At 41.2% G+C, this 288,358-nt stretch overlaps 3 long non-coding RNA genes across 3 annotated transcripts; 1 reads left to right on the plus strand and 2 right to left on the minus strand.

The window, feature by feature from the left end:
- Positions 1–95,791: 95,791 nt before the first annotated feature.
- LOC138762657 (uncharacterized) lies at positions 95,792–175,728 on the minus strand. Its single transcript, XR_011357025.1, has 4 exons — positions 175,707–175,728; positions 175,186–175,284; positions 104,411–104,561; positions 95,792–97,840 (listed from the first exon to the last, which is right to left on the minus strand). It is a non-coding gene; the product is annotated as an uncharacterized lncRNA (long non-coding RNA).
- Positions 175,729–175,826: 98 nt separating this feature from the next.
- On the plus strand, positions 175,827–205,327 carry LOC138763252 (uncharacterized). The gene is made up of 2 exons (XR_011357446.1): positions 175,827–175,929; positions 205,126–205,327. It is a non-coding gene; the product is annotated as an uncharacterized lncRNA (long non-coding RNA).
- A 1,103-nt stretch (positions 205,328–206,430) lies between these two features.
- Positions 206,431–208,316, minus strand: LOC138763253 (uncharacterized). Its single transcript, XR_011357447.1, has 2 exons — positions 208,239–208,316; positions 206,431–206,611 (listed from the first exon to the last, which is right to left on the minus strand). It is a non-coding gene; the product is annotated as an uncharacterized lncRNA (long non-coding RNA).
- Between the last annotated feature and the right edge of the window lie 80,042 nt (positions 208,317–288,358).

A 288,358-nucleotide genomic window follows, 5' to 3' on the forward strand; every position in this document is an offset into this window, starting at 1 on the left:
AGGCGCCTCAGATTGAAGAGACTGCCATCCACCGGATGAAGACTCAAAGCACATTTAAAAACAAAATTAGAAAAATTTCCTTTCTTCTGCCTGAAACGGGAAACTGTAAACTTGTTTTAAGAAAAAAAAAACAAACAGGGGAAAAAGTACTTGGATAATGTCATTCAAATAAGCATTCTCCATTCAAAGGACCAACTGTAAAGGAACACCTGGATTGAACTGCAGTTGAAAATTGAACTTGGGGAATTGTTATGTTGCAGACCAGCAGCAATAGAAATTCTGTGTGTGTCTTCACTTCACAGTTCGGTCTTGGTAATCTTGTGTTGAAATTGAGGCATTTAAACTGATGCCCTGAAGTAATTATAAAGGAGGTGGGAGAGTGATTGCTGAAAACTCAAAACCTTGTCGAGTCCTCTAACACCCATTTCCACTATGAATCTAAAAACCCCAGCATGGGCCAGTTAAAGTGATATGGTTCAATAAGTTCCCGTCAAAGTGTCCTTTCCTTTGGTTATTGTGGAGTTCAATAATTCCTCTGACAGGGAGAATTATTTAAATTGTCCATTTCACACACAGTCATTCAGCACAGAGTTCATAAAATGGCTGCTGTTCATTTAAACATTTCTCTCACATGCCAAATGTTTCTCTCTTCCTCGAGAGGATAAACTTTGGGCACATGCTGTACCCGATTGTGGCCACTCAGTTCTCACTACAGTTGTGAACGGTCACAGTCAGTAAATGAAAACTGGAGCTTGGAATACAATTTGATATGATAGAAAGTGCAAGGACATGATGGCAAGAAAGGACAAGAACCACCAGGTTATAAATATCAATTACATCAGTAGCATTAGATAAATGTGCCAAATTGGTAGGATTTGGGGGGGCGAGGGAGGGGGCAATGTATTGTAGGCTTATTAGTTCAAGCAGTGGTTTTCAATCTGCCTCTCGAAACTCACATTCCATCTCAAGTATTCCCTATGCCACATGTGTTCTGTGATTAGTAAGGGATTGCTCAAGGTGAAATGTGAGTGGAAAAAAAAATGTCAAGAACCACTGCTCTAGATCCATTTGTTACTGAAATATTTAGCTTGAGAAAAATTGTCATTGGCCCATTTCCTTTGGAGTTATGAAACCGTGCACATAACAAGTCAATTAGGAACGATTCAAACCGTGGTTTTCAAACTTTTTCTTTTGACTCATGTACCATCTTAAATAATCCATACTAATCACAGAGCAATTGTGGCATAGGGATTACTTAAGGTGGAATGTGAGTTTAGGGGAGCAGTTTGAAAACCACTGATCTAATATCACAATTGTTGCAAGACTACTAACAATAATAGAAATGCCACTTGACTATAGTTAGAATGAAGGATAGAAGTTGGAATTCCTGTCGAATCCATGCATCAATCACCTGGAAATGGACTAAAATGGCAGAATGTGGAAGTATAGAAATTAGACAAGTTTGAGGCACAGAGCTAGCCAAGGAAGGTTTTATGCTTTATGTAGACAAATAAATGGTAGAACTTTTCTGCAGGTTGTCGAGGATAATTTTCTTCCAAAAAAAATCCTTTAAATGTTAAGAGTGCAATTGTTATACCAGCTGAGATGTTGAGTAATTTGGCACATTTATCTCTTGCCAATGACGTTGACAGGTCTTACCTCGCCTGGAACTTTCTACTTGCTATTATACATTTACCTAGAAGCCATATTCTACTTGCTAGTATATACTTACCTAGATACAACTTACTCACAAATTTGGATTGAAAGAAGTTGTGAAGTCCTACCTAGTTGGCTGCCAGTAAGAGACCAAATGTTTGTGAATGTCTCCGAGACAAACATTCAAACACTATTAAAAATTAATTACACTATTAAAATGATAAAAGTTGAAACTTAAAATACTTGAAAGGAAACTCTCTATTTGCAAACAGAATTAAAACAATAGAAAACCAGAAACACAATTTCTGGTGATGCAAGCATTGGTGACAATGTAAGCCATATACATGTATAGAAAGATCAAATTCAAATATTTTAAAAAGTTTAAGCCATTGTAGAAGAATGCAGCTGATGGATTTCATTGCAAGCAAATGTTAGCTGATACATTTTGGATCCAAAATGGTTAAAAAAATCTAAGAAAAAAGCAAGAGGCAATAAAGATGGAAATGCTTGCAAATCAATTGAAATGGATTATTCAGATGACCTGAACCGTTACACAAAATAAACAAAACCCCTACTGGATTACTAAATATCTATATCCATTTAAAATATTGGGAGGCTGCATCTTGAGCACTGCACAAGTATGAAAATTTATTGCTATTATTACTACATAGAAAAGTACAACATTCAGAAATTTTTTAATTGCAGCCACATAGATATGCAAGATACACCAACAATAATACAAATTACTACAATATGCCGCGAGACATAAAAAGGATAAACATAAAAAGATACACAAGTCGATATTTATTGTTCCAATAAATATTCACAGTTGCAGCAGTGGTCCCCATACCTTAGGATGTATTAGCTTTGAAAGTGTGCAGATTATTCCAGAATGATCCAGTGCCCCAAGACACAAGAAACTGGAGGAAGAATGGATGATTGGCTCGGCACTTGGGTCCTGCCTTTCAATAACATTATGGTTGATGATTTGTGCTCTCACTTCTCTGCCTGGTCTCTTATTCCTCTAATGTTTTAGCATCTATTTCAGCCTTGAATATATTAAATAATACAACCACTGCATCTCTCTGGGATACCAATTCAAAAGTTTTACAATCATTTCAGGAAGAACTTTCTCCTCAGTGCATCTTGAATGGACTACCATCCCAGTCACTTCCCCATCCGGAGGCTGTCTCAATTCTAGATTCTCCCATAAGAACATCTGCTTTGTCAAATATCATCCATAAGATTTTTTTTTTCTGAACACCAGAGTATTGGCCCATGCTACTCAAATTCTCTTCACAACTCCTTCAAGTAAAACTTCACTCCATTACCTCTGATGAATGATAATCTAGCTTCAGTAAAAATACTGAAATAACATGCAGTACCCAGGTGATCTTATCAAAATGGTCGTATAGCTTTCCTATTTGAACACCATTCCTTTGCAATAAAGGGCATAATTCCATAAACATTACTCCTTTAGTGAAGTATCTGACTAACTTCATATTTCCTTTTGAGTACCAACCTCTGTGTGGACACTAATATTCAATACTCACACACAATATTCTGTTTTTCTTCTTCTGTATGTTGTGAGAGATAATAGAATATAGGAAGTAAAGTTAGTATGAATGAAATAAGGAATACTGGGCTGGTCTAGAGGAGTAAGTGCTGAGTAGGGATGAATTCCTGATAGGAGTGTGAGGAAGGGTTACGCAAGTATAATAGAATAAGGGTCTTATAGTGAAAGAAAAAATTAGCAAGTTCTGCATATAGAATTAGTAAGTCCTGGGGGTTGAGATGTGTGAATAAGGACAAAGGCAGATTCATGAATAAGGACAATGACATGATGGGACCCAGACAGGATACCCCATGGTCTTTCAAGTTTACAGAAACAGGTAGGCAGACAGAATTACCAAATGCCAAACCAATCCAGGAGGCAGAAGAATGTTGGGGGGGGGGGGGGTACCTCTACGCTGAAATGAGCTGTATAAAAGTTGGGTGAGCTCCAGTATGTGTGTGTATTCCCACGGTAAGGGGAAGCACCCAACTTTGCACTGTTGTACAATAAATGTTCTTTGTTCTCAATTTTTGTCTAGAGTGAAATCTGTGAAGGTACTTCTGTTTCTCACAATGTCGATTATCTAACATTCCTCTACTTGACACTTTTCTGCCATAGTTCTGTACATTGACACAATCTGCTTATGACCCTTTCCTTGTCTTTCCTTCTCTTGACTTACTTTCCCACCTTTGTTTACATCTTCAACAGCTTTGATGCAATTCAGGGCTTTGTCTGGATCATTGATCTAGATTGTAGCTGATATCCCATCACTGATTGGTGTGACATCTGACAAGCTACAATTTGCAAACCTGAAATGGTCTGTAAGCTGATAGAAGGTGTGGAATTTTCTTCCATGATCATAGATGAAAGGGCAATTGTTAATTTCAAAAGCAAGACTGATAAGATTTTTTGTTAAGACACAAGTCATGCAGTTAGGTCACTGCTCATTAAATGGCACTGTGCACAATTATCTCCCTGCACTGGGAGTAGTCTATAGGCCCCCAAATGGCCCTCAGGGCACTGAGGAACAAATAAGTAGGCAGATTTGGGGTTATGAGCCTGGTCAGGTGAAGGAGCATTTCTGTGAGAGTGACCACAACTCCAAGCTTTAGCATAGCTATGGACGAGGAAAAGTGCTTAATGGGGGAAGGGTTAATTATGATGGGATGAGGCAAGAACTAGCAAGAGTAAATTTGGAATAGATGTTCACAGGAGAAAGCACGGAAGCAATGTGGAGGAAGTTTAGGGACCACTTGTGCTGGTTTCAGGGCAGGTTTGACCCACTGAAACAGGGAAGAGATAGTAGGAAAAGGGAACAGTGGTTGACAAAACATGGGAAGCAGCTAGTTCAGAGAAAAAAGAAAGCATCAATTAGGAAGCAAGAAACAGGAAGGGCTCATGAGAATTATATGGTAGCCAGGAAGGAACTTAAAGGACAGGAAAGCTTGAAAGGGACGTTGGAACACCTTGGCAAGTAGGAAACTACAAGGCGTTCTATGCCTATGTGGAAAAACACAAGGATAATGAGAATGAACGTGGCAGCCTCTTAAAGATAAAGAGACAATGGGGAGATCCTTCTGTTTTCACCAGAAAAAAGGATCTTGATCAGGGGAGGTCGAAATTGAGCAGGCTTTTGTGTTGGATAATGTTGAGATTAGGGAAGAGGAAGTGTTAGATCTTTTAAAAATAAGATTGACAAGTCCCCTGGGCCCAATGTGAAATACTCCAGGTTGCTGTGGGAAGGGAGGAAGAGATAGTTCGGCCATTGGCTATGATCTATGAGTTCCCATTGGTCACAGAGATGCCAGAGGATTTGTCCCCTTGTTTAAAAAAGGAAAAGATAAATTCCTGGTTATTTATAGACCAACAAGTCTTACATCAGAGGAGTGCAAACTATTGGAAAGGATTCTTAAGGATAGGATGTATGAGCATTTGGAGAAGTACAGTCTACTCAGAGAGAGTCAGCATGGTCAAGGACATGAGCCTAATTGAGTTTTTTTTTTAGTAACAAAGAAATTGATGAAGATAGGGCAATAGATGTCGTCTCTGTGGATTCAAGTTAAGCATTTGATAAGGTTCCCCATAGAGACTCATTCAGAAAGTCACAAGGCATGGGATCCATGCAACGTTCACTATGTGGATTGAAAAATTGACTTGCATGTAGAAAGTATCCCAATATCTCTCTCCCAATATCTATATATAAAATAAAAATATAAATAAATAGCCTTGAAGAAGAAGCAAAAGAATGGGTAAGTATGTTTGCAGATGGTACGAAAGTTGGAGAAGCTCTGAATGCCGCTGAAGGTTGTTGTAGGTTACTAAGAGACAGATAGGATGCAGAGTTGGGCAGAAAAGTGGCAGATTAAGTTTAATCAGGATAAGTGAGAGGTGATGCATTTTGTTCGGTCAAACCAGGAGGCAGAGTACAGGGTTAATGGTCAGATACTTTACAGTGTGGAGGAACAGAGGGACAGAGGAACCTTAGAATCCAAATCCATACACCTCTCAAGGTTGCTGCATAGGTATTCCCAATTTAAACAAGTCATCTTCAAAGAAACATAAGCATCTATAATTTGAATTACTATCTTAATATTTCAATAAATCAAACTTCATAATTGCAGCTGTAAGTGGCTTTAATTCATTGATATAAACATATTTTGCATAACTTTTCATCAAGATTTTTATAACGATTAATTAATAAAGCATTCGATTATATTTAAAGAACAATATCAGACAAAAATGATTAACACAAAATAAGATGATTAAAACAAGTTCAAAAGTATTTCAATCTCATGCATCTTCCATGGTTTTCCGAAGAGGGAGAACCAAAACTTACGGTTAGCTCGGATATTACAACTTATGACATCATAGTAACTATGGTAACACCTCAGAAACAATTTATCCTTAAATAGTCACAAAATTAACAATTTTTTTTTAAAACCCAAGGTTTTAACCTTTACACCTGTGGGATGATGGGCTTCATTAGTCAGGGGATTGTATTCAAGAGTCCAGAGGTCATGTTGCATCTCCTCAAACCTCTGGTGAAACCACTCAGAAGACTGTGTTCAGTTCTGGTCACCTCACTATTAAAATGATGTGGAAGCTATGAAGAGGGTGCAGAGGAGATTTACCAGGATGTTGCCTGGACTGGAAAATGTCTTATGAGGCGAGGTTAGCAGAACTGGGACTTCTCATTGAGCCAAAGGATGAGAGGAGACTTAATAGTGGTCAACAAGATTTTGACAGGTACAGATATGGTGACAGCCAGTGCATAACAGCAGAGGGACATCTGTATAAAATGAAGGGAGGAAAGTTTATTTTTATTAAAAATATACACAAAGTTGTGAATGCCTTGCCAGGGATGGTGATGAAGGCTGAAACATTAGGGGCATTAAGAAACACTTAGACAGGTGTAGTGCAAATAAAAGCTCTCACAACTGGAGGAGAACACATGCTTTTATTAGCTTATAACAAAGGGTAGGGCCTTACAAGGGTCTTCAGTAGGGCTCTGGGTTTAGGCAGGAAACCTGGGTTATATTTTGGTAGATGGGGAGGAGCCACCCATCTGCACACCAATTATCAGTGAATCTCCATTCACTCCTTACTGCAGGATTAGGGCCTGTGGATGAAGACAGAGAACACAGACTCAGCAAAAAAAACAAACAAACAACAGAATATAAACAATTATTTACAGATTTAAATGATCCAGGGGTCTGGAAATCCTGGAGGAGCACCTCAGCACTGGAGGGCCTTGGGTCTCCTGGTCATCTCATAGGGGAGGCATGGTGGGTGGTTGAGTCTCCAGTTCTATGAGAGAGCGGGATAATTCTTCCTCCTGAGGCCCTGATTGGAGGCAGTGAGTAAGGGTTCTGGATCTCGTTGGTCACCTGAGGCAATGGACTCTGTTCCGGTGGGTGCTAGGTCCCTGATAGAGACAGTGTCTTCCCTATTATCTGAGTACTCCATGTACATGGGATTGACATGGAGCAGTCTCACCCTCTCCCCAAGGGCACCGGTTTTGCTTCTCCTTACATGCTTTCCGAGGAGACCAGACATGGTGTGGTGAGCCAGGTTGGGAGTGTGGTTCCCAATGCCCAGCTCCATTCAAAATTGAGGAAAAACTCATGAGAAGTCACATTGGTCACTGTATAGAGTGGCTACCGGATGGAGTGGAGTGCATTGGGCAGGATATCTTGTCAACGTGAGTCTGAAAGGCCTCTTGACTGGAGGGCCAATCAGTTGGCTTTCCAGACCAGAGTTTTCTTTTTCAACCTGCCCGTTCCCCTGGGGGATGTAGCTAGTAGTCCTGCTGGAAGCAATGACCCTTGCCAGCAGGTAATGACGTACACCCTCGCTCATAAATGACCCCCTGTCGCTATGGATATAGCCGGGATAAACAAAGGCAGCGAAAATAGAATCTAGGGCCTTGATAACAGAGGAGGTGGAGGTGTCTGGACATGGGATAGCGAACAGGAAGTGGGAGTACTCACCAATGACGGAGAGAAAGAATGTGTTCCCATTTGTGGAGGGGAGAGGTCCTTAAAAATCAACATTGAACCATTCAAAAGGGCCTGCATGACTTGATCAGGTGTGCTTTTGCAGGGCAGTAGAAGTGTGGATTGCATTCCATGCAGACCTGGTCAATTCTCTGATATCTTCCATGGAGTAGGGCAGGTTGTGCGCCTTGACAAAGTGAGCCATGCGGGTGATCCCTGGATGGCAGAGCTCATCATGTAGAGACCACAATTGGCCGGTGTGTACTGAGGCACAGCTTCCTCTGGATAAGGCATCTGGAGGCTCATTAGAGGCACCTGGCCAATAGACAATGTCATAATTGTAGGTGGAGAGTTTGATCCTCCACATAGCAATTTTGTCATTTTAAATTTTTCCCCTCTTTACATTATTGAATATAAATGCAAACAAGCGCTGGTCAGTGAGGAGCACAAATTTCCTACGAGCCAGATAGTGCCTCCAGTACCTGATAGCATCTACAATGACTTGAGCCTCGTGATCTTGCAGGATCCGGGAGGAAAATGCAACTGGCTTGCCCACCTGGTTGAGGGTAGCAGCCAGTGCCACATTCAAAGCATCATTTTCCATTTGGAAAGGTACATTCTCATCCACCACATGCATGATGGCATTAGACATAGGGTAAAAGCCACTTGAGCTTCAGCCAAAATCGGAAAGTAATGGATTTTAAGAGGTGGCGAACCTTATCAGCGTTTTGAGGGACCCACTGGATGTAATATAAGGAAAAACCCCAGGCATCTCCTCAAAGCTATCATGGTCCTTTGAATAGAAAGCTCTAACAGGAGGCACATCCTATCAGAATTGGGAACATTAATACCATTCTCCACCCTATAGTCAAGGATAGCAAACTATTTAGTCCTGAACACACACTTGCTGGAGTTATAAATGAGGTTCAGAGCTTTCGCTGTGTGGAAAAAGCTCTAAAAGGTTGGCATTATGATCCTTCAAGGTATGGCCACAGATAGTGATGTGATCGAGGATAGGGAATGTAGCCTTCAACCCGTACTTGTCCACCATTCTGTCCATTGTTAATACTGGTACGGACTAGAGGGGCCGGGATAGCCTCTTTCGTACTGTAATTGTTAGATGGTTATATGGAAAGAGAACCTAGAGAATTAATAGCGATGGCCATTTGCCACAAATCCAGTATAGGGATGGTCCTCAGAACAGTTGGGCAGCTGGAGAGAAGGAGCCTTCAGGTCGACGGTCAAATAGGCCTGATACTGCGCAATATCATTCACAATGTCCGAAATTTGAGGAAGGTGGTATGCGTCCAAGAGTGTGAATCGAATAATTTTTTGGCCTTGATCAATTACTAGCCTGGACTTATTTTCCCCTTTTACTACCACCACTTGTGCTCTCCATGGGCTAGTGCTGGGTTCAATGATTTTCTCACTGAGCAAGCATTGTGTCTCTGATTTTATGAACTCCCGATCAGCAGCACTGAACCACCTGCACTTTGAAGCGATCAGCTTGCAATCCATAGACTGGTTTGGGAAGAGGGGTGGGGGTCAATATTGAGTGTGGAGAGGTTGTATATGGGTTCCAATTTTAATGGCCCTCCATCCTGAGCCATTATAGGAGGGAGGTGACCAGAATACTCCAAGGTCACATTTTTAAGAAGTCAAGACCCAACAGTACCAGAGCACACAAATCATTAAGCACATACAACCAAAGTTTACAAAATTCTTCTCCTCCCCCCACCGCCCCCCCACCGCCCCCCCACCAAAAGACAAATGCACAGCACAATGTTCTTGGATACGAATAGAGTGCAAATGAGACTCTTGAAATATATTGGAATTGGAAGGATACTTTTAAATTTGTATTCCTGAATAGCCAGTGTCAATTAAGCATCAAGTTGGGTGTCTGTTTATCTTGACAGTTACTACAGAATTGCTGAGTTGATGTGGTCTGTCTTGGTCGAGAACCATTGATGCGAGACTCTGTAGTCCTCCTTGCTTGGGCAGCCCCCTCCTTCTTGATGCACTGGAAGGCAAGATGGTGTCAACCTCGTGGTGCAGCAAGATGGCTGCCCTTCCTCCTTTGACAATGATGGCGCTAAATTCGAATTGCGGCAAGATGGCCACCGAGGCTTTTCACACCATTTTCCCACTGCCACCTTTCGTCGGTAAGTAGCACAGCAGGTAGGTTCTGGCAAGGTCGGGGCTGAGGGTGATGGCTTGGGGCTGGTGTCCGAGTTCGGAGCAATGCAGGCTGTGGATTTATCTGGCTTTCCCTTCACGTGGCAGACCTTCACCCAGTGTCCCCTCTTACCACAGCTGGAGCAGAGAGAGTCCATAGCTGGGCATCAAGCAGGAGGACGCTGGCTTCTTCCACAGAATAAGCACTTCCTAGCATGAGAAGCTGCTGTCGCTAAGGCAGTGGCTGCCAGTCCTGGGAAGGGTTTGCAAGGGAGAGCATTGTCGTTGGCCTCAAAGTAGGTCTCGAGCTGGGCTTTTTCAAGGGACTTTGCCAGTTCAACATGGCTGGCCAAGTCTTTCTTACCCGATTCAAATGGTCGCTGCCTCATGCATCTCGAGCGGATCCCCAGAACTAGGGTGCCCGGGATCTGCTCTTCATTAGAAACACAACCAGTAGCTGTTTCATACCAGCACTTCTTGGCTACAGGTCAAGCAGATAGTCATCAATGGTCTCTCCAGGCCACTGCCTACATAGAGCCAGTTGAGGCCTTGTTTTGCGACTTCAGGTACCGAGCTTTCAAAATCTTATTGGTTGCATCATAGGCTGCACCATCCTGAATAACTGCATACCCCTTAGTTCCTATCCTGGAAACGAGTGCTGACCTAGAGTTCAGTGTTGTACACATCCCTGGTCACATTTAGGTAGGCCTGGAAGGAGTCTAGGCAGTTACCAAACTCCTTGGCAGCATCTGGGGACAGAGGGTCGATCAAGAGCATACTCAGCTTGAGCAGCACCTCTATCTTCTTGTTATTAAGCTAATAAAATTAGAGGGAGAACACGTGCTTTTATTAGCTTATAACAAAGGGTAGGGTCTTACAAGGGCTCTCAGTTTAGGCAGGAAACCTGGGTTATATATGGGTAGATGGGGGCAGAGCCAGCCACCTGCACAACTCATCACCAGTAAATCTCAGTTCACTGCAACAGGCATACCGATGAAAGACAATAGAGGGTTACAAGGAAGGAAGGATTTAGTATTTTTTTGGTAGGAATGTAATGAAAGCTGAAGGATCTGTATTGTGTTGTAATATTCTGTTTCTATTCATCTGACATATGGACACTGGGATGTGCTTTCCGTTTGCTCATGGAAGAGAACAATTAAGAAATAATAGCATGGATAGAGGTCATTGGAAAAAGAGGGCAGTGGTTATTCATTATAGGTAAGACCTGTACTTAATGTGCCAGTAATTATGAATTCAAAACAGTCATTACCCATTATTTGTGATTTGCCCTTTTTAATTGCTAAATAATTGCACATGTAATTTGCTGATTATTTAACATGCAAACATTGTAAATAATGGCACAAAAATGCAATCAAATGAACACTAACACTGTTGTAAATCCATTCATTGCAAAGTCCCTCTCAACAAAGGCAGACTGAATGCATTTGAACATCATGTACTTATTTGGTAATGACCCATTATGGCCTGTAATAACATTAAAGGAAATTGAGTACCAAGGTAATGAATACCAACTCTTGTTTTTGTGGTGAGAATTTATTGCAGTTCTGTACTCGTTGATGCACAGATAAATATAACAAAAATCACAGATCATTAAAAAAATGGATTCAAATCCTTACACAAAAGTTGTAAAATGAAACATCATATATCAAAGCAAGTATCAATTAGTGCCGTAATATATTTACAATAAAAGCAACCCATCCTGTGATTTTTGGAATATTCAGGGAGAAAGAGCAGTCTTCATTCATGTTCCAGTTCATTTCTCTTTGTCATTATAAAATTAGAATTTGATTTGGAAAATTAATCACACCTTAACATCTGTCTTGTCAAACACTGGCATGGTTTAAAATCTTGCGATTTATTGAATGAAGTGTAGACCACTTCATTCCAAACAAGTCCAGCTGGCAGCCACAGCAGTAGGTTGCAAAGTAATTCCCTTATCCAACTGAACTATTGAACATAAGCTTAGGCCAAACTTACTTGTACAAATTGAAAGGATATAGTGTAAAAAGACCATAGCTTCCAATTTTGAGTGCGTTTAAATATTCTTTTCAATGATCACAGCAAAAATATTTTTTCAAATACCATAATATTTTAATGAAAACTAGAACCAGGTGCATCACGGTCTGATATGGGGACACTAATACCCCTGAAAAAGATGGTGGGCACAGCCCAGGATATTACAGGTAAAACACTCCCCACTATTGAGAACATCTAAATGCAATGCTGCCATCGCAGAGCAGCAGCAATCATCAAGGATTCACACCAGCCAGCACACACACGCTGCTACCGAAAAAGAGATAGAGTTCCACAAGATTCGCTGCATGAGGTTTGATTAGGAGCTGCTACCCCTCCACCATCAGACGGCTCAACAACAAACTCAATGAGGGGCTTATTTAAGGACTAACTTTTGAATTGATTTTTTTTCTCTCTCTGTATTGCACAGTTTGTTTACATATGCACATTGAGTCAGTTTTTTTTTGCATTGCCAACAAAAATTCTGCCTCGCTCATTGGAAAGAAAATCTCAGGGTTGAATTTGATGTCGTGCACGTGCTCTTACAATAAATCTGAATCGGAAATGGTTTGTTTTGGCTGATAGAAAACACCATGCAAAAATATTAAACATTCATACACACATCTCACAGGTTAACTTCAAAGGAAGCACAATTTATAGGTACTACCATTCAGAACATTTTGATTGGCTGAAAACTAAAATAGGAGTTTGCGACCAATTTTCTGCAAGAATTCCATAAAATATGAATTTAATCATGGAATGTGGTTAAAAAAATCATGGTCAGCCAATCATGATACATGGAACATTTCCCCTTTATACCTGACTAAATAACTGCCTCATTAATTGGTGAAAGGACTTTCTTTTTCTTCTTTTCTATTGGGTTATTGGGAGCAGAGGAGGATGAGAGCAGGGAAAATGTTTAAATCATCATTTATTATTTTTTTATTATACTCAAATAAGAAATTTATGTAAAAGTTTTTAATGCATATATGAATTAAATAAAAATTTCAAAAAAATTTCTTAAAGGAAAACCAATTTTATTCAATTAGCTTTAAACCATTAGAAGAGAAATTAAAGCGGAACATTTATTTCTGATGAAAAGGGAAACAAATATAACATTGAATATATCTCATTATATGTATTTAAGATGCAGATACATGGATCGGTAAGCTTTAAAATAGTATGGGAATTAAGCATTATAGAGAACAGGCAAATTAGTGGGGCAGGGTCCACAGCCATATCAACCATGATCTTATTGAATGGTGGAGCAAGTTTACGGGTTTCTTTCCATTTTTCTAAGGTTATGCAGTGAATATTTAGGTCAGTAGATGTGGTGTCAATCAAATGCTTTCTTGATCATCAATAATATCAGCTTGAACAGTGCACTATGATGAGGACATTATTGGAGTTTATTGTAGGAAAATGCAAGATCATGCTCTTTGCTAAGAAGATTCAAATGATAGATTATTTTCTGAATCATGGATGGCCAATCCACAGCCCTTGAGCAATCTCCGGCCAATTGACTTTTTTTTTTAAGTGGCCCAGGATGAATTTTAAATATAAAATGGAATATAGCCCATAAGAACATAATCTCTAATAATAAATTGCACTGTAGGTATATTGCACTTAGTTTCAATATTAGACATTGCTGTCATTTTGAACAACTGCTAGACCAATTGTTGCAATGTTACTAATCAATGAAACATTTACCTCATTTTAAAAATGTTTACCTGAGTTTAAAAAAACATTTACCCCAGAAGATTAAAATGCCCGAACCAAAAAATCCAGAAAATAGCAATGGAGTGTCAAAAACTTCAGACAGTGGGAAAATGAATATTTTGTCACAGATGTGGAAGTGTTGTTTGATTTGCAAGCAATCTTTAATAGCCTATCTACTGATTTACATATTGCATCATAAAATTAAGGTGGACACTTGGGCCGTGAACAGTATTCGCTAAGAGCTGTGAAAGGATGTTTGAGACTGCCTTGTCTCTTTGATAGTTTTTCCCTCCTGCCTGCAAACAGGCAGGTCCAACAAGTAGTTTAGGCAACCTGCATTTTGGCCTCAATTATGACAGAATTATGGAGAGGCCATATTGGAAAATTGTAAACAGTTTTGGTCACCTTACCTATAAAAGGGTAGAGGAGATTGAAGTCAATCCAAAGGAAATTCACCAGGCTAATTCCTGGATGAGAACATTGTCCTTCCTAGAGAGATCAACCATTGTGGGTGTATATTCCTTTAAATTTAGAAAATGAGAGGTGATCATATTCAAACATACAAGATTCTACAGGGGCCTGCCATGCTAAATTCAGATGTTTTTTTTACTGGTGAGAGTTATAAACAAGGGAACAGTTACAAAATAAGGCACAATTCATTTAAAACTGAGGTGCACAGAGAATTCTACTATCAGACCTAGGTGAATTTCTGGCATTGACAGCTCCCGAGGATGGCAAAGCCAGATCATTAAAAACCTTTCAGGTGTTTCAAATAAATATTTGAAAGATTTAGCACGAGGCTGTTGAGAAACTGGTACCAACGGGGAGATGAGGCCAGCACAAATCAAACAAGATCATAGAGAATGGTGGGCAACTCCAGGAGCCTAGTGACCTACACCTTCTATTTTTGGTATTCTTGTGTCCTTAAGTAATTTTTGTGGTTGTGAACAGGAAGAGCAGGAAGTAGGAAAGTGAGCATATAAATCATACCATTTTTTCCTCAAATCACATTAAATCTCTGATTATACCCTAATTTACTTTCATTCATTACATTTCTTCTTATTTACCTTACCTAAGTTAACAGCAGCTGAGTCAGGGTGTTTAATAGCACAGAGACAGGTCCTCTAGTCCAGGCCGTACATTGTCTAACCAAGTTTTTCCCCATTCCCCAAGTTCATTTTATATCCTCTCATTCTTTGAAATAGCTACTCTACTTTTAAATATCATAATTGTCCATGCCTTTACTACTTCCATCTGTCCTTGGCCCACTGTGTGAAAAATGTGACCCAGGTCACTTTTAAATCTTTTCCCTTCCATTTTAAATCTATGCCCTCTAGTTTGTGCCTTCCCTTGGGAATAAAAATGATCAAATATAAGCCTCTCATGATGTTATGAACTTCCAGAAGGTCCACCTCAGCTGCCTATGATCCATGGAGAAAAGTCACAGCCCTTCCTGCCTCTACTTATAATTCAAGCCCACCAGATCAAAACTTCAATTTGTTTGGTCATTTGGGCCAGGCAGGTCCAGATACACAGTAGCAAAATCATGTTATGTGCCCTGGATTTTTAAGGGCTCCTGCTTTTATGTACTATCAATTATGAGAAACATTTTTATTTTCAAATTTGTGTGGCAGATGTGAACTACCACACTGATAGTCTGTGATAATAACCCTGATTAAAGGTGATAATAGGCTAAAATTGCTAACCTTTTTTCAGACTATCAATGTGGTATCTCATAGCCCCTGCACAAACATGAAAATATAAACAGAAACACGCCTTAGTGGAACAAAAAAAGATCCTCACCTATAAGCCCCAAAAGTCAGTTGATTGGTTTTGTTTGTTTACATGTTGGGGGAGTTGCATGCTGCAGAGAGCAATGATGAGTTTTAGAGGTTCCAGGTGTGTGAGGGATTATGGGTAATGAAGACAGCCATTGATCTCACATTGAGCCAGCTGCCAACACAAGTAAGTTTTACCAAAGTGTGCAAGTTTTAACGGGGGGGGGGGGGGGGAGAACAATTTCAGTGCTTGCCATAGGCATAGGTGCTATGTTCCTTTGATATGCCACTAGTAATCACTGAATATATAGCGATCTGAGAATAATTAAGACCATTCCAAACTTACCAAAAGGGTCAGTGTCAGAAACTCTCGGTATCATGGAAATTCAGTACAAGTTGAGTGTCTTGTCAGACCATTCACCTCTACTATTGTCAATTGTTATGCCTGATAAGCAAGATCATGATATATAGATGGCATTTCAATCCATTATTGTTGAGAAGATTGGAATTTTGTGACTTTATTATAAGACATATTGGAATCTTCTTTGAGACTGTCATTCTACTGTCAATGTTTACTATATGAGAAACTTTAAAAGCTTATTTAAGGGGTCAAATAATTAGTTATACCTCAAGAATTAAAAAAAAATACATGAGGGATGTAGATAAATAGGAACAAGAGATACATAATTTGGAGAAGGACCTGCAGTTGAGCTCAGAACAGAAACGAAGAGTACTTATTAATAAAAAGGTTTGAGTACAATATGTTACAAACTTATTAGAGAAAGCAATAATGAGAACAAATCAAAGGTTCAGTAAGCTGGAGGAAAGAGCTGATGAGGTCCTATCTTGGCAACTGGAAACAGAACAGGCCTCTAGAATAATGTAATTGAAACAGAAGCCAAAAGAAATTAACGAGTCCTTTAAATCATTCTATTCCAAATTATACAAATCAGAATCTCAAAGAGATATTGATAAAATAAATGATTATTTGTCACAAATGGCTTTCCTAAATTTAGGTTTGGTTGAGCTAATGGAACTCGATGCATCTTTTACTCAATTGGAGATAGAAATGGCATTGAATTCATTGCTTTGTAGCATGCTGAGTGACTGCACAGTTAGACAGGCCGAATCACCGCCCCCAGTCAGTTGGTACAAGATGTCACAGGCCTCCCCCTTCCCTTCCCAGGAGAAGCCAGTGTTTGGCAACATGCATTGCCTGAGGGTAGTCGCCACTCCCTAGTTGCACGTCACTGGGCAGGCATTGACTCTACATTGCACTGACGTCACTCCCATAGATCAGCACGCCCAAGATGGGAAGTGGGTCATCCCCTAAAAGCAGCATGAGAGATTCTCGTAAGGTTTATACGTAATAAACAAATTCCGTCTAACAGCATTAATAGTCCTCGAAACCTGTTCTTTCTTTAATCGCCATGCCAATACCTTATGTGCTTTCTCTTCCCATTCATAATATCGTTGTTTAGTCCTATTAATCATACACTCAAATTGATAAGATTGCAAAATATTATATTCCAATTTCAACCTGGACAATTCTATTTTCTGATCTTCTGTAACGTCTCTTTGAAATTCCTTTTCTAACTCACTAATCCATTTCTCTAACTCAAGACTGATTTAATCGATTCTTTTTTTATTTTTGAAGTATAACTAATTATTTGTCCTCTCAAATAAGCTTTCATAGCATCCCATACTACAAATTTACTTTGAACAGAATTAGAATTTTCTTTCAAAAAATTAATTTCTTTCAAAAATTCAATAAATTCCGCATTTTTTAAACAGCATTATATTAAACCTTCAACGATAAGCCACTTGAACTTTCTCAGAAGTTATATATGTAAAGTATAACAAAGAATGATCCGAAATCACCCTACTGTTATATTCCACTTGTTGTATTTTCCCCTGTAGATGTGCCGATACTAAAAAAAGTCAATCCTTGAAAACGATTCATGTCGAGCTGAATAAAAGGAGAAATCCTTCTGTCAGATTAAGACGTCTCCAAATATCCACTAAATTGAGATCTTTCATCAACGCTTGAACCAGAACTGCCATTTTAAATTTCTTAACTTCAGAGACTTGTCCAATAAAGGTTCCAAAACACAATTAAAATCACCACCAACTAAAATATTATCATTAGTTTGACCCAGATATAGAAATGCATCTGAAATAAATGTTTCATCATCTTCATTTGGGGCATAAATATTAAGTAAAATCTAAAATTCACTAAAAGTCTTACAATTTAATTTAAGAATACATCCTGCCTTTTCTCCATTGATTGTAATTCAAAAGATAAATTCTTATGTATCAAAATTGCTACAACTTTAGCCCTGGAATTAAATGAAGAATATACATGCCCTACCCAATCCCTCTTCAATTTCATACTTTCTTTGACATTCAGATGTGTTTCTTGTAAAAAAAAAGTGATATCAATTTTCATTTTCTTAATGTACGCCAAAATACGCTTAATCGGACAGTTTAAACTCCGAACATTAAAAGTAGCAAACTTAAATTTTGACATATCCACTAGTATTACTAAAAACTAATGATATCGATATATAAAGATTCAAATCAACGTAAATAGGCCCTCCAATAGGAGAAAAAGAAACCACAAATTAGAAACTATATAAAATAAAATGAAAATAAAACCCAAAAGAAAACTACGAAGTGGTAGTAATCCTCAAACAAAACTTGGGTGTGGATCACCCACCAGTGGCTGATGACTAATAGAACATAGAGCAAATCTCTCCCTCCCCAGCCAAACAGAAAATGACAACAAAATATAATGACATAACAATAAAGAATAAGAAAGTTCTTCTATTCATCCAAGAGATTCCAAACTCAGTGACCCCATTTCAAGAGGAATTGTACTCTTTCCATTCCAATTTCTCCCATTTCTACCATTTCTTCCATTTCCAAAACAACCAGATTTTTTTTTAGGAGACAATGGTGGACTATGTCTTTGCCCTCTTACATCTGGCAATAAATCAGCAAAAATCATTGCTTAACGCTCATTCTCAAAAAACCGAGATTGAAAGTCTCCACAAAACACCTTCAACGCTGCCGGAGAGTGAAAAGTAGACTTAAAGCCTTTACGCCACAAAACTTCTTAGAAACATAGAAAAAACAGAGAAGATAGGAGCAGGAGTAGGTCATTCGACCCTTCGAGCCTGCTCTGCCATTCAACGAGATCATGGCTGATCTTAAAGTTCAGTACCCCGTCCCCGCCTTCTCTCCGTAACCTTTGATACCCTTATACTGAAGAAATAGATCTAATTCCCTCTTAAATATATTTAATGAACCTGCCTCTACTGCCCTCTGTGGCAATGAATTCCACAGATTCACCACCCTCTGGGTCAAGAAATTCCTCCTCATCTCGGTCCTAAATGGTTTGCCTATTATCCTCAAACCATGGCCCTGGGTTCTGGATTTTCCCATCATTGGAAACATCCCATCTGCATCCATTCTGTCCAGTCCTGCCAGAATTTTATATGTCTCTATGAGATCCCCTCTCAATCTTCTAAACTCCAGCGAGTACAATCCCAATTTGCGCAATTTCCTCATAAGTCATTCCTGCCATTCCAGGTATCAGCCTGGTGAATTGCCTCTGCACTCCATCCATTGCAAGAACATCCTTCCTTAGATAAGGTGACCAAAACTGCACACAATACTCCAGGTGTGGTCTCACCAAGGCCCTGTACAGCTGCAGTAAGGTATCCTTGTTCTTATACTCAAACCCTCTTGATATGAAGGCCAACATACTATTTGCCTTTTTAACTGCCTGCTGTACCTGCATACTCGCCTTCAGAGACTGGTGTACAAGTACCCCTAGGTCTCTCTGCACTTCCCCATCTCTTTAACTGGATAAAATCGACACCAACGCTGAATAACCTCTTGATTCAAATCAGGATAGAAAAAAACTCTACTATTCTGAATCATTAACTGAGCTTGTCATTGTCTCGCATTTTGCACTGCTAGACAAAGTATCGTTTCTCTGTCCAAATAATTCAAGCATCAAATTATCACGGATTTCAGTGGTTGACCAGGTAGAGGTCTTCTTCTTAAGGCTCTATGAGCTCTTTCCAATACCAGACCTCCAGAGAAAAATTCCTGCCCCAGTATTTGTGGAATCCATTCGGTAAAAAAACAAAGAGGATCTTGTTCTTCCATACCTTCTGGCAAACCAACAATTTTCACATTATTCCTTCTACTTTGATTCTCCAAATAATCTACTTTCCTCTCTAACTCCTTCTCACGTTCTCGCAATTCTTTAACGGATTTTTCCATCTCCAACACTTTTTCTGTATTAGAAGCCTCTAGTTGTCGACATTCCAAAAAAGCAGCCTGAATTTTTTTTTTTTAAATCTTCACAAGATTCTTCCACACATATTTTAACTGTATTCAGTTCTAAACTGAGCCTTTGAGTCATTTCATTCAACATAGGCTGGATGATGACGTTTAACTGTTTACAAAGTAATTCAGAAAAGCTCAGCCCTGCTTTCTCTAACGTAGTGGCAGAACCAGGTAACTGCAGCTCCTGCTGCATCTCAACAACAGGCAGTTTAACAGTTTTACTGCGGGTCTGAACTCCCAGCAATGGCACACCGACTTCCTCAGCGGGTCGAAGCTGGTCTCCCCCCACAACCCATTGTTGTTTCAAAAACTCACAGAAGAGATCAAGATATTCAGATTGGAGTACTTCCTGAGGCATTTCAACCAATGGAGTTGTCTTCTTGCCTGCTCCCTCCGTTAAAGTTGGCAGGCTGCCAGAATCGGGATCCACTGGGGGCACACACACCTTCCTCCTGAGAATGGGCAATTCCAGCGATGTCCTTCTCCTGGTGAGTAGTAGTCATTTTTTCAGCTCCCACAGGCAATCTTTGTGGCTTAGGTATGGAAGAAAGTAAACCTGAAGCTGTAGCAGGCTGTTTAGGCCCTAAATCTTCAGCACTCCGAAAATGTAATTTCTTCTGCACTTGAAGTTTAATCTTTTTGCCATTAATGGCCATAACAGTTCCTTGATACTTTAAACTAAGTTTTAAAAAGATTAAACTTAAAAGCAAAGAGTTAAAAACGTGTTCTTAAAAGTCTGGCCAGAGAGGTCGAGATTACATGTCTAGACTCTACACCATCTTGCCACGCCCCCCCTAACCAATTGTCTTGGTGAATAGCTTTGCTGCTGGGTTGTAGGGTCCTCTGGGCTCATTACACAGTTAACAAAAAATATTTTTTTATTTGACAATTGGTATGAAAAAGGTAGCGCATCGGATGTCCCCCAAAGTTCCTCAACATGATTATCCAACTGCACGAAAACCAACAAGGTCGGGTCAGATACAGCAATGAGCTCTCTGAACCCTTCTCCATTAACAATGGCGTGAAGCAAGGCTGTGTTCTCGCACCAACCCTCTTTTCAATCTTCTTCAGCATGATGCTGAACCAAGCCATGAAAGACCCCAACAATGAAGACGCTGTTTACATCCGGTACCGCACGGATGGCAGTCTCTTCAATCTGAGGCGCCTGCAAGCTCACACCAAGACACAAGAGAAACTTGTCCGTGAACTACTCTTTGCAGACGATGCCGCTTTAGTTGCCCATTCAGAGCCAGCTCTTCAGCGCTTGACGTCCTGCTTTGCGGAAACTGCCAAAATGTTTGGCCTGGAAGTCAGCCTGAAGAAAACTGAGGTCCTCCATCAGCCAGCTCCCCACCAAGACTACCAGCCCCCCCACATCTCCATCGGGCACACAAAACTCAAAACGGTCAACCAGTTTACCTATCTCGGCTGCACCATTTCATCATATGCAAGGATCGACAACGAGATAGACAACACTCGCCAAGGCAAATAGCGCCTTTGGAAGACTACACAAAAGAGACTGGAAAAACAACCAACTGAAAAACATCACAAAGATAAGCGTATACAGAGCCGTTGTCATACCCACACTCCTGTTCGGCTCCGAATCATGGGTCCTCTACCGGCACCACCTACGGCTCCTAGAACGCTTCCACCAGCGTTGTCTCCGCTCCATCCTCAACATCCATTGGAGCGCTTACATCCCTAACATCGAAGTACTCAAGATGGCAGTGGTCGACAGCATCGAGTCCACGCTGCTGAAGATCCAGCTGCGCTGGATGGGTCACGTCTCCAGAATGGAGGACCATCGCCTTCCCAAGATCGTGTTATATGGCGAGCTCTCCACTGGCCACCGTGACAGAGGTGCACCAAAGAAAAGGTACAAGGACTGCCTAAAGAAATCTCTTGGTGCCTGCCACATTGACCACCGCCAGTGGGCTGATAACGCCTCAAACCGTGCATCTTGGCGCCTCACAGTTTGGCGGGCAGCAACCTCCTTTGAAGAAGACCGCAGAGCCCACCTCACTGACAAAAGGCAAAGGAGGAAAAACCCAACACCCAACCCCAACCAACCAATTTTCCCCTGCAACCGCTGCAATCGTGTCTGCCTGTCCCGCATCGGACTTGTCAGCCACAAACGAGCCTGCAGCTGACGTGGACTTTTTACCCCCTCCATAAATCTTCGTCCGCGAAGCCAAGCCAAAGAAAAGAAGAATATAAATTTTTTTTTTATTATTTTTTTTTTTTTTTTTTACATCAAATATATTACACACCCAAGAAGTTGAATAAATTTAATTTAAAATTTTCTACTCAATGTTTTAGATGTTTAAAAAAAAAAGTTTTCTGGAAAGAATTATGTGTTATGTTAGAAAAGATTAAAAGTGAAGGTTAAATTAGATTCAAGAATTTTTTTGTTGTGTAATATGTAATGAAGACATCAAGTTGGAACTAGAGAAATATAAAAAGATTTTTGAGTCTAGCATCAGCAATAGGGAGAAAGTGTGCAGTATTAAACTTCAAGTGCAGAAGAAAGGTGGAAATTGGAAAGTTATGTAAAAATAGAAGAATGGTTTAATGAAATAAAAGTGTCTCCCATTAGAAAAAACATAGTATGAGAGATGATTATGATCGATTTTGTCAAATTTGGGAGCCATATATGAGATTTATAAATATAGACTAATCCAAACCTTCTCATCCAATCTCCTCCTGAAAAATATGGTACTTTCATCAAGAAATGTATTATGGTATTATTAATGTGGTTAGGAGGAAAAACCCAACACCCAACCCCAACCAACCAATTTTCCCTTGCAACCGCTGCAATCGTGTCTGCCTGTCCCGCATCGGACTGGTCAGCCACAAACGAGCCTGCAGCTGACGTGGACTTTTTACCCCCTCCATAAATCTTCGTCCGCGAAGCCAAGCCAAAGAATTATTAATGTTGGAGATGAAGTCACTCCAATGAATGTTGAGGATGGAGCAGAGACAACGCTGGTGGAAGCGTTCTAGGAGGCGTAGGTGATGCCGGTAGATGATTCGGAGCCGAACAGGAGTGTGGGTATGACAACGGCTCTGTATACGCTAATCTTTGTGAGGTTTTTCCAGTTGGTTGTTTTTCCAGACTCTTTTCTGTAGTCTTCCAAAGGCACTATTTGCTTTGGCGAGTCTTTGTGTATCTCGTTGTCGATCCTTGCATCCGATGAAATGGTGCAGCCGAGATAGGTAAACTGGTTGACCGTTTTGAGTTTTGTGTGCCCGATAGAGATGTGGGGGGGCTGGTAGTCATGGTGGGGAGCTGGCTGATGGAGGACCTCAGTTTTCTTCAGGCTGACTTCCAGGCCAAACGTTTTGGCAGTTTCCGCAAAACAGGACGTCAAGCGCTGAAGAGCTAGCTCTGAATAGGAAACTAAAGCGGCATCGTCTGCAAAGAGAAGTTCATGGACAAGTTGCTCTTGTGTCTTGGTATGAGCGTGCAGGCGCCTCAGATTGAAGAGACTGCCATCCGTGCGGTACCGGATGTAAACAACGTTTTCATTGTTGAGGTCTTTCATGGCTTGTTTCAGCATCATGCTGAAGAAGATTAAAAAGAGGGTTGGTGCGAGAACGCAGCCTTGCTTCACGCCATTGTTAATGGAGAAGGGTTCAGAGAGCTCATTACTGTATCTGACCCGACCGACCTTGTTGGTTTTCGTGCAGTTGGATAACCATGTCAAGATGGCAGAGGCCTACAGCACCGAATCCACGCTGCTGAAGATCCAAGTGCGCTGGGTAGGTCACGTCTCCAGAATGGAGGACCATCGCCTTCCCAAGATTGTGTTATATGGCGAGCTCTCCACTGGCCACCAAGACAGAGGTGCACCAAAGAAGAGGTACAAGGACTGCCTAAGGAAATCTCAGTGCCTGCCACATTGACCACCGCCAGTGGGCTCACAGTGACTCAAACCGTGCATCTTGGCACCTCACAGTTCGGCAGGCAGCAACCTCCTTTGACAAAAGACAAAGGAGGAAAAACCCAACACCCAACCCCAACCAACCAATTTTCCCTTGCAACCATGTCTGCCTGTCCCGCATCAGACTGGTCAGCCACAAACGAGCCTGCAGCTGACGTGGACATTACCCCTCCATAAATCTTCGTCCACGAAGCCAAGCCAAAGAAAGAAGAAGAAAGAATTATTAAGATGAATGATCTTTCTTTTCTTATTTTCTATCTTCTTCTATCTGTGGGGTTAGGGATAGTGGGAGGGGGTGAAAGTTGAAAATTATTTTATATATATTATGTAATGATGTTGCAAGTTAATTTGAAATGTACGAAAGATATTTATAAATATAATTTTCCAAAAAAATCAAATCCTCCTATTGCAAGTACCAACAATTCCACCATTTCCTCCTCGATTCCCTGGAACCAGTGGACAGAGAGATTTCCTAGTTGATACGGGAGCAGAGATAAACGTCATTCTGCCGACTTACTTCAAGCTCATGGACAATCCCAAGGGCTCCCCCCCTCAGGCAGCCAATGGCTCCTCCATTCCAAGCTTCAACACCCATCTGTTCACAATCCATGCCGCACGAACTGTTTTCCATTGTATACAATTGTGTCCTTTTGGGCAAGCCCTACTCACAGCCAGTTTCCTCTAGGCACATGCATTCCTAGTAGACAAACAGATGCCACTTAGCCAATGCTTCTGCATTCCAGTCATACCTCCCCATGCTATGGCAACATTCCTTTTTGCCATTGGGAATCGATGCTCTAGATTGCAACAAATATGCCCTTCTCCTGGCTAAGTATCCGTCACTGTTGGCACCCAATTTTCACAATGCTAAACCAGCACATGGCATGGAACACCACATAGAGACCACCAGGCCCCCAGTGTATGCAAGGCCACAGCGGCTCCCACAGGACAAACCTCTCCAAGCCAAGGCAGAGTTCGTTGCCATGGAGGAGTTAGGTATCGTCGCCATTCAAACAGACCTTGGGCGTCCCCGCTGCACATGGTCCAGAAGAACCCCAGCAGTTGGCATCCGTGTGGGGACTACAGATGACTCAGTGTTGTCAGTTGCAGATAGATACCCCATCCTACACATCCAAAACTTCACTACATGGCTCCAGGGTTGCTGAATTTTCTCGAAGGTGGGCCTTGTCAAGGGGTACCATCAGATTCTGGTGCATCCTAATGACATCCCAAAAATGGTAATAATTACACTTTGAGTTCCTCCGGATGCCTTTCTGATTAAAAGAACACAGCCCAGATGTTTCAGCATCTCATGGACGTGGTTGGCAGAGATCTTGATTTCATCTTCATCTATCTGAATGATCTCCTCTTTGCCAGCCCTGATGCCAGCACACACAGAATGCAACTGACTCACCTTTGACAGGTTGCAGAAGTTCGGACTCATGCTGAACCCGGCTAAGTGCTCATTCGGCCTGGAAACAATTGATTTCCTTGGACACCATATCAGCCATGAAGGTGCCAAGCCACTTCTGGATAAGGTAGAAGCCATCCAGTGATTTCCACAGCCCGAGCACCAAAGATCTACATGAATTCCTGAAGATAATGAACTTTTATCATCATTTCCTCCCTGAAGCAGCCACCCTCCTGCAACCCCATTCGACCTCATCAAACTCGGCAGCAAAGCGCTCCAGTGGATACATTAAACCATTGAAACATTCCAGGCAACTAAAGCGGCACTGGCAGATGCCACATCTTTGGCCCATCCTGACTCTTCCTCCCCCGGCCCTTACAACAGACAGTGTTGGCACAGTGCTTGAGCAGTGGATTGATGAATAGTGGTGCCCCCAGGCCTTTTTCAACAAAAATCTCCAGACACCAGAACTTAAGTACAGCATGTTCAACCATGAAATGTTGGCCCTGTACATTTTCGGTACACGTTGAAAGGGTTTTTGTTGCCTAAACAGACCACAAGCCACTCACCCATACACTCAGCAAGGTCTCAGACTCATGGCGAGGCATCAACGACATCTCTCCTACATTTCTGAGTATACTATGGACATTTGCCATGTGGCAGTCAAGACCAACATTGTGGCCGATGCCCTGTCCATATCGGCCACCTCCACTATCTCAGGCGGACTCAATATTGCTCAACTGGCCAAAGACCAAGTGGGGGATGCTGATGTTCAGGCCTACCTGACTACCATCACCAGCCTGAAAGTTAGTGATTTCTGTCTTACAATGGGGAGTGACTTTACTATGCAACATCTCCACAGACCTATCCTACCTGTGACCTGGTGACGGGAGGTGTTCGACCAAATCCACGCCCTGTCACATCCTTCACTAAGGTCTACGGTCCACCTGCTGTCTGACAAGTTGTGTGCACGGCCTCCGCCACGATGTAACTCTACAAGCTAAGACTTGCTTGGACTGCCAACGCACCAGAGTGCACATATACACCAAGGCCAGAGTTTTACCCCAGCACAATGCAGGTTTGACCATGTGCATGTGGACACCATTGGCCCGCTCCCCATGAGACAAAGTATTCAGTATTTATTCACAATAGTTGACAGTTTTACCCGTTGGCCAGAAGTGATACCCATACCCACATGTGACACAGAGACTTGTGAAGGCAGCAATATGTTACCATTGACTGCCTCAAGGCAGCGCATTTGGACTCAGGCCAGCCTGTCCCAGCTCCTCAGGTCAGATACAGAGGCTGTCCATCTAAAGATTTGTTGACTTGTTCAAAGGGTGACAGTGATTCTGTGTGGGTGGTGTAGCGGGCCAAGCAACTGAACGGTTAGACAGCCTGAATCGCCACCCCCAGTCTGTTGGGCCCCCCCTTCCCTTCCCAGGAGCCACCCACATTTGGCGACACGCGTTGCCTGATGGATGTTGCCACTTCCTGATTGCATGTCACTGGGCAGGCAGTGACTCCACAATGCACTGACATCACTCCCATAGTCCAGCGTGCCCCAGACAGGAAATGGGTCGTCCCCCAAATGCACCGCGAGAGATTAAAATAAAGTCAGTTACTGGTTCACCCTCATGTTGTGTGGACACACTTCATTTCAGTAGTGCTGCCGTTAGCAGACACTAAAGCATGTTAATAGATCTCCTGGCGAGGATGGTTTACCACCAGAATTTTATTAAAAACTTAATTTGCTAGTGTCTTTTTTATGGAGGTACTGAATCAAGCTGTTGGATCACTTACCTTGCCAGATTCTTTCTCAACTGTAATAATAACAGTAGTTCCCCAAAAAAAGATAGAGTCCATTGTAACTATCATCATATAGGCCGATTTCTTTGCTGAATATGGACTATAAAATACTAGCCAATGCCTTGCAAACAGATTTGTTAAGAAAAGGAAATAGGCAGTCAATGTAACCAGATCGCTTGGTATAATTCATTTGGCCCAGAAAAGAGGTGACTTTATTGTAGCAGTTGCTTTGGATGCAGAAAAGGTTTTTGATAGACTGGACTTTTCGTTTAAATATTGGAGAAATTTGGATTAGGATAAAACATTATTAACTGGATTTGTCCCTATATAATGAACCCAAGGCCAGAGTTGTGAGGAATGGCCAAATATTTCAATATTCCCACTGTTCAGATCTAACAGACAAGGATGTCCATTATTTCCAGCTCTTTTTGTACTGGTTATAGAACGTTTAGCAGAAATTATTTGACAGGATCCAGACATTAAGGGGTTCAGGGTTGACCAAGATGAACATTAGTCGGTTTGCAGATAATGTATTAATATATCTGTCAGAACCAGAAACTTCTTTGCAAAGGTTGCATTTACAACTGGAAGATCATGGCAGGGTTTCAACAAACATGGTGTCAGAAGTCTAAACCTGAAGCCCTCAAATGAAAAGTGAGTAACCATCTCTACATTTGTAACACAGTTGTGACAGCGCCATAATGGCAGACGGATTCAGAAGGCATAACCCGCTCATGTTTGAAGGCAATGTGGCTGAGATTGGCGTGTATTCGAACAAGAATACAACATTTTCATTGCGGCAGCGCATAGTGATAAGTTTGCCCAAGTCAAACCGTACATTTTACTAAATTTAGCAGGCTCGGAGGCCATAGAAAAGGAAAGGTCATTCATATATGCAAAAGAGGTGCATAAAGGGGATATCGTTATCAGCCCGGCTAAGTCAAGAGAGGGCCCCAAGTATTTACAAAGAAAATTTCGCGAAATGTGCAATCCACAAAAGAACTTAATGATGGAAAGGCACAGTGTTAATACCAGAAGCCAGAGGCATAGTGAGTTCATTTAATCATACATCAGCGACCTAAAAATCAGGGCAAGGACCTGTGACTGCAGAGCACTGAGTTGATTAAAGACAGGATGGTCATCTGCGGAGAAAGCATGAGAAAGGCACTGCTGCATGATAATGAACTAACGTTTACAAAGGCAATCTCCAGGTGTCTGGCTTATGAAACCACTGAAGAGATCAGCAGAAAGCTAGCCCCTCCGCAGCAGCAAGGCATGAGCATAGATGCAGTCCAGGCAGGACCTGCGAAGAGGCAGTGGCCAGAAGAAGATGAAGCCAACCAAGCCTTGCTATGCGGTCACCCAGGGTGGAGTGTGGCAGATCCTACTCTTAAGTGAGCCACTTCCATCCAGAACCATTCCTGATGAGACTACAAACCAACCACCCCTATCCCGAAGCATTCCTGATGAGACCATAAACCAGGATATGGAACACGAACCCGGGGTAGACAGAACTCCCTCAGTAACAATCCATGAATCAAATGGCTGCAATCCCAAAATGACAGATGGCACATCCTTTCAAGCTGAAGCAATCCAAGCATCCACTTCCACCAATGACTACGACATAACACGCTTCGGGCGTACTTGTAAGCCCAACCCAAAAATATCAGGATTAAATTGGGCTGACTGTCACTGCTAAACTACAATTATTGTAATGTATGACACCTACATGGATTGTGGTATGTGAAAGGGGTTGCCCAAGGGGATGTAGACAGCCCCTTTTATTGGCTATCTGCACCAGCTGCAGACACTGTACTCACTATGACGCTATTCTGCATGCGCAAGTCCCTGCGAAGCGCGTCATTGGAAATGGAAATGGAGCTTGGTTGGTGGCGGCTGCCATTTCCAGGGTTTACTGTTATACATTGTATTGTTGAATTTAACAGTAAAGCATTCAACAGAGGTTGCCATTTTGAGACCATGATTTGAAAGGGGGGGCACAAGAAAGTTTACATCTGCCATGTATTCCTTCCTTCCTTCAGTCAGACACTCCTAAGCGGGAATTATACAAATCAAAACAAAGATGGGAGTGAGACATGAATATTAGAATTGGTGAGAAGAACTGGTCTGATTTATGTCAGGACTGCATGACAAATACAATTAAATGCAAGATTATAGATTGGATCAATATAAATTTTTTGCATCAGCTGTATCTTACCCTGCAGAAATTATGTAATTCCGATATATCGGATACATGTTTTAGATGCAGGGAAGAAATGGGAAACTTTTTAAATTCCACTTGGTTGTGTTCTAAAGTGAAACACTTTTGGGAAAATTTAAGAATTTTGTTAGATCAAATTATTGGGAAACAATTGCCACAGAGTCCAGAATTGTTTCTCCTAGAAAATACTGTCAATACAAAATCCAAAATGGAACTGTCGAAGAATCAATTAAAATATCTTAAAAATGCATTGATGGTGGCCAGGAAATGTATTGCGGTTACTTGGAGTCTGATTCCCCTCTGGATATATCCAGTTGTGTTCCCCTGGAGATAATTACTTACAATTGAAGGAAGAAGTACAACATGTTTTTGCAGGTCTGGCAGTCATACTTGAATATTTAGGGTTGAATATGTAGGGACATTTATTCTGTTCCTGAGTTCTACATCCTGGTTCCTTCCCTATTAGAGATCTAGTTCAGAAAAGGATTTAGACCTTATGAACTGGATACTGGACCCTGACAGTTCATTTTCTCTTTGTGTTTTTTTTTAAACTTTTTGGTTTTGTTTTTTCTTATCATTTTTCTTTTCTTTATTTCTGTGCTTTGGTTGGAGGGAGGGGGTTTGGGATTGTTTGGAGATATGGACAACTTGTACCATTCATTTTTTTTTATATCAATTTATTGTATTTAAGTAATGATTACTTTGGATGCATGTTGTCCACAAAATTAAAATATTAAAAACTCTCAGGGTGGGGGGGGGGGGGCAGGGTGCAGTCACACTTCCCCTCATTGCGTTGGTGGCAGCCAGCACTTTGCGCGTTGCCGTCACACTTCCCCCTCACCATGCATGTGCCAGCCGGAACAATTTTGGGCCCCTTTAAAATAAATGCAACTGACCACATAATACCTTAATCTGGCACAAGGGCCAGGAGACATTTAGAAAGCAACTGGTGGACTGGAAGCTGATTTAAGCCAATGAGCATGAGTGATGGGTGAATAAGCTTTGATGCAAGCTCGGATGTAGCTAGAGGGTTTAAATAAGCTCAAATGTAGGAAAGATGGGCAAGCAGTCAGAGGGTATTAGGATGGTAAACATAAAACAGCCTGGGTGAAGGTTTCAACTGCAGACAATTGACAAGTATGGTCAGAGGAAAAAAAGAGAGATCAGTATTCACAGTTGGTTACAAGAAAGGTAGGAGTAAATTAAATATGAGCTGTCAAAATCGGAAGCCAGCTTATTTCAAAGATATGCATGGCAATTGAGTGGTAAGCAATGTGGAATAAGATACAAAGCATTTAAGATGCATTCTAATTTCTGGAAGAAGGAGGGTGGGAGTCTGGTCACAGCAAAGACATTAATAAGGGATCCAGCAACAGATAAAATGGTCAATGGTGCAGAGTGAAAAATAGTTTCCTTTTGCTGGAGTACTTTTTTTTAAAATATAACCTAAATTTATCATCTTTCTCCCATGAAATGAAACATAGGAATGATAATGTATGATACCAAACTCAAGGTATTGGTTAGAATCCAGCCACTGCCTTAACTGTTGCCTATAGAGCCCACTGAGCCTCTTGCCTTCAGATAGGGACATCTGACCAAGATGACCCTCTGTTTACAAATGTTCCCCCCAAAATCAGAGCAGGGCTTAGATAGCAGATCCTGAACACCCTCACGGTTAAGCCACTGCTGCCAAATGACTTTGAATTATTTTTTAAAAGTCTCTTGTAATGCTGACATAAAGCTGAGTGTCCAGATGCAAAGTATATCTGAACATTTAATTGTAGAGCTCAGTAGTGGGGCAGAAGATCAGATGTGCCAGCATCTGACCCCAACTCACCTCAAACATCCAGGTTTCCATAAGCAGATAGGGAAGACAGTGACAAGCTGACCCACATGGAGGATTTTGCTAACAGACCTTTGTGGAAACACCTGCTAGAGCCAAGTACATTAATGACATTTATATTGGTATGAAAGATAAACTCAGGCTGCAATCTTCCCACAGTCAGTATATAAAAGGACTGTCTGTACCGAGATGGGGATCAATGGGTGAAAGACAGCATAGTGATTGATATCAACTAATAATCAGAAGCATTTTCCAAACCCAAAATACACACATAAACCTTGAAATATTTAACAAATAAATAGTTGTATCAAAGCTTCCGACAGATGTTAAAACTCATTAATAGTTTTAATTTTGTGCTACACTGAAACCTTGTTAGAACGTGATTCATTAAACCGTGGAGTTGCTTATAACGCAGGTGTCTATGGACCTCAAAAGCCGCTTTCAGGTGGAATCGCCTGGAGAATGTGGCTCCAGAGCTGGCTGCAGGTGTCTGCGAGGGACATTCAGGTGGCAGCGCTGAAGGCGGTGTTCTGCCACCTGAAAGGTCTGCAGTGGGGAGAGGTACCACTGAGCAAATGCCGGCTCCTGAGTCGGGGCAGGGGCAGTCGCCTGACAGCCACTCTCCCTGCTGCCAACAGCCCCCCTCCCCACTGCCTGACAGACCCTGGAGGTGGACGTCAGGACTGGGGCGGCCGGCACAGGACTTCGGGCCCCTGATGTCCTGCGCCTGCTGTTCCAGCCTCAGTCTGCGACTAGGCTGTAACATGGTATGAAAGCTTCAACCCCAACTATCGTGTTCTAACAAGGTTTTACTGTATGTTCATTTTAATATCTTTAACTGGATAGATTTAAAAATTCACCACCAGTTGCTGAAGAATGCTGCATACTTTAGAAACTAAATGGAAATAGAGAATTGCCTGTTAACACCAACAGCAGGGTATAGATCTTGACACCATGTGTTTATACATTGCATTTGACTAAAGTGACATATCCCACTTTAGCTAACGCATTACAACCAATCAAGTTGGATATTTTATGGTACTATTATCAACAGCTACCAAGTTGTTTACATGACATCTTGACAGACCCATATTGAACCTTTGAAATCATCTCTCCACATTTTACCACACCAGATTCAATTAAATCACGCCGAGTGGATCAGCGCCACATGCTGTTTCTATTATACAGTTTGTGAAAAGGGCGCAAAGATGAAATTGATCATGTCTAAATCTATCTAGATTTATGCTTGTAGGGACCACTATGTGGCAAAGCAAGCTAAAACCAGAGGTAGCAAAATAAATTAGCGCACTGACAACAGAAAGTAGTAAAATCAGCTACAATCAGCAACATGTTCCACTTTATACACACATTGCTCACTGGCTGATATGTCCATGGAAAAGGCTTCCCAGCAAGCAGGCAACTACACTTCTGCATTTGATCTCGTTTGATCTATGCAATTGATTAAAATATATGGAAATAAAATGGATTGAATTCATTCACAGTGTTAATTTTCTTGCAAGAAGTTTATACTGTAAAGTTGAGCAGCATTTTTTTCTAATCAAGATTGTTGTTCTTGTAAAATAGATAAACCAAGAATCAAAATGCACACATCATGAAAACGAAAATCTGCTGGTCCATTCTGGGTTTTCTAATTAAGACGTGCTTATCAATTACAGTAAATTGAACACAGAAACAAAACTCTCAACCAATCCTCATCATTTGAGATTGGGCCAATCAGTACTAGCCATATTTTGCCTGAGGGCTAACTAAATAAAAGTCTGTGCTTTGCAGAATCTTGAGGTAGATATTGTTTCTTTAAAATCTGAAGATTAAAATCTTATGATTGAAATGGTCAAATATAATTGATTGCTCATAAATACACTTGTGTTGGAGATAAATTGCAATTTGCCAACAAATTAAGACTAAAAACTAAATCATATATCAATGTTGCTAAATATAGAAAACAAAGAAGCCAGAAGAAATAAACAGACACAGAAATAAAAGTTTTCAAATTAATCTACATGCTAGCGTGGTTATAAATAATTGTGACCAAGGATAACTTGGAGAGGAAAGCAACAGGGAATAGCTTTGATGTATTCGTGAAGCAAATTCTGAAAACACCCCACGTCAAATAACCGGAGGAGAGATCAAATCATGTATCGTTTGGATTCTTTCATAATAAAATGGCAGTTCATACCGTATCCAATGGTGAAATTGAACCCACACTTAAAATTTACTAAGAAAATTATTTTTAATTCTATGGGAAGTCAGATGACATTAACTTAGTTTTAGTGTGTCTTGATTAATGCCAAAACTTTGCTGGATCTAAGACTTAAATTCCAACATTCAGAAATATAGGTGGTGTTTTCTTGCAAAGCCTAAGCTGAGATAGCGACTGTTAACAAGCCAATATTGATCATTATTAAATTGCTCCTCTTGCAAAACAATTACATTTAGAATATTACAAAGGGTTTGAAAACTACTACAGGTGTAAACATTTTTCACACCCTTAGACTGCTTAATTGCCATTAATGCAATGTGCTTTCATTAATTTTATTCATGCCTTCTGGATCAGATGAGATACTGGTGATATTTTTGCAAGGATATCTTGATGAGAGCTATGCAGATAAGAGTTCACAGGGGGCATGGATTCTCTGCATAGAATGGAGATATTCCAATGATTTTTTTTTCATTTTGGGATATGTCAAAATTGTGTATGTACTTTTAATATAGTTAGGAGTGGAGCAGCACCCAATGAGCTTCAGGATCTGGATTTCTTTTCTTTGCCAACTTGGATAATTTTTGAATTTGTGCAGATCGCTTTACAATTTCATGAAGGCAAGTGAAGGCCTGTACCTGCTCCGATGTCCAGTCAGATATGCACAACTTCCTGTTTGACAGTTTGTCTTTTTAGATTGTTGCCTTTCCTTTTTACCCCTTTCAGCAGATCAAAGAGCATCTTGGTGATGGCAGAATATCTGGGCACAAAGTGATGACAGTAATTTATCATTCCCAAAAAGGATCCTATTCACATCTGGGATAAGATCAGTGCTCATCAGGTTAGTGATGTTTTCCATTTTACTGTGGTCAGTTGAAACACCATTCTTATCCATAATGTGACCGAGAAACTTTACAGATCTCCTGAGCAAGAAACACTTTTTGGGGGGCCAACTTCAAGATACAGCACTGTAGCCTGTCAAACATCCATCTCCAGGCACTGCAAGGACATCACTTTGTCAGGGGAAAACACCAACTAATCATCCAAATAACAGCAGACTCGAATAGTTTTGGTACCCAAAAAAATGCTATTCATCATGACATAAAACTCCCAGGGCTGTTGCAGAGGCCCTGCGGCAGACAGTTGTACTCATCCAGGCCCATAGGAGTGGTAAAGGCGGATACTTCCTGTCCTCCTCATGGAGTGGCATATTGTAAAATCCAGAGGTCAAATCCATCAAACTGAAAAGGCAGTTGCCTCCCCGTGCTGCCAAACCATCTACCTGATGGGGAAAGAAGGTGAACATCCTTCAGTGTCCCTTTATTCAACCAGCAAAAATCTGTACAGATGCAGAGATCTCCATCCCACCCCCCCCCCACCACCACCAATGGTGATGTGTATTCACTCATCAATTTTCTGAGGATTTCCTTTTCCTCAATCTCGCTCAGTGTCTGGTGCAGCTTTTGGTACTGGCTAGGGGGCAGTTTCCTCTATGGGAGCCTGAATGTGCACCGAATACACCGAGCAGACAATAAACCAAAGCCCTTCTCCTCCCCAGTCGAGATGGTGGCATGAAAATATGTCCTCATACTGCAAAACAAGGTCAGCCATCTTCCTCATAGTCCTCTGACACTTCACATGACTCCATGTGAACAGCACAGAGCCCAATTGATCTGAGCTCGTCTTTGGCAGAATTTACATCAGCATTGGGTGGTACAGCTGATTGGCAGCTGCTGATCAGGGGAACCTCTGAACACTGGAACACCTCTGACATTATTAAGCATCATATAGGAAACTAGGTTCACTTGTTCTGGATAGCATGGATCCTGGGAAAATTCAAAGAAAGCCTATAAATTGGATGCTATTTTGTTTAGAATTCCTGAGTGTGTCATTATAGCATGAGATAATTCAATATTTTTACTTGAGAACAGGGTAGATTTCAGGAAGGCCAGATTCCCTTTTTTTTTTAAAATAAAGGGATGAAGCAAGTAGACTAGATGGACAACTCAAGTTCAACAGACATGGGAGAATTGCAAGAATTGGACAGCGTAGTAAGTGTTGTGGTTAGCATAACGCTGTTACAGTGCCAGCGACCCAGGTTTGAATCCTGCGCTATTTGTTTTCTTTTTTTTTAATTTTTTTATTTTTCACACCATAAACCACATTAACCATGATACACACTTTTTCTTTTTCAAACATATATAGTGCCATTTTCTTCCCCCCCCCCCTCCCGTCCATTTAAAGTACAAAATCTAGGATACATTAAACCAGTCAAATAATGTTGTCATTCAATAAAAATAAACAAGAAATTCCACTGAGTCAATTCTTTTCATTTCCTTCTCCTTTCGTTAATTTAGGTAGTGAATGTCCCCGGTAGGTTTTCGCTATTGTGTTTCATGTAAGGCTCCCATATTTGTTCAAATATTTCAATATTATTTCTTAAACTATATGTTATTTTTTCTAATGGAAGACATTTATTCATTTCTATATACCATTGTTGTATTTTCAAATTATCTTCCAATTTCCAGGTTGACACAATACATTTTTTTGCTACGGCTAGAGCTATCTTAACAATCTTTTTTGTACATCTTCCAAATCAATTCCAAATTCTTTGTTTTTTATGTTACTTAGGAGGAAGATCTCTGGATTCTTTGGTATATTGTTTTCTGTAATTTTATTTAATATCTGGTTTAGATCTTCCCAAAATTTTTCTACTTTCTCACATGTCCAGATTGCATGAACTGTTGTTCCCCCTTTTTTTTTTTTTAAAAACATCGAAAACATCTATCAGATACTGTTGGGTCCCATTTATTTAACTTTTGAGGTGTAATGTATAGCCTGTGTATCCAGTTATATTGTATCATACGTAACCTCGTATTTATTGTATTTCTCATCGTTCCAGAACTTCTCCCATGTTCCTTTTTTATCTTTATATTTAAATCTTGTTCCCATTTTTGTTTAGTTTTACCATTTGTTTCCTCGTTCTCCTTTTCTTGCAGTTTAATATACATATTTGTTATAAATCTTTTGATCATCATTGTATCTGTAATCACATATTCAAAGTTACTTCCCTCTGGTAAACTCAGACTGTTTCCTAATTTGTCCTTCAAGTAGGATCTCAATTGGTAATATGCCAGCGCTATATCTTGAGTTATATTGTATTTATCTTTCATTTGTTCAAAAGATAATAATCTATTTCCTGAAAAACAATTTTCTATTCTTTTAATCCCTTTTTTCTCCCATTCTCTAAAGGAAATGTTATCTATTGTAAAAGGGAGCAACTTGTTTTGCGTCAATATTAGTTTTGGTAATTGATTATTTGTTTTATTTCTTTCTACATGAATCTTCTTCCAAATATTGAGTAGATGAGGTAATACTGGAGAACTTCTATGTTGTACCAATTTTTCATCCCATTTATATAATGTGTTCAGGTATCTTTTCCCCTATTTTATCTAATTCTAATCTGGTCCAATCTGGCTTTTCCCTTGTTTGATAAAAATCTGATAGATATCTTAATTGTGCGGCTCTATAATAATTTTTAAAGTTTGGCAGTTGTAAGCTTCCTTGTTTATACCATTCTGTTAATTTATCTAGTGCTATCCTCAGTTTAATCCCACGCTATTTGTAAGGAGTTTGTACATTCTCACCATGTCTGGGTGGATTTCGTCCAGGTGCTCCTGTTTCCCCCTACCATTCAAAACGTACGGGATTTTAGTATAGAGCTGTCAATTGACAAAGAGACTGATCTCTGGATTAATCTATGGTTTGTGAACTATAATTTAAAAACAAACATCCAAAGAGGTTGCAATTTTGTTTACCGAGCAGAACAAGTAAGTATTTACAGGTTGAAGTTTTAAACTGGATGAATTTTTCAGTCTATGAAAGTGTTACGGTAGACAAGACTGGTAGACAATCAGAATCACAGCTTGAACACACAAACATGCACTTGGAACAGATGTTCTTACTCAAAGAAACGCGTGTGCTTACTTGATAGAGCAGCAGTGAGATAGGAATAAGAAAAAAAAATAACTGCTAGAGATCTGAAATAAAACCAGAAAAAATGCTGTAAATATTCAGTTTTAGACCCTTTATTAGAACTGGGAAAGAGAAAAATTTTAACTCCTTCACCTTCCACAGGCACTGTGTTTCTAGTATTTTTATTTAAATGAGGTAGCAATAATTACAAGTATTTTGGGGGCTGCCAAGCAGTGCAGCTCATACAGCTCAGTATCAGAGCCCCAGCTCCAGCTCCTCCAGAGCTATCTATCTGTGTATGATGTCCTGTGATTGTAAGTTTCTTCCAAGGGCTTCAGACCTTGCCCACATCCCAAAGATTTGCAGGTTGGTCGATAACTGGCCACTCACAAAGTTACTAATTTTCTGTTGGTGAATGGTAAAAATCAGGAAGCAACAGGGAGCTGAAATATATAAACTTTGCATCTGGTCTGAATATGACAATTGTGATCTGTCATGGCACAGCATCAGGACAAATGCAAATGTCCATTTTTCCCCACCAATGATAATGGGTTATAATTTTTGTTGCCTATTATATTTGTCCTGATGTCTGTAAAACCTCACCATAGTAGGTTTACAAGTTGATGGTGATTTCTGTCCATGGTATTTAACCTACTCCAGTCAGAGTTTTGATATGTATCATACAAATTGAGGCTTTAGTACTTCACACGCCAATGTCCTGGTTGTTTATAAGCACCTAAACACAAACAATTACCTAATTGCTGAAGCTACTGCTTGTAGTTTCTACTTCAGTCCCTCACAAGCTGAATGAATTACTGATGCAGTCATATTTTTGGTGCCAATTCTATTGTCACAGCATGCAAATTTGAATGGCAAATTTTCTGTGGTCAACAGTACTCCTGACAGAGATGAGCTTTGATCAAATTTGTTCACCCACCAATCCAGCTTAAAAACCTACCATATAAAGGATATCAGGAAAGTACCAAAATAGTACTGTAAAGATAAGTTCCTTAAGCAATGTACTTACCAATGATCTCACACTGCTTCTGACTCCTTGTCCCAAACATACATCCTTGGGCTATTTCTATTTATTCAATCTTCCAGTTTCTGCACAATTTTAAAAATCTGTCAGCTTCCCATATGCCTTTGGATCCATCTGTATCAGTACTATTTTTTTTTATTTAAAGACTCATAATTCACATTATTTTGGGTTTGTGATCTCACCTTCTCTTCCAATCACTCAAAAATTCTTTACCTTAGAAAATACATGTATTCATTTGAAACACAATATTTTCAATACAATCATTCAGGATATCCATGGTCAACTGTGATATGGCTATATTTGGTCCATGAGATAGACCAGTGATGTGCCAATGACATTGTCTCTTCCCATTGCGGCTTGCGTGCTATGTGCTCTCATTCGTACATGTGGAGCGTTGGCAAATGAAATTGGCTGGAAAGCATCATGTTAAAAAAAAATCTTTGGTGCTACCGTCTTTCTCAAATGGCCTTCAAAAATCCTCCATCAATGTTTTATGCCTTTCTGAAAGCATTAATTATTTACTTAAAAGTGAAGTGAATTTATTTGCAAGACCACACACATTCACATGTTGAGACACTAATCTTGCCATCAAAATGTTCCAGATTCTATGTCAATGGTTTTCAAACATTTTCTTTCCACTCACATACCACTTTAAGTAATCCCTATCCCAGAGGTGCTCTGTGATTAGCAAGTGATTACTTAAGGTGGTATGCGAGTGGAAAGGTTTGAAATCCACTGTTCTTTATGAACAGTTATAAAGCAAACACACCAAATGATTGTTTTGTCCAATTAAGATAAAGAATGTTCACATGTGCACTCCTTTATTTTGTATATTTTATTTATTTAGCATATATGTCAAAAATTAAGAACATTATAACAGTTACATAATAAAAAAATTAAGTATATGTTGAAAATCTATTTATAACAAAAATTTTTAAAAACTACAAAAAACCCTAGTGACCCACCCTCCCCCCAAATTAATCTAATCTAAAAATTAATATATTAAATATTCATTGTAAAACTATTACAAATAATTAAATCAGATTGCATCAGTTGACACTCAAAGACCTCAAAAGCATCATCAAATAATTATATTTTGAGGAAACTTCACAGATTAAGAAAAAAATCAATTTTAATTTCATTATCTTTGCTTATGAACCCAAAATTTGCAAAAATAAAAAATATTTATCCCTTAAATTATACACAATTTTTTTTATAACGGAACACAGCTTCAAATTTCAGCATGCCATCTGTCTAATGTTAATGAAATATCAGATTTCCATGTTAAGGTGACACATTTCCTTGACAATCTGACGACAACAATTTAGGAGTACCACTTTCAAAATTTCCGAACAATTCTGGGTTTAAACTCCTGTTATCCATTGTAGATATTTACTAATAGAAAACCAAAAAGGATCAACCTTTAAAAAAGACAACGTAGAACGAAGTTCCAATTTCTGTTCCACATCTAAAACACTGATCGGATAAATGTGATCTCCATCTACTCAATTTCAGGAGTAAATATACAGCTGATGTAAAAAAAATATAATGAAGTAATTTATATCATTCATTAATAGTATTTGCCTCAACTTTACACAAATTCAGTCAAACTTGCTGATCCAATTATTGTGTCTAAATCTCATTCCCATCTTTCCTTTGAATTAAACAAATCTATTTTAGGTGTATTTTCTTGCAATAATACATATGCAAATGAAATAAAAATTTTCACCATTCCATCAACCACAATTTGTTCCAAATTTGAAAGATATTTTAAAATAATTTCTGGTCCCAATTTGTCTTTCAAAAAAGCCCTCAATTGAAAAATAATAATATAATGTCTTAAAAGGTATACCATATTTAACATTAATTGATCAAAAGACATCTATTATTATAACAATCCCCCAAATTAGAAATTCCCTTATTGTACCATATATTTTAAAAAGGATCATGTTTTGGAAAATAAAGGATTAATTATTGCTGTTTTAATTTAACTTTATTCCAAATATTAAAATGTTTTAATATCAGAGCTCCCTTATCTATTGCATTAGATTTTAAATTCCATTTATATATCAACTCATCTGATTTAATCTCTCCTATCTTATTTACTTCAACATCCACCCATGATTGTTTAATTTTACCAAACAAAGACTAAATTTTTTTAATTGTGTTGCTCTATAATAATTTTTAAAATTGGGAACTTGTAATCCTCCCTGTTCATTTTTCCATGTTAATTTTTCTAATGACTTTCTTTCCATCTTCCCTTTCTGAAGAAATTTCCTAGCTTGTTTATTTAAATCCTGAAAAAAAAAAGGTAAAGTTTGAAATAAATATTGAAGTCGTGGGAAAATATTCATTTTAATACAATTAACTCTCCCAATTAACGTAATCGGTAGACTAACCCATTCCTATAAATCTTGGTCTCTCTTTTTAAATAATGAAATATAATTAAATTTATATAATTTTTTCAAATTAGTATCAATATTCCTAAATATTTAATCTTATCCGTCCATTTAAAATGAACGTCTTGTCTACATTGTGAATAATCTCCTTCTACAAGCTCCATTATTTCACTTGTGTCCCAATTTATCTATACCCTGAAATGTTACCATCAAACAAATGTCTATAAAGTCTTGGCAATGATATTTGAGTTTGAGTTAAATACACTAATACATCATCAGCAAATAAATTAATTTTATGTTGTACCTGATTTATCTCAAATCTCTTCATTTGTTGATCGTCTCTAATTTTTGTGCAAGTGGTTCTAGCTAAAGCAAACAAAGCTAGTAATAAAGGACACCACTGCCTACTAAATCTACTTAATTTTAAAGGTTGAGATATCGGTCAATTAGTAATTCTTTTAGCTTTAGGACTTCGATACAAGGCCCAAATCCAATTTATAAAAATTAATACCAAAACCAAATTTACTTAATACGTTAAATAAAAATACCACTCTAACCTATCAAAAGCTTTTTCAGCATCTAAAGCTACAATAAGACAAATCTTTTTTTATCTCTGAGCTAAATGAGTTCTACTTAACAACCTTACTATATTCTGAGGTTTGCCCATTTTTAACAAAACCTGTCTAATCCATATTTATTAAATCAGGAAGATATTCATTAATCCTATTCACCAATACTTTTGCTACAATTTTATAATCTACATTTAACAAAGATGTAGGTTTATAAGTAGATTTTTAATGGATCCCTATCTTTTTTAGGAATAACCGTAATTATCACCATAGAGAAAGTTTCTGGAAAACTTGTTTAGAAGCCTGATCTATTACTTTCATAAATAATGGAATCAATAAATCTTTAAACTCTTTATAAAATTCAACTGGAAACCCATCTTCATCCACTAATTTATTATTATTTAAACTATTAAGCACATCATAAATCTCTTGCACAGTAAAAGGAATCTCTAATCAACCTAAATTTCTTGTGTCAAAGATGGTCATAACAATTATGACAATTATCTATAGCCTCTTCATCTTGGTAATGAATCATATATAATTTTCCATAAAATTCATTAAATACATCATTACTTCTTTATGGCTTATATGTTATGTCATTGTTATCTTGTTGTATAGCATTAATTGTTCTAGAAGATTGTTCTGCTTTTAATTGCCAAGCCAAAATGTTGTGATCTTTCTCCTAACTCATAATAGTTCGCTTAGATCACATCATTTTCTCTATTCTTTATGTTAACATTGTGTTATATTGTAATTTTTTTATTAATAAAATTCTCTATTTATCCTCAGAAAATGATTTTTGAATGTCTTTTTCTGATAAAATTATCTCTTTTTCCAATTTGTCTAGATCTTTCATATATTTTTTTTAAGTTTTAAAGAATAACTTAAAATTTGACCTTGTAAATTTACTTTCAATGTATCCCAAATAACAAACATATTATCTACTGAATTTAAATTAGTTTCACAGAACAATTGAATATGCTGTCTTATAAATAAGCAAAAATCTGGTCTTTTCAGTAATAAAAAATTCTATATCCATCTCTAAACTACATTTTGTTTTTCTAAAAATTTCAACTCAATTAAGAGGAGAATGGCCTGATAATAATCTAGGCTTATAATCCACAGCAATCACTCTTGATTGATTTTGAGCAGAGTAAGAAAAAAAATAAATTCTAGAATATGTATCAAATATGCTTGAATAAAAAGAATAATCCTTTCCTTAGGTTACATTTGTCTTCATATTTCAATTAAAATCTTTCATTAAAGATAATGTTTTATCTGCTTTTGATTTCACTATATTTCTTGAAGCCTTAAAAGTTAAAATCACCCACTAAAACATTTTAACGTATATTCACTAAATATAAAGTATCCTGTATAAATTTCTTTTCATCCAAATTCATTGCATAAATATTTAATAAAGTTCATTCTTCAGAAAATATTAGACAATTTACTATAAGATACCTTCCTGCCAGATCTTTAATTACATTTTGGATTTTAACTGGTAAATTTTTCTAAAATAAATTTGCCACTCCCCTAGCTTTAGAATTAAATGTAGAAAAAGCTGCTTGACCTACCCAATCTCTTCAATTTTAAATGTTCACTTCAGTTAGACGAGTCTCTTGTAGAAAGGCAATATCTACCCCTAATTTCTTAATATATGCTAATACCTTCTTTTTATGGGTCCTTTAATCCCATTAATACTAACACTTAATATCTTAACTGTTTTAGCCATTATTTCCCAAATTATTAACATAGTCCTACCCAGAAAGAATTCCCATAAATTAGATTGGTCTGAGGTGTCATCATCTGCAATCCAAAAATACTGAACTTGCTCAAAATAAAAATTATACAAAATTGTTAAATTGAAAAAAACTGAAAAACCCCAAAAGCCCCTCCCTCTCAAAAATGCCAGAAAAACTACCATTACCACCCTTGATTTTATGGGTTGGAGTAAAACCATGGAAACACATGTAGTTGTCAGAAATGAACAAACACTATTCCTGACTCCAAGGAAAAAAATATAAAATAAAAAGAAAAACACATTCCCCTTTAAAAAAATAATTTCAATGTCCTCCTGTGAAAGGTAAACCATGGGAAGATCTTTAACAAAATCTTGAGCCTGAATATAATTGTTGAAGACCTTCTGCTGATCTGGAAATGAAGACTTTCAAAGTAGCTGGATATTGCAGCCCAAATCTATAACCTTCATCATATAAAGCTTTTTTAACTGGATTAAACCCTTTCCTCTTCTTCAAAAGAGCTTGACTCAGATCTGGAGTTAAAAAAAATCTTATCACCTTCGTAATTCTAAGGTCCATATTCTTTAGCTCTTCTCATTGCCAATCCAAATATCTTTTCTCTATCTTGATCATTTAAAAAACTGATCAATTTAGACTGAGGTCTTTGATTCAGTCCCGGCTTTGGTTGAAGAGCTTTATGGGCTCTCTCAATCAAAATTCTCTCTTTGAAATTTTGTCACCCAAAGATATGCTTATCCCATCTTGAAAAAAGTGAATTACAACATCTTGATCTTCTTTATCCTCGGACATCCCACAATTTTGAGATTATTCCTTCCACTATAATCTTCCAAAATATCAACCCTCTCCAACAGTTTTTCATTCATAGAAACTAAGGCAGCAACAGGAGTCCTCATTAACATTTGTTCTTTCCTCAGTACGTTGAACTTCATGATCATCTTGAATTCATTCTTCCAATTTAGCACCTCTTTGTGAAGCACTATTTATTGATTTAGTTAAGTCCATTTTAACTTGCTGTATTTCTCCAGTTAAAAATGTAATTTTCCATTGCAATTGCAAGATTATCAATTTTAGCTTCAATTTTATCCATTTTCTTCTTTTTAAAAACTTTGCCTTGCCTTGAAATTATTTTTCTTCTGTAGTTGTACTTCATCTCCACTTGTAAGATGACGAGAATTCTCTTTCAAACCAAGTAAGTCTTTTTCTTGCAGACTTGGAGTGCTGGACTGCCCCTTTAAGAGGGATGAACTTTTTTCCCCCCTTTAACTTTTTCATCCACAGTGTGCATGCGCGACTCCTTGCGCATGCACAGTGCAGAAGTAGTTTTCAGTTCGGCTCCATCTTTGCGGAGACATGCAGGGATGGCTCTGGAGGCTGTACCTCTCTGACTGCCATCTTCATTGAAGAGCTCGGCCCAAGTTCTTTTTCTCTCTTCGGTTCATGTTTTTCCTTCAATGGTGTTTTTTTCTTTCTTCGGTGACATTGTAGTTGAAGTTATTTATAGTTTTAAAACACTAAATTAACTTTAGTAAAAACTTAATTAGCACTTTTTTTAATTGAAATCCCTGGTAGTCATAAGGAATGCTGCATTGCCTATGCCATCACGTGACCTACCCCCCACCCCCATGTGTACATTCTCTTCAGATTTACTTAAATTCCTCACTATAAATCCCATTATACTCTTCGTTTAAATCAATATTAAGATGGCCTCAAGGCCATGAAGATCACCTAACTGAAACTTTTCATATTACCTGAATTGGAAGGGGGAGTTTCTCCTTCCCCACATTGCTTCCTGGGAGATTATGTCACTTGTCACTTACTGCCAGAGAACAAGGACATTGAGAATGGATTGCAATGTTTAATTGACACGACAATACGAAACATGCTTAATATAGCAGCTGGTCCTTTCCTGCCATTTATAATTCTCTCAAGTAATCATGAGATTTTCTGAAGTACAGGCGTCTTAACAAATTTGTATATAGTCCAAGTGGTATTTAGATCCACTGTTATTTAGGCATTTGGAATCTTGTACTGAAAATACCTTAATATTGTCTATTTATGGCAAAAATTAGATTATGTGCTAGTTTTCTCAGAGGATCTATTTAGAAGTAAATTGATAATTTCAAGCAGAAGTAGCATCATTCCAATTTATCACCTTACTTGTTACTTGTAAAGATCTGAATCACTGAATATTTTTTAACCATAAAAAGCTTCATATAGTGTATAGTTTTCAATTGATTGTATCTGGAAAATAATCAAGTTGCTACTTTCCAAAGCAAGTGATGGAAATTCATTGCATTTCTCAATTATTAGTGACTTAATACTTCTATTTTAACTCAAAATCTAATTGCATTGATTAGATCAGAAACATGATGTTTTTGATCATAGGAACATATGAACATCAGAAATAGGAGCAGGAGTAGACCATCTGTCCCATCTTCAATGGGATGATGGCTGATCTGATTATAGGATCATCTCCACCTATCAGTCTTCTCCCCGTATCCCTTAATTCCCTTACTATGTAAAAATCTATCCAACTGTCTTAAATATATTTACTAAGGTAGCCTCCACTGCCGAAATGGGCAGCAAATTCCATAGATTCGGCACCCTCTGGGCAAAGCAGTTCCTCAACTCCATCCTAAATCTACTACCCTGAACCTTGAAGCTATATCCCCTAGTTCTAGTCTCACCAACCAATGAAAACAATTTACATATCTCTATTTTATCTATGCCTTTCATAATTTTATATGTTTCAATCATCCAACAGCATTGCTATAATGTCAGCCATAAATCATATGGGATAAACAATGTTAATATTTTTAATTACAACTTAACATTAATGATAGTGATTCTTGTGTTATGAAAATATTACACAATAAATACAATACTACCTAATATCACAACATAGTATATTAGACAATGTTAAAAATAATTTAAAATTAATTTGTGTTTCAAGCAACTCGAGGTAAAAACATTCCTGTTCAAAACAAAGGACTCTACATCACCTTTGTTGACCTCACCAAAGCCTTCGACACCGAGAGCAGGAAAGGGCTTTGGCAAATACTAGAGCGCCTCGGATGCCACCCAAAGTTCCTCAACATGGTTATCCAACTGCACGAAAACCAACAAGGTCGGGTCAGATACAGCAATGAGCTCTCTGAACCCTTCTCCATTAACAATGGCGTGAAGCAAGGCTGCGTTCTCGCACCAACGCTCTTTTCAATCTTCTTCAGCATGATGCTGAACCAAGCCATGAAAGACCTCAACAATGAAGACGCTGTTTAGATCCGGTACCGCACGGGTGGCAGTCTCTTCAATCTGAGGCGTCTGCAAGCTCGCACCAAGACACAAGAGCAACTTGTCCGTGAATTACTCTTTGTAGACGATGCCGCTTTAGTTGCCCATTCAGAGCCAGCTCTTCAGCGCTTGACGTCCTGTTTTACGGAAACTGCCAAAATGTCCTCCATCAGCCAGCTCCCCACCATGACTACCAGCCCCCCTACATCTCCATCAGGCACACAAAACTCAAAACGGTCAACTAATTTACCTATCTCGGCTGCACCATTTCATCAGATGCAAGGATCGACAACGAGATAGACAACAGACTCGCCAAGGCAAATAGCGCCTTTGGAAGACTACACAAAAGAGTCTGGAAAAACAACCAACTGAAAAACCTCACAAAGATAAGCGTATACAGAGCCATTGTCATACCCACACTCCTGTTCGGCTCCGAATCGTTGGTCCTCTACCGGCATCACCTACGGCTCCTAGAACGCTTCCACCAGCGTTGTCTCCGCTCCATCCTCAACATTCATTGGAGCGAATTCATCCCTAACATCGAAGTACTCGAGTTGGCAGAGGCCGACAGCATCGAATCCACGCTGCTGAAGATCCAACTGCGCTGGGTAGGTCACGTCTCCAGAATGGAGGACCATCGCCTTCCCAAGATCGTGTTATATGGCGAGCTCTCCACTGGCCACCATGACAGAGGTGCACCAAAGAAGAGGTACAAGGACTGCCTAAAGAAATCTCTTGGTGCCTGCCACATTGACCACCGCCAGTGGGCTGATATCGCCTCAAACCGTGCATCTTGGCGCCTCACAGTTCGGCGAGCAGCAACCTCCTTTGAAGACCGCAGAGCCCACCTCACTGACAAAAGACAAAGGAGGAAAAACCCAACACCAACCAACCAATTTTCCCCTGCAACCGTGTCTGCCCACAAACGAGCCTGCAGCTAACGTGGACATTTACCCCCTCCATAAATCTTCGTCCGCGAAGCCAAGCCAAAGATTCTTCTAATTTCCTCATTCATCAATTTATTAACTCTACAGGTTATCAAATATTGACCACTTTTGATGAGAAAAACGATTCAGATATTCCATTTGACCCAATTCTGTTTGGAATTTCACCTATCATGTGGGATGATTTAATCTTGCATTTTCACCAACAATGGGAAAGCATGAGATTGAAAATGAAAATATGTTTGCTTTTGAACAATAGTGCCAGTCCTTCAGTATGGATTAATTCTGAAAATAAATGCATGGATTTTATATTAATTCGAAAGTGAAACTCTCATATTCATTATTATTATACTGTGAAACCATTGTAGCTATTTGATTCTTCAATGGTTTCACACTAAGACACTGAATTTGAAGTGTTGACTTACCCCTCCCTGCTACACATGTTGCACTATTTGCTCCTTTTTCATATGGAATCGAGGGAAATCACTTGAAACAATGGGGAATTTAGGCTTTTTTTTAAATAAAAAAACATCTTGCTGCAAAATACCTTGGGAATGTTATGCATGTACATGCAACATTCCCCTTAATATTTTAAAGTGTATGGATTTTAACTTATGTTTTTAAACACTGCAAATATTTCAGCTTCTACTTTAATGTGTGTATTCATGCTCTGAAAAAAGTTTTTAAAAGTTTATTAAAAGTCTGCTTTTATCCTTCCTCTTTTTATCTGAGAAAATTTCTAGCTGCTAGCCAATGTGTTCCAACGACTGAGCACCAGAGGTTCCTTTGAACAAATGGGTGATGCTAAAGCAATTTCCACTCTTATATTTGGGCATTTTTACAGTTCAGAAAAATGACAGGGAACAGTCTTACATTTTCCAACAAGGGCATATTACCAGCTTCAGCAGACAACATTGTTCTCCTGCATTCATTTTCCTTCCTCTCCTTTTAGATCACCCTGTTTATATATCTCTTCAAAACCATGTTATTCACCAACCTCCATTACCCTTTCAACCAGTACCAACACCACTACTCTTCAAATCCATGTCCCTCTTCAACAAGGCCATTTTTGGTCTCTTATAGCCCTCTCTACTTTGATTTAATGACAAATTTTTCCTAATTCTGATGAATTATAACCTGTTTGAAATGTTAACCCCATTTCTAATTTATAGATTGAACCATAGAACCAGAGCATTACAGCACAGAACACAGTTCCTTTGGCCCTCCTAGATGGGCCTTCTAAATTCCAAGATGGCGAAGCATGAGGTTGCAGCGGCCACTTCAGTTCCTCACACTAAAATCCCCAACCACTATGTTGTATCTACATATTGAGACACTTGTCAAAATACAAAATCTGAACTGGACTTTCAAATTAGCAGATTAGATCGTTAAGATTCTGTGCAGTTTAAACCTTCCGAAGGAGGGAACACAGACTGCTGCGAACTGCGGATTGGATCACGGAAGATGCATGGGGGGCCATCAGAAGCGCTGCTGGAGAAGGCAGAAGCATGGAAAATGGGCTGGAATCAATGTTAGACTGAGAGTTAACCACTTCAGACCTGTGCTCCTGCCAATCATGCTCTTAAATGTAAAATTGCTGGAGAAGAAAATGGATTACCGGAGGCTGTATCTGAACCAGAGAGAACAGCAGGGCTACTGGGCACTGGTGATTATAGAAATGTGGCTCCAGGACATCTTTCCAAACTCAGCTATCCAGCTGGACGGCCTTATCTCCTTCAGGCCAGACAGAAACACTGCTGCTTCTGGCAAGACTCGAGGAGGGGGGCTGTGCATTTATATAAACAAGAGCTGGTGCACCAAAGTCTCTGTTGTGAAGACCTTCTCTCAGCAGAGATAGAGTACCTCCTGATGAAATACAGACTCTTCTACCTGCCCAGGGAATTCTCAGCCATGTTGATTGCTGCTGTCTACACTCTGCCTTTAGCTAACAAGGATGAACCCATGAGGGAGCTTTATGGTGCCATCTGCAAAGCCAAGACTTCCCACCCTGACGAAGCCATGATTGTTGGTGGTGATTTCAATCACATCAACCTGGTAACAGTTTTACCACAGTTTCAACAGCACATAAACTTTGGCATCAGAGGAGAGAACACCCTGGGTTGGCTGTACACCAACATCCATGGTTCGTACAAGGTTGCACCTCACTTCCACCTTCGTTACTTGGATCACAAATCTGTCCTGCTAACCGCAGCAGACAGACCACTAGCAAAGCAGACTAGGTTAGTTAGCAGGGAGATCAGGACATGGCTGGGGGGCCATAGCAGCATTGCAAGACTGCTTTGAAACAACTGACTGGAGCTTTTTCAAGGAGGCAACCACCTACAACAGTCACGTAAACATCGAGGAGTACATGAGCTCAGTGTCTGGTTACATCAGCAAGTGCATTGAGGATGTCAATGAGATAAAATTCTTCACAACCAGGGCTAACCAGAAACCATGGTTAAATGCAGAGGTCTGTGCCCTTCTCAGAGCTTGTGATGCTTTCAGGACAGGGAATAGGATGAACAGCAAAGTGAGAGTACATACAGAAGATCCACAGATAGCTATGCAACACCAGGGATAAAGACTATAATGGATCACAAGCCAACCTTGCAAATTAAGGACAATGACACCTTCCTTCTGAACAGACTGAACACCTATGCATAGTTCGTAGAGAAGAACAGGGTGATCCCAAAGTAAGTTCCATGTCCCCTAATGAACGCACCACCCCCCCCACCCCACATAGTCAGGACCAGACAACATATCTGGTCAAGTACTGAAGGACTGTGCAGACCAAATGGAGGGCTTCACAGACAACTTCAACCCTTCACTGCAGCAGTCCATTATTCCCGCAGGGTTCAGGACAGCCACCATCATCCCGGTACACAAGAGGGCGACAATAACAGGCCTCAATGACTGTGGCACTGATCTTCACCATTATGAAATACTTCGAGGGTCTGGTAATGGAACGCATCAAAGTGCACCTCTTAAGGACACTGGATCCAGTTTAATTTTCCTATAGAAGAAACCATTCCACAGATAATAATACAGCCTCATCACTTCTCTTATCCAGGTCCAATTGGAGAATTTCACCTCGTACACCAGGCTGCTGTTCATCAACTTCAGCTTGACATTTAATACACTCATTCCCCAAAGGCTGGTGGAGAAGCCACCTTGATGGGACTCAACACCCCTCTCTGTAACTGGATCCTGGACTTCCTAACAGAAAGACCACAGTCTGTCTGGGTTGGTAGCAGATCAACGAGCACCTCAGTGTTGTATGCTCAGCCCATTCTTGTTCACGTTACTGACCCATGACTGCATCACCAGATCCAGCTCCAACAGTGTCTTCAAATTGGCAAATGACACAACAGTAGTTGTCCTAATCAGCAACAACAAATGAGTCACACTAGAGAAAAGAGTCATTTTGCAAGAGTAACAATTTGAGTCTCAATGTGGACAAGATGAAGGAGATGATCGTGAACTTCAGAACGACAGAGAACGACCATCCTCCACTACACATCAACAACTCTGTGGTAGAGCGAGTGGAAAGCACCAAATTCTTTGGAGTTCACTTAACTAGTGGTCTATTGTAGACACTCAACATCTCCTCACTTGTCAGGAAGGCGCAGCAGCGACTACACTTCCTGGGACGACAGAAGCGGGGAAAGCTACCAGCCACCATTATGACAACTTTCTATACGAGCTCTATTGAGAGTGTCCTGCTGGCAACATCACAGAGTGCTACGGTTGCTGCAGAGAAATGGATCGTAGGTGAATCTACAGGTCCATTAAGAGTGGTGGAGAGGATCACTGCAGTCTCCCTCCCCCATCCCTGCCTTCAACATGATCTATCGGCAGCATTTTCTGAACAGAGCATGCAAAATCATTGAGGATCCCCTCCACCCTGCACACATCTTTTAGTTGCTCCCATTTGGTAAGAGATACAGGAGTATGAGAGCTACCACCTCCAGGCGGAGGAACAGCTTTTTCCCCACGGGCAGTGAGAATGCTGAACAACCAAAGGAACTGCTCACATTAACCATCTGGGACTCTAATTTGCACAAAAAAAATTATTTTATAGATTTAATACTGGTCTCGCATATGTATTATTTGTCTGTAGGTGTGTTAAATCTGGTTGTGTGTTTGCATGTTTTTACACCGAGGATCAGAGAACGCTGTTTTGTCAGGTTGTACTTGTACAATCTGATGACAATGAACTTGACTTAGACAGTGCCAAAATATTATTTTGCCTAGTCCCATTAACCTGCACCTAGTCTATATCCCTCCCAACCACGTACATGTCCAAATATTTTTTTAAATGTAATATTTGAGCCCACATTCACCATTTTGTGGATGTAAGTTTTAAAGTAATGATTCAAATAATATTGCAGAGAACATTCCATTGTAAGTTTTGTGAACTCACCAAGGTTAAAGCTGATTATCAAGAACATCAACAAATCCATATTTGGCAAATAAAGCGAAAGCTATGAACCATTTGGTAAAGGACACAATGCTGATTAACAAATCCCAAGAGAACTCTAAGAAATATATACTTACATGGAGCAGTTAAAATTTTCTAGGGCTGGAAATTTATCTCTATAAAGACATAGCCTGTGAGTCACGAGACAGACTCCCTCGTAGTGAGATTAGCTGCAGGTGGTAGTGATAATGGACTTCTTTTGCTTTACAAAGCAAAAATAAAGCACTTGGCAGCTGCATTTGTGCCCCACCACACATTTGTGGGTAACATCTGCCCGTCAGATTTGCATTTCTTTCCAATTCCGATATACTTGTATGCACCTTGGCAGGGAGAGAATGGTTAATAATCTTTTATAGACTTGGTGGCACAAAGGAGGGCAAAAGCATGTCTTATTTGCCAGGAGCATGATGTTGGAAAAGGAACTCCAGTTCCACCAGAAATACCCCCTTGCCAAGTGGACCCTTTTCATGTTTGCAAGTTGATTTTATTGAACTACCACTTGTACATTGCTACAAAATATGGTTTGGTAATTGGAGATGTGTTTAGTCAGTGGATTAAAGCTATACCTACCACCGATAATTCTTCATTAAATGTTGTAAAAATCTTGTTATGAGAAATTAGCTCCTGTTATGGACTGCCTGAAATTTTAAGTTCAGACAAAGTTATTGCAAAAATAAAGCTTTATGCAAAGAATTGGTGATTGATCAACAGATCCCCTGGTCCCACCACCCATAAGCAGCAGGAATAATGAAACGTGGAAATGAAACTTTAAAATTGAAATTAGCTAATTTAACAGATGAAATTGGGTTTAATTTACCCTGACATTATTTCAGATGTGGGTTATTCTGCAAACCAGATCCGGATTATCAGATGCAGATATAATCTATGGACAACCACTGTAGACCCCTTGGGTAGTTGAGCCGAGTATACGCAAAAATGGATTTGCACATTGAACCATAGAACAATACAGCACAAAAAACAGACCCATCAGGCCTTCTAGCCTGTCCCAAACCATTATTCTGCCTAGTTCCACTAACTTGCACCCCATCAATAGCTAGCCTTCCATACCCCTCTCATCATCATACCTATCCAAATTTTCTTAAATGTTAAAATTGAGCATGCATTCACCTCTTTAGCTAACAGCTGATTCCACAATCTCACTACTCTATGTATGAAGAAATTTCCCCCTAATGGTCTCCCTTTCACTGTTAACCCACATCCTCTAGTTTGCATCTCACCTAACCTCTGTGGAAAAAAACTATTTGCACATATCGAAACCTCTCAATTTTGTATATCCCTGTCAAATCTGCCTTTATTCTTCTACGATCTAAGGAATGAAGTCATCGTAACCTGTTTAACCTTCTCCATCAACTCAGTTCCTAAAGTCCCAGCAACATCCTAATGAATCTTCTCTGCACTCTTAAAGTTTTATTGATATCTCTTTCTTGTAGTTAGATAACCAAAAATGCACACAATATTCCAAATTTAGCCTCACAAATGTCTTGTACAACGTTATCATGGCATCCTAATTCAAATAATAAATATGTTGGGAGAAGACATGGGTAAATATTTACAACTAACCAAATGTTTTATATTCACAGGTACACCAAGCACATTGGCCAGAGATCACTAGTGATAAGGAAAAGAGTAATTATCCCAGGATCCAGCCTAATTACTATGTATTAGTTAATAAATGAAAATGGAAGAAGTTGGGGCCATGCTAGAAAGGACCATTCTAAGTACTTTACACCACCCAGTCTACAGTAAACCTTGAAAGGCATCCAAAGTGGATTCATTGGACAGACTGTAAAAGAATGGGACAAGAGCGTACAGGGGTGTAGGCTAAATAAGACCAATGAAATTATTACTTGTGTTTTTGACCATTGCCCTGGACATTAGCACTTTACAAGCTGAACTGCAGAGACAGAAACAAGAATTGCACCCTAATACCTGTCTTTATGTCTTATGCATATGGTAATATGGTGAATATCTCTAATTGCTGGATCTGCTCACACATCCATATCCATTCTGAGGGAAGAATTCCCTTGTGACCAGTACATATTCAGTGCAAGAATCTGTTAAAAGGTGTGTGTATCAGAATAGGAATCCCATTGTCACCTGCTTGAAACATAACCAATGTTATGATATACCAAACACAAGGGGCAACACGGAGAAGATCACTCAGGAAAATTGTGTAAGCCACTGAGACACCTCGAATCTTACCATCTTTGTCCACGGCTACCTGCCCCCATAGGATTACACCCATACCTCCAACCCTGGTTTTTCCAGGTATTGGTACAAGGGGCCTGCTCAATGGAGAACTCTTGTTTGGAAGGACATCAGGTGTGTGGTTTTCTGGTTGGAATTAGCACATGCATTTATACATGCCACATAACTCAACCCTTGCAGCCACTGCTGTTAATCAATTTGACCAGCTTTAAGTGGATACAAGGGCAACCCTGGTGTGAAATCTCTGACCCTGAATGAACAGTACCTTCACTGTTGCTGGCCCAGGGGTTCCATCATCTAATACAATGGCCTATAATGGAACTTCCTTCATTTGTGGCCATAACGCCTACACCTGGCTACAGGTAAACTGGACAGAGTCAAAGTACCTTGAGTAAGTTGTGTTCCATATCCATCATGTCCAATAGTTGAATGACAATTTGACCTGCTCTGGGAGGTGCAGAACCAAATGTGGAATTTCCACAGTAGAGCAAGTCTATGATCTTGTTGTCCTTCGATGGTACTGGTAAAGCATTGAAAGAACTCATCCACTTCGCTTCAGTCTTGGAACACCAGGTGAATGACATGGCTAATAGGTTCCAGGACACAGATGATCCATTGAGGGAGCTCAGATGGCATTGGACTTTCTGCTTTCTGACTGAAGGGGTACATGCACCATTATAGGCCAAAGAGTGTTGTATGTATATTTTAGACAACTCTGAGAATATGACAAATTTGTAAAGCACATCAAACAACATATAGACAATGTAAAGAATGTTGGGGCTGACATGCATAATTATTACATCAATGCTATTGGCAATTGTTTGGTACACATTGGTTACACCGGCTTGAAAAAAGGATTTAACACAGTAGTAGCTATTCTTCTTGCGACATCACTTCTTTGCTGCTTCGATAAATTTGATTTTCACCAGCTCATTAGTATTTAGTTATAAATGATCATGAAATGATGACAGGGAATGTGAATGCAAATTTTAAAGTAGTAATTAAAATATAGCATAGAACATTCCATGGTATGTTTTGCTAACTCAGCAACAACTCCATATTTGGCAAAGACTATTAACCATTGCATAAGGAACACAATCCTAATTAACAAATCCTAAGAGAATTTTAAGAATGCACTTGTATGGAGGTCAAATGTTCAAAAGTTTTGGAGGGCTGGAAAGTTATCTGTATAAATATGCAACTTGTGACCCACCTTGTTGTGAGATTAGCTGAAAGTGGCAGTGGCTCTTTCTGTAACAGAGTCCTCATGCTTTTCAAAGCTAAAATAAAGCATTTGGCACCTATATGTGTTTGTTTGCCAAGTGTTTCAGGTCCAGTTTAACAACTTCAGCTGGCAGCTCATTCCACATTCCCACCACTTTCTGTGTGAGGATGTTCCCCCTAATGTCCCTCTAACCCTTTCCACTTTCACCCTTAACCCATGTCCTGTGGTTTGCATCTCACCCAAGATCAGTGGAAAAAGTCTACTTCCATTTACTCTATCTAAAACCCTCAATTTTGTATACCTTTATCAAATCTCCCCTCATTCTTCTATGCTCCGGGGAATAAAGACTAACCTGTTTAACCTTTCCCTGCAATTCAGCTCCTGAAGTCCCAGCAACATCCTAGTAAATCTTCTCTGCACTCTTTCAATCATATTGGTTTTGATGTTGTATGGCTGCCAGTATATTTCCACTAATTTGGGTGTTTTAACATACTTTATTTAATATAAAACAATTTAGCAAACATACCACAATATTTCAAACTTGATCTAAATCCATGTGGTAGTTTATATATTAAAAAAAGGTAAAGAAATACAAAAGAAAAAAACCTCCCATAAATCCCCCCACCTCATCCCTCCAATCTCCTACAAACTTAAGAAAAAGTGGGACAAGAAAATGATAACAGAAGTACTTCACTTTCTGATACTTTTAAAATATATTCATAGAGAAAGGGTATGTTCGAGTTTCATTAAATTTTAATACCAACAGTTTGTAAAATGAGCTCTATATTTCACAAAATATGATATTTATCTCTTAAATTATGTTATTTTCTCAAGTGGAATACAACTCTGAACTTTTGCATGCCATCTATCCATTCCAAAAATCAGTAACCGACTTCCAACTTAGAGCAATACATTTTCTAGCTATTGCCAAGGTAATATGAACAAATTTTACTTGATACATATTCAGTTTTAATTTAGGTTTAATCTCTCTAATGTTGGATCCTGTGGGAATCTTACTCCAGTTATTCATTCTAATAAATCACCCATTTCAAGCCAAAAAAGTTTAATTGTGGAACACTGCCAAGTCGAATGAAAAAATGTACCAACTTCTTGTCCACATCTAAAACAAATCTGAACAAATATAATTCATATATATGTAACTTTTGTGGTGTTTAATATAACTGATGAATAAAATTATATTGAACTAACCAATATCTCACATTTATTGTACTTTTCATACTCTCTCTACATATCTGAATCCATCTACATTCATCTATTTGCTTATTTAAATCTACCAATAATTTGGGTTTTTATTAAAGTTCATGGCAAATTCTCATCCCAATGATTGCCACATCCTTGAGTCTTTGCTATTGATTGCAGATTCCAAGCCCATATCTTCTGAGGTACAACATTTTTCTATAATTTATCAATATCAAAATTATTATTTCAAGATTCATCTCTCAAAACAGACCAATTTTTAAAGGAATCATTTAAAAATTCACCTTGCATACATTACATTTGGAAAATTATGTTTTTAAAAGATCCAGGTCAAAATTAACCATCCTTTTTAAAATTATTTCAATTGGAGGATCACAAGTATTTCCAGACAAAGATAGAGAAAGCAATTATTTTTATACAATCTTTGGAATAAATTTTGATCTTGTATATTGCTGGGGAACAATCTAGGATAGAAAACCAACTTTTATTCATTTTGATGTCAAGAGTATGTTGAATAGGTGACACATTAAGCCTTTCAAAGGAAGGAGTTCACAGTGTACGAGAAAGATTGACATTAATGGCGTAGGGTCAACATTTCCTCACTGTGCACTAACAATGACTCTCAAGGATTGAGGATTATCGAATTATGCAGTTTTCCATGTTTTACCTTTTTTGTTAGAACTACAGTTGTCAATTATTTCACGCTTGTGTGCTTTTCACTTATCTGCTTTTGATACAAATCTTTTTCATTTCTTCCTAAAAATAAATCAATTTAGCCCAATAGATTTGAAATGTCTTTAGATAAAACTTCTCACAAACCTCGGTGGCATGTTGTTTATGAAGCTTCCCAGAGTCCAGAATTAATTATCTCCCTTCAGAGATATTCCAATTCTCTCACTTCTTGTTTAATCATAAAAATATCTCAATCCAGTTCCTTTTTGCTTTATTTCTTTTGTGGACTGTCAGTACATTTGTTCCCCAGGATTTCAAATCCATATTTATTTAATGTAGGATGAATAACTTTTTTTTTCTCTCTGATTTGGCCATAGTTATGGAAGCCTGAACACTTTTAAGGTGAATGGGGTTGTGATGTGATGGGCTCTGACTCAATCCCCACAGTACATACCACACAAAAAATACAAGCCATAGCAAAAAATTTACAAATATCTACTTTTCAGAAAGACTTAGAATTTCTGATTTGCAAATTATTTATTCAGATCTTTAAACCTTCCTTTTAGACTAGGTACATTCTTTCTTTACCAATCATATTCCCTCACAGCTTCATTAATGTATCATTTGGTAGCCTCTGTGGCAAAATGCTCGCCTATAGTTGGTTATGGAGCAGCAGAAGGAAAAGATACACAACATTAAAATTAAACATTAAAATGCTCATTAAAATTCTCCATCAGCAAAACAGATTTTTATTTTATTCTACGCAAATGCAACATGTGCCTTCCCATGCTCAACATCACTGCCAAACTTAGGCCCAGACCAGGGCAGGAGAAAAGAATTGGCTCAAGAGCAAGCCACACAGCCCATCAAGCCTTTATCACCACTCAAAATGATCATGGCTGATCTACCTAGGCACCACCCTTTTTCAGTTCTCCACTGCTTTGAATTCCCTGACCAATCAAAATGTATCAGCTGGTGTAAAAAACTGGTGCAGATGAGGATTATAACCTTGTTGGGTGAGAGAAGCTTGGGTTGATAGGAGTGCCAGTCATTAAAAAGGACCTTTATGATTTGGTTTCCCAGCCCCATACATGGAAATAATTCAGACAGGTATCTGCTAAGCCCTTGCTATTCATATATCTGTACAAATGTCTTTTGAATGTTGTGATGGTACCCACTTCTATACATTTCCCAATTGTGCAGAAACTGGCAGCATTACTGTTGAACAAGTTCACTTATGCACGAGTGGCCTAATTATGTTATTAAAAGTGATGGAAGTGGCATTCAGACACACTGCATGCCCAGGATAACCCATGCACATGTATCAGTACAACCTTTTTTCAATTCAACCACAAGCACTCCCTAGTCCTTCTGCACTGCAGCATGCAGCAATTTTTCACTATTTAAATAATAATCTTCTCTTCCATTTTTCCGACCAAAGTGGATTACCTCACATTTACTAACATTGTACTCCATCTGCCAGACCTTTGCCCACTCACCTAACTTAACTATATCCTTCTGCAGCCTCTCCACATTCTCTGAACAATTTGCTTTTCCACTCAATTTATTATCATCCACAAACTTGGCTACACGACACTCTGTCCCCTCTTCCAAATCAGCGATGTAAATGGTGGACAGCTGTGGGCCCAGCACTGACCCCTGCGGAACCCCACTTACTACTGTCTGCCAATCAGAAAAATAACCATTTATCCTAGCTCCTTGCCTTCTGTCAGTTAACCAATCCTCAATCCATGGCAATATGCTTTTCCCGAGTCCATTCATCTGCATCTTATTGATCAATTTCTTGTGCGGCACCTTATCAAACACCCTCTGGAAATCCAAATATACAACATCAACCTGTTCCTCAAAGAACTCCAGCAAACAAGACCTTCCCTTTCTGAATCTATGCTGCATTTGCCTGACTGAACCCCTTGGTTCTAAATGTCTCGTAATTTTGTCCTTAATGACAGTTTCAAGCATTTCCACGACTACAGATATTAAGCTAACTGGCCAAGAGTTACCAGTCTTCTGCCTACTTCCCTTTTCAAAAAGTGGCATGACATTTGCTGTCTTCCAATCTGCCAGAACCTGCCCAGAGTCCAGATTATTTTGGTAAGTGACTACCAATGCATTGACTATAACTCCCACCTTTTCCTTCAGTACCCTGGGATGCATCTCATCAAGACCAGGGGATTTGTCAGTCTTCAGTCCCATTGGTTTGCTCATCACTATCTATTTTGTAATAATTATGTTATTGTGGCCCTCTTCTCCTTTTGCATTCTTTGGCATGCTGGATGCATCTTCCACCGTGAAGACGGACACAAAATATCAGTTCAATGCCTCGGCCATTTCCTCATTGCTCAATATCAATTACTCTTTCTCATCTTCCAATGAACCTATGTTGACTCTAGTCACCCTCATCTGTTTTATATATTTATAATTTTTTTTGCAATCTGTTTTGATATTTTATGCTAATTTACCTGCATAATCCTTCTTCCCTTTCCTTATTTCCCATTTAGTTGTCCTTTGTTGCCTTTTAATGTTTTCCCAATCCTTCAGTTCCCCACCACTCTTGGCTACTTTGTACTTGAGCTTTTAATTTTATACTTTCCTTAATTTCCTCAGTTAACCAATAACCAATAGCTCTTCACCTCTCTTATTGCCCTTATTTTTAATATATTTTTGTTGAGCACTGAAAAATCTCTTCGAAAGTCTTCCACTGTTCCTCAACTGTTCTGCCAACTAGCCTGTGCTCCCAATCCATGCTGACCAATTCCTCCCTCATCCTGTTGTAGTTTTCCAATTCAAGCATAATACGCTAGTTTTAGATCTAACTGTTGCACCCTCCATCTGTATGAGAAATTCAATGATACTATAATCACTTTTTCCAAGAGGGTCCCTAACTACTAGAATATTAATTTTACCTATCTCATTGCACAATACTCGATCTAAAATAGCATTCTCCCTTGTTGGTTCCTTAACATCCTGTTCAAGAAAACTATCACTGATACATTCTATGAAGTCATCCTCCAGACTACCTCAATCAACTTGATTTTCCTAATCTACGTGGAAGTTAAATTCCACCTCAACAACTGCCATTCCGTTCTTACATGCCTCAGTTATCTCTATTAATTAGCTGGGCCACTGTGCTATTGTTATTTGTTGGGTGATAGATGACTCCCACCAATGATTTTTTTTTCCCTTTTTTACTATTCTTAATTTCTGCCCAGATGGACTCAACATTCTGTTCCTTAGATCTTGTATCATCTCTCACCATTGCCCTGATCTCATCCTTGATTAAGAGCACCGCCCCACCATCTTTAGCATCCTGTCTATCTTTTCATATTACCTGATACCCTTGAATATTTAATTCCAAATCGTGCAACTAAATCATATGCCTGGGTATGGATTACACCTCATTTTCACGAACAAGTTCCCTTATGTCTCATACTACAGGCATTCTGATAAAGTTCCCTTATGCTCATTGCCTTTTAGAATCTAGTGACCTCTGCATCCTTTTCTGCCCTCTATTTTACTTTTACCTAACTCTTGCTTTGTTCTCTGTATCACTTTCCTCATTCTTTCTTTATAGGTTCCCATGCCCCTGCTCCATTGGTTTAAACATTCCCCAATAGCACCAGCAAACAATCTCCCAAGGATACTGACACATTGCACAAGTTCAACTACCTAAAAATGTTTTGCCACTGATTTTTGTTTGCACTCAGCATCAGATGCATCTCCTTTCAGTGTCCAGCAATAGGCTGCCAACATTAATTGTGACCAGGGCAACTGGAATCTCTGTCCTGATAAAACCTTTCACCATGTTCATCACTGACTGAACCCAAGATCAGCAAGGAAGAAGTTCAAGTGCAAATACTGAAAATAAATTTTCAATGATAGTTTGCACTCCAGTTTTATGCTTGAAGCATGTTAAAAATATAACAGGTAAACACAAAAATAGGTTATATCTAAAAAGACAGTACATGATAGGAAAAGTTTAAGGTGTTTTTCATGATTAGCAGCCCAAAATCCATAAAATACACCCAAAAATGTTCAGGAAGCAAAATGTTTGTTCTTCAGTATAATTGGCCAATATTTGAGAAATGCCTTGTATTTTTTTTTAAATGTTGATGGAATCAATGGATATGGCAGGAAAGTGGCATTAAGGTAAAGGACTAACAATCATCTATTGAACAGTGAAACAAGAAGGAGTGGTCATTGCCTCTACTATTTTTTGTGCAAGTTAATAGAAAAAAATAATCCAATATCAAACTACATTCACTTGAATCATGCAGAAATGGGAAACATAGTTAGACTTTGATTTTGTTTTCCTTTCTTGATAACATAAATACAATATTGTAGTGGGCGCACAGTTTGCCACAGTCAGTTCACAGACTTACCTGACACATCGCGGGTGAGCAGTGCCAGGCATCAAAGTACAGCGAGTGGATCAGATGAAGCCCCTGCCTAAAAGGGCGGGGTGCTAATGGCTCATAGCTTTAACCTGCTGGTCCACAGGACCAGCAGCTGTTCACTAACAAGCTCATTAACAGGCAGGGAATCTGTGTATGTTTGCAATAAACCAGTCTTGAGTTGACTACTTTTATGTGTGTTTGCCTTTATTTAGTAGCATCTACCGTAGTAGTCACTACAATATATTCTTAGGTTTCTGCACTAATAACCTGCATTTAACAAAAAAAGTCATGTGGCAAGGGCAATGTTAGTATTTAATTTCCCATCCTAAATTGCTCTTCACCTGTTGTTAGTATCAACCAGAGTCCCATAGAAGTCAGACCTAGCAACAATGCCAGATTTCCTTTCCATCTGGTTCAAAAGCCAATCTGGCAATTCTAGAATCACAAAAATCCAGTTTTTATTTAAGATTTACATAATTATGTTTAAACTCTTTGCCTACTACTGTTGGAATTAAACTCATTACTCTAGTAGATTAGGAGTCCAAAATTCTGGATTAAAACAAGAAACATTTCAACTCATTCACAATCCTTAAAAAGGCAAGATGAAAATGAAATGGCCAAGCTTTTGAACATTTTTTAAAAATTATCTGTGCCAGATCAATGCAGAAGTAACACCTTGCAGAAAAGAAAAACTACACTGGTACAAAACGGAAAGCTCAGTGTATACTCATTAAACATATTGTAAAACTGACTGAATTGATTTAGGCTTTTTTTTATTTCTGAAATGAACTGATAACAGATGACTATTTAATGCAATGTTAACAATAACTAGCTTTCCTCTAATTTTAACTTTGATAAATAACATTTACCCTAGAGAATTCTATAATGTTAACATATTTTTGTTTGAAAACCTAGATTTCATAATTATTAAAGTGAAGAAAATATTAATGGAGAAAAGCACAGAAGGAACATGCCAAAAAAGGTACCTTAAACATTTGTCCAGAATATTTTGGCAGCCAGGCTGCTCAAAGCAGTACTTTGTTATAATGGAATTCTTTCTTATCATACCTTAGATCTTAATTAATTATTAACACTTACTCATTTGTCATTTGCTAATTACTAGTACAAGCAGTGGGAAGTCGGCCTCATTATGCAAATATTAATTAGACTATAAATTATGTTAAGCATTTTCTTGCACAATAGGATAAGTTTTAATTTACAATGAGTTAAACTTTATGAATTGTTTCCATGCTTTTCACTGCTGACTGCTTCTCATAGCCAGACACCAAAAGGCAAATCAATAAATTGCAAAAGAGCCCTTACACGAGTCCCTGATTGAGTTTGTAGTTGAGGAGCCTGATGGTGGAGGGGTAGCAGCTGTTCCTAAACCTGATGGAGCAAGTCTTGTGACAACTATAATCTCTTTCCTGATAGCTGCAGCATGAACAGTGAATGCTGGGTGATGTGGATCCTTGATGATTGCTGATGCTCTCCAATGGTATTTTTCTCTGTAGATGTTCTCAATGGCAGGGAGGGTTTTGCCTGTAATTTCCTGGGTTACATTCATTACCTTTTGCAGGGCTTTATAGTCAAGGGTATTTGCTGTCCTCAAACCAGACTGTGGTGTACTCAGTCATCACATTTTCAACCAAAAATTAGTCAAAATTTTCTGAGTTTTCCAATGTCATACCAAACCTCCACAAACTCCTGAGGAAGTAAAGATGCTGACGTGCTTTCTTCACAATGCCATTAATGTGTTAATTCCAAGAAAGATTCTCTGAGATCGTGACTCCCAAGAACTTAAATTTGCTCCCCTCTTAAGCTCTGATCCCCTAATAGTCACTGTATAACACACCTCTCTCTGGTTTTCCCTTCCTTAAGTCAACAATCAGCTCCTTGGTTTTGGTGACATTGAGTGCACAAGTTGTTGGTGGTGCACCAGTTAGACAAGTTTTCATTTCCCTCCTGTATGCTGACTCATCACCCCTTTTCATGCAAACGACTCCTGTGCTGTCATCAGCAAATTTGTAGATGGTGTTGTTGTACTGAGCCACACAGTCATAGATGTATAGTGAGTAGAGCAGGGGACTAAAAACACAGTCCAGTGGTGATCCAGTACTGATGGAGATTATGGAGGAGATGTTCTTACCAGTCCTCACTGATTGTGATCTGGAGATGAGGAAATCGAAGATCCAATTACACAGTGGGGTGTTAAGTCCCAGGTCTTGGAGTTTGCTGATCAATTTTGAGGGAATGATGGGGTTAAATGCCAAGCTGTAGCTTATAAAGAACATCCTGATGTATGCACCTTTGCTTTCCAGATGGTCAAGGGTTTTGTGTAGAGTCAATGAGATGAATTCCACCGTAAACCAGTTGCTATGATAGACAATTAGGAACAGATTCATGTTGTTCCTCAGACAGGAGTTGATATGCTTCAATGCCAGCCTTTCAAAACACTTAATCACTGTTGATGTGAGTGCTATCTATGTGAATGGAGGTAGGCTTCTCAAGCATATCCAACATCTTTCAGCAATTTGCCAGTTATCAACTGTGTTAAAATGAATTGTATGCATGAAAGGAACTTGTTTTAGTCATCATCAGGTAATAAATACTAAAACTAAGGTTGTGGCCTCATGTCATTAACTGGGGCGGTTGGACATTACTTGTCACTGAGAATTGGACTTAAGCATCTGTTAATTGGGAACAAAAATATGAACTCTTATCAGTTTCTACTCAATTCATTTTATATCTTTATTATGTCTATCTATCATTATTACTGCTTGTCATTGTTTCTTGGTTCTTGAGGCTTGTGGATAATAACTATTAGGTTTCCAAGCAGTTTAACTTTAAGATTTGTTTCATATATAAATCCTTCCTATATATTGCAATCCCATGGGTACGGTTAAACACTATTTAATTAATAAGTTCAACTCAGTCTAAACTGGAAAAATAAAAAAAAAACATACTATTCATCACCTCAAACGCATTATAATTTTAGAAGTATATATTTTTCACCAAAATGAAATAAATAGTCATACAGGATGTGATGTATTTTCAGTGAAAAATTCATACTGTATAGATTCATTGAATTTATTCAGAATGAAATTCAAAAGCTGAGCATTAATAGCTGAATATAACTTGAACAATGATACATAATTCAACCATTCAAATATTCCCTTGAAGTAACATCTGAAATACATTGAGATATGGGATGTGAAAGTATTTTAGTTGCTTCTCATTGAATGGGTGATTCTTTGGAATTGAATTTTTGATGTGCTAAATTGCCAAGTGAACTCCCGAAAATTATAGCAAAATTAGTTGCTAACAAATGAGTAAAATCATTAGCATGGTTTCTTCCTAAAAACATTTGCTCAAGAGTGATTTGCCAAAGCCCCAACTCCTGAAGTTCTGTTGCAGCCCTTAAAGGTGCATGGAAGGCGGACACATCACATATTCTATATTTGAGGTGGGAGAAGGGTTTGAGGCCAATTGAATTCTCTGGGACATATCAAAGAGTTTCTAAATTGGATATTTGTCTGGAATGATTCAGGTTAAAAATGATCATGACATAATTATTACATTAAGGATGACACTCTCTATCTCACATTAACAGTACCTTGAGATAAATGATAGCAGTCTCTATTGAATTTTGTAGCGATCTTCTGGAGGATGTTGCTGTAGGCCAAATGGTCTTTATGTTACATCTGAATGTTGTTTTTACTGGTAGTTTTTTTTGTGACTGCCAACCAGCAGCTGCTTATGAGAAGCTCCAATTTATGCTGAGAAGGCTTCAAATGTGAATTGCAGGATAGTTAATGTAATTAAATGTGCTTCTGATGCTTGGAAAACATTGGACACAGACAGCTACACATACCCAGTTCAATTATATGAATGGCACAACTTAAAGTGGTAATAATTATTTACTATATTAAATCTGGACAATCCAGCACTGAGAGAAAAAAAAAACAACCGAAGATACTATTTGATCGAGCTGTTTTACAATGATTTTTGTATTTGCATTAAAACAATATTTTCTTATTTTTGCCTCTACTTTTATTATATCCTAGGGTGTTACAATTCTAAGATTGCTGCTTAGAAAGTTATATCCTGCCCCAAGACAATTTACTTTCACCAAAATAAATCCATCTCTAGCATATCATGCAAAGAGATGGCATTAAAAATACATAATCAAACAACAGCTACACATTGCTGTGATATTTCAACTCATCTGAAGGCCAATTCTAGATGTGATGTAAAAAAACAAACTAAACTTGTGTAGATGTTAAATAATTATTGTTGATATAAAGTTCTAAGATAGAAGAAGGCATTTCTATCAAAGCTATTAACATTCTAGACTTGTCTTTGAGCTGCATAGATGATCAATTTTATGCTGAAAAAAATCTATGAAGAAATAACTGCATTTTATATTTTGTGGTATAGATCTGCCAGTGAAGTTCATCGTTTATCTTTTTTGCCTCAGAAACATACAAATATGTTGTGAAACTAGATTAATCAATTTAAAGTGCTTTAAGTACCATCACCATCAAGGTGAAGTGTTCCATTAACTGCTCGTTGATAGTTGCAAGTCTTCTCCGTGAATGGAGCTATTTGGTTTTACTTTGTAGAAATATATTATTAGGGTAACGGTGATTTGTTGTTCATAGAATTCTAGTTACAAATAGTGTTATCTGCATAGATAATTCAAATGGCTCATAAAATGTAATAAGTCCTCAAGTTAAATCCAATCACTTAACAGTAATTAATATAGTTACAGATGTTTTAGATTCAAGTGTACTAAAGTCAAGCATACTTCTGATGAAAATGGTCAGCACCTATTTGATGAGTTATCATGTCAAGTTTTTGCCACAAGTACAACCCAAAAAAACTGCACTCTCCTGTCCTTTGTTCAAAAAAAAACGCAGGTACACAACCAGGCATAACACACATAAAGATAAACAAAACATATGCAGGACAAGTATTCATATATACAAATAAATAAATATCGTTTTGTGGATTTAAGAGTCTTGAATAGTTAGTGTGAGCAGTTCCTTTGGTCATTCAGCATTCTCACTGCCCGTAGGAAGAAGCTGTTCCTCAGCCTGGTGGTGCTGGCTCTGATACTCCTGGATCTCCTTCCCAATAGGAGCAGCTGAAAGATGCTGTGTGTGTGGTGGAACTGGTTTTAGGTGTCTTCTTCTGCTAACGATTCTGATTGATCACATTGGGTGGGGGGGAGGGAGACTCCAGTGATCCTCTCTGCCACTCCTACAATCCTGTGGATTGTTCTCAGAACAATTGTAACTGTGCAGAAATTTGCCAACCACACGATAGAAATAAAAGTAATAACTTTTCTTTTGCTTTCTTGCTGATTAATCCATGTATTAGCTGTTCCTAGAATTATTTAAGCTTTAGATTCTGGTGCTCATCTTAGTCTTGCTCAAACACCACTTCAGCTGTTGAGTGACTGCCCATTTCTCCTCTCCAGTGACGGTGCTCAAACTAATCTCAATGCTTTTCCATCTGCATTGAGAAGATCATCTGAGCATTTTACAATCCAGAGTGATTCATACCATACCAGAAAAACTTGGTTTCAACTTCTACTGAAGAATTACACAGCACAGTAGCATCTTTCAGCTGCCCTTTAAAAGAACTAATCATAGTCCATTCCCTACTCTTTCTGCAGCTCCGCAACTTTCCAGGATATAGCCAATTCCTTTTGAAAGTTGTCTCTGAATCTGCTTCCACATACCTTTTAGGCAGGGGTGCAGCGCTGTCGGAGCTCACCGGAGCGCAGCTTCAGCACCTCATGGGGCTGCTGTAGGCAACTCATGGGATGGCTCCAGCACCTCATTGTGACCGTTTGAGTGAGCTAACAAATTAGCACTGCATCCCTACTTTTTGGGGTTGCATTCTAGGCCATAACTCACTTTGGATTAGCATTTCTTTTTTTGTCAATCACCTTTATCATATATTCAGTGTCCTCCTACGAAGGGTGACAGTTTCTCCTTACCCACAAATGCCCTTTATTCAATTTAATAATCATTATGAATTCATAAAAATTAGCATATTTCAGAAGCCAGAAAATCATTCACGCTTCTTTTAATTTTGAACAACTGGTCTAGTTAATTTCTCAGTCAGAATACCCATCCGTATGTGAATGTATTCAAATATAAAGTGGACAGAGTGATCTAAGATCAAACAGCTCCAACTCCACTCAGATGTCTTGCCCACTGCGTGAAGAATCTTAAAATGTGATTAGATTAGATTAGATTCAACTTTATTATCATTGTGCCAAGTATAGATACAAAGCCAATGAAATGCAATTGGCATCAAACCAGAGGTACAAAGAATAGTGTTATTTACAAGTACTGAATAAGAAGAAATACATTTTATTGAAAACACAATAATTTGCAACAAGGACCATTTGACCAGTGCTGGCAATTGATCGTATCAGCTGGAGTTCTCAACAATGAATTGATCTAAAAGCAATTTCTGTTGTGAAAATTCAAGGGAAATTGGAGTTGTTTTTAGTTCAAGTACAATTTTATTATCATATGAGCCCAGATGCAGTGATGGTGGTCATTTTGCAAGTGCTATGGTGGTACAACAATTCCCAGAAGGTGTCAAACTGGCCATGTGACATCAGTGCGTGATGACATCAGCAAGAGTCAAGTGCGTGATTCAGGCTTATAAAAGGTTGCGCAGGTGATGAAGACTAAATCCGTCTGATTCACTCAAAAAGTGCCTTATGTGGTTATTTCATCATGTCCACTGTAATTCCAGTGGCCACAATTGGTTACCCCCAATGTGTCCAAAAATGTATTTTTGGACAAACATGGAGTCTGCAGCCATTGCTGTGAAGCTTCCACCTTTCTGGACAGCTGAGCCTGCACAACCAACCCCTCCCAATATTGACTCCGTGTCACACTCTATTGCTCTTAGCACATCACTCCCTATAAGCAGGCAACACCCCAAGTTAAGCAAGCAGCCTGTGGAAACCTTGTCTTGGTGTTATTGCCACAGGTGTTGGGGAGTAAATGCCTACAAGTGCCTTCCACCCTGCTCGGTTGCGGGAAATGCCCAGGGCTTCGGTGATTGGTGAGAAACCTGCAAGGTATGTATAGGACCTGTTGTCCCAGCGAAAATTTCTGGTGGACACGGGGTTCAGAAGTTCGTGTATTTCCACCCACCGGTTTTGACACATGTCATCCTACTCCAGACCTGCAACTACGAGCAAGTTAACAGTTCCAACAATCTGACCTTTGGTACCAGGAAGATGAACGACAAGTTTGAGAATCATCTCTCTATGACCATTTATTACAGCAGCAGTATCTGCTTGGTGCAGATTTTCTTTGGCTCATTCACTCCTCGTCAATTAAAAAGGGCATCAGCTAATAGATTTGACTACTTTTCAGACTTCTTCTGGCAGACGCATATACCCCTGCTCTGCGCCTCCAAACATTAAGTAAACTAGTAGATGAATTCTTCAAGCTGTTGGAAGATTTCCATGAGATTACTACTCTACAATTTCATCGACATCTCAAGTCAGCCTTGATGGCTCGGTTAGAGAGTCAAAACTGGGCTGGTGAGCTGCCCTGGGTATTACTGGGCATTAAAACAACACCATAAGTGGACCTTCAAACTTCATCTGTGGAGCTTATGTACGGCGCACCGTTGGTGGTTCCAGGGGAGTTTGTCACCTACCATTCTGATTCCAGTGATGATCCTAAGGAACTGTTGAGCAGGCTAAGGGAGACCGTAGGAAAATTGACCTCTATACCACCATCATTGCACAGAGAACACTCTTCCTTTGTGCCTGAAGACCACAAAAACTGTGAATATGTCTTCGTCCGTAGGGGAACACTTGATCAACCTTTGTAGACACCAAACAAAGGACCTTATAAGATACTCAGACAAACTACATCGATCTGTATTTTGGACATTGGAGGGAAGCCACAGTCTTTCACTATTCACAGGCTTAAACCAGCTCATGTGGACAAGTCTTCCCCACTGCAGCAGCCAACAGTCCATCGCAGAGGTTGACGACCTAAAACACAGACAAACCTTTCAGCCGGTTCGGAGGTTGGTGGGGGGGGGAAACATGTGGCAGCACTACAAATTCCAGAAGGCATCAAACTGGCTACGTGACATCAGTGCCTGATGACGTCAGCGTGGGTTGAGCACATGACGAGCTTTTAAAAGGTTGTGCAGGTGATGAAGAGTAAATCTATTTGATTCACTCTAGAAACACCTTGTGTGGTTATTTCATCATGTACAATGCGACTCCAGTGTCCTCACCACTATATTTTGAAATATATCTTCAGTCCTTCACCATTGCTGCGTACAAATCCTAGAACTTCCTACACAATAGCACAGAGGGTGTAACTTCACCAAAAGGACTGCACTGGTTCAAGGTCATTTAGGGATGGAAAATAACTTCTGTCCTTGCCAAAAAAGCTCAAATCACTAAAAATAATTTTTTTTTAAAACTTGAAAAGCCCATACCATGATTTGGTAACCATTAAAGGGTAGGTTAAAAAAAAAGGATCAGGTAATGCAACTCAGTTCCTTTAAAGTTCAAGATTCAATTTATTATCATAAGAATAAAAGTGTCATTTTGTATGAAATTTATTTTTGCCTGTTGCAAGGCAGACAGATTTTACACCAGTAGGAATTACCCAAGTGCTTCCTACAGTCAGGCTTACAGTCAGCAAGAGAAAAGATAAAGAGAGTCCCCCCAGAGTCACCGAGTGACTGTAGATTTGCTTCCAGTGCTTCCACACCCCCTGCAGCCACACAGAGTCCAGTCCAAACCACTGGAACCCGATCTCCAGATCCAAACCTCCAACACTGTCAGGAAACCTTCGGCACCCCCTTGCATTCCAATTCCGATACCTGGTACACCTCCAGCCAGTTCAAGCCAGTCTGCAGTAGTCCGCAGCCCAGCATGTGTCTCCAGCAGTCCACAGCTTCCACGGATTCCTCGCCTCAAGTTGCCAGCAGTCCACCGCATACCCTGGTCCCTCACCTCACCTCACCCGTTCATTGGTCCACCATAGTGGTCACCTTCCCCGCAGGCCATCTCCTATCCTTCATGGTCTTCCTGTCCTCTGCTTCCCCAGAGTCTGCACCCCCTCGTGGCTGCTGCCGATTAATAGCTGCCGCCATCTTGGGCGCATATCCGTGGTCGCGGGATTTCAACTAAAACCACTGTCAGCTCCCTCATTGGGCCGTTCGACTGGGCGGCTGGAACCCATGGGAGTACTGCATCTCTGCTCCCCCACTCCCCGTGGATCCACACCAGCGGCAGAGCTGCCACTACCGCGGCTCTGGCAGTGCCGCTTACCTTGCGCTCTGCACAGTTCACAGGGTAGATCGAGTTAGGTACTCACAAAGGTGAACAGATCTCAATTCACATTCTGAATCATAACTTGACATCAAGAGCTCTGCGGCCTAAAGTGCAAGGTAAAAGGAAGGCTCAGTTTCTTTCAATTCCAGGATATCACTTCCCCGTAGTTGATAGATATTAGTTCATGCAATGATGCTTACAGAAGTAAGCATTTATAACAGCAGTAATGGCTCTTGCAACATCCATTGTAAGAAAAGCAGAACAGAATTATTCTCCCAACTGCTTGTTTGGGTAGTGCCAGGTTAACTGCAGCTTTGAACACCAGTATCAGGCCTGCATTTCCAATTGTTAACCTCTCCAAACTCCAAGAGATATGGGAATGTCAGAACCAGCACCACTAAGTTGAAGAACAGCTTCTTCCTATGGGCAGAGAGAATGCTGAACAACCTAAGGAACTCCTCACTCTAACCATCTGAGGCACCCATATTCATGAAACAATATCTATTTATTTATTATTTGTATAGATGAAATATTGTCCTGCATATGTATTGTTTTCCTGTATTTGAGTTATGTACCGAGGGCTGGAGAACACTGTTTCGACGAGTTGTACTTGTCAAGTGACAATAAACATGACTTGACTATAACAACTTTCTATTCAATCTTCAATTATTGGCAACTCTGACCTACGGCTGTTCTACAGAAGGATTGTGAATGGGTGCCTTCTGCAGCTGACCATGATAATCCTGGCAGCTTCTGCCTAAATAATAAGACTGTATATGATTTACTAGAGCCATTTTAACATGGTCTTGGTGTGCTCAATAATTATTGGGCTGATATCATGGGCTCCTTTGTTGCCAAAGATCAAGAACGTTCCCTTGATTTTAAATTAGAGGGCCTTGCATTCAGTGTTGTATGTCAAACAGGCTCATTGGGTGATTTGTTTAAAATGAAAACATGAAGGCAAAGGAAACAAGCAGAGACACTGTAGAGTACAACGAGGTTTACTGCAGAGCTAAGCATTTAGCTCGCAAAGTTCAGGACCCCAGCAAGCAACAAGAAATGCCCTCAATTATGAGCTGCACATGAGGAACGCTGTCTCTTAGAAAATCCTCAAAGTTCTTTCAGTCTATCTCTGAACTTGGCACATGATCTAATCTAACCCATCAGTACAATACAAATGGCATTTGCAATGTAATTGTTCAAGGAGTTAGAATGATAATCAATTGCCGTGCAATGTTAAATAGAAATGTTTTGCAGAAAACTTAAAAACTCATAAAACCGTAGAGCATGTACTTGAGAGAAGCCAACTATTCTGCCCAATTCTGTCCGAACCCAATGAAGAAATGCCACAAACCGAATTCCGCCTTCTAGTACCCACTCCTTAGCCCTGCGGCCGTAGCTCTTCCAAGTGTTTTTTTTAAACTGTTGGGAGCAATTCAGGCTCTACCATCCTCTGAAGCAATGAGGTCCAAACCCATACTGTCATCTGATTGAAAAACATTTGCCAAGCTCTTTCTATCAATAAGGTTATCCCTTCAGGTTTATAGCACTTCTGCTTTTCAGTCATTCATTATTTTATACTCAATTAATATAGAATATGGAACAGTACAGCACAAAAATATGTCTGTGCCAAACATGATGTGCAAATCAAACTAACACTTTGTTGCTTGCACGTGGATTGATATCTCTCCATCCCCTTTACGACCCTATATCTTTCAAGAAGCCTCTTAAATGCTAACATAGAACAGTATCTGCATTCATCACTACACTGACAGCCCATTCCAATCACCCACCACGCTCTATAATATTTGGCGCACCCAGCTCCTTTATCCTTGCTGCCCCTTACCTCAACATGATTTCCTTACCTTTGTAGTCAGTGCCATGCCTAATGAAGTCATCCCACAATCCTTCATTACCATCCGTCCCACTTGTGTAACCACTTTCCATTAGCTTTGTGTTTGGACACCCAGATCTCTCACTTCAGATTCTTCTGCCTTAATTTTGACAACTAAGTTTCTCCTCAGCTTTATTTGTTCTAAAGTAAGTGACCCTGGCTCATCTAAATGGAGCAAAATACAAGGCTGCAGATGCTGGAAATCTGAAACAAAACAGAAAATGCTAGAAGGTTAAGCAGCATCAGTGAGCAGAGAGAAAGTGACAACATCTCACCATTGTAATACACTTGCATTCTTCAACTTTAGTATATTGCATTTAATGCTTATAACATGGTTTCTTCCATCTCCATTGGAGAAACCAAACACATATTGGGGACCACTTTCCAGAACACTTCTGTTCAATCGACCAGAGCACCCCAAAGCTTCCGACTTCCTGTTGCTAATTCTCTGGCAGACTCTGTCTCTCTTCCTGCAGTCAATCTATTTCCTCCATGTCAATCATGTAGGCAATTTTGTACCATCTACAAACTTCTTTATCATGCCTCCCATATTTGTTTAAATTATCAATATATATAATTACACAAAGTAAGGGATCAAATACTGAACCCTGTGGAAACTCACTGCAAAAAGTCTTCTGGTCCAAAAAAAAAAACACTTGTCAACCATTTCCCTTTGGTTCTCATCACTAAGTCAGTGTGGGATCCAATTTGTCACTCTCCCTTAGCTTTAAACTTTTTGACAAATGTGCCATGTGAGATCTTGCTAAAATTCATATTGGCTGCAGCAAACCTATTGCCCTCAAAGAATTTCAATGATATTTCAAAAGGATCCAATTTAACTTGTCAGACATGACCTCCTGATGCACCATCAATTACTTAAAAGACTAGAAGTTATATAGAAACTGATAGGCTTTTATTCACAACAGAATGGAAGCACGTCCATGCTTGTTGACTGTCCTGGACAGACATATTCAGGGGTCCGTGGGAGGAGCCACAGGAACAGTCATCAAGGGGCTTGTCCTGATGACAAGTGCTATCACAGCTAAAACATATATACAGTACATATCATATATGCAATAAATCTATGCCTTTTAAATGAAGGTTTCTGTAGATTCCAGTATGTTTCCCAACACTGGATTAACTAACTGGCCTGTAATGACTTTATATCACTTTTACTGATAGAATAGTACTTTATCAAGGCTTTCAAGCCACTGCCAGGACTCTTGCTGATAAAGAGAATTGATAAAAACTATCATAGCCCCCACAATTTCCTGTCCTTAGAGTATATTTCATCTGAGTCAGTGATGTATACATTTGATGATGAATTTCTTAACACTTCCTTTTATTAATATTTATCCCATCTAATTCACCTTACTATAACATCAGCATTAGTCCCCTCACAAAATATTTATTAAAAGCCTTATGCTTATCCTCCAAATCCAAATAGAGTTGATCTTATTGCTTCCTATTGGGTTCTAACCATTGTTTGCCATTTTCTTGCATGCTATCTACTTGGAAAACATCATACGATTAACTCTAATCTATTTTTGTCAACATTTGTTGTACATGCTACCTCTTCTTTCATTTCCTTCTTAATTTGGTTCCCCTACTATTTATATTTTTCTGAGTTTTATGCTGAATTAAGCTTTTAATGTCTTGTTCAGGACATTGCTTTGCTGTATTATTACCCATAAGGCATCTTGGTTCCAGAGGCCATTGTATGGGGGTGGGGGGAAGAGATGTTTACCCTGAATCCCTTGAAATTCTTTCATAAGTCAGTCAAAACAATGGCAGGCATTTACTTGCCTAATTTTCATTCCACAAAAAAAGTTGATATTATAATCAACTGAGTTCTATAATAAAATGATAACACAATCTGGCATATTACCTCCAAGATAGAGAAAGAAAAACAGCTCCAGAGTCTAATAAAAGGTCATCTGGTCACAACCCTATTCCATTCAACAAGCCTATGGCTCATTTTTCTAACTATTCCTCAATCACATTCAACTCCCATATACACAAAACATCTGTTCATCTTGGCATTCGATATATTCAATGCTTTCACCTTTGCAGCTCTCTGGAGAGAAAATGCCAAAGATTCACAACTCCCTGAAAGAAATTTATTTCATCTCCATATAAATAGGCGACTCCTTTTTCTTAATGCATGCCCCCTTGTACACGATTACCCAGAAGGCAAATAATTCTCCCAATAACTGTTCTGTTAAATTCAATAAGGTTAATAATGTCATGCATCAATAAAGACGTGTCTTAATCTTCTACTCTCCACTGTTTATCACCCAACCTGCGTAATCTTTCTTCATAAGATAACCCCTTCATTGCAGGAAATAACCAAATGAACCTTTCAGAACTACTTCAAATGTTAACATGTCCCTCTCTAAATAAGGAAACAAATGATATGCCAATGTGGTCTCACCTGTCCCAAGTGTAGATACATAATCCATCCTCTTGGCCAGAAAAGTCAACATTCAATTTGTCTTCCTCATTATTTTCTGTATCAGTGCATTACCTTGCTGTGTTTCATGTGAGAGGATACAGATCATCAGCTTGTAGTTTTTCTATCTGCACTTAAATGTTCTGCTTTTCAATTTCACCAACTAAAGTTGATAAAGTTCATATATCTTCAATTTACACCTCGTTTGCCAAATTATTGTGCACTAACTTAAATCTTTCCATATCCATTTACAAACACTGAATCCTTCTCAACTGATAAGCATATCTTTGTATGGTCAACAAATCTGACCCTATACACTCATTCCCTTTAACTGAAGATTTAGATGAGCTGCAACTCTTTGAGGCTCTAGCGCTGATCCCAGTGGCATCCCATTAGTCAGTTTGCCAATTTGAAAATCACCAGTTGATATGACATTTTATGTTAGCCAATCTACTAACCTTGCATATATAATTATCCTTGTGCCATAATTTCTTACCTTGTGCAGTTACATTTCATTTGATATGCCATCAAATATCAAAAATCATTTTTTTTATAAATACTGCAGAATCACTTGCCTGCAAAACCTTCAAAGAACTCTAATAATTATTAGAGAATAAATAGTCTCCTTTCAAAATTCCAAGTAGACTCTGCTTGTTTGCATTTTAACTTTCCATATGTCCCCACTTTTTTTTTTCCTTCAGGGCATTTCCAAATGACAGGTTGTCCGGCTAATTGTCAGTGGTTTCCTGCATTTGCTCTTTCTTCCTTTTTGAACAAGACCGTTCCATTTGTAGTTTACCAATGTACTGAGATCTGAAAATCTGCAGTTTCTGTCTCTCCAGTCATTTCTTTGAAGACACTAGGATTCTAGCCTTCAGGTCCAGGGGACTTGTCCACGTCTCATCCTATTGGTTAGCCTAGTACCTTTTCCTTGGTGTTTGCAAGGCAGGAATTTCAACTAATCATGAAGTCCCTGGTGTATGCACTTCTGCCCAGAGATGCAGGTTTGAACTTATAGACGACATTGTTGCAACTTCAGCTAAATAAAATAAACTCCTTCCAATTTCTTCAAAATATATTGTGATTGCTACCGGATAACTAATTAAATTGGCAATCTATCAAACAAATAGTATAAAAAGTGGCCTCAACTAACAAGTATATCAGTTAAGCACCTTCAATGAGTCGTTTCCTGGATATTGGCCTGACAAACTGACAGCTGGCATTTAAATGTTATCAGCAGCCAAGATGCTAATAACCCATTAAGGACTATTTTATTTCAGGAAGCTAGCTGCCAATTAGATTCCTCTGGTGAGAAATTGTTAGCAATTCTGCATTACGTTGAAGAGGTGATGCATGAATGCATGCAGTTAGGCCACAATAATTTTGTTTAATGCTCCAGGATCTAATACTCTTTCATGCATGAAGCACAACCACCCGTTATTTTGACTTCTTGCCATTCAGAGAATGGAAGAAGGTGCTGGGCAGCAGAAAACAAGTGTGGGCGATTGCCAGGAGAGAGTTCGGGAGCAGCATGAAGACACTGCCAGTGGGATGCCATCATGATAGGATGATCAGATATGAAGGAAGCCATCTGAAGCAGGATGCATGTCTTGTACTCCTCAGTGGCAGATTGGGTAGGAAATGGGTCAAACTTAATTCAGAGCAGCCTTCAGCTCTCTGGTTAAGAAATGCTTTCACAAGCCTTGTATACCAATGACCACAGTCAAGCTCTGCTTCCTGTTTGACAGCATGGCACGTGCTCAGAGGCTTCCAAGCTCAGCTGTTCCACAACTGATTGATGATTAAACTCATTCTTGTACTACCTAAAACTAAAGAGCAACCCAGAGATTGTTTATATTGTATTATTTTTCCATAGAATCTGCAGGTGGATTAATTCTGATAATCACGTGAATATTTCAGGGAGCTTCCACTTCATCCTATCAATTAAAGACCTGTTGTAAGTTGGCACGACATGTTCAATGTGGGAATATGCAAAGGCACCAATTTTGATCTTTTCTGCCCTGTACTCACGATTTGTTGAAAGCAGAATAGTATTTTTTTCATTCCTGGAATACAAAAGTAATTGGTCCCAATTGCAAGGTAAAGGATATTTTGAAACAGATAAAATTTCAAAAGAGTCTCTCTATTCATTCAACACCATTAAAATGCTTACATTTAACATATTCTGCTGCCATCATGAAACTCAATTTAAAGGTAATGAACTTTGTTTTGAAGGAAATTGAAGTATATTGAGATGAAGTGGGAAAGTGGATTTAGATATTGAATGCAAGAGCATACTGGAGGGGTTTGTCGAGGTTCTACCTATAAAGAAAATATTGTAGATGCCTTGCACTCAATAAATCAAAAAGCACTAGGAATATTTAGTAATATAGGTTAGATGGTATTTGTGGATAGAGAAAAACAGAGGTAACATTTCAGGCTGATGATTCTTCATCCGGCTTCATTAGAGAGCATCATCCTAAAACTTTAATTGTTTCTCTCCACATACGCTAAATATTACATTTTTGGTTTCAGCACAGTCGATTTCCATGTTCTTTTACCTGTTGAAATCACAAGTTTGAATGATGAAAATTCCAGAACAGGATAGGCCCTTCAGTCCACATGTCTATGTGAAACTTGATGTCAAATGTAGTCTTCTGTCTGCACATGATTCCTATTCCTCTGTTCTCTGCATATTCATGTCTCCATTTAGAATCCTCTAAAATGCTTAAATTTAATTTTTTTTTAAGTTAGACAAACAGCATGATAACAGGCTATTTCACCCAATTAACATTTTAATGGTACATTCAGGGGTCCGTGGGAGGAGCCACAGGAGGCTTTCTTCCAAAGGCTGGGAGGACCAGAACCCCCAGAGACAACCCATGCAGACACGGGGAGAACATGCAAACTCCTTACAGACAGCACAGGATTCGAACCCTGGTCCCAATCACTGTAAAGGCATTGCAATAACAGCTATGCACGCTGTGCTGCCCATGCTTATATCGTGTCTGCTGCCACAACCACCTTGGCAGCCCATTCCAGGCACCTACCATCATCTCTGTGAAAGAAAACTTTTCTTGCCATCTCCTTTAAATTTAAACTCCTCTCCCTACCTTAAATCTAAGTCCTCTAGTATGTGACATTGTTACCTTGAGAAAACTATTCTGACTGCATACCCATCTGCCTCTTTCTTTCTTTGGCTTGGCTTCGCGGACGAAGATTTATGGAGGGGGTAAAAGTCCACGTCAGCTGCAGGCTCGATTGTGGCTGACAAGTCCGATGCGGGACAGGCAGACACGGTTGCAGCGGCTGCAGGGGAAAATTGGTTGGTTGGGGTTGGGTGTTGGGTTTTTCCTCCTTTGTCTTTTGTCAGTGAGGTGGGCTCTGCGGTCTTCTTCAAAGGAGGTTGCTGCCCGCCGAACTGTGAGGCGCCAAGATGCACGGTTTGAGGCGATATCAGCCCACTGGCGGTGGTCAATGTGGCAGGCTCCAAGAGATTTCTTTAGGCAGTCCTTGTACCTCTTCTTTGGTGCACCTCTGTCACGGTGGCCAGTGGAGAGCTCGCCATATAACACGATCTTGGGAAGGCAATGGTCCTCCATTCTGGAGACGTGACCCACCCAGCGCAGCTGGATCTTCAGCAGCGTGGACTCGATGCTGTCGGCCTCTGCCATCTCGAGTACTTCGATGTTAGGGATGAAGTCGCTCCAACTTTATAAACTTCTAGCAGGTCTCTTCCAACACTCATAGAAAACCATAGAACCATAGAAACTGCAGTACAGAAAAAGACCCTTTGGCTCTTCTAGTCAGCGCCAAACTATTTTTCTGCCACGTCCCACTGACCTGCGCCCAGTCTATAGCCCTCCATACCTGTCCCATTCATGTATCTGTGCAAATTCTTCTTAAAAGTTAAAATTGAGCACACATTCACCATTTCAGTAGGCAGCTCATGCTACACTCCCATCACTCCCTGTGTGAAGTTCCCCATAATGCACTCATGAAAATTTTCCCCTTTCGCCCTTAACCAATATCCTCTGGTTTGTATCTCACCTACCCTCAGTGGAAAAATATTTATTCTGTCCATATCCCTCATAATTTTAAATACCTCTATCAAATATCCCCTCATTAGTCTACACTCCAGCGAATAAAGTCCAAACTGTTTAACCTTTCCCTGCAACTCAGTGCCTGAAGTCCCTGCAACATCCTAGTAAAACTTCTCTGCACTTTTTCTGTCTTATTGATATCGTTCCTGTAGTTAGGTGACCAAAACTGCACACAATATTCCAAATTTGGCTTCACCAATGTCTTATACAATTTTACCATAACATCCTATACTCAATTCTTTGATTTATGTAGGCCAATATGTCAAAAGTTCTCTTTACAACTCTATCTACCTTTCAGGGAATGATGTATCATTATTTCCAGATCCCTCCGTTCTACTGTACTCCCCAGTGCCCTGCCATTTACTGTATATGTCCTACCTTAGTTTGTCCTTCCAAAATGCAACACCTCACACTTATCTACATTAAATTCCATCTGCCATTTTTCATCCAATTTTTCCAGCTGGTCCAGATTCTCTGCAAGCTTTGAAACTTTCCTTGTTGTACCCAATGCTTCCTATCTTTGTATTGTCTGAAAAGTTGCTGATCCAATTTACCACATTATTATCCAGATCATTGACTGAGAAGCAATTATCCACCACCACTCTCTGGCTTCTTCTGCATAGCCAATGTCAAAACCATCTTACTACCGCACCTTGAATAGCAAGCATCTGAAACTTCCTGACTAACCTCCCACATGGGACCTTGTCAAAAAGCCTTACTAAAATCCATGTAGACAATATTCTGAGCCTTTCCTTCAACTTTCCTGGTAGTCTCCTCAAAAACCTATCAGAATAATTAAATACGACCTACCACACACAAAGCTATGTTGACTACCCCTAATCAGTCCTTGGCTGTCCAAATACTTGTATATCAATCTCTTTGAACACTTTCCAATAATTTACCTACTAATGACATCAGGATCACTGGCCTATAAATTCCAGTGTAACTTTTGGTGCCTCTTTTAAACAATGGAACAACATGAGTTAACTGCCAATCCTCCAATCCCACACCCGTGGCTAACGATATTTTAAATATTTCTTCCAGAGCCCCTGTAATTTCTACACCAGTCTCCATCCATCAAGGTCCGAGGGAATATCTAGTCAGCCCTTGGGGGTTAAAACCCTTATTTTCTTTAAGACAGCAACCTCCTCCTCCTCTTTAATCTGTTTAGGTTCCATGACTTCGCTGCTTGTTTTCTTAACTTCCCTTGACTCTGTGCCAGTTTTCTGAGTAAATACTGAGACAAAAAAAAATTATGATCTCCCCCATCACTTGTGGCTCAATGCATAGCCAACCACTCTGATTTTCAAGGGGATCAATTTTCTCCCTTACTATACTTTTGTTCTTAATATAACTGTAGAAACCCTCTGGATTTTGCTTCACTTTGTCTGCCAAAGCAACACATGTCTTCTTTTAGTCTTCCTGGTTTCTTTCTTCAGTTTTTTTATACTCCATTTGCTCCATGTTCCCTATACCTCTCTCTTCTTCCAAAGCATATCCCCAAGTCCCTTAAAAACCAAGGTTCCCTATACCTGCTAACTTTTGCCTCTGACAGGAACTTACAAACTCAGCACCCTCAAAATTTCACCTTTGAAGGTGTTCCACTTACCTCCTATGACCTTGCCAGTAAACAACTTATTCCAATCCACTCATTCTAGATCCTTTCTCATTTCCTCAGAATTGGCCTTTGTCCAATTTAGAATCTCAACCCAAAGTCCAGACCTATCCTTCTACATGATTAACTTTAAATTAATGGTATTATGATCTCTGGACCCAAAATGTTCCCCCACAAATACTTCTCTTACTTGTCCTGTCTTGTTCCCTAATAGGAGATCAAGTATTGCATTTTCTCTAGCTGATACATCTGCATATGGATTTGGAAAACATTCTTGAACACATTTGTCAAACTCACATCCAATCCTTTTACAGTATGGGAGTCACAGTCAATATGTGAAAAGTTAAAACTCCTATTATCGCAAACTTATGTTTCCTGTAGATGTTTGCTATCTCTCAGCAGATTTGCTCCTCCAATTCTCGTTGACTATTGGGTGGTCTATAATACAACCCCATGAGTGTAATCATGCCTTTCCTGTTCATCAGCTCCACACATACAGTCTCAGAAAACAAGCCCTCTGGTCTGTCTTGCCTGAGCACAGCTGTGATATTTTCCCTGAAAAGCAATGCCACTCCTCCCCTTTTCATCCCTCCTGCACTATCATGTCTGAAACAGCAGTAGCCCAGAACATTGAGCTACCCCTCCTGCAACCAAGTTTCATTAATGGCCATAATGTCATAATTCCATGTACCAATTCATGTTCTAAGCCCATGTGGCTCTCTTACAATACTTCTTGCAATGAAACAGATGCACCTGAGAACATTTCCACCATGTACAACCCATTGACTTCTAATGTTACATGCAATTTTCACATCTTCTTTTCCCTCCTCCACTCCTCCATCTGCCCTGGCACTCTGGTTGCCATTCCACTGAAAATCTAGTTTAAGTCCAGCCCCCTCCCCCCCTCCCACACCCAGGGGCACCACTAGTAAACCTTCCCAGAAGGATATTATTCCCCTTCCAGTTTAGATGCAAATGGTGTCATCGGAACAGGTCCCATCTTCCCTCAAGGAGAGCCCTCCCTCCTGTACCATCTCTTTAGCCACATGTTAAGCTTCATTACCCTCTTATTTCTAATCTCACTAGCACGTGGCATGGGTAGAAATCCTGAGATTTCCCCTTATCCCCACCCCCCCCCCCACCAGAGGTCCTGACCTTCAACTTTGTGCCTAACTCCCCGAACCCTCTTGCATGCCCTCATCACTCTTTCTACCCATGTCATTGGTCCCTACATGGACCATGACATCTGGCTGCTCACCCTTCCTCCTGAGAATGTCATGAACTCGATCTGAGATATCTAAGTCCTTGGAACCAGGGAGGCAACGTAATCGATACTCTTCCACAGAACCTCTTATCTGTTCCCTTAACTCTGGACTCACCATCATTACAGCTTGCCTCTTCTCCTCCCTTCCCTCCTTAGCCACAAGGCCAGACATCACTGTGGCTTGTCCCTAATAGGTTGTTCCACGCACCCCCCCCCCCCACCCACGGAACAGTATCCAAAGTGGTATACTTCTTATTGAGGGGAATGGCTATATGGGTGCTCTGCATTGCAAGCCAGTTCCTTTCCTTTCCCTTCCCATGACTCTCACCCAGATACAATCCTCCTGCCTCTTCATGTGATAGTGTCCGTGAAACTCCTATCATCCCCTCAGCCTCCCTAATGATCTGTGGAGTTCATCTAACTCCAGGTCCAAATCCTTAACTCAGCTTGTTAGAATCTGCAGCTCAATGTATATCTAACAGATGAAGTCATCAGGGATACTACTGGCTTCCCTGATGACCCACATTTTGAAAGAGGAGCATTCTCCTGCCTTGGCTGCCATTCCCACTGTTATGAGTAGAGGAAAAAAAAAATTTAAGCTCAGTATAAACCTGCCCTTACCTGTGCCTACTTGCTGAATCTTTTTTTTATACCTCAAATAGGGAGGGTCTTACTTACTTAACCTCCTGCACTACCATCTCAGCCTCTTCTCACCAAAGCCTTACCACTCAAACTCCGTTCACTCTGACTATGACCTCAATTGCCCATTCAGCCTCTTCCTGTGAGTCTGAGCTTTTCTAATCCTCCTCCTCGTCCTTATTCCTTGAAGAAAGGCTCAGGCCCAAAACATCAGCAATATATCTTTGTCTTGTATAGACACTGATAAGACCACCTTAGTTCCTCCGTCATTTTGGTGTGTTTTTTTCTACAATCATAGCATCTGCAGACTTCCCTGTTTCACTCTTCCTCCGCCAACTGCCTGGTCACCTGAGCTCAATTGCCCAATCAAATTCTTCCTGCTGAGTCTGAGCTTTTCAAATTTTCCTCCTCCATCTGTCTGAACAAACCCAATGTTTGCCCAACCTCTTCATGCAGCTCATACCCTCTATTCCTTTCCAAAACCTTCACAGCCTTCCTGTAATTGGGTGACAGAATTACACTCAGTAGTCCGAGTGCAGTTGAATCAAAGTTGTAAATAGCTGCTTATTTTGCTGCTCATTTTAATTTCAGATGTTAATCATATGCTATTGTCTTTTGTGTAAACTGACAAGCTTGATATCATAGCCAAATTATAAGCAAAGTTAAATTTTCCACAATAACTCTAAAGGTAAACATTTTTAAAAATAACTTGAATGTTTAAAAAATGTTAATCTCTAGTTAGTATGAAAAATAACTTCACCAAATAATTCCATAGACTTTATATTGAACTAATGTTTCAACTTATTCTATTCTATTCTAGTTAGTAGCTCACCAATACTATTTTAAGTGGAAATCTACCATCTACATTTTGGCCTCTGTAAAGTACAAAGCTTGTTCTTGAGAAGAAAACTGGCATCATTACACAATAACTTATTTCCTAACAGATTAAATGATTCAACATTATTTCCTGAGATTTAACCTAATTTTAGTGCACAACCTCCAATCTTGCCAAAAATGAATTCTGAAATATGTAACCATTGGAAAGATGAGGAGGATTGAGCTGCAATTGTATGCAGTTATTCTGTTATTATGCTTGTTGGTTCCAGAAACATTCATACACATATCAACAGCCTATCTTATAAAATATGTTAAACAAATCACAGCTATAATTAGGACGTATCCTTCCCAAAATTCTTCTGCAGGTGGAGACACTAAATATTCATGTTTCCATAACCTCATTTTGCACATTCATATAATTTTCTTAACAACATGATGACTGTGGCAGGTAAGAACATTATTCACACTATATCTGCAACTACTAGATTAGGAAATCATTCCTTCTATTAATTCCATTACAAAAAGTAAAATATTTAAGAAAATAACAGATCATTATTTTCACCTTTTAAAATGTAAGTGACAAGCATCATAGAAATTAGTCCTAAAATAATGAACTAATCTTCCGGTTGTCGTAGCAATAAAACATATATTTAAAAAAATGCTGAAACAAAACCATCAAATTCTGGAAACATGCAGTAGGCTATGCAGAAATGCAACATTTAGGATGCATTATTTATTTATGCAGAATATATTTTGCGTGATATATTAATTTATAATTCTAAGATTACAATTATTTTCAATGTATATATTAGGTTCTTCCAAAATACTTAAAATCATTGAACATGATAAACAATTAAGATTTTATTAATCTTCTCTCCTTAATTGATTTTAAGAACATGAGAAGAGTTAAGGCAAAAAAGAAGCCAAAACATTGTCTGGGCTTTCACAATCTAATCATGGCACCCAGATATTTTGCACAAATGGTTTCACTTGATCCACATTAAACTGAGTGCCATGTTTAGCTGGCAAAAATCTGGATTATTGAGGGGAGATATGTAATTAGTACATGAGCACAAGCAAGCAAAGTTCATGTGATTGATCAAAAGCAAAGATCTATTAAATATCATTATACTGCGATTCAAATTTCATGCCAGATTGTCCTTTTAAAAGAATCAGTTATATCAATACCTTTTTCTACTTATTTGCCGTTTTTTGAACAGACACTAGCAAATCCTTGTGTAATCTTATGTATGCGGTTCCTATTATGAGCCAAGGTGCAACTGGCATATGTGCACTTGTAGCGTCATTTACTCACAATTTAAAATGCACGTCAGTTATTATGATGAATCCTCCAGGAATGCTGAGCATTAAAATGATTTTCATGTCTTTGAGAGTGTAATTTTTTTTTGAGATCAGGACCAAATAGCAGCAGATGGCAAGATAACAGCATCTGCTTCACACCTCCATTTCCTCTCTCTAACATCTATCTTATACCAAGGCTTTTTACATCCCTCTCAGATGCGAAGCACACATTGAGTACAGAATGGAATGGCAAGTACATTACTAAATAACTTTTTCCATGATCTGATGATATTCTGATATATTGTGCATGGTAGGTGGTGAAATAATCACCAGTTAACAATTTGCAGAGGAAAGATTCAATGTTAAGACAGGCAGGAGTTAGTAATATTTCAATATGCAACTATAGGCTTAAAAAAATTACCATTCAAACCACTAACTACTTCTAAAAGATCACGTATAATCCACTGATTATGTGCAAGTGCTTAAGAAAAATATAAATAGACCTTAGGAAGATAAAACTGAAGTTTTCCTCCAGTTCTAAAGAAGTAACCAACATTTCATTTAAAATAATCCAACTCTGAATAATTATATTCTGTAAGACAATGTTTTCTTGCTCCCAGAACACAGGAGCTATCATATTTCAGATCTAAGCATTGTAAACTATGACTATACACCCTTGCAGCCTCCACAAATAATCATTATTACCATTAAATGTTTAATATTTGGGGTTTGAAAATAAATATTTCAGTAGTTTTGAACCACTTTAAATCTTATGAATTGACCGCAACTCTAATATAGATGATAAAAAGTTCCAATCCTGAAGGAAACTGATACTATACAGCCCATCAGAGAGCAGTAGCTGCAGCTCATTGGATTTTCCTCCTCTAACAAGCCTGCAAGTATTGCAAGACAAAATGTAACTGTAACATCAATATATCACAGCAAATTTCTTGCTGCATTCCCTGAACAATCTCACAACCATAATTATGTTGAAAAGTTATGTGATGTACCTCATCATGATATTTTATACTGCCTCATTTCAATCTGCCAGAACATCTGCTTTGTTGATATGCTGGATATGTTTTCTCTCATTATAGGCATTTTCTTGTATGCCACAGATGAATTGGCAATGATATTTATTAAACAAACAGATTTTGGAAAGTAACATGCCTAAGACTACATGACTCAGACATTATTCAGTTGGCTCTGATTAGTGATCAAGTATGATTGAAGAGCTAATTGTATTAGGTGCAATAAATGCTTCTGTTGTCTGTGTAACTATGACCACTTGTGGACTTTGTTACAATTATTTAAGAACCTCATTCATGAGACTTTTTCTTATTTTCTTCTGCCAAGACATACAGTGTATGTATGGTCAGAAATTAGAGCAAAATCTAATTAGGCCAATTAATGGTCAAATCCCATGTTAAAAAAAACATCAGATTTGAAATGTTCATAACATTTTCCAACATAATTGATTTACAAGCTGAAACCTACTTTAAAAAAAGCACAACAACGTTCCTAATTTTAGTTTTATTATGAAAACATTTTGTGCAGAAGCAAACAGAACCTATTGGTCCAGCTTATGTGGTATAGCTTACAAAATATCTCCTCAGGACATGTTAATGATCTACATCTTTACTGCCTATCACCATTATAATTGACAAATAGATGTTTTATTGGAATAGTCGTATATTAATTGATCAATGTTCACAGTCTATATGAAGGATAGACATAGTCATAGAGTATATTTAATACAGCTTACGTTTAAAAATTGTGTTCACCTTCACAATGAAATGAAAGCAATTGCAGCTTATTTTCAAAGAAAGTAGCTTCAACTAAGTTATTTGTCTGAACAATTTTTCTTCTTATATTTAGGGATACCAAGAGAGAAAATGACCTACAGAAGAACATCATATTCACAATATTTACAGAGATGTTAAATATTCTTGTGAATTTGTAGACATACATGTTTTTCATGCTATCCCCCTTGTGACATCATGTTACTTGTGTTACATCCAAACTCAATTAATTCATTGTTCTCCAGGCTGACCTATCAGTTTCTGTTCTCTAAAAACATGAGCACATTCAAATTCTGCTGCCTGGAGCATTACTCGCATCAAATATTTCATTGCTTCCAAACACACTGGCCCACCAAGCCCCATTTTAAAATTCTCACTCTCATCATCTCATAGCCTTGTCCAGCTGATTGCAACAATGCCTCCAGCCTTCCATCTTTGCTTTCCGACAGTCCAGGCTTGTCCATTCCTTGCTTCCTCTATCTTCTCCCACACCTCACTAAATCTGCTGCTCACCTCTATAAGGCACAACACAGCCTTGCTCTGTTAAAATCAAGGAAGGGTGTTGAGCTGAAGATGTTGCAAGTGTTTGGCACGGGACTCATTGTACAGAAGGAGTTATCTCTTTATCATATAGGGGATGAATGGAAACAGCTGGCAACATGGAACTTTTGCCTCTTCACCAACACCGGCAAAAATTTAGGCAATCTGAAATTCTGAAACTCCCTCTTAAATCTCCATTAAAATTAATAACATGATTCCCTCCTCTACTGTGCACTTTCTAAATCAGTGAACGTTTGTTTTGAAACATTAGTCCACTATGCCAGAACCCATAAAGCCAAATGAGTCTAAACTCAGTCTTGGTGAGCCCAAATTGGAAAACACAGAAGTATACCCAAGAGTGATTGCATGAGTTCATGGTAATAACATTCTCTGATGATGCAATAAATAGTCAGAAACTACAACAGACAAACTTAAATCAATACAATTATAAACTAAAAGTTGCATTTGAAATTTTTCAAATTGCTTTTATTTTATGCAGTAAACATTTGTGCTCAGTGTGGATGATATATAATGAAATTATATTTTAATCACTCAAATCCACTGAGGACACCAACAGTAGTTAATTGTTGCTGACAGTTTGGACGGTGTTTGCATTATCCACTCAAACATGCAGGTTACAGTGTCTGACAAGGCAAAAAAAAAACACCCTTGGGAGTTAAACTGTGTTATTTTCAAAGAGTGAAACAGGAATGACTTATCAACATAATCTCAACCCTATGATTATAGTATGCCATTACAAAATTTTGCACTCTGTGCTATTCCATTTATGTCGTTTGAATGGAGCTTTTGGGAATTAAATCATTACACCTTTGACGTTAGTTTTTTGTAATTTTTTTTTGTTCCAGTTATTTGAACCACTGTGGCTTAATATGTTACATTATATATAGAAGTAAATTACAATATTGTATAGAAACAGAAATGCAGCATTATTTGCTACATGAATCCCATCTTTTGTTCCCTTTTCCAAGCCACCTATTTAACATGTTAAATGATGACTGGGGCTTTACTTCAGTTATTAACTAAGTAGTTGCAGTCTCACAAACAGTGAGAGAAAAACAAACATAATTCTGCCACTACTTAAATCTATACACAAGGTGCAGATCCATGTTTATGAATCAGAAAGCTATCTACTTCACTTCAAATCTTGGTTCAATCCATTCCCTGACTCGCCCCACCCTCCTGTGAACCTAAATGCTCTGACTCAGATGTAGCATTAATTCCATTAATCACAACTAGAAAATGGTCAAGTTCGTGCTTGGACATCTCGGCTGACACCCTTCAATACTGAAGTTGGCTGATACCATGCCACAACACAATACAACATTTTATGATATTGTGGTTCACTAGTTTACTATGTTAAACTAGTGGCTTGCAAACTTTTTTTCTTTCCATTCACATACCACTTTTAAGTAATCCCTATCCCATCGGTGCTCTGTGATGAGTAAGGGGATTGCTTCAGGTGGGATGTGGATGGAAAGAAAAAGGTTGAAAACCACTCTTTTAATCGTACCTAATTGACTCCTTATGTGCAGGGTTTCATAACTCCAAAGGAAATGGGCCAACGGCTATTTTTCTCCAGCAAAATATTTCAGTAACAATTGGGTCTAGAGCAAGGTTCTCAATCTTTTTTTCCCCCACTCACATCCCACCTTAAGCAATCCCTTACTAATCACAGAGCACTGATGGCATAGGGATTGCTTAAGGTGAGATGTGAGTGGAATGAAAAAGTTGGAAAATCACTGAGTTAAGCCCTTTCCAGCTCTAAACCACGCCAAAGAAGCACCGACAACACAACTCAACGTGAATTTATTTTGATGCTCGCTGACCGCTTGTTATGGACATTATGACATTTACAAGAAACTCAGACGAGCTGAGGGCGACGCATAACTTAAAGGCAAACAAAACAATGCAGAACTTCCTACTGTGAATGTCACCGGGATAAAAACAATAATGCCGGAATTAAATTGGGACCTGGCATGGAGCGGGAGTTGTTATGAAAGTGTTTGGTGAAAACTTTAAAGCATGTACCCTGATACACGCCGCCCACTCTCTTCCGCCCTCGGCCATCCCTCGCACGCCCCTCTCCACCCACCTCCGTTGAAAGCAGCAGGTGAGCGGGCGTGAAGTGACTGAATGCTCCCTCTCATCGGCTGCTCACCTGTAACTTTATGAACGAGGGTGCCTTTTTTTTTCCATGAGTTAGGGGAGAAGGGGACATTGGTTTCCAGGCACGATGAGGAGGTCTTATAAAGTCTATTTATACGTGTGAAAGAGCTTTGAAACCCGGGCGTTGAAATTTGCTGAGAGATAATGTGAACGGTGCTGGCAGTTTTCAATGAGTCTGTTCACAAGCAACCTGTTAAAGTCTTCCAATATATCGGCAATAGAAACATTTTTTTTTGGGGGGGGGGGGTTAACCTGCGCATGTCAACCACTTTGCCATTTTTGTTTTTAATTTCATATTATTAGGGTGAAGCTATTACCCATATCTTGGAGAGGGTGCGCGTAGCTCAATGCATTTCCCCATCTTTCAGTATCTTACTCCACGCATATTGTCTACATATATTCGGTCGTCAGCATTGTGCCACGGGCCCTGCGTGTATTTCTCCTAAAATTGCAAAGCTTCGCATAATGCCCACGACTAAATCCCCTGGACAAACTTTCTTGCCCCTCTGAACGACAGGCACTGTCACTACAACCTCACCTTGCAGCGCAAAGTCGACCCCATTCATTCAGGGGACTGATAAGATTTCTGTTTGCTGTGCAATCTTGCCTTACCATTGGAAAATAGCCTCGAGCCTTGTTACAATGTGCTAAGGTGTACCAGATTCAGTCGAACCCATCAAATACAGGGCCGACCTTTACAAGGATTTAGCGCTGGCTCTTCACGGGCTTTGTCTCGGAGGTAGGGGGACCTCCTCTGTCGGAACGCGCAAACATCACCGCCGAGGATCAGTGATCGGCGTGTACTTGTGAAATTCAATCTTGCGTCCGTGGCTGGACCCCATGCCCGTGCTTGGTGACTACCCCGCCCCATTGAGTTCACTGCAGAAGCTGCGCCGGTACCAAAGGGTGGCTCGTCTCTTTCGGTGGCGGTGCAAGGCGATTTGAATGGGGTGAGCGCCACGCCGGGTTCCGCTCATCTATCAGTGTATCGAGAGAGATTAGGAAGGGACTGCTTGGGCTTTGGATATCATCAGTCTTGGTCATTCTTGGTGCAGAACGGCTCTCAGTTGGAGGTTCGCGGGAGGAAGGGCAAGAGTAACGAGCTGCAGTGCTTGAAACGCGGCGCAGTGTTCAGACATCTGTCATTTTGCCGGTTCGCCCCTGCTTCCAGCCCGTCCCCGTTTAATCGTATCCCCAATGCAGCCGGCACACCAGCGCACTCGGCCGCTCCTCCAGCATCCACCACCCTACACGCCCTCGAATCCGGTCTTTTCTTGCACGCTCCTTCCCAATACCGCTTCCCTGTGTTCGGGTCCGCTGTCCCTGCCGGTGAGACTCAGACCTAGGTCTCGGCACCCAATGAGTCATTCGCCACTTTTGCTGGAAACACCAAGTATTCGATGGCTCCAATCCCAAATCGGACACCTGCGCCCCCGCCTGCCCCTGCTTTTATTCCACCAACGCCAAGCCCGGAACTCTCGGCTGAGACGTGAGCCATACCTGGAGGGACTCTCGCCCTCTGGTTCCGCACTGCCTGTTCGCACCTTACCTGGTCGGTGGAGATAAAGTTGTTCAAGTGTTGGCGGTAGAGCTCCGTGACTGAGCACCAAGATGCAGGCTGTTATCCAGATGTACAGAAACACAGACATTGTAGATACCATCGCGATTCTCTGCGAAGCAGGAAGCATTCAATAAACTTACACCGCCTTCAGCGCCGGGAAACTGCATCACCCAACAAACTACACGCTTTCTGGTGAGCAGCTGTAAATTCAACCCCTCGCATGTCAGCCAGAGTCACGCTCCCAAACCGACCCGAGTACAATCCCGCTCGATGTTTCAACGAGCAACTGCCGAGAAAGTTTAAAGAGAAGGAGGGGGTGGGTGAGCTGGTCATGTGCTCGCTTCTCGCCGGCTGCTTGACTGATTTTAGAAACCTGCCACCCCTGCTCCTGAATCACTGAAACTCCTCCGCTCTTCAAACCTGAGTAACGCGTTTCCTCCTCGCTCTGGGTTGGGGTAACAGACGAGGGTGGGAGAATGTCGATTCTTCACCATTTCCTTGCCCCAGACCAACTGCTCACTAGCAAAGACCCGTCGCTCCCACGTCCTGACCAGGAGCATCTCCAGAAGACACGGGCCGTCACTTTGCTCGTGTCTCAATAAACTCCTTGTCCTTCTGAAGGGCCAGACCCGAATGATCTTGCGGGAAGTCCCTACCGTTTCGGGGGTTTTACGTTGTCCCTGACAGACAGCCCATCCAGAAAGATGTGGAAAGCTGCGTGGCCAGAGAGCATTGCCGAAAACTGTTGAGAGCGAGCCGGGACGATGTGAGTGATGTGGCTGGTTCGGGGGAAACTCGTGTTCAGTGGCAGCGGCCTGGGGCTTGGTCCCATCTCTCGCTCCCCATCTTCATGCTGGCGGTCGCTCTCCTTATCCCCTCAGAGCTCCTTCCTCTGACCGCACGCAAAGAATGTCGGCGCCGTCGGGAAACATCCCGAGCCCAAATATACGGCATCGGCTGCGGGTCGATGAGGAGCAAGCGGGTGCACTGCAATCCGGAGCGCAAGGCACTCGCCGTGAAGTTTCGTGCATGTCCTCAGTCCCACTCAGGTGGGGGGTGAACCTAGGGATCTCGTGTTCTAAAGGAAGTCGAGCAGCAACCGTGCAGGGAAAGTGCTTTCCCCATCCTTCCACTCCACCCGCTGAGTCTCTCGAACAGATTTTGCTCTAGGTACCAGCACCTGCATTCCCTTGTGCCTAAATCCCATGTCAAAGTTGACAGAGGAAGACTCTCGGTGTGTGATGGTGCTACTAACACGAATTTATTGTCTGACAAAGGCACGGGGCCGAGAGTCGATTTCTAGATCGACTTTGAATTAAAGGCAGGACTTGGATAACATAAATGGATTGAACTCTGACTGCCGCTCAGCCCGGCCGCTCCCGTCTTCCCTCTGCCCCCGCCTTCGGCAATGCCAGCTGATGTCAGGGCGCTGAGCCGGTCCATGCGGACTTCGAACCTCTCTCGGGTCAATTATCATTGCCCCGTGACTCCGGCCGCCACTCGCTTCTTACCTGAGAAGGAGGGAGGTGAGAGCGCCGGCGGCTGCTGCGAGGAAAGGGCTCATCGGGGAGGTGGGGTGAGTTCCTCCGTCACGGTCTCCACAGTGGTGTGAACCATGACCTTGCAGTGGAAACCGAGAGCCGGCTGTGTCCACGCTGCGTCCGCAGCAGACGAGGAATGTCTGTCGCTACAAGCCCCTGTCAAGGGCGCCGGGGGCATCCCGCTTCTCAGTCATCCCTCTCGCTGCATTTCACTTGAGAAAGTCCATATCAGATCCCAGCGCGTTCATTCATTATTAAAAGCGAGCCGAAGTGGAGGCGGCAAACCAAGCTGGGCTCACCCTCCCCACCCCGGCCCCGCCCGTCTCCCGAATCCAAAGGAATGCTGCTTGCACCGTCCTTGGCTCCCCTGCCAACTACTATCGTTTGAATTTCATCTTTCTTTCTTCATTTGGAAGAAACACGGCGTCTTAAAGCGAGACGGTCTGCAGAAACCAAAAGCAAATATCCTGGTGTGAATGACCAATCCACCCAGGTAATGTGCATTTTTCTCCTATTAAGGGTTTTTAAAATAAACGCAAACAAACGGGGGGGGGGGGGGGGGGCTTCCTGGTGTTTCCTGATACTCTTCACCCTCTTGATGACTGGGTTCAACAACTCTCAGTATTGTGAGTGCACGGAAGTAAAATAATCTTAGAATATAAAACTTGCCATCAGGGCAAGGACTCTCTTACATTTATTAGTAATTTGACTTACACACGACTCTCTCTCGGTTGCAGAGACCCGCTCTTTAGAATAGACAGTGGAGCACATGGGAGCACGACATGGCCCTAAATGACCCAGAAATGTTGTTCGTCTACAGACGAGGGAGAGATGTGCAGTAACTCATCTCAAGACCCAGAAGAATGATGATACCGTGCGAGTGGAAGAGAATGTGCATTCCTTTCGCAACACCCACTTCTGTTAGAGGTTCTTTGAAACAAAATGTCAATGTTCCCATGAAGACGTGGTACGACACCATTAGACCCGCCAGGGAAATGTGGGAACATCGACGTTCAGTTGTTCTCTGAAACGATACAGTCAGGAACTCAATAGTTTGATGCTCGGTTGGCAAATCTTACTTTTAAAATCAATTACTTAAAATGAATCTGGGCTGTCACTGATTGTATTTCTCATTTTGTTTTTTTTTAATTTAAAAAACCAAGTGAGCAACTCAAGTCGTTTGTGAGTGAGATACGAAAGTCTGCAGACGCTGGGACTGGAGTAAAAACAACACCGAAATGCTAAATGAAGCTGCGGTCTTTTCGGCGTTTGTAGGATTCGACCATAACGCTTGTTTTCCATTGACCAATATCTTACATTTCTGATAAAGTGAATATACTCTGGAGGAAAAAGGGAAGCAAATGGTTACCCCTAATCTCTTGGTGCCTGCCACATTGACCACCGCCACTGGGCTGATATCGCCTCAAACCGTGCATCTTGGCGCCTCACAGTCCGGTGGGCAGCAACCTCCTTTGAAGAAGACCGCAGAGCCCACCTCACTGACAAAAGGGAAAGGAGGAAAAACCCAACACCCAACCCCAACCAACCAATTTTCTCTTGCAACCGCTGCAACCGTGTCTGCCTGTCCCGCATCGGACTTGTCAGCCACAAACGAGCCTGCAGCTGACGTGGACATTTACCCCCTCCATAAATCTTCGTCCTGAAGCCAAGCCAAAGAAGAATTCAAATGCAAATTATTATTTTTTTTAGAAAATAGTATTATGGGCTGGAGCATAATTCAAAACATATGGTAAATGCAGTAAATTGAGAGGAACAAGAGACTTTGAAGCTTTTTCCTAAAACGTCCCTCACTGGGCAATATGTTGGAGCAAGTCATATGCTAATTGATAGGCAATGATTGATCGATAATCATAATTAGCCAACAACACCAAGGTGTACAGTGATAGAACTAGAACATAGGTTTTTTTTTGTGATGCATTTCTCATTTCCCATTATAATTGTAATCAAAATCGTTTTTTTTTAAAACTGATTTATTTGCTAATCCAAATAAATGCTTGTCAAAAATCCATTCACAGTTCCCATAAATGAAGCCGACCTGTAACATTAGACAGACTTCAAATGGATTTTGCTTGCAGTCCCTGTTGGCCCACATTTATTGTGGAGGTGCTAATTGATCTGACAATCACAATTAGAAAATGTCCAGTGGAGCCGCACTTGGGAGTGAAACTCCACTCCCAGAGCACCCTGTCCCTTTGACAGGAGAAAAAAGGAGTGGAGTTTTCTCTTCTGCCAAAGCTTTTGTTGAGGAATTTGTAATTATTTCTGATATTCAACAATATGTACAAGGTATTGAAATAATAATAATTGAATAAGAAAACTTAAAAATAATCAAAATGTACTTTTTTATCTTCTATTTCTGGTCTGAGAGAGGTGTAGAATGGAAGAGATGGATTGCTGAGAATAATGTTCAATGTCCTGAGATTGAGGTAGTACAAAAATTGAGGATTTGCTTATCCAGGTTAAGTTGAATGTTAAAGATCTTCCTTAAAACTACCAATCACAGTCCAAACAATCCTACCCATTTGAAGTGCCAGTTGATGAAGTAGACAAAGACGATGTGGTCAAGCAATAATCATGGCTTTTCTGCTAATAAAAGCTTAGCAGAGATTCACTACATCATTGGTATTCTAAGACTCTTATCAGTCTGTATCAAATATGTACTTCAATTTGTTTGTAGTTACATTTCCAAACCTATTCAAAATAAACCGATATCAGAAAATATAAGCCTGAATGCAACTATTTTGAGTGTTAAATAATCATCTTTGGCATGAACTATGGTATATGAGGCTGCATCCGTAAACAGAAAAACTCAGACTATATTATTAATTGGAATGGCAATGGATTTCTCTACTTTGCAGTTCATTATAAGGAACTTATTAATACTAATGAGCCATAATCTAATAGCATGTCATTCATTTATGAAAGCCAAGGTATAATGAGACTGTTTTCTCTCATTATTATGCATTATAATAAACTGTAAATATTAATTGCAATGCATCCCCATGAAAGATGAACAAAGCAAAATGAAAATGGTATTTTAAAAAAAAAAACAGCATGCACTCCGGTAAGTTATTCACATAAAGCTTTGGGGCATCTGGAACCATGAGGTGAAAGGGGTGTCATTGCAAGTAAATTGGTAAAACTGCCATGAAGGAAGCTATTAAACATGATTCAATGACAACATGAGAAAATGTACTGGCACAAACTATTTTATTTCTTGTTTTATCACTCGACCACAGTTGTTGCCCCAAGCCACCGTAAAACATATTGTTGAAATCAGTCGGCGTAATGAATTTCTGTATAATTATAATCTGTCAGATAGAGTAGTTGATGCAAGTAAATAACACATGCTGGATGATAGAACTGAAAAATTAATATTGACAGTTCAGATATTGCAGCTAGTAGGGAAGAGCGTGCAAACAAAAAGGTACAAATTTATATTGTTTTTAAACATAAAGAACATGTGTTTTGCTTTCTCGTGGAATCATGAAGCAAAGCATTTTCTTGGTTCATCCAATTCATGGTGCATTGTGTTCAGAAGTTGGACGAGCCAATCTATATAATTTGCTTCATTTTCTCTTGGTGTTGATTTCTTTAAACATCTTTGGATTTATATTATTAGCATTTTGCTGCACATCAGAAGTATTGAGGCTGGCAAATAAATCAATCTTTATAGTACACTCAACATGCACGGCAACTAGCATTGGTCAAAATAGACAATCATACAAATTTTTTTTATGTTGTTTACATTAGGATGATAACTATATACTGGGATGTACTATTTTTTTAAAAAAAAGCATGCATGTGTGTGTGCCTGTGTTCAGCATATGGAAATGGCACAGGGGAATTTTAAAAAATGAAAATAATTATTTTTTCCCCATTTTTAGTGGGGTCAGATTTGATAGAATTATTGTATGTTTATTATTACTCACTTTGCCCGTGAATTTTTCTTTTCAAAATGTGACTGGCCTTCATTATGAAAAATTCCAGGCCTGAGATTGGATTTGAAATTAATGGCCTCCCTCAGCCTAAAGGAGTTTGCTCCAATCAGCAAAGCATGATCAAAATTTACTATTGGCTTTGTGACGCCCATCTAACAGCAAAAGATAAATATCATCATCATCAATCAATGATCATGGTTGTGTCTTTATTCCTCATCTATTGAAGATATGGCAATGACTAGTGGTGAAAGAATGAATAATCTTAGTTTGTAGGTTGTTGTAGCACCCTTGTAATCCATTAAAAAAAACAGGACTTATCAAAATGTTACGGATATAAATAAAATCAAAGTCATAAGTGTCAATTAATTATGAGGCCAACTGAACAATTCACAAATGAAGTGAACCCAAGTGGATAAAGTCAGACTGACTAGAAGGTAAAACACAGGATTCTGTTGACACAGTGGTTAAGTGGAAAAAAGAAACACACCAATGGTGGAGAAACTCAGCAGGTCAAACAGTGCCTTTATGTCTACATGAAGGGCTCAAGCCCAAAACGTTGGTGATGTATCTTTACCTTTGCTACATAAAGGCACTGTTTGACCTGCTGAGTTTCTCCACCATTGGTGTGTCATTTCACAGAAGAAAGATATATCTAAACAAAACTTGAAAATGTTTCCTGAATCTGTTTCTATGTCACATTGCAGACAATTCCTGTATCAATCTTTGTAGAGTAAAATGAAACAATTGTCTGATCTTTCCAGAAAATGACTTCAGGGTGTTTGGTTGAGATTAAATATCATATCTGAGTTATAAATACTCTGGTACATCAAAACCCAATAAAATGGGAGCATTCTAGTATTACATTTTAAAAATTGGTTTTCATCAAGGTCGTGAATGGGAATTTAAATTTTCTAGATTTTCAAAGGGTATGAACAACCATTTTTAACATTAAGACAAATGTAGTCCATCACCTCACATAATGCATATTTTAGGTGATCATTGGGGGTGCTTAATTTGAAACTGAATTTCAATGAGGTATATTCATATTTAAAAGAATTGGATATTAGGTAAAAGATAAGTCCTATGTATTTTACACAAATAATATTCTTGACAAGACAACAGAATTCATGCCCCAATCACATCTCTTTGAAAATAAAGAGCATTAAAATGTAAAGTTGTCAACAAAACTTCATGTCTCATAGCAGTCACATTCTTCATACTGAAATTCACAGCTCTGCAATTTTTACAACAGATTGATCTTGGTTGTGCAGGAATTCTGCATGTTTATTTCTTCCTCCACAATGACATTTGTTTCTTATAGATGTTACTTCAGGAAGTTGTCTGCCCTTAAAAACAAAACAGATCAACAACTGCAGAGTTTACAAGAAGATATAGAGTTTAAGAAAAAAACCTTAAATGGAAGTTAATACCGATTGAATTCAGAAGAATAGCTTTATGTAGTGAAAGTCTTTTAATTTTAATATATCTTATGATCCTACGTAAAACATCCATTCAGTGTCTATTATTTCTTGAAAATTCCTGTCTATATTGGACAGATATGATCAACTTATTAATGTAAGAAAGCTATAAAGCAAGTCTTTACTAAGTGTAATGCACAACTTCTTTTAAAAAAATTGAAGTGAAGTTTTTCAAGATGCTTGGAACTTTAATTGACTTTGAGTTTGTTTAAATCTTAGCACCTTCTTGAGCCACAACATTAGAATGCAAAAAATACTGGGGGCAAAAATCACCATGAAAGAAAATGAGACACTGGCAATCTCTTTGGTTTCCCATATGTTCTTTTCCTTATGTGCACTACATAAACAGCTATGTCTACAGGTACCTAGACCATAGAATATTACAGCACAGAAATAGGCCCTTCAGCCCTTCTAACCTGAGCTGAAATATTATTCTGCCTAGTTCCACTGACCTTCACCCACTCCACAGCCGTCCATATCAATCCCATCCATGTGCCTGTCCAAATTTTTCTTAAATGTGAAAATTGAGCCTGTATTCATGATTTCAGCTGGCAGCTCATTCTACACTCCCACCACTCTCTGTGTGAAGACATTCCCCGAATGTTCATCTAAATTTTACTCCTTTCACCTTTAACCCATGTTCTCTAGTTTGTATCTTATATAAACTCAGTGGAAAAAGCTGACTTGCATATATGCCCCTTATAATATTGTATACTCTTATCAAATTCTATACTCAAGGGAATAAAGTCCTAACCTGTTTAACCTTTCCCTGTAGCTCAGTGCCTGAAGTCCCAGCAACATCCTAATAAATCTCTGCATTCTTTGAATGTTATTGTTATCTTTCCTGTCGTTAGATGACTAAAATTGCACACAATATTCGAAATTTGGCCTCACCAATGTCTTGTTATGATACAACTTTATCATAACATCTCAACTCCTTTACATATTACTTTTATTTATGAAGGCCAATATCCCAAAAGCTCTCTTTACAACTCTATCCCCCTGTCATGGCACTCTCAGAGAATTAGGTATCTGTATTCCCAGATCCCTCTATTATACCACACTCCTCAGTGCCCTGCCATTTACTGTAAATGTCCTACCTTGGTTTGTCCTTCCAAAATGCAACACCTCATCAGGCAAGTATTTTTTAGCCCATTTTTCAAGTTGATCCAGGTCCCTCTGCAAGCTTTGAAAACCTTTCTCACTGTCCAAAATGCCTTCAATCTTTGGGCAATCTACAAACTTGCTGATCCAATTTACAACCTCATTGATATAGATGACAAATAATGTTCCCAGCACTGATTCCAGAGGCCACCACTAGTCACAGGCCTCAAGTCAGAGAAGTAATCATCAATTACCACTCTCTGGTTTCTCCCGAATAGCCAATGTCAAATCCAGTTTACTACCTCGCCATGAATACCGAGCATTTGAACCTTCCTGACTAATCTCCCATGTTGATCTTTGTCAAAGGCCTTATTAAATCCCATGCAGACAACATCCATGGGCTTTCTTTCATCAACTTTCCTGGTAAATTCCTCAAAAAAAACTCTTTAAGATTGGTTAAACATGACTTACCATGCACAAAGGCATGTTGACTATCTGTTATCAGTCCCTGGCTATCCAAGCACTTGTGAATCTGATCTTTTAAGATACCTTCCAATCATTTACCTGGTGCTGACATTAGGCCCACTGGCCTATAATTTCCTGGGTTACATTTGGAGCCTTTTTTAAAACAACAAAACCGCATGAGCTACTCTCCAGTTCACCAGCGCCTCACCTGTGGCTAAGAACATTTTAAATATTTCTGCCAGGGTCTCTGCAATTTCTACACTAGTTTCCCCTAGGCCCGAGGGAAAATCTTCCACTCCATTCACCCCATCGTATCGCCATACAGATATTAAACATACAATAACCCACCACATAGAGACCCGGGGTCCTCCATTTGCATCGAGCGTTCATAGATGACCCCCAGATTGTCTTAAATTCAGAAAAGCTGAATTCAACTTAATGCAGGTGCTGGGCATAGTTTGCAGATCTGACAGTAGATCACTGTTGCATATGGTTCCAAAGAAGTCTACTGGGGATTGGAGGCCTTGTGATGATTATTGTGCCCTGAACAATTCCACTGTGCCTGACCATTACAACATTCACAATTTACAAGGCTTCTCAGCGAACCTGCATGGCAAAATGTTCATTTTTTTAAAATATAGATTGTGCGTGCTTACTATTGGATTCCAGTAGAGCCTTCCGATTACCAAGACAGCAGTAATTACTCCTTTAGGTATGTTTGTCTTTCTGCGAATGCCATTCGCTCTCCAGAATGCAGCTCAGACATTTCAGCAGTTTATGGACCATGCGGTCTCTGGCCTCGGTTTTTATATGTCTATATTGACGATATTCTTGTTGCAAGAGTGGATGAAGAGGAGCACAAGCACCAATTTATATCTGGAGACTTGATGAATTTGGCATTGTGATCAATCCGAATAAATGCATTTTTGGTGCTGCTGAACATATTTTTGGGACATTACCCGGCACGGTATCTTGCCCAATGAAATGAAAATCCAAGATATCTGAAATTTTCCTGCACCCATTACATTTGGCCAGTTATAATGTTTTTTTTTAGGGATGATGAATTTCTATCACTGTTTCCTGCAAAATGTAGTAGCATCTCTCTTACCCCTTACTGAACAACTTAAGGGATTCAACAAGTCAGTTTCTAAAAAAAAACATTGAGATTGGACGACTGCACTTGCGACTGCCACAATACTTGTACATCAAAAGCCCAACTCCTTGCTCTCTCTTTCCATGGATGCCTCCCATCAGTGGCAAGGGAATGGTGTTAGAACAAAGAGATGATGGGAAGTTGGAACCTCTGGCGTACTTTCCAGCCAAGCTGTTAACGGCTCAGGAGAAATATAGTACTTGCGGATGAGAATTCTTCGCCAACCATCTCGCAGTGAAACATTTCCATTTTTTGTTGGAAGGTCGCTCTTTCACCACTTAAACAGACCACCTGCCTGTTATGCATACTGTGTGTACAAGCATCCATCTATACTCACCATGAGAAATTCATCACTTGAACTTCATCTTACAATTTTCCTCAGACAGACGGCACATCTGAGGAAAGGCTAATCCCGTGGCCGAAGCTCTATCTGCAGTAAACTGGAATTCACTGACTATGGGTAGATTAGATGACCAGCCCCTCCCCTTGGCTCCGCCCCCATTAGTCCTGATATAAACTCTGTTTTCCCACCTTACCTCCAATTTACTTGAAGACAATTGTCGATACCGTCTGTTAATTGTACGCTAATAAAAGCATGTTTGTGCTCCACAGAAATCTCTGAGTACTATCGATCATATTACACAGTCCAGGCATGACATTGTGGCCTTACATACAATGATTACCATTGATTTCACTGCCATGGTTCATGCTCAACACACTGATCCTGGTCTCATCCAGTATCGCCAGATCAACACAGGTCTCCACCTACAAGATGTGAGCCTGGATGAATCAGATGTAACATTGGTTTGTGACTTTTCCACAGGAAGAACTAAGCTGGCAGTAATGCAGCGAGTGATTTTTGTGGGTCTTCAAAACTCATCCTGGTAGAAGAGTGTCAAAGGTTTTACCTGGCTCCATGTTAAGTGGACTGTTGAATTAGGAGCAAGGACCTGATTGCTGTGTCAATGTGCTACGAAATCCAGGCTGGAAAATTTTGTTGTTCTGGATTCACTTTTCCATCATGTGCACCTGGATTTGGTAGGCCCCCTTCTGCCATCTAGAGGATATACTTATCTGCTCACACACGAGGACCAGATTACCAGGTAGAAGGAGGATATTCCTGTCACCGACATCTCTGTGGAGATGATTGCTAGGAGTTTCGTAGATTGATTAGTTTTGTCTTTCGGTATTCCGGACACCATTATGATGGACCGAGTGTCTCAGTTCAAGTCAGCGTGGTTCCAAACTCTCACTGATCTTTTGAGCACTACCTGCATTCAGACTACGGCTTATCATCCACAGGCCAATGGCTTCATTGAGCCAATTGAAAGCAGCATTGACAGCAGGTAGTGATACAACTATATGGAGTGATATATACTGCTGTAAAAGGGGATCTTGGATGTTATATGGCAATAACACTGATTTTTCCAGCCAAGTTTGTGAATCCGGATCCAGGACAACGCTCTATGATCCGACGACTTATGTCAACTGTCTTTGGGAAAATATGCAGTTGCTCAGACCTACACCTACATGACATGCGTTACTTGCAGTGCATATGCAGAAAATATACAGCACTGTACACATATGTTCCTTTGACATGACACTGTTCGCAGATCACTTTAGGCCACACATGTCAAACTCTGGCCCGCGGGCCATATTTATATTTGGCCCGCAAGATCATATCAAAAATGTATTAGAGGTGGCCTGCTGGTCGCCGCGCCAGTATAGCGCATGCACAGTAACCGCTGTGTCCCAGGGTGAGAGAGAGTGAGAGAGAGAAAAATCCTGGTCCTTGAAAAGTAGTGGTGGGTGGTTTTATAAACACGCTGTCGTGTCCCCCTGCCCACCCCTCCAGTGCAGCGTGGCCTGGCCGGTGTCAGGGGAAGCCAAGGCCGCTTCCCAGCGCCCGGAACCCCAGTGGCACAGCGTTTCTTGGACTGCAGATGGAATCGGGACGCCGGAGGGAAGATTGGGGCTCCCCGCCGGACGATGGGGGCGCCGGCCGCCCTGCGTCTTCCCACTGGACCAGCGGCAGGTGCCCGGAATACACGTGGAGAGCGAGGCTGGTCGGGCAGGTAGGGTGGAACCCCCCGCCAATCTCGGGAGTGGCGTGGGCTGGATCGGGATTAGCCGCGCTCACCTGCTCCTCCACTGCTGACCGGGATCCCAGCGCGGTCCTGAGCGCGGAGACTGCCCTGGAAAGGTCCTGGGACACCGCACGGAAAGAAAAGGGGGTCCGGGAGAAACTCAGCAGGTCAAGGGGGGTCCGGGAGAAACTCAGCAGGTCAAGGGAGGTCCGGGAGAAACTCAGCAGGTCAAAGGGGGTCCAGGGGAAACTCAGCAGGTCAAAGGGGGGTCCGAGAGAAACTCAGCAGGTCAAGGGGGAGGGGTCCGGGAGAAACTCAGAAGGTCAAGGGGAGGGGGTCCGGGAGAAACTCAGCAGGTCAAGGGGGGTCCGAGAGAAACTCAGCAGATCAAGGGGGAGGGGTCCGGGAGAAACTCAGAAGGTCAAGGGGAGGGGGTCCGGGAGAAACTCAGCAGGTCAAGGGGGGCCTGGGAGAAACTCAGCAGGTCAAGGGGGGTCCGGCAGAAACTCAGCAGGTCAAGGGGGTCTGGGAGAAACTCAGCAGGTCAAGGGGGGTCTGGCAGAAACTCAGGGGGGGCCTGACCTCGCCAGGACCGTTGCCCACTCCCCCTCCCTGCCGCAGGCCAACCTGTGACTCACAGTGACGGGGCCGCTGATCCGCCGAGATGCCGCCCTGCAGCGAGAGCCGATGCCCCCGCACTGTCGTTGTCCAACCCGATCGCCCGCAAACCCCGCCCTCCCGAACACAGGCCTGAGTAAGTATTATGAACTTTAATCTCAGGATAAAACGATCTTCCAATAGTTTCATGTCACAGTGATAAATATATTCCTGGTTAAAAATGGTCCTGCACCTGGATACAAGCTCATTAGGCATAAAACTTGAAAAGTGGGTAAATCAAAGGATATCTGTACCAATGGAAAAAGGGCATGGCAAATAACCCTGCTAGAGTTCATGCCCACAATCAGTCACCCATTTGATTGTTTCAGGAATCATGTTATTCTTCCACATTCTCAATAGCCCTCAGATTTTACTATTCGACAGCACACTAGGAACATTTGACAAATCCTCTATAGAGAAATATTATTTATTGAATATTTTATTTCTCATTTGTTAATGCTCCTGGAAAGAGTTTATCCAAAACTATTATTAAACATTTATTTTAATAAGAAAAAGTTTAACATTACATATGTTGAAAGAAGAGAAAACATGCAGATGTTGTTGAAAATTTTCAATAAATATTTAGTTCGGCCCTCGACTTAGTCCAAGTCTTTAATTTTAGCCCTCCGTGAATTTGAGTTTGACACCCCTGCTTTAGGCCATTTACAAGAGACCTTTTGAAGTCTTACAATGCCACCCAAAGACTTTCGTGATTTGCAGAAATGGGAAAGCTGACACAGTCTCCATTGATGTATTGCCAGTCCATGTTCTGCGTCGGTGTCAACATTGAAGAAACAATCACACCCCTGCCAATCGGAGCATACACTGCTCTTCTTGGAGTATTGTATAAGGTTAGGTCAGACTGTTAGCCCTCTAGACCATTACGTAGCAGGACAGATCAAATCAGTCACCTCCTTGCATGGCATGGAGGATGAGAGGGGAGAGGGCAGGCTGTCATGGTCGCGTACTTACCTGTGTTTGGAGTGGGGCTGATCACCACTGATGATGCATCCGGAGCGACGCCCGGGAGTAGTTGCGCACATGTGCAGGTCAGATCAGAAGGCTGCATACATTGTGGTGGATCTCAGATGTAAGAGGAGAAGACAGAGAGCATTGAGATCGCCTGTGTTGTGAAGAACCAATGTAAAAGTCAGCTGGGTTTGGATGGGTGGGGTTTGGTGGGATGGAGAATGGATTTTTGGGAATAAAGAGAGTTAACTTAATTTTGTACTGAAGAAATTCCTTAAATTGTGTGCAAACTGGGTAAATTATAATAGCCACAACAGTATGCATTGGCTAGTTCTAAGTCAAAGCTAATCATTTGACCTTTTTGAATTTATAATTTGTAGAAATAGCATTGTATTCTTGACATGTCTGCTGCTGAGTTATTGTCTCCCTTCCTTGTGCTAGTATCACCAAACCCAGCAACTTCACTGAAAATGTCAGCTTATGTCATCACGTAATGTGTGATAATGCCACAATTGATATTGTATTTTTTTTAACCTGCTCTAGTGATGAAATTGAGATGTCCCAATAACATGATGCATTTAAAATTTTATTGATTAATTTTGTGGAATTGTTCATGATTTTCTGTCGTACAATATCCCTTTGAAATGATTGATGGAGATGAAATTGTGTGATTTTGTCACCATTTCAAATGTGCCACAATGCCAGATATATAAACTGGCCAAAAAGTATGGGAGAGAGTGCAATCAATTACTTCTACAGGATCAATTGCACCAGTGATATTGTTTCTATTCATATGTAGTGAAGTCAGAATTCATGTGTTACAATTTCAAAGTCTCCTTGTGAAGTTGTGAGGTATATAGAGAATGGGATGATTGATTATGACAATTGAAGCTTAACTGGAAGAAAAATCAAATTCTGCAGGGTGAGGATCAGGTGAGGTGTGTTGCGAGTAAAAGGTCAAAAGTACACCAGTCATCTATTATACATTGTGCTTAACTTTCCCTTTTTTTTGTCACCTGCATTGGAGACAGCAGGTTTACTACTGGTCATATTGTGGCCAAAAGTTGGATTTTTAGGGTTGAAGTCTTCATTTGCATTGATTGTATGGAGATAGAGCAGAGAGATAAAGGGTATCAATAGGTGGCACCTAGTCTCGAAAGGCTTTACTTTGCTAACGTTTTACACATATTGTTTTAAAATTCTGTTGGGGAATGTTGGCATTCCACCATATTTTCTCGCATTTTAATCAACTACATCCCCGAATCCTCTCTGATCTTGTGAAACTTCCTTTGCCAAAAAGGGACAGGGTGTGTGGGGGGTGGGGTGGGGAGGGGAGTGCAGTTGGTTCTTTCCTGTCAATGGTTTACACAACTTGAGATGTGAACAGCTTGGAATTTTACACAAGATACTGGCAAGAAAAAGTATAGAGAATCATTGAGCAGGTTTTCAGTGCCTTCAACTCCTGGACAATTTGGAGAGGAGGAGATCATCTTTGAAATAGAGTTGAGAAAAATATTGTGGTCACAATTTTTACAGGATTAGACATATGTTTTAGATTGAAAGCAGCAGAACCTTGACAAAGATCAATGATAGATACACAATCAAACAATAACCTATGTTCAGATGGTCCATGGATGACTGATGAAGCAGGCAGTGATTGATGATGTTTCCAATAGAAACCAGCACCATGTGCCACTTCTACTTCTCGCTGAGCATTCTTAATGCAAGAAGACTGTTTCAAATGCATAACTTCATAATATGCAAAGAAGCATCTGACAGAAGTTAAAGTATAGCATTTATTTCAGTAATATACATCATGTGGCAGTGAGGTCCTTGGGTCGTAGGATTTATATCGGAGTGGCCTTCTCCTATGCAGGTTTCTTACCCGGGCTGGAGGGGCCTGCCTCCCCTCCTAGGTCGGACCATACCTGGTCGCAACTCACCTGTGGACATGGCCTAGGTAAGTTTAATTGGGTTGTCTAACTACCTCTGAGGTAGGTCAGGGATCCGGTTGGATTCTGACAGGGTTGACCGAGTCACACCTTTCTTACTGCTGTGTAACTGGGGTGTAAAATGTAAAAAGCGAGGGGGAGGCGGTGGTCCCGGCCTCGGTAGAGTGAGGCAGGCGGAGGCCCCAGTCCGGGCAGAAAGAAGGAGGCGGTGGCCCCGGTCTGGGCACAGGGAAGGCGGCGGCGGACCCGATCCGGGCAAAAGCAAGGAGGAGGCGGCGGCCCCGGCCTCGGTATAGTGAAGCAGGCGGAGGCCCCGGTCCGGGCAGAAATAAGGAGGCGGCAGCCCCAGTCCGGGCAGAAGCGAGGGAGAGGCGGTGGCCCTGGCCTCGGCAGAGCGAAGCAGGCGGAGGCCCCAGTCCGGGCAGAAAGAAAGAAAGAAAGAAAGAAATACATGGTCTTTGCCCTCAGACAGCTCCAAGAAAAGTGCAGAGAACAAAACAAAGGACTCTACATCACCTTTGTTGACCTCACCAAAGCCTTCAACACCGTGAGTAGGAAAGGGGTTTGGCAAATACTAGAGCGCCTCGGATGCCCCCCAAAGTTCCTCAACATGGTTATCCAACTGCACGAAAACCAACAAGGTCGGGTCAGATACAGCAATGAGCTCTCTGAACCCTTCTCCATTAACAATGGCGTGAAGCAAGGCTGTGTTCTCGCACAAACCCTCTTTTCAATCTTCTTCAGCATGATGCTGAACCAAGCCATGAAAGTCCTCAACAATGTAGACGCTGTTTACATCCGGTACCGCGCGGATGGCAGTCTCTTCAATCTGAGGCGCCTGCAAGCTCACACCAAGACACAAGAGCAACTTGTCTGTGAACTACTCTTTGCAGACGATGCCGCTTTAGTTGCCCATTTAGAGCCAGCTCTTCAGCGCTTGATGTCCTGTTTTGCGGAAACTGCCAAAATGTTTGGCCTGGAAGTCAGCCTGAAGAAAACTGAGGTCCTCCATCAGCCAGCTCCCCACCATGACTACCAGCCCCCCCACATCTCCATCGGGCACACAAAACTCAGAACGGTCACCCAGTTTACCTATCTCGGCTGCACCATTTCATCGGATGCAAGGATCGACAAGGCAAATAGCGTCTTTGGAAGACTACACAAAAGAGTCTGGAAAAACAACCAACTGAAAAACCTCACAAAGATTAGTGTATACAGAGCCGTTGTCATACCCACACTCCTGTTCGACTCCAAATCATGGGTCCTCTACCGGCATCATCTACGGCTCCTAGAACCCTTCCACCAGCGTTGTCTCCGCTCCACCCACAACATTCATTGGAGCGACTTCATCTCCAACATCGAAGTACTCGAGATGGCAGAGGCCATATAACGATATAACCATATAACCACTTACAGCACAGAACAGGCCAGTTCGGCCCTACTAGTCCATGCCGTAGCAAATCCCCACCCTCCTAGTCCCACTGACCAGCACCCGGTCCATACCCCTCTAGTCCCCTCCTATCCATGTAACGATCCAGTCTTTCCTTAAATGTAACCAATGATCCCGCCTCGACCACGTCTGCCGGAAGCTCATTCCACATCCCCACCACCCTCTGCGTAAAGAAATTTCCCCTCATGTTCCCCTTATAATTTTCCCCCTTCAATCTTAAACCATGTCCTCTAGTTTGAATCTCTCCCTTTCTTAATTGAAAAAGCCTATCCACATTTATTCAGTCTGTCCCTTTTAAAATCTTACACACCCCTATCAAGTCCCCTCTCTATCTTCTACGCTCCAGAGAAAAAAGCCCCAGTCTGCACAACCTTTCCCTGTAACTCAGACCCTGAAATCCTGTCAACATTCTCGTGGACCTTCTCTTCACTCTCTGTATTTTGTTTATATCTTTCCTATAATTTGGTGACCAAAACTGTACACAGTACTCCAAATTTGGCCTCACCAATGCCTTGTACAATTTCATCATAACCTCCCTACTCTTGAATTCAATACTCCGATTTATGAAGGCCAACATTACAAATGCCTTCTTCACCACACCATCTACCTGAGTATCAGCCTTGAGGGTACTATTTATCATAACTCCTAAATCCCTTTGTTGCTCTGCACTCCTCAATTGTCTACCATTCAATGTATATGACCTATTTAAATTTGCCTTTCCAAAATGTAGCACCTCACATTTATCTGTATTAAATTCCATCAGCCATTTCTCAGCCCACACCTCCAGACTTCCTAAATCACCTTTTAATCTACGGTAATCTACCTCACTGTCCACAACACCACCAATCTTTGTGTCATCCGCAAACTTGCTTATCCAATTCTCCACCCCTACATCCAGATCGTTAATATATATAACAAATAATAGTGGACCCAGGACCGAACTCTGAGGAGCTCCACTAGTCACCGGCCTCCAATTGGACAAACAATTTTCTACCAGTACTCTCTGACACCTCACATCCAACCACTGCTGAATCCATTTCACTACCTCCTTATTTATACCTAATGCCTCCACCTTTTTTCCTAACCTCCTGTGGGGAACTTTGTCAAAAGCTTTACTAAAGTCCAAATAGACAACATCCACAGCTTTCCCTTCATCAACCTTTTTTGTAACCCCCTCGAAGAACTCAATCAGGTTTGTCAAGCATGATCTACCCCTGACAAAACCATGCTGATTACAGCATGCCGACAGCATCGAATCCACGCTGCTGAAGATTCAACTGTGCTGGGTAGGTCACGTCTCCAGAATGGAGGACCATCGCCTTCCCAAGATCGTGTTATATGGCGAGCTCTCCACTGGCCACCATGACAGAGGTGCACCAAAGAAGAGGTACAAGGACTGCCTAAAGAAATCTCTTGGTGCCTGCCACATTGACCACCGCCAGTGGGCTGATATCACCTCAAACCGTGCATCTTGGCGCCTCACAGTTCAGCGGGCAGCAAGCTCCTTTAAAGAAGACCGCAGAGCCCACCTCACTGACAAAAGACAAAGGAGGAAAAGCCCAACACCCAACCCCAACTAACCAATTTTCCCTTGCAACCGCTGCAACCGTGTCTGCCTGTCCCGCATCAGACTTGTCAGCCACAAACGAGCCTGCAGCTGACGTGGACATTACCCCTTCATAAATCTTCGTCCGCGAAGCCAAGGCAAAGATATATCATGTGATATGATGTATTACCGTCACATTAGCTGCATCATATGTAAGCTCACTGTGTGGCCCTTTCGGTGAGCCACGTCTCTGGTAAATAGTACATTGCTGAGTCTTCTGAGTGCGAGTTGGAAAATCTTCTGGCATATGGCCAATATGTTTCTGCTGATGAAGATGGTACAATTATTTTGAAATCATACAGATTTAAGCTTCACCTTACGTGGTGCAAACCATGTCGTTGGCCTGCGAGATGAACAAAGCCACAGTGCATTTGGAACTGCTTGATTTGCCATCACAATATTGTCCAACCTTCCTTTTGCAAGACATCCCCACACCCGAAACACCAGTTTAGCATAGCAGTTAGTGCTATTTCATTGCCTGTGACCCAGATTTGAATCTGGACTCTCTGTAAAGTGTGTGTACATTCTTCCCACAACCTATATAGGCTTTCTCCAGGTGTTCTGGTTTCCTCCCTCCCTCCAAAACATTTGGGGTTGTTAGGTTAATTAGGGGCAGTCGGGTAGCATAGATTTCAAGCCAGGCTACATCATTAAAATGTTTTAAGAAATGACAAAGCCAGCTGCGGTAAAACACCCAGGTATTTGTTTCCCAAGGTCTAGAACTGTCATTTATTTCCCAATAATAAATACTATATATGCATTATATGCTTTCCAGTCAGAGGAGACACGAAGTTGGAGATGGGTGGTTGGTGTCATGTTGGTAAGTAGATTTTAGGAGGAGTTTAAAAAGGACGTGGAGTCAGGACTTCGGCCTTTCCAACTGAGGAATTGGCAAGAACCAATAAAAAGTGAGTTAGGTAAAGGAGCGGTTAGTGAGGAGCAGCCCAGTGAGTGAGTAGTGTAATGAAGGAGAGCGTCTTTGAGGTATTGGCTTGAGAGGCTTCAGCAAGCAGAGGCTGAGAAACTGCTCCCAGTGGGGGAAGGTCGGTGTTTATTTTAATTAATCTAATTTAACTTAAGAGTATGTTATGGAGATCGTTGGGATAGTCCTGTACTCCGATTGAAGGATGTAGGAGATCAGGGACAGCAAAATTGTTCTTGATATCTACTCCTGTAAAAGGTGCATCCAGATGCAACTCCTGGGAGACCCAAGTTAGGAAAATGTAGTTGCAGCTGCGTGAGCATAAGGGAGCCAGAGGCAATCATAGATAGGAGTTACAGACAGAAGTCAGCTAACTGGGTGCCTGTGAGGAAAGGGAAGGGATGGAGACAGACAGTGCAGAGTACCCCAGCGGCCATTCCCCTCAATAATAATTATTCTATTTTAGGTACTGTTGGGGGGAACGATCTACCAAGGACAAGTCACGATGACCAGATCTCTGGGGGATGGCCCCTCGGCTTAGAAGGGAAGGGGGAAAAGAGGAGGGCTCTTGCAATTGGGGACTCGCTGGTTAGGGGAGCAGATAGGATGTTTGTTGGATGAGATCGGGATGCCTGGTTGGTATGTTGCCTCCCAGGTGCCAGGGTAAGGGATATCTCTGATCGAGTATACAACATTCTGGAAGGGGAAGGCAAGCAGCCAGATGTCGTGGTCCATGTGGGTACCAATGACATAGATAGAAGCGGAAATGAGGTCCTGAAGAAAACTACTCAGGAAAGTAGTTAAAAACCAGGACCTCAAGGGTGGTAATCTCAGGATTGCTGCTCATGCCACGCGCAACAGAGGGTAAGAATAGGAAGATGTAGCCGTTGAATGTGCAACTAAAGAATTGGTGCAGGGGGCAGGGGTTCACAGTTGTGGATCGTTGGGATCTCTTCCGGGGAAGGACTGACTTGTACAAAAGGGACGGGCTGTACTTGAACTGGAGGGGGAACCAATATCCTGATAGCAGGTTTGCTAGAGCTGTTGGGAAGGGTTTAAACTAGTTTGGAAGTGGGGTGGGATTCAGAATGAGAGTGCAGAGATTAGGATAGAAGAACATCTAGATTTGAACGGAGAGAGGAACCAGAATGTTAAAGTTAATGAAGGGTGAGGAAGGGTAGTGGTGGAAAAGTAGATGGTAATCGAAGGAGTGTATGTGGGGGACATTCTGTCAAGTGTATATATTTCCAGAGCATTGTAATAAAAGGTGGATGAGCTTAAAGCATGAATTGACACATGGAAATATGATATTGTAGCCATCAGTGAAACTTGGTTGCAGGAGGGACATGATTGGCAGCTAAATATTGCAGGATTCCTTTGTTTTAGGTGTGATAGAACAGGGGGGATAAAAGGTGGAGGCGTCGCATTGCTTGTTAGAGAAAACTTTACAGTGGTGCTATGACAAGATAGTTTGGAAGGCTCATCCAGTGAGGCTATTTGGGTGGAATTGAGGAATGGGAAAGGCATGAAAACACTAATGTATTATAGATCACCTCATGGACTGAGGGAATTAGAGGAGCAAATTTGAAAGAAGATAGCATATATGTGTAATAAACACATGGTGATGATAACAGGAGATTTTAAACTTTCCACATATTGACTGGGACACCCATACTGTAAAAGGGCTGGATGGGTTGGAGTTTGTCAAATGTGTTCAGAAAAGTTTTCTTAATCAATACTTAGAAGGGGCAGTATTGAATCTCCTATTAGGGAACAAGATAGGTCAGGTGACAGAGGTTTGTGTTGGGGAACACTTTGGATCTAGTGATCATAATACGATTAGTTTTATGTTAATTATGGAGAAGAAATCTCTTGGTGCCTGCCACATTGACCACCGCCAGTGGGCTGATATCGCCTCAAACCGTGCATCTTGGCGCCTCACAGTTCGGCGGGCAGCAACCTCCTTTGAAGAAGACCGCAAAGCCCACCTCACTGACAAAAGACAAAGGTGGAAAAACCCAACACCCAACCCCAACCAACCAATTTTCCCCTGCAACCGCTGCAACCGTGTCTGCCTGTCCCGCATCGGACTTGTCAGCCACAAACGAGCCTGCAGCTGACGTGGACATTTACCCCTCCATAAATCTTCGTCCGCGAAGCCAAGCCAAAGAAATTATGGAGAAGGATAGGGCTGGGCCAAAGGTTAAGATTCTTGATTGGAATAAGGCAAATTTCGAGGAGATGCAAAAAGATTTAGAGGGTGTGGATTGGGAGAATTTATTTTCAGGGAAGGATGTAACAAATAAATGGAGAATATTCAAAGGGGATATTTTGAGAGTACAGAGTCAGTATGTCCCTGTGAGGATTAAAGGAAAGGTTAGAAAATATAGGGAGCTTTGGTTTTTCAAAGGATATTGGGAATTTGGTTTGGAGGAAGAGGGATATGTTCAACAGGTACAGACAGCAGGGAACAGATGAGGTGCTTGAGGACAAAAAGGAGTGTCAAAAAAAAATCTTAAGAAATAAATTAGATATGCTAAAATGAGGTATGAGACTGCTTTAGCAGGCAAGGTAAAAATAAATCCAAAGGGTTTCTACAGGTACATTAAAATAATAGTGAGGGATAAAATTGGGCCCCTTGAGAATCAGATGGGTAGGCTATGTGAGGTCAGAAGAGATGGGGGAAATTTTAATATTTTTTTCTTCAAGAAAAGGAATATTGAGCCATGTGAGGTAAGGAAATCTGGTAGTGAAGTGATGGATAATATACAGATTAATGAGGAAGTAGCTTTGGCTATTTTAAAGAGAATAAAGGTGGATAAATCTCTGGGCCCTGACAAGCTATTCCCTAGGCCCTGAGGGAGGTTAGTGTACAAATAGTGGAGTCTCTGACAGAAATATTTAAAATGTCACAGGGGAAGGTGCCGCAGGATTGGAGGATAGCTTATGCTGTTTCACTGTTTAAAAAAGGCTGCAAAAGTAAACCTGGTAATTATAGACTTGAGAGACTGATGTTGGTGGTGGGTAAATTAATGGAGAATGTTCTTAGAGATGGTATATACAATTATTTGGAAAATGAGGTATGAGACTGCTTTTATTTGGAAAGACTGGGATTGATTAGTAGTCAACACGGAATGTATGTGATAGATCATGTTTAACAAATCTTAGAGTTTTTTGAAGAGGTTACTCAGAATGTGGATTAGGGGAAGGCTGCGGATTTTGTCTATATGAACTTTAGGAAGGTCTTTGACAAAGTTCTGCATAAGAGGTGAGTTAGGAAGGTTCAAGCATTAGGTTTTAATGTTGAAGTAGTGAAATGGATTGAAAATTGGTTGGATGGGAGATGCCAGAGAGCAGTGTTAGAAATTAGTTTATCAGATTGGAGGCTGTTGACTAGTGGAGTGACTCGGGATCAGTATTAGGTCCAATGTTGTTTGTCATATATATTAATGATCTAGATGATAGGGCGGTAAATTGGATTAGTAAGTATGTAGATGATATGAAGATTGGTGGTGTTATGGACAGTGAAGGTTATCAAAGCTTGTAGGGGGATATAGGACAGTTAGAAGAGTGGGCTGAAAAATGGCAGATGGAGTTAAATGTAAGGTGCTACATTTTGGTAGGATTCTTCTTTTCTTTGGCTTGGCTTCGCGGACGAAGATTTATGGAGGGGGTAAAAAGTCCACGTCAGCTGCAGGCTCGTTTGTGGCTGACAAGTCCGATGCGGGACAGGCAGACACGATTGCAGCGGTTGCAGGGGAAAATTGGTTGGTTGGGGTTGGGTGTTGGGTTTATCCTCCTTTGCCTTTTGTTAGTGAGGTAGGCTCTGCGGTCTTCTTCAAAGGAGGTTGCTGCCCGCCAAACTGTGAGGCGCCAAGATGCACGGTTTGAGGCGATATCAGCCCACTGGCGGTGGTCAATGTGGCAGGCACCAAGAGATTTCTTTAGGCAGTCCTTGTACCTTTTCTTTGGTGCACCTCTGTCACGGTGGCCAGTGGAGAGCTCGCCATATAACACGATCTTGGGAAGGTGATGGTCCTCCATTCTGGAGACGTGACCCATCCAGCGCAGCTGGATCTTCAGCAGCGTGGACTCGATGCTGTCGACCTCTGCCATCTCGAGTACTTCGACGTTAGGGATGTAAGCGCTCCAATGGATGTTGAGGATGGAGCGGAGACAACGCTGGTGGAAGCGTTCTAGGAGCCGTAGGTGGTGCCAGTAGAGGACCCATGATTCGGAGCCGAACAGGAGTGTGGGTATGACAACGGCTCTGTATACGCTTATCTTTGTGAGGTTTTTCAGTTGGTTGTTTTTCCAGACTCTTTTGTGTAGTCTTCCAAAGGCGCTATTTGCCTTGGCGAGTCTGTTGTCTATCTCATTGTCGATCCTTGCATCTGATGAAATGGTGCAGCCGAGATAGGTAAACTGGTTGACCGTTTTGAGTTTTGTGTGCCCGATGGAGATGTGGGGGGGCTGGTAATCATGGTGGGGAGCTGGCTGATGGAGGACCTCAGTTTTCTTCAGGCTGACTTCCAGGCCAAACATTTTGGCAGTTTCCGCAAAGCAGGACGTCAAGCGCTGAAGAGCTGGCTCTGAATGGGCAACTAAAGCGGCATCGTCTGCAAAGAGTAGTTCACGGACAAGTTTCTCTTGTGTCTTGGTGTGAGCTTGCAGGCGCCTCAGATTGAAGAGACTGCCATCCGTGCGGTACCGGATGTAAACAGCGTCTTCATTGTTGGGGTCTTTCATGGCTTGGTTCAGCATCATGCTGAAGAAGATTGAAAAGAGGGTTGGTGCCAGAACACAGCCTTGCTTCACGCCATTGTTAATGGAGAAGGGTACAGAGAGCTCATTGCTGTATTTGACCCGACCTTGTTCGTTTTCGTGCAGTTGGATAATCATGTTGAGGAACTTTGGGGGACATCCGATGCGCTCTAGTATTTGCCAAAGCCCTTTCCTGCTCACGGCGTCGAAGGCTTTGGTGAGGTCAACAAAGGTGATGTAGAGGTCATACACATTAAATGGTAGGGAATTGAGGAGTGCAGTAGAACAAAGGGATTTAGGAATTCTGGTACAATATTCTCAGAGAGTTGAGTCACATGGTGAAGAAAGCATTGTTGTATGCTGGCCTTCGTAAATCAGAGTATTGAATATAGGCATTGGGATGTCATGTTGACGTTGCATAAGGCATTGGTGAGGCCAAATTTGGAATATTGTGTGCAGTTTTGGTCACCGAATTATAGGAAGGATATAAACACAATAGAGAGAGTGCAGAGGAAATTTACAAGAATGCTGCCTTGATTTCAGGGTTTGAGTTACAGAGAAAGGTTGAGCAGGCTGGGACTTTATTCCTTGGAGTGTAGAAGATTGAGAAGTGATTTGATAGAGGTATTTAAAATGATGAGGGGGACAGATAGAGTCAATGTGGACAGGCTTTTTCCATTGAAAGTGAGGGAGATTCAAACAAGAGAACGTAGATTGAGATTGAAGGGGGAAAAGTTTAGGGCAAACGTGAGGGAGAATTTCTGCACTCAGAGCATGGTGGGAGTGTGGAATGAGCTTCCGGCTGAAGTGGTGGACACGAGGTCGATTTTCATATTTAAGGAAGGGTTCGATAGGTGTATAGACGAGAGAGGTGTGGAGGATTATGGGCTGGGTGTGGGTCAATGGGGTTATGTGTGAAAAGGTGTTCAGCATGGACTAAAAGAGCCGAACTGGCCTGTTTCTGTGCTGTGATTGTTAAATGGTTATTGTGATAGACAGACAAGCAGAGCAGATGTTGATTATGTGAGTATTCATACGAATGATTCCACAGATTGAAAAGGACTCTCCACATTATCCTGACTCACTTCTTGTCCCCTGATACAAATTAAAGATGGTCATGCGACAAACTGCTAATGGAATCAAGCTGCCTAAGGTCTATTTCAAAACTGTTTGGCCCCTCAGTCAACATGTGCAATTTTCAATTTATCAACAATGTTCAATGAGTAAACACATATTTTTCTATTTGTGGTCATCGGCATGTGTGGATTGGGCCAAATATGCTCATTATCATTTATTACTCTTAGCCCTTGCACTGTCTCTTTGTCTAACTGTATGGCAAACATCTGGTTCCAGATGAACTTCCATCAGCTAAGTATGGAAAACAAAGCCCATAATATAAACATTCCCTGCACAGATTCTGTACTTCACCGCCTTCTGGCAATAATTTTAGGTGGATCTATAACTTCAATATTTGGTATGGACCCATCAGACTCAACTATTTCCATTATAAATGAATGCTGACTTTCACTTCTGGTCCCACCTACTTCCACCCATGTTCAGTCTAATATGTTAGAACAAATAATACTTAAAGTATTCAAAATTTACTGGCCGTTCAATGCATTTACATTTGCAGTAATTCCAATGTACTGATCATGAAGTTCAGGGTAACCAATTAAATTCAGCTGAAATTGGTTGTTATAACTATTTGCTTCATGCAATAATAGAGCACTCACATCCCATTTTTATGCAGGACCATAAGGAGTGAATATGACATTGCTCAGAAACAGTAAGTCCTGGACATGGCTTGCTTCACAAATAAAGCTGTCTGAGCTTTTGTTACAGCACGCTGGGCTGCATTATAATTCTTCATTGTTAATATATCATCAGGGACTCATCACAAGTGGCTAGAAGTTTGCAAAACAAAAAAACAAAATCCCTGACTAACTTAAAGAGGCCAATGGATGGTTGCAACACTGCAAGTTTTTAAAGACAGCAGCCTCACAATCTCATCAAAATCCTCAATCTACCTTTTGTTACCTCCACTTAATTATTCCAGATGGCCGTGGATACATAGTTCATTCAAGACTTTTAGTCTATTGTCAAGCACAATCTGCTGGAATGTCAGAAGATACAAAATCCTCAAACTTTCCTCCAAGCTGTTATACCTAACATGGATAGAACTCACAAGCTGTGTGATGACGACGAAGTTTGGCTCATCGTTTCTCATCCCCTGATAGATGACATGGGCCTTATTGCTGCAGACTTTAATACTTGCAGTGTTGCAACCATGCATTGGCATCATTAAGTTAGTCAGAGATTTTTTTTTGTTGTTGCAAACTTCTAGCTGCTTGTGATGAATCCCTGATGATAGATTAACATTGAAGAATTATAATGCAGCCCAGCGTGCTGTGGCAAAAGCACAGACAGCTTCATTTGTGAAGCAAGCCATGTCCAGGACTTTCTATTTCTGAGCATTGTCATATTCATTCCATAGGAACTGTAAGAATAGTCCTGCATAAAAATAGGATGTGAGTGCTCTATTACTGCATGAAACAGAGAGTTATAACACCAATTTTAGCTGAATTATAACTGGTGACCCTGAACTTCATGATCAGTACATTGGACTTACTGGAAGTGAAAATATTGTGAATATATTCAGTTTTGATTTACACATAGGGTATGCATTTTTACTACATGTCTTTTAATATTTTAAATATTATTCATTCTAACCTATTAGACTGAACATGCAGAAGACCACTATCATTCAGATGTTTCTTTTCTTTGGCTTGGCTTCGCGGACGAAGATTTATGGAGGGGGTAAATGTCCACGTCAGCTGCAGGCTCGATTGTGGCTGACAAGTCCGATGCGGTTGCAGCGGTTGCAGGGGAAAATTGGTTGGTTGGGGTTGGGTGTTGGGTTTTTCCTCCTTTGTCTTTTGTCAGTGAGGTGGGCTCTGCGGTCTTCTTCAAAGGAGGTTGCTGCCCGCCGAATTGTGAGGCGCCAAGATGCACAGTTTATATTAGGAGGCATAATCTATGCATTGCTACGGATGCCACTCTTCATTGGTGAATGCGGAATGTCCTTCATTTACTCCACATAATTTATGTTCAAACTTACCGTAATTTCTCAGTTTACGTTGCCAATGGAACTCATGCAGAATTTCCCCATAGAATTAATTTTGTTGTGGCAAATGGAAAAACAAATATAAATCCATGTTGGAAACAGTGGGAACTCAAGTACAGCACCACAAAAGCATGAAATACAGATTTTTTTTTGGAGTATGACTTCAGAATGGAAGGTAGATTTCATTATTTGCTATGTTTGTAGTATTTCAGTTACATTTCTATTGACCTTCATATTGATTTATTTAATTAATCCAGGCCACTTCATGCTGAAACATTAAAGAAAAAGAAGTGTATATAAAAACAGTTCAATGATTGTTTCGTTTAACAATTGTAGGAAATATGATACAATATTCTTAATTGAACAAAAATTGTACAGTTTAATGGTGTATGTTTTTGTGGCTTATTTTTATCTAGGCCTCATTGATAATCTTCCTTGACAAGGTTTGGCGTATACTAGCAGAGCTCTGTCAAACGTCACAAAGTTAGAATGCACCTTACTCATTCACATTTTCCCTTTCTGGCCACTAGTCAGCTAATTAGAACTTGGAGATCATTATTTATGTAACTGAAAGCTATTTATTCTTTATTGTTCATTAAAACCCATTGTGTTCTTTTGCTTTATTAATATTAAATATTCACATTCATTCTTTGATCTGTTCGTATTTAGTATTGCAGTTAATGAGGTGCGGGCAATACAACATTCAGATTTGTTTAGGTTTCCACAATGATTAAAATTGACGTAACTTTGTGCATGTGAAGAGAGCTAATGGAATGCCATGTGATTGATGGGATTCATGGGCAATATGCATAATTAGCATTGGAACTCCCACCTATTGGCATAAATCAAAAGACTAATTTACAGCTTCCTCATATACTTTGCTCTGCACGCGACAGAATTTGAGAGCCCAGCAGACGTGGGGACTAAATGAGGTTGTTTTCGGCGAGGGCAACACCCTACAAGAAAGAGGCTTATTTGAGTCTTGAAGCTATTTTTACAAATAGTTTATTTTGAGAAGTATACAAATGTGCAGTCCCACTGATCATCTTGGAATAATTTCAGTCAGTGGTTATACAGAGGAGCCCATAGAGAGAATGTAAGATCTACTCGAAGACATGGATCTCCTTGCTGGAAAATTAAAACACCCACCCAATTGCAATGATCCCAAAAGACTTCAGTGCTGTGGTGTCAAATCAGAATCGTGGGGTTTAAATCATCAGTAGGTTATTATTTACATTTTTATAGGAAATTTTAATGAGTTGACTGACTGACCTTGGGCCAAAGGAGTGCAAATGCACGTTCTTACTGGATGCTGAATCTCAAAAGTCACAAAGTCTACACATAGTATATTGCAGAATAAAGCCATCATAGATCAGTTGTGTACAAACCTTCACTTTTAGGTAAATAGCACAGTATCATTCACACACTATCACCACAAAATTTTTACTTATTTTAACAAAAAGTAAAAAATGGCCAGCTATGTATGGAGCCATAAGAGATCTTGTATGTTTTTTTTTGCAACAGTATTTATTCAGGAAACTGGCACAGAGTCAAAGGAAGTTATGAAAACAAGCTGTGAGGTCACGTAAATGATATGGATTAAAAAAAGTATGATTATGCTTGCTGTCAAAGCAAATAAGGGTGGATAAATTCCATAGATCCTGACAAAATATTCCCTCAGATCTTGAGGGAAGCTAATGTAGAAATTGCAGGGGTCCTGGCAGAAATATTTAAAATGTCCTTAGCTAAGTGTGGTACTGGAAGATTGGAGAGTAGCTCATGTTGTTTTGTTAGTTAAAACAGTAACTGCAAATTATAGGCCAGTGGGCCTGATGTCAGTAGTAGGTAAATTATTGGAAAGTGTTCTAAGAGGGGTAAAATATTATGTATTTACTTGTATTTTCATTGTATTACTTATTATGATTAATAAATAAAATTTGAAAAAAAAAGTGTTCTAAGAGATCGGATATACAATTATTTGGGATAGACAGTGTAACAGATTAAAGAGAGAGAGAGCTTGTTTAAACCCCATTTTGAAGACAGGTTGTGAGGACTGAGTTCAGTCTGTTAAAACAACCCTTGTAATCCATCCAAGAGGAAATAGCTGGCTAGAGTGTTTCACCTGAAAACCCTTGTAATCCATCCAAGAGGAAATAGCTGGCTAGAGTGTTTCACCTGAAAAAAGGGAAACAAAAGGAACAGGTCATGGTGACCTGCAGAAGAAGAGGTTATAATTTGGAAAACCCCGAAGGGGCAAGTTTCTTTGGTAAGACACTGAAGTGGCTGATTGGAGGGAATCAGTTTGTGTGTCCAATGAGCAACAAATCTCTCTCTGAAACCAACCAGAACCGTCCTGAGCGGTAATTAATTGCCTTTAAGCACCAGAGCTTGGTGAAAATTTATAAATGTTAAATTCTGTGCACAGTATAATAATTGCCTGACACCAGTGAACTTGGAGGAGTGAGAAGTGAGAATGGACTGTGAACCAACTATCTTTTCTGAACTTATACACATTACATACACGTGTGTTTAGAATTAGGGGGTTAAGTTAACAGTAATAAATTAAAGTTTTATCCTATTGTTTATGTTTAAAGAAAATTAAAAGTAACTTTTGTTTAAGTAACCATTTGTCTTGGTGAATTTCTATTGCTGCTGGGTTTTGGGGTCCTCTGGGCCCGTAACACCAGGAAGTAATTATGGATAGTCAACATGGCTTTATGCATGGTAGGTCGTGTTTAACCAATCTAATTGAGTCTTTCAAGGAGGTTACCAGGAAAGTCGATGAAGGAAATGCTGTGGATGTTGTCTACACAGACTTTAGTAAGACCTTTGACAAGGACTCAGATGAGGGGATTAGTCAAGAAGGTTCACAAGCTTGGTGAGGTGGTAAACTGGATTCAACATTGGCTCTACGGGAGAAGCTAAAGAGTAGTGGTGCATGATTGCTTCTCAGACTGGAGGCCTGTGACTGATGGTGTGCTCAGGGATTGGGACCATTGTTGTTTGTCATCTACATCAATGACCTGAATGATAATGTGGTAAATTGGATCAGCAAGTTTGCTGATGACACTAAGATTGGAGACATGGGGACAGCGAGAAAGGCTTTTAAAGCTTGCAGAGGTATCTGGACCAGCTTGAAAAATGGGCTAAAAAATGGCAGATGGAATTTAATGCAGACAAGTGTGAGGTGTTACATTTTGGAAGGACAAACCAAGAAAGGACATACAGGAGTGTAGTATAATTGAGAGATCTGGGAATACAGATACATAATTCTCTGAAAGTGACATCACAGGTAGATAGGGTAGTAAAGAGAGCTTTTGGCATGTTGGCCTTCATAAATCAAAGTATTGAATATTGGAGTTTGGATGTTATGGTAAAGTTTGATAAGATATGGGTGAGGCCAAATTTGGAGTATTGTGTGCAGTTTTGGACACCTAACTATAGGAAAGATATCAATAAGTTTGAAAGAGTACAGATTTACTAGGATGTTGTCTGGACTTCAGGAATTGAGTTACAGGGAAAGGTTAAACCGGTTAGGACTTTATTTCCAGGAGTGTAGAAGAATAAAGGGAGATTTGATAGCGGTATTTAAAATTATGAAGGGTATTGACAGAATACATGTCGATGGTCTTTTTCCACTAAGGGTATGTGAGATACAAACCAGATGATATGGGTTAAGGATGAAAGTGGAAAAATTTTGTGGTAACGTGAGGGAGAACTTCACACAGAGAGTGGTGGGACTGTGGAAGGAGCTGCCAGTTGAAATGGAGAATACAGGGTGAATTTTAACATTTAAGAAGAATTTTAACAGGTACATGGATGGGAGAGGTATAGAGGACTATGGACTGGGTGCAGGCCTGTGGGAACTAGGCAGAAAAATAGTTCGACATGGACTAGAAGGGCTGAATGGCCTGGTTTTTTTTTGCTGTAGTGTGCAGTGAACTGGGATTCACTGGAAGAATGCTGTATTGATGACTGGCCCCCACCGCCCGGCTCCACCCCCATTTACCCATATATAACTCTTGTTTGCTGTCTAAACCCAGAACTCCTCTGAAGCCAACGAGTGAACCCTACTCATTGTTGAAAGCTAATACAAGTATTTGTTCTCCCTCCAGTCATGTGAGAGCTTTTATCTATGCTACAATTTTATTAGCTTTCAAAACAAGGGGGATGGAGGTTTTACTCAAGCCCAGTATGCTGCTAAATGATCCCCAGTCCCTTGACATGGCTGAGGAGTTCGCATATTGGCTAGACTGCTTCCAGGCTTGACTGAATGCGACCAGGGACATCCTCCACACAAACAAACTCAGGTTTGCTGGTCATCTCCAGGGTAGGAAGAGACTGCCAGACATATGAAGCTGCCATCGAGGCGCTGAAGACTCGATACATGAAGGCCCTGAACGAGGTCCTAGCAAGGAGTCACTCTACGTCACCAATGGCCCAGAGAGTCGATCGACAACTACCTTCTGGATCTGTGGACACTTGCTATTAAGTGCGGGTATGAAGTGGCCGGGCCACGTCCGAGAAGATGAGCAGATCCGGGATACTCTGGTAGCAGGAGTCCGCTCAAGGTATGTGAGGCAGTGAATACTCGAGTCGGTAAAGAAGGTCCTCGCTAGTCATGTCAAGCTGGCCAAATGATTGGACCAGGCCAGACTTGAAAATGACGATTTCGGGGCAAAATCAAGAATGACAAAATTGCTAGGTGGAGGATCATACTCTCCACCTACAATTATGACATCGCCTATTGGCCAGGAGCCCTTAATGATCCTCCAGAGGCCTTCTCCAGGGGATGCTATGGATCTCACACACCGGCCAACTGCGGACCATACATAATGAGCTCTGCCATCCAGCGGTCACCCACATGGCTCATTTTGTCAAGACCTGTAATTTGCCCTACTCAGTAGAAGATGTCAGAGAGATGACCAAGTCATGCCACGTCTGCGCTGAGTGCAAGCCACACTTTTATTGCCCCACAAAAGCACACCTGATCAAGTCATCCAGGCCCTTCGAATGGCTCAGCATCGATCTTAAAGGACCTCTCCCCTCCACGAATGGTAACATCTTCTTTCTCTTGGTCATCGATGAATACTCCCACTTCCCATTCCCCATACCATGCTCAGACACATCTGCGTCGTCAGTTATGAAGGCTCTAGATTCCATTTTCACCCTATTTGGGTATTCTGGCTATATTCATAGTGACCAAGGTTCATCCTTCCTGAGCGATGACCTGCGTCAGTACCTGCTGGTGAGGGGCATCGTGTTCAGCAGGAATACTAACTACAACCACCAGAGAACAGGCAGGTTGAAAAAGAGAATGCCATGATCTGGAAGGCTATCAAACTTGCCCTGAAGAAAAAAAGGCCTTCCAGACACATGGTGGCTGCACTCCATTCGGTTGCTTCTCTGTACTGCGATCAATGCTACTCCTCATGAGCTACTGTTTACTTTCGACAGAAGGTCAGCATCGGGGACTATACTCCAAGCCTGGCTCACTAGTCCGGGTCCGGTCCTTCTTAAGGAGCACATGAGGAGAAGCAAGATGACCCCCTGGTGGAGAGAGTGAAACTACTTCATGGCAATCCCACCTATGCCTACATGGAGTACTCGAAGGGCAAAGAGGACACCATCTCCATCAAGGACCTGGCATCCGCCGGAACAGAGGATCCATTGCCTCAGGTGCCCCACGAGCTATCAAGCTCTTTCTCTCCACCTCGACAGGGCCTCAGGGGATCTGGTTCAGGAGAGTGAACCCCCTCCATCATTGAGCCGGTGCCCCAGCTACTACTCCTCTATCACAGGGGACCAGGTGACTCAAGGTGCCCAAGGCCCAATGCCCAGTGCTAAGGTGCTCCACCAGGATCTCCAGACCCCTAGACCACCTAAATTTGTTAATAGTGTATGTACTGTATATTCCTTTTTCCTGTCTTCTGCCAGCTTCTGATCCCATGTTCTCTTCATCCGCAGACCCTTAATTCTGCAGGAAGGGGTGAATGCAGTGAACCGGGATTCACTGGAAAAATGCTGTATTGATGATTAGTCCTGCCTCCTGGCTTCACCCCCGTTTACCCATATTTAACCCTGATTTCTCACCTAAACCCAGAACCCCTCTGAAGCCAACTAGTGAACCCTACTCATTGTTGAAAGCTAATAAAAGTGTTTATTCTTCCTCCAGTCGTGTGGGAGCTTTTATCTACACTACATAGTGTTCTATGGTTCTAAGGACATGAAGACTACAAAAACAATTACAAATTCATTTAAACTGTAGTCTGGTTTAAAAGTTATCTGATTTTCTTTCAACATATGCTATAAAGCACTGTGCATTTTATTTATTCAGATGAGGAAAGATCATGGCTTCAAAATTTCTATGGAGATTTTTGTCACCAAATCAGTTTCTTGAAATAATATTTAGCATGTGGATTACAAGATTAGCAAAATGAATGTTATTGATTTATTGGGGTAGCTTTTTAGTGATGGTTATTGCATAAATATGATTGTAGGTTTAAAAGAAAGTATAAGTGGGAGAAATACAATGTTAATGAGAGCAATTAAAATACAGTTTCACTAGAAAAAATATTCATGTTATTTTTCACAAAACAGCATCATATATTGGAAAAATATTCTCTTCCTTATCCTATCAATTCCATTTCGTGTTAATACTTAGGGGAAAAGACCTAGTTGTTTAAGTGTTAGAATGTTAATAAAGAGCAAATGGTTGACTGTGACAGTGTTAGTGAATTAGAAAATAAAATGTCATTTTTTCAGTTTATACATTATCTTTAAATATCACTGTACTTTCAAATACATATCATACATTATACCTGCCTGTTGTTGAAATAGTTACATGACATTTTATAAATCTACTGGCTTAAGAAGATGTTTCCTTCTTTCAACTTTTTTCCCAATTGTTTCTTCCCTCATTTTATGAAGAAACTTATTCACATTGAGTTGCTGTCACTAACCACCTTATAGTTCCTTGCTATTCTTAATATTCTTCCTTGACAACCAAAGTTCATATGCAGTTTGGTTATGAAGTCATCACAACTTTATCAGCCTTGTCCCTATTCAGCCAAGAATTGTGGAGTCCCACCAGCATTGATAAATTCAGATGAGTTATTGGCCTTCCTTTGCTATTACTATTATGTCCTGGCCAGAGGTTAACAACTTTAGTACAGATTGGAGATTGAATCTGGAATCAGCCATTGTCAATAGTTCAGTTCCTCTTTGGGGTGTTCATTCGCAGAATGACCTACTTGGCAAGTGCATGTCTGTTTTAAATGTTAATCACTTTTAAACTTCAGCTGTTTCCCAAAGTCCTGCTGTAAATTTTACAATTATTTTATTGTATAAAAGTGATTTATAAAATTTATATTAAGAATTTAATTCATTTTCCTTACTTGTACCTCTTCAAAAAGCTAATATGTGGTCATTGAAGAACACCAAGCATTTTTTGGACTTTTTAGGATTGCTCAATGAAATATTCTGGATAAAAATGAAGAATTTTAGAAAAAGTAATTTTACAGAAGATTGTTGCTTGGATACTAATCAACGGCAAGAATCAACTTTCTTACTGTTCTTTGATTATATAGACATAGGAGGCCATAGAATGCACACTTAATCTGTCATTTAATTAGGTCTCCAAGCCACAAGGGCATGGAGCACAAAACAATTTTTCAATGATAATTTTTAATAATAGCTTTTTTTCCAGTTTATTTTAACTTACCAGAATTTAAAAGCTTATCCCAATAAAATAGCCGATAGGTTTTCTTTAATTATCGCATGACCATTTTTAATGGCAGAAGGCTTTGTATAATTAATGCAGTACATTGACTGTTCAGACTATCTAATTTGAAGATCCTATCCTGTTTAAATTTAATTTAAAAGTCAATTTAATATCACCATTATTACTCCTTTGCACATCTTTTTTTTTAAACATTCTCATATTATTTTCATTCTTTTTTAGGTCCTGCACATTATTCTCTGCCCGAGGGACAAGAATGATGATCTAATCCTGGGTTTCTGCCATTGCTGCTGTAAGCAGCTGCTAATCACAGTACGCAATGTTTTGCCCTTTGATTGCCCTTAATTCCTTTCCTGCATGGAATTTACTAAGGTGATAAGAATCATGTTCATTCCAGGTCAAAGTCAACTACACTGCATGCTGCAGCAACCAAGGTAATCAGAAAACTGTCAGAAAACTGGGCCAAACTGCAAGAATGCGACAAGCTATGACAAATGTCTGAAACTTAAGAAATGCAGTTTGGACCTCAAAGAATTTTTTCATTTGTGCCCAATGTTCACCCACCCAATTATGTTATCATTTCTAGTCAAGCCAAAGTAGAGAAAGGGAAGATCAGAAAGAGATAAACAGCACCATTTGCATAAGTAACAAAGTCAGTTACTGAGAATAAGTTACTTGCCTGCATCTTAGATTTCTAACAATGCAATATGGAAAGATAAAAGAGAAATCAAGGCCATTCCTCCAGACAATAAAGCAATTTTGAGCTCCAGATATCAGGAAAGTTGTTGAGACAATCGAGAACAGAAGATTCACTAGAATACTACTTGAAACAAAGAAATACAATAAAAGTGTATTTGTAAAGAAGGGGCTAATTTTTTTTATGTCAGAAGAGATTATGGCATGATATTTACCGAGAGCTATTCAGTCAGGAAACAGACCCTTTGACACAGCATGTCTGTGACCATGTACATCAATCTCATTTTACTTTCCCCACACCCCAATCTATAAACTCACCAGAATACTAGGGGAAATTTACAACAGCCATGTAAACTTACTGAACTGCACAACATACTAACAGGCACTCCCTCCTGAAGATTTCCAAAAAATAGCTTGTTGGCATAGCAGGTCCTCCGATGCTGTCGGTGTGGAGTTTGAAAGTTCTCCCTGGGTTTCCTTTGCGTGGTCCATTTTCCTCTCACGTGCCAGAAGAATGCTGGTTGGGAAGATATTTGACTGCTGTAAATTGCCCCCAGTGGAGGTGGATAATAGAAGAAGCAGAGGTAAGATGATAGGCAAATGAGAGAGATAAGGTTACAAGAAATAAATGGGGGAATGATGTAACATCTGGCATGGACTCAATGGGATAAATAGTCTCCATTCAATTTTTAAAGAAAATATAAATATAATATGAAAGCAAGCTTGCTTGAGGGAATCAAATGCTGTATTATTTGAATACACTAGGATTAATGCTTGGACTGACCAAAGCAGCTTGCTTTGTGGGCAATATACTAATTGACTTAAAATATGACCAGAAATCACAAAATTATGTTATATCTAAAAAAATGGTATGTGTTAGGAAAATTTTAAGGTGATTTTCGTGATCAGCAGCCCAAAATCCAAAAATGTTCAGGAAATCCAACCTTTGTTGTCTCGTGTCCAGTCAAGCAAGAAAACCACTACACAGCCAAAAATCTAGGAGAACCAGAGCAATCTGGAATCAGATCTGGAAGGACAATCCATCAGCTCATGTAACTGGAGGAAATTATTCCAAAGTACACAGAGCCTGATTAGTTAATCTGGATATTTGTATCTTTCTAGACTCTTTATGATAAGAAGGTTTCATCATATTTCACTGGCAATATTTATTGGCATCTCTTAAAAAATGTAACATCGTTAGTTTGGATTACCAACTCTTTATCCAGATCATATCATTCATCACCCTCAGTATTGATGTGGATTGAGAACTGGCTGGCAGGTAGAAGACAGAGAGTTGGGATAAATGGCTCGTTTTTTGAGTGGCAGGCGGTGACCAGTGGGGTACCACAGGGATCTGTACTGGGACCCCAGCTGTTCACAATTTACATTAATGATCTGGATGAGGGGATTGGATGTAATATCTCCAAATTTGCAGATGACACTAAGCTAGGAGGGGTTGTGTGCACGGAAGAGGGGGTCAGGAAGCTCCAGTGTGATTTGGATAAATTGAGGGACTGGGCAGATACATGGCAAATGCATTACAATGTGGATAAATGTGAGGTTATCCACTTTGGTAATACAAACCAGAGGGCAGATTACTATTTGAATGGCAATTGATTAAGAGATGGGGAAGTGCAGAGAGACCTAGGGGTACTTGTACATCAGTCTCTGAAGGTGAGCATGAAGGTACAGCAGGCAGTTAAAAAGGCAAATGGTATGTTGGCCTTCATATCAAGAGGGTTTGAGTATAGGAACAAGGATACCTTACTGCAGCTGTACAGGGCCTTGGTGAGACCACACCTGGAGTATTGTGTGCAGTTTTGGTCACCTTATCGAAGGAAGGATGTTCTTGCAATGGAGGGAGTGCAGAGGCGATTCACCAGGCTGATACCTGGAATGGCAGGAATGACTTATGAGGAAAGATTGCACAAATTGGGATTGTACTCGCTGGAGTTTAGAAGATTGAGAGGGGATCTCATAGAGACCTATAAAATTCTGGTAGGACTGGACAGAGTGGATGCAGATGGGATGTTTCAAATGATGGGAAAATCCAGAACCCGGGGCCATGGTTTGAGGATAATAGGCAAACCATTTAGGACCAAGATGAGGAGGAATTTCTTTACCCAGAGGGTGGTGAATCTGTGGAATTCATTGCCACAGAGGGCAGTAGAGGTAGGTTCATTAAATATATTTAAGAGGGAATTAGATATATTTCTTCAGTATAAGGGTATTAAAGGTTACGGAGAGAAGGCGGGGACGGGGTACTGAACTTTAAGATCAGCCATGATCTCGTTGAATGGCGGAGCAGGCTCGAAGGGTTGAATGACCTACTCCTGCTCCTATCTTCTATGTTTCTATGGGTGGAGAGGGTGAGCAAATTTAAGTTCTTGGGAGGCACTATCTCAGAGGAGCTTTCCTGGACCTGATACACTAATGGCATCATGAAGAAATCATGTCAGCACCTCTACTCCCTTGGGAAATTACGGAGGTTTGGTAGGACATCGGAAACCCTGGCAAATTTCTACAGATGTGTGGAAGAAAGTGTGGTAAACCACTATATGTATATGTTGGTTTGTTCGGCCACACCCATTGGCCGACTGTGCCTGTGGCTCCTCCCACAGGCTCCAGAATGTTCCACAGTCCCCTGCCCAGTGCAGAACAGTCGAGCATCATGGAGGTGTTTTTGTTCTAAAGCTAATTAAAGCCTATCAATTTGTTCAACTACTGTCTTTTGGAGTTATTGATGGTGCATCAGAAAGTGTGCTGACCAGCTGCATTACGGTCTGGTTTGGGGACACCAATAACTCTGAGGGTAAAGCCCTGCAGAACCCTACCTACCATTGAGAACATCTACAGGGAATGCTACTGTCGGAGAACAACAGCAATCATCAAAGATTCACACCACCCTGGACACGCTTTGTACTTGCTGCTATCATCAGAAAAGAGGTATAGGTTCCAAAGACTCGCACTAACAGGTTCAGGAACACAGTGGTGTAACTAAGGTATGGCACATGCATGGGCATCACTTGAAGGGAAGGGGATGTGTGCCACTGAGTAGTTTCTATTAAAGTCAGACAAGCCATCCTCTGAGGAGCAGAAATTTTGGGCACTTGTGCCCGTGCAACGATGTTGCTGCTGCTAAATGGTTCAAATGCTGGAGAAGTAACATGTCAGTTACCAGGAACAGGAGTAAACACCATGATCTCCATGGAGATGGGATCCGGCAGCGAGGCCTGGCTTGGCCCCGCCATGTCGATCGATGACCCCCGCCTCAAGTGGCTCCAGGATCATGCTTACAAGGCGCTTGGCCTGAGCAAGCCGGAGTGTTTTGAGGAGATGCTGAAACGTGATGACGGGCTGCAGGAGCTCATTGACCTGCGCTTCCTCAACGACACGCATATCGAAGACTGCTCATCCATCCTGCTGGTCTTCAAGAGCAGCTGCCCTGAGCCTCTGTGGGTCAAGGCAGACTCTGTGATCTTGCTCTGCTGAGTGTAGAAAGAAGACACTGAAAAAAACTGACTTTGATCATATTATAGATCAATTTGCATCAGTGAAAGCACGAAAGGTACATTATAATTTTCATGTAGTGCCATCATTTGATAATTAAAAGATTAATGAGCTTGACTTGTTATCTAAAAGATGAGTGTCAGATGTTTGGACAGGGACGCAATTTCAGTGCTTGCCATAGGCGCTATTTTCCATAGATATGCCCCTGCTATCCATCCACCATCGGACTCCTCAACCATAAACTCAATCAGGGACTCATTTAAGGCCTCTTACTTTTGCACTTCATTGTTTTTATCCTCTCTATATTTCAGTCTGTTTATATTTCTTTATTTGTTTACAAGCATACATTGTGTACAGTTTTTTTTTGCATTACCAATAGTGGTAATACTGCTTCGTCCACAGGAATAAAAAGAATCTCAGGATTGTTTGTGATGTCATGTATGCACACTGACAGTCAATCTGAAATCTAAAAAAAGATGAGATTCTTGGAGAGATTATAAATGAGTGACTGGTAAAATGGTCACAAAAAAATGCAATTGTGTGAGTTTGTGCAAGAGAGAGAGAGTTGCACTGTTGGCCACTTCCTTGCAGTAACTTTGCCTTGGTTGACTTCTGTCCCTGGTGCAAAGGACAGCCCTCTTGCTCTCCAACTCGTCTGCAGAGAATGGTGAAATTGATGTCCGTGAGTTATCCCTCAAACCTTCTGAGCATCTCTCTTTGCTTTCTGAGTGCTGCCCCAGTAGAATACAGCTGCAGCTTGGTTGAGACTGGGGTTTAAGGAATGAAGCCCTGACATAAAACATTTTGCTGTCAAACAGTGATATGTGATTAAATTCAATCAGTTCTCACTGGGATTGATGGAGATTGATATATGAAGAAGCAAGGGCAGAACAAAGGAGAATGTACCTTTTCCATTTGGATCATAATCCAAAATCATGTGCAGGCTGTAGAGATAGGGATAGATTAACCATTCAGTGCTTGATGAGTGCTTCATGTTGAAGAGCAGTTCAATTTCTCGGCCAACAATTTTATGTGACTCAAGCAAGGCATTTCTTTAGATCAGTGTTGGGATGAGAAATCTAGATCTTGAGTGTGTGTTGATATGTAGTTCTTTTCCAGGTGCAAGCAGGGAAATTGACAAGGAATGGTAATGTTCACTTTTTAGAAGCTCTGCAAAAGAAAGCTCACAAGAAGCAATTCTGTTCATAAGAATTTATTGTCATGAACATGTCACAAAATTTGTTTATTTCATCACAGTGCAAACATTTTTGTAAACCACCTTACAAAATAAATAAAAATAGTACAAGACAAGGAAAATGACACAATAAGATAGTACCTTTAGTTCATTGTTCAAATTCAGGAATCTGATGGCAGAGGAGAAGAAACTATTTTTGTGCCACTGAGTTCTCAGCTTCAGGTTCCTGTACCTTTTTCCTGATGGCAGCAGAGTGAAGAGGACATGGCCTGGGTGGTGGAGGTCCTTGAGGATAAAGGTAATTTTCTGAAGAAATTGCCTCTTGGAGATATCCTCAATGGTTCCCATGATGTATCAGGCCAAGTTAACAACCCTCTGGAGTTTTTTTTCTTGTCCTAAGTGTTGGCACTTCCATACCACTTGTAACCAGCCAGAACACTATCCAAGGTCATATTCTTAAAATACTTGCACAGAATCAGTTGCAAAAGGTTATGTTATTCTGGATTTGGAAAATGCCTTATTGGCCTGTCCTTATTTACAATACAACTGTTGGGCACTACCAGTTGCCCCAATAATTACAAGGACAAAGACTGAGGAGAACGATAAGCTTTATTGTACAGAAGACTTGCGTTGGCTCGGGAAGTGCAGGGAAGAGAGTGGTGGCCCTACCTTTATGGCCTGGCTCCCAGGGGAGGAGTCCAGGTAAGAGCCAATTAGCATATACAATCCATACCATTACATTCACCCCCTGTTTTTAAAGAGAACTCCCCTCCCCATTTTTTACACAACGAGAAGGGAGAGAGAAGGAAAGAAAAAAAAATTGCTAGAGATTTAGCCGCACCTGAGACTTCCTCCTTCTGCAGGACCACCGGAGGGCAGGCGTATCCAAGCTCTGCTGTTTGGGAGGGGAATCGGTCCCGGTTGGGGTGAGGCAGGGGAGGGAATAGTTTGGGTTGGAGTGATGCTTGAGGGCTCCCGGGAGGAAGAGGGATTTGATGCCTCCCAGAGGACCAACTCCTGGAGAGGGGAGCTGGGTGGCTCGGCCTCCAGTATTGCGCTCCCATGTGGGGTGGTCTGCTCCATGGGATAGGCTGTGGCAGGCAGGGAGGTTTTGGGTTCCCTGACCCTCGCAAGGTCTCTGATATGCAACAGAGTCCTCGTGGCCATCGGGGTACCTCACAAACACGTATTGCAAGTTAGCATGTATGAGGTGTACCGCTTCCACCAGTGGATCCATCTTTTGGCCCCTTGTGTGACTCCGTAGCAGCACCGGCCCTGGGTTGCAACCAAGGAGGAATGGAGGCACCATTTGCCGATCTCTTAGGGAAAGCAAACAAACCTTCATGCAGGGTGGTGTTAATCACAGTGCACAGGAGTGATTGGATGGCTTGAAGTGCTTCGGGCAAAACGTCCTGCCAGCGGGACACCGGCATGTTTTTGGACCTAAGGGCCAGGAGCACCGCCTTCCAGACGATGGCATTCTCACTTTCCACCTGCCGTTTGAACTGCAGCTTACATTCAGTGTCTGGTCATGGACCGGGCATCCTCAATGGAGTATGTTAGGTTCTGAGTCTTGACGAAGTGGTATAACCTTGTGACTCCAGGATGGCACAAATTGTCGTGGAGGGTCTGGAGATGGTCGAGATGCATGCTGGCACACATCCCCCGGATAGGGTGTCTGGGGGATCATTGTGTTTACCTGATTGGTACAAGATGTCGTAATTATGGATGGAGAGCTTGATCCTCCACCTAAGAATCTTGTCATTCTAGATTTTACCTCACTGTTTAGTATTAAACATGAAGGCCATGGCCCTCTGGTCTGTCAGCAAGGTAAAACGTTTACCAGCCAGGTAATGTCGCCAGTGACGCACCGCCTCAACGATCTCTTGAGCCTCCTTCTCGACCAAGGAGTGGCGTACCTCAGGACTGTGCAGAGTTCAGGAGAAAAAAAGCTACTGGCCTGCTTGCCTGGTTAAGAGTGGCTGCCAGTGTGAAATCGGAGGCATCGGTCTCCACCCGGAATGAGACGGACACTTACATGACATGCATCGTGGCCTTTGCAATGTTTCCTCGGATCTGGTAGAACGCAGCTTGGGCTTCCGCCGATAATGGAAAAGTTGTGGACTTAATCAGGGGTGCATAATAGGAAAACAGCCCCAGGCACCTTTTCAGCACCTTTAGGGTGTTTGGGACTGGGAACTCCATAAGGGGTCGCATGCAGTCAGGGTCGGGTCAATGACACCATGTGCCATGACACAACTGAGAAGGGCCAGACAGTCTGTGTTGAACACACACTTGTCCTTATTGTATGTCAAGTTGAGAGACTTGGCCATACGTTAAAAACCTTGTGAGGTTCGCGTCATGGTCCTGCTGGTCGTGGCCACAGTTGGTGACATTGTCAAGATTTGAGAATGTTGGGGGGAGTCACGTGATGGAGTAGTGGCCGGACGGTGAACTCCAGCCCTCTCCAGAAAAGTCGGGAAAAACAAGAGAAAATACAAAGGCACAGAAATACAAGTTAAAGAAAAGTGAGTATAAAGGTGGAAAGAAGATGGAGACAAAAGGAGAAAAATCAAAATCAACGGAAAGAAGAGAGGAAGAGAAGACAACGGAGGAAAAAGGTGAAGGCCTTACCTGTCCGAAGAGGCCCGCTGCGGAGAGAGAAACCCACTACCTCAGGTCGGTAGAAAAAGAACTACAACAATGGCTCACAGAGCCGAGTAAAAGTGCGCAACCGCGCATGCGCGATGCGAATGAAAAAAAACACACCGACGGGAGGGGGGACCAGCTGGGGAGTCGATCTCCACAGCCGGCAACGACAGCTGCAGAACACCTGCAGCAAGAAGAGACCACAGAAGACAATGGAAACAAGAAAGAAGAGGAGGAAAGGGCAGCAAAGAAACAACAGATGGTCAACCCAGAGGAAGAAGAAGAGGAAGAGTACAGTGAAATAGATAAAGGGAAAGGCAAGGTAAAGGATATACTTGCTCTTGTTAGAGGATACATGGAGTCATTTAAAGAATGGCAAACACAGGAATTCAATGATTTAAGAAGAAGAATAAACAACACAGAAGAGAAAATAAATAAAATGGATATGACCTGAACAGAAATGGGGAAAAAAATGGACAAGATGGAAGAGCGGGCAGTAGCAGCAGAAATGGAGGTAGAAGACTTAAAAAAGAAATTGGAGGAATCTAATAAAAAAACTAAAGAGACACAAGAATTATTAGCCCAAAAAATAGATATAATGGAAAATTATAACAGAAGAAATAACATAAAGATAGTGGGCCTTAAGGAAGATGAAGAAGGCAAGAATATGAGGGAGTTTATAAAAGAATGGATCCCTAAGGCCCTAGGATGTCCAGAACTACAGCAAGAAATGGAAATAGAAAGGGCACATAGAGCATTTGCCCCTAAACCACAACCACAACAAAAACCAAGATCTATTGTAGTAAAATTCCTAAGATATACTACAAGAGAAAAGGTACTGGAGAAGACAATGGAAAAAGTAAGAGAGGGCAACAAACCACTGGAGTATAAAGGGCAAAAAATCTTCATTTATCCAGATATAAGCTTTGAACTCCTAAAGAAGAGAAAAGAGTTCAATACAGCAAAAGCGATTTTATGGAAGAAAGGATATAAATTTACACTGAAGCATCCTGCGGTATTGAAAATATTTATTCCAGGACAACAAAACAGACTATTCTCGGATCCAGAAGAAGCACGAAAATTTGCAGAACAATTACAAAAATAGACTGAGGGATGAAGACGGGTAATGAGAGCAAAAATTATCACGATTGATATGTATGTGGGTAAAGACAAAAATAGACTGAGGGATGAAGAAGGGTAAGGAGGGTAAAAATGACCACGATTGATATGTATGCGGGTAAAGAGGTATAAGAGTGAATAGAGACAATGGGCATATGTGAAAGTATCTGTAATTAGAGGAAAACATAGAGAGTATAGACAAGAATTAATAAGAGAAGGCAATGGAATAGAGAGAATAAGGAGGGAATTAAAAGAGTGACCTTTGTGACATATAAAAAGCGAAATCTTTTCTGGGGGGGGCTGGGTGGGGGAAAAGAGCGGTCACTGCAAAATCAGTTGACGCTTGCGAGTGGATTCGCAAATCCAAATGGAGAGGGGAGATGTGGTTGTCCGACAAGGGATAAAGGGCAACTCAGGAGGGGAAGGGGAGACTGGGGATAAAGAAGATAGAAATAGGAGAATAAGGAAAATGTTGGATGTTGTAGGAATGTTGTCTGGTAAAGAGTTGAAAATAAGAAAACAGAAATGGAAAAGGAGGAAAGGTAATGATGGAAAAACGGAAAGAGAAGATAAACAAAATATAAAATGGCTACGCTGAACTATATGACTCTAAATATTAATGGAATACATAACCAAATTAAAAGGAAGAAACTACTAAATTTACTGAAAAAGGAAAAAATAGATATAGCATTTGTCCAAGAAACACACTTAACTGAATTGGAGCACAAGAAATTAAAGAGAGATTGGGTAGGACATGTAACAGCAGCATCGTATAATTCAAAAGCAAGAGGAGTGGCTATATTAATTAGCAAAAATGTGCCATTTAAAATAGAAGAGGAAATAATAGATCCAGCAGGGAGATATGTTATGATAAAATGTCAGATATATTCAGAGCTTTGGAATCTACTTAATATATATTCACCTAACGAAGAAGATCAAAAGTTTATGCAAGATATCTTTTTGAAGGTAGCTAATACGCAAGGGAACATACTAATAGGAGGGGATTTCAATCTGAATTTGGATCCAAATATGGATAAAACGGGGAAAAAAATTAACAGGAAGAACAAAGTAACCAAATTTATAATTAAATCAATGCAAGAAATGAAACTTGTGGACATATGGAGGAAACAAAACCCAAAAGAAAAGGAATACTCATACTACTCGACTAGACATAAAACATACTCAAGGATAGACCTATTCCTGTTATCAGCCCACATTCAAGGGAGAGTTAGGAAAACGGAATATAAAGCTAGACTATTATCGGACCACTCACCCCTGTTATTGGCAATAGAGCTAGAGGACATCCCTCCAAGAATGTATAGATGGAGATTAAACCCCATGCTACTTAAAAGACAGGATTTTAGAGAATTTATTGAAAAACAATTAAAAATGTACTTTGAAGTAAATACGGAATCAGTGGAAGATAAGTTTATACTATGGGACGCAATGAAAGCATTCCATTAGAGGGCAAATAATAAGTTATGCAACCAAGATGAAGAAGGACTATAACCAGGAAACAGAGCAGTTGGAAAGGGAAATAATAAACATAGAAAAAAAATTAGCAATAAAGGAAGATACAACCAAAAGAAGAGAATTGGCGGATAAAAAAATAAAATATGAAACATTACAAACATATAAGGTGGAGAAGAATATAATGAAGACAAAACAGAAATATTATGAACTAGGTGAAAAAACACACAAAATCTTAGCATGGCAGCTTAAGACAGAGCAAACTAAGAAAATGGTATTGGCAACAAGGAAAAAAGACAAACAAATTACATATAATCCAAAAGAAATTAAGGAAAACTTCAGAGAATTCTATGAACAATTATACCGAACCGAAAACGAAGGGAAAGAAGGGAAAATAGATGAATTTTTGACTAAAATTGAACTACCAAAACTACAAATAGAGGAACAAAATAAATTAACAGAACCATTTGGAACAGTAGAAATACAAGAGATAATAAAAAATTTACCAAATAATAAGACACCAGGAGAGGATGGACTCCCAATAGAATTCTTTTCTTTGGCTTGGCTTCGCGGACGAAGATTTATGGAGGGGGTAAAAAGTCCACGTCAGCTGCAGGCTCGTTTGTGGCTGACCAGTCCGATGCGGGACAGGCAGACACGATTGCAGCGGTTGCAAGGGAAAATTGGTTGGTTGGGGTTGGGTGTTGGGTTTTTCCTCCTTTGCCTTTTGTCAGTGAGGTGGGCTCTGCGGTCTTCTTCAAAGGAGGCTGCTGCCCGCCAAACTGTGAGGCGCCAAGATGCATGGTTTGAGGCGTTATCAGCCCACTGGCGGTGGTCAATGTGGCAGGCACCAAGAGATTTCTTTAGGCAGTCCTTGTACCTTTTCTTTGGTGCACCTCTGTCACGGTGGCCAGTGGAGAGCTCGCCATATAATACGATCTTGGGAAGGCGATGGTCCTCCATTCTGGAGACGTGACCCATCCAGCGCAGCTGGATCTTCAGCAGCGTGGACTCGATGCTGTCGACCTCTGGCATCTCGAGTACCTCGACGTTAGGGGTGTGAGTGCTCCAATGGATGTTGAGGATGGAGCGGAGACAACGCTGGTGGAAGCGTTCTAGGAGCCGTAGGTGGTGCCGGTAGAGGACCCATGATTCGGAGCCGAACAGGAGTGTGGGTATGACAACGGCTCTGTATACGCTTATCTTTGTGAGGTTTTTCAGTTGGTTGTTTTTCCAGACTCTTTTGTGTAGTCTTCCAAAGGCGCTATTTGCCTTGGCGAGTCTGTTGTCTATCTCATTGTCGATCCTTGCATCTGATGAAATGGTGCAGCCGAGATAGGTAAACTGGTTGACCGTTTTGAGTTTTGTGTGCCCGATGGAGATGTGGGGGGGCTGGTAGTCATGGTGGGGAGCTGGCTGATGGAGGACCTCAGTTTTCTTCAGGCTGACTTCCAGGCCAAACATTTTGGCAGTTTCCGCAAAGCAGGACGTCAAGCGCTGAAGAGCTGGCTCTGAATGGGCAACTAAAGCGGCATCATCTGCAAAGAGTAGTTCACGGACAAGTTTCTCTTGTGTCTTGGTGTGAGCTTGCAGGCGCCTCAGATTGAAGAGACTGCCATCCGTGCGGTACCGGATGTAAACAGCGTCTTCATTGTTGCTACAAAACATTTAAAGACCTAATAATACCGCCCCTCCTGGATGTAATCAACCAGATTGATGAGACACAAAACTTACCAGATTCATGTAAAACAGCAATAATTACAGTGATACTAAAACAAGGGAAAGATCCACTCTCACCAGCGTCATATAGACCAATATCTCTGCTAAACACAGATTATAAGATAATAGCTAAACTATTAGCGAACAGATTAGCAGAACAGGTACCGAAAATGGTAAATTTAGACCAAACTGGATTTATCAAAAAAAGACGCACAACAGACAATATTTGTAAATTTATTAACTTAATTCATGCAGTAGAAGGAAATAAAGCACCGGCAGTAGCAGTTGCTTTAGACGCAGAGAAGGCCTTCGACAGAGTAGAATGGAATTACTTGTTCAAAGTATTGCAAAAATTCAGTTTACCGGAGAAGTATATTAATTGGATTAAAGCATTATATAAGGGACCGTTAGCGAAAGTGACAGTAAATGGACATGTATCAAAGCAATTTAACTTAAGCAGGTCAACGCGGCAGGGATGCCCACTATCACCATTATTGTTTGCGCTAGCTATAGAACCACTAGCAGAATCGATAAGAAGAGATAATAATATAAAAGGAATAAAAATAAAAGACAGGGAATATAAAATCAGTCTGTTTGCGGATGATGTGATAGTGTACTTAACAGAACCAGAACTATCAATAAAAGAACTATATAAGAAATTGAAGGAATATGGAGAAGTGTCGGGATACAAGATAAACGTAAATAAAAGTGAAGCAATGCCTATGAATAACGCGGATTTCTCAAAATTTAAGGAGGAATCCCCATTCAGATGGCAAACGCAGGCAATAAGATACCTAGGTGTGCAAATAAACAAAAATCTAGGCCAATTATATAAACTCAATTACAATCCACTAATGAAAAAATTACAGGACGATTTAGAGCATTGGAAAGAGCTACCACTAACACTGATAGGAAGGATAAACTGTATTAAAATGAACATTTTTCCAAGGATACTATACTTATTTCAGGCATTGCCAATACAACTGACAGAAAAATTCTTCAAAGAGTTAAAGAAAATAATAAGGAGATTTTTATGGAGAGGGGGGAAACCGAGGATAGCACTAGATAAATTAACAGAATGGTATAAACAAGGAGGCTTACAATTGCCAAACTTCAAAAATTATTATAGAGCCGCACAATTAAGGTACCTATCAGATTTTTATCAAACAAGGGAAAAACCAGACTGGACGAGACTAGAATTAGATAAAATAGGGGAAAAGATACCTGAACACATATTATATAAATGGGACGAAAAATTGGTACAACATAGAACTTCTCCAGTATTACACCATCTCCTCAATATATGGAAGAAGATACATGTAGAAAGAAATAAAATAAATTACCAAATACCAAAACTAATATTGACGCAAAATAAGCTACTCCGTTTTACAATAGACAACCTTGCCTTTAGAAAATGGGAAAAAAAAGGGATTAAAAGAATAGAAAATTGTTTTTCAGGAAGTAGATTCTTATCCTTTGAACAAATGAGAGATAAGTACAATATAACTGGAGATACAGCGCTGGCATATTACCAACTGAGATCCTACTTGAAAGATAAATTAAGAAGCAACTTGAGTTTACCAGAGGGAAGTAACCTTGAATATGTGATTACAGATACAATGTTAATCAAAAGATTTATAAAAAATATGTATATTAAACTGCAAGAAAAGGAGAATGAGGAAACAAATGGTAAAACTAAACAAAAATGGGAACAAGATTTAAATATAAAGATAAAAAAGGAAACATGGGAGAAGTTATGCTCTGGAACGATGAGAAATACAATAAATACGAGGCTGCGTATGATACAATATAATTGGTTACACAGACTATACATTACACCGCAAAAGTTAAATAAATGGGACCCAACAGTATCTGATAGATGTTTTCGATGTAAAAAAGAAAGGGGAACAACAATTCATGCAATCTGGACATGTGAGAGAGTAGAAAAATTTTGGGATGATCTCAATCAGATATTAAATAAAATAACAGAAAACAATATACCAAAGAATCCAGAGATCTTTCTCCTAAGTAACATAAAAAATAAAGAATTTGGAATTGACTTGGAAGATGCACAAAAAAGATTTGTCAAGATAGCCCTAGCCGTAGCAAAAAAATGTATTATGTCAACCTGGAAAATGGAAGATAATTTGAAAATACAACAATGGTATATAGAAATGAATAAATGTATTCCATTAGAAAAAATAACATATAGTTTAAGAAATAATATTGAAATATTCGAACAAGTATGGGAGCCTTACATTAAATACAATAGCGAAAACCTACCGGGAACAAACATTACCTAAGTTGATGGAAGGAGAAGAAAAGAAAAGAATGGACTCAGTAGAATTTCTGGTGTATTTTTGTTGAATGACAACATTGTCTAACTGAATTAATGCAACCTAGATTGTATACCTAAAATGGATGAGAGGGGGGGGGTGGGGGGGTGGCTTGGGAGGAGGGAGGGGGGAGGGAGAAAAAGTCACTGTAAATGTGTGGAAAAGAAAAAGTGTATATCATGGCTATTGTGATTTATGGTGTGAAAAATAAAAAATTAAAAAAAAAAAAAAAAAGATTTGAGAATGTTGCTGTCAGCTTGTGCTCCTCCATCATCCAATCCATGACCCTCTGAAAACCCGAGACACCATTAATAACATCAAAAGGCACCCAAACGAAGTGAAAAAGTCTGCCATCGGCCTCAAAACCCATGTAGAGCCGGTCGCCTGGGCGAAGGAGGAGTTGATGATAAGCCGACTTGAGGTCAATGGTTGAGAAGACTTTGAATTGTGTGACGTTATTGACCAAATCAGCTATTCGGGGTAGAGGGTACGCATCCAAATGGGTGAAGCAGTTGATAGTTTGGCTATAATCAATCACCATCTGGGGCTTGCCCGCCCCTCTGACCATGAGGACCTGTGCCCTCCAGGGACTGGAGCTAGGGGCTATGATCCCCTCCGCCAAGAGTCGCTGAACATTGGCCCGGATGAATGCCATATCCTCAGGCTATTGCGCTTACTCTTGGTGGCGATCGGTTTACAGTCCAGGGTGAGGTTCACAAATAGTAACGGAGGGGCCACCCACAGGGTGGTGAGGCTGCAGGTCAGTGCCAGAGGATGGGTGCTCGATTGGTGAGGTGGGGGAGTCCGTAAGCTGCGGGTTGTAAATGGTGAGTGGAGGTTGGGGCCTCCCAAACAACATTGCCACACTCCTGAAGTCGAGGCCCAGGAGAAGCAGCGTACAAAGCTGGGGCATGACCAACAACAAGAAATCATTATAACACTTCCCCCCCACCGTCAGAGACGACACACAGTACCCCTGGATGTAAGTTCACTGGTCTTTCACCGCCATCGACACGGACCCGGACATTGGCCAAATGGGTATCGAGAATCTACAGGCCACCTCGGGGTGGATAAAACTTTCGGTACTGTCACTATCGAAGAGGCAGTTCGATTTGTGCCCATTCACCTCGATCTGCATCATGGAGTTCGTGATAGGGTGAGGGCTGGCTTGGTCCAAAGTGATTGATGCCAGGATGGGTGTGTTGTCTTCGTTGTTGGTGGGGAGGCCCGATGCCCAAGATGGCAGCCTCCATATTGACCACGCTGCCAACGCTGGTGAAGAAGGTGGAACTGACATCATCAGGGGCAGAAGTGATGTCACTGGTGAGGTTTACCGCTGCACAGAGGATGGGGGAGGGAGTGGGTAAAATGGCGCTCATCTTACTGTGCACGCGGCTGGCACCAGAAGCTCCTCGGCCATAAATGTCGTGCTGCTCTGAGATGGGGCTCTGGACCTGCAAACACATTGGTAGTGGCCCTTTTTCCTACAGCCCATGCAGGTAGCTCCTTTTGCAGGCCAGAAACGTCACGGATGTCTTGCCCGCCCACAAAAGTTGCACCTCGACGATCCTGGCGCTACTGCAGCCACAGTCAGGTCGCCCATCCCAAATGCCGACTCACAGGATGGCAGCCCTCATGGTGGCATGTACTAGGTAGGCCCGCTTCTGCCCACAATCGATTCCGCGTGGCACTGGGCCGAGTCTAAGGTCCTGGCCAGTTGGATCACCCATTTCAGGGGGAGTTGATCCTCCTTGAGGAGACGATATCGGATATAGTTTGACCTCAATCCCGACACGCAAGCATCCCAGACTGGGTCTTCCATGCACTGGGCCCCCGGGACAGGGACCGTGGGGTTCCCCAAACAGTCTTTTCCCAGTGTGATCAAGGCTCGAACGAACTCTTCTACTGACTCACCAGACTGCTGTTTTCTGGACGCCAGGAGGTAACGGGAGTAGACCTCATTGATCTTGGACTTGTATAGCGCCCGTAGCTCAGCCATCGCCTCTGTGTAGGTCATCCAGCTTCTGATGGTCTGGAAACCCCTCTGGCCAATTCTTGCCTGTAGGACTTCCAGACTCTTCTCATCAGAATCAACCACTCCAGCAGCAGCCTCCAGGAAGTTGTTGAAGCAATTGACCCACTGCTCGAAGAGTTCTGATGCATCTGGGACTTGGGGATACACTTCTAGCTGATTGGGGTGCAGCAATCTCTCCATTACTGGAGATGTTAAAAATTCTGTACAATAAATTGTTGGGCACTACCAGTTGCCCCAATAACCACAAGGACAAAGACTGAGGAGAATGATAGGCTTTATTGTACAGAAGACTTGACCTGGCCTGGATCCAAACTAGAGAAGTGGCCCAATCTTTATGGCCTGGGTCCCAGGGGAGGAGTCCAGGTAAGGTTGTCATCAGGGAGCAGGCCAGCCCATGCCAATTAGCACACACAATCTATACCATTACAAAAACAAACAAAAAATTTTTTTCACTGATCTGCTTTTATTTTCAGTGACCTTTAAGCCACCAATTAGCACGATGTTGTTTGGATATCACCACAGCGTGATGACTTGCTGGTTTCATACAGACTAAGCCTTATTAACATTATCAACAGTGAAGTTAATTTAACAAGTTTCATTTCTTGAAATAAAAAAAGCAAATCTTCAAAATTTGAAATAAAACTGGAATATTCTGGAAATACTCTGCAAGGCAGGCAGCTTCTTTGGAGAGGAAAATCCAGTTAACAAATATGATTCATCATTTAAATATGCAAAAAAATGGCATTATGTATCCATATCCAGCAGTTGTTACTTTTAAATGTTTTACTAAATCAGCTTTGACAGTTTTATTTTTATTCCGTTTCAGAACTGGTTGTTGCTGGAAAGGTTTGCATTTATTGCCCATCTCTCTCTATCCTTGAGAGGTTAGTGGTGTGTTATATTCTTGAACCACTTTATAGTCATGAACATATACCTGAGCATTTGGGGCAGGAGAGAGAGTTTCAGATTTATAAACAATTGAGATCTCTTCTAGGGCAGAGAGACTTGTAGAAGAGAGACATTTTACACCTGAACTGGAGGGGAACCAAACATCTGGCAGAGATATTTGATTGATTCATCAAGATGGCTTTAAACTAGTCTGGCAGGGGATTGGTTTCCAAGATGGAGCATGAGGGATAGTAAAAGAATGGGGCCTGTAAAATTTAAGGAGAGCGTGAAAGGCAAAGGAAATGGATTGAAGCAGAGCAGAGGGGTGAAGGACAAGCATCAAGGTAAGACAGGAAAACTTTATTGTGTTTATTTTTAATGCAATAAGCCTGACTAGTAAATAAACAATCTTAGGGCATGGATACATACAGAACAATAGGATATTCCAATCATAACAGAGGTTGAAGGAGGTGCAAAACTGATAGCTCAATGCTCCAGAGTACTGTAGTTAAAGATCTGATAGTTTACAATACTGAATCTATGGCAAGAGAGAATAACTATGAAGTGAGAGGAGTGTGGTATTTAGAAAGGATGTGATGGGACAATTCTTCATTCAGAGTGTGGCGGGCATAGGGAATGAGCTGCCAGTAAAGTAGTCGAGGCAGATACGTTAGCTTCCTTTAAGAAACATTTGGATAATTACATGGGCGGTGAGACTTGGAGGCAAGTGGGAGTAAAACAGGAGGGCACATTGTTTGGCATTGACAAGGTGGGACTGTGAGCCAAACTCTGTGCTACAATGCTTATGATTGGATAATTTCAGGTGAGGGTGTGTCCTCAGTAGTGTTGGGAGGAGTACAAGGGTTTGGATCTCATGAACCTGATGGACCAGTGATTTATTTCTAAGACTGGAGAGTGATTTGGTGGGGAACCAGTTGGTCATCATGTTTCCATGTTTGCAGCCACTGTTAACCAAATAAAATCTGTCTAATTATTTTTGGCATAATAAATACTGAACAAACACTGGAAAATGTATTGTTTCATCAGGGAACCACTTCAGTTTGACAATTGTCAATCATAATTAAAAACTCCTGGATGTTAAACTGAAAATGACGCATTATCCTTTTTCCCTTACAGTTGTGAAATTCTGCAGTTAATTGTTCCATTTATACACGTGAATTTAGTATTCAAATATTTGGAAAATATTAATCTAATCCTATTTTGCCTGTGTGATATTAATCTATAATTAAGGCACAAAGATCAATGTATATACAGAGACATTGTTGACCACCCTCCTGTATGGCTCCGAGTCGTGTGTCACCATCTACAACTCCTTGAGCTTTTCCACAAGCGTTGCCTCTGCACTACCCTCAACTTCCACTGGAGCGACTTCGTCATCAATATTGAAGTCCTCGAACAGGCAGAGGTTACCAGCATCGAGACCATATTGTTGGAGACACAGCTACTCTGGGCAGAACACTTCTCTAGGATAGAGGATCATTGCCTGCCCAAGATTTTGCTGTATGGCAAACTCTCCAATGGCCACCATGACAGAGCAGCTCCAAAAAAAGAGGTACAAGGACTCTCTGAATAAATCCTTTACTACCTGACACATTGACCATTGCCAGTGGTCTTCTCTAGCCTCTAATCGCGTGGCCTGACGACTCACCATTCACCAGTCTGTCTCCTCCTTCGAGAACACAGGGAGGGCTGGCCATGAGGACAAAAGGATATGGAGGAAGAACCATGTCACAGCAGTACCAAACGCAGGACCTAGAATTTTGCTTGCAGCCGTTGCAGCTGAGTGTGTCTGTGCCGCATTGGCTTCGTCATCCATCAGCGAGCCTGCTGCAGACCCCTTTCCTAAATCTTCATTCGCGAAGCCAAGCCTTGATGATGATGGAATGCAATACTTTTTAAAAATCCTTCAATCAAATTTCAACATATTTCGGAAAAGACATTAATGACAACTTACATCTCATTTCTTTGACATGGAGGTAGCAATAAATCACATTGTGGAATAAGAAAATATTTAATAGTGAAATTTTTTTTAAAATTAATTGACTTTATGGAGAAGTTGCCTGATGAACAATACGTGGTCTTTTCCCCTCATCCTAAAATTTCTTTTCACAGTGACTCTTATTGAATCATTGTTTAATTAAACCATTACTTTTTTGCCTGATGAAAATAATGACTGTCTTTCGAAGTGAGTACTTTCATCCAGAAGCATTTCACTCTTGTGTAGCTAAGAAGGAGGTTTGGAGATTTGATGGATCAGAAAGGCAATAGAATTTAAAGATTCTTTGGAAGAACAGTAATAAAACCCAACAGAATATCAGTGTAACAAAAATAGATGTTGTTTTAAATTTGAAATATCAACATGTTTTTGTCCCTTCACCATCTGAGGAGGATTCATTGGATTTGCATTTTCCTTCTTCTCAGCACTTGGGTGAAAAACTTTGCAGTCTGCATTTGCCTGCTGAGAAGTAATTAATAGTTCCTTTCTCTCGAGAGAAGCCAATATACATAATCAGACTAGCACCTACTATCAAGCCATTTCTGAACACTGTTCTATTGAATGAACGCTATACATTTAATAAAATAATTGATGATTTGCACATGGTGCAATATTTTTAAATATTTATCACATAAATATGATCTTTACTCCTGACTACATTTTTATAATTAAATCAGTATCTGGAAAGGAATGAAAAATCATTTGCAAGGACAGTGAAAACTTCCATCATGAATTAATTAATTGATTTAATATAAATGGAAGAAAATTGCCAAGAATGGAATGGTCATGTCGTCAAGAAGACCTTGTTAACAATTTTTGATTAGGTATTTTGACACTTAGTTCATTTAAAGGAACAACGTTGTAGAAGGAGTTCTGTATTATGCACAATATGTGGTTTAATGACGGCTCATTAAACATAATTAGTTCATTGCAAATTGCACTGCTGAATTAAGTTCTATTAGGTTTGATTAAGATGATTAATGTTGTTCATGTGATGAGACCAACATGCATTGAGATGATGGTGCAAATGTTAGAAAAGAACAAAAGAATTAACCTATTTATAGTGTGATAAGCAGAGGTGCCTTCACAGATTTAACTCGAGACAAAAATTGAGAACAAAGTTGGGTGCTTCCCCTTACCCTGGGAATACACACACATACTGGGGCTTACCCAACTTTTTATGTACCTCCCCCCTTAACATTCTTCTGCCTCCTGGATTGGTTTGGCATTAGGTAATTCTGCCTACATGCAGTTTGTGTGCCTTTCTGTGTGTATACTTGTTTAGGGTTAGGGTTAGGGTTAGGGTTAGGGTTATGTCTTTGTTCTTATTCATAAATCTCAACCCCCAGGACTTGCTAAATCTATCTATTTGCAATAAGACCCCTATTCTATTATACTTGCTTAACCCTTCCTCAGACTCCATTCTTACTCCACCCTTATTCAACCCATCATAATTCATTCCTATTTAGCACTTGCTTGACTTCCCTTATTCCATTATCCCTTCACCCCATCCTAATCCAGATGGCAGAGGCCGACAGCATCGAATCCACGCTGCTGAAGATCCAACTACGCTGGGTAGGTCACGTCTCCAGAATGGAGGACCATCGCCTTCCCAAGATCGTGTTATATGGCGAGCTCTCCACTGGCCACTGTGACAGAGGAGCACCAAAGAAGAGGTACAAGGACTGCCTAAAGAAATCTCTTGGTGCCTGCCACATTGACCACTGCCAGTGGGCTGATATCGCCTCAAACCGTGCATCTTGGCGCCTCACAGTTCGGCGGGCAGCAACCTCCTTTGAAGAAGACCACAGAGCCCACCTCACTGACAAAGACAAAGGAGGAAGAACCCAACACCCAACCCCAACCAACCAATTTTCCCTTGCAACCGCTGCAACCGTGTCTGCCTGTCCCGCATCGGACTTGTCAGCCACAAACGAGCCTGCAGCTGATGTGGACATTACTCCTCCATAAATCTTCGTCCGCGAAGCCAAGCCAAAGAAGAACTTCCCATATTCCATTATCTCTCACAATAGGTATTGAAGATATCTGACCAACACATTTTAAAGATGTGCCAAATGAACTGAAGGGCATTGCAATGTTCTTCTGTTTAAAACTTTTTAGCAGAAAATTTGGTTAAGGTCATTTTTATTTTTGATAGTTTAATAAATGAAACATGATAGTCATTCCTTGGTATGATTGTAAGGGCTAAATTAAACTAATGGATTAAAAAATAAATAAGACATTCTCCTGTTTTTTTTATGGTATTTTTTTTCAAACAGCATGATAGATGTTAACATTTTTTTCACCTTTTCTTCTGTAAAATATTATGCTCTGCACTCTTGGTCAAATAAAACCAGATGCTTCTATTACAACCACTAAAGGTATGACAGGTCTGATAAATGCCATTTTAAGACTTGTAGGTTCATCCCTTCAGACTTATTTCCAAGTTGCTGATAAATTCTCAAGATATGTAGAGTCAATGAGTTATCTGTTAACTCTGTCAATCAAACCAAAACATTGGCAGTGCAAAATGCACATTAAATGTTCAGTTTTTCACTTCAACTTGCCTGAGGAATAAATGATAAGAATGATATCTTATTGTTCAACTGTCAGCAGTAAAATAGAAATTTTAAGTTAATGCAAGGTTAAAAGGACTAGCTTCATGTAATTGTGTGAGGACCAGTTCAATGTACTTGAACAATAGTCTAAAGATCATTAAACTCTTCTACTGCAGAATGAGAAAGTGCCAGTAACACTTCATCATCAATATGCAGTGCCATGAATAAGGAGTAAACAAGATTTTGAATTTGTACATGAACTTTTACATGTGGTATATGATTGTACTTGCAGAAATAGATGATTAATCAAGATAAAAAAGAGTGTGACTCATTTTTTCTCTTCCATACAATGGAAGATTTATCCTGTTCAATGTTATGATATATCCAATCAAGCAAATAATTGAAAAAAAATAGAAGCATAGAGCTATACAGCAAGGAAACATATTCTAAAGCCCACTGAGTAAAACACAAAAATCTGCAGGTACCATAGTTGAAGTAAAAACACCATGCTGGAGAAACTCAGCAGGTCAAGCAGTGCACTTTATGTAGCTAAAATAAAGATACATAACCAATGTTTTGGGCTTGAGCCCTTCATCAAGGTATGAGCAAAATGTAGGCAGGTGCCTGAAAAATATGGTGGCGGGGGGGGGGGGAGAGAGAGAGTGGCAGGGGGAGGAGCACAGGTGGATAAGGGAGGGAGGACACACCAGCAAACATAGGATGGCTTTCTGAATGGAGCAGAAAGGAATGGAGAGCTGGAGGAAAGAAGACAGAAGGATGGTCAAGAGAGGGAGAAAAGGGAGTAGGCTAGCATAAATTGGAGAAGTCAACATTAATGCCATCCAGTTGGAGAGGGCCCAGACAGAAAATTAAATGTTGCTCCTCCAATTTACATGTGGTCTTGGTTTGACAGTATATGAGGCCATGGACAGACAAGTCAGTGCAGGAGTGGAGCACTAAAGGAGCCACATTAAATCTATTTAAGACAAAGATTTTGAAAATATGGTAATTAAAGTTTATGAGCTCAGCCATGATCTTATTGAATGCCAAAGCAGGTAGATGGGCCAGGTGGCTGACTCCTGCTCCCATTCCTTGTGTTCAGACATGCAAGCCAGGAAGTCCAATCAAACCCAACTCCACTGACCATGTCATAGGGCAGCTCAGTTGAAAGTATTTTATATTTAGTATGTGCTGCAATATACCAGGACCTTTGAATGATTGAATTTAATTATCATAGGCTTGAACATCTCTTAATGCAGAGATCTCCAATTTAAGACTTTCTTATTATTTCCTCCTCTTTGAATTCAATCATTCTATTCTGAATCAACAATTGGAGGAGTAAGATGTCTTGCAAGAATCATGATTCAAACATTTAATGTTTTTGGACTACTGTTCGAATTCCAGAAAATAAATTTAGATCGACTTAGCTGTCCTAATCAATTAGGACATAAAGTAAAGATGCTGAAGCTGACTCAACAGCAGAGCAACATGTGAACACACCTACACAGTCCAATAATGCTCCTAGCTGAATTATTAATGAGCTCAAACAATTATATTGTCAAGAGGCAAATTTATGACCAAATTCTTTTGAGGGTTTCCAGATGGATGTTTTGGAATGCCACTACATCTCTTAATTTTATCCCCTCTCTGAAATGTATCACTTTTGATACCTATCTCTTCAGATATAACAATGTTTTCCTTTTTCGAACAGGACTTTGATGCTTTACATTTTAATTGTTTTTTTTAAAGGTTCAATTGGCTGCTCTGTAACGTACAATTATTTTTTTGTGCCAGGTGCTTATGTAGATCTGCATTAACTTTAAAAATGCTGCTGCATTTTTGTATTGCACTGTTCTTTCTGCATATTATTTTCTCTCCTGTTGTTGGCAACTATTCAGGAATTAGGAATAACTTCAAATTCTTCAATTCCATCTGGGATAACAATGGATGTGAAAGAATGGATGTGGAATTATATTGTGCGTTTACATAAGGGACATCAATTTCAGGATGTGCAAAAAAAACCTGTCTTCATTGCACATCAAAAAAGAGATGTTTATATGTCAGTAGGTGCAGACGAGATCCATCAAAGACTGGTAGCATTAAAAGGGTCCCACCATTAAGAAACTAGAAAACAGTTATGCGAGATACTTTGAAGTTCAGGCCTCATTCAAGGTTCTGATGAAACACAATTTCATCTAATTTGATTCTTCTCATTTTCTACATGTGTGACAGATTATGTTGTGCTTGTTTTGTATATAGATATGTTTTGGGGAGATAAAATGGGACAGGGTTTGTTCATGTAGGTCACATACAAAACACTTTAAAACAGATCTGCTAGACATGTTGGCCCCAAAGCCTTTGCAAAAGCTTTGGAGAGTGCCAAGCGATTTCACTTATGTATTGTGTTTACAAAAAGGCAACAGATGAAAGAACTTGTCGGAGCCACATTCTGTCTGGAGTGGGTCATGTAGTTTTGCAAGCAGAGAAAGTAAAACAGGTTTTCTGTGTGTGTGTGTGAGAGAGAGAGAGAAAGAGAAGTGGCTGACTAAAAAGGAATCAGTTGTGGGTGTCCAGTTTACAACAAATCTCTCTCTGAAAACCGACAAGAACCTTCCTGAGTGATAACCATTTACCTTTCAAACACCAAAGCCTGGTGAACTTCATAAATGTTAAATTCTGTGCACAGTATAAGAATTGCCTGGAACCAGTAAACTTGGAGAAATGAGAAGTGAGATTGGACTGTGAATCAAAGAACTTTTCTGAACTTACACATACATTACATACACATGCTTAGAATTAGAAGGGGGTTAAATTAGGTTAGTTAAGTCAATAGTGATAAGTTAAAGTGTGATTCTGTTTTCATGTTTATAGATAATTAAAAGCAACTTTTGTTTAAGTAACCATTTGTCTTGGTGAATATCTATTGCTGCTGGGTTTTGGAGTCTTCTGGGCTTGTAACACATGTTATAGGTGTAGACAAGAGCACTTGCTATGTCTGCCTTTTATTGGCTACTTGGGGCAGTCATTGTTCCAAACCTACTCTGGCACCAGCCCAACTCGCTCTCTCCTCCTATGAAGGGTTCATTGGTGCTGTCTTCCATGCTAATTCCAACTGACTTCCAACTCGGCCTCAATTTCAGTTGGACTATTTCCGATTCCTCTCTCCCGTCTTTGAATCTTTCTGCCTCTATCTCAGGAGATCAATTATCCCTTGATATTTACAATAAACCCACTAACTCTCACAGCTACCTAGACTAGACCTCCTCCTACCCTGTATCTTGTCAGGATGCCATTCCTTTCTATCAATTACTCCGTCTCCTCTGCATCTGTTCTTAAGGTGATGTTTTCTACTCCAAGATTTCTGAATTGTCCTTTTTTTCAGGAAACATGGTTTCCACTCGCCTGTGGTTGATTGAGTCCCAGCTGCAACTCCTCCATTTCGCACACTTATGCTCTGACCCCAAATCCTCCCAGATAGAGCAATGGTGGAATTCCCTTGGTCCCTTTCACCCCACCATCCTCCTCACCCGGCACATAATTCTTTAACATTTCTGCCAGTAAAACATTATTCCATCACCAGTCATATCTTCTCGTCCCCAGGCCTTTCTGTTTTCCGCGGGGATCTTGACTCCCTGAATTGTTCATCTCACCCATCTGTCCCAGTACCTAGGAACTTTTCCTTGCAACCATAAGAGGTGCCACACCTTCCCCTACTCCTCCTACCTTACCTGAGTCCTGAGTCACATGAGGCAGAGATTCCAATGCATCTCCTCTAACCTTGGTGCTCTCAATATGGGCACCTTGACATCAACAAGATCAGGTGTAAAATATCCTTGCTGAACAACTACACTCTGTCTGCAATGCCCATTTGGGGTTCCTGGTTATAAACCATTTTAACTCCCCTTTCATTCCCACACCCATCTGTCTGTCCTTGGTCTCCTCCATTGATAAACTAGAGAATCAGTACCTCATTTTTCAACTTGATAGTCTGCAACTTCACAGCATGAATAATGAATTCTCTAATTTCAGGTAGCCGACACCCCTTTGGTTCCTTCCTCTTTTTTTTGATCCACCCATGTCATCTCATTCAACCCTTCTTTCTAAAGCACCCCCTCAGCCCTGTTACCCACTGTTTTCCCCTTCATGCTCAAATGGGAGGAACAGCATTTTAGATTCCATGGTAGTTTCCAACCAGGCAACATTAACAGCACCTTCTCCCAATTTTCAGTAACTTGTACCTGGACAGCAAGGATGCTTACATTAGGATGCACTTTAATGACTATTGTTTGGCATTCAACACCATCATCTTCTCAGCAAACACCAGGACCTGGACCTCAACACCCCACTGTATAATTGGATCTGGGATTTCCTCACCTCACGATCACAATCAGTGCAGATTGGCAGGAATATCTCTTCCACAATCTCCATCAGTACCGGAACACCTAGGGCTGTGCACCCAACCACCCTGCTCTACTCACTTCACACCTACAACTGTGTGGCTTGGTACAACCACAATACCATTTACAAATTTGCCGACTATACAACAGTAGCAGGCTGTATAAAAAGGGGTGATGAGTCAGCATACAGGAGGGAGATTGAAAACTTGGCTGAATTGTGCACTAACAACAACCTCTCAATCAATGTCACCAAAAGCAAGGTGCTCATTGAAGCCTTTCAGAAGAGAAAACCAGAGGTGCACGATCCAGTGATCATTGGAGGATCAGAGGTGGAGAGGGTGAGCACATTTAAATTCCTTGGAGTGAATATCTCGGAGGACTTTTCTTGGATGCAACATACTAATGTCACCGTGAAGAAAGCATGGCAGTGCCTCTACTTCCTCAGGGGTTTGCATTGGTTCAGTATGACATTGGCAAACTTCTGCTGATGTGTTGTGTAAGGTGTGCTGTCTGATTGCATCATTGCCTGGTATGGGGGTACCAATACTTTGGAGCGGGAAACCCTGCAAAAATATAGTGAACACAACCTAGGAGATCACAGGCAAAACTCTTCCAGTTTTTGGAAAAATCCACATGGAATGCAGCTATCGGAGAGCAGCAGCAAACATCAAGGATCCACGGCACCTAGGACATGCTTATTTCTCGCTGCTGCTGTCAGGAAAGAAGTATTGGTGCCATAAGACTCTTCCCATAAGGTTCACGGACAGTTGGTACCCCTCCACCATCAGACTCCTAAAGAACAAGTTCATTTAAGGTCTCTTACTTTGCACATTATTTATTACTGAATATTTCTTTTGTGCATTTGCAGTTAGTTTAAATTTCTCTCTTTGGTATACATATCCTTTTCTTGAATACAGTACACTACCGATAAGTTGAAATTCTGCCTGTCCTGCAAGAAAAAAAAATTCTCAGGCTTGTATGAAATGTCAAGAAATTTGAACTTGAACTTGATTTCTCAACAACTCCTCCCCCAACACTTAAACTTTCCTTACTTTCCCCTGTCTTTCTGGCCCCATTCCTTCTTCTCTTTCCCCTCCCCTTCTCTCTCTAACTGCCCATCACTCATATCTTCCTCTATCAGAGTGTTTCTTCCTGAGCCCTCTGCCTCTTCTTCCTCTCTCCTCCTACATTTTCCCCCACACACCTATCACCTGCCATCCTGTGCTCCTCCCTCTCCCCCACTCACCCTTTTGTTTTGGCATCTGCCCATTTCTTGCTATTCCTGATAAAGGGTTTCAGCCCATCTTTTGCCTTCCATGGTTGCTGCCTAACCTGTTGAGTTGCTCCAGTTTTCCAGCATCTGCAGTCTCTATTATTTATTGTTTTTCCCCTCCCATACCTGAGACCATCAGCCCATTAGCCATAGACCCATCCCAATGATACTCCTCACCTCTCCCTACTATTCCAATTTCCATTGTGTGGTTCCTTATCAGATTCTTTTGTAGGAATCTAGCACCTCCCAGCAGTATTCACTATCTCTACCCTTCTCTCCTCCACTTGCCTCCACACCTGGATCAACATCACCTGCCAGCTCCTGCCACACCTTCCTCCTCACCTCTTTATATTGACTTGCTGACCTTTACACCCTTGTGGACCTTAGGTTTCATGTTTGCAAGATCATTGCCCTTAAACTCTTACTGTTTCATTTTGAATGTATCCCACTGATCATCTTTAGCTGCTCAGTGTCAACTTTTGCCATTCCTATCTTATCACATGGCAATCAATTTCCCTGATTCAGAACAACATAATTTCCTATCCATCTTTGAACTTAGTACGGAATACAGCACGTTGGTCCTCAAGTGGATCTGAAAGGGTGTCAGCAGCACAAGCGGGCCTGAAAAGGTGTGGGCAGCTTGATATTTAAGAGTACCTGAAAGGCAGCGCAAGCGAACATGAAAGGAATATCTAACTAGTTGATCAAGGGGACCTGAATGTGTGAGGACAACACAAGCGGACCTCAAAGGAGTATGAAAGATTGATGTTTAAGCAGTCCTAAAAGGATGAGGTCAGCACAAGTGGACATGAAAGGAATTTGGCAGCTTGATGCTAGGTATGTCATTAGAAGGTATTCTAAGGTGTTGGGGGGAGGTATTATTGAGAAAACAAGTATTTGAATAGACTGGGACTGATGTGCGCTCGTCAACATAGCTTTGTGCTTGCTAGTTTGTGTTTAACTAATGTTTTAGTTTATCAAGGAATTTACCAGGAAAGTTAATGAAGGAAAAGCTGCGAATGCTGTGTACACAGACTTTAGTCAAGTCTTTGATAAGGTGCAGTATGGGAGTTTGGTCAAGAAGGTTCAGTCACTCATTATTTAGAATGAAGTATTAAATTGATTAGATATTGGCTTTGCAGGAAAAGCCAGAGAGTGGTAGAGGATGATTGTCTTTGAGACTAGAGACCTGTGACTAATGCTGTTCATTAGGGATCAGTGCTGGATCCACTGTTGCTTGTCAATGATCTGGGTGAAAAGTGAAAATTGTATCAGCAAGTTTGAAGATGACACAAAGATTGAGGGTGCAGTGGACAGCGAGGAAGACTTTCAAAGCTTGCAGCGGGATCTGGACCAGCTGGAAAAAAATGGGCTACAAAAGGGAAAATGGAATTTGATGCAGACCAGTGTGAGGTGATGCAGTTTGAGAGGACTAACCAAGATAGGACATGCACAGTAAATGGTAGGGTAGTAAGGAGAGTGGTGGAACAGAGGGATCGAGGAATAATCATTTCCTAAAAATGGTGTCAAGATTGGATAGAGTTATAAAGAGAGCTTTTGGCACATTAGCCTTTATAAATCAAAGTATTGCATACAGGAGGTGGCGTGTTATGATGAAGTTGTATTGGTGAGGCCAAATTTGGCATATTGTGTGGATTTTAGTCACCAAACTACAGGAGGGATATCGCTAAGGTTGAAAGAGTGCAGAGATTTATAAAGAAGTCCTTGAGGAATTGAGTTATAGGGAAAAGTTAAGCAGGACTTTGTTCCCTGGTGTGTCAGTAAATAAGGGGAGATTTAATAGAGGTATGAACTTGAGTAAATGCAAGCAGGTTATATGAGATAACTGGTCATGAGTCTGTACCGGGAGTGGAGTTCGCTAAGCCCCTTACTGTAATGCCTCTGTAAAGTGCTCATTGCCTCTTGGTAGGACCTGGCAGCACTGCAGCCTGACTGTCCTCAACATAGAACCCCCTCCGCTGTTCACACACCTGACCCCAGAATGCACACCAATAGCCACAAAGAGCAGGAGGTACAGCCCGAGGGACAGAGCCTTCATTAGGACAGAGGTCCAGAGGGAGTCACGTGATGGAGTAGTGGCCAGACGGTGAACTCCAGCCCTCTCCAGAAAAGTCGGAAAAAATAAAGGAATGAGATGGGCTAACAGTGAAAGGTAAAATGTTTAATGGAAATATTAGGAGAATTTCTTCATGCAGAGAGTGAAGAAGAAAAATCATCAGCAAATCCATCATGTTAATTTTCACCTAGTCTTCATCTGCCATGTTTATCAGACTCCAAGCATTAAAATACATGCAGAACCATAGAAATGCTGGAGGAACTCAGCAGGTCTCGCATTATCCATAGGAGGTAAAGATATATAACCCACCCTTTAGGCCTGAGGCTTTCTTTACGGTAAGGTGGGCCATGGCTGAATCTTTAACTTGAGTGGCATGGTTAGCATAGGGCAGCATGGCTGATAGCACTATTTACAGCACCAGCGACACGGGTTCAAATACGACACAGTCTGCAAGGAGTTTGTACATTCTCCCCGTGTCTGCATGGGTTTCCTCTGGGCGCTCCAGTTTCCTCCCACCTTTCAAAACATATGGTGGTTGTAGATTATTTGGGGTATTTGCCCGTCACAGACTCCTGAGCCAGATGGTCCTGTACTGTTCTGCATGCCTAAATTTAAATTTAAGTAAATCAGCTGCCCTAGGCAAAAATTTTGAAATTGTAAAAAGTGTAAAATTGTCGTTTCTGGCACCATGCAGGTTGACTGTTTCACATGAATGTCTCTTGACATAATTGTCAATCTGTAGCTGTTGGTTCTGGCTCAGAAGATAGTCCTGAAACTTGGAGGTAGGATTTTAGCCCATTTTTTTGGCAGCTTCCATCCACTTCCTTCAGTTCTGGAGAACTGCTAGTTGGAAGGAGAGTCTCAATATCCACTGACTTATAAGATCACTGTCAAGATTTCTTTAAATTGGTTCCATTGTACATCCAAACTGGAAGTGGAAGGCACCTGTCAAGAGACTGTAATTGCATCTGTTGGCCGTGGCTGAATCTTTGTCTGTGCTTTGGACCTCCAATCATGACAGTTATTTAATTAAACAATGGTGAGACAAAGTACAGGAAGTAGATAGGCAGTCTGGTAGCATGGTGTCAGGATAACAACCTCTCTCTCAATGTCAGTGAAATGAAGGAACTGCTCATTAACCAGGAAATGAAGGGGAGCACATGTCCCTGCATACATCAATAGTGCTAAGATGGAGATGGTGGAAAGCTTCTTTGGAGTAAATATAATTAACAACCTATGCTGGTCCAACTCACATCAACACCACAAACAAGGGGAGGAGTCACGTGATGGAGTAGTGGCCGGACGGTGAACTCCAGCCCTCTCCAGAAAAGTCGGGAAAAACAAAGGAAAACACAAAGGCACAGAAATAAAAGTTACAGAAAAGTGAGTATAAAGGTGGAAAGAAGATGGCGACAAAAAAAGAAAAATCGAAAGCAACGGTAAGAAGAGAGGAAGAGAAGACAAAGGAGGAAAAAGGTGAAGGCCTTACCTGTCCGAAGAGGCCCGCTGCGGAGAGAGAAACCCGCTCCCTCAAGTCGGTAAATAATGGACTACAAAAATGGCTCGCAGAGCCGAGTAAAAGTGCGCAACCGCGCATGCGCGATGCGAATGAAAAAAAACACACCGACGGGAGGGGGGACCAGCTGGGGAGTCGATCTCCACAGCCGGCAACGACAGCTGCAGAACACCTGCAGCAAGAAGAGACCACAGAAGACAATAGAAACAAGAAAGAAGAGGAGGAAAGGGCACCAAAGAAACAACAGATGGTCAACCCAGAGGAAGAAGAAGAGGAAGAGGAAGAGTACAGGGAAATAGAAGAAGAAAAGAAAGGCAAGGTAAAGGATATACTTGCTCTTATTAAAGGATACATGGAGTCATTTAAAGAATGGCAAACACAGGAATTTAAGGATTTAAGAAAAAGAATAAACAACACAGAAGAGAAAATAAATAAAATGGAGATGACCTTAACAGAAATGGGAAAGAAAATGGACAAGATGGAAGAGTGGGCAGTAGCAGCAGAAATGGAGGTAGAAGACTTAAAAAAGAAATTGGAGAAATCTAATAAAAAAACTAAAGAGACACAAGAACTACTAGCTCAAAAAATAGATACAATGGAAAACCATAACAGAAGAAATAACATGAAGATAGTGGGCCTTAAGGAAGATGAAGAAGGCAAGAATATGAGGGAGTTTATAAAAGAGTGGATCCCTAAGACCCTAGGATGTCCAGAACTACAGCAAGAAATGGAAATAGAAAGGGCACATAGAGTATTGGCCTCTAAACCACAACCACAACAAAAACCAAGATCTATTGTAGTAAAATTCCTAAGATATACTACAAGAGAAAAGGTACTGGAGAAGACAATGGAAAAAGTAAGAGAGGGCAACAAACCACTGGAGTATAAAGGGCAAAAAATCTTCATTTATCCAGATATAAGTTTTGAACTCCTAAAGAAGAGAAGAGTTCAATACAGCAAAGGCGATTTTATGGAAGAAAGGGTATAAATTTATACTAAAGCATCCAGCGGTATTGAAAATATTTATTCCAGGACAACAAAACAGACTATTCTCGGATCCAGAAGAAGCACAAAAATTTGCAGAACAATTACAAAAATAGACTGAGGGAGGAAGACGGGTAATGAGAGTTAAAATGATCACGATTGATATGTATGTGGGTAAAGACAAAAATAGACTGAGGGATGAAGACGGGTAATGAGAGTAAAAATGATCACGATTGATATGTATGCGGGTAAAGAGGTATAAGAGTGAATAGAGACAATGAGCATACATGAATGTATCTGTACTTAGAGGAAAATATAGATAGTATAGACAAGAATTAATAAGGGAAGGTAATGGAATAGAGAGAATAAGGAGGGAATTAAAAGAGTGACCTTTGTGACATATGAAAAGTGAAATCTTTTCTGGGGGAGGCGGGGTGGGGGGAAATAGCGGTCACTGCAAAATCAGTTGACGCTTGCGAGTGGATTCGCAAATCCAAATGGAGAGGGGAGATGTGGTTGTCCGACAAGGGATAAAGAACAACTCAGGAGGTGAAGGGGAGATTGGGGATAAATAAGATAGAAATAGGAGAATAAGGAAAATGTTGGATGTTGTAGGAATGTTGTCTTATAAAGAGTTGAAAATAAGAAAACAGAAATGGAAAAGGAGGAAAGGTAATGATGGAAAAACGGAAAGAGAAGATAAACAAAATATAAAAGGGCTAAGCTGAACTATATGTCTTTAAATATTAATGGAATACATAACCAAATTAAAAAGGAAGAAACTACTAAATTTAAATGAATAAATGTATTCCATTAGAAAAAATAACATATAGGTTAAGAAATAATATTGAAATATTCGAACAAGTATAGGAGCCTTACATTAAATACAATAGCGAAAACCTACCGGGGACAAACATTACCTAAGTTGATGGAAGGAGAAGGAAAGAAAAGAATGGACTCAGTAGAATTTCTGGTGTAATTTTGTTGAATGACAACATTGTCTGACTGGCTTAATGCAACCTAGATTGTATACCTAAAATGGATGAGAGGGGGGGGTGGGGGGGTGGTTTGGGAGGAAAGTGGGGGGGGAGAAAAAGTCACTGTATATGTGTGAAAAAGAAATAGTGTATATCATGGCTAATGTGATTTATGGTGTGAAAAATAAAAATTAAAAAAAAAAACAAAAAACACCACAAACAAGAAAGCGTACCAATGACTATTTTGTCAGGAGCCTAAGGAAGTTCAGGATGTCCCCAAGCTCTCTTACAAAATTTTGCTGATGGATCACAGAAAATATCCTGTCCGGATGCACTACATCTTGGTGAAGGAACTGCTTTGCTCAAGCCTTCAAGAAACTGAATGTAGATCAGATCACAATGCAAATGAACATCCCCTCTATCAACCCATCAACTCTGTGAATATCTCCCACTTTCACGGGAATACTCCCAACATTTAAAAAGGTCCATCTCACCCTGGTCATGCTCTCTTCTCTCCCTTCTGTTTGGCAGAAGATACATAATCTTGAAAACACAAACTTACAAATTCAAGGAAAGTTTATTTTCTGCTGCTTTCAGACTTTTAAATGGACCTCTCAATGGCAAAGATTAAGTCCTTTTACTCTGTTAACTGTACTTTTCTCTACACTTTGTACACTGTGTTTGTACCTCTGTTCCCTGCATCCTTTGCCCGTAACACTACACCCTGCTCTTTTTGTTTTATCACTGCACTTTCTGCTACATAAATTGACTTGTCTGGAAAGCACACTAAACAAAACTTTTCATTGTATCACAATATACTTGACAAAAATAATTAAATTCAATACTTATCCATGGAGATGCCTTAAAATTTCTGTTTTCTGATATTTTTCATGTTGAAAACAATAGAGGAATATATCAGTAGAGAATCAATCTTAACATTCAGGAAACTCCACTGATATTCAAAGAATACATGTAGCTGACAAATAAGCTCCTCTCCATTGATAGCACCCCACCACCCCCCACCAATGTATTATGGATCAGTGTACCAAGACGAGTAGTGTCTAATAATTTTCCCTGATCCTCTGCCACACAGAAGAAAACCCATTATCTCCATTCCTCCTCTTCTTATTCTGCTATATCTTTGCAAATTAAACTGTTTTACTTCAGCCGCAAGGCTGCTGGCTGCTAACAGGATCCGGTGCTCACTCGGGCGTGTGGGGAGGGAAAGGTGGTTGACTAACCCCTGGTCAATAAAACTTTCAGTGCTTCCACTATCTATTAAACAATTTACCCTCACATCATTAATTTTGATGCACACAGTGAGGTCATATAAATTGTGTGGACTCGCCTTATTCATGCGTAGGGAAGCAAGTCTGGCGTGTCCTTCATGTCCTTCCATCTGATAGTACTCGGCATCATATTCATCTCCTGAAGACTGTGTCCTCTGCTCCGTACCATTTGTCCAAGATGGCTGGCTGCACATGGCATTCCTCTATTTGTCTGTGGAGAAAGAAGAGCTTTCCCACCTCTCATTAGCATGAGAATGGGCCTTGGCTGTGGCCTTGGGGCTTCTGCAGACTTTTCCATAATGCCCACGTTTTCCACAGTTGGAACAGATCTTTTCTCTGGCAGGGCAAAGGGCTCTGCATTGTCCACAGAAAAAGCACTTTGGACCCTCAAGGTGTGCTGCTGCTGTGAATTCCTGTGAGGCAGCATACTTTTCTTCATGGGGCTAGAGAGTCCTGTGAATACTCCTCCAATTCTTTCCTGGTGCTTTCTAAAACTTCTGCAATAGTCTCTGCCTCATCTAGCCCACCATTCCTTTCTCCAGCAATCGATGTCTCATTTCAGTGGACCGTATGCCTGCAACAATTCTGTCCCTAATAAGATCCTCCGCATTCTCCTGAGCTGATACTGCTTTAAAGTTGCTGCCTCTTGTCAGGTCTCCCTTACTTGTTGTGACCTGGTCATGAGTCTGTACCGGGAGTGGAGTTCGCTAAGCCCTTTACTGTAATGCCTCTGTAAAGTGCTCATTGCCTCTTGGTAGGACCTGGCAGCACTGCAGCCTGTCTGTCCTCAACATAGAACCCCCTCTGCTGTTCACACACCTGACCCCAGAATGCACACCAATAGCCACAAAGAGCAGGAGGTACAGCCCGAGGGATAGAGCCTTCATTAGGACAGAGGTCCACAGGCTACTTCAGGAGGTCATCATAGAGCAGAGCACCAGCCCCTGGAGAGCCTAGGTGGTTGAAGAAAAGTCAGGAGAAAAACTGTGCATGGTAGTGGATTACAGCCAGACAATCAACAAATTTACACAACTAGATGCCTGCTCCCTGCCACGCATACCAGACATGGTCAACAACATTGCGCAGTATAAGGTGTTCTCCACCATAGACCTGAAGGTAGCATACCACCAACTGCCCATTAGAAGCAGTGATTGCATTTACACGGCATTTGAGGCAGACGGCAGACTGTATCAATTTCTGTGACTCCCCTTCAGGGTTACCAATGGAGTGTCCCTGTTTCAGAGAGAGTATAAAGTCTCTGGCAAACTCCCCTACTTGTGACCTGGTCATGAGCCTGAACCGGGAGTGGAGTTCACTATGTCCCTTACTGTAATGGCTCTGTAAAGTGCTCATTGCCTCTTGGTAGGACCTGGCATCCTGTATAAGGGAGTAAGTAAGGGTGGTCTCCCAGCTGCGCTAACAGAAGGATTAATAGCTCTTTATCTGATGCCTCAGCACCCTCCAAGTAATTCGGAAAGCATCTCTGCCAGAGGCCGAAGTGCGTGCCGGTTCTCGGATTTCTGGGGTCGAGTTCCAGCCTGTCTGGTCACAGCACATAGCTAAGCCGCAGTCTCTGGTCCCTTAGGTAATGTGGGGGCACCCCAGGGGACATTCCCAGTCTCTACGTGGTCTCTGGGTCTAGGTGCAGCAAGGGCAGACCCTGGGGTACTGGGAGCTGCTGGTAGAGCTTCTGTGGGGCATGTGTCTGCTGGAGGGGTTGTTGGCTGAGTCTCTGGCTTTGGGACGTTTGCAGCAGGCTTAGGGGGGGAATCCCAACGGTAGCATCAGGTCTCCGTGGTACTGGGGAAACTGCTGCTGGGGGAGTGACAGTAGTGGTGTCTGCTTTCCCTGGCTCTGGAGTGGTCAGGAATTCTGCACATACATGGCGATTGGGAGCACGACTTGTGGAGATCCTTCCACCCGTGCTTGTAATGGCCCCTTTCTGATCAGACCAGGGTTTAGGGTCGGCAGCGTCTGTACCGGCAAACCCATGGGCAGGCAGAGCTCTTGGCCATTTCTTACCTGCCCTATCGTACTTCTGAGGTCTTTCCCGCATTCCACCACGATTCCAGTACAGCAGTCCCTTGCCGTCTGTGTCCTTGGATTCACGTACGTGCTAGTCGTTCCCGGATTCCATTCCTCAGGAAGAGTCTCCAGGTGGTCAGGAATGCATGTTAGAGCAGAAGCAGCTTCATCCTATGATATTAGTTTATCAAATTGTACTGACAATAACCACACCAGCAGTGAAAGTATAAGACAGCTTATAAAAACTAATATGTACACTAAGAGGTCTTGCCTCTCTGCAAGACGAACCTGGAAGGTGAGACTGTAGCTCTGGACTGCATTATATACAAGGTCACCAGGATTCCCCCTGGTGACCTAGTTGTGTAATTACATATCACCACAGTCTCTTCAGGAACTATACATATCATAATATCTTTGGCTTGGCTTCGCAGACGAAGATTTATGGAGGGATAAATGTCCACGTCAGCTGCAGGCTCGTTTGTGGCTGACAAGTCCGATGCGGGACAGGCAGACATGGTTGCAGCGGTTGCAGGGGAAAATTTGTTGGTTGGGGTTGGGTGTTGGGTTTTTCCTCCTTTGTCTTTTGTCAGTGAGGTGGGCTCTGCGGTCTTCTTCAAAGGAGGTTGTGCCCACCGAACTGTGAGTTGCCAAGATGCATGGTTTGAGGCGATATCAGCCCACTGGCGGTGGTCAATGTGGCAGCACCAAGAGATTTCTTTAGGCAGTCATTGTACCTCTTCTTTGGTGCACCTCTGACACGATGGCCAGTGGAGAGCTCACCATATAACACGATCTTGTGAAGGCGATGGTCCTCCATTCTGGAGACGTGACCTACCCAGTGCAGTTGGATCTTCAACAGTGTGGATTCGATGTTGTCGGCCTCTGCCATCTTGAGTACTTCGATGTTAGGGATGAATTTGCTCCAATGAATGTTGAGGATGGAGCGGAGACAACGCTGGTGGAAGCATTCTAGGAGACGTAGGTGATGCCGGTAGAGGACCCATGATTCGGAGCCGAACAGGAGTGTGGGTATGACAACGGCTCTGTATATGCTTATCTTTGTGAGGTTTTTCAGTTGGTTGTTTTTCCAGACTCTTTTGTGTAGACTTCAAAAGGCTCTATTTGCCTTGGCGACTCTGTTGTCTATCTCGTTGTCGATCCTTGCATCTGATGAAATGGTGCAGCCGAGATAGGTACACTGGTTGACTGTTTTGAGTTTTGTGTGCCCGATGGAGATGTGGGGGGGCTGGTAGTCATGGTGGGGAGCTGGCTGATGGAGAACCTCAGTTTTCTTCAGGCTGACTTCCAGGCCAAACATTTTGGCAGTTTCCGCAAAACAGGACATCAAGCGCTGAAGAGCTGGCTCTGAATGGGCAACTAAAGCGGCATCGTCTGCAAAGAGTAGTTCACGGACAAGTTGCTCTTGTGTCTTGGTGTGAGCTTGCAGGCGCCTCAGATTGAAGAGACTGCCATCCGCGCGGTACCGGATGTAAACAGCGTCTTCATTGTTGAGATCTTTCATGGCTTGGTTCAGCATCATGCTGAAGAAAATTGAAAAGAGGGTTGGTGCGAGAACACAGCCTTGCTTCATGCCATTGTTAATGGAGAAGGGTTTAGAGAGCTCATTGCTGTATCTGACCCGACCTTGTTGGTTTTCGTGCAGTTGGATAACCATGTTGAGGAACTTTGGGGGGCATCCGAGACGCTCTAGTATTTGCCAAAGCCCTTTCCTGCTCACGGTGTCTAAGGCTTTGGTGAGGTCAACAAAGGTGATGTAGAGTCCTTTGTTTTGTTCTCTGCACTTTTCTTGGAGCTGTCTAAGGGCAAAGACCATGTCAGTAGTTCCTCTGTTTGCGCGAAAGCCACACTGTGATTCTGGGAGAACATTCTCGGTGACACTAGGTATTATCCTATTTAGGAGAATCCTAGCAAAGATTTTGCCTGCAATGGAGAGCAGTGTGATTCCTCTGTAGTTTGAGCAGTCTGATTTCTCGCCTTTGTTTTTGTACAGGGGATGCCCCGGTCCAGGCAGTATGGTCCGACTTAGGAAGGGAGGGAGGCCCCTCCAGCCCGGGTAAGAAACCTGCATAGGAGAAGGCCACTCCGATATAAAACCTATGACCCAAGGTCCTCGCTGCCACGTCCCAGCTTGCTTGGCCACGGCACACGAACCATGGGTGTAAAGGGTGGGGCCAGTACTGCGCGCACTGCACTCCACCTAAAAGCTCCTTTGCGCTGGCCCGAGGACAGGTCACAAACTCAAGCTAGCATGCTGGAACATCAAAACCATACTAGACAAGGCCGACAGACCTGAACGTCGGTCTGCCCTCATTGCACATGAACTCCTCAGACGCTCTCAGTGAAGTCCGCTTTGCAGATGTAGGCAGCCTCCAAGAACGCTCTACTGGTCTGGCAAGCCTATGGATGAACGACGCCTATCTGGTGTAGGCTTCATGGTCAAGAACTCCATTGCCTCCAAACTCGAAAACCTCCCGACAGGCCACTCGGACTGGATCATGTCCATGCGACTCCCCCTTCAAAACAAGCGTCGCATCACCCTCATCTGTGTCTATGCTCCAACCCTCCAGGCGGAACCAGCAGAAAAGGACAAGTTCTACACTGACCTGCGCAACCTCATTCAACGCACCTCTACACCCGACAAGGTTGTCATCCTTGGCGACTTCAACGCTCGTGTCGGCAAAGACTCAGAAACCTGGCCAAGAATCCTGGGCAAGCATGGTGTCGGCAAGTGCAACGACAATGGGCGCCTCCTGTTGGAGCTCTGCGCAGAACAGCAGCTTGTCATTACAAACTCCCTTTTTCAGCAGAGGGACAGCCTGAAGACTACCTGGATGCATCCCCGATCCAAACACTGGCACCTCCTGGACTACGTCCTGGTGTGAGAAAGAGACAAACGAGATGTGCTCCACACCAGGGTCATGCCCAGCGCGGAATGCCTCACTGACCACCGGCTGGTTCGCTGCAAGCTCAACCTTCACTTCAAGCCAAAGTCCAGGAACAGTAAAGCCCCCAGAAAGAGGTTCAATGTTGGAAACCTGCAGTCAGACGAAGTGAGAGGAAACTTCCAGGCAAACCTCAAAGCAAAGCTTGAGGATGCAATCCGCCTCACGGACTCGTCCCCTGAAACCCTCTGGGATCAGCTGAAGACTACCATACTGCAATCCACTGAAGAGGTACTGGGCTTCTCCTCCAGGAAAAACAAGGACTGGTTCGACGAAAACAGCCAGGAAATCCAGGAGGTGCTGGCAAAGAAATGAGCTGCCCACCAGGCTCACCTTACAAAGCCGTCCTGGCCAGAGAAGAAACAAGCCTTCCGTTGCGCATGCAGCCATCTTCTGCGCAAACTCCGGGAGATCCAAAATGAGTGGTGGACTAGCCTCGCCAAACGAACCCAGCTCAGCGCGGACATTGGCGACTTCAGGGGTTTTTACGAGGCTCTAAAGGCTGTGTACGGCCCCTCACCCCAAGTCCAAACCCCGCTGCGCAGCTCACACGGCGAAGTCCTCCTCAGCGACAAGATCTCCATCCTCAACCGATGGTCAGAACACTTCCAATCTATTTTCAGTGCCAACCGCTCAGTCCAAGATTCTGCCCTGCTCCAGCTTCCTCAACAGCCCCTAAGGCTAGAGCTGGATGAGGTCCTCACCCGGGAAGAGACATATAAGGCAATTGAACAACTGAAAAGTGGCAAAGCAGCAGGTATGGATGGAATCCCCCCAGAGGTCTGGAAGGCTGGCGGCAAAACTGCATGCCAAACTGCATGAGTTTTTCAAGCTTTGCTGGGACCAAGGAAAACTGCCTCAGGACCTTCGTGATGCCATCATATCATAATAGAGTTGAGCAACATTACAAAAAGTCCCTCATTGCTTCCGATCAAATGAGCTAAAGATATTATTGGCAAGAGAGGAATAAAAATCACAGAATTGAGGATAATAGCGAATCATACCAGTCTCAGGTATGTGAAATAAAAGCAGAAAGTGCAAACAAATTCAGAGTGTTGTGTGTGTGTGTGTGTGTGTGTGTGTGTGTGTGTGTGTGTGTGTGTGTGTGTGTGTGTGTGTGTGTGTGTGTGTGTGTGTGTGTGTGTGTGTGTGTGTGTGTGGGTGTGTGTGTGTGTGTGTGTGTGAGTGTGTGTGTGTGTGTGTGTGTTTGAGAGATAAGGAATGGAGAAAAGGAAAAAGAGGGAGGGAGGTGGAGAGAGATGGAAAAAAGGGAGAGGTGAGAAGGGAAAAGTTAGAGACTGAAATAGAGATGGAATGGAGATAGAAAAATGGAAGGAAAGAAAAGGGAGAGGCAGGGAAGAGATAGAGAGTGAAGGAATTTTAATAATTCAAGTTGACAGAATGAGGAATGTCAGTCTCAAAATAAGGGATTGGCCATTCAAGACTGAGGTGAGAAGAACCATCTTCATTCAGAGGCAAATTAATCTTTGAAATTGTACTGTGGAGAGTCAGTTGCTGAGTATCTTAAGACTGGAATCAGTAGATTTTTGAATGTTAATAGAATTAAGAAATATTAAGTTAGTTCAAGAAAGCACCACTCAGATAAAACTTCAACTGTTATCCAATCAAAAATGTCAGGGTTGGAAGGCATATTGCTGTTTGTCATTTGTTATGTCTTTATGTCTTCAGTCTCTTCAATCTGAGGCGCCTGCAAGCTCACACCAAGACACAAGAGAAACTTGTCCGTGAACTACTCTTTGCAGATGATGCCGCTTTTGTTGCCCATTCAGAGCCAGCTCTTCAGCGCTTGACGTCCTGCTTTGTGGAAACTGCCAAAATGTTTGGCCTGGAAGTCAGCCTGAAGAAAACTGAGGTCCTCCATCAGCCAGCTCCCCACCATGACTACCAGCCCCCCCACATCTCCATCGGGCACACAAAACTCAAAACGGTCAACCAGTTTACCTATCTCGGCTGCACCATTTCATCAGATGCAAGGATCGACAATGAGATAGACAACAGACTCGCCAAGGCAAATAGCGCCTTTGGAAGACTACACAAAAGAGTCTGGAAAAACAACCAACTGAAAAACCTCACAAAGATAAGCGTATACAGAGCCGTTGTCATACCCACACTCCTGTTCGGCTCCGAATCATGGGTCCTCTACCGGCACCACCTACGGCTCCTAGAACGCTTCCACCAGCGTTGTCTCCACTCCATCCTCAACATCCATTGGAGCGCTCACACCCCTAACGTCGAGGTACTCGAGATGGCAGAGGTCGACAGCATCGAGTCCACGCTGCTGAAGATCCAGCTGCGCTGGATGGGTCACGTCTCCAGAATGGAGGACCATCGCCTTCCCAAGATCGTATTATATGGCGAGCTCTCCACTGGCCACCGTGACAGAGGTGCACCAAAGAAAAGGTACAAGGACTGCCTAAAGAAATCTCTTGGTGCCTGCCACATTGACCACCGCCAGTGGGCTGATAACGCCTCAAACCGTGCATCTTGGCGCCTCACAGTTTGGCGGGCAGCAGCCTCCTTTGAAGAAGACCGCAGAGCCCACCTCACTGACAAAAGGCAAAGGAGGAAAAACCCAACACCCAACCCCAACCAACCAATTTTCCCTTGCAACCGCTGCAATCGTGTCTGCCTGTCCCGCATCGGACTGGCCAGCCACAAACGAGCCTGCAGCTGACGTGGACTTTTTACCCCCTCCATAAATCTTCGTCCGCGAAGTCAAGCCAAAGATGTCTTCATTCTAATTTTGTCTCAGAACTAAAGACATAAGATTTAACAGGATATAAGCAAATAGAACTCCAGGCAAAATATAAACGGAATGTGATAGAAATTCTCATAATTTTACTTTCATCAGTTCTGATACCTTAACTTTCTCCCCAATGGTGTCCAACCTGTTGACCATTTCAACATCATCTGTTTTAATTTCAGACTTTCACCATCTGCAGTGTTTTCCCTCATCTCTCAAGGAAAGATAACATGAATGGGTGGTCGATGGTTGATGCAGGCATGGTGGTCTGGAAGGCCTGTTTTGTGCTCCATCTCTTTGACTCTATGGATGGGAATGGGTGGAAAATGAGATGGAAAGAACAAATAGAAGGATGGATGGTAAGGACCCATTAAATTTTAGTTTAACTGGACTTTGTTGCTTTGTTGTTCAAATGTGATCCAATTGCTCTAACTCTATCTCATGATGTTTATTGATTTAAACAGCTAATTTGCAAGCCTGTGATACCTTCCACCATCCTTCTCACTTGCCTCTCTTATCACATACAGCACATTCCTTCAGAAAGTCATGAAATGTGTATAATATTGTTGGGGACAATAATGAATGCCAGCCAGGGCTCATCTTATGATGACTAAAGACTAAATATCCTCTAAGCAGTTTCAAGCTGTCATCTTGACAAGAGTTGGGTGTGACACTAAAAGCATTTTTAAAATAGATGCAAAGTTCAGGCTTTACCATTAAGGAGATCGTAGTGTGGGTGTAAAAAATGTCATCTCCTTCTATGTTTCATTGCTGATAAAGAACTGTATCAAGGAGACACTAAGGTAATGACATTGACTTGATCTGCACTGCCAAACTGTGGGAACATTACTTTGCAATTTCATCTCACTCCGAGTCCATAAATTAAATAACACAAGCTAGGACGCATGTAGCATTGGGAAATATTTTCTGACAAAATGTCTCCCATATTGTGCCCAATCTTTATGATCATGTCAAAATGTTCAACTGCCTTAATAAACTATAATATTCCTTGGCTGCCTCTTATTAGACTATGCTTTTTCCCCTTTGCTTGTCTTTATTTTTTGTCCTGCATTATTGGTTCCAGAGCATAGATCAAATTAGGAAGGCTGGGGTGAATTATGTTAACCTCTCAAAATCCTGTCAAGAAAGAAGTTGTGGTAGATGTCACTATAGGAGCTGCACTTTGCAATTTAACTATTCCACAAAATACTTGCTTGTGTTCATTTAGCTGGGAATAGCAAATCAGGTGTCAGAAAAGTGAACTAACCAATACAATGGGAAGACACCACTACTGAAGACTCGATGACCATCCTCTCAAATGGATAATCATAACTGGGTCTGAATCCACCCACCTGAAAAGTGAGGTTGCAATGCATGTGAGACTTCTTAGACTATAGGCAAAAAAAAAATGTTTCTCTTTCGAGTTAAATCTGTGGACATAGACCCACACACATATTGTTCTTCCTTCTTGAAATACAACTGGAATGGAGATGAAGCACACGGATATTATTGTATGATAAGTCAATAATAACAAGTTTTTAAAAATCCTGGTTACATATAATGCATTCAGTTGGTCCTTTTTTTCAATTACCTTTCATTTAAGATCAGCAGTGAAATCTCCCTCACTATTTGAGTGAGAAAATTAGTGGACATTGACGATTGCACTAAGTAAATATAGTTAGGCACTCCAATAATTAATCAAGCCACATTTTAGAATGGAGCACCACCTGTATTCTCTATTTGTGGCATATTTAGTGCCAATGATCAAGGACAAATTTCTACTTTTGTATTATTTCATCTCAGTACAGACATTCTGGAATAACCACTTAAAATCAGTTTTTCATTTCCACTTACTGTCTCCTTCTCCACTGACCCCCTCCACACCCCAAAACAATGTCGATTTCAAGTTGCATGGTAACCTCCATGTAATCTCATCTCTTGCATAGAACCTTACCGAAGTCAAATAGAAGTCCATACAGGCAACATTCAATATCCACCAGTGAACATGAATTCAATTCCAAGCTACTATGTTGTCTGACCAGGAATTAAGCAGACAACCTTTACATTATTCAGAGATCATAATGTCATAACCACATTTTAGCAAGTAAGCTGACTGGTCAAGTACTAAAGATTATTGTTTTATATATTCCACAAAGCATGATTAACTTAAACTGTGCCACACAATAGAGTAGCACAGTGGATGTTAGTGCATTAACCTGGACCAATGATCCAGAGACAATTCTAAATTCTACCCTGGCAACAGGGGAATTGAAATTGAATTAATTAAATAAATCTGGAATAAAACAAAGCCGCACTTCTATCCAAGCAGTTCCAATACAGCTACAACATTGGCATCTACCCAAGAATAAAAAACACTGCCCAGGTTTGTCCAGTCTGAAAAATTAAAGTCATATTTTTGTCTTATAACTGCTATTGTAATCATCTGTAAAATGATGGAAGGCATAGTGAACTGTTCTATGAAATGGCACTTACCTACTGATATTTAACTTGGGTTCTCCCAGTTCACGACTCCCAATCTCAGTAAAATCTCAGTTCAAATTAGAGATGGAAATCTTACTTTCAGGGGTAAAGTGACTGTCCTAAAGACAGCATTTGAGAGAGCGTGGCATTATGAAGCTAGAGTAAGACTAAAGTTAAGCGGGAAAGTCTCCAGTGGCAGGAGTCATACCTTGTATAAAGGATAATTTTTCGCTGCATTCCAGAATACCACAGCAGAAGTTCCTTGGCATAACATTCCCAGCATTATCAGCTTAGATCGTTATTTATGATTAAAATGAAGCAGTCCATATACAGAAAGCCACCTTTAACATGTAGTTAAGGGCTAATTTGAGGAGCAATATTAACACATCCACAAATGGAAGGTAATCATCATCTCTTACAAACAAGAGTCTCTAAAGATTTCCCCTTGATATCTAATGTCATTAGCTTCACCGGATATACCACAATTCATATCCTTGAAGATGTAATTGGCCAGAAAATTAGCAGGACTGATCACATAAATACTTTGGCTAAGAAAACCACTTAATGGCTGGATATCCTACGACAAGTAATTAATATCCTAATTTCCAGAAAACATTGTTGAGTGGCCAATCAGAATTGTGATGAAATTGCATACACTTGCTCAAATGAGTGCAATAGCAAAACTAGAGACACAATCTGGAATCTATCACACCAATTGGCGAGCAATCCAACAGTGCCTTATGCATTAAAAAAAGATCTCCATCACCAATGTACTGCGACTGGAGAATGCAACTGTACTGCGACTGGAGAATGCAACTGTACTGCGACTGGAGAATGCAACTGTACTGCGACTGAAGAATGCAACTGTACTGCGACTGGAGAATGCAACTGTACTGCGACTGGAGAATGCAACTGCACTGCGACTGGAGAATGCAACACATCCACAAAATCTACTGGCATAATTCACTGAGGTTTTCTTAACTCTTCTTTCAAAAACAATGAGCTCTGCAGCCTACAATACCCAACACCTCAAACTGGCAGGCAACCATCATCTCTAACAAACAGCCTAGTACCATTCAAAAATTCCCCACCAATCCATGAATTATCAGCAGTTGGAAGTAAATTGTTCTCCTTTCATCATTGCTCAGACAAAATTCTGAAGCATATCGGTAAGCATTGTTGCCATACAAACTGCACAAGTTCAGGAAAGTGATTCACAGTCCTATGTGCAATTGAAGATGAACAATTAATGTTGGCTTTCCCAGTTAAGCCTATAATTCATGATTGATTAAGATGAATATGCTAATAAATTATTGCCATTAATAAGGTAGACATTCTCGATTTGTTGGAAGACTGTAAAAATAAATTGTAATAATAATCCAGAATACCAAAATAAATTAAGGTTCAAATTTTAATTTTTACCAGTTTCTGGAATCAGAAATGTGTTAATGTGAGAACATCTAAAAAGTTTACACATTTTCTGAATAACTTGTAAGTATCAGAATCAATTATCAGATGAAAAGAAGATGAGTGAAAAAGGTATCAACATAGTTTCAGAGTGTAAAAAAAATCTGGATCAAACTGACTCATTCTGGCATTTGAAGAGGTGTGTTGATAAAATTTTACATTCTGCAATACAGAAGCCGTTTCACAAAAGGTAAGTCATACATTAAACCTGTGAGAGTTCAAGTAAAATAATGAAGTAAGGTAACAATTGGCTTGTACTTGAGAGGGGATGAAGATATAAATATTAAAATATGTGAAAAATGAGAATTGATGCTAGATCTGTACATAACTTGAATTTTGATTTTACATAATTAATGTAGCTTTGTCAGATTTGGAAATGTTGGGGGCAAGGGATATTGATTTGAAAAAAAAATTTCAGATCAATAAAAAGTGTTTGAGACCAATATATGAAAAATATAGTGGCTCATGAAGTTTAGCACACATTGAATGTTCAGGCAATTATGTAAAAATGTGACAAATTTTTGAGGCTTCATTGATACATATGTTTTGGTCTTGCCCTAGTTTATAACATTTTTGAAAAAAATTACTTTCAAACTTTATCAACCATTTTTAGGGTCAAATTAGAACCATGCTCCTTAATTCCTCTATTTGGTTTGTCTCAAGATGAGGAAATACTATTGACTTCATCTCAGAAGCAAATCTTAGCTTTTACCTCATTGATTGCTAGTTGGGCAATTTAGATGAAATGGAAAGACGGCACTCGACCTACTTATACTCAATGGTTACAGGAGGTTATGTCCTTCCTAAGTTGAGAGGAAAAAAATCAAATATAATGTTAAAAATGTAAAGTTGAATTTTTATAAGACATGGGGCCCATTCATAGAGTATTACCCTAATTTTAAAAAAATTAGGGTGTTTGGTCTGGTTTCCCAATGTCATCTTTCGTTTCCTACGTATATTAAGCATGCAAGTTAACCTTGCTTAGAGAGGCTTGATTAGTAGGGGATTTTTTTCCTCTAATTTTTTTTTTCTTTTTTGGTGTTTTGAAAATGGGTTTGATTAAAAAGGGTACACACAATTTATACCATGTATGCTTAAGGTATTATTTGAAAAGCAGAAAATATCTGTTTTCTCATATATTTGGTTTTTTTATTAGATATTTTAAAAAAAGAAAAAAAAAATCCATATTGATACATTGGGGCAAGAACATCCTGCCTAACCAGACCATTTATGGTAAGTTTCAGTTTTTCCTTGAAGCCACTGGCACTGGACAAGATTTGTCACATTTAATCTACTGTTTTGTCCAACCTGATAGGATACTTTCCTATAACCTGTCTAGAACATAAGAACATGAGAAATAGAAGCAGGAGTAGGCCATCTGGCCCATCAAGCCTGTTCCACCATTCAGTGAGATTATGGCTGATCTGATGATAGGCTCATCATCACCAATCTGTCCTTATCCACATCTGTTAATTCCCTTAATTTGTAAAATCTATTTACCTTGTCTTAAATATATTTACTGAGAGTCTCCACTGCTTCAAAGGCCAGCAAATTCCACAGATTCACCACCATCTGGGAAAAGCAATTCCTCCATATCTCGTTTCCTAAAACTACTACTCTGGATCTTGAAACTGTCACCTAGTTTTGTTCCCCCCCCTACCACTGGAAACAACTTACCTACCTCTAATTTATTCAAGCCTTTCATAATTTTATATGTTTCTATAAGATCCCCTCTCATTCTTCTAAATTCCAATGAGTACAGTCCAGACATCCCAATCTCGCCTTATGGGCAATCCCTTCATCTCTAGTCTAAATCTAGAAATTAAATACCCAAGGATATTAAACATTCCTTGGCAAATGACATTGTCTTTTATTGTATTTACTAGTACCCAGCTGGACTGTGTTGGATGAACAGCATCAATACCACAAAATCTCATAATCTTTTGGCTTGGCTTCGTGGATGAAGATTTATGGAGGGGTAATGTCCACGTCAGCTGCAGGCTCGTTTGTAGCTGACAAGTCCGATGCAGACACGGTTGCAGCGATTGCAAGGGAAAATTGGTTGGTTGGGGTTGGGTGTTGGGTTTTTCCTCCTTTGTCTTTTGTCAGTGAGGTGGGCTCTGTGGTCTTCTTCAAAGGAGGTTGCTGCCCGCCGAACTGTGAGGCGCCAAGATGCACGGTTTGAGGCGATATCAGCCCACTGGCGGTGGTCAATGTGGCAGGCACCAAGAGATTTCTTTAGGCAGTCCTTGTACCTCTTCTTTGGTGCACCTCTGTCACGGTGGCCAGTGGAGAACTCGCCATATAACACGATCTTGGGAAGGCGATGGTCCTCCATTCTGGAGACGTGACCTACCCAGCGCAGTTTGATCTTCAGCAGTGTGGATTCGATGCTGTCGGCCTCTGCCATCTCGAATACTTCGAATTTGGAGATGAAGTCGCTCCAATGAATATTGAGGATGGAGTGGAGACAACGCTGGTGGAAGCGTTCTAGGAGCTAAAATCTCATAATATCCATGCCCAAAAGGGCTTAATTACCAAGCAGAAATCTTGTGGTCCTTCTACTAACAAGTATGCATTGATTTACACATATTAATTTCAATTGTGCAATAGCTCTGCTAACATCCACCTTAAGCTACAATTATAGAATTAAAATGTTCTTCCTTTACAAGCTTTACAACTCTGGTTTTTTTTTGCTGGTTTTGGTTTTTGGTTTTTTCATTTAAAACCTGAGTTAATTACCTGACTTTGTGTAATATGCACATCATTATCTTATCCAAAGGCACCAACCTCTATCAACAAAATCTGTTGTACCTGATCCTTCAATTGTTCTGGCTGTCTGTTCAGATGCATGTGATTCTTTTCCGCTGCAGCTTTTGCAAAACAATGACTTTTACTGTATCTGTTACATATCTTAACAAAAACAGGATAATGTTACCCATAGTTTTATCATTTCCATGTACTCTTTCATCTCATCTGTAAGCTTTATTGTTATACTTAAAGTTTTCATTTTGTTTACATATTGCATTCATATTCAACTGTTGCTTCACCACACAACAATCTCAACTTTAAACTCTAAGGTCAGTTTAGACCAGTGGCTTTCAAACTTTTTTTTTCCCATCCCTATGCCATGGCTGCTCTGTGATTAGTAAGGGATGCTTAAGGTCACGTGTGAGTGGAAAGAAAAAGTTTAAAAACCAGTTTTAATCACACCTTTTTGACTCGTTATGTGCACATTTTCATAACTCAAAAGAAAATGAGCCAATCACAATTTTTTTCAAGCAAAATATTTCAGTGACAATTGGGTGGTTCTCAACAATTTTTTCCCCACTCACCCTTTTGAAGGTTCTGTTCATGTCTGCCTCAGAAACTGGGAGCACAGTCACCATGAGCTGTGAGGTCACAAAGGTGCATAATGGTTATTCCCTTTGATGTAAGCATAAAGGCACTGAACACAGAAGAGATGAATCACAGTTAATGAGACTACCTTGTTTCGCTTTATAGGATGTGATCGTGTGCAAGCCCTGTCACAGCTGTCGAGCATCCGTCTGAAACCAGGTTGGTCTAGAATTGTCTCTGCATTAATAATAGACTTCAGGAGGTTGTACCCTGGTGTTTGTGTATTTCACTTGATCTGAATGCCACTATCTTCAGATGTGTCTGTGCAAGTAAAATGAAGTTTGCAACCTTCCACCTCAATCACAATGTGGCATGTTACAATCTGAATGCATTTAATTTAATCCTATCCTTCAACTCTATCATCAAAGATAGTTTGGTCAAGCTGCCTTAGGCCTTCTGCAGTCTTTCTGGAGTCTGTGCAATGTGAACATCATCAGCGTTCTCATACAAAGGGGCTGATCCAAGATAAGGGACCAGACACTTAAAATGAAGAAAGGTAGAAATTTCTTCTCACAGTAGGTTAGATCTTTGGAAGAACTTAATGTGTGGATTGTGGATGGACATATATTCTGGAAAATCTGGGAACTGTCACAGAAGAGGAGATGAGGTGATCTAATTAAATGTCAGGTCAAGCTTGTGGGGTCCAGTGTTCTACTCCTGCTCCTATATCCTTGTGTTCTAATGATCAGGGATATTATTACATTCTTGAACTAGACAACCACTTATTGTTGTCAGGATGAGTCAAATTCCATTAAATCGTAAGAGCAGCTGAAATTCGTTTCAAAGAGACAAACTCTTACTTTTAATAAAGTAGACACTTTCAATCGCCACGGTCATTCAGAGCTACAGTATTTGCAAAGCCATTTCCAAGATCTGTCTGAAATAAAGCAAGCAAAGAACACTCCCATAATATGTACTCAATAAAATGACATAGCAAATAGAATTTTTAATAAATTTACTAACTTTCCAAAATTGTCCGGCCCATCTTATAGGCCTTGGAGGTAGTAGAAGCTAAAGTTCTTTTACTTTAAAGCAAGATTGGGCAGATGAAAATAATATAAAGATCATAACATCATAAAGATTTATGGTGCTGATGGAGAAAGTTTAGCTTATTACATCCATGATGCAAATAAAATCCCTGGAGAAACCAACACATGAAATAAACTCCATTTGAATTAACATATTCAATCTGCAGTTGGCCTGATGAGCAGATTATTATCTTATTATCTGGCTTTGAATTAATGAATGAGATGGACCTCACTGCCATCTTCTTCGATATTTATCTCATAATGGAATAAAAAAGTAAGAGTGATAATGTTACTGACTTTTCATTTTAGTATTTCATTTTAATTAGTGGTTAAATCACAGGATTAGGATTCAGAATCCTGGACAATTATTCTTTATTCTATACTTCACCAATTGCCATTGAAACTTAAATAGATGTAATTACATGAACCAGCATCCTGCACATGGTTAAAAAAAAATGACTGTGCATCAGTAAATCATTAATTATCTCTGTAATTATTAAATTTTCCAAGCAGGTTACATGCCATGCACTTGCAAATTCTCCAAAGCTGCTAACATTTACAGCTACCTGGTGGTCAATAACCATATACTGTTAAAGGATGAGAATGTAATTAAGATTCTAAATGGGATTAGATTACTTTGCTCCACAACACAGATACCATTTGAGCTCTAAGTTTGTTAGGGACTAGTTATTTTGCCGTCTATCACACAGCCAAGCACTCTACAAAATTATACATAGCTCAATGCCTCCAAGATTAACCAATTTTATAATTGTAGTTTTCAAGAAATAGACTCTCGCCACTAATTAATGATGTGGGATTTAATTGCGGTGTCTTCTCTGAATGTGGACATGTTTAGAGGGTCTGTTAAACTGGTGTCTTGTGGCGGGTTTCACACTGTGTTTCCAGCTGTTTTCAGCCCTGTTGTCTCTGTATGATAATGTGTTATAGCAAGTAAAAGTAAATAGGCTTATAGTCAATAAAATAGAAACAGCTGAGGCATGAAAGCTGAATATGAGCTCGGGATGGGTGGGGAGGGGAGGGTGGTTCTTTTTTACATATTTCAACATATGCTGGTTTTCATGTTGCTGCTTACATTCCTTGGGTTTGTCAGAATGATCATGGGAAGAGCAGTTTGACATTCTCCATAGAAGTTACTGATGGTCGAAGAACATAGGCCAGAAAACATTCCTTGGTCAGTTTGATATGAAATGGAAGATGATGCCATTTACAGCTAATGTCACCTGGCAATGAGACTAAAACATGTAGATGTATTTTCAGTCAGATTCCTCAGCTGCTAAGGGCATTAAGTCAAAGTCTTTACTTCTCGTTGTCTATCACTCGGTGGTTGAAGGGAGTGTCTAAATCAGTGAGTGATTTGAAATTCTTTCCCCCATCTAAAATCAGCCTTTGTGCATCTGTTAATCTTCCTCCCATTTACTGCAAACATTGTGAGGTTGTTTACATACATTTCTGCATTCCTATTTAACTTCTAGATCAGTGCAATGGCTCAAACATCTAAACCCACAGCTACCAATTTTCACTGAGCACACCTCCTGCTTTCCATTTGAATTGCTGGTTATGTGGCAACTTCAGTAATATCATGAAATATGTCAGTAGCCAAGTCACAAACTACACAACCATTTCCACCCAGTCAAGTAAATAATATATTCAATTTGTCTAACTGCTATTTGTTTTCAATAAATCCATTTGCCCAATTGGGTTGATTCCTCTTGCTAGTTAGTTATTTGCATCACCCTTGGGGGAAGCATACTTGTTTGCACAACAGTAATTGGGTAAGGAAAAGGAGTTGAATTTGCGTTGTAAAGAATCTTAGGACTATAAAAGAGGCAGTACTGAAGAGAATGATGTCTCAGTAAAAAGTGCATATGTGCCTAGAAATTAAATTGTGCTATGCAATTGCAGTTTGACTTTTTTTTGGAATGAAAATTGTTGGGTTATTTTGCAAAACTCTGGAAATGCCTGTTGTGAGTCACTCTTTTCATTTCCCAGGTGGTTAACCTATCAAGGTTTGATGCTTTCTCCCCTGCAACACTCATTTTGGAGTTCTGGAGGGGAGTGCAGTTTTGGGATACCCATTTTCTGCTGTCTGTGGACATAATTTCAAATCAAAGCATCAAACTGGGAGACAAGTCATCTGAGAAAAGTATTTACTTCCATTTTTTAGCCTTTACCTGTTTAAATATTCCTCAATGTTTGAGAAGTCTCTCTCACCCCATGACCTAGGCACTTTAATTTTTGCAGTGCCTCCCAACCAGGTGACAACGTACTGGTCCTGCTTCACCATCCTACCACCCCTGCCTCTCCTAACCTGTAATACAATGTTTTTCCTGCTCCCCAGGTGATTAGCTAGCCTGCAATCATTGTATCCACAACAGTTCCCCTTGCACCACACCACAACAACAATATCCTCCCACAACAACCTATAGGTCTGTTCCCCCCCCATCCCTTGGAACAATCTGCAAGTCCCCACTGCTTCTTTAATTAATTTCCTCTCAAATGCTGGGCTCTGGTGCAACCTGAACTTCCACCCTAAATGGGAACTGTGGCTGCATGAAACCATCAGTATTTGATTCAATTTCCGAATCCTAACATCTTTGGACTCTGAGTAGTTCAGTGGAGTAAGGAAATATGAAATATGGAACTGCTTGCCATAGGTGTTCCTGAGGACTCTCTACTGGGATGAGTGCAGTTCTAATAATGCAAGAATTTTGTCAACATCTGATCTACCATCCTAAGCATTTGCTCTCTCCACCACTTCCACACTTTGGCTCTCTGTGCGCCATCCACTAAAAGATCTCAGCAAAGGCTCTTTAATAACATCTCTTAAGCACATAATCTCTTACACCTAGGAGGACGAAAGCAACAGCTCTATGGGTCCATCACCATCACCACATTTCCCACTACATCACATGTGGCATTGACTTGGAAATGTATTCACTTCTAATCACCTGTGGAAGTGTCTTCAGAGCACTGAAATGGTTCAAGGAAGCAGCTCACCACCAAATTGTCAAGAGCAAACAGAAATGACCATTAAATAAATCTTTCTAATAAATTGGTTAAATTCAGATGTCTAGCTTTAGTATGCAGGATGAACATATGTATTCCAGCATTAAGGAAAAGAAATTAAAGGGTAAGAGCAAATATGCAGAGAGATAAGAAATGTAAAGAAGGGTTCAGGAGGGAGCAACAATCCTCTACAGAAAATATAATGCTGACCTATTGGACAGGAACTCACACTTCTATTTGAATGAATGGTAATTTATGCAAACATGAATATGGACCTTTTGGAAAATCAGTACCCTGTATCTTTTGAAAGGGTTTCCCAGTCAGCATCTGCAGAGAGAGGAATGAACTCAATGCCATCTGCGGCTGATTTGACCATAAGAACAAGGAAGAACCACCACTGCACACTCTTATGTCCCGTGATGATCCTCTCCCCTCCATGCAGGCTGCCTTCAGGAGAGTGAATCCAAGGAAAGTATCTGGTCCAGATGGAGTACCCGGCCAGGTATTAAAAATTTGTGCTGACCAACTTGCCACTGTATCTCACTCCAGCATGGTATGGTACCTACCTGTTTCAAATAGGCATCAAGCGTAACATTATCCAAGAAGAGTGTGGTAACCTGCTTAAATGACTATCGACCAGTAGCACTTACATCATCAGTGATGAACTGTTTTGAAAGGCTGGTGTTAAAGCAGCAACATGCATCCATTCCAATTTTCCTATTGTTGCCACAGGTCTATGACAGATGCCATCTCACTGGCTCTACACAAAGCCCTGGAACACGTGGACATCAAAGATACATACATCAGGATTCTTCTTTATCAACTACAGTTTGGCTTTTAACACCACCATCCCATCAAAATTGATCAGCAAACTCCAAGACCAGGAACTCATCACCTCACTATGTAATTGGATATTGGATTTTCTCATCTCCAGACCACAATCAGTGAGGATTGGTATGAACATCTCCTCCACAATCTCCATCAATGCCAGAACATAACAGGGCTGTCTTGCTAGCTCCCTGGAGTACTCACTTTACACCTATGACAGTGTAAAACAGCAACACCATCTACAAGTTTTAGCCAATGCCATAGTAGTGGGTTGTATAGAAAGGGGGCAATGAGTCAGTATACAGGAGGGAGACTGAAAACTTGTGCACCAACAACAACTTTGCATTAAGGAGTTGAATGTTAACTTCAGGAAAGGAAAGCTAGAGGAATTCAATACAGTGATCACTGGGGGATCAGAGGTGGAGAGGGGGAGCACATTTAGGTTCTTGGGAGTCATTATCTCAGAGGATCATTCCTGGACCCAACACACTAAAGGAATCATGAAGAAAGCACATCAGCAACTCTACTTCCTTTGGAGTTTGTGCTGGTTTGATAAGACATCAGAAACTCTGATACATTTCTACAGATGAGTTCCAGGTCTTGGAAAGTGTGCAGATCAGCTACATCACAGTCTGGTATGAGGACACCAATACCCCTGAGTGTAAAGTCCTCGAAAATGTAGTGGACATGACCCAAGACATCACCGGCAAAACCCTCCACACTATTGAGAACATCCACAGGGAATGCTGCCGTCATAGAGCAGCAGTAATCATCAAGGATTGATATCAGCCAGCACATGCTCTGTTCTCACTGCTACCATCAGGAAAGAGGTCTAGGTGCCTGTGATGAATCTATGTCATGCTGTCAGTCTTTTGCTGTGCATAGTCTACCCCACTGACATTGGACGTGTATTATCTCTACCACTAAAGACACTCCCCTTGGCTATAACTGTGTATGCACCCATACATTATTCATTATTGTACTACTGAGTTTCTACTAATAAAAGCCATGATTCCTGATTAACTACACAGCCTTCAATTTCTTCATTAACAGGCACTTCAATTTTATTAGTAGAAATGGATGCAGCACTCAAGCCAGAGCGGGTGATGATCGACCAGTCTGCCCCAAGGGCCAGAGAAATCTTCAACCACGGGATTACTTGTTTCGATTACTACATGGCTCGGAACAACATGGTCGATGAGGTGATACAGTGGGGCCACCTAAATTCCTTACTGGGTGAGATCCCTTTTGCCGTAACTCGAGGAGCTGCGACTCTGGCTATAGCTCGGGAACAACTGATCGCATACTATGGGGCACCACAGAATGTGGTACTTGCCCAGCGCCAGTTGCTGACTAGACGCCAGAAACCCGGGGAAAGTGATGCTGCCTATGCACTGACTCTTGACTCGTTGGCAAACGAATGCAACGTCGGGCAGTCAATGTGGAACAACACCGCAATGTTTTGAAGCTGGATGCTTTCGTCAACAGAATCAACTCCAGTTACATCCATCAGAAGCTATTAGAAATAGAGCCTCTGACCTATGGCCAAGCAGTCACGCTAGCCAAAACCCTGCGAAGAGCTATGCGGTCCTGCAAAATACTGGAAACTGAAAAGGAAACACCCAGGAGTGCTGGAACCCCGAAGGAGAGGAAGGGATGAATGCCTGGCAAATATTACTTCTGTAATAAGAGCTGGCACCCCAGACGAAAGTGTCCACCTCGATTCACTACTTGCAGTTACTGTGGGAAACATGGCCACTTCGCTAAAGCATGTGGGGCGAAAAATACTCCCACTGATAAGAAGAAAGAGAAAAGCACCAAGAAAATTCATCCTAGAGCCACTGGAATGGAAGACAACTGCGAAGGTGGGGGGGAGTGGGGGGGAGTGGGGGGGGCGGCGGAATCTTCAGACAAGCCCACTGAATCGACTTCAAGTGACGGCAAGTTGAGTTCCCGTGATAGCTCAATTGACTGTAAAGCTTGGGGGTTGTTACGGACTGGAACGGTCGACTATGAAGGGGGAGGTGAGTGGTGAGACTGTCGATTGCTTAAAAGACTCCGTCAGCACTGACAGCTACATTCATGAAAAGGTTGCTAAAGCCTTAAATTTGCGGAGATATCCAGCGAACCGACAGATATTGATGGCATGTAGCAAACTTTAAAAAGACTATACGGGACAAGTGCAAGGTTACTCTGAACTTGCAGGGACATTGTCTTGCTGAGGTTTGGCTTTTCGTAATGCCTGATCTCTGCACTCCCGTGTTACTGGGGTTGGATATACAATCTCAGATGAAAAGTTTAGTGTTAAATTTCAATGGGCCGCTACCCACACTTACCATCCCCCGCACTGGTTACTGCGGTCTGTCCACACTAAAGATCAAAGCTCCCTCCCTGTTCAGTAATCTATCTCCCGAGTGTTGCCCGATTGCCTCTAAGAGCCGTTCTTACAGCAAAGAGGACCGTGAGTTTATTAAGGCTGAGACTCAGAGACTACTTTAAGAGGAGGTGATTGAACCCGCAAGAGTCTGTTGCGAGCCCAGGTGGTAGTGGTGAAAAATCACACTAAGAAATGATTAGCTATTGACTACAGCCTTTATACTAACTTGATCACCTACTCATTGCCTCGCATTAACAAAATGGTTAATTAGATTGCACAATATAAAGTGTACTTGACTATCGACCCTACCACCAAATCCCCATTAAAAAATGCGAATGACCCTATACGGCATTCGAAGCTGATGGGGGCTACACCAGTTTAGGAGGGTACCTTTTGGAGTCACTAACGGTGTTTCAGTGTTTCAGAGGGAGATGGATAAAATCATTAGCACGTATGAGTTACAGAGTATGTTCCCCTTGTAGAGCTCGTCGAAAGAACCAAAGACTTGTTGATCCAAACCAAGGCTTTTATTAGCAAAAGACAGGAGCTCTTCACAGGTAGCCGACCAGTCCGGAATGATCCGACCTGGCTAGGGACACAACCCTTTAAGGCCCAGACAGTAGGCGTGGCTTAGCTCTCAGCCAATCGCTGTAAGCACAGTCTAGATACTGTAACTATATACACTATATACATTGGTGATAGATCTGTACTATCACACCCCTATCTGGATAATGTCACGATCTGTGGTAAGACCCAGACCGAGCATGATAACAACCTAAAAGAATTTCTAGCAACGGCCAAAAAAACTCAACCTTACATTTAACAAGGGGAAATGTGTTTTCAATGCAACAGAACTATCCATTCTGGGCTACATTGTTCGCGAGGGCGAAATCCGCCCTGATCCTGAAATAATGGCACCCCTTAAGAAGTGCTCCGCAAAAGCCCTTAAGAGGTGTAAGGGATTCTTTTCCTACTACTGAAAATGGGTACGTGACTATTCTACGAAGGCACGCCCCCTGTTTGACACAAAATCTTTCCCGCACGCTACATGGACCTGAACTTAAACATCTGGCCATTGAAAAAGAAGCCCAGGCTATCATTGAAGCGGATGGCTATTGGAGACACTTTCTAGCTGGTAGAAAATTCACCCTGGTCACTGATCAGAAATCTGTAGCTTACATGTTTAATACTAAACACAAAAATAAAATTAAAAACATCAAGATGGTACGATGGTGAATAGAACTCTCAACTTACAATTATGAGATCCTGTACAGACCTGGCAGTTAAATGATCCCTTCAACACATTGTCACGAGCTGCTGCCAGTGCTCAGCTTGAGGGACTAAAGGAGATCCACAGCAGACTGTGCCACCCAGGGGTCACAAGATTCTTCCACTATATAAAGGCTGACTCCCTCGAAGAAGTCAGAAAACTGACTAGAAGCTGCCCTGTTTGCGCAGAATACAAACTGCGTATTTTAAAGCTCCAGGGGTCACTCACATCAAAGTGACCCGACCTTTTAAAAGGATCAGTTTAGATTTCAAAGGGCCGTTACCTTCTAACAACAAAAATGTGTTTTTCCTTACTGTAATCGACGAATATTCAAGGTTTCCCTTCGCGATACCCTGCCCTGACATCTCAATGACATCTGTCATTAGGACACTTGACTGAATCTTCAGTACTTTTGGTTTTCCCAGCTACATTCATACAGACAGAGGCTCAGCATTCATGAGCGCAGAGCTGCACCAGGCTCTGTTACACAAGGGGATTGCCACCAGCCGCACCACAAGCTACAACCCCCAGGGCAATGGGCAGGTCAAAAGGGCTGATGCCACAGTATGGAAGACTCTTAACCTCGCACTAAAGACACATGGTTACCCTGTTGCTCAGTGGCAGGAGATGCTGCCTGAGGCACTACATTCTATCGGTCCCTATTATGTTCAGCAACAAATCAAACACCTCATGAATGTATGTTTACTTTTCCTTGGAAATCAGGGACTGTGATGCACTGGCCAGCCTGTCTATCTGAACCTGGAACCGTGCTGCTAAAGACACATGCTTGGATGTGTAAAATGGACCCTCTAGTCCAGCCAGTTCAGCTACTGCACACTAATTCAAATTATGCCCGTGTTAAATTCCCAGACAGGAGCATGAACACTGTATCCCTAAGAGATCTGGCCCCTCCTGGTTCGCCCCTTCCACATGCCCCCACTCAGAGTGATCCTGAGAGGTTGGACGTACCACCCCAGCCTGTGACCCCTAGTAAGCATTCAGATGGCCATGCTGAGGCCCCACAGCCTCACGCTGGTGATTCTGGAACGAGTCCAGAAGTCCTGCGTCTCACACTACAGATCAGGGAACAAACAGTATCAACACCGCTAGTTTCCAAGGTCGTCACTCCTGCAAAGCCTCCACCTGCTCTGATAAGGATGTTCGAAAACAACCCGAGAGGCTCCACTATTTGTAAACATCTCATTATATTCTGATTGCGCTAATAGTTGCTAGCCTTGTTTGGACTATGTCAGTAAATTCTCAATGCCATTTATTTGACTGTTTTGTGTTATGCTTACAATAGAATTGCTTGCTTGATTGTTACTCCAGAAGTTGTTCTTTTAATATTAACCCAACTTCTGCTGAAGGGAGACTGTGATGAATCTCTGCCAGGCTGTCAGTCTTTTGCTGTGCTTAGTCTGCTCCACTGACATTGGACGTGTATTATCTCTACCACTAAAGACACTCCCTTTGGCTATAACTGTGTTCGCATCCATTAACATACATTATTGTACTACTGAGTTTCTACTAATAAAAGCCATGATTCCTGGTTAGCTATACACCCTTCGATTTCTTCATTAACTGGCACTTCAGTGCCACAAAATCTGCATCACCAGCTTCAGAAATAGCTGCTACACCTCCAACATTAGACTCTTCAATGACAAACTCAATCAGGGACTTATTTAAGGACTCTTTATTTTTGCATTTTATTGATTTTGCTTTTCTTTCTGAATTGCAGTCAGTTTGTTTACATTTATTTATTTGTCTACATAAGTATGTTAAGTCCGTTTTTTTTTCACACTACCAATTAGCGGTAATTCTGCCTTGCCTGCAGCATAAAAAGAATACCAGGGTTGTACTCTGACAATATATCTGAAATCTGAGTGTAATTTAACTTTTCTGGTCAGTGCCCTTTTGTCAGAATACTCTTCATCTGGTATATTACTTCTGTAATTTTGAAGATACCTACGGAGTATTACTGATGTTTTCTGGCTTATTTCAGATTTGCAGCATCCATGGTGTTTTGCTTTGTTCTCAATATGTTTGTTTTGTATTTAAGGTACAAAACCACACAACATGCCTCAATTCCTCTCAAATATTAATCAAGTTTGCAGTCAGAAAATCCAACAGCAGCTTACAAGCTCCATAAAATAAATTGTTTTTTTTCCAGAACTATCATCAAGATAGCTCAGATAATTTATTTTTCTAATTGCGGATTCTGGAAAAGGACCAAACATTTGCTGTTGCTTTGAAAAATGTTAATTAAAAAAAAAATTAAATTTAGACATACAGCACAGTAACAGGCTATTTCAGCCCACCCAATTTGCACCCCAAGTATGTTTCAAATGGTGGGAGGAAACACGAGCCCCCAGCACAAACCATGCAGACATGGAGAGAACATACAAACTCCTTACAAACAGCGTGGGATTCAAACCTCAGTCCCGATTGCTGGAACTCTAAAGGCATTACACTAACCGTTATGCCACCCAGTTAGTGAATCAATGTTTCAGAAAAATGGGACAAAAATGAGAAAATTATCGAGCAAGAGGTAAAACTGGTTTACAGGTCATGGGAAACAGGAAATAACTTGAGTCACTTATTTGATTGAGGCCAGAGAGAAAGAAAAGTGAAAGCTCAGAGAAATGGCAAATAAGAACATAAAATTAAAGTTTCCAAAAATATATCATCTGTAAAATTCAAAAACCTACTCTCTATAGGTTGCTGCAGTCGACTTATTAGAAGCGACTGTTCCACACTATGAGACACAGTGTGGGTCTAGGTGCAAATGAATCCAGAATGGTTAAAACTCTGAAATGCAAATAATAATCTCAGGGTTGTATGTGATGTCATGTAGGTACTCTAATAATAAATCTGAACTTTGAACTTTGTGGTGGAACACAGTACTGTGGGCATGTCCTCACTGGGCTGAGCAGGCTGGCCCACCTTCTGTACCTGTAGCCCCTCCCCATAAGATCCCCGAATAAAGGCTGAGAGCCCTAGTCTCCTCCCTCGTACCTGCCTTGGACGTGAGCCAGCAGCATGTAAAGGCATATCTGGGTCTTCTGATCAATGAAGCCTTTGGCTGCTTGCTTCATGTCTGCGGGTGGTCATTGATCACGCTAGAATTTATGGATCAAAAATTTGGAAGTGCCATGGACAAGGAAATCTGGCTGAAGAACCTGGAGATTGATCTAAAGGAACCAAAGGCCTCCATAAAGTTTGATATGTGGCTACACTCTTTGAAGGTCTACCTGATGTGCCACAAAATCACAGCTAATAGTGATTGGTACAACCTGCCCTTTGCAGCATTGGGCCACCAAACGTACCAAATAATTCATGACTGCACTGGATACGGAGAGGCAATGACCCTACTCCAACAACAATACTGAGTCCTGATGAACACGATGTACGTGCACTTCCAGCTGGTCTCCCGATGCCAGGGCCTGGGTGAGTCGGTCGACGATTTCATGAGGGCCATGTGAGAGCTAGGGTGAGTCTGCGGTTTCCAGAAATTGACTGCAGTGACCTACCAGGAGGAGTTCATCTGCAACGGGCTAGTCGCTGCCTTCTGCTCCCATCACATAAGGGAATGACTCCTGGAAAAAGGTGATCGATCCTTACAGGAAATGATGCAGGTGGCATGAGCAACGGAGACCACCCAAAAGAACATGGGGGTCTACTCAGCAGGCCACGCGGCTATCAGGTTGGGAGACGGCAACACCATCTTGGGATTCCAGGCCCCTGACTTCTGTTGCCATCGCCGTGCAATTACTGTGGCCAAAGCAAACACACGTAAAAGAACTGTCCGGCCTGTAGCACAACCTGCTCGAACTGCCAAAGGAAAGGACACTATGTCAGGGTATGTTGTTCTAAGCCCCACTCTAGCATTGTCACGTGCAGGCCATGGCCCATGTTGCCATCTTGGGCCGATTCACTTCCGCCGTCAATTCTGGTTGCTGAGAATTGAACTTTCAGACCAGGGGCGCGATGACATGGTGTGATGTCACATCTGGCTTCACCTCCGGACTCCACTGCGTGCAATCCATGGGGGCAACAATCTTGGTGGCATCCATCCCAACGACTTAACAGCAGTGATTTGGACAGTGAGCTGACGTTGGCTTCCATCGTGCTGAACCAGAGTAGATCACACCAGCTGGGGTGATCAATGATAGACATTGAGGTAAATGGCCACACCACTGGCTTCCTGTTCAACACAGAAGCACTGAGAGCTTCCAGGCATGGCCGAATGTTATTCCCTGACCATGTCCCTAGCCAAGTGCTAAGTTGCACTAGCCTCCAAATCCTAAAACTTTGAGGGGCATGAAATATAAGAACTTCAGACTGCTGGTGATGCCCCACCTCTGCCCAACCATCATATTGGGGCTGTGTTTCCAGTGCCAGCTTAAGGGTGTGCTGATGCAGTTTGATGGGCTCCTCCCCACCCCCTCACTGTCAGTGATAAACAGTTCTGGGACCCCCCCACCCATTCCCCGGAAAAAGCCCAATCACAAGCTCAAACACTGGGTTGGGCTCCCAACCTGTGGTCTGGTCACCCTCTTGGTCCCTCTGCCACTGCTGTTCCAAAACCTCACCTCAGACTGCAAACTGATTGCCACGAAGAGCAAGAGATATAGCCCCGAGGACAGGAAATTCATTAAAATGGAGATGGAGCTGCTGCTGGGGGAGGGCATAATAGAACTGAGTAACAGTCCCTGGAGTGCGCAAGAAGTAGTGCTAAAGTGTAGGGAGAAGTACTATATGGTGATAGAGAACAGTCAGACCATCAACTGGTTCACCTTACTAGACGCCTACCCTTTGCCCCGCATAGGTGATGTGGTGAACAAGATTGCCAAGTACCGTAGACCTCAAATTGGCATACCACCAAATCCTGATTTATCCAACGGCTGACTCTACCATTTCCGGTGGGTCCCATTCAGCCTCACAAATGGGGTGTCGGTGTTTATAAAGGAAATGGACCGCATGGTGGATCCAATGAACTAAAAGCTACGTACCGATACCTGAACAATGTCACGATCTGTGGCCATAACGAAAACCTGCAGAGGTACCTGGACACTGCAAAGGCCCTCAATCTCACATACAGTAAGAAAAAGTGCATGTTTAGCACCAAGCGGCTGGCAATCCTGGGGTATGTGGTGGAGCATGGTGTCTTCGCCCCCGACCCTGAGCGCATATGGCCCCTTCTGGAATTACCTCTGCCACAGAACCCCAGGGCTTTAAAGATGTGCCTGCGACTCTTCTCGTATTATGCCCAATGCATCCCCAACTCTGCAGACAAGGCCCAACTCCTGATGAAAACCATTATCTTTTCCCCATCGGCAGATGCCTGTAAGGCTTACGAGGGCATGAAGAATGAGATTGCCAGGGCGGGGTTGCACACCATTGATGAATCCGTTCCATTCCAAGTGGTAAGCAATACCTCTGACTTTTCTCTGGCCACCAAACTGAACAAAGCAAGCAGGTCAGTGGCATTTTTTCCCACACCCTCCAAGATCCTGAACGCAGGCACTCCGCCATCAAAAAGGAGGCACAAGCTACAGTGGAGGCCATGCACCGTTGGAGGCACTATTTGGCCTGCAGACTATTCACCCTTCTGATGGACCAGAGAGCTGTTGCTTTTATTTTTAACAATAAACGGTGGGGTAAAATGAAAAATGACCAGATCATGAGGTGGAGAATTGAGCTGTCCACCTACAGTTATGACACCTTGTACCGGCCAGGCAAGCTCAATGAGCCACCTAATGCCCTGTCCAGGGGAACCTGCGCCAGGGTGCAAGTTGATCGCATCCAGGCCCTCCATGATAGCCTCTACCACCCAGGGGCCACAGGCTCTACCATTTTGTGAGGGCCCATAACCTCCCCTACTCAGTGGAGGAAGTCAGGGAGCTGACATGCAATTGCCTTGTCTGAGCGGAATGCAATTTTACAGACCAGAATGAACCCAACTCATCAAAACCACTCGCTCCTTTGATTAATCTCACCTTGGACTTCAAGGGGCCTCTCCCGTCTACGAATCAGAACATCTACTTCCTGAGTATCATGGACAAGCACTCACATTTCCAATTTGCCATTCCCTGTCCCGACATGACCACATCCATGGTCATTAGAGCACACCGCACAGTATTCACTCTGTTTGAGTACCCCGGTTATGTTCATAGTGACCAGGGATCCGCCTTCATGAGTGAGGAGGTGGGGAAATACTTCCTTTCCAGGGGCATAGCTATGATCAGAACCACCAGCTACAACTCGCGCTGGAACAGGCAGGTGAAGAGGGAGAATGGAACGATCTAGAAGGCAGTCCTTTTTACCCTCATCAAAAGAGTCGCCTATATCCCAGTGGCAAGAGGTCCTTCCATAAGTGCTGAATGCCACCAGGTCCCTGCCTTGCAAAGCAACTAACGCAACACCCCATGAAAAATTGTTCCCCTTTCCTAGGAGGTTGGCGCCGGGAACCACACTGCCAGTCTGGTTGATGACCCCAGGGCTGGTGCTTCTCCGGAAGCATGTTTGAACACACAAGGCAGATCCACTGGTTGAGGAAGTACACCTCCAGCATGCTAACCCTCAATATCCACTGATAAGGTACCAGGACGGACGGAACGATACAATATCCAGCCAGGACCTGGTGCGAGTGGGGGCACCGGCACGGGAGGTGGACCTGATACCCAAGGGCAGCGACCAATTGGCCCCAGGGATTACCCTGACAAAGTAGTGATCCCACCTCCAACACAGCCCCCCAAGTGGCCCCCCCCCACCCCACTGGAGTGTCCCTCCAATTGTTACAAATTCCCCAACCCCTACGGACCCAGTGGATACAGATACTGCTCAGCTCTCAAATACTCAGCCAAGTGAACAAGCCACCGTTCCACTTGAACCAACGATACAGCCAGCAGTACTTCAGAGATCTCAGCAGTGAATAAAACAGCTGGAACGGCTGAACCTATGAACTGTATGGACTGCAAGACCCGTGCAGATGAACATTTCCCCGCATCACCCTACCAGACTTCATTCAAAAAAATAGGAGGGGTGAATGTGGTGGAACACAGTACTACGAGCATGTCCGAGCATGTCCTCACTCGGCTGAGCATGCTTGCCCACCTTCTATACCTGCAGCCCCTCCCCATAAGATTCACTAATAAAGGCTGAGAGCCCTTGTCTCCACCCTTGTACCTGCCTTGGACGTGAGGCAACAGCATGTAGGGGCATGCCTGGGTCTTCTGATTAATAAAACCTTTGGCTGCTTGCTTTGTGTCAGCGGGTGGTCATTGATAACACTACTGTGGTGATATGATTATGTGCACTGGCTGGCCCACCCTCCGGGTGTCTTCCTGTCCTTGACTCCTCCCTGGTCCTGCCCATGTGATCCCGGGCCATAAAGGTCGAGTCCCCTCTCCTTCCCGCTCATTTTCCTAGCCTCGACCTGGGCCAGCAGTGTCTAGTACAATAAAGCCTATCCTTCCCCTCAGCCTTTTGATTGTGTCATTATTGGGGCTACAGATGGAGCCCAGCAATTTATTGTACTAGATTTTGGAGGTCTCTGGTAATAGAGAAATTGCTGCGCCCAGAATGGTGAGAAATAGACCCCCAAGTCCCTGGTGCATCAGTGCTCTTCGAACAGCGGGTGAACTACTTCAACAACTTCCTCGATGCTGCTGCTGAGGTGGTCGACTCTGACGAAAAGAAACTAAAGATCCTTCAGACACGAGTCGGCCTGAGGGTCTACCTGGCCATTCAAGGCAGCGTGACCTATAATGAGACAATGGCTGAGCTGTGGGCACTGTATAAGCTGAAAGTGAACATGGTCTACTCACATTCCTGCTGGCGTCCTGAAAACAACATTCTGGTGAGTCCACTGAAGATTTTGTCCCCGGTTACACTGGGAAAAGACTGTCGAGGGATCCCACGGCCACAATATCACTGACCCAGTGCGTGGAAGAGCTGATCCGAGACATCTGTGTGTCAGGGTTGAGGTCGGATTATATCCGACAATGACTCCTTCAGGAGGATCCACTCCCACTCATAAAGGCTATCGACTTGATCAGGACTTCGGACTCAGCCCAGTGCCATGTGGGATCAATCGCGGCCAGAAGAGGGCCATCTACATATGTTCCACCTCGAGGGCTGTTGGCCTGTGACTCAGCGTCGGGTGTTACTAACCTGACCACGGCTGCAATAACGCCATCTGCATCATCAAGATGCAACTTCTATGGGCAGGCCAGGCACGTGAGACACCTCTGCCCCACGAGGGGAGCCATGTGCTCAGGCTGCAGGAAGAAGGGCCATTACGAAAAGGTATTTAGGACCCGACCGTAGTCCAGGACCAGCATGGCGTGCATTCCAGAGAAACTTCTGGCTTTGACTGTGTGCACTGTGAGGGGAGCGCCATCTTACTGACCACCACTCCCAACCTCAGCACCTCGGCCTACCGCTCCGACGATGTCACTTCCGACTGCCACAACTCCACTTCCACCTTCTTCTCCATCGAATGCTGCGTGGTCAACATGGAGGTCACCATCTTAGGCTGGCCTCCCCTCCGATGACAATGAAGAAATGCTTGTCCTAGCATTGGTGATGCTGAACCAAGCCAGCCCTCACCTGATCTCATACTCCATGATGCAGATCGAGGTGAATGGACATAAAACAAACTGTGTTTTTGATAGCGGCAGCAGAGAAAGTTTCGAGCACCCCAACATGGTCCAGAGACTCTCCCTCCTGGTTAGAACGATGACTGGGGCAGTATCAATAGCAGCGAGAGATCAACAGACTAATATCCGGGGGTATTGTGTAGTGTTGCTGACGGTTGCGGGGGGGGGGGGCGGGTGGTGGGAACGTTATAATGATGCCTTGCCTCTGCGCATCAATCTTCCTGGGCCTCGACTTTCAGAGTCAGTTCAGGAGTGTGACGAGGGCGTTCGGACGCCCCCAAACACCGCTGACCGTCCACAATCCCCAGCTTTCGGACGCCCATCCGCAACCAGATGCCCAGTCCCGGTACCGTCCTGTGGTCTCAGCACTCAGTCTCCAGCACTGACCTGTGGTCACACCACCTTACGGGTGCCCCTCCCCCAACCCTGCCACTGTTCGCAAACCTCACCCCGGATTGCAAACCTATAGTATGGAGAATATGCAATTTATCCGGGCTGAGGTTCAGCGACTCCTGGCAGAGGGGATAATAGCCCCTAGCACCAGAGGGTGCAGGTCCTCATCGTCAGAGGGGCAAACAAGCCCCAGATGGTAATTGATTACAGTCAGACCATCAACCACTTCACCAATTTGGACGCGTACCTGCTACCCCATATAGCCGACATAAGGTCGCAAAGTACAGAGTTTTTTTGACCATTGACCTCATCAGTTTATCATCAACTTCCCCTCCGTCCAAGCGATCGAATCTACGTGGGATTCGAGGCTGACAGAAAACTTTTCCACTTCCTGTGATTACCCTTTTGTGTTACTAATGGTGTTTCTGCCTTTCAGAGAGTGTTTCTGCCTTTCAGACCAGATGGTGGAGGAGCATAAGCTGACGGCGACGTTCCCCTACCTCGACAATGTCACCATCCGCGGCCATGACCAGCAGGACCATGATGCAAATCTTGCAAATTTCTTGCATACGGCCACATCCCTCAACTTGACGTACAACAAGGACAAGTGCATGTTCTACACAGAGCGCCTAGCCCTTCTTGGATGCATCGTGGCACATGGTGTCTTTGCCCCTGACCCTGACCGCATGCGACCACTCATAGAGCTCACTGTCCCAAACACCCTGAAGGCACTAAAGAGATGCCAGGGGTTGTTTTCCCATTACGCACAATGGGTGCTCAACTACGCCGATAAGGTCCATCCCCAATTCGATCAATGACCTTCCCATTATCAGCCGGAGCCCAGGCTGCTTTTAACCAAATTCAAGGAGGCATCACTAAGGCCACGATGCAGGCCGTGGACGAGTCCATCCCCTTTCAGGTGGAGAGCGATGCCTCTGACTTTGCATTGGCCGCCACACTAAACCAGGCAGGCAGGCTGGTAGCATTTTCTTCCCGCACCCTTCATGGTCCTGAACTCCGGCACTCTTCCGTCAAGAAGGAGGCACAAGCAATCGTTGAGGTGGTGGATCACTAGCGGCACTACCTGGACGCTAAGAAGTTTATCCTGTTGACTGACCAGAGGGCAGTGGCCTTCATGTTCAGTGCTAAACAGCAGGGTATGTTCAATAATGGCAAGATTCTGAGGTGGAGGATTGGATTATCCACCTACAACTATGATATCTTGTACTGGCCGGGTAAGCTCAATGATCCCCCGGCTGCCCTATCCCAAAAGACGTGTACCAGTGTGCATCTTGACTGTCTCTAGACCCTGTACGATAATCTGTGCCAACCCGGAATCACGAGGTTGTACCATTTTGTTAAGACACGGAACCTCCCGTACTCCGTCGAGGATGTCCAGTCCACGACCAGACGCTGCCAGATCTGCACCTAGTGTAAGCCTCAGTTCTACTGGCCAGAAAAGGCACAGCTCATCAAGGTCACCCGCCCTTTCGAATGACTCAGAGCCGACTTCATGTGCCCCCTCCCAACCACCAATATGAACGCCTACTTCCTGACAGTGGTGGACGAATTCTCCAGGTTCCCCTTTGCAATTCCCTGCCCAGATATGACCTCAGCTACCGTTATTAAGGCCCTGCGCAGCATCTTCACCCTATTTGGGTACCCCGACTATATTCATAGTGACTGGCAGACCTCGTTCATGAGTGAGGAGCTACGAAAGTACTTCCTGGCCAGAGGCATAGCCACCATCAGGACCATCAGCTATAACCCCAGGGGTAAATGGACAGGTGGAAAGTGAGAATGCCACCATCTGGAAGGCGGTGCTCCTGGCCTTAGGTCCAAAAATATGCCAGTGTCCTGCTGGCAGGACGTCTTGCCCGAGGCACTCCATGCCATCCGGTCATTACTGTGCACCGCCACTAACACCACCTCGCATGAATGCCTCTTTGCTTTCCCTATGAGATCTGGTTTATCCATCCCTCCCTGGCTGACAACCCCAGGGCTGGTTCTGCTTCGGAAGGACATCAGGGGGCATAAGACGGACCCCCTGGTTGAGGCGGTGCACCTCATACATGCAAACCCTCAATACACATTTATGAGGAACCCGGATGGCCTCAAGGACTGTGCCAATACGAGACCTGGGAAGGGCCGGAGTCCCTGAGACTGCCTTGACGGCTGGTGACCCCGCCGCGGATCCGATCGTGCTGCATCAGAGCACGACCCTGGAGTCCAAGCCGCCTGCCTTTCCGCCAGACATCCAGGCTTCCACCCCTCGTGAAGCAGAGGAGGACCCTCCATCACCCTGGGAGTCCCCTGCCAGCACCCCGATCCTGATGGTTCCTGCAGCGGACTCTTCTCCATCGGCCCCCTCTCCGGAGGAGCGCCGCACGGATACGCTGGTTCCCCGGCGGTCTGGTAGAAGGAGGAGGTCGCCTGTGCGGCTAAACCTCTAGCTGATGGGGGTGTCCGCTTCTCCCCTCCCCTTTTGTAATAGTTATTGATGTTGCTACTGTCATTATTGATGTTAGTGTTATTACCCCCGGTTTGCTGTTTGTTTTTCTGGTGGGTTTCATTTTTTAAAAGAGGGGGTGAATGTGTGATATGATTATGTGCACTGGCTGGCCCACCCTCTGGGTGTCTTCCTGTCCTTGATTCCTCCCTGGTCCTGCCCATGTGATCCCAGACCATAAACCTTGAGTCTCCTCTCCTTCCCACTCATTTTCCTAGCCTGGACCTGAGCCAGCAGTCTCTAGTACAATAAAGCCTATCGTTCCCCTCATCCTTTTGTCTGTGTCATTATTGGGGATACAACTACAAACTTTAAAATAATTGGAACAATATGTGCTGACAGCTGACAATATTCCTTAATCCCATTTCCAGACATATTAAATACTACCTTTTGTGATGGAAGCTCATCTAAAGGGGTCATTTTGGTATTATGTTAGAGTTAAAATTTAGTAACTATTGAACATTTTTAAAAAGGATGATGGAAAATATGAGAAATGCATATCAAGTAGAAATTGTGGAGAGACAGTTAGGTGGCTGGCCTTGGGTCAGTGAGAAACAGCTTTTAAAATGGAGAGAAGAATAAAAATCAAGACAGGAAAATATTGCAAATATTGTAGTGGACAAGGGAATGAATAACAAAAAAAAAATCAAAACAAATAAAGAAACAAAAGATCAATCTGGGGGGTGGGGGGTGGTTGGAAATGGGAAAAGCTGAACTACTGAAGGAAAATATTGTGGGTGCTGGAAATTTGAAATGAAAACAGAAAATACTGGAAATTCTCCTTTACTGAAATTATTCAGCTCATTGTTGAGGTTGTTTGAAAATGAGAGGTTACTCTTCGTGCTTTCATTGAGTTTCATTACGACAGCGTGGGATGCCAAGGACAGACAGGCTAGAGACAGAATGGGACAAAGAATCAATATAGTTGTATTGAAACTTTTTTTTTTGAAAATGATTAAAAAGATATGTGAGGAGAAAGAAACAAAGTAAAGACCATGTTCATTGGCAGCTATTAAAGGGACAAAAGCAAAGGCAAAATGTAAAAGGATAGTTATTGAGGAGAAATATGGCCACTTGTCTGTGCACTGCAATGCTAATAGACCTGTGCCTGCTCAATCCAGCATGTTCAGTTCATCAAATATTTCTATTTGTTCATTTTATAAACTCAAAATTCATTGATAATTAAATCTGTGGTAGATTAGTTTATCAATTTGGCAGGAAGGGATAATTTTGTGCATAATGCTGGCAGCAGCTAAAGTCAACACTTGCACTTTGGCTGCAAGCAGGTAATAGAAGTCAATGTAAGAGAGACTGAAACTTGTCTAAAGACACATGACACAATATTAGAATGAGGATCCCACTGATTTAACATGGCACACACCAACATGCTTATTCAAGCTAGTGCAGATATCATCCCCATGACTGACAGTTAATAATTGCAGGGAATTTGATATATTCTGACTTAACAAGTCATTTGAAATGTTTATTTTGTGTTGACGTTTATTGTGAATACTGTGATCATTTGGACACTGTAGTGGTCAGTGACAAAGGGGAGCTAAGATCTGGGAAGATTCAAAAATGAAGAAAGAGGAATGTGGTTATTGGGGAGAACAGTGGGATGACCTGGTCACGGAGAGCCACACCAGAAAAGTATGAACATGCTGCTTTTCCCCTCCAAATTTTTCTGCCTCTTCCTCCTTTTCCTTCTCCTCGTACTCATGCAGCACAACAGCTCACCCACCATTTAGCCAGTGGTGCAGTCTGTGACCTCTTATAGTAATTTTATACAGCAGGCCATGATGAGTATTGACACCCATTCTACCAAGTGTGTCAGAGCTTTCTGAGCAGTGGAATAGTTGCTTGAAAACTGAAATGATCCATTTAATATTTTTATGTGCAACATGGTATTCTCCATTAGGCACTTTGCTCATTCATGCATGAGTCTCACATGAGAGATGCGAACTGTCTCTTCCAGGAATAGTTTGTCACCTTAGCTCAAATACACATGCGCTACTGTAGGATGAAGGCATCATGATTACCAGGAGAACTAATCTGAATAATGCCCTATGGTAATACAGCAGCAGAATGCTGGCAGAGTGAAACACCTGCAGCTCACACCTTACATAAAGACAAAAGCACCCTGCACCACAGGCCAAAGTCAATGCCCAAAAGGCCACATGTTCACTCTGCCTTCTGCTTGTCAATATGAGGGAATGGAAAGCAATCAGCAGATTTTGAATGGAGAGCATCAGGGTCCACCCATACATAACAGTTGACTGCAGGCCACAAAATGTTGTAAATTCCTCGAGCTCGAGCCAAGAAGTTGGCTGACGTTTAACAATTCTAGTTAGTAACCTTGACAACCATTGGAAAGTGGTCCTTACGCTGCAGTGGTGGAATAGTAGCAAGATGACTTGGCATATTTCAGGAAGGACGCTTGATACATTTCACCTCTCTGAATTTTCCACTGAACTTTCTGCATCACCTGGCCTCTTGCTACAAACAGTTAACCTCAATCCCACTCCATCTTCTAGAAGTTTCTCCTGCTTTGCATGGCCACTGCTCAAAGGGAATGCATGCTAAATTGGGAACAAATTACTATTTCAAAAGTCTTAAAGCCAAGCCAATCTCCTGACACAGCTCTACCCTGTGATTGTAGCAACTAAAAAATTCTATAAGGCACAAAATAAATGTTAGATTGCAGCCACAGCCAGTAGGAATCAATAAGCAACTAAACCACAATTAGCTGTTGACCCTTCAAACAGAGTTGATGGGTGATTCTTTCGCTGCCAATACTCCATGTGGATTTAACACATGGCGTTAACCAAGTTGGCTGCACTGGCATCAAATAACCAATAGGCATTGATTGATGCCAAGATAACTTTAGACACTTCGTACACAGATGTTATTCCCTAAAAGAAACTCAGGATATGAACGCATGTACACAAATCAATTATAACATTGGAACTTGTTGAATACCTGCAGAATTCTAACCACTGTAGCTTATGGTGCTAGATTTTTGTAACCAGAACTCAAATATGGATGAAATTGAGAGAAAGTAACAATATCTACCCCCATATTACTGTTGGCAGAATATAAGTTATATTGTGTTAAAGAGCACTTGATCTTCACGGTAGCTCTTAACAGGAGATTAGATGCACAGTTCCTGTACTACGTCTTATGTGCATCCAAGCCAGTTCTTATCACCAACTTAACCCTTGGTGGCTTATGGAAGCTTGCTACCAGGCAAATGTGGCACATTGCTCTCCCATGTCTGTTTGTCCTGGAATACATCATTCCCACCCCCCCCCCCCCCCACATTTTCACCAGTTCTTTTGATCATCAAGGTAGAATTTGAGTTTTTATTGTAAATAAAAACAATTTTACATTGTAAGAATGAGAATAATTCATTGAAACAGCACAACTGTAAATATGTATTTCAACATGATTACAAAAAAACAGTAAAATTATCTTCCTTTTAAAAAGCTCATTGGCACGGGCTTATTTTTCTTCCATTCAAATTTATTTTGATATGCAAGTGTAACCTTTATGAAAGGTATTCATTTAAATGTTTTTGTATGTGTTCTGTAATTAGCATGATATGAAACACGGAGAACCATTTGACTGACCGTTGTGCATGTGTAGAATCAGCTCAGCTTGCACAATATTTGTCCCAGTGTCTCCCAAAGAACTTTCCAAAAATCATTTTTCTCTGTTGTTATCTTTGACTTCAGTCTCTTTTAATATTCTAGAGTCTGGGTTTTTCGAATCGGGATGCCTTTCTGACCTGGAAGATTAGTTGCAGAATATATTCTTAATATAGATGCAAACCTTAACGCTACAGTGCGAATTAAAATATTTTTTTTTGGATTTGTCAGCTTGGCATGCATTGTGATCGATTGCATTGGCATTTGGAGCATTGAATTTTTCAATGATCCTCACACCATTCTTGGCATTTGTAATATATATGTCAGAAAGCAGACTTTCATGATTTGTATATTGTTGCAAAGTGCTTTTCCAGACATGGAGAATGATTAGATCATCCACAGACATGAATGGTCCCCTGAAAAATCAGTGACTCAAGGCTTAGTAATTCCAGTCTTGCCTTACTTTTCACGGTAATCTCACCTTGTTCTTCTCTGATAGTTGTATGGCCTTTTGGGCATTAAAGTACCCAGCGGTGGAATCATATTGATGAAGGATCAAGGTAAAGAGAAGTGCAATGAGGGAAAAGGAGTGCAATGGTGGAAGAGGGGCTGATATTCTGCAGATTTGCAGTAATATGTGTTCAGATGGAATAGTATTTCTGCCTCTTACTCCCAAAATACTGATGGATCAAACATTGATGATTATTATACATGCATCAGCATATCTGAGAAAACTTTGTTGCTCAAAGCGAGATAGAACCATAGAACACTATGGCACAGAAAACAGGCCATTTAGCCATTCTAGTCTGTGCTGAAAACATACCAATAGTCCCACTGACCTGTACCCATTCCATAACCCTCCAGACCTCTCCCATCAATGTATCTATCCAGTTTCTTTCAGAACTTAAGAGTGAGCCCACATTTACTGTGACTGATAGCAATGTTCCACACTCCCACCACTCTCTGAGTGAAAAACTTCACCCTAATATTCCCCCGAAAACTTTCCCATTTCACCCTAAAGCCATGTTCTCTCCTAATCTAAGTGGAAAAAGCCTACTCACATTTGCTCTGTCTATACCTCTTACATTTTTATAAACCTCTATCAAATTTCTCATCATCTATGCTTCAAGAAATAAAGTCCTAACCTGTTTAATCTTTCCATGTAACTCAACTCCTGAAGACCCGGCAACATCCTAGTAAATCTCCTCTGCACTCTTTCAATCTTACTGATATCCTTCCTGTAGTTTGGCACAGAGAACTTTGCACAATACTCAAAATTTGGCCTCACCAATGTCCTATACAACCTCACCATAGTATCCCAAATCCTGTACTCATTACTTTGATTTATGAAGGCCAAGATGCCAAAAGCAGTCTTCACAACTGTTTACCTGTAACACCACTTTTAGGGAATTATGTATCTCAATTCCCAGATCCTCAGATTCCCACACTCCTCAGTGCTCTACCGTTTACTATATATGCCCTACCTTGGTATGTTCTTCCAAAATGCAGCACCTCACACTTTTCTGCATTAAATTCCCTCTGCCACTTTCTGTCCCATTTTTCCAGTTGGTCCATATCCCTCTGCAAGCTTTGAAAGCTTTCCTTGCTATCAACAATGCCTCCCATCTTTGTCATCAGCAAACTTGCTGATCCAATTTACTACATTATCATCCAGATCATTGATATAGACAACAAACAACAATGGTCCCAGCACTGATTCCTGAGGCACACCACTAATCACAGACCTCCAGTCTGAGAAACAATCGTCCTCTACGACTCTCTGTCTTCTCTCATTCAGCCAATTTCGAATCCAGTTTATAACCTCTCCATGGATTCTTAGTGTTTGAACCTGCTGAACTAACCTGCCATGTGGGACTTTGTAAAAGGCCTTACTAAAGTCCATGTAGACAACATCCACAACCTTTCCTTCATCTACATTCTTGGTGACCTCCTAAAAAAAAACTCTATAAGATACGTTAAACATGACCTACCACACAAAGCCATGCTGAACTGAATATCCTTAATCAGTTCTTGGCTGTCCAAATCCTTGTAAATCCAATCTCTCAGAATTCCAATAATGAACCTTCTACTAATGTCAGGCTCATCAGCCTGTAATTCTCTGGTTTACTTTTGGAGCCTTTTTTGAACAATGGAAGAACATGAGCTATCCTCCAATCCTCTGGCACCTCACCTGTGGATAAGGATGTTTTAAATATTTCTGCAAGGACCCAGGCAATCTCTACACGCATTTCCCTCAAGGTCTAAGGTAATATCATGTCAGGTCTGGAGGATTTATCTACATTTATTTGTTGTAAGACAGCAAGCACATCCTCCTCTTTAATCTCTATACGGTCCATGATACTACTGCTTGTTTCCCATCCATCCTTATACACTATGCCAGTTTCCTGTGTAAATACTGATGCAAAAAAAAAACTGTTAAAGATCTCCCCCATCTTGTGAGGCGCCACGTATAGATGACGGCTCTGATTTTATAGGGGACCAATTTTGTCCCTTACTATCCTTTTAATATAATTGTAGAAACCCTTTGGGTTTGCCTTCACATTATCTGCCAAAGCAACCTCATTTCTTCCTTTTGCCTTCCTGATTTCCCTCTTGAGTATTTTCTTACATTTTCTATGTTCTTCTAGTACCTGATTTGCTCCTTGTTGTCTATACCAACAATACACCTCTCTCTTCTTCTTAACCAGATCACCAATATACTTTGAAAACCAAGGTTCCCCATGTCTGTTAAATTTGCCTTTAATCCTGACAGGAACATGCAAACTCTGCACTCTTAAAATTTCATTTTTAAGGCTTTCAACTTACTGAACATATCTTTGCCAGACAACAACGTATCCCAGACCACTCTTCCTAGATCCTTTCTCATTTCCATAAAATTGGCTTTTCTCCAATTTAGAATCTCAAGGATCAGATCTAATTAAGTTGAAATGAATGACATTATAGTCACTGGAACCAAAATGTTCTCCTACATATACATCTGCCACCTGACCTGTCTGGTTCCCTCAAAGGAGATCAAATATTGCATCCTCTCTCATTGTCACCTCTGTGTATTGATTAAGATAACTTTCCTGAACACATTTGACAAACTCCATCCCATCCATCCCTTTTACAGTTTGGGAGTCCCAGTCAATATGTGGAAAGTTAAAATCTCCTACTATCTCAACTTTCTGTTTCTTACATCAATCTGCTCTCCCTCTACAAAAAAATTGCTCCTCCAATTCTCGTTGACTATTGGGCATTTCATAATACAACCCTATCAATGTGGTCACATCTTTCCTCAGATCCACTCATGTAGCCTCTGTAGTCGAGCTCTCTGTGCTGTCCTGCCTAAGCACAGCTGTGATAGTTTCCCTAACTAGCAATGCCACTCATTCTTCTTTCTTTCCCTCCTTCACTATCACATCTGAAACAACAGAACCCCAGAACATTGAGCTGCCAGTTCCGCCTCTCCTCCAACCAAGACTCACTAATGGCAATAATGTCATAATCCCATGTGCCAATCCATGCCCTAAACTCATCTGCCTTTCTGACAATACTCCTTTCATGGAAATAAATACATCTGAGAATATTTCTATCACATGCAAACCTTTGATTTCTGTCTATACCTGCAGTCCTTGCATGACCTTTCTCCTCCTCCACCTCACTCTCTGCTCTAACGCTCTGCTTCCCATCCCCCTGTTAATCTAGTTTAAACCTACCCGCAAGGTTGTTAGATCCCTCCAGTTCAGGTGCAAACCGTCCTGTCAGAACAGGTCCCACCTTCCCTGGAACAGAACCCATTTGTCCAGAAACATGAAGACTTCCCTCCTCCACCTTCTCATTAGCCCTGTATTTAGCTGCATTAACTTCCTATTTCTATCCTTACAAGCATGTGGCATATATAGCACTCCTGAGATCACAACCCTGGAGGTCCTGTCTTTCAAATTTGCACCTCTCTAAACTCTCTTTGCAGGACCTCCTCATCCTTCCTACCCACATCATTGGTTCCTACATGGACCACAACATCAGGCTTCTCACCCTGCCTCCTGAGAATACTGAGAACTCAATCTGAGATATCCTGGATCCTGGCACCAGAGAGGCAACAGATCATCTGGGATTCTCGATCTCTCCCACAGAACCTTTCATCTGTCCCCTAAACTATAGAATCCCCTATCACTGCTTAATTCCTCCTTTCCCTCCTTCCTTTCTGAGCTGATGGTCCAGTCTTGGTGCCAGAGATGTGACCACTACAACTTGTTCCTTGTAGGTTGTCCCCACCAACAGTATCCAACATAGTATATTTATTGTTGAAGGTAACAGCCACAGGGATGGTCTGCTCTCTGCATCTATTTGCCCTTCTCTCTCCTGACAATCACCCAGCTACCTGCCTCCTGACATTTGAGAGTGACTGTCTCCCTGAAACTCCCATCTCTCACCACCCCCCCCCTCCACCCCGCTCTCGAATGATCTGTATTTCATCCAGCTCCCTAAGTCAGTTTGTCAGGAGCTGCATCTTTTACAGATGTAGTCATCATGGACAATTGTGCAGTCCCAGATTTCCCACAATTGGAGCAATCCACTGCTCTAGCTGACTCCATTATCTACTCCTAATTTAATTAAAGGATTAAACTACCTCACCTCACTGGAAGCAAGGAAGCTCTCACCTCACTGGAAGCAAGGAAGCTCTTCCTCAGCTTGCTGAAGCCTCTCGACCCAAAGCTTCAAAGCTCTGCTCCTTCACTTGGCTCGTCCTCACTGGCTGCTCCTCTTTAGCTACTCGTCCTTTACTCACTCCCACACATCAACACTCCTTCAGCTGCTCTCCGCACTCTTTTTAAACTGCCTCCCTCCCATTCACTTCTCTGCTAAGACTTCTGCACCTCCTCTCGACATTCCCTCAATCCAAAAGGCCCAAGCCCGGGAAAGTGCAGACATTTATTGTCATGAATAATTAGCACCTATTTATTCTCCTAAAATGCATTTTCTCAATAATCTCAAAGGTTTATGAGGATTATACATCTTAGTGTAAAGGCTCTCTGATCTAAATGAGTACAAATGTAGCCTCTTATAACTACTAGCTATTTCTGTCCTGAGACCATATATCCATCAGTTCCTTACCATCTCCTGAAAGAGAATTCCCCAGATAATGACAATTTAAAAGATGCACAGGCACATAAAAAGAGCATGAGCTATACAAAACATACATTCTGGGGTAGCTTGTAGTTGCCCAGAGAGAGTAGATAACGATGTAAAAAAGGCAGAATGGGTTCACTTCAACAATAACTATTTTACTTAAACTATGCTGATGCAAAAAAAATAGGATCAAAGACATGAAAAATTAATTGATGACTGAGCACTCAAATAATGAAGCCTTATTTGGCCACTGCAGTAGCCATTATTATAATGCTTTGTAACTCTTATGCCAACCCAGAAACAGTGTATCAGAATTCAAAATGTAAGAGCTTTATAAACAAAACCAAATGTATGTGTCAAACACTTAAATAATACTAAGTATCGGCTGTGTTTTAAAGTGGTCTTTGATGTCTTGTTTTAGCAATATATTGGGATGAAGTAGTTTCTTTAAAAAAAAACTCTCATTTTTTTTTCCTCCAGGTTCACAATAATTAAAGCCAAATCCTTACTGCAGTTTCAACTGAAGATCATTGTAAAAATTTCACATGGAATTACAGAATCATATGTGGAATGTTACTCCCCCTGAATTTCCCTTACGAAAAAAGTTTAAAAAAAAATATAGAAGTGTTTTACAGTTGAAGTTTCCAACAATAAAAGAACTAGATCTCTCTGGTCTCAGAAACCTTGGGTGTTTTTTTTAAAGTATACTGTAATCAATTTACAATCCAAAGCAATAGCTCAAACCACCTTTTGTTAAAAAAATGGAGAGGAAGTGTCTGTGAGCAAATCATAAATAAATCAGAGATTTATGCAAATTTCCATCCACTTGCCACTGAATGGAAAAATTGTATACCCAGAGAACATACAGTTTCAGATAAGTTGCTCAATGACTGATGTGAGACCTCAAATATTAACTCCAGATTTAATAGAATGGCAACATGAAGAAGAAACGGGCTTCATGAATGAACATGCCATGTTTCTTTTGGCAAAACAGCATGAAATGGTCCAATTAATTCATGAATGAAGTAACATAGTCCCTATACTTCCTTTCTGGCATAATTACCGTGTGCTTAAAAAAATTTTGTTGCTAGTAGATATTGCACATTAAATTCTGAGCATATGTAATTCTTTTCCACAAAAAAACCAAAATACTGGGGATACTGGAAAACTAAAATATCAACCCAAAATGCTAGAGATAATTAACAGTTGAGATGGCATCTGCAGAGAAGGAAACAGGACAGGTAATGGGCCAAATGAAGAAACAACATTAGGATCCAGAAGGAATGTAAATTGACATGGCAGAATCATTACCAGCCTAATTCCTCTAGATCCATCTGCTGTGTTTATTTTTTCATCACTTCTTCCTATTGTCATCCATCAACATTCCTTCAATCATTTAACTTTAAAATTCTCAGTTTTTCCCTTGGTTCTTCCTTTCTCCTGTCCCTGTATTTGCTTAAAATATATATTTCTCTCATTTTGATGAAGGATCCAAGATCATAACCGAATCTTTGACTCCCTCTCTGCAGGTGCTGCCTACCCATCTGTACATTTACACCAATTACATTTATATTGGCCCAGAATTAGCAGTCAACCACAAGCTGTTTATGCTTGTCATAGAGTCGAGGAATCATACAGCACAGGAACAGGCGCTTCAGCTGTCTGAGTCTACATTATCCATCAGGCTCCCATTTGCAATAATATTTCTCAAGATTACATTGGGTACCCTTGTAAAATTGCAGGAAATCACAGACAAGTTGGTCAGAGTGGACGTGAGATGGTGAATTAAAGTGAGAGGCAACTTTACTCATTTTCCCCAGACCAAAGGTATAGGTATAGATATTGCACAACTCCAACCTATGCACATCTTTTTATGCAGCACATGGAATGATCCTTGTTTCAGTTCCATTTATGCCTCTTCCCTCAACTCCTTTTTAGAACAGTAACTACTGTGTGATGTTGCATCCTGCATTCAAACAGAATTTGAAAAATTAATTAGTTTAGGAAACAATGCCAACTTGCACACCTTCATGTAGTCCATATCTGATGCTATTACATCTCATTATTTAGGCCTCAGGAGATAAGTTAATATAAACTTCCATTCCAACAGTCTTCCACACCTATTTCAACATGCTTATTTCTGTCGTTATGAGCCCAAAGGACCCCAAAACACAGCAGCAATAGATATTCACCAAGACAAGTAGTTTTTAAAAGAAAATTATTTTTAATTATTTTTAAACATGAAAACAGAATCAAAATTTAACTTATCTCTATACTTCACTAATGCAACTTAACCCCCTTCTAATTCTAAGCACACGTGTATGCAATGTATGTGTGAATTTAAGAAAAGTTATTTGGTTCACAGTTCAAGTTCACTTCTCCTTCTTCCAAGTTCTCTAGTTGAAGGCAATTCTTATACTTGCACAGAATTTAACGTGTTAAAGTTCACCAAGCTTGTGTGCTCGAAAGGTAAATGTTTACTGCTCAGGAAGGTTCTTATAGGGTTTGAGGAGAGAGATTTGTTGTTCCAGGATTTCCACAAATGAGGTACCACTGTTAGTCACCTCAAGGTCTCGCTGATGAAATTTGCCCCATCAGGGTTTTACAGATGGTAACCTCTTTCTTTCAGGCTATTACAGAGTTCCTTTCTGTTCTGCTTATTCCAAGAGAAACATCAGACAGATAGCACTTCCAGCCATCCACTGCTCTGGAACTTTTGTTTCCAACCAGCTCTTCCTGGCTTGCACTGTTCAGCTCCTTTCAGTGTCAGACACACAAGCTGAGGGGGTTTGTCTTCTCTCCCTCTCTCTCTCTCCAACTGAGACTGCTAGAAAGCCCATGTGACTCTTTCACTTGCAAAAATCCCCACCCTCTTTAGCAAACACCAGGAGTTCTCCCCCTTGGTCAGCCTGTTGTCTTAGTTAAACAAAACCCAGGCGTGACCTTTCTGTGAGCACTTTGCAGGTACATTTTAGCCAGTTTGTCTCCTCCAAACAATGGTCTATTCATTTAATGACATCATTTCAATTAGCACCTACTTGTGAAATGTGCATAAAAGTCTCCAAAGATCCAGCAATGTTCCTGAATATGAATGCTTCAGTCTTTCAAATAATATCTGTTTTAAAATGTGTGCATGTATGTATGTAACCTACTCTAAATCTTATCAAATTCTCCCAATATTTATCCATTACACTGTTCTTTCTTAATTCTCCCATTTCCTCTGTCATATCTGCTCCAAGGACAAAACTTTCCCCATCAATGAACATAGATGACACTTTCCTTATTCTAATATATCCTAATTTCAAAGTATCATCTTCCAAAGTGTGAGCTGCGATATCCCACATTTAGATCACTTTAATCCAACAAATCAAACGTTGTGGCTGTTACTTTATGTAGTTTTAATTCGTTGATAGAACAGATAAACATTTTGCATAGCTTCACAACAAGACTTTCATAATGGCAAATAACAAAGCATTTACTGTATAAAGATAGTCCTTTAGACTCTAATTGCTGAAAAGTTGTCATAATAAAAGCAATAGTTAAAGTCTGCTATAAAAACACAAAGATATACAGAGATACAAATTTAAAGAAACCTTTCTTGTGCTCAAAGTTCCTTCATTTCTCGTAGAAGGGGAGGAAGCTGTTAGCCTGGGCAGCTATTACGATGCATTACATCATAGTTACTATGGTAACACTAGAAACAATAGTTCTCTTAAAGAGACAGGATGTACCCAGAATGCTGTTATGGAGGAGTTCCTGGATTTCGACACAGCAATGTTGAAATACCAATGTGTTTGCATCAGGATGATTTGTAGCTTGGAGAACAACCTCCAGGAGGTAGTGTTCCCATCATTTTGCTGCCCTTGATCTTCTAGTTGGCAGAGTTTATGGGTTTACATGCTGTCAAAGGAGTCTTGGTGAGATACTGCTGTGCATTCTGTAATGGTACATACTTTTTCTCCTGAGCATCAGAGATGGAGTGAGTGAATGGTTATAGATGAGGTGCCCATGAAGTGAGCTGCTATCTTGAATGGTATTCCTGGGTGTTGTCCAAACAAGTGAAGAATATTCAATTACAATCCTGACTTGAGCCTTACAGATGATGGACAGGGTTTGGGGAGGTGAGTTAGTTGCTGCAGATGTCCAATGGTCTGACCTGCTCTTGCAGGCACATTGTGTATATGGCAAATCCGGTTCCGTTTCTAGTCAATGGTAACCCCTCGAGTATTCAGAATAGGGGATTTACTGATGGTGATGCCATTGAATGACTATGGGTGAGAGCTGGATTTTCTCTTCCTGTACATCATATTGCCTGGGACATGTGGGCGCAAACGTTGCTTCCCATCTATCAGCCCAGGCTGGTCATGATCCAGGACTCGCTGCATTTGGTTGTGGACTACTTCATTATGTGAGGAGTCACGAATGGTGCCAAACATTATGTGATTCTAGGATCTCCAATTTGCATTTCACAGCTTTTTCTTTCTTTTTAAAAAAAAATCTCTCCAATCTCCCTCAATAATCTACCAAGCAGATGGCTTCAACCCAGGCCCAAGCCTGACAAAGATATTCCTTTTGTCCTGTCTCCTCCCATTTTCCCTGCAGTTTGAAACTAACTTGTTTTCACTCCTTTTATTTCCACAGATGCTGCCTGATATGATGAATATTTCCAGCAATTGTTTTTGAAACTATTCCAGTTTTGCTGATCAATTTGAGCAACTATGTCATTTCCTGAACCCAAAAAATGACTTTCTTTGTAAAGAAAATCAGTTTTGTTTTCTCTGTTCAGAGTTAGATTTAGACTTGAGATTCGGAACAAATTTAGCCAGCAATACAGTGAGCTGACTGCATGAATTGTCACAACTTTAGTCATGTGAAAGAACACAAGCTAATAAGAGATACAAGAAATCCAACAAACTGGTCAAATTTACAGCAAGGTGCACTCAAATTTAGCTGCCTGCAAGCTCCTTTTAAGGTTTCGGAATAAATGTAGTGAAACATGAAAGTCTGCAGACAATGTGATTGTCGTAAAAACACACAGTAAAGGCTGGAGGGACTCAGATGGTCTCACAGCATCCATAGGAAGTAAAGATACATTACTGACATTTCAGGCCTGAAACCTTCTTCAATGTTTAAACAAATAGCAGTCAGGTGTCTTAATAAAGACAGAGAGAATGTGGAAGAATGGGAGGTGGAGGAGTCCAGAACATCAGACAAAAGGTGTTAATTGGATATGATAAGGGAAAAAGTAAGAATTGATGGTAGCTCTGAGAAAGGAGACAGAGGGAAAAGGAAGAAAGAGAGAGACAGAACTGGAGAAAAGGAAACAGGGGGACATCCCATCTTCCATCCCGCTGCTTTCCTCCAGTCTCTCTCTCTCTCTCTCTCTCTCTCTCTCTCTCTCTTCTGAGTAGTGAGTGTGACATTGACAGGGAAGTGAGATAAGGGAAGGTGTGCATATAGATAGATAGCCATTGAGATTAAGAGACAGGGTCATCAAAGCACTGATGGAGGGGTGTCTCAAAACTGGGAAGGTTAACAGGAAAACACAGAGGACCTAGGAGAAGCACTCTGTCAATCTTGGCCAACAAATATAGTATAAAAGTATTTTGACTCATTAGTCCTTGCCTCCCTTCAGTTTTCAGTTTCTTTAAGGATCCCAGTCAGAGTAGAGAAAAGATCATGGGCCTGTAGGTGCATCCCTCCTTCAAGGAACCCAAAACTTGGAAGGTTGGAAATGTTTTGTTTCTGTCTTTGAAACTTTAATCTCTCACCTGGTCAAACAACATTTTTTTGGAGAGGTTAAAAATTAATTCAGTGAACAAGTCGTCAATCTCATGAATATATTTCCTGAAGAAATGGCAGCGGATCTTAATTATGATTTGTTCAGATTGGCCTAGATTTCTCTCAGGAGCATTTAATTATTCAGTATTTGACAAGTTTGGATGCCGCATGTGATCAGTGCAAGATGCTTGGACTGGAACAATGATTGTCAAAGCTTTCTTCAATTCATGACTTGGCTTGGTCTGCTGGAGACTGACTGATAAGTTAATATAAACTTCCATTCCAACAGTCTTCCACACCTATTTCAACATGCTTATTTCTGTCGTTATGAGCCCAAAGGACCCCAAAACACAGCAGCAATAGATATTCACCAAGACAAGTAGTTTTTAAAAGAAAATTATTTTTAATTATTTTTAAACATGAAAACAGAATCAAACTTTAACTTATCTTTGCTGAGATTGCACAACAACACTACGATTGAGTAAGGACAATTCACAGACAAAAATAAAGACTGGAAAAGTAAAACCAATGTAGAAGCACCCAGTTCTGTAACTGATTTTCTCATCTATAAACCCATCTATGGTATCCTGATCAGCAGAACACATGTGCCATGATCCATGAACATGAACATGCCAAACTGCCAGTTGTTCACAATGCTGAATTAGTGGTAGCTGCACAAATGACAAGATTCCAATTAGGAGAAAAAGAAAACATGAACATATATGTGAGAGATGGGAAAACTGATCTAAAATTATGAACATGAAGGAAACTAAAATTCATACATCAGTTAATGGCTGTAACCAGTACAAACAGGATGAGCTTGGGGATTAGGATGCAGGAAAGCAGAGTCAGCACGATTAACATAAGAATCGTCTAGTCTTTGTGACAAGACCATAAGACTAAGATAAGGAGTGGTAAGGAACAATAGAATGTAGGAAGTTGAGGTAGTCTGGATCAGATAAGGGTCTCCTAGCCCTGGACAGAAGTACCAAGTCCTACATATCTAATTAGCTAACCTTACACAGATTTATACATATTAAATTTGCCAACCCTAGACAGGATGAGCCAACTCTGCATACCAAGAGACTGTAGCCCCGAGAATCAGGAAGGTGTGAATAAGGACAATAACATGAAGGGACACCGACAGGATACCCCCTGGTCCTCCAAGTATACTGAAACTGCACGTAGGCAGGAAGGATTACCTATGCCAAACCCATCCAGGGGGCAGAAGAATGTAAGGGGGGAGGGTATTCCTATACTGAAATCAACTGTATAAAAGTTGGGTGAGCCCCAGTGTATGTGTGTATTCCCAGGGTAAGGGGAAGCACCCAACTTTGCATTGTTGTGTAATAAATGTTCTTTGTTCTCAATTTTTGTCTCGAGCAATTTCTTTAAAGGTACTTTAATTTCTAACATATAGAATAAAATAACAATTTGCAGAGTAAGAGATGGGGAAGTAAATGAGAATCCCTTCAGAAACCCTGAGTGTCCACGGATTTGACTCCAGCACTTCAGCAGCCACTGTAGCTGCACAGACCTCTGCTCATTGCATTGGCAATCCAAGCTCCAGATCCAAAGTTCTGATACAATCAGGAAGCTTTCAGCACCTGAGGCCCCTGGGAACATTTCTTGCCCTCAGTACCCTCTCAAATCCCATTGCATAGGTTGGTACACATGATCCAGTCTCCAGCAGCCCAACACCTGTGTGGCTCCTTCGACCGGAAGTTGGCAGAAGCCCGCGGCCAGCATGAGTCCTTTAACTGCATTGCCATCAGCCCGCAGCTAGCATGGGTCTTCCAGCCACTCAGCCCATTATTGGTCCACTGCCGTAGTCACTATTCTGCAGGGTTATTTCCTATGCGTCTGCTCCTCAATGGGAGGTGTTCTCCTTATTTCTAGTACCTTCTGCTGGACAAAAGACTGAAACCTTTTATGGACCAGTGTCCAGCACAGGGCATAGACCCTACAGTTGCAGGACTAAAGAAACGCTGTCAACTCCTTTAACACATAAAGCCTGCATGGAGCTATCAGCGGACGAGGAGGTAGAACCCCACAGAGTAGTGCTGTGTCTTGGCTCCCTACTCTCCTGTGTCCACAACTGTGGCAGCGCTACCATTACGGCACCTTTGGCAGAAGAATAAATTAATAAAAGCTTGTGTTTGCAGCCTTCTCAATAAGAGTATCATGGTTAAAATCTATTTTGTAAATAAATAAAATTCAAGTTATTTTCCTGTTATGATAAGGACCAGCATCGATAGAAATTCACCAATTGTATCTTCAAACAATATTTTTTTATTAAAAACTATTAATAACATAAAACCAAAACATTACAGTTCAGGCATGATTCTGAAAATTCAAATTCAAAGTTTAGTCTTATAAATCTTTTGTGTTAAAACTCAGAATCTTTAGACTGTTGTTCTAAAGTAATTATGGACTAGGTGAGGTGCCAAGTCATCAGACTTCTCAAAACTCATAAATTCTAGTAGAGTTGCTTTCAGAGAAATGTTTCTTCATACAGGTGATTTTTTTCACAATTCCCCTCTCTTGCGTGGAGGTTATGGATCTTGTGATTTCCATGATGATTTCACAAACCTAGGCAAGGGTTTTAGATGAAATGACCATTACAATGGCCACAGTAGCACAGCTCTCTCTTAAGACAGTTGAAGTAGCCATCTTTTCTGAAGCCACTTTCATCCTGTGTTCCTCCTTTCTCACAGAATGTTAGTGCATTTCTTCCTTCAGATGAAATTGGTTCATTATATTACAAATGCTTTTTTGAAGTGCCATAATCACATGACATGATATCACTAGTGGTTCTCTTTGAAGTTTCATTTCTCCAGAAACCACTTCATGAAGCAAATGGCTTTCTGTTTGATCAGATGTCTTTCTGAGTAAACATTCATTGTCTTCAGTAGTTTCAATGGAGCAATCAACTGTTTTTATGCCTGATCCAGCTCCAGCTACAGTGTCTCTTCAAAATGGTGTTTGTGTGTGGTTTTTCCCTGTTTCCAAACCCACAAAGTCTTTACTACAAATATATGTATCATAATTTCAAGATTAATATTAACACAAGTCTGTAATGTGCCTTTGAAGCATGTAAAGGGTAAGAAGTTTCACAAGTCCCTGTAACTGTGAAGTCCATGCCCTTTAATACATGATATAATATTATTTCCACATTTAAGTTATTTGGTATAGTACTTCAATACATTTACTGGACTACAGTTATAAATAAATACATTGACTCTGAAGTGTTTAAACAATCATAGATTGGTATAGTGATGGAAAATATGCCCTGGGTTCTTAACACATGATTAACACCTATCCAGTTGACCCAATGAAATCTGCTCATTATATTTGTGCTCCCACCTCGTTATTATTCAGTGTGAATGCTTTGAGCTGAAATTCTTCCAATAATTTTCGCAGTCAAAATGAGGTTAATTGCCATATCCAGTGAAGCTTCTTTTTAAACAAAATAGACAAGTGCAATCAAGTATCCCTGTTTGCGCCTCAGCATGCTGCTAAACAAAGGCTGCACAATTCCTGGGGAAGGGGAAAAATTCTCTGTAAACTTTGGATATTGCCTTGTGGCCGTAGAGATTGTGAACAAGCAAACTGAAGGTTAGAAGCAGGAATAGGCAAATTTGGTCTCTTATACCTGCTCTGCCATTCAATGCTCATAAGAATCCTCATTCTCTGACTCACCTGCTCTTCCCTCTCCATTTTATTTGCTCCTCAGAACATTATTTCACTCACGCAACATTTCTATTTTTTCCTATTCCTTATGCTTCTCAGATCTTCAATCTTCCTGGTTCTCTTCTGCACTGTGGGCTTCATTTCCTTGCAGTACATTTTTTTTTAAATGAGGGCAATCATCAGTGGGTCTCCATGACATAAACAGAATTTCTATGCAGGGCAAAAGGAACACAAATGGATTTTATTTTGCATAGTAGTTTTAAATATTAAAATAGCTGGAAATGGGCAACTTGAAAGAAAATAATCTAAGTCTCCAATTCATCAAGAGTTTCCTCCCTCAGATTACTTTATCCAGTCAGCAGTGCCATTTTCAAAAGAAATCCAGTGACTAATAGTTCAACTATCTCCACCACTTTGAAGTGATCAGCTGGCATTGGTAGAACAATACAGGTAAGGTCATCCTTCAATTTATTCTTCCTTCCTTCAGCCTGGCAGCTTGTCCATACCCATTTCCTTTCAAATGTCTGGAACATTTGCATGCACAGAAAGAAAGGTTACTTTAAATAAACAATTCATTCGTGCTGATGTTTTAGGAACCAAGAGCTAAGAAAGTTCCCTTGGCTTCATTTGATAAATATGATATTGGCATTATACTCTGCTTCAAAAATTTACTTCCATTTCAATTCAATAGTGGAGCACAGTGCACAAGGATTATTATATCATGTGGTCAAACTAGCAACTGAGAATAAATTCCTACATGCAAGTCCATGCTTTTTAATACTAATATAAAAGAACACCAAGAATTATGTTAACTTCCTAAATTCGTCAATTTCAAAATGGCCAGCAGGCATCAAATCACACATCATAGAACAGAATACTGTATAGAACATTACAGCACAATACAGGCCCTTCGGTCCACAATGTTGTGCCAACCTATATCTTCTTTGGCTTGGCTTCGCGGACGAAGATTTATGGAGGGGGTAAAAAGTACACGTCAGCTGCAGGCTCGTTTGTGGCTGACCAGTCCGATGCGGGACAGACAGACACGGTTGCAGCGGTTGCAGGGGAAAATTTATTGGTTGGGGTTGGGTGTTGGGTTTTTCCTCCTTTGCCTTTTGTCAGTGAGGTGGGCTCTGCGGTCTTCTTCAAAGGAGGCTGCTGCCCGCCAAACTGTGAGGCGCCAAGATGCACGGTTTGAGGCGTTATCAGCCCACTGGCGGTGGTCAATGTGGCAGGCACCAAGAGATTTCTTTAGGCAGTCCTTGTACCTTTTCTTTGGTGCACCTCTGTCACGGTGGCCAGTGGAGAGCTCGCCATATAACACGATCTTGGGAAGGCGATGGTCCTCCATTCTGGAGACGTGACCCATCCAGCGCAGCTGGATCTTCAGCAGCGTGGACTCGATGCTGTCAACCTCTGCCATCTCGAGTACCTCGACGTTAGGGGTGTGAGCGCTCCAATGGATGTTGAGGATGGAGCGGAGACAACGCTGGTGGAAGCGTTCTAGGAGCCGTAGGTGGTGCCGGTAGAGGACCCATGATTCGGAGCCGAACAGGAGTGTGGGTATGACAACGGCTCTGTATACGCTTATCTTTGTGAGGTTTTTCAGTTGGTTGTTTTTCCAGACTCTTTTGTGTAGTCTTCCAAAGGCGCTATTTGCCTTGGCGAGTCTGTTGTCTATCTCATTGTCGATCCTTGCATCTGATGAAATGGTGCAGCCGAGATAGGTAAACTGGTTGACCGTTTTGAGTTTTGTGTGCCCGATGGAGATGTGGGGGGGCTGGTAGTCATGGTGGGGAGCTGGCTGATGGAGGACCTCAGTTTTCTTCAGGCTGACTTCCAGGCCAAACATTTTGGCAGTTTCCGCAAAGCAGGACGTCAAGCGCTGAAGAGCTGGCTCTGAATGGGCAACTAAAGCGGCATCATCTGCAAAGAGTAGTTCACGGACAAGTTTCTCTTGTGTCTTGGTGTGAGCTTGCAGGCGCCTCAGATTGAAGAGACTGCCATCCGTGCGGTACCGGATGTAAACAGCGTCTTCATTGTTGGGGTCTTTCATGGCTTGGTTCAGCATCATGCTGAAGAGGATTGAAAAGAGGGTTGGTGCGAGAACACAGCCTTGCTTCACGCCATTGTTAATGGAGAAGGGTTCAGAGAGCTCATTGCTGTATCTGACCCGACCTTGTTGGTTTTCGTGCAGTTGGATAATCATGTTGAGGAACTTTGGGGGACATCCGATGCGCTCTAGTATTTGCCAAAGCCCTTTCCTGCTCACGGTGTCGAAGGCTTTGGTGAGGTCAACAAAGGTGATGTAGAGTCCTTTGTTTTGTTCTCTGCACTTTTCTTGGAGCTGTCTGAGGGCAAAGACCATGTCAGTGGTTCCTCTGTTTGCGCGAAAGCCGCACTGTGATTCTGGGAGAATATTCTCAGCGACACTAGGTATTATTCTATTTAGTAGAATCCTAGCGAAGATTTTGCCTGCAATGGAGAGCAACGTGATTCCCCTGTAGTTTGAGCAGTCTGATTTCTCGCCTTTGTTTTTGTACAGGGTGATGATGGTGGCATCACGAAGATCCTGAGGCAGTTTACCTTGGTCCCAACAAAGCTTGAAAAACTCATGCAGTTTGGCATGCAGAGTTTTGCCGCCAGCCTTCCAGACTTCTGGGGGGATTCCATCCATACCTGCTGCTTTGCCACTTTTCAGTTGTTCAATTGCCTTATATGTCTCATCCAGATGGTCTTTGCCCTCAGACAGCTCCAAGAAAAGTGCAGAGAACAAAACAAAGGACTCTACATCACCTTTGTTGACCTCACCAAAGCCTTCGACACCGTGAGCAGGAAAGGGCTTTGGCAAATACTAGAGCGCATCGGATGTCCCCCAAAGTTCCTCAACATGATTATCCAACTACACAAAAAAAGGAAAAAAAAACTAAATTTCATCCATGTGTCTGTCTAAAGGTCTCTTAAATGCCCCTATTGTTGCAGCCCCTATTGGAACAATAGAGGCATTTCAGGGACTCAGGCAATAGATACCAGGCACCTACAACTCTCTGTGTAAAAACATAATGCTGATGTCTCCACTCAACTTCCCTCCCTTCACTTTGTACAGATGTTATCTGGTGTTTGCTATTCCTCCCTGGCTGATATTATTTCTAACTGGGAAATATCTGTTCACTGATTGAGATTGGATCGTGAAAGTACATGCTCAAAACTAAAAAATGCAATCTTTACACTTGCTCTTCATTAATGAGATGTCAGCTTCCAGGTAGCACTCAATATTGCTGTTGAGTTGATTAGCACCTCAGTAGGAGAAAGAGGCAAAATTTGAGGTGAGGCCAACATCAGAAGAAACATATTCGTGCTATTTAAAACCTGTCTGCACTTTTTGAAATGTAGTGCACGGTGGCTTATAGAACAAAAACAACAAAGTACAATCGTACTTGAAAGACCACGGCTAGAGTATTTCATCTAATTCAGGTCATCTAGGTTTGGGAGGAAATGAAAGTTTGAGAGAGAGTGCAGGAAAGACATGCTTGAGTGGTTCCTGTGATGTGCAGTGAGATTGGACTAGAGAAATCCCAATTTTCACTGTTGAGAAAGAAAGTTAAGAGGCACATTGATGGAGGTAACAGGATCAGTTGTCATGAACAAGTCATGAAATTCAGTGTTTTGTGGCAGCATCATAATGTAAACATTCATATTATAACCATCTTACAACATTACTAGAAAAAAAATTAAATAAGAGTGCACAAAAAGTAAGGCAGTGTCTTTGGTTCATTGATCATTCAGGAATCTGATGGCAGTGGGGAAGAAGCTGTCCTTGTGGCGCTGAGTGCTCGTCTTTAGGCTCCTGTACATTTTTCATGATGGTAGCAGAATAATGAGGACATGGCCTGGGTGGTGGGGGTCTTTGAGGATAGAGGCTGCTTTTTTATGATACCACCTCAAATACGTGTCCTCAATGGAGTGAAGTCTGGTGCCTGTGATGTCACAGGCATTTATTCATGTCCTGAGTGTTGGCACCTCCAGTGATGCAACCAGCCAGAATGCTCTCCACTGTACACCTGTAGAAGTTTACGAGAGTCTTCAGTGACGTACTGAATCTCCTCAGACTCTTTACAAAGTATAGCCGTTGGCAAGCTTTCTTTGTGATTGCATCTACATGGAGGTTCCAGGACAAATCCTGGATTTGCTGCCTGCACCAATGGAACCCAACAAATCTGGTAGACTACAGTGACACATACATCAAACTATGCTTCATTGACTACAGGTCAGCTTTCAGCATCATTGTACTCTCAGTGTTGGTCAACACACTACAAACCCTGGGCCTCTGCACCTCTGTCTGCAATTGGATCCTTGATGTCCTCATTGGAAAACCACAGTCAGTGCATATCAGAAACAACATCTGCTCCTCCCTGACATTCAACATAGGCATACCTCAAGGATGCATGCTTAGCCCATTGCTGTACTCGTTCTGCACCCACCAGTTTGTAAATGGCTAAGCACAAATCAAATGCCATCAACTAATTTGTTGATGACATCACAGCTGTCAGAAGAATTACAGACGGCAACGAGGAAGCGTACAGAAGGGAGATAGAGGCAGGAGCCCGAAGATAAGCACTCAGTGGCACAAGGACAGCTTCTTTCCCTCTGCCATCAGATTCCTGAATGATCAATGAACTACAGACAATGCCTTACTTTGGCTTTCTCTTGCACTATTTTTATTTATTTTATATAAATATTTGCCCTGTGCTGCTGCTTCAAACAACAAATTTCATGACCCTTTCATAACAAAAGATTGCGATTCTGATTCTGATATCAGCATTAGTAAAATCACGTTGATTGTGGAGTTCAGGAAGTGAAAATCAGGAGAACACAATCTCGTCCTCCTCGAGGGGTTGGCAGTGGAAAGGGTTAAAAAATTCAAGTTCCTGGGTGTCAACATCTCTGAGGATCTGTCCTGTGGCCTCCAAGTAGATGCAATCATGAAGAGGAGTTTAAGGGGATTTGGCACCTTGCAAATTTCAGCACATGTATCATGGAGAGCATTCTGATTGGTTGTATCACTGCCTGGTGTGGAAGTGCCAATGCACAGACAAGAAAAAACTACGGAGTTGTGAACTCGGCCAGTGCCATCAGTCTCCATTCCATCGAGGACATCTACAATAGGGGGTGCCTCAAGGATCGACATAACCTCTTCACAATGCTCCCATCCAGAAGGAGGCACAGGAAGATGAACATCAAATGGCACAAGGACAGTTTCTTCCCCTCTGTCATCAGATTTCTGAATGGACAATAAACCACAGACACTTTCTCCTATTTTTGCACTAAATTATTTATGTCAACTGTAATTCTATAGCAATATGTCCACTGTAATGTTGTTGCAAAACAACAAATTTCATGACATGTTCATGACAATAAATTCTGATTCTCCATGCTCATATTCCTGGTGCACTATAGTAAAGGAAAATGAGAAGCATATTGACATCTGATGTGTTGACATTTACAGCCAATATGACTTTATAAGCTGGAGACATCAGAGTCTGCCCACACTGGAACCTGGAGCAAAAATGAAATGCTGCAGGAACACATTCAGTCAGGCAGCATCTTTGGAGGCGAATGGATGGTTGACGTCTCAAGATCACAAGATATAAGAGCAGAAGTAGGCAAAGTGAACCCCCGTCAGATCAGCCCTACCAGTTAATCATGAACTGATCCTTATCATTCAGCCCTACACCCCGGCCTTCTGTCCATATTCCTTGATGCCCTGACTAATCAAATACTTGTCAATTTCTATCTTAAATACAACCAATGACCTTGCTTCCACTGCTGCCTGTGGCAACATGTTCCACAGAAATTTTTCTGCCTTTCTGTTTTAAATTGATGCCCCTTTATCCTGAAATTGTGGCTTCTTCTCCTAGACGCACCTACCATGGGAGTTGATGTCCTGCATCAGGATTGAGAGTGCAAAGGCAAAACAGTCAGTATAAAATGAAGAGGTAAAGAGGTGAGATTAGCTTATTAGCTAATGGAATCACAATCTGCACTTAACATTTTTGTTTTAATTGATGAAACAGTCCCATGCACTGTTTCCAGTCAACGGGACAAAGAATATTTTTTCTCCAGAAAAAAATATGGTGGATGTTGCCTTCGTTAAAAGGTTTTCTTTGCATACTTTAACTCGCTCTTTTCATTCATCGAACTTCTCTGCATCCCCTCTCCTCATTCTCTCTGTCATGTCACAGTTAAAGGGAAAACACTGCTGCCATACAATGCAGAAGGCTTCCAGTCAGTACAGGCTCCTTAGCTTGATCCCTGTGGATTTGAAGATGAGTTTGAAAGCAGTAAACTTCCTGTGTCCAAATGCTGGTTCAAGTGGAGCACAAAGAATGAGTTGCATCCAATTAGAACCTTTGACATTTAATAAATTGATACCTTATATGCTCCCTGAGGCCAACTTTTATGCTAACCCCCTTGGAATTACTCATGTTGTTCTTTTTCTTTGGCTTGGCTTCGCGGACGAAAATTTATGGAGGGGGTAAATGTCCACGTCAGCTGCAGGCTCGTTTGTGGCTGACAAGTCCGATGCGGGACAGACAGACACGGTTGCAGCGGTTGCAGGGGAAAATTTATTGGTTGGGGTTGGGTGTTGGGTTTTTCCTCCTTTGTCTTTTGTCAGTGAGGTGGGCTCTGCGGTCTTCTTCAAAGGAGGTTGCTGCCCGCCGAACTGTGAGGCACCAAGATGCACGGTTTGAGGCGATATCAGCCCACTGGTGGTGGTCAATGTGGCAGGCTCCAAGAGATTTCTTTAGGCAGTCCTTGTACCTCTTCTTTGGTTCACCTCTGACATGATGGCCAGTGGAGAGCTCGCCATATAACACGATCTTGGGAAGGCGATGGTCCTCCATTCTGGAGACGTGACCTACCCAGCGCAGTTGGATCTTCAACAGCGTAGATTCGATGTTGTCGGCCTCTGCCATCTCGAGTACTTCGATGTTAGGGATGAAGTCGCTCCAATGAATGTTGAGGATGGAGCGGAGACAACGCTGGTGGAAGTGGTCTAGGAGCCGTAGGTGATGCCGGTAGAGGACCCATGATTCGGAGCCGAACAGGAGTGTGGGTATGACAACGGCTCTGTATACGCTTATCTTTGTGAGGTTTTTCAGTTGGCTGTTTTTCCTGACTCTTTTGTGTAGTCTTCCAAAGGCACTATTTGCCTTGGCGAGTCTGTTGTCTATCTCGTTGTCGATCCTTGGATCTGATGAAATGGTGCAGCCGAGATAGGTAAACTGGTTGACCGTTTTGAGTTTTGTGTGCCCGATGGAGATGTGGGGGGGCTGGTAGTCATGATGGGGAGCTAGCATGACACTTTCCATGACTGTGCTAATCCCTGATGACACACAACTGCTGGGACTGTAGTCAACCAAATTGAATTGATCTTACTTTTTGTACTTAAGTCAAGCCAAGTCAAGTTTATGGTCACCTGATTGCACAAGTATGACCCAGCAAAACAGCATTCTCCGATCCTCAGTGCAAAACACTGAGATATACAACCAGGCATAACATACATGCAGACAAACAATACTATACAAGGCCAAGTATTCATATAAACAAATAGATAAATTAATTAATAAATATTGTTTCTTTAAATATGGGAGTCTTGAATGTTCAGTGTGAGCAGTTCCTTTGGTCGCTCAGCATTCTCACTGCCCGTGGGAAGAAGTTGTTCCTCAGCCTGTGGGTGCTGGATCTAATACTCCTTTCACTTTTCTGATGGGAGCAGCTGATAGATGCTGTGTGCGGGGTGGATTCAATGATTTTGCATGACCTCTTTAGACAAAGATCCCAGTAGATCAAGTTGGAGGGGGGGGTGGGGGACTCCAATAATCTATAAGAACTACCTTAAGTTTACACATTCCTGGCAGCAGCTGCTTTTGCAGGTGTATAAGAGCAGCTTAAACAGATGCACAGAGAAACACAAAAGCTGCAGAACCTGGCATCTCAAGCAGACAACGAATTGCTGGAGGAACTCAACAGGGCAGACAGCAACCATGGGTCGAAGTGGTCAGTCAGCATTTCAGGTCACTAGAAGAAAGGCAAGTTTGAATTTCAGCCATTAGTACTTCAGTCAGAATTTCATAATCTTGACACGGCCTGTCCACTGATTCATTATTTATATGCAATGAATCAAATTTTTGAAGTCTAAGTTCTCTTAGTGATGGTGAGGTCATGAAGAGGATTATCTGCTCAGGTCCAGATATTTCCTGCAGCCTTGTCTTTCACTTTCATATGTTGGATTTTGCGACTGTGGATTGTGGGGATAATCATGGACCCTTGTTCTCCTGTCACATGTTTAATTGTCCACCACTACTCATGATTTGATATGTATAAGTGCCAAGCAATGATCTAATCTTTGGTGGTGAAATTTTTAACCCTTTGGAGTCTGGCCATTTTTAACCTATCATAATATATAGTCTGGAGTGGGTTACATGGGCAAACTGCAGCCCCCAGGAACCAGCTGGTGGTGGGATATTGAACCAGACACAGAAAACAATGACCCAGAGTATATGCACATGTTGGTAGTTCCCTGAAAACTGGAATACCAAGTCCAAAGAATTAAACAGCATCCACCTACTCATGACCTGAAAGGTAAAATGGCCGAGCAATGATCTAATCTTCGGTGGTGAAATTTCTAAATGTTAAAAATAGAAGTACCTTAACAGAAATTGCTCGAGACAAAAATTGAGAACAAAGAACATTTATTATACAACAATGCAAAGTTGGGTGCTTCCCCTTACCCTGGGAATACACACATACACTGGGGCTCACCCAACTTTTATACAGTGAATTTCAGTATAGGAATACCCTCCCCCTTACATTCTTCTGCCTCCTGGATGGGTTTGGCATTAGGCAATCCTTCCTGCCTACGTGCAGTTTCTGTGAACTTGGAGGACCAGGGGGTATCCTGTCGGTGTCTTCTCATGTCATTATCCTCATTGTCCTTATTCACAACCTTGCCCTTGTCCCCATTCACACCTTTCCGGCTCTCAGAGATACAGTCTCTTCATATGCAGAGTTCGCTAATCCTGTCTAGGGTTTACTAATTTAATATGCATAACTTGATAAATCTGTGTAAGGCTTACTAATTATATATGTAGAACTTGGTACTTCTGTCTACGGCTAGGAGACCCTTATCTCACCCAGACTACCTCTACTTCCTACATTCTATTATTCCTTGCCTCTCCTTATCTTATTCATCGGTGGGCTCACTGATCCTGTCAAAAGGACTAGAAGGTTCTTATCTTACATAGGCTGACTCTGCTTCCTGCATCCTAATTTCCATGCTTAGCCTGTTCATACTGGTTTAATCCATCACTCCATGTGTCTGTACTAGTTTCCCTATCTTTCATATTTTCATGTCAAGTTTACTCATCTCTCACACTAAATATACCTGATGATCTTCCTGGCATGTTCTAGATTTCTCATTGAAATAGACTTGGTTTTCTGATGTAATGGTAACAAAAGAATTAGGGATGCAAGACTCTCTTTGGCTACTCTTTCTCTTCTACGGTGGTGGTGGTGGGGAGGGGGTGGGGCGGGGGCACCAGATTCATGGCGTATTTGTGTGCAAACAAAAGTTAACAAATGTTGTGGATTATGGACGTAGCAATGAAGGAACCTGAATGTGACAGAGCAGTTTTGCCCCTACTGATGCCTGCATGTCTGATATCTATACCTTCTTGATTTCACTGCACTGCAGAATCCATCTGTCTCAATCCTGAATGTACTTAATGATTAATCAATCACAACTGTCAGAGGGGAAGAAATAACTATCTATTTCAATCTTAAATTGCAAATCGCTTCTCCCAATATTTTTCCCATTAGTTTTCATATTTCTCTGCCAGGGAACATTTACATCCACCTCAGAATCTTAAAACATTTTAATGAGATTGCTCAGGCAGCTCATTTGTAAATGATGCTACCAAATCACCTGTGCAATGTCCTCATGCTATTCTGTTGGTTCTGGTCTGGTAGGTCTAGGACATGACATACTAGAGAGGATAATCTGAGAATCTGGAATATTGGCTGAAGTGCACAATTCTACCAGTTCAAATGCAATGGCACTGATTTACCACAGCTTACAAACAAGTAAAGAATGCACTAATTAATTTCTTTCAGTACACCAAACACTTGTAGTAGGTTGTCTGGGCGCCGGTAGCAGCTTCTCCACCTCCCTGGACCGTAGGTTTGGAATCTTGAAGTTCTTCTTGCTGAGAGATGTTGCCACATCTTGGAGAGTCTCAAATTTCAGCAGTGGGACCATGGCTTATATTTCCCAAAAGTTGTTTACTCATAGCTTATCTCTTTGAATAAATGATTTAATTATCTTCAAGGTCTCCTGACAGTCTGCGACCAACAAAAGACAACTGGATCTCTGGGCCTCATGGTGGAAGTTAGCTAATGTCTACTGATTCATATGCATCCCTGGGCCCCATAGTGGAATTTAGATTATGTCTTCTGCTGCAACTCCATCCCTTCTTGCATAAGCTGGTCTCAATCCTCCATTACAACCATGAAGACAAATTTTCTTTTATTCTTCACTGGACACAACATTCCATTCTTCAGTTCCCTAAAGACCACCCAGGTAAACACCTCTGACCTTCTCATTGGCTCACTGCTACACAGGTGATCCTGACACTCTCATTCTCCCACCGAAGAAGGTAAGTACACGACTGCGACAGGTCCCCACCCCTCCCCAGCCTCTAAGCCATGCAAGGAGGCAACTGATTGGAACTGTCCACTACATAACGATCTGGAGAGTTAACAGTTTGGCCTGACCTCATACAATAGGGCAAGACAGCCGGCCCAGCCCGATGCACTACAAATCTTAGTCGGAGACTTTAACCAGGCCTGTGTCAATAAAACCCTGCCTAACTAACAGCAGCATGTAATCTGCTGTACCACAGGTCCCAGCACATTCAATCACTGCAACACCAAGATAAGGAAGGCATATTGTTCTTTCCTGAGATCACACTTTGGCAAGGCGGATCACATGGTTGTGCCCCTTCTGCCTAAAATCAGAGGTTCTAGAGATCAAGACAGCTAGAAGGAGGTCGGAGGAGGCTGAGGAACAGATACAGGACTTCTTCAAGTCAACGGATTGGGCGGTGCTCAAGATCTCTGCTGAGAATCTGAATGAGTACATTGGGGAAGTCACTGACTTTATCAAATTAGTCGTCGCCACCAAATCATTCAGGGTTTTCCCCAACCAGAAGCCCTGGATGAACAATGAAATCTGAAACCTGATGAGAGCCAGATCACAGACATTTAAGTCCAGAGATCTAGATCAGTACAGTAGGAGCAGGTCTGACCTGTGGAAAGCTATATCCCGGGTGAAATGGAGATTCTGGATGAAAATGGAAATGACAAGAGACACCCAATAGCTATGGCAGGGCCTAAATGCCATAGCCTGCTACAAAACCAAATCCAGTGAAGTAGCAGGCAGAAAAGCTTGACTCCCAGAGGACCTCAATGCCTTCTACACTCGATTTGGAAGTTACTGTTACAGAACAGTGAAGAAACACCCCTCTGCACTCCCACATTCCCTAATGATCGCATCCTGTCCATATCTGAGGATGCTGCCTTCAGGAGAGTGAACCCAAGGAAAGATTCCAGCCCAGATTGAGTACCTGGCTGAGTATTAAAAATTTGTGCTAACCAACTTTAATATCTCATTCCAGCAGGGCATAGTACCCACCTGTTTAAAACAGGTATCAATCATACCAATGTCCAAGAAGAGTGCAGTAACCTGTCTTAATGACTATTGACCAGTAGCACTTGCATCAACAGTAATGAGGTGTTTTGAGAGGCTGGTGATGAAGCAGATCAGCTCCTGTCTGAGCAGAGACATGGATCCATTCCAGTTTGCCTATCGTAGTAACAGGTCTATGGCAGATGCCATCTCACTGGCTCGACACAAAGCCCTGGAACATCTGGACAGTAAAGATGCATATATCAGGATGCAGTTTATCGGCTACAGTTCAGCATTTAATACCATCATCCCTTAAAATCTGATCAGCAAACTCCAAGACCTGGGAGTTAACACCCCATTGTGTAATTGGATCATGGATTTCCTCGCCTCCAGACCACAATTAGTGAAGATTGGTAAGAACATCTCCTCCACAATCTCCATCAGTGCTAGATCACCACAGGACTGTGTTCTTAGCCCCCTGCTCTACTCACGTTACACCTATGATTGTATGGCTCGGTATGACAATAACACCATCTACAAATTTGCCGTTGATACAGTGGTAGTGGGTTGTATAAAGGAAGGGGATGAATCAAGATACAGGATGGATATTGAAAACTTGGCAGAATGGGTCACCAATAACAACCTTGCACTCAATGTCGCCAAAACTAAGGAGCTGATTGTTGACTTCAGGAAAGGAAAGCCAGAGGTATACAATACAGTGATTATTGGGGCATCAGAAGTGGAGAGAGTGAGCACATTTAGGTTCTTGGGAGTCACTATCTTGGAGGGTTGTTCCTGGACCCAACAAACTAATGGCATCATGAAGAAAGCACATCAGCACCTCTATTTCCTCATGAGTTTGGTATGACACCAAAAATCCTTGCAAATTTTTATGAAGGGTGGTGGAAAGTGTGCTGACTGGCTGTATCACAGTCTGGTATGGGGAGACCAATAATACCCCTGAAAGTAAAGCCCTCCAAAAGGTAATGGATACCACCCAGGACATTACAGGCACCCACCACTATTGAATGCTGCTATTGGAGAGCAACATCAATCATCAAAGACCCACACCATCTAGTTCACATGCTATTCTGGCTGCTGCTATCAGGAAAGAGGTATAGGTGCCACAAGACTTACACTAGCAGGTTCAGGAACACCAGCTACCCCTCCACCATCAGAATCTGTCACATTTGTGGCCCAAAATGTGAAGTTAATAAAACATCAAACACAAGTTTTATCAGGTAAACTTCTCAGTGTCTTTATTTTCCAGTTTCCTTTGTTCTCCTGCTTGTGCTCTTATCTCTCTCTCATACCACGTGACTTCCGGTACATCTCATACATATTCATTATCATGACATCCCTCCTTTAATCAGAAATAAACTTTACCTTCACTTACCAATATCCCTCAGAAACCTACAAACATCGTAACTAATGGTAATACTATAACTCAACTACATAAAGTTTACTTCCTACAGCACTAATACATGCACTTTATGATATAAGATTAAAATATTGTCCCAAAGTTCTTATTAAAACTATGGCACAAAGTCTTCGTATCGTTTGGGCGCTTTCCGGTTTCGTTTCGGCCTGCCTGCGATATTGTTTTTTCAGTGGTTGTGGACTTCAACACCACGTACTCATTGTATCTGCTGTAGTAATCTATCACTACCATAATTGATTCACCCGTCGGTAAAGGTCCAAGAAAATCAACAGCTACGTCGATCCATGGTCCTGTCGGGAGTTGCGTACTCCGGATCGGTTCTGGTGGATTACTCCTACTTGTGATTTGACATCCGTGACAAGTTTTAACAAATTTCTCTGCGTCTTTATCACAACCTGGCCACCATACCTTGGTCCTGAGGTTTTGTTTGGTACCAACAATACCTAGGTGTCCTTCATGCGCTAAGGATACGATCTTCGGTCTCAATCTTTGCGGTATCACCAATCTGCAACCTCTCAATACACACTGTCCGATGCAACAAAGTTCGTCTCTAATGGGAATGTAAGCCTTGTGAGTACACTTGTCGCATTGTCCACTCTGTACGCATTCTCTTACTTCCATGAGTTCTGGATCACGTTCGGATTCTCTCTCGACTCCCTTTGTAGTCACAGCTTTCGGTGTTGCCTGAATAGCTACGAAGCGTACAAAGCTCTCTATTTCTGTTCCCAATTCTGACTTGGATTGTGGACCACCATCCTTCACCAATCTGGACAGCGGATCAGCACTGTTTGTTTTCCCTGCAATGTGGATTACTTTATATTTGTAGGGTTGTAGTCTGAGTACCCATCTCTCTATTCTGGCACATGGTTTGGATCTAGGTGCATAGATCACCTCTAATGGCTTATGATCTGTGATGAGTTCAAATTCAATGCCGAATAAATATGCATGGAACCTCTCACAGGCCCATACAAGTCCAAGTGCTTCTTTCTCTGTCCGAGAGTATCTTCTTTCCACATCTGATAACGATATGCTGGCATAGGCAATGATTCTTGGTCCTCCATCATGCATCTAGACCAACACGGCTCCTAAACCAACCGGGCTGGCATCCGCTATGACTTTGATTGATGCCGCCGGATTGTAATATCCAAGAATTTTTGCATCTGTCAGGCTTTGCTTCAGCGCTGTGAATGCTTTCTTCTGCTCAGATCCAAAATGAAATGGTACACCTTTCCTGGTTAGTTTCCTCAGTGGTTCTGCCACTGTAGTGAAATTAGGAATGAACTTTGCACAAAAATTGACCAATCCCAGGAAACTCCTCACCTCTGTTGCGTTCTGAGGTGCACGTGCCTCTGCAATAGCTTTCACCTTGGCCTCTGCAGGGTTTAGTCCTTCCCGTGTAAGTCTGTGTCCCATGAAGTCCATTTCTGACACACCGAACTGGCACTTGTTTCCATTCACGGTAAGGCCTGCCTCCTGTAGTCTAGATAGTACACGCCTCAACCGTTTGTCATGCTCTTCCTTCGTTGGTGCATGGACTATGATGTCGTCAGAAATGTTGGCAACTCCAGGAATGCCTTGAATCACTCGATGGATTTCATACTGGTAGATCTCCGAAGCTGCATTAATTCCAAATGATAGTCTCTTGTAACGATACAATCCACAGTGAGTCACAAATGTTGTTACATTTCGGGAACCTGGATCCAGCTCTAATTGATGATAGCCCCATTTCAGATCAATTTTTGAGAATACGGGAGGAGTCACGTGATGGAGTAGTGGCCGGACGGTGAACTCCAGCCCTCTCCAGAAAAGTCGGGAAAAACAAGAGAAAATACAAAGGCACAGAAATACAAGTTAAAGAAAAGTGAGTATAAAGGTGGAAAGAAGATGGAGACAAAAGGAGAAAAATCAAAATCAACGGAAAGAAGAGAGGAAGAGAAGACAACGGAGGAAAAAGGTGAAGGCCTTACCTGTCCGAAGAGGCCCGCGGTGGAGAGAAGACCCCACTACCTCAGGTCGGTAGAAAGAGAACTACAACAATGGCTCACAGAGCCGAGTAAAAGTGCGCAACCGCGCATGCGCGAGGAGTCGCGCATGCGCGATGCGCATGAAAAAAAACACACCGACGGGAGGGGGGACCAGCTGGGGAGTCGATCTCCACAGCCGGCAACGACAGCTGCAGAACACCTGCAGCAAGAAGAGACCACAGAAGACAATAGAAACAAGAAAGAAGAGGAGGAAAGGGCAGCAAAGAAACAACAGATGGCCAACCCAGAGGAAGAAGAAGAGGAAGAGGAAGAGTACAGGGAAATAGAAGAAGAAAAGAAAGGCAAGGTAAAGGAGGTACTTGCTCTTGTTAGAGGATACATGGAGTCATTTAAAGAATGGCAAACACAGGAATTCAATGATTTAAGAAGAAGAATAAACAACACAGAAAAGAAAATAAATAAAATGGATTTGACATTAACAGAAATGGGGAAAAAAATGGACAAGATGGAAGAACGGGCAATAGCAGCAGAAATGGAGGTAGAAGACTTAAAAAAGAAATTGGAGGAATCTAATAAAAAAACTAAAGAGACACAAGAACTACTAGCCCAAAAAATAGATATTAATGGAAAATTATAACAGAAGAAATAACATAAAGATAGTGGGCCTTAAGGAAGATGAAGAAGGCAAGAATATGAGGGAGTTTATAAAAGAATGGATCCCTAAGGCCCTAGGATGTCCAGAACTACAGCAAGAAATGGAAATAGAAAGGGCACATAGAGCATTGGCCCCTAAACCACAACCACAACAAAAACCAAGATCTATTGTAGTAAAATTCCTAAGATATACTACAAGAGAAAAGGTACTGGAGAAGACAATGGAAAAAGTAAGAGAGGGCAACAAACCACTGGAGTATAAAGGGCAAAAAATCTTCATTTATCCAGATATAAGCTTTGAACTCCTAAAGAAGAGAAAAGAGTTCAATGCAGCAAAAGCGATTTTATGGAAGAAAGGATATAAATTTACACTGAAGCATCCTGCGGTATTGAAAATATTTATTCCAGGACAACAAAACAGACTATTCTCGGATCCAGAAGAAGCACGAAAATTTGCAGAACAATTACAAAAATAGACTGAGGGATGAAGACGGGTAATGAGAGCAAAAATTATCACGATTGATATGTATGTGGGTAAAGACAAAAATAGACTGAGGGATGAAGACGGGTAAGGAGGGTAAAAATGACCACGATTGATATGTATGCGGGTAAAGAGGTATAAGAGTGAATAGAGACAATGGGCATATGTGAAAGTATCTGTAATTAGAGGAAAACATAGAGAGTATAGACAAGAATTAATAAGGGAAGGTAATGGAATAGAGAGAATAAGGAGGGAACTAAAAGAGTGACCTTTGTGACATATAAAAAACGAAATCTTTTCTGGGGGGGGCTGGGTGGGGGAAAAGAGCGGTCACTGCAAAATCAGTTGACGCTTGCGAGTGGATTCGCAAATCCAAATGGAGAGGGGAGATGTGGTTGTCCGACAAGGGATAAAGGGCAACTCAGGAGGGGAAGGGGAGATTGGGGATAAAGAAGATAGAAATAGGAGAATAAGGAAAATGTTGGATGTTGTAGGAATGTTGTCTGGTAAAGAGTTGAAAATAAGAAAACAGAAATGGAAAAGGAGGAAAGGTAATGATGGAAAAACGGAAAGAGAAGATAAACAAAATATAAAATGGCTACGCTGAACTATATGACTCTAAATATTAATGGAATACATAACCAAATTAAAAGGAAGAAACTACTAAATTTACTGAAAAAGGAAAAAATAGATATAGCATTTGTCCAAGAAACACACTTAACTGAATTGGAGCACAAGAAATTAAAGAGAGATTGGGTAGGACATGTAACAGCAGCATCGTATAATTCAAAAGCAAGAGGAGTGGCTATATTAATTAGCAAAAATGTGCCATTTAAAATAGAAGAGGAAATAATAGATCCAGCAGGGAGATATGTTATGATAAAATGTCAGATATATTCAGAGCTTTGGAATCTACTTAATATATATTCACCTAACGAAGAAGATCAAAAGTTTATGCAAGATATCTTTTTGAAGGTAGCTAATACGCAAGGGAACATACTAATAGGAGGGGATTTCAATCTGAATTTGGATCCAAATATGGATAAAACGGGGAAAAAAATTAACAGGAAGAACAAAGTAACCAAATTTATAATTAAATCAATGCAAGAAATGAAACTTGTGGACATATGGAGGAAACAAAACCCAAAAGAAAAGGAATACTCATACTACTCGACTAGACATAAAACATACTCAAGGATAGACCTATTCCTGTTATCAGCCCACATACAAGGGAGAGTTAGGAAAACGGAATATAAAGCTAGACTATTATCGGACCACTCACCCCTGTTATTGGCAATAGAGCTAGAAGACATCCCTCCAAGAATGTATAGATGGAGATTAAACCCCATGCTACTTAAAAGACAGGATTTTAGAGAATTTATTGAAAAACAATTAAAAATGTACTTTGAAGTAAATACGGAATCAGTGGAAGATAAGTTTATACTATGGGACGCAATGAAAGCATTCATTAGAGGGCAAATAATAAGTTATGCAACCAAGATGAAGAAGGACTATAATCAGGAAACAGAGCAGTTGGAAAGGGAAATAATAAACATAGAAAAAAAATTAGCAATGAAGGAAGATACAACCAAAAGAAGAGAATTGGCGGATAAAAAAATAAAATATGAAACATTACAAACATATAAGGTGGAGAAGAATATAATGAAGACAAAACAGAAATATTATGAACTAGGGGAAAAAACACACAAAATCCTTGCATGGCAGCTTAAGACAGAGCAAACTTAGAAAATGGTATTGGCAACAAGGAAAAAAGACAAACAAATTACATATAATCCAAAAGAAATTAAGGAAAACTTCAGAGAATTCTATGAACAATTATACCGAACCGAAAACGAAGGGAAAGAAGGGAAAATAGATGAATTTTTGACTAAAATTGAACTACCAAAACTACAAATAGAGGAACAAAATAAATTAACAGAACCATTTGGAACAGTAGAAATACAAGAGATAATAAAAAATTTACCAAATAATAAGACACCAGGAGAGGATGGACTCCCAATAGAATTCTACAAAACATTTAAAGACCTAATAATACCGCCCCTCCTGGATGTAATCAACCAGATTGATGAGACACAAAACTTACCAGATTCATGTAAAACAGCAATAATTACAGTGATACTAAAACAAGGGAAAGATCCACTCTCACCAGCGTCATATAGACCAATATCTCTGCTAAACACAGATTATAAGATAATAGCTAAACTATTAGCGAACAGATTAGCAGAACAGGTACCGAAAATGGTAAATTTAGACCAAACTGGATTTATCAAAAAAAGACGCACAACAGACAATATTTGTAAATTTATTAACTTAATTCATGCAGTAGAAGGAAATAAAGCACCGGCAGTAGCAGTTGCTTTAGACGCAGAGAAGGCCTTCGACAGAGTAGAATGGAATTACTTGTTCAAAGTATTGCAAAAATTCAGTTTACCGGAGAAGTATATTAATTGGATTAAAGCATTATATAAGGGACCGTTAGCGAAAGTGACAGTAAATGGACATGTATCAAAGCAATTTAACTTAAGCAGGTCAACGCGGCAGGGATGCCCACTATCACCATTATTGTTTGTGCTAGCTATAGAACCACTAGCAGAATCGATAAGAAGAGATAATAATATAAAAGGAATAAAAATAAAAGACAGGGAATATAAAATCAGTCTGTTTGCGGATGATGTGATAGTGTACTTAACAGAACCAGAACTATCAATAAAAGAACTATATAAGAAATTGAAGGAATATGGAGAAGTGTCGGGATACAAGATAAACGTAAATAAAAGTGAAGCAATGCCTATGAATAACGCGGATTTCTCAAAATTTAAGGAGGAATCCCCATTCAGATGGCAAACGCAGGCAATAAGATACCTAGGTGTGCAAATAAACAAAAATCTAGGCCAATTATATAAACTCAATTACAATCCACTAATGAAAAAATTACAGGACGATTTAGAGCATTGGAAAGAGCTACCACTAACACTGATAGGAAGGATAAACTGTATTAAAATGAACATTTTTCCAAGGATACTATACTTATTTCAGGCATTGCCAATACAACTGACAGAAAAATTCTTCAAAGAGTTAAAGAAAATAATAAGGAGATTTTTATGGAGAGGGGGGAAACCGAGGATAGCACTAGACAAATTAACAGAATGGTATAAACAAGGAGGCTTACAATTGCCAAACTTCAAAAATTATTATAGAGCCACACAATTAAGGTACCTATCAGATTTTTATCAAACAAGGGAAAAACCAGACTGGACGAGACTAGAATTAGATAAAATAGGGGAAAAGATACCTGAACACATATTATATAAATGGGACGAAAAATTGGTACAACATAGAACTTCTCCAGTATTACACCATCTCCTCAATATATGGAAGAAGATTCATGTAGGAAGAAATAAAATAAATTACCAAATACCAAAACTAATATTGACGCAAAATAAGCTACTCCCTTTTACAATAGACAACCTTGCCTTTAGAAAATGGGAAAAAAAAGGGATTAAAAGAATAGAAAATTGTTTTTCAGGAAGTAGATTCTTATCCTTTGAACAAATGAGAGATAAGTACAATATAACTGGAGATACAGCGCTGGCATATTACCAGCTGAGATCCTACTTGAAAGATAAATTAGGAAGCAACTTGAGTTTACCAGAGGGAAGTAACCTTGAATATGTGATTACAGATACAATGTTAATCAAAAAATTTATAAAAAATATGTATATTAAACTGCAAGAAAAGGAAAATGAGGAAACAAATGGTAAAACTAAACAAAAATGGGAACAAGATTTAAATATAAAGATAAAAAAGGAAACATGGGAGAAGTTATGCTCTGGAACGATGAGAAATACAATAAATACGAGGCTGCGTATGATACAATATAATTGGTTACACAGACTATACATTACACCGCAAAAGTTAAATAAATGGGACCCAACAGTACCTGATAGATGTTTTCGATGTAAAAAAGAAAGGGGAACAACAATTCATGCAATCTGGACATGTGAGAGAGTAGAAAAATTTTGGGATGATCTCAATCAGATATTAAATAAAATAACAGAAAACAATATACCAAAGAATCCAGAGATCTTTCTCCTAAGTAACATAAAAAATAAAGAATTTGGAATTGACTTGGAGGATGCACAAAAAAGATTTGTTAAGATAGCCCTAGCTGTAGCAAAAAAATGTATTATGTCAACCTGGAAATTGGAAGATAATTTGAAAATACAACAATGGTATATAGAAATGAATAAATGTATTCCATTAGAAAAAATAACATATAGTTTAAGAAATAATATTGAAATATTCAAACAAGTATGGGAGCCTTACATTAAATACAATAGCGAAAACCTACCGGGAACAAACATTACCTAAGTTGATGGAAGGAGAAGAAAAGAAAAGAATGGACTCAGTAGAATTTCTGGTGTATTTTTGTTGAATGACAACATTGTCTAACTGAATTAATGCAACCTAGATTGTATAACTAAAATGGATGAGAGGGGGGGGGGGATGGGGGGGTGGCTTGGGAGGAGGGAGGGGGGAGGGAGAAAAAGTCACTGTAAATGTGTGGAAAAGAAAAAGTGTATATCATGGCTATTGTGATTTATGGTGTGAAAAATAAAAAATTAAAAAAAAAAAAAAAAATTTTGAGAATACCTTGCTGGTAGTTAGTTCTTGAAGTATTTCCTCCACTGTTGGTATAGGGTGTCGTTCTCTAATTATAGCTTCATTGGCCATTCTCATGTCAACACATAGTCTTATGTCACCCTTTGGTTTGGGCACAATCACTACGGGACTGACCCATTGTGTCGAATGTTCCACTGGTTCAATAATGTCTTGTTCGATCAATTTTTTTAATTTTGGCTTCGACTTTCCTACGAAGTCCAAACGGAGTTCGGCGCATTGGTTGTGCTTTAGGTTTGACCGTTTCATCTACCGCTAGCTTCAATTGTCGACCTTTCAGCTTTCCTACTCCTTGGAAGACTGCAGGGAATTCTTGCTTCATATCCTCGTATGACTGAATTGAATTGACACAAGCTCCAATATGAAGTATTGCCAGGTCTTGCGCTGTGCTTCTACTCACCAATGGTTCTTCCCTCTCTTCTATGACCATAAACTCTGCTTCGGTGTACTTATCTCCAGCTTCAACAGTTGCAGTAAAACATCGAATGGTCTGCAATGGCTTGGTTGCTGTGTATGGATACAGTTTCTTGGAACACTTCTTTGAGGTACAGATGATCTTTTTCTTTTTCAACTTCTCCCATAAATGTCGATCAATCACATTACTGTCACTGCCTGAGTCTACAATGACCTGCACTGTCACTCCACCAATGATCACAGGGACCTTCTCATGATGTACTTCATTCAACGTAAATTGGTAACAACTCTGTTCCTCCTGGGTATCATCATCGTCACCGTCTATCTGGCGAATGGTGTCTTGCTTTCCAGGATACTTTCCTTTCCCCCAGGCTTTGCCTTTGGAAGTTGTACTCTTCCTCTTCTGGTCTGCATTGGACTTGCTTTTGCACTTCTTTGCAAAGTGGTCCTTACCTCCACACTTTCTGCAAACTTTGCATTTGGCCGGGCAATATGGGTCTTTTCCAAAGTGACCTCGGTTTCCACATCGATAACACTCCACGTCCTGTGTCGACGTATATCTTGGCTGGTTATGGCGATGTGAGAGCCTCTTAATTTGCTGGCTTGAGTTGTCTTTCAGGGTCATGGTATGAAATTGCCCTTCAACAGCCTCTAATGCAGCAGCAATGGCTAAAGCATCGGTCAGTTCCAACTCACTCCCTCTTTCCAGTAGATGTCTTCTGAGTTTATCTGATCTGCAGTGCTGTACAACTTGATCCAATAATTGGTTGTCCAAATCAGCCAGCATGTAATTGCATCCAACAGCTAGCTGGCGTAGTCTCGTCACATACTGAGCAATTGTCTGGCCATCTTCTTGTCTTGTTCTCCGAAACAAATGGCATTGAAATGTAGCATTCGGTGTCACTACATAGTGTGCATTTAATGCATCTACCGCTTTCCGGTACTCATCCTTTCTTCCAGTATTCAAAAGTGTCTTAAATGTTTCCCGAACTGCGGGACCAGCAGTGAAAAGAAGTAACGCCCTTCTCTGTGCTTTTTGTTCAACTGTACCGGTATCTAGAAATAGGCCACGACTGTCGGCGTAGGATTCAAATTCTTCCAGCCATGCCTTCCACTTCACACTTACAGTGCTTGCATCACCCGTTGGGTTAAAATGAGCAATTCCACTATGTGTTAGAAAGTCCCCGTCTGCCCCAGCCATGAGGAAATATTCGAGCCCCAAAAGTACTGAGCCAAAGAGAAAATTCTTATCACCTTGAAGTTCTCTTTAATCCTCTGTAATCTTCTTTAGTCTTTAATTTTCTTCAAGCTTCTTCCATCCTCATCGCCAATGTCACATTTGTGGCCCGAAATGTGAAGTTAATAAAACATCAAACACAAGTTTTATTAGGTAAACTTCTCAGTGTCTTTATTTTCCAGTTTCCTTTGTTCTCCTGCTTGTGCTCTTATCTCTCTCTCATACCACGTGACTTCCGGTACATCTCATACATATTCATTATCATGACAGAATCCTCAACAACAAACTCAATCAGAGACTCATTTAAGGACTCTTACTTGTACACTTTATTGATTTTCTTTTGTTTTTTTTTGTTCTCTCTGTATTGCATTGTTAGTTTGTTTACATTCGTTATCTGTTCACAGTTCTTTATTTGTTTACATGTATAAGCTATGTACAGTTTTTGTATTGCACTACCAATTAGTGGTAATTCTGCTGTGCCCACAGGGAAAAAGAATCTCAAGGTTATACGTGATGTTTTCTTTGGCTTGGCTTCGCGGACGAAGATTTATGGAGGGGGTAAAAAGTCCACGTCAGCTGCAGGCTCGTTTGTGGCTGGCCAGTCCGATGCGGGACAGGCAGACACGATTGCAGCGGTTGCAAGGGAAAATTGGTTGGTTGGGGTTGGGTGTTGGGTTTTTCCTCCTTTGCCTTTTGTCAGTGAGGTGGGCTCTGCGGTCTTCTTCAAAGGAGGCTGCTGCCCGCCAAACTGTGAGGCGCCAAGATGCACGGTTTGAGGCGTTATCAGCCCACTGGCGGTGGTCAATGTGGCAGGCACCAAGAGATTTCTTTAGGCAGTCCTTGTACCTTTTCTTTGGTGCACCTCTGTCACGGTGGCCAGTGGAGAGCTCGCCATATAATACGATCTTGGGAAGGCGATGGTCCTCCATTCTGGAGACGTGACCCATCCAGCGCAGCTGGATCTTCAGCAGCGTGGACTCGATGCTGTCGACCTCTGCCATCTCGAGTACCTCGACGTTAGGGGTGTGAGCGCTCCAATGGATGTTGAGGATGGAGCGGAGACAACGCTGGTGGAAGCGTTCTAGGAGCCGTAGGTGGTGCCGGTAGAGGACCCATGATTCGGAGCCGAACAGGAGTGTGGGTATGACAACGGCTCTGTATACGCTTATCTTTGTGAGGTTTTTCAGTTGGTTGTTTTTCCAGACTCTTTTGTGTAGTCTTCCAAAGGCGCTATTTGCCTTGGCGAGTCTGTTGTCTATCTCATTGTCTATCTCACGTGATGTACTCTGACAGTAAATCTGAAATCTGAATCTGAAGGGTGCAACTGGTCGTCTGACTTCTCATACTGAGGGCAGAGAAACACGCTTTGAGGATCATAAACCATGCTGGTCCATTATTAATAAAAATAATAATTTTTAGTTTGCCCCCTCCCCCCCACTGAGCCTGTAAGGGTTTATCCTCATCATTATCCATTTTAAATTAGAAGATATTGTGAACTCACGGAGTCACCACTTGTAATGGCACTGATTTACCACAGCATACAAAGAAATAAAAAATACATTCACTCTTTTCTTTCAGCCCGCCATGAAGTCAACTTTCTTTTTATTATTCCCTTACATTCTTCAATTTCCCAAATACCCACCCAGCCTATCTCCTCTGACCTTCTCATTGGCTCACTGCCACACGGCGATCCTAAGACTCTCCTTCTAACGAAGATAAATACTCAACTGTGACAAACTACGAAAGTTATCCCTATTTAGGCACAGGACCCCAGATGATTGTGAGGTAGACTTGTATAGAAGGATGCTGTCTCGCCTACTCATAGTCAATGGCTGGGGGTGGGGGGGGGGGGGATATCATGTCCTGTTTGAATTTGGAAAAGATTCAATATTCAGTTAATAATTCAGGTATAGGAATTCAGATGTTGTGGGGGAGGGGGGGGGGGTGTCATTCATGGCTAACTTTTCCACTTTATAATTTTTTAGCGTAATTTGACTGTCTGACCTATTGTTTTTTTTTTAATTCCTTAATGCCATTTTTTTCTCCCTTTGCTTTTATTTCATTTTTAAGTATATATAACATCATACAACAGTGGTAAGGGAAAGGGTTTGGATTTTTTTCTTTTTCTCTTTCCTCTTTTTTTTCTTCTTTTTTTTGTTCTTTCGATTGAATACAATATACTACCTGGATTCTGATTTATGGATGTTTTTCAATTTATATACTTGTTTTGATGTACCAATGTTGAATAGCCATGTATAACATTTCATAATGGATTTTCACTGTACTTTTAAATTTGTAATGTTTAAAATGAATCAAAATAATTGTGATTGTGATGGGTCTGCTTACAATGAATCTGGTTATCCATCCAATTATCCAGTTATATCTATCAGGCTCAGGCCCAAAACATATAACCATATAACCACTTACAGCACAGAACAGGCCAGTTCGGCCCTACTAGTCCATGCCGTAGCAAATCCCCACCCTCCTAGTCCCACTGACCAGCACCCGGTCCATACCCCTCTAATCCCCTCCTATCCATGTAACCATCCAGTCTTTCCTTAAATGTAACCAATGATCCCGCCTCGACCACGTCTGCCGGAAGCTCATTCCACATCCCCACCACCCTCTGCGTAAATAAATTTCCCCTCATGTTCCCCATATAATTTTCCCCCTTCAATCTTAAACCATGTCCTCTAGTTTGAATCTCCCCCTTTCTTAATTGAAAAAGCCTATCCACATTTACTCTGTCTGTCCCTTTTAAAATCTTAAACACCTCTATCAAGTCCCCTCTCATCGGTGATATATTTTCACCTCCTATGGATGCTGCGAGACCAGCCAAGTTACTCCAGAATTTCTGTTTATATTTGCTTCAATCACAGCATCTACAGACTTTGGTATTTCCCTTTTTTTTTAAATACATCCAGTTTTATCACCTTGGCTTGATGTACTTTGCTAAGTGATTTCATAGGACTGACGGGTCATCCACATTACTTTGGTTAAGAGTCACAAAAAGCTTGGACTAAAATTTATTCTCTCAAATCATGCCAGAATTATCAATTCTATTGTCCTGAATATTTAAATTTCATTCTAATTTTACATTTTGATTCATTTAGTGTTACAATATATTTAAGCAGTTAAACTAACCAAGAACTGCATGCTAATAATTGCCTTGATTCATATGCCTTCTCTCAGTTCTTCAGTGGATAACATCATTACATTGTTATTTGAGTAATAATTTTCTTACAAGAAAAGCCATTCCATTTTTTCTATGGAAATCCACTCAAGTTCATTCCATTCCATTAAATTATTTAAAATCTTATTGCTGATGTGGCTTAGCAGATAGGATTATTTTCTATTTAATCTTTGGGTTCTCAATATCAATGCAGCAAATTGCTAAGACCTTTTAAGAAAAAAAAGTTAAATTTGTTAAAACAGAATTTGGAGGAGAATTGGGGATAAATAGCAGCAGAAAAGTAGCTCAACAGCTAGATTCTGTGAAAATTAAAAATTAAAAAAATGTAAGATCTAATCTATTATCATGCAAATAGATAATAGTAATAAATGCCATAAAACATAATAAATGAAAAAAAAAACTCCATAAAATTGATGAAGGAATTTTCATAGCTTAACAATATACAATTATATTTTATGTTTCGGAAAGGTCAGCTCCTTGAGAAACACATTTAAATTTGCTTCTGAACTGACATAAAGCTGTATTTTATTCAGTTTAAATTGTATTAAAAAATTGGCACAAAAATGATTGACAAGAAACAGAAAATATTGTGCAGTTGTACACGGAATATTATACTTAGATTCTTTATGTTGAAGTTTATATGTTGTCTTAATATGTAATATTTTGGTTTAATTAAATTACACAAACTGTCTAGTGGTCACAATGTTTGAATTTCCACTTATGTTGAGAAGTGTTGTGGCGTAGCCATCTATTTAATACTACATTTTTTTTTTGCATGGTATTACAAGCACTTACATGTTGCACAAGGTCATTAGATACTGAAATAGCATAACATCCACTGTTGAATTTTAGGTAGCTTGGGATTGTTACTAGTGACCGTAGTCTAATAAATCTGAAAAAAATCAAAATCAGAATTTATTGTCATGATGAGTTATAAAATCCATTGTTTTGTGGCAGCAACACTATGCAAACCATCATATAAACCACCATACACGATATAAATAAAAATAGTTCACAAGAAGTCAAAGTAAGGCAATGCCTTTGGTTCATTGATCATTCAGCAATCTGATGTCACCAGGGAAGAAGCTGTCCTTTTGCTGCTGAGTGCTTGTCTTTAGGATCCTGTACCTTTTCTCCAATGGTTGCAGAGTGAAGAGGGTATGGCCTGGGTGGTGGGGTCCTTGAGATCACGATAAATAAACAGAAGTAGGCCACCGAGCCCATCAAGTGTGCTCCAAGTCTCCACTCACATCTAGTTCCAAATTCTGGCTTTTTCCCCATATCCTTTGGTACCTTGACTAATTAGATATCTATCAATCTCCTCCTTAAACTCCTCCAGTGATTGGTCCTCCACAGATAGAGGTTGCTTTCTTGCAGATGTCCTCGATGGAGTGCTCTAGTGCCCATGATGTCACAGGCCAAGTTAACAACCCTCTGCTTTTACCAGTCCTGAATGTTAGCACCTCTGTACCAGATAGTAATTCACTCAGACAGAATGCTCTCCAAGGTACACCTGTAGAAGTTTTCGAGACTGTTTGGTGATACATTGAATCTCCTCAAACATCTCACAAAGTATATCTGCTGTTGAGCCTTCTTCGTGATTGCATCGGCATAGAGTCTCCAGGATAGATCTTTGGAGATGTTGACACCCAGCAATTTGAAGTTCTTGACCCTCTCCATTACTGAGCACTTGAGGACTGGATCATGTTCTCCTGACCTCCTCCTTTTCGTGTTGGGAACAGGATCAGGTTTGGTGGGTTCACAGAGAGATGGGCCTGGATACAAGTGTTACAATCACATGTAACTTTAATGAACTCACAGGAGGCCAACAGGGGAGAACGTTGAACGGTACTCGATCATTATTTCACTTAAACAATGATGTAGATATTCACTTATGTTAGACTCCGAAAATAATGAAGGTATACTTGACACACACACACACACTTAAGAACACACACTACAAACAGGTACTCTTACATACACCCGATTCCTTTACCAACCGAGGAGTGGCTCACTGGAAGTATTGATTTATCGCAATAATATCACTCAGGTTCAGTGTAGTGCACAGCTTAACCTCGACATTTCCAGTGATGTCCATAGTAGCGACTTCCATGGGGCTTGAACCAGAAGGCAGAGAGAAAGAATGTGCAGTGCATTAGTGTTATATACAATGCTAATCTGTGCTTCGAGCCAATATTGACCCAAGGTGATTTAAATTAGCCAATGGCAAGGTGTGCATTAATGGCTGGCCAGAGTCCAACCTTTATTGACAAGTGATGTTACTTCTGAACAAATTTCAGACAGGGAGGACACGTGACCACCTGCAATACACATATTCCAGACATGCAGGGAGGCCACGTTTCCTCCACACATAACATTCCACCCCTCAAAAGTCACATTACTCTGTAATATCTATGAAGATGATCAATAACTCAATGTAAATGTTATAATCATAAAAATAGGAATAGGAAAAGAAAAAAAAACAAAAAGACATATTTAGAAAAAAATATACCAATCAAGCAGATCAATATATACACAAGTGCCTTCCATATACTGGACAAGGCACTTAATCAAATTCAATGACAACACCTCAGCCTCCTCCCTCCCCCTCCCCACCCCGATCAAATAGGGTCACTGTGTTTCCAAAGGAGCAGGGTGCTGTGGGAACTGCTCCCCAGTGTCAGAGGGGAGGTGGAGAAAGAAATTTGTCTGGTCACCAACTTGCATGCCTGGTTTCTCTGGCTTGGCTGGCGAATGTGAGCACCCTTACCACCAACATCTGTGACCAGGCAGTGCAAGGTCATCCATCAGGTGCCAAAGCCCTCTCTTGGCTTGTGCATCTCGCTTCCTAAGCACAGAGCCCAGATGGCCATCACCGTGTTATCCCGTGGTGAGACAGGGAGCAGGCTGGCAGACATATATCCAGGGAGTATCTGGGGTGCCCCATTCTCCTGGGCTGTTGTCCGACACCAGAATGCCATTCCTGCTTGTGTTTTCTTTAAACGGGTGCCACAAGTGCCTGTGTTGCATCCCTGAAATGAGAGGAGGAGTGAGGACTGAAAGTTGGCCAATTAGCAATTTTTAAATAAAAGCTCCTGAAGCCCCCACCCCATGAGAGATTTGTTTCTGTTAATGTGAGGGCTGGGGCAACACTGTTTTGGTTAAGTGAAGCAAAATATTATCAATGCTTCTTTCTAGTGTTTCATCTGTGACACTACTTATAAACTGTAACTATGAAACAGTGAACAGTAACTCCAATTCCCTGAGTGTGCTTAAAGATGTCATTACTACAGCTCAGGGGGATTAAAAATGAGAAAAGCAAAACCAAAGGTCCATAACAAAATCTGCACCTGGAATGTGCATAACAAAACATGCAATTGAATATCCAATGTTGAGGTTTTGGCTTCCATGGCAACAGCTCATGTCTGTCTCGCTGAGAGTTCTTTGCATAATAAGTGAGAAATGTTTCTTGCTGTTAGCTGGAATGGTGTGATGCCTGGAATCAGTGATGGGATCTTAGCAGTCTGTTTTGATGATCATTTTGTAGACCCTCACTTTAAGAAGAGGATCAGCTTAAAGGATAGCCTTCTCCTGTGGGAGAAGGAGGGTTTTGGGAGAGCTTAAAAGATAGAATAGTCAGGGGCCACCTCCACATCCTCTGATCCCTCCAGGAGGGTAATGGCTTCCCGGAGTGTTTTCCTAGTTGCCAGTCCCATGAGTGGCAATACCACCCCTTTAAGGTCGGGGTGTGTGGTGGCAACCAAATAGACTGTCAAGGCACCAGTCATCTTCATAATTTCTGGAAAGTGGCGCTCGTGGGTGTCCCCCATAGATACCCACAATTAGTGGCCACTCCCATGCCACGGTGTGCCATTCTAGAAGAGCAGGGAACTTGGCCTGGACTCCCATGCCATCATCGACCCATTCTGGCAGCACTAGCAAGTTGGTCATACATACCGCACAGGACACTCACTTCCTGATGAGAGAGAAGGAAATTGGGGGTCCCCTTGTATCCCAACTGAAGCAGCGGCATGGCTAAGTGTTTGCTTGGCCACTGGTTGTATTGGTCCCCTCGCCCAGTTATCCCCATAGTAGAGTAGACCCAGGATTCCATTATCTCACAGTGACAATATTTGTATCCACCCGAGATCCCCCCATTTTTGGTTGCATCCCCATTTTGGAGGGTCAGCAGTGTGCCCACGTGATAGTTCTTGGACTGCATAGTCACTGATCAGGCTTGTAAAGGGTCGGGCTCACAGAGAGGAGTATATATGTCATGGGGCAGCCATCTTGGACGCCACCATCAGGACCCAACAACACCGCATGTGGGCCGCAGAGGTCACCATCTTCCAGATCCAGCAATATCGCATGCAGGACCTAGGGGCTGCCATCTTGGACGCCACCACTTTCTACTGTGGCGATGTGCAGTGATCCGACCCTAGCCTCCATCACCCTCAACCAGGAAGTCCGCATCAACTTGCCAGGTCGATGATGGACATCAAGGTAAACAGCCATGTTCACGAGATGCTTGTTCAATAGTGTAGAGTTTTATACATCCAGACAGTGTGGACCCTCTCCCTCAGAAAGTCTTCCTGGCATCCAAGTTGTTTACAGCAGATGTTCAGAGTTTCTGTATTGTGTTTTTAATGGTGTGGGGTACTGTATATGAGAACTTAAGACTGATGGTAATGTCGCAGCTCTGTGCTGCTGTACTGTTGGGGCTTGATTTCCAATGTCACCTTAAAAGCATGATGATGCAGTTCAACAGGCCCCATCCACCCCTTACTATTCATAACACATCCACCAACCTAACCTCTCACCATGCACAACTTAAAGTTCTTCCTCCGTCGCTATTCACCAACCTCACCCCTGACTGCAAAACCATTGCCACTAAAAGCAGATGGTATAGTGCCATGGACAGGGCCTTCATTTGGGTGGAGGTAAAGGAAGGTAATTTTGAAGCCAGCAATAGCCCTTGGAGAGTGTAGGTAGTGGTAGTGAAGAACAGGGAAAAAAATAGGATGGTCATCAACTACAGTCAGACTATCAACAGATACACTCGATTGGACGCATACCCCCTTCCTTGAATCACTGATGTGGTCAACCATATTGCCCAATATCGGGTCTTCTCGATCATTGACCTAAAGTCGGCATATCATCAGCTACCCATTCGCCCAGAAGACCGCCAGTATACAGCGTTCAAGGTGGATGTCCTCCTCTACAATTTCCTGCTGGTCCCCTTTGGCATCACAAACAGTGTCTCAATCTTCCAGCAGGAAATGGACCATATGGTGGATCAGTATGAGTTGTAGGCCACTTTCCCGTATCTTGGCAATGTCACCATCTGCAGCCACAACCTTCAGAACCATGATGCCAATTTCCAGAGATTTCTCAAGACAGCCATGGTCCTTAATCTGACATACAATAAGGCCAAGTGTGCATTCACACAATTTGCCTGGCCATCCTTGGCCGTGTCACGAATGGCATCATTGGCCCAGACCCAGATCACATGCAACTACTCCTGGAGCTTTCCCTCCCACACAACCTCAAGGCCCTGGGTTTTTCTCCTATTATGCTCAGTAGGTCCTCAATTATATGGACAAGGCCCCCCCCCCCCCTTATCTAAGTTACATCCTTTCCTCTGGCGGAGGAGGCTCATGCAGCCTTGGACCACATCAAGTCCGACGTCGCCAAGGCCACGATCCATGCTGTGGACAAATCCACCCCTTTTCAGCTGGAAAGTGATGCATCAGACTTCGCCCTGGCAGCCACCCCTAATCAGGCTGGCAGGCCTGTCGTATTTTTTTTTTCACTCATCATGCATGGCCCCGAGATTCAACAATTGAAAAGGATGCTCAAGCCATTGTTTTTGACAGTGCAACACTGGTGCCATTACCTGGCCTGTAAGAGATTCACCCTGCTATCCGATCAACTCACTGTCGTGTTCATGTTCAACAATCAGCAGCGGATCAAAATCAAAAATGATAAAATACTGCGGTGGAGAATAGAATTAGCCACCTATAACTATGACATCCTGTACCAGCTGGGGAAAATTAACGAACCACCAGACACCCTGTCCTTTGGGATCTGTGCTAGCACCCAGATTGACCAACTGAAAAACCTCCATAATGATCTCTGTCATCCCGGAGTCAGCAGGTTTTATCACTTTGTTAAAGCAAGCAACCTATCATACTCCATTGACGAGATCAGGACCATGATAAAGAACTGTCAGGTCTGTGCTAAGTGCAAGCTGCACCTCTACCGGCCAGACAGGCCACAATTTATTAAAGCACTCGCTCCATTGAACGATTCAGTGTCAACTTAAGGACCCTAGCCCTCCACATATACTTCCTTAACATCATCGACGAATACTCCCATTTTCCACTTGCCATCCCTGATTGGACATGACTACTGCCACTGTCATTAAGGCCCTGTGCAGCCTCTTCACTCAATTTGACTTCCCCAGGAACTGGAGGCCTTCCTTTATGAGTGATGAGCTGCGCCAGTACCTGTTGGCCAGAGGCATTGCTACGAGCAAGACCATCAGTTACAATTACTGGGGTAAGGGCAAGTGGAGAGGGAGAATATTACATTTTGGAAGACAGTCCTTCTGACCTTGCAGTTCAAGGGCCTCCCAGTCTCCCGCTGGCAAGAGGTTCTCTCAGAGGCCTTCCACTCCATCAGGCCCCTGCTGCACACCGCCACTAAGGGTACACCACACAAACATATGTTTTTCTTCCAGGAAATCTGTGACAGGGACCACGCAACTGGTATGGCAACCCCCAATATGCCTGTCCTGCTCTGGAGGTATGCAAGGAACCCTAAGTCTGACCCATTAGTCGAAAGGATCCACCTCCTCCATGCCAACCCCCAATATGCCTATGTGGCATATCCAGATGGACACAAGGACACCGTTTCCATCAGGGATTGGGCTCCCTTGGGGGCCCTGGAGACTGCTGCTAATCACCCCACATCCTCCTCACTGTTGAACGCACACTCTGGTATCCTGCCTCCACTTCGAGAGAGGATACACCAGGCACAGCGCCCACCCACCAGCATGATACTGATGAATATGAACAGGCGCCAGAGACTGTCCAGGACTGTTGCTGCACTGCAGCCGCAACCGGTTCTATGACAGTCCCAGCAAACGAACAGACTACCTGATCGTCTGAACTTATGACTTTAAGTTATAAATGTAACTTTGTAAGTTCTACTTCACCCCGCATGACTCTTTTTAAAAAAAAACACAAAAGATGAATGTGGTAAACCACTGTAATGTATAATTATCTGGTCAAGCATACTTATTGGCTGATTGTACTTGTGGCCCCTCCACACAGGCTCTTGTATAAAGGTGACTGTTTCACAGCCCCCTGCAACACAGCCGAACAGTATGTTCTCAATTGAATTAAAGCCTATTGTTTCTTCACAATAGTTTCCTGAGTGATTGATGGTGCCTCAGATAGTCAACATGGTTTTGTGCATGGTAGCTCATGTTTAACCATTCTAATAGAGTTTTGTTGAGGAGCTTACCAGGAATGTTGACGAATGTGGATGTTGTCTACATGGACTTTATTTAGTAAGGCTTTTGACAAGGTGCGTCACGAGAAGTTAGTCGGGAAGATTCAGATGCTAGGTGTTCATGGTGAAGCAGTGAAATAGATTCAACAATGGCTGGACAGGAGAAGCCAGAGTATGGAGGTGGATGATTGCTTCTCAACCAGGAGGCCCATAACTAGTGGTGTGCCTTAGGGATAGGTGTTGGGACCATTGCTGTTTGTCATCTACATCAATGATCTGGATGATAATGTGGTAAACTGGATCAGCAAGTTTGCAGATGACACTAAGAATGGAGGTGATGTGGACAGCGAATAATGTTTTCAAAACTTGCAGAGGTATCTAGACCAGCTGGAAAAAATGGGGTGAAAAATAGCAGATGGAATTTAATTCAGACAAGTGTGAGGTGTTACCTTTTGGAAGGACAAACTAAGAAAGGACATACATGGTAAATGGTAGGATTCAGAGGAGTGCGGTAGAACCAGAGGGACCTAGGAATACAGATACATAATTCCCTGAAAGTGGTGTCACAGGTGGGTAGGGTTGTAAAGAGAGCTTTTGGCATATTGGCCTTCATAAATCAAAGTATTGAGTATAGGAGTTGGCATGTTATGGTAAAGTTCTACAAGACCTTGGTGAGGCCAAATTTGGAGTATTGTGTGCAGTTTTGGTCACAAAACTACAGGAAATATATAAATAAGAAAGAAAGAGCACAGGGAAGATTTACATTGGTGTTGCACAGACTTCAGGAACTGAGTTACATGGAAAGATTAAACAGGTTAGGACTTTATTCCCTGGAGCATAGAAGAATGAGGGGAGATTTAAAATGTTTAAAATGATCAGGGGGATAGAGAGAGTAAATGTAGATAGTGTTTTTCCACTGAGGGTAGGTGGGATACCAAACAGAGGACATGGGCTAAGAGTGAAGGGGCCTGTTTCTGTGGGGTAGTGTTCTAAAATTCTATGGACTCTGATACTGGTGGCCGCCTATCCTCTACACGGTACGAGTCTTAAATAAAATAATGGTGTAAGCAGTCACAATAGGCCCAAGGATCCTCGATATCCATGGATGCATACACTACCTCACTTGTACACACTTACAGACAGGGATTTCAGTAGACTCACCCGATCCCTGTACCTCAGATTGCGGCTCAATCTTAAGTAATATATGATTACTAACACACTCTAAGAAAACAGGAACTTAACCACACACTCCCGATTCCCTGTACCAATGGGGGTGGGGGCAGCTCAATGCTAAGTGCTGCCAAACCAAACCACGGTACTGCTTTAAGTGTAGTGCACATTTTACCAGTGACTCCTCTATTAATGCCCATAGTTAATTGACCTGGCGTAGAGCAGTGTTCATAGTCAGGACCAAGAGGCAGAGAGAGCAAACTGAAGCATGTGTTGCAATTTGTATGGTTCTGAGTTGGGCATCTGGCAAATGATGATGCTGTATCATTCAAATGAGCTATTGGTAAGATGTGTACTAATGGGTGGGCAGAGTCCAACCTTAATTAGCAGGAGATGAGACTAACTAGTTTCCAGATGGAAGGTCACATGATCCTCTGCAATCCCCACGTCATACTGTCTGCTTTTTTTCTCTTTCTCTCTCTCCCTGTTTCATTGCCTCCAATTCTCCATTCACAGAACCACGCTCTCCCCTGATCAATTCTCACCTTTCCTCTCCTGGCCTCCCATCCATGTCTACTTAACTCCTTTTGTCTTTTGGTCTGTTCTCCTTCCCTTGCTCCTTCTCCTTTCATCTCTCAGCCTTTTTATTCAATTTGCACTCTAACCAGATCAACATCTGCTTCCCTGCTTTACAGCTTTGACCTGTTACACTTTGACCATTTCAAATATTGAAGGGTGTAGACAGGGTAGGTGTTGAAATGTTGTTTCCCAAGGTGGGAGAGCCTAGGACGAGGACACAACTTCAGTAATGAAGGGTGTCCGCTTAGAACAGAGATGTGGAGGAATTTCTCCAGCCAGAGGGTGGTAAATCTGTGGAATTTGTTACTACGGGCAGTTGTGGAGGCCAGGTCATTGGGTTTATTTAAGACAGGGATTGATCGGTTCTTGTTTAGTCAGGGCATCAAAGGTTATGGGGACAAGTCTGGGCAGTGGGGCTGAGTGGGAAAATGAATCAGCTTGTGGAAGCCCACAATTGCGGAGATAGGGCCGGCATATCACGCGGCAGCAGACGCGGACAGAGATCGCTAAAGCGACTCCCAGGACAACGAACTGGCAGGGGTAGAAGCTGGGGCAGCATCAGACCAACAGCCCTAAAATGGCGTTGGCCAAGCTGCCCAGCTAACTCACCAGAAACAGGCTGGGGATGAAGGGCATTCATGTGCATGGATGTTCCCGCCCGCTATTGTTATTCATATGGACGACTCGGTCAATCAGCAAAAACGGTGGGAACTTGAACAGGATAAAAGCAGCCTTTCAAGCCCTAATAAAGGAGTGAGCTTAACCTGCCACACTGTGTGTGTGTGTTTCTTTGTAGTGGTCGGCTACAAGCTCATGATTAAATAGTGGGGCAGACTCAATGGGCTGAATAGCCTATTACTGCTTCTTTGTCTTATGGTGTTGTCAGGTGCCTGCTGATTTTTACTCAACTCTTGAAGAAGGGCTCAGGCCCAGAACATTGGTTACATATATCTTTACCTCCTAAAGGCACTGTGAGACCTGCTGAGTTCCTCCAGCATTTTTGTGTTTTTAGTTAAATCAAACATGAGGAAAGATTTAAGCCTTTCTTGAAAGAGCTGATTTTTCTTTTTTATCACTGTTATTTGTGGAATCCTTGCTGAGGAAACAAATATACCATAAAATAGTGATTTAGTCATGACTAATTGTGACTTGGAATTTTTAGCATAGAAGACTAGACTTCTACTGTGCATTTTCTTCAGAGGTTGCATCCTCTATTTTTAATATCTGAAGCAGTTGCTCCTCAAGTTTTGGATATTTCAGTCCTACGCTCCTGATGAGAAGGTGGATGGGTCACTTCAAAGATCACCTTGTTGGTTTGCTCCTGGGCCTGGCCAAGATGAGTCTAGATACTGGGCAGTCGAGGGTTCAGCCCAAGCTGACTGCCTGCCCCATCTTCCGGAGAAGGAGTACGCTGTGTCCACTGGTACAATGGGAGAAGTCTGGGACCAGTGTTCTGGATGATGATCATCATGTTATTATGTGAACATGTAAATAGTGCATACCTGAAGTACAGACAGTCCCTGGGTTGATAGCACCTGTTTTACGAGCAACTCATATGCACCGAGTAGCCAACCAGAAGTAGAATGCTGAGAACTTCTGGATTCAGCCGGATGTAGAATGCCAGGAACTTCCGGTATGAGCATAGTTATGCTGTAGGATACACTTGCCGATAGGGTTGTCACCCAACATTACAAGAGAATATGCTGTATGATACTCTTGTGGGATGCTTCACTCATCCATCATATCGCATTTCGTGGGGACATGAGAAATTAAAGGTATCAAATCAGACATCGCACACAGTCTTACCTGTACTTCATCTGCTTTAAAATGACTCTTGACTTTTGAACCAACAGTTTGCTTTAAAGGGGAAAAAAGCCCTGAAACTACTGTACACACATAACTGAGTAGCCATGCCTCCAAAGCATAAATCCAATCCAAGTGCTGGTGATGCATCAAAGAAAAGGAAAATAATCACGATTGAAAATAAAGTAGAAATAATAAAGCGATCGGAAAGAGGTGAAACACTATCAGTCACTGGAAAAGCTTTGGGCTACAGTCTGTCAACAATCGGAACAATTTGAAGGAATAATGTGAGAATAATGGCCCATGTGAAAGGCCCTGTCTTGATCAATGTTACAACTATTACTAAGCAACGTAGTGATTTAATTATTGAAATGAAAAGCCTATTGACAATTTGGTTAGATGATCAAAATCAGCATAATATTAGCCTTATTTTATGCAAGAATAGACTCAAAGCCTTTTCAGTGATTTAAAAGCTGCACGTGCAACAAGTGAAGATGATTATGAAGATGATTGTGAAGAATTTGTTGTGAGTAGGGTTTGGTTCAATCATTTAAAAGTTAGGGCAAATTTACATAACATTAAAGTGTAAGGTGAAGCAGTGAATGCTAATTGTCAGTGCAGTGAGTGATTTTCCTGAAACGTTGAAGCAAATAATTGAGGTGGAAGGTCAATTGTTCATGGTACATGAATTTGACATAAGACCAAATATTCAATGTAGGTGACACTGGCTTTTTTAAAAAAAGAGGAAAAAACATGCACCAGGGCATAAGGCATTGAAGGATAGGCTAATGTTATTGCTTGGGGGAAATGCATCCAGGGATTTCAAGCTCAAGTCTTGGCTTGTGTATTGCTCTCTAAATTCAAGGGCACTTTGCCGTATCTTTAAGGCATCTCTTTCCATTATTTGGAAGGCAAATGCAAAGGCATTTGCCATCTTTGAAGATTGGTTCTTAAACCATTTTGTCCCTGCTGTTGAATGTTATTGCTTGGTCAAGGAAATTCCTTTCAGGATCCCCTTGTGCTTGACAATGCACCTTAAATCCAATCATTTTAGATGACCTTCGCCCCAATGTAAAGGTCATATTTTTACCCCCAAACATCACATCGCTACTTCAGCCAATAGATTAAGGAGTCATAGCCTTCTTTAAGGCCTATTAATTATGGTGGACCTTCTCACAAGCAATCGGGACTACCCAAGATGATGTGATGTGCTTAAGGGAGTTCTGGAGGAGCTATAACATCTATGAAGCCATCAAAAACATTGCTAACTCTTGGGATGAAATGAAGCAGTCAAATATGAAAGTAGCATGGACCAAATTGTGCCCCCAATTCGCCCCTGCTTTTCAGGGTTTACAGCCAGGCAAGCTGTGGTTGATCATGGTAATCAACTGCAGTTAGACTCAGTTCCCATGCTGAAAAATTGACCGATGAAGGCCTTGTGGAACCAGAGCAGCAGATGACAGTATATGAGGAAGACTTGGACTGAAACACTCCAGAACTGAAAAGATTTTCGATGAAAGAGTTAGCTGAAGTCTTTCATCTCTTTAAGACAGGGGTGGCAAAGTTAGTGTAGCAAGATTCTGAAACAGAAACGTTCAACGAAGTTCACCATGCAGTTACCGAGGACCTCAGCTGCTACAAGGTGATTTATGACAAGAAAGAGAAAAGCTCTGTATAAATCTCCCTTGATCCCTACTTCAAAAAATTGATTCCAGTGGTAAACCACTCCCCCTCCCCTGCCCGCACCCCCTCTCCAGCAGCAGAATCAAACCCTGATTCTCCTGCACCATGTCCATCATCTTCTCCTACATCATCCAATTATGTACGGTATTATTATGTTTAAGATGTTGTAGTGTATTTTGATGTGTTTCTTAAGTGTTTTACATGCATAGAAAGGTAAAATAAATACTACATATGCTATAAAAAGATAAAAATTTGACTAACTGACACTAAATAAGGACTGCATGTTCTTGTTCCCACTTAAAAATTCAAGTTAAAGACAGACCAAGGTAACAGAACTTGTATTTAACCCAGGGACTGCCTGCATTGCAATATTATATTAATGTGATTTCTTGTAATCACTGAATAAACCACCTTTGTTAAAGTGAAATAAACCTCCAGTTGCTTTATTAATATACACATTTGCAGTAAGTGTAATTCACTGCAGAACAGAAAGAGAACATCTGACGTTGGCATAAATAATCATCAGATGATTGAAGCCATAGGTTGCTTTTCATGTCCTTTTTGATCACAATATAAAAGATCTCAACTTCTTAAAAAATTTTTTTTCTATTGCCCATAATTAGTGAGATCTTCCACCTTTTTGCACTTCTTCCTACTGGCAATTGCCTATCATTGTAAAGTGAAGCTCTCCAATGCATAACCCAGTTAAAAACTGGGTTAACTCAACCTTGAAGGGTGCTGAGATCCAAGGAGTTCAAATGAGCAATTCAGAGGTCCTTTGATAAGAGTACAGGTCCTATAATGAGGATTATGAGACAGTCCATTTTGGGACTAATCAAGAAAACATAATCTGAAGTACTTTAAATTTTAAATTTAAATTTAGACTGTTACAAGCCCAGAGGACCTCAAAACCCAGCAACAATAGATATTCACCATGAAAAATGGTTACTTAAACAAAAGTTGCTTTTAATTATCTTTAAACATGAAAACAGAATCAAACTTTAACTTATCTCTATTAACTTACTTTACCTAACTTAACCCCCTTCTAATTCTAAGTGCACATGTATGTAATGTATGTGTAAGCTCAGAAAAGTTATTTGGTTCACAGTCCAATCTCACTTCTCATTCCTCCAAGTTCACTGGTTGCAGACAATTCTTATACTGTTCACAGAATTTAACATGTATTAAGTTCACCAGGTATTGGTGCTCAAAAGGTAAATGGTTACCGCTCAGGAAGGTTCTTGTTGGTTTTATTGTTTCAGGACATCCACAACTGATGTACTTCCATCGGACACTCCAGTGTCTTGCTGACGAAACTTGCCCCTTCAGGGTTCTCCAGATGATAACCTCTTTCTTTCAGGTCACCACAGAGTTCCTTTTTGTTTCCCTTATTCCAAGTGAAACATTAGACAGCCAGTCCTCTTTCTTGCATGAACCACAAGGGGTTTGACTAGGCCATCTTCCAAACTGGGCTTGCCAGCTTGTCCTGTTCCAGTCCCAGTTACTTCTGCTGGCTGCAACACTGTAAAGTGATCTCTGCTTCTCTCTTTCTCTCACTTTCTGAGAGAAAAGCCTGTTTGACTCTCTCAGTTTACAAAACCACATGACCCTCTTACAACAGCAAGCTCTCCTTCAGACAATAGCAGCGCCGACATGCTCTTTCATCTGTTTCCTTTCATAAACAACAATCCATTAGTGAAGTCTCTTGAGCACTCTTCAAAGCTCTTTCAAAAGCTGTTGAGGCCCCGACATGTCTAGCATTCGCAGAGCTCCAGTATTTCAAATAAGATCTGTTTTAAACTGTTTGTATGTGACCTACTCTAACAAATCTTTCCCAATTTATCTCCCAAAAACATATCTATATATATCTATATACTCTGTCACAAGACATACACGAGAACACAGTAACAGGCTCTTTCAGCCCATGAGCCTGTGCTGCCAAATCACACCCAAATGACCTATAATTCCAGTAAGTTTTGAACGGTGGGAAGAAACTGGAGCACCCGGAGGAAACCCATGGGGTGAACGTACAAACTCCTTACAGATAGTGCTGAATTTGAACCCGGGTCAGTGGGGCAGCTGACGTGGACATTTACCCCCTCCATAAATCTTTGTCCGCGAAGCCAAGCCAAAGGGGATATCATCAACAGCTCATTTTGATTGTGATGCAGCTTTATTAAATGGCTGCTAGTTAATAGCTTGGTTTACTTGTGTGGCATGAAAAGCAACTACACATAGCACAAAGTAATTTTATGCAGAAATTCCATGGCCCTGTAATGTGGTCCACTATCGGAATTATTAATTTTACTGTACCATCAGCAAACATAGAATTACAGTGTGGACATTTACTAAATGCTTCGCAGTTCCTTACCCAAACAATTTCAACATCTCTTACACCCAGGTCCTCTAAAAGGACAAGAGCAGCAGGAGGATAGGAACATGTATCAAGTCACAATGATCCTAACTCAGAATAGTTTCATAATTTTTTTCCATAATTTCTTCATTTACTATAAATTTGGGAAATCCTGATCCAAAGATACTGTAAAAGTACTTTCACAAGAAGAATGACTGATATTCAAGAATCCAGATCACCATCACTTTCTCAATGCCTTTCCAGCAGTGTCCAGATATCATGAATAAAAATGTTATAGTGAACATTCAACTAGAAAAAGAACACATCTTTGGCCATGAACCTTAAATGTATGTTCAGGTATTAGCCTGGCTCCATCACCAAGAAATTTAGTTTTCTTGATTTCACTGGAACTGAATTTGCAGAGGTTAATAAAACCAGCCCCCAATACTCTTGCAGGCAACTACAAAATTAATGAAAGACAGATTATCCACTCCTTACCTTACAGACTATAATCATGACCTAGCACAGTTTCTTACATATTATAGTGAATAGGAGAAAAATCCTAACATTGATCAAGACTGAATTGGAAAGCTAAAGTTTTCTTGATAAAAATGTACATAATGAGTTTCTATTATATCATATTATTCTATTATATTCTATTATAAATATTATAAAAGGATGGTTGCGCTGTAATTATTCTGCTGCCCTAAACCACACTCCTTTGCAAGGCATTTTCCTTTTGCATGTGTTTGTGCTTTCCTGTCATTATTTGGCGTTCATATTCTGCTTTTCAGAAAAAAAAATCTTCCAAGCAAATATTCAGAGTAAATATCTTTGACCTGAAATACTTAATTTCTCTTTCTACAATTTACCTGATTTGCTAAGGGTTCCCAACATTTTAAGCCTTTTGGTTCAGATTTCCAGCTCCGTGGGGATTTCTATAATTTTCAATTTGCTTCTATTGTATAAAATTATTCTCCATTTGCACCAGCTGCCTCTCTCCAACTCTCTTTGAATTTGTTCCTTTGAAATTGAGAATGATGTGCAAAGACAGACACTGAAAGACTTAATTTTTAAATCAATACCTTGCAATCTAAAATACAAAGATGGAAGTTACACTGACAAGAGAGAAGAGTAATGTTTTCCTGGAAGATTTACAATGTTATTTACAAGACATTTTTCCAAAGTAAGGTGTCATAATTTGGAGTTCAACAGCATTAAAATTGAAAATAAAACAATCCTACCTCACTTCCCCAGAATGAGAGAGATGATCCATTTCCTACAGAAAAATTGAAAATAATAAGCCCAAGCAGAAAGAAAGTCAGCTTTTAAAGCTGTACGTCAAATAAAAGACAGTATATTGTTGCAAATGAAAAAATATTGCATCAACTCCACTAACGGGCAAATAACAAAAGAAAAAAAAAATACTAACTAAAATATAGTGAGATTTTTGTTCTATTTCAGTAGCTTAGAACAGTTTCACTACTATTAATGTGAGCTAACACAGAAATCATCAAGAAAAGAAAAAAAAAGCACAGAAAGATAACCAGTGATCACAACCGTCCAATGATAGCTTCCTGTATTGTTTTTCGCAATAATCCATCACCAAATTTCTAGGCCCATTGTGTGCTTTGAATAACATGATTATCTCCAGCATCAAGGGCAGAGGGTTCGTCTTTTGGAAATTCACAATGGAATGCTAAAGAGAATAATTCATGTAACTGAAAATCTCCATCACCTTTGCCAGTGGAGTGGAGGGGAGATGCACAAAATCAAATAATAAGCTAAATATCACTGATCCTGCCACATCAATCAATACCCATTAGCACCTTGAAGGAACCTAAACAAGTAATCTTCTCACCAGCACTGCAGTTGGTATCAGACAAATAACTTGATAGCAGAAAAGAAAACTGATGACAGACAAAAAGGAATACTTGACCCTGCTGGGTGTGGAAGAGTCATATAAAATGACTGAAGACAAAGATGAGGGATTCAACCAATTGGACCATATATCCAGACAAATTAAATGATCTGGACATTAGATGAGCATGAGGGAGAATGCTTTCTGAATAGATGTACAATGAAGATAGAAATGGATGGACAGCAAAAGGCTACCTGTGCAGACCATTAGTAGATGTAATAAGAACAGAAGATTTCACGCTGCAACAAGCACCTGGAAAAGCCAAGGTAAAAGTACAAACTTCTCCTTGACACTTTAATGTAGCAAGGAGAAGAAAGATCATAATGTGGCCTAAAATGGGAAAAAGTATATATTTTGAAATGTGGTCATTGTTCTTTTAATCTGTTGGTGCATTAAAGGGAATACATCTCCACATTGACTTGTCATATGACACAGATTATTCATTAGAGAAAGTGCTCAAGTCTGTTTTAAGATTTGTATTTTGCTGGTATCAGAGCTTTTAATGAAAATTTGAGGTACATGATTCAATATTTTATGGAATGTTTAGGATGTCATACAAATAGAGAGCATATGGCCTAATGGACCTTAGTTTTCTGAATACTTTATAATGGACATGAAATTGAACAGTGGTCTTTGGTGGACTGAAGGAGGGCATAAAAATATTTAATTCGTAAAGGTGTATGTAAAACAATTGTGCAGAAGTTATCATTGGATAAGCATAATATAAAGGCTGTGTGGCTCATCATATATTTTCAGTTTGAAGATCAATTAGGTTATAATCTCATTGTAAAAGGATGTACAATCAGAAACAGCTTGATAAGCTGTCTATTGTCTTGAAAAGAAGATTTCATTAGGGCATGTGTAAAGACATTTAAAGAGATAGAAAACAGAAACAATGAACATTATAAATACTCATGCCAAAATAATAAGACAATAGGTCACAGTTACAAGAACTTTAGCATAGAAAACATGAACTGTTTCTTTACACTAGGACTGGATATTAACAGTGTCAGGCTTCAGGAATAATTTTGAAACCAGGACACGACACTGCACTATTTTCATAGCAGTAAAAGAATAGCTTTAGTATCCCAGGAAAATGGGGATAAATAGCTGAAGTGCCTTTTTCATCTAATAAGATTCTCCCCTCTTACCAATCAGTCTTTGGAGAAACTGGTTTGCCATTTTCATTTAAATGCCTCCACCAGTTATCTGTTTTGACACCTGATTATTAATCTGTATTCTTCATTTATCTTCTAGACATAAGAAGACCAGAGCCTTGACCAGTTTTGGCAATTCAATGCATTCATGGTTGACTTGCATCCTATTTACAGAATTCACATGTTGGACAAAAATCAATCAATCCCGGTTTTGAAATCATCAATAATGCTTATAACACAAAAATGCTGGAGGAACTCAGCAGGTCATGCAGCATCCAAAGGAGGTAAAGATATCTAACTAATGTTTCAGGTCTGAGCCCTTTGTCAAGGTATGAGCAAAAAAATCAGGCAGATGCCTGAATAAAAAGGAAGAAATGGGTGAAGGAGCATAGGCCAAGAGGCAAAATGCTTTAATTGGACCTGGATGGAAGGACAGGAGAGCAAATATGACAATTGTTAGGGGGGGGGAGATGGAAGAAGTGAGACATCGGGATAGGGAAAGGGTGAGTCGGGGGCAGGGAATGGGCCAATGGAAATCAGAGGTTGAGGTTAATGCCATCTGGTTGGAGGGTGTCTAGATGGTATCTGAAATGTTGTTCCTCCCATTTGCAAGTGGTCTCAGTCTGGCAGTCCATGAGACTATGTTGGTCTTGGTCTGGAAGTGCCTGAGACCATGGACAGACTTGTCTGCATGGGAATGTGGCAGGAAATGAAAATGGACAGAGCCAAGATGCCCAATGAAACAATCTCCTTATCTGTATATTGTGTCTCTGATGTTGAGGAAGCCAAAACAGGAGCACTGGATGCAGTTGAAGACCCCTGCAGATTCACAAGTGAAGTCTTGCTTCACTTGGAAGGATTGTTTGGGGCCATAAATGGTGATGAGGGAGGAGGTGTGAGCATGAGTGTAGTATTTTCTGTCCACAGGGATAGGTTCCAAGGGGGCAATTGGCAGGAAGAGAGGAGTGAATGAGGGAGTCATGAAGGGAGCGGTTTCTGCAGAAGGCAGAGAGGGGAAGATGTGTCTGGTGGTGGGATCTCGTAGTAGGTGGTGAAAATGGCAGAGGATGATATGTTGGATGTGGAGGCTGGTGGGATGGCAGGTGAGGACAAGGGGAATTCTATTCTTGTTGTACATGGGGGCGGAGGGGGCCATGGAAGAGGTGTGGGTAATGGATGATCTACATGTGAGGTAATAGAGGGGAAACCCTGATTTTTAAAGAAAGAGAACATCTCGGATGATCTTGCATGGAAAACCTCATCCTGGGAGCAGGTAGCAGCTGCAGTGGAGGTGGAGAAATTGGGAGAAAGGAATGGAATCCTTCTGAGAGATAAGGTACCAAGAGGTGTAGTCGAGATAGTTGTGAATGTTTCAAAAATGTTGTCATGAGTTTGTATTCCAAGATGGAGACAAAGAGATTGAGAAAGGGAAGAGTTTTGCTAGAAATGGACCAAGTTAATTTAATGTCAGGGTGGAAGTTGGCAGCAAAGTGGATAAAGTAAAAAAGCTCATTATGAGTGCACAAGGGTGGCACCAATGTAGCCATTAATGAAGCAGGGGAAGAGTGGAGGAGCCTTGCCTGTGTAGGGTTGTAGCATAGATTGTTCCATGTAGCCAACAAAATGGCAAGCATTGCTAGAGCCCATATGGTTATGCATGGCAACCTTTTTGACTTGGAAAAAAACAATGGGATGAGTGAAAGGAGAAGTTATTGAAGGTGAGGACAGGTTCCGCCAGCTGAAGGAGGGTGGTGGTGGATGGAGCTAGTTGAGTTTGTTGTTGAGGAAGAAACAAAGGGCTATGGGGCCTTCAGTATGCTGGATGGAGATCTATAATGATTGGATGTCCATGATGAAGATGAGGTGGTTGAGTTCAGGGAACTGGAATTTGTTGAAATGATACAGGTCATGTGAAGCATTATGTATGTAGGAGGGGAGGGACTGGACCAGGAGGGTCAAAATGTGCTCAAGGTCTACAGATACAAGTTGGTTGGCAAACAAAGGGTCTACCTGCACAATTGGAAGGCAGGACCCGGCAGTGAACAGTTGGGAAACAATAAGGTTGGAGGCTATTGAAGGGAGATGAGGACAAAAATAGTGGCTTGATATTTTTTTTCCATGGTGCCCTGTTGAAGGGGTAATTAGGAGGAGGTCTGAGAGCTGTCATCTGGCCTTGACCAATAGAGGTCAGTGTGCCAGACAACAACAGTGCCACCCTTGTCTGCAGGTTTGACAGTGAGGTTGGAATTGGTACAGAGAGAGTGGAGAGTAAGAGTATAAGTGAAGGGAGTGATGAGGTTGAGACATTTGATGTCTCGGTGGCAGTTGCCAATCCAGAGCAGACAGAAGGTTGGAACAATGTGTTCAGGAGGAGTATCTTTCTTCCTCAAGGTTTAAGGAAGGAGAAAGGATTTGCAGTGGGAAGAATAACTTATGGAGACAAAGCCGACAATCGATGTTTTGTCAAAACCCTGCTTCAGGACACAGAATCTTATGAAATCCCTGCACACCCTAGTGTTTAGGCAGCTTTCCTGGCATTTATTTCTTGCAAGTGTTTTTGGTGATATACCAAATCTCCTCCAACTCTTTCATAACATATAGCCGCTAATATGCTTTCTTCATAATTGGATTGACATAATGGTCCCAGAATAGGTCTTCAGAGATGTTGACACCCAGGAATCTGAAGTTTCTCACCCTCTTCACTGTTGACCCCTTCATGAGGACTAGTTTGTGTTCCTCTAGCTTCATCTGTACTTGAAGTGAGTAATCTTTCAACTTTAACCTAGTTCTAGTTTCTTCCACTGAAGGAAAAGACCTCTCCCCATCCACCCTGTCATTCCCACAGAGTTTTATATATTTCAATTAAGTCTCTTCTCACTCTTTTAAATTCCTGCAGATAAATGTCCAAAAGGTTCAGCCTCAATTCTACCTTCTGCCTACTGAATTCTGCTATGGGACAATCTAAGCATTAGCTTTGAAAGACACATTCCCCATTGGTAGCCATATAGCTGCAACACAAGCAGTTGCCATGCTGGAGAGAGAGAGAGGCTACAGTGGAGAGTGAGAGAGCTACCACACTTTATGTACGGTGACCTTCAAGTCATGGTGTAAAAGATTAATGCCAGGAAGGGTGCCTCAACGCTAAGGAGTGCAGGGATTTCATTAGATCCTGTGTCTCGAAGCAGGGTTTTGACTTAAAACATCAACTGTCCATTTTCCTCCATGGATACTGACTGACCTTTGGAGTTCCTCTAGCACTTTGTTTCTTGCTGTATCATTTGGTCCTGGGCAGCAGATTGGAGCCAGCCACCTTAGTCAAGGTTTTCTCATCGATCAAAGACATTTGTGAAGATATGGAGGAAAACAAGCAAGCTTCTAGAAGTTAGGATCTGGCACAGAGGGTCACTGCCATGAAACACTGAGAATGTAAACTCAGATATGAGGTTGTCAAATAGGAAAAAGTAATAGCGTGTTAAGGTTTATATCTAACTAATGAACTTTGACTTTAGTATTCCATGATGTTTTAGTATTATGTGACCCATTATAAACACAACTGTTCAAATATGGCCTCATTTACGAAGACCTCTAATTACTTTGGACTTTCTCTGTTCTAGTTTTTCACCATTTAAAAAATACCAAAATCTGTTGTCCCGGGTGATTGATTTGAAATGTTAATTGCTTTAAAATGGCTGCCAACTCACTCAAGCCATAAGTGACGTTTTTCAATTTTATTTCCTAATATGCTACCTTTTATTCCTGTTATTGGTAAAGTTAAATATATTGCTCTCCAAGAAATTAATACGCAAAGTGAGCAGTTGAAGTCCTGGCAATGTTTCTCATGGGACTTTAGTTTTAAGTCAAGTTCTGGACTGTTCTGCCTACTTTTTGTCTGCAGCTCTGTGACCAAAAATATGCCTTAAATTTTGTTTAACAAACTATTATATGGAATCTCATTGAAAGCACTTTAAAAGTTCAGATAAACATTATCCATTAATATCCTCTGCCCAGTACTTTAGCTTCTTCTTCCAGATATTCAATTATCTTCGTTGGACAAGACATAAGTTCTTCATATTGATGTTATCTCTCTCTAATCAGCCCAAATTTCTCAAGTATTTAATCCATTATAATATGTTCAGATTAATTTCACTCCATAGATATTGGATATTCATTTTAGACGTTTCTGAAATAATAGATTCCCATTTGCAATTTAGCAGTCTAAAGGAGCAATTCAAATCAGGAAGCAAAAGTTTATGATTGAGCATCTGACATATCTTCACCAAATTCTTCACAGTAATTGGGATAAATTTTATCTTGATAATTTTAAATTTATCAGTCATTTTTGCAATGATATTATTTTTCAGGTTATGCTTTCTTTCTGCCATTAAAGTAAGTTGCATCACATTTATAAAGCACAGCAGTTACTTGGGTTCATCTAGTCTATTCTGTCATTAATACATGAAACAACTCCCATTTTTCTTCCTAAATAACCATATTCTTTCTTTCTCTTGATGTTTGACAAAATTGACTTCAATGCAACTCTTCTATTTGATGAAAAATTCCCTATCCTCACCATGCTTATAAGATCAAAAGGCTATTCAGCCCATAAAGTCTGTCCCGCCATTTAATCAAGCTGATCCATTTTTCTGTTCAGCCCCATTGCCCTGCATTCTCTCATAACCTTTGATGTCCTGGCTAATCAAGAACATATCAATAGCTGCCTTAAGTACACCCAATGACCTAGCCTCCACAAATTTTTGGCAACAAATTCCACAGATTTACCACCCTGTAGCTGAAGAAATTCCTCCACATCTCTGTTCGAAATGGATGCCCTTCAATCCTGAAGTTGTACCCTCTTGTCCTAGACTTTGCCACCATGAGAAACAACCTTTCTACATCTACTCTGCCCATGTCTTTCAACATTTAAAATGTTTCAAGGAGATCCCCTCATTCTCATAAATTCCAAAAAGTACTGGCAAAGAGCTGTCAAACGCTCCTCATATGATAACTCCTTCATTCCTGGAATCATCCTTGTGAATCTCCTCTGAATCCATAATGTCAGTGCATCCTTTCTTAAACAAGGAGCCAAAATTACTCACAATACTCTATGAGTTCTCACCAGTGCCTTATAAAGCCTCAATATCACATCCTCACTTTTGTATTCTATTTCCCTTGAAATGAATGCCAGCATTGCATTTGCCTACTTCATCACTGACTCAACATGCTAGTGTACATTTAGGCTATCCTGCACGAGGATTCCCATGTCCCTTTGCATCTGGGTATTTTCAATTTTCACCACATTTAAAAAAATAATCCACCCGTTTATTTTTTTTCTCTACCAAAGGACATGACCATACACTTTCTGACATTATATTTCACTTGCCACTTCTCTGCCCATTCTCAGAATCTGTCTGTCCTTCTACAGCAGTGGTTCTCAACCTTTTCCTTTCCACTCATTGACCTGTATTGTGCATGGTTTCATAACTCCAAAGGAAATGGGCCAATGACAATTTTTCTAGAGCAAAATATTTCAGTAGCAATTGGGTCTAGGGCAGTGATTCTCAAACTTCCCTTCCCACTCACATGCTGCCTTTGGCAATCCCTTACTAATAACAGAGCACCTATAGCATAGGGATTGCTTAAAGTGGTATGTGAATGGAAAGAAAAAGGTTGAGAACCATTTCATTACAGACTCCCTGTTTCCTCAACAGGTCCTGCTCCCCCACCTATTTTTTTGACTATTTTATTTAAAATTTTAAAACCAGAATACATTCAATTAATAATGAATTGTATATATAAGAAAATACATGTGGTATGTAACCTAATCCCTCCCTCCGTCCCCACCACCCGCCTCCTTCCCAAATACCCTAAGAAAGAAAGAAGAAAGGAGATTATCAAATGTATATATAGATTCAAATCAACTGCCACGAAACTGAGAACCACCACCAGGATAAACTATTGAGATCTTAAATTTTCAAACCTACATGTTGTAAATGTGGGCTCGATATTTTAAAAAAGAAATTATATTTATTGTGTAAATTGTAAGTTATTTTTTCAAGAAGAATACAATATCTCATTTCATTTGCCATCTCTTCATCCCCAAATCCACATAAGACGACTTCCAAGTAATAGCTACACATTTCCTTGAAACAGCTAAAGCCAATCATAAAAATTCAATTTGGTTTTTTTGCACCTTACTTTTAAACTAAACATTTTATTATTTCCTAATAAAAATAACTTTGGATCTAATGGATGTTTAACCTTTAATACTTCCTCTAAAAATGCTTTGTGTCCAAAATGACTTAACCTTAATACACCCTCACTTACCTTGGTATAATTTGCAAACTTGGCCACATATTCCATAATCCAAATCATTAATATGAAACATAAAAAAGAAACGGCCCCAACACCTACCTCTGTAGAACACCATCAGCAACTGGCAGCCAACCAGAATATGTTTCCAGTATTCCAACTCTCTGCTGCTGCCAATTAGTCAATGCTATACCATGCTAGTATGTTTCCTTTTATACCATTGGCTCTTGTCAAATAGCTCTTGTGCGGCACCCTGTCAAAGGCCTTGTGATAATCTAAATTCACAACATTACTGCATCTTCCTTATCCAGCCTGCTAGCCACTTCTTCAAAGAATTCCAAAAAGTTTGTTAAGCAAGATTTTCCCTGAAGAAAAGATAAGTTTTGGCCTATCTTTTCATGTGCCTCCAAGTACATCCAAAGCATTCAACTTCAACATTTTCCCAACCACTGACATCAGGCTAACTGGTCTAATTCTTCTGCCTCCCTCCCTTCTTGAATAGTAGGGTGACATTTACAAATTTTCAGTCCTCTGGGACCATACCACAATCACAATAATGAAAGATCATTACCAAGGCCTCCACAATCTCTACCGCTACTTCTTTCAGAACCTGAGGGTACAATCCATCTGGTCTGGATAACATCTCCTCTTCAACTATTCAGCTTTCTGAAATAGAAACTGCCCTCACTTCCCTCACACCCTTCGACATCTGACACACTGATGCAAAATACTCATTTCATTCCTCTGCCATCTCCTTTTCTCCCATTATTATTTCTCCAGCATCATTTTCTAGCAGTCTTTTATCCACTCTTATCTCTCTTTTACTCTTTATATACTTGAAGAAGCTTTTTGTATCCTCTTTGATTGTATTTGCTAGCCCACTATCATACTTAACTTTTCCTTCCTTATGAGGTTTTCAGTTTCTCCAAGTTTTTAAAAACTTCCCACTCCTTTATCTTCCCATTAATTTTTGCTTCCTTATATACCCTCTCTTTTACTTTTATGTTGGTGTAGACTTCCCTTATCGGCCATGGTTGGGACATTTTTCGTTGAATATTTTTCTCTTAAATTCTCTGTGTTTAGCAATCTTTTGCTGACTATCCAATATTTACCTCATAAATGACCTCCTCTACCATAAACTGCACTGAAGCCCTGTCCTTCTATTTGCTTTCAGTTCTCTTAGATGTACAGCCTGCCTTCCAATTTTCCCTTCACTAAATGTTCTAATTCCACACCCTCCTCTATCCATATGAAGTGCTCTCCTGCTTTTTCTCAGATCTCAGAGCTGTGCCTCTTAATCTCCTCCACCCACTCGACCAAATATAAGGCAGCGGCTGAGACCTAAAGCTGTGCATGGCACATGGATATCCCCTACCCTGTCATTAGTCTCCAAAACAATACGGTATAGAACCTTTTCAATGGTGAGGGTGTACAATATTTACAACTTACTTATTTTCAAATGCAGGATTAAAAGCATCTGCCTTTAAAAAGCAGTAACATTGGAAGTTTACTCTGCATGCCCAATTATAAAATGATTTGTATTAATCTTGATCCTCTTTGCCAGTTTCTTTTCATATCCTGTAACACTTTACAACTTATTTATCCTTGTTTTCCTATTCTTTTTCCTGTCCCACTCCATTTATCATTTGCACTGTTTGCTTTTAACTTAATAGTTTGGACACAAAAGGAGGCCAATTGGTCCTGTGTTCCTAAATTCTCTTTTATCGATATCTCTCATTTTGTTGTCATTGGTTTCATCTCATCATATGAAAATTAGCCGTAGTTAAGTCTAAGATCTGTCTAACTGCACCACCTCTCTCCTTTTTGAATGTAACACTGAATCAATTGTATTATGGTCACCATTAATAAATGCTACATTACTCTTGGATTATGAGGCAATCTCACTTCTCATTTCTAAATCTCATAAAAGCTGTTCTCTTGTTGCTTCTAAAACATATTATTTCAACATTGCACCCTGAATGCATTGATAAATTCACCACATTTTGAACTAATCTGTTATTTCCAACCTATAAGAAAATTAATGCTGCCCATTTAAACACATTGCTTTTCATACAGGATTCTCTACTCTCTAAATTAATATCTTCTGCCACTTCATTGCTGTTATCAGGAGGCCTGTAGAAACTCCCATTTCAATTTTAATTTCACTCATTCTTAATTCCATCCATAGATTCTTAGCTTGCTTTTCTCTTCTTATATTCTTTTTTCAGTAATTTAATAATACATTTAATCAATAAGGCTAGGCTTCAAACCAGTATAATTTCTAAAGCTCTTAAATTCTTAAGTCTCGACTTCCAACTTATGACCAGTTAGGATAGTGCCCTGTAAGCCATGCCTATCTCTCTAATTTAGACCATTTACTTAAGCCATAAGGGACAGGAGCAGAAGTAGCCCTTTCAGCCCATCGAGTCTGCATCACTATTTGAATCGCGGTTAATGTATTATTCCTTTTAGCCCCATTTTTTTCCTCTTCGACACCCTTACTAATCAAGAATCTATCAACCTCCACTTTAAATCCACCCAATGATTTGGCCTCCATGGCTGTCTGTGGCAAAAACATAACAAAGATTCCCACCCTCATCTCTGTTCTAAAAGGAAGTCCCTTTATTATGAGGATGTGTACTCTGGCCCTATAGTCTCCCATGACTGGAAACATATTCAACGTGTCCACTCTAACCATCCCTTTCAATATTCAATATATTTCAATGAGATCACCCTCCCCCTCATCTTTCGAATAAAGGCCCAGAGCCATCAAACACACTTCATCCTGTTATCCCCATGATCATTCTCATAAACCTCCCCTGGATCATCTCCAAAGACAGCACACTCCTGTCTATATATGTGGTCCCAAAGTGCTCACAATATGCCAAATGTGGTCTGACCAATGCCTTATAAAATTTCTGCATTACTTGGAGAATGGGTCTATGTGTGAGAATAGATTACAAGGAAATCAGTTGAGGATTAATTGGATTTCCCCAAGAGGCAGACTCCTTTACCCTGAAGAAATTTGCTGGAAGGATAAACAATCCAACATCAGTGTCTTCTCCCAAGCCAATCTTCCCTGTATTGTAACCTGATACATTCCCATTCCAAGCTATAATCTTGGTGAACAAAGGAAACCTCCAGAAAAAATGCAGCAGCTTTATAACCTCTGGCCCATGGCCACTCCACAGAATTCATGCTTTGGGAGCATGTTGAAGACCTGAGTAAGCAGCCAAAACAATGAACCATCTCACAAGCCTCCCAAACGTTCCATCAGCCACTTCCTGTCATATATGGAAGTGTCTGATATTTATGCTGACTTCATCAGTCCCTCAGAAACCACAAACTAATCATCCTTGATCCAGGGAGACGGCCTAAAGAAGAGAAAATTGTTCATGCATGTCCATTGGGAATAAACATCTGTCGTTCTTCACAAAATTCTCTTGCACATTAATCTAGACCACCCATGTCAAAGTCTGGCCCACGGGCCAAATTTGGCCCACGATATAATTATATTTGGCCCGCAAGATCATTTCAAAAATGTATTAGAGGTGGCCCGCCCTGCAGCGAGAGCCGATGCTGTTTTTTGGTAATGTCACCCCCACCATCCTCCCCCTTCATTGCACATCCTTCCCCATTGTAACACGAGAAATTGTAACACGAGAAGACTGTCGATGTCATCAGCCGGCAAGCCAGTTGGAAGGCTCCCCGCACAACCAGTCACTTCTCCCACCTGTCGAGCGGTGCGGCGGATGGGCGAGCGCCTGTGATTTCCTGTCGGCGCGACGGGCATGGCAGGCTGCGCACGGCCCCCGGGCAGCGCGAGCCCCACGCGACTGGCACCGGACGGCCCTTCCACAGCGTGAGTGCACTTCTCCCGGTCGCCACGGCCTTCAGCGCTTGCACCCGCGCGGACCCCAGGGACGGCTGGTTCAGCCCTGCACGTGAAGAGAGAGATGGTGGCTGTCCGCAAAGGCTGATCGGCAGCGCGCTGGGCCTGAGTGGGTGGGTAAGCAGGGGTGGGCAGAGGGTATAGGTGAGGAGTAATGGGAAGGGGAAGTTATGGTGGTGCGAGGGGAAGTTAGAGGGAGGGATGAGTAGAAGGAGGGGTGGATAGGGAAGAGGTAAAAGGGGAGGGGCAGGGCAAGTAGGGGAGGGGTGATTAGAGGGTGAGAGATGGGTAGAGGGAGGAACAGGTTGAGGGGAGAGGCAGTAGAGGGGCGTGTATAGGATGGGGTGGGTAGAGGCAGAGCGAGTGGAGTGAGGGGTGAGTAGAGGTTGGGTAAAGGACTGGTCAGGTAGAGGGATGGTGGGTCGAGGGTGAATAGAGGCCTAGAGCCTGAGGAGTGTGCAGGAAATGCTGAGTCCTGATGCAGGCCAAAATGGACACAGCCTGTGAATGCTGACTACATCTCCACAGGGACCAAATAGGTTTCCCTCAGGTCAAGCAAAGGGCGAACTTGAGCTACCTACTCCTGACCTGTAACATTATCCTCCTAAAGTTATATCCTAAAATTTAACATTACATATGTTGAAAGAAGAGAAAACATGCAGATGTTGTTGAAAATTTTCAATAAATATTTAGTTCGGCCCTTGACTTAGTCCAAGTTTTTAATTTTGGCCCTCGGTGAATTTGAGTTTGACACCCCTGGTCTAGACACATCCAGGGATTGGACTATTTATCTAACACTCAATTGAGAGGCAATACAGTGATGAAATTCTTAGCATAAAAACATCCCGAGAGTGACTGAAAAACATGATAGAAAACTCCTGCTGAATATATTATATTCATATATTATGCTGAATAAATATACATACAGGTGTGTGTGTGTGTGTGTGTGTGTGTGTGTGTGTGTGTGTGTGTGTGTGTGTGTGCGTGTGTGCGTGTGTGCGTGTGTGCGTGCGTGCGTGCGTGCGTGCGTGCGTGCGTGCGTGCGTGCGTGCGTGCGTGTGTGCGCGCGCGCAGTTGTTTCAAAGAGGAACTCTACAAGCCTAAATATACAGTAGGTAATTTCTGGTCAGCATCTATCCTGCTAATAATTTTATCAAATATAAATATATTTCTCCATTGAGACCTGATGATTTTCCTTATCACTTGATGGTACCAATTTAATCATAACTTTCTCTTTGGCAAAGGACTAAGGTGGAAACATTTAAGCAAGATCCAGTACTGTCAAAGTTCTAACCCTTCTGACCCATGATTTAAATTTTAAATTTAAATTTAGACAGACAGGACAGTAACAAGCCCTTCCAGCCCATGCCACTCAAATACCCCAATTAACCTACAACCTCCATACGTTTTGAAATGTGGGAGGAACCCAGAGCGCCAGGACAAAATTCACACAGATACACAGGGAGAACCTACAAACTCTTTAGTGACAGTGTTGGATTCGAAGCTGGATCGCTGCCACTACAATAGCATTATACAAACTGCTAAAAATGATGTGAATAACTTTTAGCCATAAGGAGTTGCTGAAGAATAATTTGACATATTTTGGGCAAGTGGGTCAGAGCAAGATCGTGATTCATCAATATTAAATAGCATCTCAACCCATTAATTTCTATGGAATATAATCTTCCTGACATAATTTTAGAGTTGATTTGAAGGAGTAGAAAATGCAATAGACAAGATGCTTCAGTTCAGTCGATGCTCCATTTTTTGAGATTTAACCCAAATCCATATTTTTAGCACACTTCAAAATAAATTGAACCAGGTAAAAATGAAAAGTCTTCGACAATCTCACACTTACAAACATATCTCTTTGGAGGATAGTTTCTAGCAAAACAGCATCCAGATTTCAGATTTTTTTTTTAACCTCAGCTGTGGCAGATCAATATTATTCATTTTTAGCTGCTTAGCAAGTGAACTTGGGATCAGAATACCTGGTCAGAATTATATTGCAGTACATAATCTTAAACAACCTCCATTCAGATCATTACCCATGGAGTTCTATATTCTATTTCAATTATTTTGTATGAAATCTAGAGAAACTTTTCTTTGCTCTCATAACTACCTATCATATTCCATTTCATCTTTTGTCGCAAAATATATCGATGAAGAAATTGTCTACAAATTTTTGGCCAATAAGCTCAAAATGTTTCTTTCTTTTACTCACCAAATACAGAAAAAAAAAACCAGATAATGCAAACTTTAATTTTATTATGTAAATATATGAATTGCTTAAGCAACAACTTAAAATGTATTGACTTACCTTCTTTTCGATTGAATATAAAGGAAAGCATTAATATGACATTACAATTAATAGGAAAAGCAAAAACACTGCTGAGGAAACCACAAACCCTTAAGCCTAGCACAATTAGGTTTATGACATGATGCTTGAATTCATGAAGGAAATTTTAAGCTATGTTTGAACATTTTGAAAGATACATACAATATACCTTCCTACAAAATGCTTGCCCACATGCAATCTCTGAGTAAAAATACATTGAGGGAAGCCATAAAAAGCATTAAACATTGCATAATTTTGCATGCATTTGAGGGTCTTAAAAAAAGCCCTGTGGCAATGAAATAGGTAACAATTGAAAAAGATACTGGAGCCTTGACATGACCTTCATTCTGGCACAGTTAACTCTGCCCACCAGTGTTATGGGCAGAGTCCTCTTTCTAGCAAGGTCCTTCTCAATCTTCCGGAGCAAAGGGAGATAATGATGTTTGTACAAATCCTTGTCCACTTTTATCCCCAGATATTTAATGCCTTCTTGCAGCTATTTAAATGGACTTCTCTGTTGATATTGTTTATAATCCACATTTGTCAAAGGCATAATCTCACTTTCATCCAGATTTACTTTACACCTGAGACCTTCCCATAATCCTTCAAAGCTTGCAGAAGGATCTAGATCAGTTGGAAAAATTGGCTGAAAAATGGTAGATGGAATTAAATGCAGACCAGTGTGAGTAGTTGCATTTTGGAAGGACAAACCAAAAAAAAAGGATATACATGGCAAATGGTAGGGCACTGAGGAGTGGGTAGAACAGAGGGATCTGGGATCACAGATACATAATTCCATAAAAGTGACTTCACAGTTGAATAGGGTTGTAAAGAATCGTTTTGGCATGTTGGTCTTCATAAATCAAAGTATTGAGTACAGGAATTGGAATTTATAGTAAATTTGTATAAGACATTAGTGAAGCCAAATTTGGAGCATTGTGCACAGTTTTGGTCACCTAACCACAGAAAAGATATCAATAAGACAGAAAGAGTGCAGAAAATATTTACTAGGAAGTTGCTGGGACTTCAGGAAGTGAGTTACAGGGAAAGGCTGAAGAGGTTAAGACTTTATTCCCTTGACCATAGAAGAATGAGGGTATCAGGCTCACAGAGAATAGACCCAAATGCACAACTCAGAGACAATTCAGTTGGGTGATTATCAGAATCCTTACGAGCCATCACAGGCTCACTAAACAGGTGGCCAATTGGCAAAGACAAACAAATCACCAGGACAAGGCAGAGGCAGGCTCAAAAAACAGTCCAAAGATCAAAAATCACTCACGAGTAGGCTAACACTAGGGAGGACTACTGGAACACTTGCAACAAAAGGCCAAGACAACTGGCAAAGAGGCCACACAGCTTATTAACACAAGGGGAGGGGTGGATAACAAGACACAGGTGGGTATTCAGACACAGATGAAACACAATAGGGCAGGGTAGGTAATCACACAGGAGGGTAAAACAGAAACATAACCTGAACAGTTGATTCATGACAGATGGGAAATTGGATAAAGATATTTAAAATTATGAGGTGGATAGACATAGTAAATGCAGATGTTTTTTTTTCCACTGAGAGTAGGTGAGATACAAACCAGAGGACATGGGTTAAGAGTGAAAGAGGAAAATTTTAGGGAGAACTTCTTTTCACAGAGAGTGGTATTGTGTGGAACAAGCTTCCAACTGAACACATTAATGAGGGCTCAATTTTAATATTTAAGAGGAATTTGGACAGGAATGGATGGGAGAGGTATGGAGAGCTATGGACTGGTTGCAGGTCAGTGAAACTAGGCAAAAAAAAAAATGGTTTGGCACAGACTAGCAGGGCCGAAGTGCCATGTTTCTGTGCTGTAGTGTTCTATGGTTCTATAATGTTTCTCCTGAGACACCACTGAGGAATTATAGCAGAGTTAAGTCAACAGGGTGCCCAAAAAGATAGGGAAATAGAATCCCCCCAGCAATGAAGAATGCCCAAGTTTGAGTCACCAACTTAGAAATCAAGCGTACAGAGGCAGCTTTCAAGCTGACTAAAATTCAACAACTACAAGCTCACCAGTGTGGCTGGCAGCTCAACCAGTTACAGTCCAAGCCATTTTCTGGCAGGGGGGTAGAGGTTGACAACTTGTGGTTGGTGGATAGGGACATTGGATGGGCATTGATGACTATAAGGAAGCTCAGTTTTTGCCACTCTGTTTCCAAGCCTTGGCAAGCCTGACCAGTGAACATACAGTCGCAGACCCACCATGAGGGACCCTGCCAATCCTCCAAAATGCGGAAATAGCCAAAAATGGAGGGACCTGAGGTCGGCATGCAGTCACTGTGAAAGCACAGTTGAAACCTGACACTAGTCTGCCAAAGAGGTAACAGGGTTAGGGGACTGATACTGCCAGCTGCCAGGTGATCTAACTTGCCGCTTGGCTGCTACAGCTCCGGGACAAGGGGACCCCCAATATTCACCTGGAAGTGAGTGCCCTAGGCAGTCTATCTGATCAACAGATAGTGTCGGGTGTGAATGCAGTTCAGGACACGTTCCCTACCCTTCTAGAATGAGACCAAAATGGCCAGCTGCAATGGCACATTGTCAGTAAAGGGACCCACAGATCTAACACATGTTGGTAAGGATTGTTCCCACATACTTAGAATTTTCACGTCTAGTATGTATGCTCTATAGCAGTGGTTCTCAACCTTTTTATTTCTACTCACATAACACCTTAAGTAATCCCTATGCCATCAGAGCTCTGTGATTAGTAAGAGATTGCTAGGTGGGTGAAAAGAAAAAGTTTGAAAACCACTGTTTTAATCATACTTAATTGATTCGGTATGTGCATGGTTTCATAACTCCAAACGAAATGGGCCAATGACAATTTTTCTCAAGCAAAATACTTCAGTAACAATTGGGTCTAGAGCAGTGATTCTCAACCTTCCCTTCCTACTCACACACCACCTTAAGTAATCCCTTATCAAACACGGAGCACAGATGGCATAAGGAATAGTTAAAGTGGTATGTGAGTGGAAAGAAAGGTTAAGAACCACTGCTCTATGGAAAGAGCATGGTGGTGGAGTGGGGTGGGGGAGAAAGTCCCATAAAGGTCAAACTTCTAAGTCACTCCCTACTCCAACCCACACCATCCTCCCCTCTGCTCCACCCCCAGCAGTGGTAGCCCTGACAGCTTAGATCCCTGCTGTGAGAGGAAATAGTCCATATCCAGCAGCAGGAAACATTGCCCCCCTCCAATAGAATCAAGGCCAGTGGTCATATATGATGGTGGCCATACACTGAGAAAAGGGGAATACCCAGATAGTGGATATCAGTGGTGTGCACACCATTTTCCCTGATAATCCCGCAGTTTAGATGGGACCACAGCTTTTTGTACAGGCATTAGGAGGGTCCATTATCCCCACTAGAGAGGTTATCCTCCACCTCTCCATAGGTAACGAACCTCCCTGACCCATGTTCGTTCTGGTTGCAGACTCCCCTGAGTGCATCCTTGGCATGAATGTGCTCAAGGGGCAGTCACTGCGCACCAACAAAGGTAAGTTCGCCTTTGGGGTTGCCTGGGCAACTATTGTAGTCAGAGCCACTAAATGGCACCAAATGTCATTCATTCCCCCCCCCCCCCCTCCGGCCCCTCCAAGGTAGTCAGCACCTAACAGTACCAACTACTGGGGGAGCAATAAAGGGATCGCTGAGGCCATCGATGCTTTGTTACAAGAGAAAGTTATCTGACCCAACATTTCCCTCTTTAATAGCTCGATCTGGCCCGTGCGCATGTGATGCATTACCATTCATTATAGAAGATTAAATTTAGTGTTCCTCCCCCCACCTCACTACCACAGTCCCCGATGTGGTCACCTTGCTTGAAGACATCAGGGGGAGAAAAAACAAATGCTGGTGTGCTGTAATCAACCTCGTTAATGTTTTCTTTACAATTCCCCTTAGTTCAGTCACAGGACAAATTATTTTTACTTGGGCCACAGTCTAACTGCCCAGGATTTTAAAATTATCAGCTTTCACCCGGGCATTGATACCACACTAACCCACAATTTTTTGAACCTACCAAACTTTTCCCTTCCAACACAACTCAATGCAAAAGTTAAGCTTTTGGCACCATGCTGTCTGTAGTGTATGGGCACAGATTATATCCAATCAATTCACCAGCAATCTAATAGCTTTCATGGCTACAGTATTTGCCATTATAATAGATGTTTCCTAAAGCTGGGTTGGACCTTACCAGAAGCTCCAAAGTATAAGGGATTCAAACTCAGGTAAGAAGAACTAAACCCAAATTCAATTTGACAGGGCTAAAAGAACATACATTTCATACACCAATGACTAGTTTTTAAGAAACTCAACATTTCTGTGAAAATGCACCATCATTGTCTGCTGATCCTTTCTGCAATGACTGCATAGAGACATTTGATGGCATCAAACAATACCAGTGGAACTAGTAATTCAATGAAGAAGAAATGAAACAAAGGGTTTATTATTGGAAGCATTAAAGCAAGATTTGTTGGCAATAACTGAGTAAAATCCATACACTTTAATCCATACATTGCTAGTAATGTAGTATACAAGCGATACCACATAAGCTGTGAAATGCCACAAGTTTGCCAACAGTGTTGTCTTTTTGCCTTTCATCTTGAAATATGCTTCAGGTTAATTGTAGTACATGCATGTTTATCATCCTTAAGTTTACTATATGCTTAGTACACAATATCATAAATATATTTTAAAAGCAAGATTTGTGCTCTAAAAAAATAACTCGACTTAACCCCAGAATCCTTTCTTAACAAACTTTACATTTTAATATTTTTGAATGTTTTCTCTTTCAATCATATTTTCTTTTTCACTTAACTCAATCATTCCTGTCTTCTTTTTCTCATTGTCTGATTTTACTTTAATCTACACAATTATCTGCAATATTTCTTCATCTTTCTCAATCCTTTACTCTTTTGAGACTATTGAAATTGTCATTCACTAACTATGATGGGTGATTAGCAATGCAGTGGTTCGGAAAGGTCTCGCTGAAGAATGAAGAAAAAAATAAAATCATACAATGGTTAGAGCAAAATAAATGTTTCAATCCTGAACAGTCAGGAGGAATATCATGAAGATCACACCATTTATGGCAGAGTATTTTTTAAAGAAAGCAAGTGATATTTCAGTGCACCTTCAGCTCATCATCTCTGTGCAGGGGTTTTACCAGAGCAATTCTCTACTTCCACATAACGGCTCTTTCTCTTTTGTCTTGCAAATTTTTCTCCACCACATATTCATTCAATTCCTTCTTGAAGGCTGCAATGCATGACAAATTACAATCACATGCTGCATTAAAAAAGGCTTTCTCCTGTCATTTATAATTCTGCTTTATATCTGTGACCTCTAGTTCTCAACTCCTTCATTAAAGAGAATGGCACACACGACCCACTCTGTCCATATTTTTTGTATACTTGTGTAAAGACCTTCTCATTTTTCCCTTCTCCAAGAGGTGAATTCTCCAATGCACAAAATTCCATCAGATTCTAAATCACTATCTTTAAGGTTCCGTAATATTTTTCATCGAAATAAGTTCTGCTGAAAGCCAACTCTTATTTTTAGTGTTGAGGTTTGTTTTGAAATTCATGTTTACAGATGGATATATTCCATAGACTTTAATAAAGAACATAAATGTGTTTGGAAGTAGAATATGACAAGGACCCTTGCTGCTAATTACACACATATAGACTGATAAACCTCACAAAAGATAAGCGTATACAGAGCCGTTGTCATACCCACACTCCTGTTCGGCTCCGAATTATGGGTCCTCTACCGGCATCACCTACGGCTCCTAGAACGCTTCCACCAGCGTTGTCTCCGCTCCATCCTCAACATCCATTGGAGCACTTTCATCCCTAACGTCGAAGTACTCGAGATGGCAGAGGTCGACAGCATCAAGTCCACGCTGCTGAAGATCCAGCTGCGCTGGGTGGGTCACGTCTCCAGAATGGAGGACCATCGCCTTCCCAAGATCGTGTTATATGGCGAGCTCTCCACTGGCCACCGTGACAGAGGTGCACCAAAGAAGAGGTACAAGGACTGCCTAAAGAAATCTCTTGGTGCCTGCCACATTGACCACCGCCAGTGGGCTGATATCGCCTCAAACCGTACATCTTGGCGCCTCACAGTTCGGCGGGCAGCAACCTCCTTTGAAGAAGACCGCAGAGCCCATCTCACTGACAAAAGACAAAGGAGGAAAAACCCAACACCCAACCCCAACCAACCAATTTTCCCTTGCAACCGCTGCAACCGCGTCTACCTGTCCCGCATCGGACTTGTCAGCCACAAACGAGCCTGCAGCTGACGTGGACATTACTCCTCCATAAATCTTTGTCTGCAAAGCCAAGCCAAAGAAAAAAAAAGACTGATAATCTGAATATAACTGGAACAGGTATGGTAATTGAGGTCAGAAAAGACATGAAAATTGGAGGCGCTGTTGACAGCGGTATTCATCCACAGAATTATACAGATGAATTGGTATGATGGGCAGGAAAGTGGCACATGGAATTTAATTGTGAAGCATTTCAGGAGGGCTAATAAGGTTAGGATATAAGTCATTAAAGGGCAAGACCCTAGGAGATACTAAGGAACAGAGGGAATTTGATGTGCAATCTCCCAAAACACTCCATCTTTCAAGTGTTTTAAGTATACAGGACACCTGCCTTCATTAGCTTGAACACAGAATACAAGAACAAGGAGGTTATAACAATGTAAGGCATGGAGACAGTATTCTATGCACTTCTGGTCACCACATTGTAGTGAGGATGTAATTGCACTGAATAAAGAGCAGAGGCAACTTATCCTGCATTGCCTGGAATAGAAGATTTCAATTATGAGATGAGACTGGTGTTTTAATTGGAGTGCAAGAGACTGAGCAGGAATGTGACTGGGGGATTTAAAATAATGAAGGGTATAAGTTGGGTAAATAAAGAGAAGCTTTTCTCCTTAGGAGAGCTGTCCATACTGAGAGTATTTGTTTAATGAGGGGGGGTGGGGTATACATTTTATTATTAAGTATTTCAATGAGCACTTAGAATACCATTGAAGATTACAGGACAAGTGCTTGAAAATAGGAGTAGTATAAATAGATGCTTGTTGCCTGGCACAAACATTATGGGCTGGTTCTGTGCTATTTGATTCTGACTCCATCACTCATAAAAACAGTTTTTCAGACCAAACATACATTTAATTTTAAACCAAGCAGCCTCAGAAAATTAGAGCATTATTTGTGGTGCCACCTTCATCTTCCTTGAGCATCCATTCGCAAAATTCACAGATATTTCCTTGAGGAGGCACAGATGTTTGTTGAACAGTGATAGTGAGATCAGTCATTAGAAAGACTCTTAGCACCCTGATGTGTGGATATTCCAACTGTGAATCATTCCCCCCCCCCCACCGCCGCACACATTTTAGTTTCATCTGATATTCATTCAATTAATAATTCATTCATTCAAGCAACCTTATGCAGTGCGCATCGTACCACAAGGTGCACTGAAATATCACTTGCTTTCTTTAAAAAATACTCTGCCATAAATGGTGTGATCTTCATGATATTCCTCCTGACTGTTCAGGATTGAAACATTTATTTTGCTATGTTAAATTTGTGATTTTATTTGGCATTTTAGAGAGCATGATAGAATAGAAATTTTGTATGTTACGCTGTTAATCACCCTCTTCTGACAGTTCAGTTCAATTGAACTGCAATGAATGAATATAAATCCAGGTCAGAAATTTAAGATGCTCTTAAATGTAGCTCTTCAAGAAAGTGTTGATTTTAAGTGTTTAAAATGTTCATCTGATATAATGGAATATTTTTGAACTACTTAGCATCTATTAGGATTATTGATGAGCGAGCACACCATCTGTAGATAGGAATTGGCTCAAACTATGGAACATTCATGATTAAAGAGCAGAGTAATCCATTGTGGGAGTACTGTTGATCAGAAATCAACTAACAGTATTGGAGAAACAAACTACGACAGGCCAGTTACAAAGACATCTTGGACCAAGTAACTTCAAATTGGTGGTAGATATGGCTACAGGGAGCTGGTATCCTGTTAATAGATTTGGGCTGTTATAATCAGAATGATTGGAGACTGGAACATGCTGCAGGCAGAATATGGAGCATAACAGATTGTAGATTAGGCTGAAACGAGCAAAGGCATATTCATAAGACTTTTATTAGAACAAGGCCAGATGGAGTATTTAAGTACTTTGGAACTAGAGTTATATGCTTATTTTTTAAAAATGATTGAACTTGAGGATATGAAACTGGTTTGGTAAACAAGCAGGTTGTGAGGGACTGTTGAATAAAATTAAGGATGTCAGTCAGCAACTGCGAAAGCTTTGGTGCAGGTCAGGAATTTAGAAATGAGAATATTTGTTGAAAAATCTAAGTGAGTGTCAAGGGAGCAATTAGGACTTGAAAACAGCAAATGCTGAGAAAATGTACTCCTTATAACAAATCAAATGTGAGGTAATAAGTGGATCAATGAGGAAGCAACATAAAATCATCAGCTTTCCACCAGTAATTTTGTTACCACTGAACTAAAATTCCAAACCAACTCTCCACTTGCTCACTATTTGTCATGACCTTTCACCAACCATCTGGCAAATTGTACTCTCACTTCTATCTTTGTTACCCTTGACTAAATTAAAACTATTATTCTCTCACTGTCTCTCATCGGTGCCATTCCTCTTGCAAAAGGTATCTGCACTCCATTAAGTCAAAGAAACACAGGCTTGAATGCTTCTGTGGCGTCAAATGAGATTAACCATCCATTGCTAGATATAGCAGGACTCTACAGCACATAACCATTTTCTGCTTTTGTCATTGAAAGTGTTGAAAGATTGCAAAGATAAACATTGATTTTTCATCATCACCCACCATCATCTTTACCCATTCTCCCCTTCCTTCACCATGCTCATTTCCAAAAAGTGAAAGGCACTCATGGATTAAAAAAAATCACAAATATCAACATTTTCCAATGAACTGTCCCTGATACTTATTTGCCTTCCCGAAGCCCGCCAGATCACTTCAATCTTATGTCAAAGAATGAAAAAGAAAATATATTTTAGTCATAAAAACTGAAAATATTGGAAACACTCAGCAAGTCAGGAAGCACATCTGGAAAGAGAAGCAGAGTTGAGATTTCAGATCTGAGAGTTGTCATTACTATTGAAAAAGAGAACAGCTCCAATGAAGAATTTCAGACCTGGTGTATGTGTTCTATTACTCTTTTCACCGATACTGCCTGACCTGTTAAGCTCTTCCAACATTTTATGTTTTAATTTCTGGTTTCTAGCAAGAATGCTACCAGGAAGGAGTGGCAGGTTTGAATTCCAAGGAGAGGTTGGATAGCCTGGGACTTTTCTCCCTGAAATATAGGAGGCTGCAGGGTAACCTATTCAGATATATAAAATCAAGTTAAATAGTGAAAGTCTCTTTCCCAGGCTAGAAGAGTCTTAGAACTCACAGATTATATGCCTTTCTCCAGAGGAGAAAGGAGAAAGATATAAAAGGGATCTAAAAAACATCTTTTTTTTACAAAGAGATTAAGAACATAAGAAATAGGAGCTGGAGTAGGTCATCTGGCCCATCAAGACTACTCATGCCTGATCTGATGATAGGCTCATTTCCACTAATCTGTTTTCTTCCCATATCCCTTAACTCCTTTAGTACGTAAAAATATATCTTACCTTGTCTTAAATATATTTACTGAGATCACCTCTACTGCTTCAATGGACAGTAAATTCGACAGATTCACCACCTACTGGGAAAAGCAGTTCCTCCTCATCTCCATCCTAAATCTACTACCCTGCATCTTAAAGCGATGGGTATGTCCCTTAGTTTTGGACTCTCCTACCAATAGAAACAACTTACCTACCTCTATCCAATCAATGCTTTTCATAATTTTATGTTTACATAAGATCCCCTCTCATTCTTCTAAATTCCAGTGAGTACAGTCTCAGATGAGTCAATCTTTCCTCAGGGGCTAACTCCTTCATCACCAAGTAAGGAGTTCAGAACTGCATGCAGCACTCCAGAGCAGTTTCACCATTACCTTGACCAGTTGCAGCATAACCTCCCTGCTCTTAAATGTAATCCATCTTGCAATTGCATTTACTTTCTGAGACCCTGCTGCACCTGCAAACCACATTTGCGATCCATGCACAAGTACTCCCAAGTCCTCTTGAATGACAGACAGCATGCTGCAATCATTTGCCATTTAAATAATATTCTGGTTTTACATTTTCCCTTCTAAAGTGGATGCCCTCACATTTTCCAACATTGTACTCCATCTGCCAGACACTAGCCCATTCACTTAACCAACTATATGTGTCTCTCTGCAGACTCTCCACATCCTCTGCACTATTTGCTTTTCCACTCAATTTTATCTCATCAGAAAACTTAGATACAGCATGCTCTGTTCCCTCTTCCAGATGATTTACGTGCTGTATATAGTGAACAGTTGCGGGCCCAGCACTGACCCCTGCAGCACCGCACTCACCACAGAATGTTAGCTCTATGGAATATGCTGCCAGTGGAAGATCTGGAGGTGGGTACAATTGTAATGTCTAAATACATTTAGAGAGGTACATGGATAGGAGAGATTTAGATGGATATGAGCATAACACACTTTATGGGCTCTGCAACTCAATGACAAATGGTTATAATTGATGCATGGTCACTTGGGAATATTGCATCAGTCACATGTTAAATGTGATACACCGATTTTCATTTCCCTACACTTCAGTGGAACTGATGTAATGAATGAGGCATATAACAGGCATCTAATATGATGGTTCATTTTTACATGTAATGCACAGCACTACAGCATTCAGACCATATAAGAGAATACATTTATATTATGGTAATGCTGCAAATTTTACTGGTTTACACAGTGAGGAACAGAGAAAGACATAATTTATCGTTTGTATTCAGAACATTTTGGAGAAAAGCTGTTGTCTATGGAATATAGAAAGGTAACTAAGGGAGCATTGCAAATACTGTCACAGGATTTATGACAAAAGAAGCTTCCAAGGAGAGATGGACAGAAATAACAGCAAGAGATTAACATATCTGCAAACTATCATAGGAAGAAAAATACCTCACTTTGTCAGCCAGTGTGAAAGAAAACAATTCACACCTCCCACCTCTGGACTATTGATCTGGAACATGAGTTTTAATTACACCACGGCAATTGTGAAATTTAAACTCAAGTTTTAAAACAGACCTGGGATTTTTGAAAATATCTAATAAAATCAGAAAATATTGGTTTTCCATCAAAATTGATTTGATTTATTGATCTCCTTCAGGGAACAAAATGTTTCATTCTTAGCCAGTTTATTTAGAATGTAATTCCAACTCCACCAAGGTTATTCTTAATTGTCCTTTGTTTAAAAAAACTTGGTCAACTTCTCAGATAGGGGTAATGAGAAATGGGCAATTAATGGCAGTTTTGAATAAATAAATAAATAATGAATTTTTTACACTTTTTCAACTAATCCTTTCCATCATGGAGAAGGAGAAGTGACATGTGCATTGCAACAAAAAAAAATGAAAACATATTTTCCCACACCAGTCGGTATCCTATTTAGAGTAAGAACTGTATAGCATGGAAAAAGCCCTTCAGCTTAACTTGTCCATGAAGACTAAGTTGCCTGTCTGAACTCATAACATTTGCCATTCTCTGTCCCATAATCATCTGAACATTACCTATCCATGTACCTGTTTAAATGTCTTTTCAAATATTGTACAGTATTTGAAAGATACCCTGTCTTTTGAGGAACCATGTACTTGTGTCTAAATGTGCTGGAGAAACTCAACAGTATGCATGAGGAAGTCAGCGGTAATCAACATTTCAGACCTGAGCCCTTTGTCAGGAATTCCTCCTGAGTTTCTCCAACATTTTGACTTCAACCTCAGGATCTGCAGAATTTTCTTGTTTAACAACATGCATTTGTACCCCCCAGGTCTTTCTATTCATCAACACAACCCAAAACCCTACCATATTTGAGCTAAACAATTCTGTACTATTGTACTATGTACAGTTTCTAAGACTGTGCTCAGTTTTATTTGGATATTAATTCCCAACTGTGAATCCGTCTATTCTTCTTTTCCCTCTGTCCAAAAATAAATACGACACAAAATATTGCTGAGTAAGTACAACATATTGCTAATTATTTATAAATGACAAAGAAATAACATGAAAGCCAATCCATTGGTTTTTCAATCATTATTGTTTAATCTGCTTTGAATCCTGGATTTATACTAGTACCATTATGATGGGTATAAATAGAATACATACAAGAAGGCTTTTGTTCATTGTTAGGTAAGATAAAAACTGAAGGACATGGGTTAAGGGTGAAAGGGGAAAAGTTCAAAGGGACTATTAGGATAACTTCACACAAAAAATGGTGGGAGTGTGGAATGATCTGCCAACTGAATTGAAAAATACAGGCTCAATTTTGGCATTTAAGAAAAAAAAATTAGGACAGGTACATGGATGAGAGGGTATTGGAGGGAAATGGTTTGGTGCAAGTCAGTGGGACTTAGCAGAATAATACTTCGGCACAGATTAGAAAGGCCGAAGGGCCTGTTTCAGTGGTGTAGTGTTCTATGGTTCAATAGAATCCATTGCTCCTGGAACTAGCAGAGGTGGCCCTTCATAGCAGCTGTGGTCCTGCCCCAAGCCAATTGCCTGCTAATCTTCAGAGGATACATCTAAGTCTGGATGTTTTGGAGAGGAAGCATGGGGTGTCCACTGGATGCCTTCCAGGATTATTAGGTTTTAATTTGAGAATTATGTTAATATTCAAATGAAAATCATGTAAATAAACAAACCTCTTCTAAAAAAAGACATTCTGGTTTGGCTTCTTCATGCTGAAGAGAAAAAAAGGACAGAAAAATCCAAATAATGGCAGGAGGCTTCAAAGATCATTTGAACTATTATGTAAGCTTTCTAGCAAATCATTAGCCATGCTGAACCAGGGTTCAATTTTGAAATGACAGGAATTGGTGTAGATAATTGGATGTCAGGATAATAAGTGACAGGGGCCTTCCTTCCAGCATCTTCCAGTCCTGGTGCAATGTAGCTGAAGGGTTGCAACAGTCCTAGTTCCAGACCTATCTATCACAAGATGAGGCAATCTAAATCCCAGCAGGCTCCTATTGTAAGAAAACAGCCAGCATTTCACAAATATATCAGTGAGATATCATCTGGAATAAGCAATATGATATGGTTGTGTTTGTATGTCACTTGGTTAAGTAGCTCTAAAAGAGGGCAAACATTTTCATTTTTAGTTTCAATAAATAGGACAACGATTTTACATGCAATGATATTAATTGTAGATTTAAGATGAGCACAGTATTCTGTCTGTACCCTGAGTCTTCGCATATTGTGATACTGATTAGACAAGGTAGTCTTGTATGCCTATAAAGGAAAAATTCAAGTTTGTCACAGACAGGCTGAAGCATTCAGTGCACGCCAAAATCTTAAAGGATCAGCAGGTAAACAATTTCAGTGGGCTGCCCAGTAAATAAACTATTACCTCTTTTGAAATGTATATGTTACAGGTCAATGCAGTTATGAAAAAGTTAAAAAATTGCTGCTCTCTCTCTCTTAAAATATGAGAGATAGAAATAAGCAAGGAATATATAAATTTAATGTTGCAATTTAAATCTATTAACCAGATATCAAAGCTTTCCTGATTTCCTTACACATTTTAGTCTAAAATGTGCAAAAGGTCTCCATTTCACCTTAAGACTGTTAAACCTCACCAGAAAATGCATTCAGTTCAGTGGTACTTTCCTTCATGGTACAGTATCTAGTTGAGCTTTCTAGATTAAGTGTTTTGATACCTTATCCAACAATCAGTGGCACTGAAGACAAAAAAGCAGAATAATGGAAGAACTCTATGTGATGTAATCTTCTGGAGCAACCTACCTTTTGGGACCTCATTAAAAGCCTTGCTAAACTCTATGTAGACAACATCTATCATCCTGCCCTCATCAATCTCTTTTGGTCACCTCTTGCAACTCACACCATTGGATTGTAATCGACCTCAGCGGAATATAGAATATTGTTCATCCAATTTTTCCTTGGCTCTCCATATCAAAGGAAAAGGTCAGGGACAGACAGGTTGTTGAGGGACTAGCAAGAAGAGATAAAATGACAGGCAAGCAAAAGCTTGAGATAGAAGTTGGAAACAGAAACAGGTATTTTTCAAAATGATCATCGGCTCTTCACTTGCATCTCTAGTGTAGAGGAGGATATGTTGCAAGCACTGAATGCAGTGGACCTTTTTGTAAGAGGCACAAATGAATCTCTGCTTCATCTGAAAGGCACCGTTAGGACCTTAGATAATAGTAATGGGAAAGGTGAAAGAGAACCATACAAGGTGTAAGGTAAAAACATCATGAGTTGGGACCGGAGAAGGAGTCACCCAGTACTAAGGAGTAACAGGATGCAGGTGTGAACTTGTATGCTCAAGATAAGTGTGGCAATAACAAGATGATGTGCAGCAGACTAACAGAGAAGGGTAGCAACAGCTTATTCATTGGACAATGTAATGGTATGATAATTTACTAAGTGCGTGTCCTGAGGTATAAAAAAAACACCACTTGCTGATATCGGGAGAATGCGCCTTCTCAAACTAACACTGTTAGTTGCAAGTGTTACAATCCGATTTCGACTCAGTCTGGGGTCTGACTCACTCATTCTCGAACAAAGCAGACCTAACAAAGGGCAACAAGGTTAGCGTAGTGATTAATGCAACACCTTTGCAGCTCCAGCAATCAGGTTTGAATCCCATGCAGTTTGTAAGGATTTTGTACATTCTCTCCTTGCTTCATTCAAAATGTACCAGGGGTGTAGGTTCATTGGGTTTAATTGAGCGGCACTGTTATTGTGCTGTGTGTCTAAATTTAAACTCCAACAGGAAAAAGTGCAAGGAGAGGGAAACATGGATGTGGAGGAAGGAGCATGGGGGAGGTGTCTGAAGAAGAGATCCACATCCTGGTGGGTCTGGACCTCATTGAGATGAATGGACTGGAGTACAAAGGTGAAGTCTCTGCTGAGGACATTCTGCTCAGTGCCAGAGAGTGGAAAGTCAGGAGGGGGACCAGTGGCTGGTAAAGATATGGTAGGGGTTGAAACTGGGATGAGGTATGGGGTTTTCAGGGTCACAAGAAGGATGGGGGAAAGAGGTCTCAAGTGAGGCACTAGAGATGATGCAAGGAGATAGGAGGTGAAATACAGCAAATATCACACCACTGTTGATGTAGCCTTAAGGCAGTTAACTTTATGTCAGTTAGCTTATTGTCTGCAGTTGGAAAATGCTTGAAGCTATCATTAAAGAAGAAACAGAGAGATATTCAGAAAGAAACAGTTCCATCAGGCAGATCATGGATTCAGGAAGAGCTGGTCAAGAAGATAGAGAGGACAGGTGGGAGTCATAGACTGGAATTTCAGAAGGTGTATGATAAGGTGCCATGGAACTGCTTTTCCCAGAGATTAGTGAATCTGTGGAATTCCCTGCCCAAGGAAACAGTAGAGGCTACCACATTAAATATATTTAAGACACAGTTAGTAATAAAGTAAGGGAGTTGTGAGTTATGGGGAAAAGGCAGCTGTGTGGAGCTGGGCCCACAGACAAATCACCCACAATCGAATTGAATTTCAGATTGAGCTTAATAGGCAATTTAGCCTGCTCCTACTTCTTATGTTCTTATGAAGTCTTCCTTCTGGCTATTGCTTTGAATTGCCAATAGAATCTGACTGGCACTTGTCCTGATTTGGATCCACAAGCAGTCAAAATGTGATCTTTCCTTTGACAGCTAAAAACTGTGGTTCATACAATTGACAAAACTGAAGAAATTGATTATCACTTTAACGATGGCAACAGCTTTAATTCTATTCAGAAGTACAATTTGGACTAATTTTCCTGATCTTGCGCTTTGCTATGGTTTTCTGACTGTGGTCAATGGTTAAACCAGTTATTTACATTGCATAAAATTCTTCTGCATATTTAGATGCCAATTCTTTCAACACACTGGCATCAAATGTTAGGTTTTACATGGTCAATAGCTGTGATTTGTTCATCTACTAGTCTATCATGCAAAGCATGATTTACAATTGTACCCAAATAAGGATGAGTTACTTTTTTTTTAAGTTTTTATTTTTCACACCATAAATCACAATAGCCATGATATACACTTTTAATGAAGCAAATCTCAGCTGTCCTTCCAATTGTAGCACTCTCAACTCTGAGTCACAGGGTTGTATTCAAATCCTGTTCCATGCTGGAAAAATTCAAGGTGAGGAAGGATATTTGCTTGGATTTTTTTTTAACTTTCATTGGTGAATCAACCAATAAGGACAATGAAAGTGTATCCTATGGAGAAGCAACTCTTTTCTGTCTACAATTTCAGTGTTTGACTATGCAAGTCCATAGTTCAGAAACAGCTATCAGATTTTCATTGTTATAACACTATGAATTTTTTTTTAACTTTACTCCATAAGGTTGTTCGAAAATTCATAAGTTTCAACCATTTTTGCTTCAATTAGGTATACATTGCAGGGTAATCGATGACAAAGCAGAACTTGAGTGTTAATCACACTGTCACAGCAACTTAGAGTTCTTTCCTGTTTTGACCATTTTTCACATGCATTGAGCAGAATCTGAAGCATGCAGATATCATGGAGTTTTGTTTTTGGTGTCAATATTTTTTGTTGTTCTCTACTCTTTACCAAAAGTGATTGTCATCTACTCAATTCCAACGTCAGTTGCAATATTAAATGGAAATGTATTAATTGATGGCTGATTTCTGAACTTCAGTGCAATTTCAAAAGCATAATTGCCATCTTTATTGAATATTTGACCACACATCCTCACAGATATATGCACCTAGCATGGGAAATGGTTGATTCATTGAAATCATCCATTAATAAAGAGCCCTCATTGTGCAAGTGACAAATTTGTACTCCATCACTGATATTCAAAGGAGCTTGCAAAAAAAAAGCTTTTGGAATTTCTAATAAGACCTGCAATGAAAGAAAACAGCAGAAAGTTTGTAAAGAAGCAGAAATCAGGTGTAACGTGAAGAAATAACCTTTTCAGTTGGATACATAAAAGAGCTTGTTTCAACAAATTAATCTGTTTACCTTGCAACAGATATTTTAGTCAAAAGTAATAGTCCCTGTAAGAATGATAGTTAAAGTGCAATTTCTCTGGTCCATTTAGACAAATGGAAGCCAGGCAGGTTGGGAAATGAAGAACATTATGTCATTATGAATGTGAGAAATGGTTAAAACAGGAAAGAACTCTAAGTTGCTGTGACAGTGTGATTAACACTCAAGTTCTGCTTTGTCATCGATTACCCTGCAATGTATACCTAATTCAGTGGTTCCTCTGTTTGCGCGAAAGCCGCACTGTGATTCTGGGAGAATATTCTCGGCGACACTAGGTATTATTCTATTTAGTCGAATCCTAGCGAAGATTTTGCCTGCAATGGAGAGCAACGTGATTCCCCTGTAGTTTGAGCAGTCTGATTTCTCGCCTTTGTTTTTGTACAGGGTGATGATGGTGGCATCACGAAGATCCTGAGGCAGTTTACCTTGGTC

The sequence above is a fragment of the Narcine bancroftii genome, chromosome 5 (genome assembly GCF_036971445.1).
Source record: "Narcine bancroftii isolate sNarBan1 chromosome 5, sNarBan1.hap1, whole genome shotgun sequence".
NCBI classification, from domain to species: Eukaryota; Metazoa; Chordata; class Chondrichthyes; order Torpediniformes; family Narcinidae; genus Narcine; species Narcine bancroftii.